We start from the raw sequence: 243,793 nt of genomic DNA on the forward strand, positions 1-243,793 counted from the left end.
CTGTGCAGAAAAAAAAAAATCTTCATAGAAAAGTCTAGACTTGACATAACTATCCAAAAGCAGGTAGCTGGCAGTGTATATTCATAGTCTTAAATACACTGTAGTTGTTTGCATAAAAAAAGAGTTAGAAAGATGAAGGCAAGGAAAGAAAAGGAGAAGTGTCAAGAGTAATGGAGCCACATCCCAGTATTTCAATCCTTCTGTCATTAAGGGCATTCAGTTTTATGTCTGCATCTTTCATTTTCAACAACTGAGAATCTGTAAGTACATTACTATTGACCTGCAGGACCAATATGCTTGTCTCTTCTAGAGTAAGCAATGCTTTATAATAAACAACCTCATCAGAAGACTCCAGGGAAGAAATGCTCCCTGCAGTCTGGCTTTCAACCACTTTATGAAGTCTGCAAAGAAAAGCTAGCTGATACTCTACAGCATCATCCCCCTCAATGAGGTCTACATCCTGACCACAGCCATGCCTTGGCCCTGTGTCACAGAGGGACTGCAAACCACCTCATCAACTGTCTACGGATTGACTCTTTCCATGGGTGAATTTAAGCACTGCAATGGCTCTTACGCCTTCCTTTCCTCCCTCCCTCCATCATACATTTTTGTTCCTAATCATTTAAGAACAAATTGAAGGAAGATAGGGCCATTCTGTCCCCTCTGCAAGTATGCTACAAAATATTCCGCCCTAGTCTTGATGCTTCTTTGAAAGGAAATCTGGCAGAAACGTTAACCATGAAAATACAGTCAGTCCTAGAAGATAAAAAAAATGTTTCTTCATGCCAGGAACTACAGCTGTATTATTGCTCAGCCCTTGTTCTGTCTCTCAGTAAGGGATTTTCTTTTTGCCAATGTGATGTATCTAATGGGAATTTGCTGTGTTGTGCCTGGATTGCGTTGTCTCAGGGGCTTTGAATCCTGGGTGTTCCATTCCCATTCCCAGCCTTTAGGCAGTGGACATTTGCAGGGTGTTGTTCTGTTTGAGAAGTTAGCTCAGTGTTGATCTGCAACATTATAAATACAAAGCCTGTGCCTGTGCAATTCCTGTGCTGTTTGTAATCCTCTAAATGTCTATTTCTTCAAGAGTGGAAGGAAATGGTCCTGTCCATAATCCACCTCAAGCCAAAGCTTAGCTTAACTCTTCAACCCAGGCTTTTCCGTTTGTGTAGCCTCAGCCTCTGTGGATCCCAGCCCACCACTGCTTTGTTTTCTTAAATTTTTGAGAAGGATCTAAATGATGCATTGCTGTAACTCACCTTCCTCAGGTCCTGGGATCCCTGGTCACAAACAGTGTTGGCAGCAGTTAGCCATTACCCAAGGAAATTTTCAGAAATGATAAAGAGGTTTTGTTGTCGTCGTCGTTGTCGTTGTTGTTTTCTAGATTCCTATAAAGATATTCACATGGCCAGTGCATTCTGAACCACCTGTACAGGCAGAAAACAAATGTCTGTATCGTTGTCTGTAGTGAGCCAACTGCAGGTACTGCCCCATAACTGCTGTTACAAAGAGTTCTAACGTCTCATGAAAGCAATAAAGAAATAAATCTCTTACTCTGTCTAACATAAAAACGGGGGAATTAAAGTTGTACTTGCATCTGGCTTCACAGAACAGCTGTTTCAGTTTATCCTTTTCTTTTGTTCTGCTGGGGCTTGGTCAGGGAAATCTCCCTCCTCCATCAGGCTTCCCTTTAGCACATTCCATGAGGAGCTTTTAGTGGTATTTTTGGTGATCCTTTTTCAAAGGAGAATTAATACATTATGTTCCAAAAAATCCAAGACAGATTACCAGTAGGATCGTCCTGGAAGTAATATATAGCCTGTCGAGAATACACATGCAGGCTTTCTGTTTTTACTTATTTCCCAAACTGCCGAAGTCTGTTCCATTTCCTATACCATCAGAATCTAAAGAATTTTCCTAGTGTTATATTCACTATATTTTATTTAGGATGACAGGCACTCATTTCCAAGTCAGAAGTTCAAAACAGCGTTAAAATATTTGTAAATATATTGTAACAAAATTGAAAATTAAGATAGGAATTCTCTGCTTTGAAAATAACAGCATAATTTTATTTTCTTTTCTTTTCCTAGAATGGTTGCATTTTGTTCATTCCAGCATCATTTTCTAAACCTGATGTACTCACTTAGTCTTCCCATTAGCTCATACTAGCCCCAAAGATCTGCTGCTGACCTCTTCTGAGATTTGCCAATGACTCAGGTCTGTTCAACACTTATCTCGCTTCTGCCATTTAAAGAAGTCTGGGTGTGAGGCAGAGCTTCATACTGGCCAAACTGTCAGTGAGTCTATCCTAACCTTGGCCAACTTGATGCCTTTGTCAGTGAAGAAGTGAACGCAGCTGTGCTACATCTCAAAGTTGGTATGATAACATACAGCCAAATGAGTTTCCCCAGAAGCTGCAGGAGGAATTTTCTGAAATACCTGGTAGAGACCATGCTCCCACATTGCACATCCAAGTATCACACAAATAACACCACTGCTTTCTAGATGAGGTGCACCAGATCTATGTGCTTACTTATCCAGCTGCATTGTAAGGCTATGCTTCATTGCCTTTTTTTATTTATTAAATAGCCTACGTATAATACCTTTCAGTCTCTTGTCCCCTAGGCAATATAGATTCTGGTCTTTCCCTTATGAGCCCAGCGTTTCTGAAAAATCAGGGCTGGGGCCAGGGGAAGCAGTGTTTAAACTTTCCATTCTTGGTTAACATAAATACAGCGTCCCAGCTCTTCTTTGCATCTGCTGGGTGCTGATAGACAAACTGTAAACCCCAAAGTTCTCACTTACGGATTGTGTGCATTCTGAAATGTTTGGTTTTGATCAGGTGCATGCACCCTTCCTATTCATCATAGCCTATGGAGGATGACTGGCATTCATACTAGCAATGCTTTATGCTTTCCTACCAGTATGAATTATTGCTTTCATCTCTGAATTTACATACATTGATTCTTGTGCAGATTCTAGACACATTTGAAAGGAAATGCATTTCAAGTTGACTGATAGAACAAAGATTTCTAGGTCTCATCAATCTGTTCTTTAAAATATATTGCATGCCTGACATTATTCAAATCACTGCATTTAGTCTAGGCTCAGCAAAACCAATTTTGTCTAGGTGGGTTTGCCTTTTCTTCCCAGGGACTTGTGCTAAAATTTAGTTTGTGAAGCCTCCTTCGAAAACCTCAGAATTTAAAGATTTTCTGTTCTCGTGCTATTGATGCCATTGTATTTATTTGGAAGACCAAAAAGTGCCGGATTCCTTACAATTCCCTTCTCACTCACACAGTTGGAGTTTGACTTTCCCACTTACAAAATGGTTTTGTTTCAGCGTTGGGTTGCACATTTTTCTGTCTGCACAGTTTGTTCAGCTCTGTTACACTAGAGGATGGCGCAGATGCAGACTGCTGCTGTGACATGCACCCTTGACAGAAACCCAACATGTCAGAATATACATGTTCCTGAGCGTGGGACTAACAGAAGGTGAAGGCTATATTTACTTCTTCATTCTGCCCTGTATGAGTCATATAGGTTTCCCCCCTACCTTTATTTTACAGTCTCATGCGTGAATACACGAAAACCAGAACTCTGAATGCATGTTGTATTTGAGAGGCTAATTGGCTCATTTTAATTAATTGCTTTTGGTTCACACATAAAAGATCACCTCTCCCATAAGTAGCTTTTAAAGAATTAATCTTCTTAAGCAGTGATGCTGATCTACCTTCCTCTAAGGCATTTGCTCATACAACCTCCACACACTATACTCATCCAGCAAGGAAATCCCATAAGACTGTTCTTAGAGCTCTGGGAGAATCCTGCCTTACAAAACTGTTTTTGGAAGAGGGGGGTCGTTATATTTAATTCAGATGCTCTTTTACCTCAGGAAAGGTAGCTAAATTAAACTGACCTTAACTTGCTTTTGAAGATTTTCCAACTTTTCTAGGAACACCTACATTTAATATACGAGGAGATTTGTGAAGCTCTTTATCACAATCTTTCTGATACTGCATTAAAATCCCATTTGAATACAAAACACCACATCTAAAACCCCTTGCTATCGTGAAGAGATAAAAATATTACTTATATTAATTTTCAATGAGTTTTGACAACGTAAAGTATAAAAGCACATCGAGTCTCATTTCTTGCCTGGCACAACTCAGAGATACAGAATTCATGAGGCAGGGTGCTTCTGTGTTTTTTTCCTGGCTGCATCACAAATGTTTTTTGAAACAATGTTTTTTGAGCCTCACTTTCTTTTTTCTTCTGCTCTGCAACATGATCTAACTGAGGAAGAGGCCAGTATGGAAATAATGTAATTGCTGGAAGCAGCAAAATTGTAAAATGCATCTGTAATGCTGAGAGTACTCTTGGGCTAAAATTATCTATCGTACTGCACTGAGAAGTCATCACCTGGACTGTAAGGAAGCAGTGTGCTTTGGGAAGGCTGTCTTGGCACTGTTCAACTCTGTCAGAGGAAAAATACAACAAAACAAAACATAACATGATTTAGTTCTCAGAGCTTCTTACTATGAGCATTTTGTAATGTTCACAAGGTTTTGTTGTACATACCTGGACTCACTATGTTTCTGTTAATATGGATAAGAAAAGAATAAGTTCTGCCAAACCGATCTAATTTCATTTCTGGGCAGCTTGTCTAGCTTAAGGGATAAGGGGAAAGCAATAGGTGTGACATACACTGGTTTCAGTAAGGCTACAGACACTGCGCAGGGTGGGAGACAAGTCTCAAAGTAATTATTAATGTTATGTTCTTAGACTGAAAGGTCATTTCAGTAATCCAGCCCAGCTTTTTGATTCTATTTAATATTTTAATAATTTAATTTATGATTTAACTGATGGAATAAAAGTGTATTTCTGCATCTTGCAAAAGAAAAAAAGGCTTCAAACACTCTGGAGAAAAAGCATTTGAAGTTGCTTTGGTAAACTAGAGAAGTCAGCCATAACCCATCTGGTGAGATTAAAAACCAATGACAAGTGGAAGGGGTTGCACTTAAGCAACTCTCTCCAAAATGAAACCAAAAACTCAGGTGGAAGTGGGTCTCAGTACAAGTCTAGAGCTAATGCTAGATGCATAGCAGCCTCTGTCAGCAGAATGAAATGCAACAAGAATCAACACTTTTGGAGCTGTTCTCATGGTCCTTACCATAGAGAAAAAGCCTTCTTGTGAACATGAAGCAGGCGCTGCTTTAAGCCCGAGTCAATGGCGTGTAAGGCAGCAGTTCTCTATCGCATTTCCATCTATTAACAAACTACCAATTACCTTTTCTTTGTGGAATTTGCATTTTTGCATATTCCTCTTCATCTTGTACTGAGCAACACTGCTTATTTTCCTTTCCATAGCACAATTCACATTGAGGCATAAATAGATACAGAGTATGAGCAGCCATTTTTAACCTCTGATGATCGATGGTACTTCATTTCCATCTTTAGCCTCATTCTTACAATAAATAAACAAAAAGTAATTTCAAACCCTCACTGCTGGGTACATTTCTTAGCGCTGAGACCAGTCTGTAGGTGGGAGGTGGGAAGGATCTGCCAGTGTGACCTGAGGAATAATAGATGAGAGTATTTTGACGCTGCATGTTTCTGTCATGTACTGTGCCTGCCTCCTCTCGCCCTGATTATAAAGTTTTAAAAAAATCCAGTTCTTCACCACCTACACGTGTACTGTTCAAATCACAACGTGTGTTAACAAAAAAACTTTCCTGGCTGGATGGGAAATTGCTGATAGTAGTGCTAGCCATTTACCAGGATGGCATAAAGCCAAAGCTCGCCAGATTTTAGTGCTGTATGAATTGTTCCTCATTCACTCCTCCATCTTTCCTTCCCCCTCTTTGTTTTGTTCTATTCCTCTCTCCCTGGATTAATGCAAATTGTCCGTGCTTTCTTTAAGCAGATTTTGCAAGAGAAAATATGGGATTAAAAAATAATAATAATAAAAAAAAAAAACACAGAAAAACAAAACGTCAAAGCTGATTTCTAGAAGGAGAGATTTTCTGGAATTCAGTCCAGCGACAACTGCTGCTATTTTGGGGTGGAATTCAGATGCTGAACATCGCATACCTGCTTGTGCTTGTGTTTAACAGCTGTAATCCTGAATGGCTCAGTAGTGCTGGAAGGATCACTGTGTTCTTAGCAGTCCTCATTTCCGCTGCTGTCTTTGAGATGCTGTTAAACAAGAATGATTGACACAAGGAGGGAATTACATGCTCAAGGTAAATTGTAGGTGATTAATTCCCGTACTAAAAAGAAACGCATTGAAAAACATCAAGGTATAAATAGAAAACACATACCTCAGTCAGAAAGGAACACACAGCTGCAAACAAAAGTAATGTTATTGCTGCTGTCTTTTGGGCCCAAAGGGGATGAAAGCAAATAATTAATGAGACATCTCCTTGTGTCTGGCTGTTGCAGGCCTTTTTCAGCAGCCACTCAATGTTTTCTCTGCTTTCATTTATCTTCTCCCAGCACTGTAGCACCAAATAACAATTTGCAATTAGTAATTAAGACCTGTCTTACGAGTGTAACAGACTCTCATCTCCTACACAGCTATGGGACCTGTAACACCCTTCCTTGCCTCACAAGCAGCTCAGCTGAAACTTGTGAGGTGAGTCACTATCTAGGCTAGCAGAGCTGGGGCTGAGGAAAGAAATACCCCTTCCAACTTTTGTGTTGCCTCTATGGCACATACCTGTGTAAAAACAGGTAGGTCTGCAGCACAGGTCTTCCATTTTAAGGCCAGTTGAACTGGGGAAAGAAGAAAAATGCCGGAATAACTTGTGTCCCAGTGTGCAGGATCTCCACAGCAAGTTCACAGGATGCCCAGTGTGAGTGTGAGGCAGAAAGAAGAACTGAAGGACTGTCCCCGGATGGGGACACTGCTGCACTTCGTGGCCTGCCTTGGGGTTAGGCACTCCTCACTTGTAATGGATGGCCTGCAGCAGCGTAGGTAACTGGGCAGTCTTTCTTCAGTAGGAGAATTAAGGAGTTCCCAAGAGCTTAGGTTAGCAAAGGCTGACTTATCATTTGCTTCCAGAGTCAGCCTTGCTTTGGGCTGCTACCATTAGATAGCAGACAAACCAGAGGTTTGTGTTTAGCTTGTGTTAAGAAAGTTCTCCTGCAACGAGTGGTATAACAAGCATATTTTAAAATTATTAAAGACTTCACAATCATGTTTACAATGCTTATAGTTACTTATAGTGTATCCTGCTTGTATTTTAACTTTAAACATATTGAACTTATTTCTCCCATATGTACTGCACCTTAGGATGTTTTCCTCCCTCTGCCATCCTATTCTGTTGCTTGAGGTGGTAGCACAGGCAGAGTATGGCAAATACTGCTGTATAAGAGAACACAGACAGTTGTTGGCACTCACTTGCAGGTATGGGTGTCAAAGACACTTAGACCTTTGGAATCATTTGAATTAGAAGGGACATTCAAAGGTCATGTAGTGCAATTCAGATAAGTCCGTGCCTTCTGGTTTGGCTCATCACTTTTGGTTTGATCTGCTCTCCTTTTGCTTTTGTCACCACCTGTCTAAAACACTGAACACTGAACTCACATCACTGTTGCTGGTTCAGTCAGGTATCTTTTATGGCACCTATACACCTCTGAAAATGGTCCGACTGTCATCAGACCAGCCTTGGAAGTTGCAGATGTCATCCCAGGAAAAGTGCAGGGTTAGAGGCTTTTAAACAGAGTTTTCTTCTTCCACTTCTAACTTATTTTGCATTTCTATTTCCAGCCTGGACAGTGATCACATTTCTGAGGTTCACCCTCCCCAGAGCCCATTGTGTACAGTCCCAGTGCCTTTTGATGGGCACATTCACAGCAACAGTGTGTTACTAGTTTTATTAGTTAGGAGTTCTGTTCTTTAAAAAAAAAAAAAGAAGAAGAAAAAAAGCAAGAGAACACTACACGTGAAGCTGTAATTCATGCAAATTAGGGTAATTAAAAATGGCTAATCCCATTTCCCCTCAAGGAGGGAACCAGTGTCCTGTTCCTCTATGCTGAATGTTAGGAGACAAACTCATATCAGCATTAAGAGTGCTTTAGTTTTGATTTGGGGGTTATTTTGCAAACAAAATGGGCTGAGATTTGCTGATTCTTGCATTCTCTCATTTCATTTCCATCCATTTGGCTTAGGTATTATTTGAATTATGCTGACCAAAACATGCTTCAATACTTTCCAGCTCCCTTACTCGCTAAAAGTCATGACACCTATTAATCCCAATATCCATTTAACGCAGCATTTTATGTGTTTGTGTCAGCCACATCTAGCAATTCTCCCGTGGTTGTGTTGTCATTAACCCTGGGTCTCTTTTCTGTGATCATTCAATTTCACTGTACTCATGTTTATTCATACCTGTGTTTTTATTGGGTTGAATTTCAGTTTATTGACTTCATCTCGTTCCTCTAGCTTGCAATTTGTGTATTCTGATCCTCCTGAGCCATGCATGCTCATCTGTCTTTGTGTCCTGCACAAAGTAATGGCACAGTAGGGGATCAGTACAATCTCCTGTCCAGCTAAGAGCTGAGTTGGGGATGGCAGGAGACCTCCATGCTTAAGTAATATCTGCATCTTTGGCTATTTTTGACCAGCCTTTGAACAGTGCAGGGGTATAATCAGTTTTGCACTCCATTGACACTCCTGTGATTGACATTCTATCATCATCTCCCACAGAAACAGCCTACTTCCTCATCACTCACCTTAAAGAGAGGAGTCATGCAATACAGAGTCAAAGAATGTAAGTGAGAACAGAAACCAGTAGGAGATGATTGAGGGTCCAAACACTTCCTCCATGCATTCTTAGGAGAAACAGATCAAAATTAATTCTCATTGGACCTCAAAACCAAGAAATAAGTAAAGATGTGTGAACAATTCCATTCCCAGCACAAGAGATCATGCAGGAAACTGGCGTCATGGGCAGCAAGGAGAAGAGATATCAACATCTGTGGCCAACAGGCTTCTTGATGAATGTAGATGATCATGTCTGTTCACAGCTTAAGTTTCCTGCCTCCAACAAACTGCTGGCTACCATCTGATGGCAAAATAAATCCAGATTATGTACATCAGTTCCACTGGCTGCTCTAATAGCAAAGCATCTGTGTAGCTGGGTGCTTGAGCCACTCTGAAGTATTGAAGTTTAAGATTCAAATCCTTCTTATGAAAGGGGATATGGTGTAAGCCACTTTTCATTCAGTGGCTTTTGAATTTCTAGATTGAGAAAATATCCTTAAGACTGTTGTATAGTTTAAAATTACTGTGTGTTGGCTGCAAAACTCTGCATGGCGTCCCACGTTTATTTCCTTGCATTTGGCACACACTGGAAAAGCTGGAGTTTGAGAAGTACCGTTCAGATTTCAGTAATCTACATATAAGAACATCGTAGGGAACTATACAAAGAGCTACCATAGGGTATTTTTTGTCTACCACCTAGAATATAATTAAGTTAGTTTGCCTAATGTATTATAAGCCCCAGTTGCCTGCTAGTTATCACCTTATTTTGCTGTAGCTGCTTACACAACAACTGCTTTATTAATTCCTCTAGCTATTTGTTAGCTATTGATATAGAGTTCTTCATGTTCTTGTTCTCCATCCTGCATTACCTGTATAGAGAGGAAGTATTCTCTTTTCTTGAAAGGAAAAGTTACTTCATGTTCTTTCCCAACAGATAACCTTTAAAGTCACATTTTCTTTTCAGGAATGCTTGCCAGTAGTCTCCAGCAGTTCTGATTATTCAACTGGTTACCTAGTCTACATTTTATTGTACTACCTTGAGCAGCAGTCTATATTCACATTTTTCTATGGCTTCATGTTAAAATTATTGTTTCATAGATTTGTTTTGTGATTTTTCTTGTTTTCTAGCTGCTAGTGGGTAAGGCTTCCTATACGTATTAGCCTTTTTGGTTGAAAGTAAAGTCTTTCAATCTTATAATAAAGTAGAACACTCTGCATGTATTTCCTGTAGTCACTGAAGGCTCTCCAACTGATTTACTGATGTGTATAGTATGTTCTCAACAGCCCCTCTGTAATAAGAGAATATATTTATTGCTTTCTCTTAGAAAAGACAAACTGAGGCACACAAAAGATGTAGCATTATTCCAAGATCATTGAGAGCTGCAAAACTGTGGTGGAGACCCAAAAAAACAGCTTTAAAGCAGTCATGCCAGAATACATAGGAGAGAAGCTCCCAGAACTGAGTTTCTCAGCTCTCCAATGTCTGCTGAGATCATGAAGACTGCTAAAATTTCCTCCAGCTCAAGCCACAGTTCAATGTCATGTTTTAGGTGGAACTGTGCAGCAGCAAAGGCTATGCAGCCGTTGTCTTACATCATCTAGTGTGGGAAGCTTTGGGGTGGTCTGATCTGACTCCATCGATCACTTCCATTTAGAAGTCAGGTAATATGTTGTTCAGTGTCACAACTCTTCTTTGAAGACTTCATGTCTGCTGTGAGCCTCTGTTAACCTGCTACTGTGCAGAGGATCCATCGCAGTTACCAGCTCATGCCTGGTTTTCCACTGTCACAACTGAGTGGTGGCACTTCTGTCCAGCTGTCTATGTCTAATGATCTGCTTTGCACAACAACATATAAACATGAGCGCCTACCCTCCAGCTTCAGGAACACAAAGGACATTTTCAAACACTTTCCCATTCTCCTCCCATAGGATCTTGCTCTATGCAGCTCTCACTTTCTGGAGATGTCTTCTTCTCTTCCAATAGCCAGATATACACTTTGAGTTAAATGGTATCTATATTTCTCCTGGTTCTTTTTTGCCACTCTAAGGACAAAAGTGGATCTGGAAAAATCAACATCCTCTAGAGAACAGTCTCTAGAGGACACCGAGATTGTTAGACCCTCAGAGTTAGTAAAATAATCACAGCTTTTCTGCCAGCTTTGTCAAAGTCATGGTCTTGGAAAGCCAAGTTACCTGGTGTTGCTGAAAGAAAAGCAAAGTCTTGGAGGTAGAGACAGCTACCCTTGCTTCTCAGCAGCCATAAGCTCACATCACAGAAGTGTCTCCTACTTCCCCAACCCATGCGTGTATTTTCTTTTCCCCACTCCCTTTCCCAAGATTCTCAACTCTGCAAAAGTAAAGTACAGTGTGCTTCCAGACCCAGAAGGCAGAGAGTGGATAAACCTTAAAAGTGTATATTCTTAAATCTCATGAATTTTAACAGCAATCTTGTGAGCGTGTTTGGGGGATGCAACAGGGATAAACAGCTCAGAGCTGTGCTCCATCACACTGTGATGCAGGTGGCTGGTTGTAAGGTGCTTTGGTGGTGCACTGGGAGAGGAGATCGGCTCTGCCTGCCCAGGTCTTGTGTAACAGTAGCCGAGATATTAACGCTGTGCAGCACTTAGGGCTCAAGAGGGTGAGAAAGGAGGGGGAGAGATGGATGAAAGGGTTGAAAGTAGGAAGGGAAGAAGGGAAAAAATCCCATAATTCTCAGACACTTGAGCAGTCGTCCTGGAACATGAACACAGCTGCAGCAAGCAAAAAAAAAGAATGCCAAACCAACAGCAAAATCCCTCTGGGTTTAGGAAACAGTGAGGAGCTAGACTGAAAACCAGACTCGTTTCAGAATAAATGCAGTGTTTCAAAAGCAATGATGTGAAAGGCACATGAGCCACAGTAATAAAATGTGATATAAGCTGTTACCGTAAACAAGGAGAAATAATTGACAGGGAACTAAAACAGGTCTGCAGAGCACGCTTAGCCCAGGGCTCTGGCGTATGCCAACTGGGAGGAGGAGGAGTGGCAAGAGGAGAAGTCAGAGAAATGCTAACAAACCACAGGCAAAAAATAAGCACTTCATACAGCAGTCCTTGATCCCTAAGACCAAAAGTTCAGCTGGCTTCAATAAATAGCACAGTGGTGGATGAGCAGAAGCAGCAGCCAGCCTGCTGAAATAACAGCTGCCATAAGGGGAGTGGGGCATCTGGAAAAACACTCTCCTCCCAGGAAAGAAAATCAAATGTCTTTTGTGCTGAAGGATCGAGTCAGTATTCGTGGGAAGTCAAAGACACCTTATCACAAACCTGTAGCTGAATCACAGTAGAAAGTGGCCAGTCTAGGTTCAGAAATGAAGAAAGCAGTGGGGCAGAGTGCAGAAAGCTGCCACTTAGCAAAGCTCTAGGGATGATCCAGCCATTATTACATCCTCCTGACACATAACATACACGTACAGAAGTACACATCTGGACACATATGTGTGTTGGTGTTAGTGGACTTCAAAAGCATTAGGTAGCATTTCAGTACCTGCAGAAAACTTGGCCAAGGAAAGCTGCCCTAATGAAAAGAGAGTTACCATCCTGGTGTCTCACAGCCCAGCACAGTGATGCTGCACAACCTGCTTCGTGGAAACTCTATCCTACAAATGCTCCAGTGAGTTAAATAGTACAGGCACTGCCTTAAATAATAAATTATTGCCTACAAAAATGGATGTTAAGAGAGCACAGGAAAAGATGTGATGTTTTCAGCTGGGATTACCAGGCGGAGGGGAAGATGGGCCTTGGTGGCAACTCACCAATAGAGAGAGTAAATGAGGCTGAGGATGAATGAGTAGAAAACCTGGTGAGAAGAGGGGCTGGAGTCCTATTTTGTGCCCTGCAGCACATGAGGAGCCAGCTATAGCCAGAGAACATAGTCGTGCACCTGATAGACACACACATGGAGAGCAGCAGCCCATGCTCACAGGCATCAGAAACAAACAGGAGGTTTTTACCGCTGCCATCTCCACACCACAGATGAACTCACAGTTGAGTGATGGTGTTGTCACTTACTCTTATCTCATTTGCATTTGTGGTGTTTTCTCCTTCTGCTGCCATTTCTCAAGCTGACTCTGCAAAGCAGGCTTGCATCCTTGCACTCTGCAAGCTGCACAGTTCACACCTCAGTTTGGAGTTAGATTTTTCAGTGCTGGTTGTAAATAGTTAAAACATATTTTCACACATAAAAAGAAATGTGTCATCTTTTGGTCATTGCTACTTTGCTAGTAACCATCCTTACCTGCCATATCAATAGTTATTGCAACGTCATCTCCTTGCATCCGGTGAGCATTAGAAGAGACAGGCAGATAAAGAACAAGAACCAAAATGAAATTCTGAAGATAACGACAAACTCCTACTGTTACAGTACCTTCATGCCACGTCCCAAGCCAAGTGAAAAGGTCTAGGCTTTCCCATTGCAAACAAACACTTTCTTTTCCAGCAGCATGCCTCTCAAAGAAACAGGAGAGAATAAAGAAAACCAAAGCCACTGATGACCAGAAAAAAATGACTAGAAAAACAGCTTCTTGTCTCACTTAAACTTTGATATTCAATGGGTGTTTGATTCTTCAGAGCGGGCAGTAAGAGGTAAGAGCTCTCCATTACCTTCAAAGGTGCTTAGAGCTTTGTAGATTCAACCTTGAACCTCCTGACAGATGTTTTGATTTATGTTGCTGAATTGCATAAGGTAGGCAGGCAGGTCACTCCTGAACGCTCTCTGTCTTGAACTCTGCATGTCTCAGTTCTGTGGGCATTTTGAAAAAGCTGCTATCATGTTACATCGAAGCCCGTGCACTTCAGGTGATGGGAAGCAGGTCTGTGAGTGTTCAGAGCTCATCAAAGATGAAGTTTCCACAGATGTCAACGGACTTTGAATAAGTTTCTGTGGAATACGCCCAACATCAATTCTGCATTAAAAGCAGACAGTTGTATGTAGTAAGAGTCAACATTTTTGCAGAGGGTCAGCCTCAGAAGAAAGAATGTACTGGTGGCATATGTATTTCCTTTCAATGCTACCTGAAGAAGCCATGTAGTACTTGCATAAATTTTGTTCACATTACCCATTTAAGTGAGAAAAGGAGAGACAGAGCAAGGTTATCCTCCCCAGGTCACCACCAGCCATGGTGTGATGAGGAGCAGAAGCTCCATGATATAACAGTGGACGCAGTCTGGCACCCTCACAGAGTTGGATGATCATCTCTGTGACGACTTGAAGGAAAAATTGCCTTCCCCGTTAAGCAACTTTCGTAAGGAAAGGATGTGCCAAAAGTACTTATAACTGTTTGGTAGGCCTAAATATTCATCCCCTTTAGCCTCCTGCACTCAGCAGTGGGTGCATCTATGGGGCTGTCAGCTTCAGCTCTTTTGTTTGGATTAGGAAAGAGCTTTGATGAAATTTCCTGGTTGTCTCCCCTATCCTACTTTGGCTTGCAATGTGGAGCAGCCTCGGAGCACAGAGCTCCTTGACCTCGAAATGGAAGGAGAATGTGTGCATCTGAAGCACTCCTGGAGCACTCAGCCTCTGATGGTGATTCAGTCCCCAGTTCTGAGGCAGCACTGCCCCAAGCCAGCCTCCAGCTGCTCGCTCCAAGCGCTGCCTGCTTCACAGCGTGCCTTTGCTCGTGTTCTCCTTTGCTACATGCTAATGCATTCCTCCTTTCCCAAAGTAGCCCAGCAAAAATTGCAGTGCTGGAAATAATGCGATAAAATGTTCAAATACCTGGCTGAGTGACTCCCATGCAACAGATCAGATAATGAAATTCAAGTGTGGATCTCTAATGTTTGCAGGCAGCTGTTGGAAAACAGTGTGCAGGCAACAGCCAGGCAATTGCTGTCACCAGCAGAATCACGGATGTTTGCTGCATCTGTCCTGGGGTCAGTGGCTGCCCTCCACGCAGCTGAGAAAATCTCACAAAGCTTAGTAGCTGCTCCTGGCGCTCCAAACAGTTCCCTGCTACAGTGGTGAATGCCTGACGAGTTGCTGTAATAGCCAGCTACTCCTGGTGCAGAATCTTTTCTTCTTCCCACCTTGTCCTCACCATTCTGCACATGGATCTTGTGTTGCTTTGGTCTTAGCTGCATTATTTTGCAAACTTCACTTAGCCAGAGGACAGGCCGTCTCCTGCCAGAAGGGAGTATTTATAGAGCACAACCAACTCAGTTCTTGTTCTTCTCTGGACTGAACTTGAGGATCCCATAAAAACATCTCACCACACTCCTTCTCTTTGACAATTACTTGGAGAGCTATTAAGCAGTTTTTAATCTCACCAGTGCAGTACAAGCTATACTCATCTTTTATTGCTTTCATTTTTAAATCGGAAGGACACATGAAACTGTCAAGTAGACATCTCTGATTTCCAGAGATCTATACAGATAGCTTTACCTTAATCAGATAAGCATGAAACCTAATTTTTATAAGAGGTTTCATTGATTGCTTTTAAGAAAATAGTTTTGGGCATTGACTGGCATTGACTGTGCTACTATTCATTAATGATTTACTCATCTCTCATATCTGCTTAGCCATGATTTTGTCTGGGGCCGGTTTCAAGGTAATTGGACGTGGGATATCCAGGTCATCGCAGTACCATTCTGAAGTATAGGTTCACGATTTGAAGCTGCTGGCATGCCCCTGCCTGGCTTGGGAGCAGCGTGACAACCACCTGTACATCCTGCAGCAATGTGAACCAGAACTGTCCTCAGAAATCACAACGTCCTCTGTTTAATCAACAGTGAGATGTCAGCACATTTCTGGTCCTATGTAGCTTCAAAGTCCTATGTGACTTTCAATATATTTTACAAATCACCATTGTCTGTGGTCCTGGAAGTTCCTCAGACACTTCTTTCAATTATTCTTGGCTGCAGATTTTCTGCTGTTGCAAACAGTAGTTTGCTGCAGTTCTTGCTATTTGACATCCCCCATTGCTGCTGATGAGACAGAAAGCATTTCTGCATTTCTACATTCCTGTGAAATAAGCACATCCCTCACATCCTTGGTTTTTCCAGATACAGGACATAAATATTCAACGAACATTTCTTCTTCTCGTGTACCATGATTGGCAAGTCAGCCTGCTTCACCACTGGACCTATAGGGACTAACAATGGGAAGAGAAGTAGCAAACCTGGTGAGCAGTGTTTTTGTTGAGAAAATGTGTATGAAATGCCAATGAACAAATGTAAGCGTGAAATCACAAGAAGGTTATAACCAATTGAATTGTCAGGTTCTAAGATGGTTTTGGTGCCCTATGACACTTCAATCTGGGTACAAAAAGAATTATTATAAGATTAACGCTAATAATTTCATGAAGAGGATTACATGACATTGCTACAGATAGCAGTAGGATTTGGTGATCCAAGAGGTCCCTTTGAATCCTCTTCTCCTGTGCTACAGTAAGGATTTCATTAGGTCTCAGTATACTTTAATAATACCTTCTTGCCCTTAATCCTTAAACCCAGGATTTTATCATTAATGTTTTATCTTCCTCCATCAGCTGTTTGTTTCCTAGTTGGTGGTGTTTGCACAGCTCTCAGACATTTTGTTATTCACATTTACTCTATGTAATAAGGTTTGTAATGATCATTATTGTTCACTACTTTCACTTCTTGTCTTTATTAAGTTGGACTTGCAATCAGAAAGCATCTTGCAGCATTACAGGTTGTGCTTTCTGGGGGAATATAATTGGATTTTCTCACAAGTAAGGCTCATATTTTTATGCTAACTTTTCTTCTTGTAACTATGATTTGGCTGTAGCTGACCTCTGGATATTGTCTTGCAAAGTTTCAGGCAGCCTTTGTAGGCTGAGGACAGCTCTGCTTGCATGTAGCAGGGTTTGTCAGCAGTTTGGTGGTGGGAGGCTCCAGTTTCCAGCTCCTCAAGTGACTCATGCTCATCCTCTGGGACCCAGCATGAGTTGCATCTGGCAGCTACAGCTTTCTAAAAGATGCTGTATCTATCACCCCCAAGTAAGTTCCAAATCATTTTACTAACAGCTCCCAACCTGCAGGCTCCAGCTCCTCTGCTGGGACTCAAGTCTAACAGCCTGGAGATATTTTCCATACATGACCTACAATGAATTGCTACTTGGTGTCCCAACTTCAGCTCTGCATCAGCAATGGAGTGATTGTCTGCATGTCCACACAGGCAGCACTAAGCAAAATGGCAGAGCTGTAACTCTGAGACATCACAAAGTGCATGAGAACTGAAGGACAAGAGATGAGATGGGAGCTGTTCCCAATAACTCAGCTGTCTGGGCACGGGGGCTTGGCTGTATGGGCTTTGTTGTTAAGGTGTATTTTCTCTGATGATATCTGCTTCTGAGTTGGACCTCTCACACACCTGGGATGGTCCATTCAGAATAAAATGGGATGCTTTTATATATGTGCACAATATATCAAAACCTTTCACTGCCAACCCCTTACTTCTTTGACAAATGGTACTATTATTAGGGTGAGTCATTTCTCATGGAAATCCATGGAAAGTCACAACCTGATAACAAAGGGAAAAAAAAGCCACCCATTGCAAATATAAATAGTGAAAGGAATGGAAGACCACTTTAATCCAAATCTCCCTGAGAATTCTAAGCCACGAAACAACATTTGACAATCTGTTCCAAGCCACGTGAAGATATTATCCTGCTGCCTGCCAGCAGCAGCATGGTGGGCGGGTGGGCGGGAGGAGTGGGGGCTCCTGGGCCCCTCGCGTTTTCTTCTGTGCAGCTTTCTGAGCCGGAGCACTCAGCAGATGCTTCATACATCAACCCCATATGAGCTCAGCGGTTCATTCCCTGCTCACCACCCACTCACTCGGTGCTTCAGAAGGAATCTGCTCAATTGCCACCATGGTAGAGCAAGACACCAGCGCAAGGAAAGTCACAGCTCCTGCTGCCATCAGGCCGGCGCACCTCCCTCACCTGTCCTGGCAAGATGAGCTCCATGCTCCCACAGTGCAACCCATGCCTTCAAGAGCCACAACCTGTCAGAGGTTGGACAGTGACAGGGAAAATGGCTGCAACCAGCCCTTAGTCAACACTCTCTGGCCTGGAGTACCGTTGCATCCCAGAAGCTACTTCTCCTCCCACCCCAAGGTCTCTGGTGACAGTTTGGACTTGTGCCTGCTCTGACACCTACACCTATTTTTATTTTTAATGGCCTGCCAAAGCTCATTCCCTTCTCTAAGCCTTCCTGCTGAAATACCCATTGCACTCTGCGTGGGATCTCCATCCTCATCACAGCAAGGGAGCTGAAAATCTCTTTGCTAACATGAAATAGGAAACACCAGCTGCAGAAACAGGTCACCCCTCCTAACATTGCATTTTGAATATTGAGTCCAGTGTAGGCTTCCTCAGTAATAAAAGATGATAACATGGAGTTCAGCCTCAAGATGGTTAGGGAACCACGGCATGTAATATGTAAGAATAGGCTATGAGAACTGGATTTTGTTGGCCTTAAGATGAGAAGGGATGAGAAGATGTTACTGCTCTCCACAATGGGAAGGTGTAGAGAAGATGGGGCCAGGCTTCTTGTGGAGATGCTGTGATAGGAGGAGCAAGAGGAACAAGCTGGAACATGAGAAATTCTGACTTCATGCTGGAAAAGCTTCTTCATCATAAGGATCACCAAAATCTGAAACACTGCCCAGAAAATTTGTGAAATCTACATCCTTGGAGCTGCACAAAGGCATAAATAACCTGCTCTAATTAGGCCTCTTTTAAGTGGAGGTTTGGAGTAGGTGCCCTCTAGAGTATCCTTCCAACTTCAATTAGCTCATGATCTGAACTTCATTTACCGAACTTTGCTTTTTCTTCTCCTATGTGGCTTCTGTTAGCAGGACCATTTCTGTAATTTGGGAAGATCTGACTATACCAGTGCAGCACAGATGCTGTGATTTTCTTCTCATTCTACTAAGCTGGCCTATGCATCTCACTAGATCTTTGCTCCAACATGGCATACCACACGCCTCTGCTGAATAGCCATGCACTTGAACTTCATTCTTACCTGGCTCGGAATCACTGAGATGTGTATTTACGTAAGGCATTCAGTAAGTCTTCCCAAAGCACCAAAGAGAGAAGTTTTATCTCAGATAGGAAACCCTGATGTGACTTACAAAACACAACTAATGCTCAGTGAGATAATGCTTTTAATGCTCTCTGGGCAGGGAATGTAGTCCAGTGGGCTCTGTCCCTTCCAGGAGTCTTTGACAACAGGACAAGCATTTGGGCTTCATCTCAGCAAATGCAACTCCAAAAAATTATTTTCCTAAACATCCAGAGAAATTAACAGCTCTCCATTCCCAAGAATTTATTTGCTCCAGTAAATAGATTTGCTGTTAATTATGACTTGTGCAAGCTTGACTTTTCCATGAGCATGGACTCTCTCTGAAATGAAAAAAACCAAACATCTCTTTGACATGGGTATAATAGAATTGTTATAAACCCTATCTATCTCCTAGCATTTCTTGTGACTGGACAATTAAAGTACTAAATATATGCGCTAATCACTTAGAGCTGATCCAATATTGCCAGCACTTCTGAGTTAATTACTTTTGCTTTCAAAGGAAGAAAAGTAATTTTAAAATTATTTTAATCTCAGGCTCACACCAAGAGTATTTCTTACTGCATTTCTTCCATGAACTGTGAGTGACATTAATGAAAAAAAATTGTTTTTATCTCCTTTGGCTCTTTTATGATAAAGACTGTATCTTTAAGAGAAATAAATAAGTAGCTGTCATATTACTAGTGGGTATTTCCAGAATTAGGGCTGGAATTTGGAGGTTGAAATCCACATCTTGGCTCTAGGGCCATAGTGGCGTTAGAGTTACAGAAGCTCTGTAACTTGCAGAGAAAAATTCTCCCCATTACCTTATGCACAGGGGAAAACCAAACCTTGCTGTAAACTGTGGCCTGCTGTCCAATGAGCAAGCCCAGTGCTCAAAGCTACATCTCCAGCTCCTTGGCTGACAAAACTGGAAAGGACAAATCCTCTTCTCTCCACATTTGAAGCTTTTAAACAGCCATATTGTGTGTGAGTGAGAGATCAACAGGATCAGCAGTCTGTCCAGTCAGTAATTAGTGGAAGAAGCTTACAAGGAAGTCAAAAAACAGGACAATAGGGAGGGTGATATTCCTGTATCATGGAATTATAGGGTGGTTTGGGTTGGAAGGGACCTTTAAATTCCATTGCATCATGTCTAACAGTGAACTTCACAGCTGATTTTTTTCAGTTCTCTTTGAATACATGAGTGATCAGCTCCACTGTGCTTTGTGGAAAAAGCCCATCCTGGTGATAGCAAAGATGCTGTCTGATAACCCAAAAACCAGAGGCACCCAGTGAAATTACACAAGCAAATGAATAATGCTTCCCCTGGGGGTTTCCTCATCTTTTTTTTTTTTCTTTTTCTGATCTATTTATTCCTTCTTCACAGAGCAGCTCCCACATCTGGTTCCTTCCTACTTCATCACTGCTGCTCAGCAAGGAATGGGATGACCTCAGCACTTAACACTCCCTTGGTTTTAGGGGCAGAGACACAGGTCCCTCTGTCAGAATGACGTAAACAAGATACTGAAGTAGCAGAACTCTTGTGAGTTTTGTCACCCAATAGTGCTGATATATACTTTTGAGGTTAGAGGAAGGGAAATTGGAAGACAGCAACCACTGATAGATGTGCACAGCTGCTTCAGGGTTCTGCTCTGCATCCTGCTCCTCTCCATGTAATTGCCAGACATCTGTGCTCCTTTATGATTGCTTCTGAATATTAATCAGACTTCATGGGGTGATCCATGAGGACTCGATATTTTCAAAGCAGCAGTAGCAGCAAGAAGTTTCATTTAGAGTTGGTTTGTTCTCCATCTGCACCTCCACCAGCTCATACTGCTTTATGTGCATAAACAATTAGTTTCCTGACCTTATCACATTACGAAACCCTTCAGCAGTTCCTCAACCACTGCACCAATTTTAGGTGCCTTGGACAGACCAGTTATTGCAGCTCTGAGCAGCACCAGGCTCAGCAGTGGTTTTTCTGCAGTGTTCCTCTGCCCAGTGGGAGAGCTACATTTTCCTTCTCACCTTTGCTTCCAATCTAATTCCTCATTTGTTCGTGAGCCTTTGATGTAGGAAATGGGTGGAAAAAATGCAGAATTCAAGAATGATTGTCCTTCCTTTCACAGACAGTGTCTCCTTCAAGGGCAGGTAGAGTGGAGAAGTGTAGATTCTGCCTGTAGGAACTTCTACTGACACTTTCTGCAACGGTCCAAGAGCTCATTAATTCTATCCATTCCAGTTTCCACTGTTTGATGAGCATGGAAATGACATCCTGTAAAGGAATTGGACACACGTTTCCTGCTGCTGCTGTAGTACCCAGGCTGTGAGTCTGCTCCATTGCCAAGAGCATGATTGCAGACTCAGTTCTCTCCCTACCTCCACCTTCAGGATTCGCAGGTAGATCTGCACCAAGCAGAAACATTCTAACCACCTTCTGAGGTTGCCTATTAATCAAGAAATGGAAACAAGACATTGCACATTCAAATGTGCAACCAGCAAGTACCAGCAATGCCATACATTTTAGCAGCAAATCTCACTAAGGCTATTTAGACTCAAGGCGGCCAGTAGATACTGGTAGATTTGTATCTGTAGATACAGACCACAGTCACAAAGCCATAGAATTGCTCCTGACAGCTTTGCACAAGGTTTAAAGACAGTTAAGCCTTGAATTAGCTTATCTATATGTACATATAGGAGCTAAGGCAGCCCCCATGTGAGGGCACGCTGTTCCACACCTTGCCTCTCCCTCAGAGAACACCTTGGAGGCAAGCCACTTCTTTCTTCATGGCTCTAGTCATTTAGTGCTCTAGATATATGCACCTGTATGTGTCCATATCTAGATACAGGTATCTCGTTTTGTGCATATACACTCAAACACAGACACACATACTTGAATTTGCCGTTCACTAATTATGTGTGAGTGCAGACATAATGAGGTAAGACATTTTCAGTGTGATCTACTCAAAGACATCCTCTGTGTGTAGGATATAAAGAAAGAGTCACTCCTTAAGATTTCAAGGTTGCAGTGACGGCCGTCAGTATCCTGCTGTAGCCGGTAAAGGCTTCTGAGTGATTGATAGATTCTCTGTGCAGGTTGCTTAGAGGAAAATCCCACCAGAGGGGGAGACAGATCAGGACACCCTGCAGGTGCAAGGCAAGGAAGTGTGTTCTTGTGTACACCAGAGAACAAATCAGATTGGATTTTTTTTTAGCTTACCTGATACTGCAGTTCCATATTACCTGGGAAGTGAAGGGATGGAATCTGTCACACTGGTATCATCTGTTCTAAGCTGCAGTTCAAATGACCAGGCTCAGAGGCATCTCGTGTGTCTTTTCAGCTGCTATTTCTACTGATCATTTAGTTGCAAAACTGTTTGCTCATCTTCAGATGACATTTGACATCTCACTGTAAATAGTCTTGGTTATAAACACCCCACGTGTCAAAGTCTGAGGATGCTTATCTGGTGCTCTGGTTTACATCTGCTTCTTATTCTGCCTCTTCAGCAGCTGTGTCCTTGGTGATGACTGTTTGAACTTGAAATCTGATTTCGGTACAGGTTGGGCATTAACGAGTTAGCAGAATTGACGAGGACATAAATAGTCAGCTCCAAATCAGGAAAACTGTCCCCAGAAGGGCCGGCACTGAGCAGGGAACTGGAAGGCCATGAGTGCATGGCTGATAACGGGGCTGGGAGCTGGGGCTCAGTCCCACAGCAAACATGGTCATTTGATGAGCCAGGGATCTCCTTGCTCCTGTATCCTTCTGGCAGGATTTCAGAAGGGGAACATCCTGCCTACTGCTGCCTACTGCTTTTGGTGAGATGCACGGCCAGTTCCAGGCAGGTGAGGGCCACTGTTCCCATGGGAGACCTCTACCAGTCCTTCTCAGCCTGATACTGCAGAGCCAGATGGCCATCAGGATGCTGAGCGCTTCCCAGTGCTAAGTGTCTCACCCAGCAATAATCTGGGGGCTCAAATCCTCAAAGGCACATCAGTTTACATCATTACTGTATATAATTTAAACAAAAACAATAACTAATTAGAAGTACATGAGAAAGTCACTACCTGTCTCATAGACATTCTTCCCATATTAAGAGACCCAGAAGCAATTACCTGAATAAGCGTTTTCCTATGCAAGTGGGTTAGCATCTTTCCTTCATTTCAGAAGATACTCAAATGTGACTTGGGGTTAATTAAATTACAAGACACCTGGAAGGAAATTCAGTAGCATCTATACTTTCCACTTCAGTCATTTATAGTGGGAAAAGAGAAGTATTTTACCTGCAAGACATTTTGAGCTTAATAGGGTAGAGGAACCATTTGGAGAATTTCAGGGCAGAAAGCACAAAGCAGCGCAAATGATGATAGTGCTGGTGCTTGTAATTTATCTACTACCACACGCAGCTGCTGGTCTCTTGTGTCCAGCAGTGCTTGAAGGGCTGATGAGGGCTTCTCACAATGCTGCACATTGTGCAAGTGTTTATTTAAATTCAGGTTATCTATAACTCAGCAGCACAGCCACTGTATTGATAAGTCTGGTCACAGCACTAATCAAGGTGACAGTCCCTTCTAACCTGACACATGAAACTTTCCACTTCCCTGTAGCCTACCACCAGAGTCAGACTGAGGTGAGGTTATGGGTTGCACTTAAGAAGGGGAAATAAGGAAGAGGGGAATGGAGGCTGGGAGCAGGTGAAAGACAGGTAGCAGAGCTCAGGGTTGCAGTGGGAGATCAGTGGATCAAAGCTCCAGTCATTGCTACTCACAGAGGTTTCTTGAGGGCTTTACAGCCAGGCCTCAGGCTCCTTCTGTCTCCAGCCCTCCAGTTTTTTAGAATGTTGTACAGTGTGAACTGGGATCCAGCAAAGCATCCTTCCTGCAGAGCCATCTCAGTATTTTCTCAGGGCTGGAGTGCATTTGAGCCTACTTTTGTGCCAGGTAAATTGCCACCACTCATTCTCTGGCATCATTCAGAGATGAGGACTGATCCATAGTCGTGTCTCTCCATGATAACCTCTCCACGTCTGTGTGGTGTCTCTGGAGCTACCAAAGGCCAGAGCACCTCCCTAACTCTCTCTTACTCACCTGGCTGCAGGAGGATGGCACAACTGCAGCACATAACATCCCAGGAAGAGGAAAGGCTGCAGAGGCACAGGAGAAGAAAGAGCAGTGAACACCTCTACCTGCAGGCTGAGATGAAATCCAGCAGGAAGAGCCAAGGCACAAGGCACTGGATAGCAGGGTGAAGACTGATGTCTCAGAGACAGGCTAACAGCATTGTGGTAGACCATTGCTTGTCCTCCCATCCTTCATGGAGCATAGACAGGTCATTTTGTTCCATCTCTTCATTCAAGTTTCTCATCAAGTTGACCAGGAGCCCTCTCTCCCATCTCCTGAGGAGAGGCTGCAGCTGATCTCCATTTTACACAAACTCATGTGTGCCAGAGTCTCTGAGAATTAATTCACCTGAAGTCCAAGTTGCTCTCTACAGCTCCCTTTGCTTTCTATAATGACCTGAACGGAGGCTGTAGCAAGTTGGGTGTCGGCCTCTTTTCCCAGGAAACAGCAATAGGACCGAAAGGAATGGCCTCAAGTTGTTGCTTCCCCCTCAAGAGGAGGTTCAGGTTGGATATTAGGCAACATTTCTTCTCAGAAGGAGTGGTGAAGCAGTGGCACAGCTGCCCAGGGAGGTGGTGCAGTCACCGTCCCTGGAGGTGTTCAGGAAATGTGTAGATGTGGCACTGATATAGGCTGGTGTATACTTAGGGACAGTACTGAAGGATGTGTTTTGGTGGCCATGGTGGTAGGTGGATAGTTGGACTAAATGCTCTTTTCCGACCTTAATGATTCTGTAGTTGTATGATTCTATTCCAAAGTTGAAATGAAGTCCAAAGTCACTGCACTCCAGATCAACACTTTTCTTGTGCTTTCCTGCTATATCAACTTGTGGCTCCCCAGTAAAACTTTAATATGATTTCCCAATTGTTAATGATAATTTCCTGAAAGATCAGAAACTGAGGGAAGTCTCAAGGGAGTACAAAGAAGTTAAGAGGAAGAAAAGAGCCAACATCATCTCTATTTGAACCTGGAGCTTGAGGACAAGCAGCCACATTACTATGCATCAGCTGGAGCACAAACCGTCTGTGAGCGTGGTAGCGCCCTGGGCAGACGAGCAGGTATCCCATCAAGCTCTAATGGAAAAATTATACAGTGAACCCTGTTCCCGTGGAGTTTTCTTGGGGCATGAGAACAGTTACAGAGAGGCGTTAGCACTTGGTACGTGTGAGGTACCTGTCTGTGCACCTCAGGTTCTGTCTTTTTGAAACTGAGCCCTGGAATCCTTCTGCAGCCAGCACCAGCTGCGTGACTGGCCGCTGCCCCCGAGTTTTAATGAACTCGTCTCCCTGCAGGAAATGCTCCTCGCTCAGGTTTCTAAGCCTCCTGTCCTCCTCTCCCCTTGCTGCAGACAGGGCTGGATGCAGCTGAGCTGTGGCAGCTGCAGGGGCTGTCTGACAGACACAGCAGTGAGCGCTTCATGTCTCACAGCTCTGTGCAGTGATTGCCTCATTAATTCCCATCCCCTGTCCCCACATCAGGTGCTGAGGGAGGACAGCTTGGTTTCCTTTATTTCCACAGCCAGGGAAACCTGCAGCACAGCAAACTTCTGCCAGCAAGGGAGTGGCCTTGGGGAGACAAAGCCAACACCAAGATACCCCAAGGAGAAACACAGGGCAATAAAAGGACAGAGTGAGCATCCTGAAGGCATGTGGATAGAGGATGCAGTGGGCTCTGGGTGGCCATTGAAATGTGGCTGTGAGGAATGGAGGCCGGGGATGCAATGTGTCCCCTCTGCAGCAGGGCAGGGCTGAGGACAAAGCTGCTTCCCGAGCAGAACTCACCCTAACCAGCACCACTCTGTGCCTTACTGCGCTTGGAGGACAATTTGATTACACCATGCTTCCCTTTCGTTGTGATCTAATTAAAGGAGGAATTAATGGGGGCAGAGGAAGAGAATGCCATTGTTTTTCCATGCCCTCATGTAGCCATAGCCTTCCTGAAAAATGAAATGCTCTCCAGTTTGTTTTCTGTCTTGTTTTGTTTTATTTTATTGTTTTGTTTTGGTTTGGTTTTTATTAGGGATGAAATGGGGAAAGAGCTGTTGAAAGAATGAAAGGCAGATGCTTACAGCAGGCATTTTGCAGAGGTAAAGCTACATCCATGGGTTCAAGATGCCCAACAGGTGTCAGCCACCAATGTAGGCTAGAAAAGCCACAGCTGAGCCTTCTTAGTGGCTGCCTGTAGAAGAAGGTACGAGACACGTATCGGAGTTCCGCTCTTCTGATCACACAGCTCCTGAGCACAAGCAGCACCACTGAGCAAGGATCTCCCACTTTTCCCCAGAGCTCACAGCATTGCCATCTCCATAAGGAATCTGATCCATCTCCCCTGACAACACTTGAGCTTGTTCTCGTGCCTGTCAGTGAAGAGGAGCTGCAGCCGGATGGCAGCAGGACACTTTCTCCCCCACTCCCAGCAGCTGCTCATCCCAGCTGTGGATGTGCTGTGTTGTGGATGGAGATGTGGGGGCTGGCCCTCATTGTGCCATTTCAAGTCCAGGATGCTGTCACTGTGCAGATGCCCTGCTCTATGAGCTCCAGCATCTGCTTGAGGTTCTTGAGGCAGTGCAGTGGGATGGCACTGGGATAGATCAGTGATAACAGGAAAACTGGGGAATGCAGAAACCAGTGGGAAAGACAAACAGGAAATAAATGTTCCCAGGTCTATGCTGTAATGCTGCAGAGACCTCTGCACTTTGCTCTCTGTTGTGGTCCATGTTTTCAAGGTTTTGGGGTTCGGCTGAGTAGTCCAGCCCTTGGATGTTCTCTGGGATTTGGGATAAAAGAGAGTTAATTTCACATATCCCATCTCTGGAGACCACATTTCCAGTGTTCTGACTGAAGAGAGGAGACTTGGTGTCCCAAGGAAGTCAACAGTTTAGGAGGTGCATAGCCCAGGTAGGTATGTTGGCTTGCTCGAGGACATTAAATCTACATCTCCAATGGGAATGGGATTGGAATGGCGTGGTAATACCTAATTTTGAATCTAATACTTTATGAAAGCTCACATGCATTCAAACAATTGGGATGTGTTCAAATCCTTGGACTCTCATTAACTGCTTTCTGTGTGTGGGATGGTCTGTCCAGATGGCAAATTGCACGATAGATGAGCAAGCAACTTCACTGTTATTTCTCTCTACAGTTGAGGAACAGCCAGGTCATTGGAGACCTTCTGAAGAAACTTCCCATTGCTTGCCCCTGACACTGTTCCTGGTAGTGGAAGTGGCCACTCAGCCAAAGGGGCTAAAGGTGAAGGCAGACAACCCCGGTGAATAAAAAACAGCGTAGTACAGTGCAAAAGGAGTGAGTCAAAACCATTTATGGGATCTAGGGACTCCTGAGCAGGAAGAAGGTTCCAGAAATTGAAACAGGTAGCTCACTTTGTGTGAAGCGGTGAGGTGGTTAGAAAAGACAACATGGTAGCCAAGGGGGGAAAAAGGTGTGGGTGAGGAAGAGAATGACAGCAAACATCTGCCTGGATTGCAAACCTTTGCCACTGATGACTATCTGTGGCAAAGGCATAACTGCTTCTTGGGAGCACAAAGGAAATGACGATTCTTAATTTTAGGAATGATGAAGAGTTAATAGCAAACAAGGGGATATCAGGCTGGCGGACAGCCTCCAGTGGGGTTCCACAGGGCTCCATCTTAGGGCCAGTTCTCTTCAGTGTTTTCATTAATGACTTGGATACAGGACTTGAACGCAAATCAAGTCTGCAGATGATACTAAGTTGGGAGGAGCTGTTGAATCCCCTGAGAGCAGAGAGGCCTTGCGGAGAGATCCTGACAAATTAGAGGGCTGGGCAATCACCAACTGCATGAAGTTCAAGAGCAAGCGTCATATTCTGCACCTGGAATGGGACAATGCTGAATATATGTACAGACTTGGGGACAAGAAGCTGGAGAACAGCCCCACAGAAAGGGATGTGGGGGTTCTGCCTGGTAGAAAGTCAAATCTGAGCCAGCAGTGTGCCCTGGCAGCCCAAAGGGCCAACTGTACCCTGGGGTGCATCAGGCCCAGCACTGCCTAGGCAGGGGGAGGGGTTGTCCTGCTCTGCTCTGTGCTGAGCAGCCTCATCTCCTGCACTGGGTGCAGCTGTGGATGCCACAATGTAAACAGCACATAAAACTGTTGAGAGAGCATCCAAAGGAGGGCTACAAATGTGGTTATGGGTATGGAGGACAAGGTGTCTGAAGTCCCGTGGTTCATTCAGCCCAGAGCAGAGGAGCTGAGGGGAGGCCTGATGGCAGCTGCAGCTCCTCACAGGGAGCAGAGGGGCAGCGCTGATGACTATGATAGAACCTCGCTGCTTTAATTACAGCCACTTCAAGCATTGCTTCAATTATGACATTAAGTCTCACATTTTCAGTGAGCCGAAATCATTCTGCAGTCCCAAATGAAACCTCAGGACCTGACACAGACCCACACTTGACTGCACCTCACTGACCCAGCCTTTCTGCACTGCCAGCACAGCAGCAGTGACAAGAGCAGTCTGGTTTTGTTTATAGTGTAAGAGCAGCCTGTACATCCGGTAACGCTCAAGCAATCTCTAATGGTAATTCAGCATTTAATGCTTGCTTAACATGACCAGAAGGTGTTAACGGAGCGTATTAAGGAAGTATAACTTTTGCTGAGGTTCTTGCTTAGGCAGTGATGGTCGTGGGAAGCAGACCTCCTAACCAGTGACCTTCCCAAAGCATCCTGAAGTGTGCTAGAAGAAAAGGAGCTGGAGAAAACTGATAGTGTCACAGGCTTCAGAGATGAAGGATTCTCTTTGTATTCTGAGAGTGACTGTACAAAATGCCTGGCATTATTACTTAGCTAAATAGAATTTTCTACTTGTGTTGGATTATTTTAAATGTCAATTTGATTACTCTAAGTGCTGTTGATTTGTCCCTAAGAAGTGTATTATTTTAATATAGCCTTACATTGAGAAAATACTTTGAATGGTGATACCATTTGTTAATGTTATTTTCCATCTCCCACCAGACATGTTAGCTTTGCTCACAGCTTTGTTTTTAGAGGTGAGTTTACAGCATTAGTCTCAGCTGTAGGCAGAGCTGCCCTCTTCATGAAAGTCATGAAGGGGCTCCAACTGTTCCATCTACTGCCACAAGAGAAGGCAGATATGGCCTTTGTGATTTCCATACCTTAAGATGGAGGCTGGTCAGCCTGGTACCTAGCTGTATCACAGTCACCTGAGGGGCAGGGAGCATTCACACATCCTGGAGATGCCTCCTAAAATGATGGAAACCACTGCTTTCCCTAATTAATGCTTTTAAGGATTCTATAGTCAGAGTTGCCATTTTCTCTTAGCGATAAAGTAAATCTTCAGCACTGATGGGCCTTAAAATTCACTAGACATTAGCTGCAAGGATTTATGGTGTTCTAGGCTTTTTGCTTTTTTTTTCCCCTATACTCTACATTGCAGCTTCCAGTTCCTGCTTTGTTTTGCTCAGCCTGTGGCAGTGCTGCTGGCCTCTACCTCAAAACAGCAGCATTTTGGAAACAGTGAAAACCATCCATCCATGGAGAGCTTGTACAGATGATACCATGAAGGCCTGGGGCCGGATTCTTAGGGGAGTACATCAGTGCAGCTTCATAGAGCCAGAGGCTTCCTGCTCCCTGCTGGCCAACATCCACTGCCTGGTAGTCACTGTAGTTTAAGTGCAAGTGAGCAGAGGGGAAAATCACAAGGAGAGTGGGGAAAGGAGCCCAAACACATCACTTTGTAACTAAGATGAGGGCTTATGCTGAGCACAGTTCTGCTTCCACCCACTGTAGTCTGGGAATTGGGATCACCTGGTGCCTATTGGAAGTCCTCTGTGAGCTGTACCACTGAGGCTGGAGCTCTGAGCAGAACGTGCCCTGGACCTCTCTGCTCACCCACGGACACAGCCTGGTCCTCTCCAGTGGGTGGGGAAGGGACTCCATTACTGCTAGAGCAAGGCTACTGTCACAGTTTTTGCTCTGGTTGTTGAAGATGCTTGGCAGTAACAGCTAATGGTTCCAGAAGCACTAGTATAATTTAGTTCCCACATGGAGAAGGAAGGAAATGAAACAGAAATCTCCCTTCCTCCCTAATGTTTCCCAATAGTGCCTTTCTGCCCTCAAGTGAGGCCTCTGCCATCAAAGGGGACACAGGAGATGAGAAAAAGAGTTTGCTCATTTCTCTGTCATCTCTTTGGAGAGTTGGTTTCCTGTGTTATTCCTGGCATTGTCCCAGACAAGGAGGAAGAAAGCTCAGAACATCCTTGCTGAAGGAAGCACCAAAGGCGAGATGCTTTGGCCTGGGAATGTAGTCCACATCAAAACCCACTGTGCTGTGAGGTATTGCTAACAACGTGCTGCTAGTGACCTGGCTGGTCAGCTGGGTTTCTGTCTCCAGGAGCTGGCAGTGTGAGCATTGCCTCTTCTTGGTACCAGGACAGAGAGTACCGCTCACATACAGCCCTGGACTTTTGGAGACTTCCTGTGACAAAAGGTCACCTGGAGGCCCAACACTGTTTTAAGGCCAGCCCTGTATGATTTTGTGCAGTTTGTATCAATAAAGAGGAAGGCATTGGAGAAATACCTCTTACGATGCTGCTATCATCTTCAGCTGCAAGAAAGATGCCGCGTTTTGCTAATGTGTCTCATCCTTGGGACTCAGCCCTGGAGCCAGCAAGCATTGTAGTACCCCTAGCACCCACAGCAAAATAAAATGCAGATTTATCTCTTCCTTGGGCTAAAAGCAACTTCTGTAGGAACACCACACTTTGTCCATATGGGACTGCTGAAGAGTACACTTGCAAAGTTTTGGAAATTTGAGGACTGGCCTTGGCACTGGTAGCACAAACCCTGTTGCCTGAACACCACAGGCAGCTACAAGTTGCCATGGCTCTCATTCCTTGGGCTGCTCAGCATAGCCTGGGAGCTGCCCGCTGCCATCAGCCTCTCAGTGCTTTCAGGTGAGGGAAACATTTCCAAGAATTCATTTAATACCTGTATTTAAGCCATTACATCTCCCTGCAGGCCTGCTGGAGGCTGGGCTGTGATGAGGCATATGAGTGCCCCGGTTATGGCTCTTCTGGTACCTCTTTGCTCTCTCCACATCCATGAGCTGCACACCCTGTACTGCTGGGAGCTGCTCTTTCAGTGCCATCTCCTGAGCAGTGCTTCTGAGCACCTCAAGAAACACGCTTCCAGGCACAGTGTTTATTTGCTTTGTTTTCAGTATTTCTAATGGCTTGACTCACACCTTTCCTGGGGCAGACGCCCTTAGCTGGTAAATTAGCAGTCCCACACAGAGCCCATTAGTGACTAAGCCAGAGGTGTTCAGTTCACGGCAGCACCCAGACATTCAGTGCCTTCATGAGGCTCTACTACGTGAGCAGCAAATAATAGAGTCAAAAAACAATAAAACAGGAAGGGATGGAGATGAGAGTGTTTTAACACCTGTCTTCATGGAAGAAGTCCACACAGTTTGCCAGGTCTGTCATTTATGAGGATAAGCTCTTTTACTCTGCATTTCAGATGGATTCCAGTGATGTAACAAACACCAATTCCAGCTTCCATTTGCTGCTCTGGCAGCAGCTCCTCCCTCAGCTGCACAAAACACCCCATCTGTCAGCATCCCAAATGCAGATGTGCTCCAGCAGAGCTGGCAAGCTCCCTGAAGAACTTCCTGCACCTGTTTCATACACACCTACATGACACCACACTCAGAGGAAACACCCTAACGAAGAAGTGTTTTTCATGTGGAGTTGACCCCTTTTTGCAGCTTGCTGCTGCCTGGTGTTCTTGCAATAAGGTTTCCAGCTTGGTGAAAAGCAGAGGCAGGTCTATTCAGATGAGCTCAGAGCACATTACCCCTCTTAATGGGCTGCTCAGAGACAGGGGAATATGCCAGACTAAGTGGATGGAGAGCCACAGCCCTCCTCAGCATATTGTGTTTTTCTTCGCTTCTGTATGGCACCCATGTGGCCTGGGAGAGTGTGTGGAAGGGAAATGTCTCTAAGATGCATCACTTTCTGAAGGCCGTGTTTCCCTCCAACCTCGGCTCTCTCCAGTTTCCCCTGTTGTAATGGGGATAGCTTTCATCTCCTGACATCACTAGGAGGTTTGGGAGATGTTCAAAGTACATCCCCTTGGAAGGAAGTGTTGCTCAGAAAGGAAGAATAATGATGGTGACAGAGCAGGGAGAGCAGACACATTTCCCCAGAAAGATTTTACAGCTTGATTTGCATTTAAAAAAAAAAATAAAAAATTGTTAGAAGCAGCAAGGAAACATTGTGAGAAATTCAGTAACTCAAAATATTTCAAAGGGAGGAAAAGAATAAGGGGAAAGAGAAAAAAAAAACAGATAAAATTCAGTCATACCAAATCACATCTAGATCAAGAAGCAGGAAAGCCTAAGTGCTGGGGGCTGACCAGCCTGGAGCTGATGCTGGTGATAAAACAATCAGAATGACCTATGCTGTCATTCTCCTGTACAGGAAAGGTTGGTTTGGATGCTGCAGCCCAACCAGACCCAAGTCAGCTGCTGGCCACCATTCCATGGTGCTGGCACATTCCTCCTCCCCCTCCCGGCAGTGTTGAAGGACATAGGAAAAGCACTGCCCCTGCAGCAGCGTCTGCCAACTCTGGAGAGGCAGGTTGCCATGGTCAGAAGCACAACAAAAGCATTTCAGAACAGGAGGATCGGCTTACCGGGTGCACCTGAGCCAGATCCTCACGCTGCTCACAGCTTTAGCCCACTGCAAAATCACCACTGCTCATCCTCCTCTCAGCAAGCAATGGCGTGGAAGGGACTAGCAATGGATTCTAGGTGAAAAACACAAAGAAGCAGCTTTAGCCACACCAGTATGCCTCACTCCCTTTTCCTCTCTGCCAAATGCACATCTCTGCACTCCCACATTCCTGCTCAGCACTGCCTGATTTCAGGGCTGGACCCCAATACCCAGCAGGGTCTGCACATCTCTGGCTATGTGCAGGCAGCGGGCACCAGCCCCAGTGCGCAGCAGTGGAGCTGAGCTGCAGCCTGTGCTGCAGCCAGCCCAGCCCTGCTGCCACTTCAGCATCAGCGTTCAAAGGGATGGAAATCAAATTATATTTAGGTCAGGAATGTGTTTGAAGCAAAACTACGTATTATATTTAAAGCACCTTGTTTAGAGACTCTCCGCTGCTGCCAGGATGGCTGCTGCAGGAACACTTGCTGTCTTTAATACGATCCTAATGATGCAGCAGGAGCTTCCAAAATCTGATTGTTGTTTAGCCATAAATTAAGTTCACTCTCTCTCTTAGCCTAATTAATGATGCTAAATAAGAAGCCACCTGCTGGCAGCTCATTAGGTATCCCAAACAGCAACCAAGCCAGGGACACAGGTCCTGCCCGGGACTCACTGAGGACATGGCCACATCAGTCCAACAGCAGCCCCAGGTGACTTCCTGCAGCGCTGCTTGACTCTTCCTTCTTCCAGGGGACAGAGCCTACAGCCCTGCTTGCTCACGCCAGTGCACAGCTGCAGGCAGGGACTGTTCTGTTCCTCCACAACTCACTGTTGCAGACACACAGAGGGCTTGCCCCGCCACTGTGAGACCTCGTGGCCTTTCACCTGCTCATAGAACTTCCAACCTTCACTTTATGTCTGACTACCATGGGAATATTCTCTCCTCCAAAGGGGCCCTGCAGGAGGCAGAGAGCCAAGCAGAGCTCTTGTACCCCCAGGCCCCTCAGCATCCCCCCAGTGCTCTGTATGGCAGGCACCCTCAGGCCAGGCACTTTCCACGGCTCCAGGAAGAGGAGATGCTGCTTTTCCACCCTTCCTCCCTGGGATCTTCAGCTCCTGGGAGCAGCAGCCTGGTTGGTCTGTTGGAAGGAGGCAGCAGCACAGCACAGCAGACGCTCTGGTGGAGGAAGCTGCTTTTTGGGAGCTTTGGGGCTTGGAGCATCAAGTTCACTTTTGGGATCCTCACTACAAGAAGAGCTTGAGTTGCTTGAGCATGTGCACAGATGAACAACATATTTGACAAAGGGACTGGAAAACAAGGCCTGTGAGAAGTGGCTGAAGGAATTGGGGCTGTTCATTCTGGAGGAGTCTGAGTAGTGGCCTCATTGCTTTCCACAGCTACCTGCCAGGAGGGTGCAGTGAGGGGGCTGACAAGTGATAGAACATGGGCAGAAGCCTCAAGTTGCACCAGGGGAGGTTTAGGTTGGCTCTCATCAAGAATTTCTTCATGGAAACAGTGATCAGTTCTTGGAATGGGCTGCCCAGGGAAGTGGTAGAGTCCCTATCTCTGGAGGTGTTTAAAGGGTTGTATGGCTGTGGCACAGAGGGACAGGTCTTGAGTGTGATCACAGGACAGATGTGGGACAACCAGGGGATTGGGCCCAGCCAACATGGGTTCATGAAAGGCAGCTCCTGCCTGACTGACCTCATCTCCTTCTATGATCAGGTGACATACCTGGTGGATGAGGGAAAGGCTGTGGATTAGTCTACCTAGACTTCAGCAAAGCTAAAGCCCTCCTCTCCCACGGCATTCTCCTGGAGAAGCAGCCTGTGGCTTGGACAGAACACTCTATGGTGGGTAAAAGCTGGCTGGAGGGCCAGGCCCACAGAGTGATGCTAATGGAGTTAGATACAGCTGGTACCCAGTCACAAGTAGTGCTCCCCACTGGTCAGTACTGAGGCCCAACCTGTTTGATATCTTTTTTGATTATCTGGATGAGAGAATTGAGTGTGTCCTGAGTAAGTTTGCAGATGACACCAAGTTAGGGGGAAGTACTGATCTGCCTGAGGGTAGAAAGGCCCTACAGAGGAATGTGGACAGGCTGAATCCCTGGGCTGAGGCCATGGGATGAGACCAAGTGTTGACTTGTGCACTTTGGTCACAACAACCCCATGCATTGCTATGGGCTTAGGGCAGAGTGGCTGGAAAGTTGTGCAGAGGAAATAGATCTGTGGTGCTGGTCAACACTCAACTGAACATGAGCCAGCAGTGTGCCCAGGTGGCCAAATATGATTCTATGATTTCTGCTTTCCTACAGTGACAGCAATCCTCACTTTTGCCAGCACCTTCACCAACCTGCTGTGAGACAGGGAAGATGCCAATCTCCCTGCCCCACGGTGGGAGCAGATGGAGGCTCTCACATAAGTGGGATAGGTGCAGGTGTTAGGGCTTTCGGGGTCAGGAGCACAAGCAGCTTGAGGAACCTGTTTTATTTTCCAGCTTGAACTGATGAGCACACTCATCAGATAAAATGTGCTTCAGGCTAAGAGCAGACACAGGAATGGTTTGAATGAGGTTAGCAGAACAGCCACGCAGGAAGGCTTCAGAGCTGGATCACTCTGTATTATTCAATTAGCATGAACATAGCTCATGTGGTCCAACAGCCAGAGGAGGCTGCAGTGCCTTCCTTCCTTCGGACCAATAGCTCTATCCCTGCACTTGCACCAGCCTGCTGCAGCTTCATTTTTCAGACTAAAAACCACTGGTGTGCTATGAGCATGAGTAGCTGCATAGCCCTCAGGATTAGTTCTGTTTCTAGCCTTGGCTCTTTGCAAAAGGACCTGCTTTTCTCCAGGATTAACCTTGAATTCAGATTAGATTTGAGACAGAACTGGCAAAGAACTTTTTTTTCTGTGAGTCTGACTTATCAGCTTGATTCTAGAAGCTTGATATTAGATCCACCTGTGCAAGAGCATAATTTTAGCTGGGAACAAATATCAGTGAGGCCTCTCCATAGCAAAACTCTAAAAGAGAAGAGAATTGAGGCACTGGTCAAAGGGGCCCACACAGCACTGCTCTGATGAAGTGTCCTTCCCTAAGTGTGGAAGATAGCAGGAGGCATCCATGGAGCTCTACTGAAGAACCAATGAGGAGCAGAGCTATAATGTGGGATTTAAAACAGTCCCAAAGGAGGGCCTCGAATGGGCTGTTTTCTTGAACCAAGTAACTCAAAATGGTAAGTGAAGATTTCCAACAGGACACATGGCAAATCAAACATGGCAAGACAACAAAGGGGAGAAGTTTCCATTTATTTATTCCACTTTAAAATGACTTAAAAGCAACTTTAAAACACTTTAAAAAAAGGAGTTCAAATATCAAGAAGCTGAAAATAAAACCATAAAGGTGGCATTACAGGGTTAGCAGAACCTAAAAAGCAGAATTAGTGTAAAAGAGATTTACAGTCTCAGTGAACAGCAAAGTCAGATTGCCCATGTAAACTGAGCAGCATGCAATGCTGCTCCTACCCTCTGAAACACAAAATTCTTTTATCACTTTGCTTGCTGGATAAGAAAACGACAATTTAAAAGAAAACCATCACTTTCGGCTGGTAGAGAAAACATTACAAATATGCACGATTCCTCTTAAATCGATGCAACCTGGGTGTAACTGAACATACAAACTAGTGATGCTGTTTCTCTGGTAGAGCAGCCCTGCCTGCAGCGAGCCATTGGAGCCCTGGAGGCTAGACAGAGCTGGGCAGAAGTGCCAGGCAGCACTGCTGGGAAATGAAGGTAGCTCCTGGTAAGCCAGAGCTCTCTGACAGCTCAGATCCATGAAAGGCTTTTGTTACATTGACAAAGAGTGGCTGCGTGCTTGCTAAGGCTTTCACTCTGTGTTCTGAGTTACTCTTGACCTTGAGGTGCTGAGGTGACTAAGGAGAGAGGAGGAGCAAAGAAAGGAACAGGTTGCTACTCAGAACAGGGGCTGCTCAGCAACGACTGCACCATGGCCAGCGGCTGCTGGCAGGAGATCAACCACAAGTACTGCCCAAGCAGAGCACTACTTTCCTCTCCTCTACACACACCCTTTGCAGAGCACTCTGACCACGCCATGGAGCTCTTGTGTTCTCTGAGGGCAGGGACATGGAGCTCACAAGGACCTGCAACAAAAATAGACCCAAGCAATTGGGGGGAGGCAGCTACTCGGCTGTAGAGAGGGTTAAACCAGTGCCTGTGCTGGGCACCCTGAAGTAGATTTTTACCTCGCAAGCATCCTCACTTATCCTCCCCTATCTGTTTGGCACATAGAGCCTTCCTGCTCCCCCTCCCTGGTGGGCAAGATGCCTGAGATCAGCAGCTCCAAAGCCCAGTGTCCCTGTGCACGGGTGAGGAAAGATTCAGTCTTCTGTTTTACTAGGAAGTCTCTGGATAAAAAACTGTTTAAAAAATGTCGTGGCAGGAAGCAGTTAGTCAAACATATCCTCAAACATGCGTCGCCCCATGGCTATATAAACCTCTTTTTCCTCCGGAGTCATCTGGGCCACCAGCTCAGGGCGCTGGCTCACTTGGCTGTAAGAGTGCGGACGCCCAGCCACTGTGACGGTGGGGTCCTCTGCCACCACCTCAAACTCTTCCTCCTCATCCTCCTCCTCCAGCCCGTACGCCATGGTGGCTGCAGCAGGAGGACGGGGAGGAGTTTCTTCCTCTGACTCGCTCGTCTCGCTCTCGGAGTCACTGGCGTTGGCACCGGAGAGAGGAGCGGCACCTCCAACGGTGACTGTGGAAGCAGAGGGTGTCTTCTTCTCATGGATCAGCAGGGCACGCATCACCTCTTCATTATCATCCAGAGCTGCCCGGCCCTCCTCACGCTCCTGGAAGGCATCCAGGTCCCTCCCTCCTGCAAAGAGACACAAAGGAATGAGAGTTTCCTCACATAGACTGAGGTGCTGGCACTGAAGGTGCTCCGAATCCTAGTTTCCCTTCTGCCGCTGTGCATCCTTGGCCATGTCACAACCCTTCTCTGTGCTGACTCCCTTAAGAGATGGAGAGAGTGAAGTTTTCTCTTAACAGCCTGGAGGACTAGATGATCTTCGAGGTCCCTTCTATCCCAAGCCATTGGGGATGACAAAAGCCAGGATAGGATGCAACTGACCAGGAGGAGCAAGAACGTTCTCGGCAGAACTTTAAACTCCAATTGATGGGGTAGGGGGTGAGTGAAAGAAAAGAGCCAGGGAACACTTGTCACTTTAGAACGAAGAGGGGAAAAAAAACATCTGTCACAAAGGGATTTGTGAGGGCTCCTCCAAGAAGGTAACACAGCCAGCAGCACAGCTAAAATGCCTCTACACTGCGTGGGAAATAAGAGGAGAAGATGGAAACCGTGGTGCAACTAGAAAACTATGAACTAACTGCTATCACAGAACCATGGTAGGATGAATCCCATAACTGGAATACTATGATTGAGGGATACATGATTGAGTCAGCTACAGAACGGATAGGCAGAGCAGAAGGAGTGAGGGAGTTCCTCTCTGTATTGAGAAGTAGGTTGTGAAGAGCTGCCTCTGAGTAACAGACATCATCAGGTCCAGAGCTGGTGGGTTAAAATTAGGGAACAGGCCAATAAAGGACATCTAGTGGTTGGAGTTTACTACAGGCTGCCTGATCAAAGGAAGCTTGTTGATATGAGGTCTTTCTTGCTTTTCTTGCTAGAGGTACTGCACTCACAGGCTCTCATCCTGGTGGTGGATGAGATATGTGCTGGGGAAACAATTCAGTGGGCTGCAAGCAAGTCCTGGAGACTCCTGGAATCTCTTGAGGACAACTTCCTGGTCCAGATATTGGAGCACCACTGGACCTGGTGCTCACCAGTGTAAAGGAGATCATAAAGAGCTTAAGGCTGGAAGCAGTCTGGAAGTATGCCCTGTTTGAGTTCATAATCTCGAGGAATACAGGCCTGGCAAAGAGCAGAGTCAGAACTCTGAATTTCAGGAAAGTCAACTTCTGTCTGTTTAAGGAACTCTTGGATGGAATCCCCTGGGAACTGTCAGGTACAAAAGAATGGAACGGAGGTGACAGCTCTTTAAGAAAACATTTCTGAGAGCACAAGAGCTCTGTATCTCTCTAATATGAATGCATCATATTCTTATTTCTAAATTGGAGAGATACAGATTTGAAGAGTGGACCATTCAGCCGATAAGGAACGGGTTGGATGGGGGCAGCCAGAGTGGTCAACAGCTGCATGTCCAGGTGGAGGCCAGTGACAAGTGTTCTTCAACATCTTTATCAATGATATAGTGGGATTGAGTGCATCCTCAGAAAGTTTGTTGATGACACCAAGCTGAGTGATGCAGTTAGTACAAGAAGGAAGGGACCTGGACAAGCTGGAAAAGTGGGCCCAAATGAATCTAATGATATTCAACAAGGTCATGTGCAAGGTGTTGTTCTTGTGTTGGGGCAATCCCAGATATGAGCGCAGACTGGGAGAACTTCCTGAGAGCAGCCCTGACCAAAAAGGACTTGTGTGTTTTAGTGGATGGAAAGTTTGAAACAAGTCAGCAAATCTATGCACTTGCTGCCATTAAGGTGTTACGTCTTGCCTGTGTTGGTCCAGTACAGAAGTCCTACTGTATCCTAAGCTGCATCAAAAGAGGAGTGGCCAGCAGTGCAAAGGAGGTGACTGCTCCCCTCTACTCTGCCCTTATGAGGTCCCATCTGGACTACTGCATTCAGGCCTGAGACCTGCAGCACAAGAAGGATGTGAAGCTGTTGGAGCAGGTCCAGAGGTCACGAAGATGATCAGAGGGCTGCAGCACCTCTCCTGTGAAGAAAGATTGAGAGAGTTGGGCTTGTTTAGCCTGGAGAAGAGAAGGCTCCAGGGATACCTCACAGTGGCCTTCCAGTACTTGAAGGGAGCTTACAAACAGGGGGAGACAGACTTTTTACAAAGTGTGGTACTGATAGAATAAGGAAGAATAGTTTCAAACTAAAAGAGGGGAAATTTGAGTTAGATATTGGGAAGAAATTTTTTACTCAGAAGGTGGTGAGGCATTGGCACAGGCTGCCCAGAGAAGCTGTGGATGCCCCATCCCTAGAAGTGTCCAAGGCCAGGTTGGATAAAGCCCTGGGCAGTCTGAGCTGGTGGGTGGCAACTTTTTCCATGACAGGGAAGCTAGAACTAGATGACCTTTAAGGTCCTTTCAAATCCAAGTCATTATATGATTCTGTGGTTCTATGACCACAGGGAGCTTCCAGCACAGGCTACAAACACAGAGCCCAAGCCTGGCTCTGCCCTGCTGAGCTCCTCATCTATAAGGATTAAGATGGATCCAAGCAAGGAGTGTAAGGAAATTGTGTGTTATAGAACAGCACTGTTTACAGACTGCATAAAACAGTCTGGTAAGCTCAGGGTTGCACTTATCAGGCAGGAAGGGGAAAAGTTCATTAGAGGATCATGGTGAGAGCGCATGGGATTTATCCTGCAAAGCTGATGAAGCTCACAGCCTGAAGCCACGCTGTGCAGCACAGTGTGCAAGGCTGTGTTAAAAGAGCTGCTGTTCCCCATGCCAACCTGCAGCCCAGCCAGAACAGCGAGGCCGGTCTGTCTGGCTCTCTACCTGCATCTTCCATCTGAAAGGGACTGCGGTTTCCAAGCTGGCAGATGCAAGGCCTGTGTCCCTGCTTCAGTAAGGTTAGCTGCAGAATAGTTGGGAGGGGTTTGACAACGTATGAGCAGGCAGGGTGCATGCAGTTCACAGATTCAAAAGCTGAGATTCTTGCTCAAGAAGTGGCTTTCTGCAAAAAGCTTCCTATGTTTGCTGAGTACCGTGAGTCTTCTTAATATCACTAAATCTACAAGCAGGAGGAAGGAAAAACTACAAAATAAAAAACCTTATGTACAAAAAAGGCCCAGAAAGTAGGACAGACTCCCCAGGGCAAACTCTCTCTCTTGCACCAAAAGCTGTGTGCAAACAATTGCTGGAGCCAATGCGATGGCTTCCTGCTTTCATACATTAACACCGCTTGCCTTCTTTTCCAAAGCCTGGGATGTGAGCACCACATCCACGCAGCTGACACCCAAGTCCTGCAGAGTTCAAAAATGCACTTGTTGCTTTTTGCAACTTGAGACACAAATATGCCAAGAAACAGGTAAACTGAGGAAGTAAGTCCTGCATTTTGCACTAAAAGCAAGGGGAGTAAGTGACTGCTCCTTTCCTATGGTAAAGGCCAAAAGACCTATCTCTAACTTCACGGGAACTGAGTTTTATTGTAAATGAAGCGTTATTAACAGGTGATGACCACAACTATTATTAATACACAGACAAAATTCTTGAGAGAAAGGAAGAGCAAAGGCATTAGGTTGGCAGCCTTGTGTTTAGCTGCCTGCCTGTTATTCTACAGCACAAAAGACTTCTGTGAGAACTGTTCCTGCCAGACCCAAGCAGCCAATGTTTTCGTTCAGTGGCTCCAAATTTTGCTCCTTCCCATTTATGTCATGCAAGAGTCATAGGAATGTGTTCCAACAGCAATTTCAGGCTATTTCCAAAAGCTCCCTCTTGGATCTCCAGCAGTGAGGTGAAGCAGTGATGCAATTGCACTGTAGGAGATATACTCTCCCTCCAAGTTCTTCAGTGTCATCTGAGAAACATTTATGCTGTGTACACCAAAAGTCATCTCAAGAAACCCATTTAAAAGCAGAGATGAACTGAATGTCTAGCAGAAAAATGTGATGAGAACTTTATGGCTCCCGAGTAACATCATCTGCTACAGACTGCAAGAGGAGGTTCATTTAATCACCACCTTGTTTAATCTGTTGGGATAATGTCATAGGATCCATTTGTATTGAAGGCATTGCATGCAAACAACATCAACAGGTATCTTCTGACCATTTTTTCACATCTGCTTCTACCTGTAGAACTCCATTCCACTTTAGGTGCTAGGAAAGGAACTATTTCAGGATCTCACACTTACACACTTACCCTTTTGCCATTTTCTGTTCCTAAGGCACTAACAGGGATTATTCTATAATTCCCAAGTGATTCAGAAGACTGTATCTATTGATTTACACTCATACAAATGATAAAAGGTCTCTCCTATTATTAGTGTATAAGCTTAAATAGCAAACTTCCAAATGCAGAAAGTTTCTACTAATGCCTACAAGATCTTAGCTATGGTCAGCTAACAACATGTCCTCAATACGAATGAAAATAAAAGCAAAGCCAATGAGAAACCAAGAGAAAGCAAGGACTCACCTGTACAGGCTTTCCTAATGTGCTTCCAGAAAATTTATTTCTGACATACTCTTCATATAAAATATTTTGTATGCTGGGAGCACAAAAACACTGCTGGTAGATTTGATAGGCTTCAAAGTCACCAAATGTTAATAATTGCTATTTTCCAGCAGTGTCCCACTGGGGGCCAGCTTTCTAGATGAAACTGAAAGACCTTCATCCAAAAGCAATAAACTCTCAAGGCAGGAGAACATCCATTAATAAAGGTATAGGAAGAGGTAGCAGATAATTAACATTTCAGCAGCACAAACAATTCTGTGGATCTAATCAACTGGGATTCTTTACATCTACCTACACCACAGGTGCTTTGCACAGGAGAAGGGAGCTGGCAAAATCTGGAGCGCTGGGAGCAGCAGCTGTACACAGGGGGTAATGTATTTCTGGCATCACATAAGCAGAGCAGCGCTTCTGCTCGGTGAATTTTCTTACCATCCTTGATCTCATCAGGATCATAAGCCCCCTGCACCGTGCTCTCTCGTAGCCAAATCGGCCTCTCTCGCGCTGGCTTTCCTTCACTTGCAGATCTGTTAACATCCTCCTGATCTTCCATGCTGATGACAACGTTCTGGGTATACAAGTCCTCGTAGGATGGTCCTTTTGTAGTCCAGGCTTCTCGATGGTGTCCACCCGTAACAGCAGCTGTCCCTGAACCAGTCCCAGCTGTACGTTCTTTGCTGCACAAAAGTCAAAGAGACAAAAACAGAGCACTCAGAACAAGCCCCATCTTGGCCAGCGTTGCAATATTTGAATAGACTATCACCAAGAATTTTTATTTCTAACATGTGGTCCAGGAATTTCTACACCAGTTTGCAGATTTGGACAACTTGTGGTCTTTAGTAGGGAGCCATACAAAAGCCCATGGCAACTTCTGAAACAGCTACTGAAGAGAACAAGTACTATTAAGGATGCTGATGCACTTAGTATAAAAACAAATGTAAAACTCCAGAATACCTTGAAATAAAAGTCACAGCAGCAAAACTTGGTCCCACAATAATCTAGTGCTTGGCATCTGGTCTCTTTTTCGCTTTTACAAAGCAAGCTTATATTGCACAAAATCCAGTACTAAATTCTAAGCAACTCAGATGATAGCAGCAAAGACCCAGCATGCTCAGTCTGTGAGACACTAACCTCAGGGCTCCTGAAGGGGTTAACTCGTTGTGAAAAATACTGATCTAACCCTTGCTTGAATGATGAGTGACAGTGCCCCCACAAATCACATCTGCCCCATTATGCAGCATATCTGCACTATCCACTGCCCTGGAAGGAGAGGGAAATCCATGCAGAGAAAGATGAGAGGACAGCTTCAGACCAAGGACATGGGCTGGGCAAAGGGCTTCGCACAGTGCTGAAGAGGAGGAAGAGATAAGACAGAACTGTCTTCACAGCAGAAAAGCTGGAGGGAGAAAGGTGATAACAGAATACGAGGGCAGGACAGGCACAGTCTAGCACTCCTTTGTGTTCTGAGAGGAGCTGCTGCCAGCACACTTTCCTTCAGGCTCCCTTCTAGCTCGGGAGACTGATGAAGAAAGGAAACAGTTCTGCTTGAATCTGATGGAAAGAGGACATCGGGCGGAGTATTTTCTGCATACTAATGGAAATGAGCAGAAAATATTCTCTGGCTACAGATGCAGAAGAATGGAAGCTCTCTGCTCTCCAGGTGAGGGAAGCCAACGACAACTATTCCTTTACTTCCAAATTGCATTTCATCTTCACTGAAAAACAATAGATTCACTGCACATTGAGGCCATGAACAACCCCTATTAGATGCCATAGAATTGCAGCCATCCGACTGCCAACGGCAAAGGCTGCTAAGCTAAAGCTAGGGCTTTTCAGGGGTACCAGACCTGCCTAGGTTTCTCCTTCTGTCCAGAGGAAATCAATGACGGATTCTAGCAGTGTTCCTGCTCTGCTGCCAGCTGCTATCAGCTGAGCTGACACAAGTTGTGAGTGAGCATGGTTCATTTGCTGCTATCTACCCAGCAACCTTTCCTCCAACAGAGAAGCTTAAAATAAGGCTGCAGTTGGAGACCTGAGCAATACGCATCTTTTTAAATCAGCGAGGATTTAACCACTGCTTGACAAGCTGATTCTGCACAATTTTTAGGTGTAAACAAGGGGGAAACACGGACAGGTGATAATCTTTCTTCCCCAAATATAAAATATCAGAGTGTTGAGCCTCGGTTAGGATTGAGGACTGTTCACAACCTCTTACTAGGTGCATTCGCTGCCATCTGATAGCAAAATACTTCACAATGTTTGTGTTAGCATGTGTCCACACACTAACTGCTTCTCTCCCACAGGCAGCCCTGCTAGGAAAGCTTCACAGCAACCTCGAATTTCTGGGCTGAAGGAAAAGACTCGTGCACATGCACTGCTTATATAACCTAAGGAATCACACAGAGAGCCCTTCTTCCCAGTGTGTTATTTCAAGTGTTGGCACCTTTCAGTTTTCCAAGACAGGCATGTGTTCTGTGAAAAGCACCGCTCTGCTTCCCACACAATAGAAATCCGTAACCAGCGTTTCCCTGACAATTTTATGTAATCCACTTTCCTCACAAGATGCACAATGCAACTCTCCCCCAGCCTCTCCCTCTCCACGCTGCAGTGTGACAGCTAAATACACTCTAGTGCCAAGAGCTGCCTAATAATACTTTCACACAGAGGTGCCCAGAAGTATATTCAAAATGGACTTTTTGCCCACGCAGTATCATTCAGTAGCAAAATACTTGTTCCGTAACGTCAGGAACATTTCAAAATGAAGGTAACAGCTGTAAGAAACACCTACAACATGAATTACTTTAAACCATCTATTGCAATGTGTCACATTCACCTGGAATAATGTAGACATTTTGTCGACTCTCAGACCTCAGTGAACTGTGTAAGCATATCCCAACTCACTGCATCATTTATGCAACTGCATCTTCAATCATACTGCTAGAAGGAGTGGGCAGCCTCAAGGCTATGTGACCAGCAGAATGTTCCCTACTGCAAGAAGAGATCGCAGCACACTCATCCAAGAGATGGCATTAAACACCCTACATCAGGCACCAGCAAAAGGCCAGATGTGCAGGCTGCCTTATGGGCAGCACAGGGCAGAAGAGGGTAGTGTGCTCTTAGAAGAATTCCTCCGTTAGATCCAAGATATACTTTTTCCGCTGGTTCCAGACACTGCACAGCCACCTTGGAGCCAGGAACTGCTCAGACAGCAGCTGCTCAGTGGCCCAGCTCTAGCTACATTTGTTCCGTTGCCCATAGATTGTTTTACCATGATGGAAGTTGCTCCGTGAGTGGTTAAGCTGCCTTCAAAGGCGACATAAATAATTCTTAACATAGCTGAAGTATGGCCCACAGAAACCACACTGTGAAATTTTCACCTCAAGCCTGCCCAGGCTACTAATTAAAGGTCTTGCTAAACAAGGATAACTCTTTTTGTGCCATATTTGAAACAAAGCACTCTTTTATTTAACTACTCTTAACGGATTCAGCTTCAAAGGAAACAACAAATGGTCCTAGATAGCATGACCACAAAAAACAAATTCTGTGAAGATTTATGTTACCTAACATCATGCTATTCTGACATAAGAAAATGAAGGGGATATTCCAGGCTGGATGTGGCTCTGGGCAGCCTGGTCTGGTAGTTGGCGACCCTGCGCACAGCAGGGGAGCTGAAACTACATGATCATTGTGGTCCTTTTCAACCCAGGCCATTCTGTGATTCCATGATTAAAATCCACCTGTTTTAGGAAACCAAGCAGAATGGCTCAGATAAAGCATGTATATTTTGTAAACTACATGGCTAATTCACACTCTGCCAAGATTAAAAAAATTAATGACTCCTGGGGAAAGTACAGACAGAGTACAGGTGCCATGTACAGATTACATGGCAGGTGAATGACAACTGCATGCTGTTGGTGCAGTTGGTTAGAGCTACCATCTTCACCACCTGTGCCTGTGCAGAGAGAAGATGTGGGCACTTTGTGACCTTTTCTGTCAGTTTCAAAATCATCAAAAGTCAGTTTTGTCAATGATTTCAAAAATTCAAGACTCCATAAAATAGCCGTAATAAATAACCCAACATTTGGCACTTTAAAAAAAAAATCTCACAGCAGTACTTTCATGCAATTATCTGCCTTGAATTAATGAGAGTTAATAAATAATTAAATCATCATATGTGCTGAAGTAAGTTGTGCTCAAGAAAGGGTTTTAAAATGCTTATTTATCTTATCATTCCTTGCTCAGAGTAATTAAACATTTACAGTGTATTTTAAGTATTTAAGAGTCAAGTAAGTGGGTGCTCCTATTTAATCACGGGACTGTACCAGGCTTCTGCTGTGCTGATCTCCTGTGCACCGAAACAGGGTGGCCATGGAGAAGACTGAGAAATGACTCTTTTTTTGGTGGTGTTATCCCAGTTTTAATACACAAACTATAGAACATAGTTTTTAAAGCAAAATTTAGTGATTCAGCTTGGGAACAAAGGCTTCAGAGACTCCCCATATCAACAAAGAAACGTTGGGTGACCTTGGAAAAATCTTCTCCCCTCCGTATATCGCTTCTGTTTTTCTATCAGAACGATGAGCAAAATTAGCTATATCCTTGGCTAGAAAAAGGCTATGAATAGACAAGTAATTTTTATTATACTAATTAGAAACTGTCTAGCATTAATATATGATGAACATTCTCTCGCAAGGTTAGCTTGAAAGTAAAGAAAAGAGTCTCTTCCTTGTTCTCCCATTAACTGAAGTCAAGCATCCCAAGGCACTGTGGGAATGCTTCCCCCTGTGCTACAGATTTTTTTTCTTGGGCGTTTAATTGATGATTTTTTTAAACAGAGAGAAGCACATCACATTTCACCATAGCTGACAAAACTGACAGCTCCCCACATCTTTCTGCATTATTATGTTATTATAAACATCATCAATTTTTGTACAACTACAAAAGTTCTGAAAGAAAGTATCATTTCCCAAGGGCAGGAATGTTTTAAAGATCATAGAATCAAAGAATGGCCTGGGTTGAAAAGGGCCACAATGCTCATCTAGTTTCAACCCCTCTGCTAAGTGTGCAGGGTCGCCAACCAGCAGACCAGGCTGCCCAGAGCCACATCCAGCCTGGCCTTGAATGCCTCCAGGGATGGGGCATCCACAGCCTCCTTGGGCAACCTGTTCAGTGTGTCACCACCTCTGTGTGAAAAACTTCCTCCTAATATCTAACCTAAACTCCCCTGTCTCAGTTTGAAACCATTCCCCCTTGTCCTATCACTATCCACCTTTGTAAACAGTTGCTCCCCATCCTGATTTTCTGACTATAATGTGGAATACATCCTAGCCATAGGTGATCCATGCACCCCACCCCACAGAAAACTGCATGCAGAAGACTGATTAGAAGAATAGTAATCTGCCTTGTTTAGTAAAAAAAAGTGGTTGTGGGTAAGTGGATGAGTCATCTCCTTATAAACTGTACATTCCTCATGGAATTTGTCAGTGGCTTGCACCATTGGTACTGAACATGTGGGTGCCTAATGCACAAGGCTTGGGAAAGCCTCACGGAGCAGATGAACACACTATGAGAAAGCAGTATGGTGAAAGAAGACAGGGTCTGTTCCCACCTCTGCTTCAAGGCAGGAATCTCAGTGGGCTCTGGTTCAAGGACTTCATAGGCTAAGTTGATATCTTCTGTCTCACGAAGTAGCTTATAGATGGGCTCGATCTGCTCATTAAATCTTGCCACGAGTGTCCTTGCATCCTTTTTTGGCATCACCGACTCATCCTCTTCCACTTCAGTCTCACAGAAAGTACAGCGGAAAGTTCCTAAAACAAAGAAAGTTGCTAAATATCAGAAGAAAAGCAACGAGGCCAGCAGCATTTTCAACAGCAATGCCTCAGTGTTTACTTGGCTTGATGCTAAATAGCTCTTCTCACTCTGACAATCCCTTTCCACAAAGGATGTACCTGGTTATTATTTAAGCAGAAAACAAAGCCAGCACCCTGATGTCACCCAGTGAAACCCAGCTTGGGGTACAGTTTCTTGCTCTGAAATGCCTAGATGTGTTACAGCACCACTACTGAGACACTCCCTAATCCCACACACTCTTTCTTGCTAGACATTTTAAATGATATCTACGACTAAACTGTGATAAAAAGCTCCATATTATACTGCTAGGAACTCAAATATCATCTGTTCCAGGTGTTGGAATTGCTACCTCCCAGGCCCCTGGAACGATTCGGTTTCACAATGAAGTGGTGTGCAGCTTGATGCTGCCCAAACTGCTCTGCAGTAACTGTTAGCACAACCATCGTCACAGTGAAATTCATGCAAAAGGATGGCACCTCCTCCTGCTGTAGGGCCACGGCAAGCAGACCAGTCATTACGGCAGAGTAGCAAAAGTTAATTTTGATCACATTCACTTCTTGAAATTAAGAATGGTAAACTAACAATTGTATGAAATCAACTAATAAGCTTGTTTCACAGAGCTCACCAGGAGTTAGAAAAACAGGTCAAACAGAAAGGCGACTGAAATGGTTGCCTGGCAATGCAGTTACAAAACCTGACTGAACTCCTGCACAGCAGGCCTTTTGGTTCCGTTGCTCCATCTGTGAGCAGGAACCTTAGGGAAGTACTTGCACAGTAGGACTGTGCCATATGGCTCGCTATGAGGGCAGCAGTGCAGCACAATGACTTAGCCTTGAAACTCTGTACAATAGCAAATCCTGTTGCCTCCCCAAAACTTACTTACATATGCCAGCATACTCTGAGACTTTGGGATTTCTTACCCTTTCCGTGGCACCTAAAAATATATAGGATCATCTCTCAGTATCCTAATAACGAAAGAAAAAAGTCTCTTTTTCACTAACAGGAAGCCTGAGGATAAGTTGTATCAGGGAAATCATAAAATCATAGAATGGCTTAGGTTGGAAGGGAGTCTTAAAGCCCATCCAATTCCAACCCTGCTACCACAATCAGGGTTGTCACCCATCAGACCAGACTGCCCAGAGTCCCATCCAACCTGGCCCTGAACAGCTCCAGGGATGGGGCATCCATGGCTTGTATAAATAGCCTGTGCCAGTGCCTCACCGCCCTCTGAGTAAAGAATTCCTTCCTAATGTCTAACTTAAATCTCCTTTCCCTTAGTTTAAAGCTATTCCTCCTTGTCCTGTCACTACCACATTCATATAAAAAATTGGCCCCGTCCTGCTTGTAAGCTCCCTTCAAGTACTGGAAGGCCACAATGAGGTCTCCCTGGAGCCTTCTCCTCCAAGCTAAACAAGCTGAACACTCTCAGCCTTTCTTCATAGGAGAGTTGCTGCAGCCTTCTGATCATCTTCATGGCTCTCCTCTGGCTGTGTTTATGTCCAGAAGTAAGTGTCAGGATCAGTATTGGAGCCTGCTATATCATTGACGGTAAGTACAAACACAGTTGGATGGAGGGGGCTGGCCCATGGTACTGGAGCATGATAAGATAAGTGTGCAAACCAGGACTTCTGGCACCTTGTGTTTCTGCATTCACAGATTTGTTGGTCTTATCACCTAATTTTTCAGCATATCTCCCTCCCCACCTGTAGCAAAGTGATTAAAACAGGCCCATTTGGCTGTGAGGGCTAGACCGTGCTTCTGCAGCTCTTGGAAAACACATAAAAACACTTCAGGACAGGAAGCAGAATCAGTACCCTTTCACCAGTCTGCAGAAATGCAGTTCTGTACCTTAGCACTGTCTAAAATATGTATTGCTCATTGTAAATTAACCCAATTGTGAATTGTGCTGTATATGGGGCCTGTAACATGTTTAAACTTCCTGCAAAAGCTTATAAAGTTTGTCCTACCTACATGTAAAAGCTTTAACACCTGACACCAGCAGTAAGCAATGTAAAGGGTAGGTGGATAAAATGTTCTCTTCTCCTATCAAAGCACAAAACACTGCTTACTTTTTCATCCTACAAAAATTGTCACTGCTTTCAAAATTTCAAAAGCAGAACAACTATACAAGATATCAGCCCGGCAACGATTGAAGCCAAAGTTTGGTCTCCTTATCCCACATCTGAGGCTATCAGTGTGAAAAACTGGCACAAGTTAAATGAGTTTAAAATAACGAGCACATCTCAGTTGCCATAACAGTCTAAGTGAACAAAGACGAGGAAAACTCTCTACTTTTTACAACCTACTCCCTAACTTCAGCCACAAGGTCCTGTTGCACGTTCCTGAGACAGCTCGTGCTGTGAAAACATGTCCATCTGTGAATCCCATGAGCGAGTATATGCAAGAGATAAAAATCATAGGGAAAATGGTTCCAATTCACAGCACCAAAGAATCAGACAATAAGTAGAGATCTAATGAAACGGAACTCCTGAAGCTATCATGGTTTTTCTGCAACTTCCACCCTTCAGGGTTTGTCATAAGCAGAAAATAAAATTAATAGATGAATTATGTAAAGAATCTGAGAATGAGTGAAATGACAGGCTTCCTCCATTAATATGCTGATTTTTTTTGTGGTGATGTAGCATTTCAGAAGAGGCGTATGTGATTAGAGAACTGAGAAGTTGGTTTCCCATGGCAGATGGCATTTATATCTTGCAAACCTCTTCTGTTAGACATTAAGAGGTCACAAAATGTCAGCAGAGCTTTTATGACATGGCACATCACATCAGCAGTGACACATGCTCCTTACGAACATGTATTGCATACGACAAACGTGAAGTGAAGGCCATCCAAAGCTTGAGAATGGCAACGTTCCCACTCTGATGACATATTTCTTCCTTCAGTATAGCCAGAACTGATGGCTTTCCATTCAAAGACATTGCACGAGGCAGGGCATGTAGATAACCTGGAGCTTTCTTGCATCTTGGAAATACCAACAGAGAGCACATATATCCTGTTCAGGTACACACATAAAAGCATGTTAAAAACCAGCCACGTGAAAGATCTCATCTGCTCCCACATTCTCAAGGACAGATACGCTGGTCATCTGGCTCCCTGAAGCACACTGCGATTAAAGCAGCTCAAGCCCTGAAGTATAGGGCCAGCATATTTACAGACCATTCCCAATGACTTCATTTCACTTGAGAGAAGGAAAAGGTCAACCTCCCACATGCATTACACGCACAATGCCCAAAGCATGTGTGCTATATCTGCTGTAATTCTACTGTGTGCAAAAACGCAGCGATGGTGCAAGAGGAGCTAGCACAGATAGGAGACATCAGAGTTAACACTGCTTCCATTATGTTAGCTTGGTTCATCACATATTTACACATTTAACTGAAATGAATCTGCCCAAGGCCTTCTATACAAACACTGAATTGTTTGGGTTGGAAGAGACCTTAAAGCCCATCCAGTTCCAGCCTCCTGCTACAGGCAGGGACTCAGGAACACCTCCACGGATAAGGCACCCACAGCCTCCCAAGGCAGCCTATTCCAGTACCTAGAAGGATCAAGCTCATATCCAGCCAAAGGGGTTTTTCTTCCACTCTGCTCTTTGGGATGCTGCCTCAAACTCACACTATTCTGATACTTACAACTTCAGTTTACTCCCATTCATTTCAAACCTATGTACTGTTGTGCCAAAAAATGCCCCTCACCTCAGTTAGCTTCCATCTGGTTGCTAATCCTTCAGATATATTTACAAACTGCTGTCCTACTAATTCCCTCCACCTTCATTTTGCAAGTTCTAAATAAGCCATGCATTCATCTCCCCCTAATAAAATTGGCCACCCATCCCTTTGGCATGCTATCTGTCTCATAACACACTCTCCAGTTTGCTCTCATCCTTCTGCTATACAGAAAAAGCTGAAGTATATGTAACTCTCCAGATGAGATATCCCAAAATCCCAATGGCATTAGTTCTTCTTCAATGGCCACTGAGACCTTTTAAGATCATGGAGGAGCTGTTTCAATTATCACAAGCTCTAGCAACGCTCCCAGACCTTTCTTCTGCCTTTGCAGTTTCCAGTTGATGAGATCCATGTTCACAGATGGTTACAAAAGATGTTAGGTGCATCATGCTGTACTCCAAGCTGTGGTCATTCAACACATTTTTATTACTCCAGCATTCATCTCACCCAACTGTTTATTCTTGACAACAAGCACAAAACATTAAGGTAATTTATTTCAAAGTCTGCTATGACCTTCTTTTAGCATTATTACCACTACATGGGGGGTGATCAAAGGCACAGGTAGCAGAATTTCAGCACTGTCTGCTGACTGGAGCAGTGCTTGGTTTGAGATACCTAAGAGATCATAGACTCATAGAAACAAAGAACACTTAGAGTTGGATGGAACCTCTGAGTGCCCTCTAGTCCAACTCCAGGGCCTCATCCAGCCTCACCTCTAAAGTCTCAAGGCAGGGCTGTCAATCACAACACTAGGTAACCTGTTTCAGCGCCTCACCACCCTCACTGTAAAAGATTTTTTCCTTATATCCAACCTAAATCTACCCTCTCTGAGCTTGAAGCCATTTCTCCTTGTTTTATCACCACAGACCCTGCTAAAGAGTCTGCCCCCTTCCTTCCTGTAGCTCCCCTTTAGATACTGAAACTTGCTTCTCTGAATCTTGTTTGGGCAATAAGCATGCAATTATTTAATCCATCATCATCTAGGCTCTAGAACTGGGCATCACAACTGACTAGGCAAAACAGTTCCAGACAGCCTTAGAGAAGTTTACATAAGAACGACCAGTCTGAAACAACACAGAAACATAGCTGGTCTGGAGGATCATCAGATCACATTCCTGTGACTGCTGCTGCCATTTTCTCGCACTATTTCCCTGACTTTCACAAGTTTTTAGTTCTTCTGCAGTAAAACAGACATAAAGTCCATTACATGCACACAGCTCATCTTTCACAGTATGGAAAATAAAAAAATCTGTGGAAGAGAAAATGTCACAGGATGCACAAGGAACATGAATTTCAGCACTTTCTAACTCCAAGTGCTTCATTTGATGTGAAAAAGAGACTATTAATGGACTAGGAAAAGACAGGAGTTCCTAGGTTCCTACCAACAGGGATCCAGAAAGATGCCAGACAAGCTAGAGACAAAAGATCTCTTCATAGCAGAACTTGCCATTTAGAACATTACAACACAGACAAAGGAAGCTACCTTTCCCCATCTCTTATTTCGCTTTCTCAGCCCATTCTTCAAAAAAGCCAAACTGATTTTGATGAGCTTTTCCTAAGCAGTTTAAACTTAGGTGGATGCATAGAATGGAAGAGCTCAGCATAAAGTAAGCATTTGACAAGTTTTGCACAGAACATATATTTTAAAAAAGGAAAGAAAAACAGCAATTCTTGTATCTTCCCTCCATAAACAATCCAAACTAATTTAATGGAAATACTCTGCAGTCTAAGTAATAGGCAGAGCTGTCAGTACAAATTATAATTAAGTTCCTTTTGTTTCTCACTGATTTTCAGGATTTAGAGGACTATTTAGGACAGCACCTAAAGGCACTTCTCCCCTGAATCATTACTGACAGGAATAGTAGGTCGAGTGGCTACACAGACCTGGATCATTATTTACCACAACACACTCCATGTTAGCTTATAAGGACAGTCACTTACTAGCAACAGGAACCTGAGGGGGTTAAACTGAGGCAAAGAGAGATTTAATGACTTTAATGATCAAAGCTAGTAACAGAGCTAATTGTTAAAACAGTTGGCGGTTGACTGGATTAATGATAATGCAGATTAGACTTCAGGATGTGCTGATCTTTAGTGACTCTTCCAGCTAAAGGGACTACTCAGCCTTCATGAATCCATCCCTAGCATCTCAGTGAGAAAGCAACTCAGTGTGCCTGAGAGGGAAACACGTCTGTCCCCAGGAAAGATGAATTTCCTGCCAACTGTACCACCTAGCCTTCTTTCTCCCCATCTCTTTTCTCCCCATAGTGGAGACACATAGGCCCATCTGCATTCATATTTGACTTCTGCTTAAGGCAAAGGACAGAAAAACCCACCAAATAAACCTGTCTCCTGAACACCACAGCAATATTATTCTCCCTGCAAGTAACTCAGTGTTTCTATAAATGCATTAAAAAAAGCCAATTACAGAGCACAGTGTGTTACATAAAACGCAGTGCCACATCTCATCTTTCTAAGAGAGGTTTCATGGCCCACTGGATCTCAGGCTCTTGAGGACATGCCAGAGCCCAAGGCTGACTGCAGTACTCTGTCTTGAAACGTAACAGAAAGTGTACGGTTTTACTTTAGTCCCGTCTGGGCACCCTGGTAAGATCAGAGCACACGCTGTTTTTAGAGCTCCTCAGGGTACAAACACTGGACCACATGTAGGAAAAGTCACTGTTTAGGGAGCCCAAATTCTGGAACAAAACATCCAGCTCTGCCACTGAAACATTTATGAGATCAATACTTCCCAGCATCAGACCATAAGATTTCAAGGCAGCTTTCTGTAAAGTAGGTGATGAGCAAGGATCGTTCAGCTGCAAATGCTTTTTCACTGGTCTGCTCAACATGATACAAGAACCCACAGCAGAGGCAGGAACATGAGATCTAGCTCCTCAGGGCTGCATTCGCTGTCTAACCCACAGGTACAACAGGTTTGGGAAGCAGTCTTATATACTTCTGCTGTAAAACACACTAAAGCAGCCTCCAAAAAGGTTGATTTTGTGAATTCATTGAGGGCAAAATCCAGTATTTAATCATACAATCAACAACATTTCGTAATATATGCATGCCACGGTACAGCTCTGACTTTTTGAGTTCCTGATTTTGAGCCTGAATAATATTTCTTAAACATTTTTCTTTTTTGATATAGATTCAGAGCACTGAATTGCCCACCAGGTATTAAACAGAGAGTAAACATTTCATTTGGGGTTAATGTCAATCAGTTTCTTTTCAAAGCTTCTATTATTATAATATAGATGTGGCAGACACAGCATTTAAGGGCACTTACGCAGCAGCACTATTTCTGAATTAGATGAGGTAATACTGCCAGAAACATGCTCAAGAGGGCTCAAAACTGCAATTCTCCAACATTCAAAGAACAATCAAAACGATTTGTTTAAAATATAAGAAAATGGCTACTTGAAAAAGAGATACAGGCATACTCTCTAACACAGCACTATTAGCAAACGGTGAAATAAATCTATTTTGTAATTGCCATTAACTAGTGTCTGACTGCAGTCAGAATAAAACTGCACTTAGTTGGTGCATATGTTCAGTGTGTAAATGCATAAAACTGAGAGCAGTGTGTAAACGTATAAAAACTGAGGAACTGCCAGTCCTGAAAACAGAAGGTCTCTGTTCAGCTGCAGAGTGAGTTTTACTCAGGCAGTCACATTATCACAGGAATAACTTAGAAAAATGGTGCTGCTACAGTGTTAGTACAGATGGCCAAAAATAGTGTCCAGCACTTGTTCTGGACTTCCTTGGCACAAAACGAACCCTGCTGTTAACAAAAATAGGAACTGCTGAGATAAGACACCCTTGGCAACACCTTAGAATACGTAAGGACAGCATTTCTCATCCTTGAAAATCCCAAGCACTTAGGGACAGGGAAATCAAAGAAGAGGAACGTACTGAGATCCATTTAAGACCCACCCACACTCCTACTCCTCTATTTCAAGTAAACATGAAATACTTCCCATGCCTGAGATCAGTTTGTTAAACCACAACAGCTTAACAAACAACTTCTGATTTTCTGAGAGATCTGTTCCTCTGTGTTTACTGTAACTCCCAAATCCCTTTAGAAACATACAGGAGATTCCCCAAGAACAGGGATTTACAGCTCTGACACACCTGCTATGCTACTTGTCATCAAAACAGACATCTTTCTCAATAGAAGATGGCTCAGAAATGCCAACACCTGAAAACCTTTACTTTCACATTCCCTTCAGAGTTTACCAAGGAACATTCCCTACTGTCTGAGTTTCCAATCCGCAAGGCTACTATGGCCACCAATGGAGAACAATGGAGGTTAATAAAAAAAATCTAAAATGTCATTTTCTTCTCATTAGAATAAACTCCAGTTAAAAAGAAGGTTACACAAGGGAATCTGAGGCTTTTTATTTCATGCAAATCTGCTCACATACCCATCAGGAATCTCTTCAATAACAAAGACCAAGAAGGGAGTGCTTAAAACCTCCTCCCAAGGCAGTGTTTGAAAGGCCAAGAAGCCATTGCCAGAAGCGTGGGTTTCCATGCTAGGGCCTCAAGCAGAAGCAGGCCTTGGGAGCCTGATGGCAGCAGCTGGCAACAGCGAGGAGGAGGAAGCAACGCCGTGTTCTTTCTAGCGCTATTCAATGGCATTGCAAGATGGGCCAGCAGAGAGGACAAGCTGCTCTTCAGACTGCTTTCCCTTTGTTTTTTGAGAGGCTCTGGAAGCCCTTGACATGGAACAAAGCGGGTTTTTCAGATGCTGGTTACTTCAGAACAAAGGCAGCATATCATCACAGCAGACACTGTCCTCCTACCTTCCTCTCTGAAGGTCTGGAACAGACAGCACTCACCAAATCTGCTGTTTACTGGTGCAACAGACCGTGCTCCCAGCCTGCAGTTTTTGAAGGGTGCCCCAGCACTGCCAAGCTATACAATAGCATGTAATAAGAACAGGTATTGCTCTCCAATTGACTTTTGGGGATTCACATTTTGTTGGCAATAAAAAGGATGCAGATTAGCATTTTCTCATCAACTGCCTTGTATCCTCAGTTGTACAAAAGTTGACCAATTCCCTTCTGACATGTACAGACACACTTTGCCTGAACGCCCTATTGGCTCTGCTGCATTCCAAAGTATTATTAATCTGTTACATTTTATCACGTGAAACCTCATTTGTGACTTGCAATCAAGAAAACTGTAGTATCAATGTAATCTTCTTTGTTCCTTTAACTACTCTTCCATGCAGCCATGCCTGTCAAGTTCTTTTTTCTTCTTAGTGAAATGTCTTTTAAAAAATCCCTTAATGGAGAAAGTGTGCTTTTTCCTTTATTCTTTTTACCATCTTTTCCCCATTCCTTGCAAAAACTGGCCATGACTAACACAACACCCAAATCTGCACCCAGTGGCCAGAAAAGGATTATAGCTGAGCAGGACCCTACCTGCTGCACAAAACCCTGTGCTCAGAGCCACTGCCCGAACCAGCAGAAAGGTGGAAAGGGAAGTCCAAAGCAATGAGATGGAAAGCTGCCTCCAAAGGTGGTGCACTCAGTGCCTGCCTGCCTTTCACTTGCTATGTCATCGCAGTAACAGGGAACAGCACTGAAAGCACCACAGGGAAACTCTCCTACCTGACCCATCCCTTTTTCTTCTAACTCATGCAGTGAGAACCACATGGCCCTATGTAAATGAAAAGAACTAAAGTGATAGTCCAGTGTGATAGCAGTAAGTGGCAAATGCACACGTTAAAAATTGGCATTTCTGCAATTCTTCCCTACTGCACTGCAATCTCTTATCACAGGTTTCATGGTAAAAGCATGTAATGCTCACGAAAAAAAACAGGAAATTTCTCATTGCATAAGATGTGTAACAGTCTTCTTATCAGCAGCAAAATATTTAGGAGTTATAGAGCATCCCTGACTATGTATCTTTCTCTAAGCCTGTCTCACTCCAGCAACCTGCACACCAAGAATAACTTAAAAAAGAAAGAAAAGAAAAAAACATTTGGAAGGGCAGAGACACAGAAATACACTAATTGCTGAGATTGCATCTGTTATTAAAAGACAACTAGGAGAAAAAAAGGTGCTAGAGATGCAAAATACCAAGAATCGTCCTGCAAAGATAGAGTTAGAATTTATCAGAAACAAAGCCTGCAAGACTGATTTACCAGTTCAGCCTGACCTATATCTAACCAGAAACAAGTCAGTAATTTATTTTCAACTCTCATCATCTGTAACATAAGCAAGGAAAAAGGACTTATTGGCATCAGGAGTGTTTTATAAATTTTTCTAACCTAAAGATTACTGCTGTCTCGAATAACCTGCTGGTCATCTGCCATATCACTCATGGAGCTGTTAAGGAGACATACTGATGAAGCTTAAAGTAATGCCAGACAAAGCAATAAAAAGCCTCCCTGACATCTGCAAATCCTGAGAGTCCAGAGGGACTACCTCTCTTGATATCATTCTATCTCATTTCTGTTTCAAGTAAATTTCCTCTTATGGCCAATGTCTCAAATTTGACCACCTGTAAAACAAGAGCCAAAAAAGCTTAAATTGCCTTTGCCTTGCTTTCTGTTTGCTGTCACAGAGCAGACAGAGACCTCAGATTATTTGACACAGGAAGTACCTTTTTAATGGCCTAAAACTATGCCATCATTTAGAAAGAAAGCGTAAAGGGAAAGAGAAGTGGTTAAGAAAATCAATTCCATCCCACCTTCTACATCTCACAATGCATGCCTGTTGAAAACACAATACTAAGGTAGATGGTACATGTCCAACAGCTCTAGGTAATAAAGTATTTAATGTACCACCTGAAACACCTCCAGAGACATAAGTTCTTCATAAATCACACTCCAGCAAAACATATCCTTGGAGGTCAGAGTTCTTGTACATTGAAAGGATTGTGCCATGACTGGACAACAGAAGCTGAGTAAAAAGTTTAACAAATTTTATGAGTTAGTAAGATAGACTGACAGCTTATCTAAGCAATCTCAATTTACTGTTGTCTTCCATTACAGAAACAATACCCAAAAATGGAATTCCTATTTTATTTCTTACTTTGATTAAACATAATCCACATCTGCTAACTGTTTCAGCACTTCGCTAACCAGTTCAGTCAAACAGTAAAAAGAAAAAACAAAAAAAAAGAAACACACCACTTTGAAGGGTAAACTACCCTTCAAATCAGCAAAGCGTGGAAACTTCTGAATTGTACCTCTGATACTGTCTTTCAGCTCAGAGGGTTGACTCAGCTTTTGCCTAGTTTTTATTGTGAGTATACAAGGAATTCATGTTTGTGAAGTGTTTCCAGCACAGTAAGTCTCAAGTCCTTTCTTCTGACACAGAGCGAAAACCCAAACCAGGCACATCCATGAGTAATGTTTCATGCTATACATGCAGCCAGTATTCATAAAGGTTTTATAAACCTCTATGCATTTTTATTTCAGGTGTTCTACAATTCCAGTGAGATAAAGGCAAGAAGAAAGCAATCAAATTTACCGTTGCTTTTTAGGAGCTCGGCGTAGAGCAGAAACATAAAAGAGCACGAGAACATACTAAAAACAAAACACTAAAAACGTTCCTGTTTTTCTTAAATAGCCTCCTCTCCACTTGAAGCTTCTCCTGTCTTTGGAAATATGTTCATCTCTGATAACTGGCTTTACAGAGCTGCTTCTCTCTTATTCCTTCCTTTTTCCTAGGAGGGAGCAGTGGCTTTGCTGATCAAGTGCCACAGAATCTCCTGATTAATTCTGATGGACAACCAGCAGCTAGCTGGCACATCATCATCATCATCATCGCCCTAGGATGAACAATAATCTGCCTCGCCATCTGCTCACAGATACATTTCCAAGCAGCCATCACCCCCTCCGGTGCCACTTCCCCTGGAAGTGATGTGCTATGAAGTGGCGACATGGGAGCGGGGGGGAGCATCCTGCCCTGTGCCACTGAGCGCCGTGATGAATGGAAACCACGTTGGTAAAGGCAGGATTAGAGGAAGGAAAAACTGCTGCTTCTCCCCAGGGGCAGGCAATGCCTGATCCCCTCCAGTCCACAGCCCAAAAAGCCCCACCGGTCTTCAGTTGCTTCTTAGGTTTGATGAACAGTCCACAGTGGCAGCAGTAGCAGGGAGGGATGATGTATATGTATGACGAGCATACAGATTCTTGCATTTATTGAGGCCTGTGCAGAATGCAAGATGAAACCTGTGAAGCTGTAAGGCAGTAAGTTGTTTTGAGACTGCAGGACAGCTCGCTGCCTTCACACCTACTTTCAAGTACAGCAGTGCAGCCCAGGAGGTGACAATCACAGTCTCACTGGAGCTGTGTCACTGCTGAGAAGTGCTGATGCCACCAGCAAACCACAGGGAGACAACACATTTGGAAACTGATGTCATGTTGTCACACAGACTTAAAAACAAATCAGGTGGAGTCTAGGGTTTTGTGCAGTTGGTAAAATGAGCTATATATTTTTGATGTAGTGTCAGCACTACCACACAGAAAATGAGGAACTGCTGAAAGCACTCCCTGTGATATGAGCAAGAACTGTCAAAATTCCAGTGACGATCACAAAGGGCAAAAAGAAAAGCTAAGAGGGATGTGAGAAAGACTGGGATCATAGAGTGGCTCAGGATGAAGGGATCTCAGCAGGTCTCTAGTCCACCCTCTGGCTCAAACTAGGGCCAGCTCTGAGATGAGCCAGGCAAAAATAATGAAAATGAATTGATAATAAGAAAGATGCACACTAAAAACTATTCTCAACAAGTAAGTATTAATAGTCAGTTTCAGTGGAGATAGCCCTACCGAAGGTCTGCCCAGGTCCTTGTGAAAGCTAATGTTTTCTAGTGACTGGCAAATAAATTCTGAGAACAAAACAAGGGCAGAGGGGGGTACACATGCTAGAGAGGCAGTGTTGCTAAACCAAATGAAGAAATGTCTGCAATCCACGTTATAAAATTCAGTAGAGACAGGTAGAAAGTACTGTCCTTAGGTTTTAAAAAGGAGAGTGAGCAGAAAGGGTAACTGTCAAGGCAACACGCTGCAAAAATCTCAGGCTTAAAATGAAGGACAAAATGAACAGGAATCAAGTGTGTGGTGCTGCAAACAGTAAAAGAAAATCTAGTTGCTGTGTATATTAATAACTATGTCATGCAAAGCATGAGACAGTGGTATGTTACATTGCTCCATTCTGCCCTATGACCACCTGTGGTGATAAAAAGACTGCAGCTTCAGATACTGTAATGATTCCAAAGGAACAAAATGACAATTTAACACATATGCTTCATTAGGAAAAAAAAGAATGGCAAAGACAGACTTGTTCAGTTTTATGAAGGTCGTGAAAAGCAAGTTTAGGATATTTCGTATGCTTTAGCAACAAAAATGTTGACAAACTGTTCTTCAATTCCTGTAAGAAAATGCAGGTTAGGATATTAAGACAGACTGAGGATAAGGAGCCCTGGAATATTGCTAGCCTTGGTGGTTACATGTTACATGGTTACATCCTGCTTTGGAACATCATGGGCTACTTCTGCTAGCCCTTCTTTCTAACTGAAAGCAGTTCCAAACACGTACTAAAATTGAGTTACATATTTTACTAACTGCTCCCTCCCTACTTTGTCCCTATTTTTCAAACTAGAAACAAACATAACATTTTAAAAGCCACAACAGACATAAAATTGACATCCTAGTAAGAAAAATTCAACAGAACTTCTCTCTCACTGCTGGCGGCTTTTAGATAAATAACTGTTAACAATAACTTCCCTTGGAAAAATGTTGATTCTGTATCATCGTTCTGGTTCACAAATCGATGTCTTCTCAGTATTTTTAAGCTATCTGCTCTATCTTTTAATCCTCAGGATTCCAGTTTTAGCCTGTTTTTCCACTGTGCTTGTGGTGAAAGCCAGACAGCCTAGTTTCTGCTATTTGAAGAGTATCAAATTGCCCACCACCTCTGGAGCCCTGCACTCCGTATGGAAACCAATACAACAGCAGCATCAAAACAGTGTCCAGAAAGGACACTGTTCAGTATGCAACAGCATGCACAGTGTCAGAATATCTGAACCTTTCAGATGGTGCACGAGTCAGTGCCGATATGCCAACTACCCTGAGCAAGCATAGCCTGTGTCCCTGTCTTAATACCTTACACAGAAACTGCATGCTCACATGCAAACGTTCTTTCAGTCTGAAAGAAAGCTGAAATGATTACTAAAGTTGTTTTCTTCCAAGAAAATCCAGTAAGAATTCTGTAGGCCATAATACTGGTGAGCTTCTCCACACATGCAGCACTGCACCCTGTCCAATGGGAAGTCCATCTGATGCTACACGGCTTGGAGTTCTCAGCATCCCAAGGGACAGAATATTACCTTTTCTCCCTTCCTTTCTTGTTGGCTCCAACAAATGACATTTCAGTCAATACCTCACCAAGGCTGAGTGCCTTCCTTTCTGGAATCATAGCAAGCACATGAACTAGCACATTACACATGACTGATACAGACCATCTGCTAACCTGTTTAACTTAAAGTCACAGCAATGCTTTTGACTTTAACACAGTATTTCGCACATGACTCAGCACCAAACATCTCATGATGCCTTTGTCCTGTTTCTCCAGTTTTCAACACATGCAGGATAAAAGGAGAAGAGCAGAGAATCGTAGGCTGATTCCTACGAGCAACTCTTGTCCACCCTATTCTCTTCTGCTGTTTCTAGCGTGTTTTACTTAGGAGCTATGCAATAAGTCGTGTATTTTCACTTCGGTAGATAGAGTGGACTTGCTGATTGGAAAGTGGATTGGAAAAGAGCTTAATTCAGGTGGAATTTGATGAACTGACCACTAATTTAAAAAAAAAAAAAAAAAAAAAAAAACATTTTAGGGGTGAAGGCAAAAATTTACAGATGTAGAAAGTGACCAAAAGGATCACCTAAAGGTAATCTAATATAAAGCTGAAAACACTGTCCAAAATCTGAGCCAAGACACTTGGGCTCTCAGTTTGCAACAGGCTTTTTTAAGAAGCCAAAATAAAGTGCAAAAGAGTTTTATGCCAGTCACTGATAAAGTAGTAGGTCATTATTTTAATTATTTTATATACTGTACGTTGTGTGTGGTTTTTTTTTTTAATGAATGTAGCTTTTTCTTAATAAAACTCAAATATCATTTCTGTGCAGTAGCTCCCCATCTCTTGAACTGTTCCATACAAAAGAGAAGTTTAACTACATCAGACCATATGTGAGCTTGAAATCTAACATGTGCCATTTTAATAGGTCCTCCAGAGTCTTAGAACAAAATTGGCAAGCTTTGTATTCATCTGGTACTTATAGCAGCTGGGAAGGATTCTTCTTACTGAACATAAGACATTTAAAAGGCAGGCATGATCATATAAGTTACTTCACTCAACAGCAGGGCTTCCTTTACTGGCAGCAATAAGAAAGAAGCTCTGCCACTGACCTCTTCAGACTAGATCAAATGTCTGCCTTGGTACAGCCATGCTGCACTTGAAAGTGCCTCTCTCACAAAGTTACTAAGAAAGCCTTGGTAACAAGCTGTGCCTGGCTGGTCTGCAAATGCCTGATTAGGAGAATCAAATATCTTGCCCAGCATCAGTGCCCGTGTTCAAGAGGAAATTCTCATTTATTCAGTTGTGTTATTGGAATATCTCAGGTCCTGCAATTGCATTTTAAAACCAAACCGGTACTTACTAACATTAGCTTCCTTCCAAAGTCTTTAAAGCAGTAGAAATGTTGGCTGCATTAGTTTCTTAAGCTGCCTTTTGTTCTTATTTTAGCAGCATTAACTAACAAACAGTGCCATCCTACAACTGATAGTCTGCAGTAGAGACAGATGAGAGGTTTTACAGCTTCAAACTATGACTTGAGGAAGAAAATGATGATATGTCTAGACATCCAGCTTTCTCTGAGGATGACACCGACAGTCTCAACTCAGTCTCTTCTGAGCTTCATCACCAAATTATATCCAGCATCCGGAATGCATCACACAAGTTGGATGGATATGTATAATTACATAGGAGCGTTACTTCATAAACTCTCATTGTAACAGTCAATTATTACCCTCAGAGAATAACATGGACACAATTGTTCTTTTTCTTTAATTTTGCTGTTAATAAATACCAGCACATTTCAATATTATTCATGTAAATAGGTGTATTAGGCTTATGTGGCAAGATTTTGGTACAGGGAGGCTTCTGCGAGCAGTCACACAGCTGCCCTGTGTCAGATAAAAGCCAGCTCCCACTGCCTACTGTAGGTGACTGTAGCCTGAAGGAAGCTGCAGCCTGAGGAGAGCCCATGATAGAGCAAGCTGTTCCCTGCAGCCCATGGGGCACCACATGAAGCAGATCTCCATGCACAGCCACAGAGGAGCCCATGATGTAGCAGTGGATGTGGTCTGAAGGAGGATGTGGCCATAGAGAGCTCCCCTGCTGGTCTGGGGGAGCTGCCACCTGTGGGGATTCATGTGGAACAGTTCCTGGAGGATGAAGCTCATAGTATGAAGCCATGCTGGAGCAGTGCTTGGAGAGCTGCAGCCTGTGGGAAGCCCACACAGAATCAGTTCAGGAAGGACAGCATTCCCTGGGAGGGTGTTCACATGGAAGTGAAGGGGCACAAGGTGACCATGGAGTGGCAGAGAAAAAGCATTATGCACTGACTGCAGTCTCATTCCCCTGTTAGCAATAGGCTATAAATTACATTAATTTCCCCTGAGCTGCATCTATTTGCCAGTGATAACAATTGGAGAGTGATCTCTCTATTCTTATTTCAAACTCTGTGCTTTCTTTTCATCTTTTTTTCCTCCCACCCCAATGTTGAAGAGAGGGCACAGCATAGCTGAGCTATAGTGTGAATACCACCACAGTAGTTCAGTGCAAGAATTCACTGTCTAATACAGTACACAAGAGTAAAGTCATTTTTAGAAAACCACAATATAGTGGGCATCTTGAGAAGAAATGGCATTTGCATACTGTGTTAGATGCGTGTTCACAGAAGAAATAAAACTGCAGTTGTACCCCTACCATTTCTGATTTCCTGCTGGTTGAGCATCCACTACTCACTCTTTTCAAAGCCAGAAAACTCCAGCACTGCTCTGTTTAGATCTTACATGCCCATAACTGAAGTAACTGAATGTCTTCGAGCTCCTTATCAGTAAGTTCTCTCTGCTCTGCCTTGCCTCCTACAATGTATACATTTTTTTAAAAATCTAATAATAGTAAGGATCCTGAATACTTCACTATTCTCCTATTAAATACACTCCCTTCTTACAGGACAAGGACCAAAAATGTATCTTCCCACTCAGATGAAGCGTCCCTCCCCACTTGCACAGCCCAAGATTCTCTCTACACTTTGCATCAGCTTTTTGTTTTTTAAAAAACAAAACTTTAACTTCTCTACATATTTTCAAATTAATTTTGCCTTGTTCACAACAATCTGGGGAATGCAGCAATTTGTTCTGGTTCCATGTGATCACACAGGGACCAAGGGATGTTTTGCCTTAGAGCTACAACTAAATGAGGCAAACAGAGAATTAAAACACAAACAAAACCCCAAACCACATAACCTCGCTCTGCTGGCACCTGCACCAGTCACTCACTGCGCTATGAAAAGTGGAGCTTTTAACTGGAAGCAGGCACAAAAGCAATCACTTGTTGTTGCTGCAATCCCAACCCAGAATACTTCCAATTCTCCTTGGGCACAAGATGAAGAATAGCACTACAAAGTTAGTGGCATCCACTTTTGTATGCTCCAAGGACTAATTCCAGCTAATTCATCACTTAAAAGTTGTAACAACCATTCCCATTTAATGCATTCATTGTCTGCCTGATGCACATCACAAAAACATGACAATACAGATCAGAGGTGCAAGAGAAGCATCCCTCTATTTCATAACAAAGTATTCAAGCACTTGTACAGGATTTACGTCAGGGACAGCGAAAGCCAGACAAAGTAACTGCAGTGGAAGAAGAAAGTTTCAGTTCTTAGACAAAAGTAGTCAGCAAAAGATCAGAGTACTTTATTAAAAACCATATGAGTCTTCCAAAGATGCCAAAACACTGCCTTTCAGAGTCTGATTTAAACCTTTAATAAGAAAATGATACTGCTTTGTATTCCCCCTGCTCGAGATCCTGACACCGGACAAGAGATGAGAAGTTGCCACAGGAAAGGAAGGAAGCAAATCTGAAGCTACAGGAATATGCTAGATTGGTCTCTGAGCTTTTATGATTGCTCACTCCATCAGTAATTATTTTTTTTCAATAGGCACCAATGTAATTTTGAAACTTTATACATGTACTACTGAACTAATATACAAAGGCTGCTCCAAAAGTAATGCCTCCTATGCCATCATATTGGTCCACAAGGTCAGAGGTGGATTTTGGTGGTGGTACGGCAGTAAAGGTTGAACCTTTCCACCAACATTCTACTACATGTTGTTGCTGTGTGACAGATGGCAGCAGAGGGGCAGTCTGACAGAATGGTGTCTTAACACGGAACATGTACGAAGCAAAGATGTGAAACTGAATTCCTCCATGTGGAAAAGACAGCACCCACTGACATTCACTGACAACTGCTGAACACTTACAGAGAGCAAACAGTGGATGTGAGCACAGTGAGGAAGTGGGTGGTGTGGTTCAACAGTGGCAACAGCAACAGTGGGACATGCAAGTTGGAGGCCAAAGCACAGAAGGGAATCTACTGGTATAGAGGGAACACAGCATGATTATGATTTATTAGAGAAAAAGAGTGAGCTCAATCTTAAGTTTTGGATGTGCCAGAGGATAAGAGGAAAAATGGAAAGCAAAGTATTTCAACTGGGATAAGCGAAGATGTTCAACTGTTTTGTATTCTCATTAAAGAACTGAGGAAATATGATCCAGATCAACTAATAATTAAATGATTGTGTAACTGGTGAAGAACAGCATTTTTAGACTAAATCACTATTTTCTATGAACCTGAGAGGACACTCCAGAAGTCTATCTTGGCTCACTTCTATTTCATACTTTCTATTAAAGATTTTGAAAGTAGAACAGGATATGCATATGCAGTGTTCTAATGAGACAGATTTGGAAGTCTGCAAGTCTTAGAATGTGAAAGTCTTTACGAACTACAGATATTGTCAGAAGTCCAAAAAATGACATTTACTGAAGTCCAAAGCATAACAGCCTTTATATTACTCACCCATAACAGCATTTTCTCCTTCTATACTGCCTAAGAAAACTCACCACAAACCTTACAAAAACACCTTTAGATTGGCAGAATAGGGATGAAAACGGTGTCATAACTTGATTCTTCAGACACTGCAATGTTGGAATGCTTACACGGATCTACATAGACAAGATCAAAGTGAGTGCCCATGCTCAAGACTGTGCCATAGTGACATTCTCTAACAAGAGAACTTCTGAGTAACAATTCTAAGCTTTAACTGCTATAACCTGAAAAGGAAAAGCATATAACAAAAATGAATTGAAGGATTTTGCCTCACAGCTGACAGTAGTTCTTAAATGAAGAGTCATTGCAATTTGAAAAAAAAAGTGTTTTGACAATGAGAAATTACATTTCATATCTGCATGCAAACAATGGCATTACATTAAAGAAAACTGTTTTATATAGTCTCCAAAACAAAAAAAATCAGCAAATGCATATTTGAAATTGTATCACATATTAAGTAAGATTCAAGCAGCAATCTGAAAAGATGAAACCTGCTAGTTAAAGGAATTCTCAGGCATTTCTAACACTGATATTCCTGTCTTTCCACATTGAGAAGTTTGCACAGTCTTAATGCTCCTTCCCAAATTGATTATAAACAAACACACTGACATTAATTGCAAATCTCTCAGCTCTCACAGGGAGTTTCAAATAGAAGGCCTCTCATGTTAATTCCTTTTGCTTTCCACCTCCTTAAGTACATACTCACACTTGGTACCACTAACACTTCATTCTCTATTAAATATAGAAGTACAAAGATGAAATTTTTACAACAGTGCTGAAGATTAGCTCATTGGTATTTCTAAGGCATGAGTTGTATTTGTGTGGGATCTAGAGTTTCCAAGTTGCACAAAATTGGAAACCAGCAAAAATAACTCAGTAGGAAAAATTCTGCTTGTAAAGCTGTTGATTTAATCAGAGAAATCAAGCAAGTGTAAAGAGAAGGTGATCATATTTCCCTTTCAGAGAGAAGGTGGAAACCCTAAGTCAAACAGACAAGAAAATATGTGGTAGAAGGGTGATCTCTGGAGCTCGTGGCTGCTGTATCAACCTGCAAGCTTCTACTGTGATATCTATAGCACAGTCACCCCCAGGAACATTTAGGAGGATCCCTAAATCCCCATTTGCATACTGATGTGAATATGGGTCTTCAGCCTCACCCACATCTTCTCTGGTTTCACAACCAAAGTTGCTCACGCTGATGACAGTCTACTCCAGGGACAGTCTTGTCAATAAGGCAGCAAATCCTTAACACTGCAACAACCAAATGTATTACAGATTGACATGATCAGGATTTCATTTTGGAGGTTAACATTAAACTGCTGTGGAGCAGACTAGCTTTTATCCTCCCTTGAAAGCAGCATCCCTTGAAAGTTCCTATCTGCTATCTTCTTTCAGCTGCAGGCAGATTCAGATGAACCACTAAGTCACTTACCTGCAGCAAGAGACATTTAACTAATGAGAAGGACAGGGTGCTGCTGAACACTCCTCAGCAGAAACGTTCCTGTGCTGAACATCATCTGATGTTCAGTTACAACACTGTGTAATAGATTTCCTCAAGTTAAATACTTTGAACTCCTGAAAGAATCAAGCCAAACACAGAACCAGCTCAAACTCTTCCAAAATTTTTAGCTTATATACAGCATCAAATACAGCACGTGAACATAGCTTCCTTTCTCTCCTCTTTTTTTTTTTTAAAGCTTCCCTGCAATATTTTTAAGATTTTAGGTTAGTATTTACGTACGTACCAGACAATTTAAACAGAACTTCTGCTGAGTTCTCATATCAGAATAGGGATCTTTTTAAAATTGATGTAATCCATTCCCAAGAAGAAATGTCATTGATTGGTAAGAGGGTGTTCACAAAGCAGGGAGAACCATTCAGACAGCCATCCCTCCATTTCAGCGGTGAAGCATCACAAATCACCTAAGCCATTGTCTTTTACGGTCAGGCTATAACCTTGTCCTCAACTCACTGCAGTAGCGGCTGTGCTGCTGCTTAGGCCTGAGGGCTGACAAGCAAACACCTTTTGAATCAGTTGCACCAGCTGAGTGCAATTATTATGGAAATGTAAAAGCAGGTCTCTCTTCTCAATATAATTCACTGCATTTGGAAGAAGTTGCTAATTATCCCTTTACAACACAAAACTATGATATTCAAATATATATTCCCATAAATACAGACACAAGAGATCATACTCAGTCTTGCAGCAAAGTAGTTACCTTCTTGTCAACAGAAGTGCATTCAGAGGATTTTTCTCAGTCTGAACTCAGCAAACTGGGTCACACAGATTCAGACCAACAGCAAAGGTAATGGAGGAAAGATGCTCTGCTTTAGCCCCACATGCAAGCACAACCAAGAAATATATTAGACACATTTAATTCCTTAGGAACAAGCAGGAGGCTAAGAATAAAACCATAAAACAGCTTTGGAGGACTGCAAAGAGGGAAAAATTCTTCCATTACGTGATCTCAGATCGGCTTTATTAGAGCTATTTTGTATTATTGAGCTTTCTCCTGTTCTGCCAAGGCAGCTGCCCATTTCCTTCCGCATCCGAGATTTCCTTTAATCACTGAAGAGAGGATGCTGCGCTCTGATGAAATGCCTTTCCTGGCCATCCCTGGTGGAGGGAATTAAAAGACTTGCCAACCCTTCTGAAATGCAAATCTTCACCAAATAGGTTTCATGCCTCTTGTTACTCACCCTGAAGAGCACATTCAGTGCACCACTGAACGGAGTATGGTTTGATTATCTTCTAAAATGAATACGGTCTCGCACTTATCACCCCCTAAGCTCTGTCATTTTTTTCTTTCCTCCTTCCCAAATCTCACATTTTTCAAGCAAAACAGCTTCTGATACCTTCAGGTGATGATAAAGCTTGAACCTCCAGCATTAATTCTCTTATCTGCATAGCCAATATGGCTACACTGAATTTTCCCCCTCAAATATTAACTATTTCTGTCAACTGCTGAGACCTTAACAGTAAACATCACTAACAGAAGAGTTCTTCCTCTACACCTTTTTAGAGAGCCTGGGAACATCATTTAATTAAAAAGCATTCTAATTACAATGGGGAAAACCGATAATCTAGAAAAGGACAAGAGAAAAGAAGACACTGAACCACCTTTGACAGCTCCAGAGAGCAAATAAGAGTCTGTATGAAAACTCTGAACACAGTTTCATGCTTTAGGGTCAATTTCAACCTTACAGCTGTGATGGATGACGTAGAGAGAAGGGCAGTTACTTTCAATAGCCAACTATAAGCACTGTGTGCATCAAGACAAAGTTCTCCAAAGTAAAAGCAGTATGCTGCAGGATATTCACCTGGAGTCACTACTGAGAGCCATATTGAATCACCACTATGTTTAAAGCCAGACTGAAAATTGCAGTGAGAAACTGGTATTTATGAGCAGCTGCATAACGACAAAAGACAAATCCCCCTCCCCCCCCAATTTTGGAACAAATTATAAAGTTTATACTATTTGACAACAAACTAAATTTCATCAACTAATGCTGAACTTCCAGCAAATTCAGAAGGAAACAGCAACTTCCCATGAAAATATAACTCAGTATTGTTTATAAGTTGAGATTGCTGGTGGTAACCTCAACACCACAGTTAAGAATCAAGGCTAATCGAGCTGGGAGATAAACAGTGCTCATTCTTGCAAATGAAAGGAAGCAGATTTTGTGAGCTGGCAGGACACACGTGGACTGCAAGTGCAAGAAGTACATGTTTGGCATGTATGGAGATAGCATTACTGCCAGATACCAGGCATTTTGTCAGGACACCTTCCACAGTGTCACCTGGCATGCCACTGCAAGAAACTTCAGCTTCACAATCCTCAGCTGCTTTGGAAATTGGCTCACGGAAGCTGTATTATCATTTGCAACCCTGCTGCACAATTGATCAGATCACTATAGAAACCCCATGTTTTTCACTCACTCATACAACTGATATTTCTTGGTAAGCTGGAAACGAGTCTGAACTGACATGATAATAGAAAGAACTGATTGAATGTTGCCAGAGGGGATGTCATTAATTTTTCAGAAAGTGTAACAGATTAGTGGAAAAGGGCAGCTCACAGATGAAGGTTCAAATGCTCATCCTCAAGCACAGAACTGAGTGACAACAGGGACCAACTCTGACCTTCTTTTCACCACATGACAAAAAAAAAAAAAAAAAAAAAATCACGCTTTGAAGTATAAGAAGCAAAAAATAGTTCCCCTTTCCCCCCCAAAAAAACCCCCCAAAACAAGCACATCTCCCTCCCAAAACCAAGACAACCTAAAAGCACTTCACCAGACTGACAGAAGGCCTCTCCTTCCTCCCCTCAAGGGCAAGGATTTCATTCTTCTTCAGCATAAATGCTTTTCCTTCAGTTACTCCCCATTTCAGACATTGAAACAAAAGATCAAAGAAGAGTCTATATACTATACATACTGAAAGTTATACTCTGAAGTCATTTTCCTTTAACGAGAATGAACTGAACTTGAAGCAAAATGCAAGATGCTACATATTTCTGTCAACAGAGGATCTACTTTTCATTAAAAAAAAAAAAATAAAAGAGAGATTATAAGGCTCTTCTTACTCTCCAGACCGAAAACAAGTTAGTCAGAATGATTCTAACTATGGAACTGGCTTCAGGAAATCACTGTAGGCAGATTTCATTTGTCTCCTAATATTTGCGTGCAACTTAGTAATGGTTTTGTCAGGTCAGAAACACTCAGGAATCACCCAGTCCATTCCCCCTTTTAATAAAAGCAATGGGAGTCATATCTCACCTTTCCTTTGCCCCAGATTAGACTCCTTAGCATTTACCATGTTTTCTCCATTTTTAGACATCTTTTTACCCAATTATACTTTTTTTCTGACAGCCCCTTCATAGGTTTATGCAACCGAGTGCCATCAATTGGAAGGGGATGGAGTCGCTGTCCCCAGAGACAGAATCATGCAGATGTGGCACTGAGGGGCACGGCTTACTGGGCATGTTGGGGCTGGGTTGATGGTTGGACAAAGTAATCCTAGCAGACTTTTCCAATCTTAATGATTCTGTTTGTTTCTATCATATCTTGTTCAAGGCTCCAAAAGACCCCTTCAGAATGCACTGTCAGATGGGCAAATAGTTTCTTTGTCTTCCAGAGAAGCCTGAGGCAGTGCTGGTGCATCCAAGAGGTGCATCCAGAAAACTCAAAACCAAACCAAAAAAATACAAACAAAAAAAAGCCCCCCAAAACCTCAAGAAAAATACTTCCTCTTGAAGGAATGCCAAATGAGCAAAGCTTTTTTGCTATTTCACTATTCTAGAATGTGCAAACAGTTCCTTTTTAAGATATTTTCCATCCCATGGGCAAAGCTGATGAAAATAATCTCAGCATTTTTAATTCGACCTCTTTCCCCTTCAATTCTACTGTTGTATCATCATCCCTATTTCTGACAGATTTGAAGAAACTTTTTAATATTAGCTTTTAAACTGTTAAAAATAGTTCTTTTAAAGTATTTTTTGGTCTCACATTTCACACACATTAAAGATTTCCCTAATATCATCTACCTACTCAACCTGTAATCGTAGGGGTTTTTTTCCCCGCAAGTTGAACTGGAAGGGCACACGTTGGATAACATGGAAGGCTTTTGTTTTAGCAGGATCCTTATCTATTCTGCATTCCTATCTCTGTGAGGATATCCTGAGGATAACCACGGGACATTCAGGTTGGATGTTAGTTAAAGTTTTCTACTCTGAAGGAGTGTGCAAGCATTGGAACAAGCTGCCCAGGCAAGTGGTGGAGACACCATCCCAGAAGGTGTCCAAGAAATGTGCAGATATGGCACGTGGGAACATGGTTTAATGGGCATGGTGGGGATGGGTAAACAGTTAAACTAGATGATCTTAGAGGTCTTTTCCAAACTTCATGATTCTACAGTTTTAAAGCTGGAGAAATCTACATAATGAAGCATTTCATGGTAAAGCCCCATTACCACCTACTTCCCAATATCATATGACTTATAGACTCATGAAGGATTCACACAGATGCCAATGACTTTTTACTGTTATTCCACTGTAATTATTTCTTGGACACAGTATAAATAGCAAATATCAAAAAATTCAAAAGATATCTACCAGATTTAAAGCGTATTACAGAAAAACAGCATTAATCTGTTTGCTTTTTTTTTTTTTTCAAAGCACTTTGGAACCACTTGGTATTATCTAGAGTTCTATCACTTATTCTTCTCAGTGCGCTAGTAAAAGCACTGTCCCACAAGTAAAAGGATTCCAGATGTGCTCCTAATCTGACTTACAAGCAGAAGTCCATGACTAAAAGGATGACACTTTGCAGATGGTATTGCTGAGCACCAAAAGCAGTACCAAAAGAACAGCAAGATATCAGAGTAAAAGAGAGAAATGGTGCAGTCCAGCTTTCAGCATATCACTGCAAATGCTTTTGCAATGTTCACAGGTCTAGAGATCTTATTGTTATCTATTTCAATTTGCAAAGCCAAAGTAAAAGTGAAAGCGATAACCCTTACTTGAAGGCCAAATATTGCCTGGGCTTCTAATAATAAGATGTCCTTTGCAGACAAAAATCCTACCAATCCTACTATAAGTAAAGGCTTGCATTTTTCAGATTAAAAAAAAGTAGAGGCACACCAGCCAGAGAACAATCTAGAGTACAGGGAAGGGACCAACCAGCACTCCACAGGCAACAGCACTGAGTTTTGGATTTTGCCTGGAAAGAAGCCTTTGCAATCCTGGAGTCTCTAACATTACTGCCACCTATTTCTCTCCCAAGTCGAATAACCTATGGTGAGATTAAAAGGTTCCTTTCAGAAAGAGCGTCCAGCTTCAACTCATTCCCTTCAGGTTATAGATAGAACCTACGTACTCCTTGAAAGGCTTTCTGAAGAGCCTTACATTCTTAAAAACATGCTTACTTTCATAAAAACATGCATTAATTTTGATGTTTTTCTTCAGTTTTTCCTTCCCTGTAGCTCTAGGCCTTATCACACCGGAGCACAGCAAAGCTGATGGGAGTATTCCTGCAGCCTTTGCCAGAAATTTGAATAGCAACAATGAAACTAAGCAGAATATGGATAGTTTCCTTCTGCTGGCGTGTGCCAAAAGCTTTGTGTGGCAGGGCAGACAAACAAAATGTGCCTGAAAAGTCAAGAAAAAAAATCACACTGCGATTCATTTGCAAGCAGTTGGAAAACTAACAACACAGACAATGAAAACAATCTCACAGAAATTCAAGGTTGTTCAAAACTGAATTGCTCTGAATCCTTTCTTTTTCAGGGAAAGTTTCTGGTCTGCCAATTCACACACAGACTTTTTAAGTCCTACTTTTGGCTGGTAAAGCTGTCAACTGCTGTGGTAGGAGTATCATATAACACACAGACAGCAGTATATGGTAGACAGAGCTATCTAGAATGCCTATTCTGAAAAATTGTTCAAAGTAAAGGACAAGAATCAATCAAGCAAAAACAAATCAGATTGAATATACAGCATGAATGCACAGAATGAACAGCTCAAAGTGATTTTTTTTCTAATGGCTGAAAGGGAGAAAAATCAAAGAGATGTACCAGAGATGGACAGGAGAGCTCCAGAAGAAAAGGCAAGGCAAAGAAAAAAAAGGTAGAAGAAGGAACGTAGGAAAAACAACAAAATAGATAAGACAGACTCAGAAGTCATTTGAATTGGATGAGGAAGATTTGAAGAACTTGCCTGAGTAAGCAGAAATCCAGAACAATAAGGTGGTTGTGTTTTAATAGCTTGCTGAGGATGAAGCGAGGAAGTGAATGCCCACAAGAAAAGGCACCAGATAAGGCAAAAATCAAAGACTGGTCAAGCTTCTAATCTTAATAACAGGGCCCAAATCATGTAACAGCTCACCTGAAGAAATGATGCCTGAGTGTGATATAAGATGCTTTGTGCCAGGTACAGAAAAGCAGCATCTGAACATAAGTGTACTTTATAACAGGAATGCATGTAGCAAGTGACAGTAAAAGGAGAGGAGGGGATGAAGTTCAAAGTGTTGTTTCCCCTTCTAGAAAACTGAGGCTGCCACCTTTAACTACTCTTCCTAACAGCACACCTAAAAAGTCTCATGAACAGCATGCTATCAGCACAGTGCATCTCCAGGAGCAGTCAGATTGTAATAGCTATTCATCAGAGCAGGACCAAACCATGGGAAGGCAAGGTGGACATAAGTAGTCAGCTGCTGCAATATCCAGTAACGAAAGACTCTAGTAATTACAACCACAATTAAGAACATCCCAACAGCATCATCTTCCTAATTCACATTACCCACTCATCCTCTTATTTCCATTATTACTCACATCTTACCTAACCAAATGTTATGGTGAGGACACAACATATGGATGTAGGTAAGAGACAACTGCAAGTACATTTGCTGTTAACATTATATTTTAGAATAAGAGAAGTGAAAGAAAACAAGCCTGCAAAAAAATTAGATTGCAAACATAGAAGTGAACAGAAAAGTTACTTTATTTAGCATTTATTTTCTTTCAAAAATCAAATTTACTTACTACCCTGGTAGATATGCTGACACAGTTTGGTATTTAGAATACACAAGGAAATCCTGGGCTTAATACTAGCCAGTGTAATGCACTGCAGGATCTAGTTTCTCTCACTCCTCCACTTCAGCCTCACTCTCCCAATTGCAGTTTCTAGTCACATCATTTCTTTCAAACTGACCTTGAGGTTTGACAGTCAAATCCAACGCTAGTCTAGATTTACAAATATGATAGAGTTTGAGAACAGGACACATCAGAGACCTTCCCCAACCAGACCCACTTAATCATGCTACAGAACACATAGCCACGAAAATAATTTCCATTTTGATGACATTCAACAAATCAACCAGCCTAAGCCAGTATGCATAGAGAAAAGAAGACAGCTCCCTCTACTGGGTGAGATAATGCAGCTCTTGGGTCCACCTCTCACCCTACAGAGACCATACTAGCACATATGTAAACTTCTGAGATTTACATACACATATTTGTAAGCCAATCCACAAATTACTACCTATTGCTTAGACTGCTCTATAGTTCCAGGAATTAAAAGCTTCTATAGTTTCTACTTTTAAAACCACAGGAAACAGCAATCTTCCCAAAGGTCTCTGAATGAGCCAGATGAGGTAACGTCCCATATGAAGGTGAAACACTTGGAAAACCAGAGTCCCTTATGTCAGTGTTCATTGAAAGCCCAGGTCTGGAAGCAGACAGTTCAGCAGCGTTATTCACAGTACGCAACTTAACACCTGACTTCTCCTACTGTTACTCAATTAAACCTTTTCTTGTACAGCTCTGCCTCAAGAGACAGTCCTTACCTTGTTTAAGGGAATGGCTGCAGCTTTCTGCCTGCATGAGGCTTCCTCACAACGGCTATGGCAGACAATTGCTAGCATGCATGCAGAACAAAGCGATGAAAGATCAGAGCGCAGGTCAGACAGCAGATCACAGCACAAAGGTAAAGCAATGATCAGTTTTCAAGTGTTTATAACAGGATCTCTTTGGAACACTACAGTGTTTTTCCTTTCTCAGTCAACTCGAGTGAAAAAAGGCTCAAAGACAGACTTTATTCATACAGCATTTGTGTTTTCCTTGCTGTAGTTCTCAAAACATTGAAAGTGGATAAGAACTGTCAGCACCATGCAGCAAGCCAGACTGCAGTAATTCCTATCAAAAGCAGTCAGGTCAATGGGCAGAATGCAAACCTGAAACCTCATGAATTCAAGTTCTTACTACATATTTTCTGTTGCAATTAGCTGAGTGAAACAAGTGTGATCTTGCATGCTCAAAAAGACTCTCTTCTGTAGGACTCTAGGATATCACCTCCATATTCAAAAGCCTGGAAAGACAACTGCAACTTTTAAACTATCACGGCAAGCCTCTACAGTAACACCAAATCTACCTGCAAAAAGAGAGCATCTTATCCAAATGAAAGCTCTTAATATGGTTTTCTGTTACTATCAATTCTCCAGGTACATTTGGAATGGTATTGCAAACTTATTTTGCATTGCCTATATCATTTGACCTAGAAGGTTAACAATGCTCAAAGCTTTTAACTTGGAGTTCCAAGAAAGCAAAGGGAAAGACAAGAAAAAGACAGCAAGAGCTTCAACATAAGCCCTCAACATCAAGGCACAGAGAACACAAAATTCCAGAGGTACAGCTCTGCAATTCCTCATAAAGGATGCAGGCAACATGACTAGGGAAGACTGCCTTCTGTACATCCTTTTCCCTGAAAGAAAAAAAAAGCCTTCAAAAAGAAACAAAAGCAGCCTGACCCACGTTCACAGAGTATAATAAACCAACTTTCTGTCCCTTGTTCAAGGCACGTGACAGGTAGTTTTTTTCCCCCCCACTGTTTTCACAACATTTAATTAAGTTTTCAGCCAGGCTTCTCAAACACAGAGAATCTTGTAGTTAAGATACATGAACACTACCATGAGAAAAGCAAACTTGGTGTCTGCTCAAAAGTATTTTTCAAATAAAACTGAACAGCAATCAAAGCATGACAGTACACCTCTGTGTTCCCTTGTCACCATCACTTAGTTTCTCTTGGCAAACACTTTCCCAGCCTCCAAACAACAATAATCACAATTTGTATTGAAAAAAATAAACACCTCAGTTTTTTTCCAACATTATCCACAAAGGGAGTAGAGCAGATGTGAAGAGGGCCTGCAGTCTACATGAAACAGACCATGGGTGAAGCTGGGAGGCTGACAGAGATGCTACAGTTACAACTTTGTGACTGCGATAGAGTGATCACAAGCACAGACAGACATTAGAAACCTTCTTACCATCACTGACAAGGAATGGAAAAAGAGTGAGCCTGTTCTTCTTATCCTACTTTCATTCTAGAACAACTGGGTCAGTTTGCATTTGATTTTTAACCAGAAAAGAAGAAAGAAGCAAATGGAAAGTCAAGAAATCTGAACTGTCTCCAGTTCTGCATGACAAGGACACTGAAAAAGCAGACAATAGAACAAGATGCCTTTTAACAGCAAATTGCCATTAAATATAGCTACTAGCATAGAAGATGCTTTCCATGCTCTGTCTGCTCCATAGACCTCTCTAGCCCTGCTTTTTGACTTACAATATTTTATCAATGCAGCTGCTGTCCAGGAGCAGCTCAGGTCAACCGTGACTGAAATACCCAGGGCTTTCAGCTGCCCTTCAGCTCTTCTGCTGCCAGGAGTTTCAGTAAGTGGGAGAGGTGAATGCACAGCACTGATAAGGCATCCTTGGAAAAGGGTGGCTATTCACTATACAATAAAACCTGGTCCCCCTGCATGCCTTGTTCAGAGTTCTCTCTGGGAGACCTAAGAGCCTCAGTTCTTTTCTGATATGAAATTCCAGAGGACAGAGAATGCATGTGGATAACACAAATCCCTGTTAGAAAGCAGTCGTTTTTACTTAAGTAAACGCACACAGGGCAAAGAATTCAAATGAAAAGATTAAAGAGTAAGGAAACTAGTTCAGAGGGTAGAGGCCTGATGCCCAACCTCTGCTCCCTGCCTTCACCTCAAAATAATCCCAGATTAGAGAAGTAAAATAGGATCTCATCAGGCGCAGGTGTTTCTTCCCTCACAGGCACAGATTCAGACTCAAAGCATTTGGACTGAGCCAGCAGTGACACCTTGCAATGACTGATTTTATATGCATGAGACAGATACACATCTCCACTGAGACACAGACTTGGGAAAAAAAAAAAAAAGGTTGTTTATTCCCAACCACAGACAAGTCTGTAATTAATTCCTTTTAACTTTAGTGAGAATGCTTTACACAAGGGAAACTAGGTCATGCAGTATAATGAAATGGCTAGAAGAAAATTAAACAGTAAGAGTTTACTCCCTGCATGCCCGTATCTACATTATAAATTTTCATATAAAGTCAGCAATTTGTATGTCCTCTCTGCAAAGGAGAAGTCAAGAAGTAAGCGACAGTTTAACCACGAGATCAGCTTCTATCAAAAAGCCACCAAAAAGGACAGACTGCCTTTTTCATTCTTGAATTTGACGGGGATGAGACCTCCATTTCTCAGCTTCTTATAACTCAAGTATATCTATTTACAAGCATTTTACCAGAATTACTATTTGCCTGTACAGATAACATAAGAACTACACTATCCATTACCAAAACTACCAGCAGGGCAGCAAAGCATGACTCTTTAGATCACAGCAATAGCATACAGTATTTTTGTAGTCACATGTTTATCTCTGCAGAAACAGAGTGCTCCCACCTCCCACCAGGCTTGAGAGAATCACTCTAAGACACCCTTTCTTTAACCCAGCACTCGCAAATGAGAAAGCCAGAGCACTGCTCCCCATGCTCTTACCTGCCCTGGGGTCAAACAGCTGTTTGGCCTCCAAGTCTGTGAAAGTACTGAAGCAAATGGGGCATTTAAAAGAGGCGCGATTGGTGGAGTCTCTCTCATCCGTCTCGATCCTCCTCCTCATGTGGTCCAGCTTGTACTTCACCACATTCACCAGCAGGCGGTAGTTGATGAAGTAGTAGTTATGGCGAGTGGTTTTTCCATCTGCAGCTGTCTCTACCCTCATCCTGCATTTGATGAACTTGTCACCCTTAAGGGTGTTGAGTACAGACCGCAACTGCTTCCGATCAAATTTAAGGAGCTCTAACATGTCCTCTTCCTTCACACAGGAGTTTCGGATGAGAATGTCCAGAGCCAAAGCGTGTTCGATGCCATAAAAGCCACGCACAACATACTTGGCGAGGCGCTTGAGAGCTGCAGGGACCTCAGTGAGGACGTCTGGGTCAGTCATAGCAGCTTCAGAGCTTGACCTTCATGTATCCTGTAACAAAACAAAACAAAAAAGGCACTTAACTTCTGAAGTCAGAAGACTAGTTTTATGCATCTTTTCTACAGCTAGGAAAAGGATGTGGCGCTTTCCATCCTTAGATCACAGAATCACAGAATCACAGAATTGTAGGGGTTGGAAGGGACCTCCAGAGATCATCGAGTCCAACCCCCCTGCCAAAGCAGGTTCCCTACAGCAGGTCGCACAGGTGGGCATCCAGGCAGGTCTTGAACATCTCCAGAGAAGGAGACTCCACCACCTCCCTGGGCAGCCTGTTCCAGTGCTCCGTCACCTCACTGTAAAGAAGTTCTTGTGCACATTTGTGCGGAACTTCCTATGCTGCAGTTTCCAGCCGTTTCCCCTTGTCCTGTCTCCAGTCACCACTGAAAACAGTCTGGCCTCGCCATTCTGCCCCCCACACCTTAGATATTTATAGACCTGGATCAGGTCCCCTCTCAGTCTCCTTTTCTCAAGGCTGAACAGACCCAGTTCACTCAGCCTTTCCTCATAGCAGAGATGCTCCAGGCCCTTCACCATCTTCGTGGCCCTCCGCTGGACTCTTTCCAAGAGATCCTTGTCTTTTTTGTACTGGGGTGCCCAGAACTGGACACAGTACTCCAGATGAGATGTTAATAATGTCAATGCAACAATTGTAGAATTAGGAACTGGTACCTCAAATTCATAACAAAATGGTGGAAAGCAATAGCACACAAACTGCTACCTTAACATTCAGACAGTTGCAGTTCTACTCAGAGCTGAAACAAGAAAGCTGTCCTGAATCTGAGCTCCAGCAGACAGCTTCCTCAGTGATGAAACTTTTACCTTGGTAGAAGCAGAAAAAGGCTACAAGAAGACAGGCCTTAAGACAGCCCACAAGAGTGGATGCAACAAGTGGATGTAACAAAGGGAAGCAACTCTTCATGTAGCACAAGGCAAAGGTTTACTGGCATTTCACAAGGTTTTGTGCATTTTCCCGCTGCTATTTCAAGCCTACGCTACCTCTATTTCAAGCCTATCTCTAGCCAAGAAAAGAATTTCCCTCCACTCAATCCACGTATATATGGGAGGTTCAAGGTAAGCATGAGTATTATAAGTGCTTTGGAAACACGCAGAGGTTTGTACCTCCAGTGAACATCAAATAAACTTTTGACTGGTCTATTTCAATAACAGCCTTTATTCTGCTTCAGGGTATGAATAACTATTTCTTATGGTTAAGCAAAAGGTTCCTCAAAAAGTTACAAAAAAAAAGAAAAGCCCAACATAACACATATGAAGTTGTTTGTTCTTCATTGCTAAGTAATTTTTATCTGTGAGCTAATGTCAAAAATAGTTAAATTCTGCCAATCTCACTTAGAGATTGTTAGATTTTTCCCACATTGAGCATGTCCCTCCCCAGCACTCGAGTCTTAAATAGAGAAAAGTGGGAAAAGACAGCAGAAGGAAGGATTTGGATGGGTGTCCTGTTTTTTATCCACCGTTATCATAAAACCCTTAATATCTTTTTTGACAAACAGTATTTTTACAGTACTTTTCCGTACTCCCCACGCCAATACACCCCCTGAAATTATCAAGCTCTATATGTTTACCCCCCAGCTGATGACTCACTTCCATCAGGTAAGACTGCTCAAAGCTTTGTTATCACTTAGCACAGTAACCCACTTGGATTTTATCTTTCATATGAAAAATGCTTCCCCCTCAGAAACCTTAAACACCATTAGTCATTGAAGCTTTACTTCTCTTTAACCCTCCCCTGCATTCCTCTCAAGGGTTACAGCCAGCACAACTACAAAGCAATTCAGCCTTGCACTGCGGTTTGTTGGTTTCATTTCTTGAATACAAAGGACATTCTTATTCTTTTAAAACATTTCCCCTCCTCAGCTCTCTCTCTTTCTCTGTCTTAAGGCCAAATATTATTCACAGTGCTCAAACTGAAAGGAACTGAACAAAATCTGTTGTCTGTTTGTTGGCAGGCAGAAGTGCTCATAGAAAACAGCGCCTGGATGTCCAGCTCCAACTTCCCTTCAAGGAAATGTAATTATGTTTATCCCAGCATGAATTAGCTACAAAGCAAGTATTTCTCAAGTCAGCCTTCTTCTGCACGCCTCACGCATAATGGCTACAGCCTCACAAAGGTCACTTTTAACAGAGCTTTGTGCTAAACTGGGTAAAGATAAAAGTGTTAGCAACAAAGGATGGTCCAGTATAAATTAGTCATACAGGACTGAAAACTCTTGCATAAAGAAACCAGAGTCCATGTGAATACAGTCCATGCAAATACATCCCTGAAAAATCTCTCTCATTCTGTTAGTATTTTCAACAATTTTACAATCCCTTACAGCTAAGCCTTGGTTTTGACTGAATCTGTTAGCAACATTTAGACACCATAAAACTGTGTCAACGTAGAATCTAGCCAGAAGCTTTATTCATTCAAGTTGAATAACTCTACTTACTCAGAGTGTTGCACTGTGCCTAAACTATTAAGATTGACTTGAAGTCACACCTGGCAACACAGAAATAAATTAAAAAGACAAACTTTGGAAGTTGAGACATTTCTAAGTGTTGATCCCAGAAACAAACAAACAAATCTCTATGAACTCTGTAATTCTAAGCAAGCACATCTCACTGTAGATATGTCACCTGAGAACTGATGGAAAGCATTTTATCTGCACCAATGTCACTGATTAGACAGCTGTAGAATTCTGCAGACATTCTCCAAACAAATCTAAGATACAATTTCCTGAATTATGCCTTATAAGTTTATATTCAGACCCACAAGACACTAATAAAAAAAAAAATCTTCTGTGAGAGTATGTAGAATCTTAAAATCATAGAACCATAGAATTACAAGGTTGGAAAGGACCTGCAAGATCATTTAGTCCTACCATCCTCCCATCATCATTGCTACCACAAGCACTGAATTGTATCTCGTAGCTCCTCATCCAAATGCCAGGGATGATGACTCCACCACCTCCCTGGGCAGCCATTCCAGTGCCTGACCACTCTCTGAGAGAAACAGTTCTTCCTTATGTCTAAGCTAAACCTCCTCTGGCACAACTTGTGGACATTTCCTCAGGTTCTGTTTGTTGCCTGGGAGAAGAGGCCAAACCCCTCCTCATCACAGCCTCCCTTCAGGAAGTTGTAGAGTGCAATAAGGTCTCCCCTGAGCCTCCTCTTCTCCAGACTGAACAATCCCAGCTCCCTCAGCCGCTTCTCATAGGATTTGTGCTCCAGTCCCTCACCAGTTTTGTTGCCCTTCTCTGAACACGTTCCAGAGCCTCAATGTCTTTCTTGTAGTGAGGGACATGGAAGAGATTTAATAAATTTTCTTAGTATCATGTGCTAGGATTCAAAACTCTTCATCAAGCAGCGCCAGGAGTTTGCATACAATTATTTATTCTCCCTTACTGGAGTTCCTAGTCACATTCAAATCCCCTTTATCCTCTCACCATACTGCGTATATCCTGCATGTAACACTGGTTTTCTGCCAGGCACAGATATATGGAAATACACGCATACTGGAAACACCACAAATCACTCTCCCATCAAACTTCCCTTCAAGTAGATGAGCCTTTGGGTGGAAAAAAATATGACTAGTGTCAGCTTTAAGGAAAAAAATAAAAGAAAGAGCCAAAGAACATCCTTGTCAAGGCCAAAATCTAGCACAGTTTCTCTAGGAGAAGCTGACATATTGGCACCCTACCACAAATAGTCCTAGGCTGCAGCACGAGCCCAACTCCTTGCTGTCTTTTATTAGCCAGGACAGGGTCCATCTTGCAAACAGTAATCCAATACCACAAGAATACAGTTATAAAATACAAAAGCAAAGGATTTTACCACTGTCTTCTTAAGCAGTGATTCTACATCCCATCGGAGCGCTGAAGTCAAACTTGAATTAATTACATGGGCAAAGAAATATGATAACATCTCCTAACAAGGTTTTAATGAACGTGCATCTGTTTCATAATAACATCTGTAATGCCTTTAATGTATGAACTTGAAGGGACACTATCTGGGAAGAAAAAAAAAACAAAAGAAAAGCAATGGCCAAGATAAAGCACTATGCAGTATGCACCTGCAGCATCCATAACAAAGCACACTAGGCAGGACAATGCTCTGGAACACCCAGTTTCTAAATCAAAACATGGCCTTGATTAAAAGACTACTGGGGAAAATGTTGTATTGGAATTGCATGAATACAATTCAGTATGATGGATATATGAAGAACACAGATGTATATGGTGCTACAGTCCTTCTGTAATAACATTTGTTTTTTGAAAAATCTGCTGGAAATAAAGGTGCACAGTTACACAAGATAATAAAATCTGTTGGATAAAGAAATGCAGGGAATAGGTTGCAAAACAGAAATCATACATAAGGTTGAATGAAATGCCCAAGACACAGGTCTTGAGCGTACCTACAGATATCAGAAAATTTCAGTTTCAGGTTTTAATATTTTTTATTTTGTTCAGAATACGAATTTTGGAGTATTAGGCAATGGTCTATTACTTGATTAGTTAACTCAAGTAATTCGCCATTAACTTTCCCTGTTCACTTTCTGTCTTCCTTGTATTCATGTTTGACGTTTTACAGAGTCCTTCACCTTTAAATATGGTTAAGTATGACGGGCTTTTAAGAGCCTCTATGCTCCACTGCCTCCTTCCAGTGGTCACTTGCAAACTTCAAACCTAGCTTTATAATATTTAACTCTAATGAAATGAATAATTGTCCTCAGGAAGATGATACGGTTGCGCCAACGGGAGTGACTCTGAACCTTCCTGAATACAAACAAGGGAGGAACAAAATGGGAATGGGAAAACTTGTCATCTAAACTTCAAATGGATGCACAAAGTAACGTTGGCCACTATCTCAAGTTTTGCCAGGAGAGGTTTAGGTTAGGCATCAGGAAGGTTTTCTTCACAGAGAGGGTGGGTGGGCAGGTATTGGAAGAGGCTGCCAGGGAAGTGGTTTAGTGCTGGGACTTGGTCAGTCAGGGTTATGGCTTATTCCTATATCTTTTACAACGAGAATGATTTTAGGATTTAAAAATGGCACCAGATCACAATCTGTGCAACATATCCTTATTATCTAGAACTGCCTTTATACCACATCATTTGCAAAACTCAAGTCTTTCAACATTTCATCAACAGCCTACTGAATTAATTCCTTTCCCTGTAAAATTCAGGAACACTGCCTGTATTTGATGTGAAATCATTCACTTTGTTTGCAAGAGTACCTGCCCTGAAGTATTACAGCAGAAAATGAAAAAAAAAAAAACAAAACAAGCTTGCTAGCACTAGAATCCTGTCTTCTTTTGGCATTCCTTAAACAGAAACCAAGTGGCTATAGGCCATCGGTACCTTTTTCTTCTTCTTAAAGTTCACTTCTTTTATTCACTCCTGCACAAAAAAAGGCTGAAAAGCTGTGAGAATCCTTCTTTATTTTTTTGGCTCAAACAAGCTTCCTGAGGTATTTCTTACGATAAGGCTCTAACTGATTTATTGAGGAGGCAAGCGATGGGTGCTACTGTGTGACAATCAACATCACTTTGAGGACAGTTGGAAAGCACCTTCCTCCAGAGCTGCTTGCCTCTGGAAAAAGAGTGCTCAGGAGTGTTTACTGGTAGAAGATCAGGGCCATGACTAAATAGCTTCAGCTCAGTATGGGAAAACTGGGGAACGATACCATCGTGTCCTGCAAAAAACAGGATGCAGGTGGGCATCCCTCTTATCTGCTGGCAAGGCCTGGAGGATGGGAACAAAGGAGTTTCTGCTGAGATCCCAGAGTCAGAAGCTGCACTCCAAGGAGAGCTGACTCGACCACTTTGGACTTATTTATAATTTGGTACTACCACTGAAAAGTTGTCATCACCATCAACAGAACACCGATTCCCAACGAATCACTACTACCGAAGATCAATGACTGAACTACGAACCATGCTGGATCCATGGTGGTGACTATCTCTTGCTTCCTACAAAGGCTCCTTGCTTCTATTTCCTATCTTTTCTACTGCTCTTCTCCCCTCCCCCATCTCCCTGATTAAGATTTGTAATAAACTGGTCAACCACCATTTGAACCACAGTTTCTTAGTCTCACACCAGGTATACAGATATCAAAGAACCTCCTCTCCCTCCTATAAATTGGAGAGAGACAAAAAGCCCAGCTGAAAATATGATGTTTTCACCTAATCTTCTCAGCAAAAATACAAGGAACTTCAACTAAGGCAACAGAGCCCAACCGTGCAAGCAGAAGCTTGAGAATTACATTCTGAGCCTGCAGTTGCCATCACATTCATGATTTAACCTCACATAACAATAGCAAGACATCAGTGAATTTAAGGACTACCTATATGTTTGTATGTATACATACACATATTCAAAAGTACATCAAAGGCATAGTAGCATTAACAAACTGTTCAGTTGTAGATGTATAAAAAAAAAGTGGAGTGTACCAGAGTGTACTATTTACTGAAGGTAAGACTTAGCATCTAAAATGGTGAAGATACAGATTCCTGTTACAGCTTAAGTTAAATTATTCCCTCATACAGAAAGAGATTTTCCTCTTCCTTTGCTGCCTGAAGCTACAATCCAACTCCCACCTTGTGCTGACTTCGGTGATTAGCCGTTTATGTAGCGACGTGAATCAAGCTGATAAAAAGTGAAAAACCAACACACATACACAAAAAAAAAAAAACCAACCCAAAAAATTATGGTATTTTCGATGCAGAGCAGTTCAAAGACCACATGACTTAAATTACTAGACTAAAGCATATGCAAAGCAGATAGAAGACAGCATGGTTAAGGATGTAGAAGAGTGAATCTTCCGCAGGTGGTAGCCAAAAGATACTCTAAGCAGGGACATCATTAGCTTATACAACATAAAGCATTCCTTGTGTGTATACTAGCAGAAGCACACTCATTATTTTTTAAGATTTCCCAGCTCTGGTCCACATTATCAAGTGACAATGTTTTTGTTTTTTTTCTCCTTCATTTTATGAAAAAAAAAAAAACCTTTTCTCAAAAATATCAAGCCTAAGAGATCGTGATTACACTTAGAGTACAATGGGCTTAACCCAGTGCTGCTGGTTAAACTTCAGGCTGGAAAGAAGCAGTAATTCCCTTTCATGATCTAGACTGAAAAGACCTGGTACATTATGCCTTTCACCAAGACAGATTACAAAAATGACAGACTCATAGAATGGCCTGGGTTGAAAAGGATCACAAAGATCATCTAGTTTCAACCCCCCTGCTATGTACAGGGTTGCCAACCACCAGACCAGGCTGCCCAGAGCCACATCCAGCCTGGCCCTGAATGCCTCCAGGGATGGGGCATCCACAACATAGGTCGGACTTTCAGGTATTCAGAAAAGTCTTAACAAAGTATATGAAAGTATTAGGCTCAGAAAAGTTTATCAGGGTGTATTAAGTAAATATATGCAAGCAACAGTAAGAAACAGATAAACTAAATAGCTGCAAGATAGGAGATTAGCTTTAATTCATCTGGCTTCTTGCTTTGAAGAACTTCCTGAGGCAGCCCCCATGAAAACGAACTGGAAGTAGCATCCTAAAGGGAGCGGTAGGTAAAACTTCCTTCGATCCTTATTACTGCCTTCTTCCAAGCACATGGTCCTGCCCTCTCCCGTGTCAGCTCTGGCACTCATGGTACTTTTCTGTGCATCAATTTAAATTACTAAAGACAGAAAAAAAGGCCTTTTTTTCAACAGTTTAGTCAATTGAGCCTGCTCATGGAAGACTATGATGAGCCCTAGAGCCAAAAGTGAGAGGGTGCCAGTGCAGGAAAGAGATGCTCAATTTTTTGTGGCTGAAAGATGCTAAATCACCTATACTTCATTAAATTGCACCCTAACAGTGCACTGCTGAACTCTCTCTTCATAACGCTGATCTTCCTTTATTCTGAGCCAACTGTGATGACAGAGGATTGACAGCCCACTGATTGATCAATTGAACAGCCTACCGAAAGATGAGACACTCATCAGCTCCCTTGGGAAGCATCAACCTCACGAAGTAAGAGGAAAACTACTGCACACAGAGAAAATAGTTTGCGAGCCTCTGAACTGGATGGCAGCAGAACCCAGGCTAAGGCATTGGTTAACACCTGCACAAGAGGGAGGTTAAGCACGTGCCTTTTGGTAGCAGCACCTTGCGGTCTCAAGGCACCAGGCTCGTCTGGCTGCAACCTGGATGTTTCAGCACGGCACATCCGAAGCCCCAACCCCACACGAGGAGCTGGGTTGGCCTCCTACACCGCCGTGGCAGCCCAGATCAGGACAGCACCCTTACGCCACGTGCACCGGCTCCTATGCTCTAACGGCTGTTACAAACGAGGTTTTCAACACCGGGTTCTGCGAGGCCCTCTGGGATGGGAGACTCGAGAGGCTGAACAGTATCATCAAAAAAAAAAAAAAAAAATTAGAAAAATGAAGCCACCACAGAGAACACAGGAAGCAAAGCTGGTGGCGGTTCAGAGCCCAGGCCGAAGCAGGGGAGAGGAGCAGCCCCTCAAGACGCGGTCAGCGCGGCTCCCGTGGGTGCTCCACACTAACCAGGCGGGGCCCCGACCACCCGGGCCCGGCTCCCGGCGCGCACCGCGGCAGGCCCCGCGCGAGGCCTGCCCGGGCCGGCACTGACCTGCCGCCGCTGCCAGCTCTCCCTCCCTCTCCGGGCGGTGCTTCCGGCCGCTCCGCCGCTTGCGTCAGCACTGCGCGCCGCTTGCGTCAGCGAGACGCCCGACCCTCTGCGCGAACCAATCGCGTCCTCCCAGAGCCCCAGATGGTCCCCGCCCAGGTGGGAGTTCGGCCAATAGAAAGCGAGCGCCGCGTCTCTCGCTCGAGCAGCCAGCGAATCGCTTGAGCGCACCGCGAGAAGGCTGGTACGCGCGGGAGCTGTTGCTAGGTAGACTAAGATGGCGGCTCTGGATAGGGTCAAGGTGCTGGTGTTGGGCGACTCCGGTGAGTGCGTGCCCCTCTCCCCTCCCCCAGCACGATGCAGGATGCGCGCGCGCACAGCGCGGGGCTGAGGCGCCCCCCTTCTCTCCCGTGCCCCCCACCCGCAGCCGGGGCGCATGCGCAGTGAGCCGCTGCCTGAGTGGAAGAATCCCCGCAAGACCCGGCCGCTGGGTTTTTAAGAGTTGGCCGTTAACCGCCGCTCTGGGGCTGATTGTCCCGGTCCCCGTTGGTCCCTTTGTCGTGCGGTAGCCAGGTTAACCGACATTGTCCTCTATGTGCCTTTGCAGGTGTCGGAAAGTCTTCTCTCGTGCACCTCCTGTGCCACAACCAGGTGCTGGGAAACCCGTCCTGGACGGTGGGCTGCTCGGTGGATGTGCGAGTAGGTGCTGGGCTGCCAAATGCTCTGGGGAAAAATTGGTACCTCGTTGTAGAAGCACAGAAATCACTAAGGCTGGAAAAAAAACAACACTAAGATCATCTAGTCTAACCCCCAACCCATCCCCACCACACCCACTAACCACATTCCTCAGTGCCATCCATACGGTTCTTGATCACCTCCAGGACAGTAACTGCATCACCTCCCTGGGCAGCTGTGCCACTGCCTCACCACTCCTTCTGAGATGAAATGTTTCCTATTATCCCTCTTGAACCTCCCCTCTGGTGCAATTTAAGGCCATTCCCTCTCACCTTGAGCTTGAGGGTACTCGGTGTGATGTCTCCCTTCCTGCTCATTGCAGAGGATGAGGTTATCCACTGACTCCCTGGGTGCAATCCTCACAGCACAGTGATGAACGCTTTCATCAGTTTTTCCTGCATTTTCTGATATCCTAACTGTCCACCCAGTCTTTTTCCACTTGAGAGATTTGAAATTGCTGCCACTGTTAAAATTTGCAATTTTCTGTCCAAGTGCTGTAGTCCTTTGAGCTGTATTGTACAGATTAACGCCCAGAAACTGATGCTGTGATTGTGTATGATATGAATTTTCCATTAGATCCATGACTACAAAGAAGGGACTCCAGAAGAGAAGACGTACTATATTGAGCTGTGGGATGTTGGAGGTTCAGTGGGTAGTGCCACTAGTGTGAAAAGCACAAGAGCAGTATTTTATAACTCACTGAATGGTAAGTTTGCTTGGTATCAATCTCTTTTTGTCACTTGTTTCTGTTGAGAGCTCTCTTGGTTCTGGAGCAGGACTCCTTTAAGGCTAGATGAGGACTGTTCCATTCTCTTTTCTGATTCCAGCATATTTATAAAGAAAAGAAAAAAATCAAAAAAACTAGCATTCTTAGAATTTTATGGATTCAATTTTGAACTGGGAAGGTATTTTAGGCAAACCTGTACAAATGAGCTTCATCAGCCTTCCCCTTCAGTCTCATGCAGCTAGCGCAATGAGGAATCTTTGCAGTGTTCCAGTGATGTCCTTTTCAGCTATGCATGCAGACATAAAAGGCTGCCATTACCTCTCCAGGCCTGATGTATGTGCAGATATACAATTTATATTTTCATGTCTGTCTAGTTCCAAAACCTACAGTGCAGAAATAGCTATTTGAATTTATAAATGTGAACCTGAAATTATGGTATGATCTTTGATAGTTATATCCCACTATGACAAACTTGAACTCTTCTCCCATAAAATTGCAATATTCTGATAACCATCTTGCCTTCTGCTCATTTAATTTGTCAAGTGATTTGTAGTAGTTGAATCTGCAACTTGCAAGATTGGTGGAAAGTTACATTTTATGCCATTTGAAAGGATGGCATCTGTTCCCTTGAGATACTGGCTTAAAGATCTGGTGGTTCATCCGTATCACTAAGGTAGCAAATAAGAGATTGCATTTCGGTTATTACTTTTTTGGCATCCAAGGATAGTTCACTGAAAATATATATATACCTGATTAACATCTGCTTATGAATCTCTCTCACTTTGACTCTTGTTTCTTGCTCCTCGTCATTTGAGAGCCTTCAGTAATGTTTTAAGCTATATAGTAAGCAGTTTTTTGCTCTGTGATTGTTTAATCAGTTATTTCTTTCCCCTTTCCAAAGGGATAACTGTATGCAGGTATCTCTTGCTTGTACTGTTAGCCAGACATCCCTAAATAAGATTTGATTTGAGCTGTGTCCTCAAAGCAAGGGCCTCAAAATAAGCTTCTAATGTACATGAAAAAAAATGAGTTCTTTTTGACGCTTAACTTGCAGGCATGCCAGCCTGTATAGGTCAGACTTGGAAATATCCTAAAACAGCACATTAGGTGATGAAATTTCAAAGTTAAGTATGTTATAATCGATGAAGTTATTAAAATAAAACTATTAATATTTACTGCCCAAATGATATAACTAGCCAGCTTGCATATGAAAACTGTTGGCTTTGGTAGTTAGCCTTGGCACTGTTGTGGTTTTTGGGTTGTTGGGGTTTTTTTCATTAAACAAATTCCATTGCTAGAGCTTGTCTCACAGATTGCTTCTCACCTGATGTAAGAAGAGAAGATTAATGCATTCCTTCTGCCTGACTGCTTCACCTTATTGAGCTTCAAAAGACAGTTGGTGTTTGGTTGCTGGCTTTCAGGGAGACCTGGGTACTTTGAAGCTTGATACAGTTTACTCTTTAGTCTACCTTAGCTCTTCAGCTTGGTTGTTCCTGCATCTGATGTGTGGATTGTGATAGTCTAGGACAGTGAACAGGCAGCAAGGCCGTGACTTGCAGACATTTTGTGGGAGGAACTTTTCCTTGAGTGGTCATTGGTCCTACTCGCTCTTTTTTGATGTTGTCTTCTCTGCTGGTGCAGCTTTCTGTGTAGGCTTTCAGTGAAGCAGAGAAGGGAACCAACCTATCAAAAACATGGCTAGGGAAGAGTGTCTGGAGGTTGAGTATGTTTCTCACAGATTATGCAGCAGTGCCTATGAATCTGTTGACACAGGCCAAGTTATATTGTGCCATGCTTTTTCTCCCTACGCTAGAGGTGGGCAGACGGTTGAGTTGTCTTTTCCTGCAATTACTAAGATAAGTGCTTTGAAATAAGGATATGGTTGTGACATGATGGGAAATCTCATAGCACTGAGTCTATGTGCACAGTAATGTGAGGTGGTGGAGAATGTGTTTGTTCTTAGTGTGTACAGTGGGTGGCATCTTTAGGAATTAAGGTAAAAGATAAAATGACTAGTATTCTACACCTATGTGCTGTTAAATGTGTTTAAAACAAATCCTGATAAGGATATTATGCCATTTGGTCCTTGAATTAATTACGATTTAAAGTCTGGAGGAAGTGGGAACATTCCACAGGTTTCAGAAGGTGTGAATAAATAGAAGAAATTTGCTAGCAGGAATTGGTAATGGAGTTAGGAACTGTGGTTATCAGAAGTGGGTGTCTGTTAATAGCACTGCTAGGAAGTTTGGCTGGCAATTTTCCTTTCTCTGATTTTACGTTGTGAAAGATGATAGTGATGAAAAATGCTGGAAGCTTAAATACATGAAATCGTATTCATTCATATTTCTACCAGCCATTTAGTGGACTGTAAAAGTCTGTGAGTTTCTCTTGTGGATACCTCCCCAAGCACTTGGCATCAGTTCTTGAAAATGCAGGAAAGCAATAGCGCTGTGTAAACCCTTCAAAACAGAGGAAGAACCTTTGGACTTCTCAGATGGTGTGACCAAAAAAATGGTTACATTTACTAATTAGGCAAAGCAGAAAAAGGATGACTTCTCTGCTGCAGCAATCGAGTTTCTGTATCCTTAAGACTAGGCAGAGCAGAATCAGAGAATGTATGCAAGCCACTTGCAGATTAAATCCTGAGGTGGCTGTTCTTTTCCCTTTTTTGTGAGATTTTCTTTTTGTTCTTATCCAATTCCTGATAAGCAACTTTAGGGAAAAAAAAAAAAAACAAAAACCCAGCAACTGTTGCATCGCAATATTTTCTGGTTTTCTTATTTACTGTAACCAAACTGGTTATATTTCCCTTTCCTCATTGTTAGACATCTGGGGACCTGCAGATGTCATTTTGTGAAGATAAGAAAAAGACACACATCATTAAATAACATCTTGCTGCCTACTCTTTCACTTTAGGGATAATTTTAGTGCATGACTTAACCAACAAGAAATCATCCCAGAATTTATATCGCTGGTCTTTGGAAGCACTCAACAGAGATGTCGCTCCAACAGGAGTTCTGGTGACAAACGGGTGAGTGGAAAACACACAGTATGTGCACAGTAATTCTAAGCTGCTGTGGGAGTCTTCGTTCATCCCAAAGTGTGAAAACCACACAAAATTAGATGTGGCTGGAATTTAAAGAAAGAAATAAAAAATGAGGACATACCAAAGAAAATCACTGGAGTTTTCTTTTTGCATTGCTGATGAGGCCATTCTCTCAGTAGATTCCCAAACTGCATAGAAGAGACCTTGCTTTAAGGGAAAAGGTGTTTACCGTGCCCTTTATTTGCCTGAGGCCTCTGTCTGTGTTCATTCCCTGATACCTGAAGAGACGCAAAGCCCTTGTACAGTAAGTGTCATGGAATGGCATGACTCTGTTTGGAAGGGCTTCCCCTGAATGCACCAAGACCAAGTGCGTTCACTTTTGGGTGGATGGGAGTCATTTCAGGAGTGTACCTGAAAAAAGAGCTTAAAGAACTCCATGTAAAGAATGTGTTAATAATAAGCTTTCTAGCAACTTGTCAAGTATGTCCTCTTGTTTCTCTGTGTGTTATATACATAATCAAGGAGGTTATCAAATCATTGATAAACCACATGCATGAGCAGAGAAGCAATAATAAAGGGCAGCTTTTTGTGGGTAGATTACATTGTTTATCTGCCTGTGCTGGTACACAGGTGCTTCTGTAGAAACGTGGGAGAAGGGAAGGAGGGCTTCCATTTAAGCAAACTTAAGATTTCTCTAAACCTTCACTTCAGGGACAGATGTTCAGCTCCTACCAATTACTTGATCAAGTTGTTGCTCTTACTCATAAAATTACTTCACTTTAGCTTGTCTTAAGTAAAACTGACAGGTATCCTAAGGGCAATGCTTGGTATATGGATTTGTAATGATGTTTAATTACTATATAATTTATTTTATAAAGATTATCTTTGATCATAATTCATACCTGAATCAAAGCTTGGAATGGAAACTGGAATTCAGGGTGTAGTAACTACCTTTACTTGAATGTAGAAATTAGTAACTTGACACTTCAGCAGTGTTATTGCAGCCCTTTTGATCTAATGTGGGAAAGGATAATGTTTCACAGTTGTGATTTATTTCATTTTCCTGCCTTAAAAATGTCAGAACTTTGGATGTTCAGAGATGCTGCTCCCTGCTGAGTCTCTGATGGCTGCATGTGCCTGGTATAATACTGAATGAAGCCCCTGTTTCTTTCTTGTTTGTCTAAACTACCTAGCATTTCTTCTGACCTGCAAGTCATCTATGAAGAGAAGAAATCCAATCCATGGTTTCTTTTTTCCTTCAATTTCTGTGTAGGGTCTTAGATGCTGAAGCCTTAATTTGCGCATACAGCATGTTCTCACTTAGATAAATAATGTTGATAAATTGCTCTTATTTGAAAGGAACGGGGAATCTTATGGTGCCCCTAAGCTCACTTAGATGACCCTCACTCCATTCAGGATTATGTTTGTTTCCTTCAGTGACTATGACCGTGAACAGTTTGCTGATAACCAGATTCCGCTGCTGGTAATAGGAACTAAGCTGGATCAGATCCCAGAAACTAAGCGTAATGAAGTTTTGACCAGAACAGCTTTCTTGGCTGAGGATTTCAATGCTGAAGAGATAAATTTGGTTAGTATCCTTGTCACCAGTGTTTTTCTTTTATGTGGCAGTGATTCTGATTTTCTGTTAAGTAAAACTTGTTACAAAAATTGCAGTTCCAGAGATTTTCTCAGTAGTGCTGGAGTCATGCATGTTTTGATTAGCTGACACCTCTATGTGATGAAATGATGGTCTTTGTTTCATTGTAGAAAGATAGAGGGGTTAGATAAAGCTGCTGATCTTGGAATTGATGACTGGAAGTTTTCCCTCTTCTTAGTTCCAACACAAAATATCTTTGAATGAAATATTTTTGAATGAAATAACCATATGATTTATTTCTGTATATGGATACATATGTGTAGTGGGTTAACCCCAGCAGGCAGTTAAGTACCACACAACTGCTTGCTCACTCTCACCCCATAGGATGGGGGAGAGAAATCAGAAGGATAAAAGTGAGAAAACTCATGGGTTGAAGTAATGACAGCTTAACATGAAAGTGGAAATTGTGCAAGCAAAGCAAAAAAGGAATTCATTTGCTTCTTCCTCTCAGCAGACAGATGTTTAACCACTTCCTGCAAAGCAGAGCTTTATCATGCTTATGTAGCAATTATTTGTGAAGATAAACACCATCAGTCCTCATGTCTCCACTTTCCTTCTCCTTTCCCAGAGTTTTTATGGCTGAGCATGATGCCGTGTGGTCTGGGATATTCCTTTGGTCAGATGGAGTCAGTTTTCTTGGCCTCCCAGATTCTTTCTAGCTTCAATTTGCTTGCTGGCGCAGCAGCAAGAAACAGAAAAGGCCTTGATGCTTTGTAGATAGTATTGAGCAATAGCTGAAACATCGGTGTGTTATCAATACTGTTTTCAAATCCAAACCATAGCATCATGCAAACAACTATGAAAAAAATAAACTCTATTCCAGCCAAAGCATTACAGTCTTTAACATTGTCAGTGTGCTGTGTAAATGTTTCTGCACATGAACATGTGACCAGTACAAATTATTAGCTGATTTTATAACTGGTGACAGAACATAGATGTGGAGAGCATAGGGGAAATCAGAATTCTCTAGTTACTTTGCAGTGTAGAATTGACTTTACCTCTAGTGTAAGGAGTCTACCCTCCAGGCAAAGATCTAGATGAAGGACAGTACTAAGGAAAGCTGCTGCTTCCATGCCTTTCATGAGTGGAGAGTTTTGGTCCACAGGTCAAACCAATACCTTGCATGATACCTGGCTAGGATTATTTCTGTATCATCTTCTGATACTGCACCTCTGAAATCACTTGAATGCTACTTCTCTTAAGCAATTGATTTTGCCTTCAAACCTCTCATTCCCAAAACTCTGAGGAAAAGGAAACTTTTTGGTTTATCTGAACTTAAAACACCAAAGGTTTTTGTTTTTATTTCTTCTCAATCCATTTTTCTCTCAAATGACTTTGGAGATGAAATAATAGCAGCTGGACTGTTTCCCTTCATTGGTGGTATGTGCATGGCTGAGGAAAAATGTTATGGTAATTTCTATTTGTATGTCTTCATTGCACTGATTTTCTTGTGCTTGGTTTGTTGACTTTCTTGTGTTCTAGGATTGCACCAATCCTCGTTACTTGGCTGCAGGCTCATCCAATGCTGTCAAACTAAGCAGATTTTTTGATAAGGTAAGTCAATTAAATTAGGCTTTACTGCTCTACGTATTGAACATTGTGATTTGAGCATGGAAGACACCTATTTCTTTCACATTGTGCTTTTTGAATTTGAATCAACTCAAGCCAGGTATGGGCAGGCCAAAGGCTAGTCTTCTCATGGAGATCTGTGATCAACTTGAACATTTGATTTTTTATCTGTACGTACTAATAAAGAACAGCTCACAACTGTGCAAAAACAGTGCGTATACTTTTGAAATCATTTGGTAGACCAGAGGGTTTGCAGTGAGCTAGGGTAACGTGAAGAGTTACAAGACAAGCAAATGGTATCCTGGGCTCCATCACAAGAGGGGTGGGCAGCAGGGACAGGGAGGAGATTGTCCCTCTCTACTCTGCTCTTGTGAGGCCCCATCTGGAGCACTGTGTCCAGGTCTGGAGCCCCCAGTACAAGAAAGACAGAGAGCTGTTGGAGAGGGTCCAGAGGAGAGCCACAAAGATGATCAGGGGACTGGAGCACCTCCCCTACGAAGACAGGCTGAGGGAGCTGGGCTTGTGCAGCCTGGAGAAAAGAGGCTGCGGGGTGACCCCACTGCAGCCTTTCAGTACCTAAAGGGAGCCTACAAACAGGAGGGGAATCAACTCTTTGAAAGGGTAGATAACAGCAGGATAAGGGGAAATGGTTTTAAGTTGAGGGAGGGAAGATTTAGGCAGAAGTTCTTTACAGAGAGAGTGGTGAGGTGCTGGAACAGGCTGCCCAGAGAGGTTGTGGATGCCCCATCCCAAGACGTTTTCAAGGCCAGGTTGGATGGGGCCCTGGGCAGCCTGGTCTGGTATTAAATGGAGAGGTTGGTGGCCCTGCCTGTGGCAGGAGGGTTGGATATTCATGATCCTTGAGGTCCCTTCCAACCCTGGCCATTCTGTGATTCTGTGATTCTATATAGACGATGGTTAGCTCCATCGCTCCTAGTTAAATCAAACTTCAGGAATGAAGAAATTTAGTACCTTACTTTTCTTTCCTCAACAAGAGAGCATCAAGACCTACTGTGAAAATGACAGGATTGCTCTGGCTTAAGGCACTTAGCATCCCCTGCACAAAGAGATCACAGTGAAACAGATGATGTCCCGTAACAGATCATTCTTCAGAAACGAAATTTGGCCTGAATTTTCTTGGGAGGAGGATGCAGGTTATACAAAATGATACAAATTGCTTTTTGATTCTTAGACTGGTGGTGGTAGCTGCATAGGTGCCCTTCAGCATGGACAGTTTGTGAATCATTCTCAGAGAGCAAGTACGGCTACCTTCTGTCAAACCTCACCTATTGCACAGTGGACATCTGCAGATTGAGCTTCTGTGGCAACTGCACCTGCAGAGACAGATGGGAGTAACTTTCATTCTGATGCAATAAGGAGACACCAATCACCCCCATTATTAAAGGAGGACTACTTTCATTTGCTGTATAGAAGTTGAGGATGACAGCTTTACCAGGAATCATTGAAGGTGGCAACTTCTTCATTGTGTAACAAAGCACTGTAATTAAAGCAGTACCCCTAGAGCATAGGGCTTGGGTCCAGGTCTCTCCCCTGTTAGCCATGAGTTTCACTGCTCATGTGTGAAGTATTGGTTGAAATCTGAGGTTGTGCATATATTGTGCCTGCTAAAATTATTCTCTCACTGTTTTTCCAGGTCATAGAGAAAAGATACTTCTTAAGAGATGGCAATCAGGTTTGCAATTTTTTCTTTTTTATTTTGTTTCTCCCACTGTCGTGAACTGCTGGTAGAGACCTTGTGTAAAACATGGACTTTGTGTGACTTTAATTTATGCTAATTTATGCTGGTAGTTGAGGTCGTTTTTTTTATCTGTGGTAGCACAACTGCTTTGGCTAGGCTGAAAATTGTCTGACTTCTGTCACCTGAAATGTTTGTAATGTGATCAGCAGTAATCTAAGTATGCTAACATAGTTTAAATAAATTGGGCTAACAGGATCTCTTTCAAATCTCTCAGCCTCTGACTGTCAGCTTGCAAGTTTAAGCCAGAGATGCTGTCATGAAGGTCAATGAAAAGGCTTTTTTTGCACAGATGAAACTAGCATTATTTATTTTGTACGGATAGTTTTCATAGAACCAGTGGAACAGCAGGAAAAAAATGGCAATATGATATCATACTTTAATTAATTCCTAAATGGTTAGATAAACTTTCCAGTACAGTTGGTAAAGAACAAGTCAAATGAGTACCTCGACAGGCCAGTCGTTTCAATTTCTTATTGCCCCTGTTTTCTCATTTGTTGTCTAACGTGCAGGAAACAGTGAAGTTCTACTCATCAGGTCTGTGAGGTGCTTGCAAATTATGGTGAATAGCACCACAGAAATAGTGTGAAATGTATTACTAAGTGTAACTGAGCTGAAAGCCCCTTTGGGAGAGCAGGAAAAAATGAACTTGGAATTATAAAATGCTTACCTTATGTGAGCATGTTCTTATGCCTTTTAGAAATAAATTTGCTTTTTTTCTGTTTCAGTTCTGCAAGATTCCCTTTTTTCTCCCCTCTCCACTCCTACTCAAGTTCTAGAAAAATTCCCTTTCATGGGAATAATAGCTCAATGCAGAAATCTGATTGTGTGCTGTTTGTTACATGGTGTAAGGTTTTTATTTTCCTATTTGATCATTTTTAGTAGCTAACCAAAGATTAACTTTACATTCTTTATGATCTCGTGCCAAAGATTGCAGCCTGCTGGTGACTACTTTCATTTGCCTCACTGACAACAGCTCAAAAGCTTGAAACAAACCTTAAGCTGTGGGCACCCATGTTTAAAGACAAAATCCAAATTAGAATGGGTGACTTCAGTATAAACTCATAATGTTGGTATTTGAAATGAGCTATGTCATGTGTATCTTATGAATGCCTTTCTGGGTTTTCTACAGTGGGTTTCTTCAATCCCTTTTGTGTTCTGTTGCTCTTTTTTTTATTGCAAATAGAATTCTTCAGGATGAAAAGAAAAATAAGTTTCAAATTGCTTGTAGCTGGGCTTCAATCAGATCTTATATAAACAAATAATTGTTACTCTTAATTGGCTTTGATATAGAAAATGCTGAAGTAGATAACTTTTTAGCTATGTTGTCTTTCTACTTTTGAGTTATAATGTCAGCATTTTTCTTTTCTGAATTCCCGAAGCAGTTTGGATTAGATGACCTTCTGTGTAAAACTACCTGGCTTTTCTCAGGGATTACTGCTTTTCAGGCTTGAATAAAATAATTCTTGAATGAATACCTCAGTCTTAGGCCTGACTAGATTTAACTTGTGTTTCTGTAGTGGACTTTTATTTTGGCTAAGCTCTTTGCTGTCTCAGCTTACCAATGAACTACATAACCCATCAGTCTACTTCATAGTGTGAATTGCATTCTCTCCCCATATCAACCACAAACGCCTTTATTGTCCTAGCGTGATCTGTAAAGCTTGGCTGACACCTTCCATTTTAATATTCATATATCCTATGAGAATATGGATGCTTACTGATTCTGCTGTTTCTGCTTATGTCAAGTTAGACATTCAAGTTATTCTGAATCATAATCACACAGTTTTAAGAGTCACCAATAGGACAGCCATCTAATACAGTGTTAGAGAGCAGCATGTCTCTTTCTTTTGGGTGATTTGTGGCTCTACTGGATTGCAAATGTTTGAAATATGGTTAAACCGCAGAAGCTTTTGATGGTTTTGAGTAGATTTTTTTTGGTAAGCACTCACTGTCACAACGTAACCAGTGTATACAGATAGTCTGCAAAAATAAGAGTGCTAATCCTTTGCATTATTGCAGCTTTTTCTATTCTGATGGTTTTCTCAAAGCTTTCACCAACTGGTAACATCGTACTTTCAACTGTACTATGAAATGTACTGTGACATACTGCTGTCTCAGGTTAGAGACATTAAGTCTCAACAGTTGTTTAATAGAATGTGGTGATAATATATTATAGTTTTAAGAATGAATGGAGGAGAAATTCTTTTATGTGTTTGAATCTGGGGACAATACTGACTTTGAAATCTCTTATTAAGGGGTTTAGGATTCATTGTACACCTTGCCAAAAAAGCCTAAAGGCTCCTAAAGGAGCTCTACAGGACAAAAGATCCATACTACAGTTTGACATCTTGTTTGATGCTTTTCTAGTACTAGTCTGAAGTGTTTTAGTCCTGATTCTGGGAACAGTGTGGAAGAGGATGGCACTGTTGCAGTGGGTGCAGTAAGAGGAACGTGAATATGAGTGAGAGGGAAACTCCTGCTAATTCTAACAAGTTATGTTTTTTGTCTGTAGATTCCTGGCTTCTCGGAAAGAAAGAGATTTGGAGGAGGAACACTGAAGAGCCTTCATTATGACTGAACGCTGGAAGAGATGTGGAAGATGACTTCTCTGAGTTTCTGACAACATTCTCATTCCCACTAGGTGCTTGAAGACAATAATTCTTATGTCAAGCAGAATAAAATGAAATCATGCTTTGGCCAGGTGTACTGCTGAGGCTACTTTTGCCAGAAAAGACATTAGGAAGAATGTCCAGAAACCTAACTTGAAACCTGAAGTCCTTCTTAAGATTGCCTGAAGATATGGGAACATTTGGGGAAAGTGTGCAATAAATTCTGTGCCTCCCACAATGCAGTGGTAAGCTGTCATGCATAGCACGTATATTTGTTATCTTTTTCTCCATTTGGGAGACTTATGGATAGTCTTTGCAATGAATTACCTTCATCTTACCTCTAACAGAAAGATGATACTGAATGGGCTTCTCATTTACAGTAGAATGAACAAAACAAGTGAGCAAAATGTAAGAACGAGTAAGGGGTGGTCTGGAAGATAATAGAATGCTGTCATTAAATGTGTGGTGTTGTTTCACCTGAAATATAATATTCAGCCGTATTGAAAAGGGATAAAAGTGATAGGTGAAAGATTAAAAGGGATTTGAAGCCTAAAAAAATCACAAGTGGAAAACAAATTCTGCTGCTTAAATTAAAATTGTTTACTTTAGAGATGACGAAGTAGATCAAATACTTGTGTTTATCTTTTCATAATTGAGTGTTCTTGTACTTTGTGTTAAGTTAAAGGTTGATGTCTTGAAAGTTGATGGAAAAAGTACGGTTTCTGTATAGTGCTTATATGCAACAAATGTCATGGTCTTACTGAGTCTGAGAGCTTAGTGGATTCAGAAAATGTGAAATATAAGAACATCCAGCCTTAAAATGGGTAGAAATGTAAAAGAGATACAAAGCCCTGAAAAAGTAGAAACGAGGTATGACTATAAAGCACATTCTGTGATGTTCCCTTTTCATATTTAGTGCTAAGAATGTGGAAAGTGTATTGGCCTTGTCTGCTCTTGGCTTTGTAAATAGCCCAAGCTTTGTAGAGTTTCTCACCTCCCCACAGTTACGTAGAGTGGTGAGAACCTGGTTCATGGCAGTTTATTGTTTTCTTTTGCTTTTCTCTCCTTCCTCATAGTCACTGCTAATGGTTAAGCCTCTGGTGAAGGCTAACTAAGAGCTGGAATTAGATATAAATACAGATTAATAATAAATGGATGTAGATGAAAGTAAAATGCTGGTGTGAAATTGACAGTGAGCTGAGTTCTGCAGTCTCCAGATTACATTTGCCTGCAGCCCTTCTCTAGCAGCTGCCTGGAAATAAATGGAAAGCTGCCTATTGCTACTAATCAGGCACAAAAATGACAGCTAGGTATACCAGTCTAGCTTATTAAAAATATGAATACTTTTCTTTTCCTGAGGCCATTTTCAGAAATTGGAAATGTGCTAACGTGAGTGCATTAAGTTTCCAGGTGCGTGTATAAAATATTTACGCTTAGTTTATGAGCAGAAAAAATAAGGTACTGAAATACTCATAGCTAATAATCCATGAGCTATGCAGATCAGGACAGTGCCAATGTCTGATTCTGCTCCTTTGATAATGAAAGCTAGAATTGTTTTCTCAAGGTCATCAGAACTGGAGTCCCTCCTGTTACCAAGGAGCTGCAGAGTAGGACAAGAATGCTGGGAAGGAGGATTTTTTCCTTCACCCTCTGGCTCCTTCAAGAGAATTGGCAGTGCTGCAGAGTAAGGAAGGACATTTAATTGAAAATGCTGCATGAAACAACAGTTGCACAGGTCTTTGATTTGTAAGAAACAGCTTTCCAAAGTAGCCCTCTTCAATTAATCAATAAAAGAACATTGTCTAGCATGTTGTAGGGAAGTCCTAGTTCCAATTCAGCTGTGTTTGAGCACTTTCTCCTGAGGCTCCCCAAAGAAGAAACAAAGTCATAGTGTGAGCAATCAGTTCACACTCCAGGAGTGGGAAAACATGCATAGGACCTGTCCCTCAAGTGAGACTGAAGCTATGACAGTTGGGATGTTGGAGCACATTAGAAATAGATAGTATTAGGGCAGAAGAAGAGAAGGCAAAGAAAACAATACTGAAAAGAGTAGAGTATGTATGCGAGCAGTAGGAGGTTAGCAGATTGAGAGAGAAGTTTGCTTGAGGGCAGGGCTCCTGCTATAGGCCCAGCTATGTTTCTTTGGGCTCATTCATCTACCTGTGAGCCATATAACTCAGGATGGCCTGAAAATGTCTAAACATTAGTTTTGAATTGTCATCAGAAAAAGCTGTGTTCATTTTTCTCCCAAATATTTATTGTCCATGCCAGGTTATTTCCATCTGCTAGTGAATTGACTTGCTGCGTGGTCTGACAAGTGACTTCATGGACAGTCTCACTATCTCATCTACTAAGTGGAGGCATGGCTTTGATGTATCTGTTTATCAAATTGTAGTGCTTTCAATACACTGGGAATTAAAGAGTTTACTTTTTTAAATACATACAGAATTATATATATATATTTGTGTGTGTATGTTTAATTTGAAATGAGAACAAAAGTTTTTCCAAACTCTTTGTTGTGAAAATATTCCATTAGCACCACCCTTAACTCTGTTCTGCCATAAACACTGTCATAATTTTGATATGGTTGGTTTTAATGCAAAGAAATCCTTTAGACAGCTGTCATTTGATTATAATTCTAAAAGGGAAAGGCTATATTTCTGTGGTGTTCTCTGTCAGTAGCCCTGAAAAATGATTGCAGACCCATCTGACCATGATTACAGCATTTTAGTATTCATGGTCCCAGATTAGAACAGGTTGATTGATAAAATACTGATGTATGTGGTTTTTTTTCCACAGTATTTTTACCCACTTGTAGCATTTCATCAGGACTGAACTAAAGGTGTTAGCATATTCTAGCTATGTTTAAATATAATCCTGAAGTTTCATAGTTTTCCCATGCTTGGGGTTAGGATAATTGCACTATCCCTATTTTGTGGTTTCTGCGTTTACACGGCTCGCATACACTTTAGATCTCTTTAAATAACTCCATCCTATTTTGATTTGTAGCAACACCTTCTCTCTCGCTAAATGTAATAGAGCGGCAGAATGGGTAGTGAGTAATAAATTAGACAAATTAGAATGGGTATAAACTCAAGCAGGCACCATTAGCCTGCTCAATATGTGTATCCAGATGTGGGACAACCATCCCAGCTCTTTTTTTTTCCATTGATTTTACCTTTACTCACTGTCCCATCCCTTCTACACTTCCGCTTTGTCCCACTCTTAAACTGGTTGAACATTAGTTTTAAAGTGTCACTAGAGAAAAGCTATGTTCATCTTTCTCCTACAGGTTCATTGTGCAGCCCAACCCTGTTTGGTTCTGTTTGGTTTTTATTTATTACAAGCTAGAGTAACTAGCTAGATCATCTTATGCCCGTGTTAGCACAGTGTTGTGAATCTAACATCTTAGTTATTTTAATGCAAATAGATCTCCAGTCCAGATTAAGATTCTGATTTATTTAAATGTCAGCAGGTTGCCACAATTATGTGTATTTTTTTCCTTTTAGGAAAAAGCAACTTCTTTGTTATGTAGTAAAGTCATGTATGTTGAGGAAGTTAACACTACATTTATTTTTAAGAGAAGTGGTAGGTCCACTTCAGAAATCAGAGTAAGAAACCAGAATCTGTTTCACTGCTGTTAGCTCCTCATTCTTTTCAGCTGCCAACATGACACTGCAGCTCCAAGCTTGAGCCTGTGGCACCAGGCACTTTCTCTGTGCCATGCTTGGCTCCTCCTGCGTTTCAACTTCCATTTCTCTGCCTTCCCCTCCTCATGCCCTGTGTGAGCCTACTGTCTGCCTTTTCTCTGTCCCTCCAGCTCCATCAGTCCCTGATTTCTTTCCCTGTCTGACCTCTCTGTGTCCCTATTCTTTTTGTGCTCCTCCTCCCCTCCACCTGTCTGTTTCTTTCCACCTTGCTGTCTTTCTTGCTTTCTCACTTTCTGTCCCTGACTTTTTGTCTCTTGTGTCCCCCATTACATCTCTCCCTGTCTCTGTTTTTCTCTTGTTCTCTCCCTCTCCTGTCTGTCTCCCTGATGTCTGTCACAGGCACACACTTTTACCCCTTTTGTCTAAACTGGAACTTCTCCATCTCTATTTTCAGCAATATGTTCCCAGATGCTCTGCACCTAATGCTTAGTGCAAAGTGTCAGGGAAGACAGTTCATAGATGTATTTCAAGGTGTGAAAGACTTCAACGTGTACACAGGTGAGAGGTGTAGCAAATGAGCACTGATCCTCCTTTCTTCCCAAAGGGCTTGGCAGAACGTTCTGGTTGGTTTATGTCCAGCTTCTTCTCTGAGGGCATAGAAGCATGAGTATGTCCTAAATATGGAAAATCCTCAGAAATGCCTTCTTGATTTCTGAACAGAAATACAGGAAACTTAATATATATTAAGTAACCTTAAATTCTTCAGCTGTTTTCAGCTTAGTAGCAAACAACGGGATTGCCTGCTCTACAGCAGTCTTTAGCAAAGGTGCCTCTGGCTTAAAGCGTGTTGAACCTATGCAGTAATGGGGTTTTGGGGCAACTTTAATGTCAGTTTTCATTATTGATAATATTTGCAGAGGCAGTTTCAGTATGCTCCATTTATGACAAATGAGATATGAACTGCTGTGCCGGAGCTTGCAGTCAATAGATTTTTTTCAGTGGGGTGTGGTGAAGTCTGCGCTAGAGTCATCATTTTTCTGTTGATAAGGAGGTGACAGGCTTTACCAGGAGAAAAGCTGCTTCTGCTATTCAGCAAAGAGAGCTTAATCCTTCTATTTCCCTTTCTTTTGTTAGCCAGCTCTTCCCATTAGAGCTCTTGTTCCACCTTACTTTCCATAAGAGGATACTGGATTCTTTGATTCCTTTATAGTGCTGAGCATGTCTACAGCTTAGTGCACTAGTTTTCTTTGACAAATGCCATTATCATTATTGATGAACCTGTCACTGGCTGGCAAGTTACCAGAAAGTACTCAGAGGTAAAGTTTTCCTTAGGGTGTTCTTTGCTGCAGCACTGTGTATTTGGTTCTCTGACAGGCACTGTTTTCGGAAAGAACATCAGGTAGGTGTTAAGTGGAAGAGGGAAAGGAGGACAAAAATAAGTCCCAATCCTCTTCAAATGTCCTATCAACTACAAAGATCTTCTACCCAGTGAGAAACCACTACATAGCCGAAACACTGGCTTTACAAACAAGTATTGTTCTTAGCATTATCCATTTGTACTACTGTAGTTTGTTGTAATATGTGATCAGCAAACAGGGAAAATGAAGAATGGGACCCCTTTGCTTTCTTCATAGTGCATCAGAATGGTCAGTGAAGGAGCTAAATCTTCATCGCTAACATCAACATCACTAACAGCAGCATACAGGCTTTGCAGTTGTGCAGGCAGAGCTGCAGTGATAACATTAAAGAATCATAGAGTGGCTTGGATTGGAAGGGACCTTAAAGATCATCTTGTTCCAACCTCACTGCCATGGGTAGGGTTGTTACACACCAGATCAGGTTGCCCAGGACCCCATCCAACATGACCTTGAATGCCTCCGGGGATGAGGCATCCATAGCTTCTTTGGGCAACCTGTTCCAGTGCCTCACACCCTCTGAGTACAACATTTTCTCCTAGTATCTAATACAAATCTCCCTTCTTCCAGTTTAAAATCATTCGCCCTCATCCTATCACTATCAGACCATGTCAGTCTCCATCCTGTTTATAAGCTCCCTTCAACTACTGGAAGGCCACACTGAGGTCTCCCTGGAGCTTTCTCTTCTCTACTCTGAACAAGCCCAAATTCCTCAACCTTTCTTCATAGGAGAGGTGCTCCAGCCCTCTGGTCATCTTAGTGGTCCTCCTCTGGACCCACTCCAACAGCTCCGTGTCTTTCTTGTACTGGTGGCCTCAGGCTCGGATGCAGTACTGCAAAGGAGGTGTCACAAAGGCAGAGCAGAAAAAGTCACTTCCCTCACCATGCTGGCCACCCCTCTTTTGATGCAGCCCCAGATACTGTTGGCCTTTGGACCTGCAAGTATACACTTGGTACATTTGGTTTGTATCAAGATTTTCATTCACCAGGATCCCCAAGTCCTTCTCAGCAGAGTTGCTCTCAAGGAGTTATTTTCAGTTTTTACACATATCTGGGACTGCCATGACCCAAGTGCAACACCTTGCACTTGCCCTTATTGCACCTCATTTCAGCTCAGTTGGATGCACTGTTCAAGCTTGTCCAGGTCTCTCTGGACAGCATTCCTCCTTTCTATTGTGTCAACTGTACTACTCATCTTGGTGTCATCTGAAAACTTGCTGAAGGTGTACTTAATCCCTCTGCCTATGTGATTGATAAAGATGTTGAAGAGCATTATCTCAAGACAGACCCCTGGAGGGCACCACTTATCACTGGCCTCCACCTAGACACAGAGCAGTTTACCATAATCCTCTGGCTGTGACCAACCAACCAATTCTTTCTCCACCAAATACTCCACCATTCAAATGCATATCTTTTCAATGTAGTGAGAGGAATGTGGTGTGGGAAATAAACTGCCATTCCCAGAACCAGAGTCTAAACAGATCTTGAAATTAGATGTAGTTTCCTAACAGTGAGAGTGATAACACCTGAAACAGTAGAGGAAAGCACATTTGTCATTGTTTGATTTATTTCAGAGTAGAATTAGCTTTCTGAAAGATGTTCTTTAATACAGCTCTGAGGAGAAGTCCCCCAGAATACTTAGAAGGGAGCTGGTTTAGATTATTGAAATTATGTGTGCTCTTCAGAGACCGCAAATTCTATCTTTGTCAGTTCAGTTTCTTAGCCAACCTTTACTGCAAATAACATGAAGTACAGGCATATTGTCTTCTTCCTGCTTTGAAATTATTTCATTGAGATAGATTTTGTGGTGCCCCTTGGGCTTGTCAATGTACAGAAACTCTGGCTCCACACCTAATGAAAGTGTGCAGGCAAATTCCTCCTCAGCACAGCCTTCTCTCGAGATATCAAATGCAGTACAAACACATAAATAAAAATCCAGCTTCTTTCTTGGCTAGATCGACTGAACAGAAGTCAGTGCTGTGTGAACCCAAAACAGTCATTTCTTTTGACTAGGAGATGGACCATGAAATAAAACAGTGCGTAATTAAATCATGCACTTCTGTGTTCCCTTTGACCTGAAAGTTAATGTTTACACAGTGGAAAAGAACCACTGGCTTTGGGTTAAAGATTTATTAAAAGCCAAGGAAGCCTAGTAGATCTGAAGTCTAAGACTAAGCTCCGAGTTTATATCTTGGCATTTCTTACTGAGGTTTGTTCTACTCTGGCTTATGTGGACTTGATGGGCTTTCCTATCCCTGATGAAAGAAAAGAGATTGTATCACAAAACTCAGCAACTGTCCAACAGGAGCCACCCTTCTTGGCTTCTCAGGGGGAAGGGCAGAACAGACCAAGGTGACTAAATTTTCTCCCATCTCCTGGAAGTGGCTTTTCTAGCCTGAAGGCAGAAGCATCACAGCAAAGTGAGCAGGTGGCTTCTCCAGCCTCTATCCATGCAGCATCTGTTTTTTTTTTTTGTGACAAGAAGTGTGTGTTCTCTGCTGCAGATGACCTTTCCTGCACAAATAAATGATAATAATTAACCTGTCTGGCATCTGCTGCTGAGTGGTCCTAGAAAAACGACAAGGACGTATTTCATTACAGCCACTCTACAAAAAAATTGCATGTTATTAAGAAGAGCCTTTTTGACACAAAGCTGCTGGCAGTGCTAAAAAAAAAAAAAAGAATTATTGCTTTTTTGTCTCAGATTATGATGAGAGATTCCAAGAAAGAATTTAATTTTAGGCAGTATGAAAGTTAATAAACAAACACAGCTGCACTAGAGAGTAGGATTTGGCAATATGTAAAGGGTTAAAAAATAGAGGAAAAAATGATGAAACGCAGGTTAGGGACAGCGAAATTGCAGTCAGCAGTGAATGAATATCTTAAAAAATACATACATTAATGAGTGCATTTTAGATGGACAAAGAAAAGAAGGTTGGTGCCTTTGGAAATACGATAACATGGCTGTGAAAAGCAATGGGGAATTGCAACAGTAGGTCCATGGCCACAGAAGAGAGAACACGTCTTTCTGTTGCTTCTTATGTACCTTGTGCATACGTGCCAAATCCAGTAGTTCAGCAGAGTAAAATTTCTAGGCGTTTCAAAACATTTGGGATGACATCTACCATGGCTCTGACTGTTATGTTCCATGCAGCTGATGGGTACAGTTGGCCCTTTGGGCTGCCAGGGCACACTGCTGGCTCAGATTCGACTTGCCATCAGCCGGTACCCCCGATCCCATTTCGTGGGGCTGCTCTCCGGCCTTTCGTCCCCAAGTCTGTACACACGTATCTAGGGTTGTCCCATCCCAGGTGTGGTTGCTCTTATTGAATTTCACATGGTTGGTGATTGCCCAGTTTGCCAAGATCTCTCTGCAAAGCCTCTCAATCCTCAAGGGAATCAACAGCTCCTTCCTATTTAGCGTCACCTGCTTAAGAAGCTGTAGGCTCTGATCTGGCTAAAGTATGCCTTAAGGGACAAGAATTACAGTGAAGGGACAGTGAAATAGCCTTGCCTTGTCACATGGCACTAAATGCTTATGGAGTGCGTGGGGAAGGAAAGGCCAGAAGTTCCTTGTCTTTCCTTCCCTTTTTCCCCAGCACCCATGTCATTTACCCCTCAATGCCCCACCACCTGAACTTGAGGGTGATATAGCAGGAAAAAATGTGTTTCGATGTATTTGCTGTAAAGTCAAGTTATTTGAGTCCCCTTTTCTATTGGGCCACTATAAACTGTCTCATCTTCCATTTGAAAGGCTTTTCCTGTTTTCCCTCTCGTCTTCCATTCACCACTGATATGCTGAACACCAGAAGCCATTTTCAAACTGTTACCAAGGGTACAGCTGTACCCTTGGTACTTTCATTCTGCCTCCCTACACAGATGAGCTCCTTGCACATCTTTGCAAATCTGTATTACAATGCTGGTGAGAATAGATATCAGCTACTCAGCTGCAGGTGCATATATATCATGGGACGCATGGCTGTAACAGCCAATGCCCTGATTTTTCACATTTCTCTTATGACTTTTTTCATACATTGCAGCTGGAATCTCTCTAGGGTAAAGGCCACATAGAGCCATGCATTGGACAAAGGTATTAAACATAGAAAGGTAGCTGAAAAAACACTGCATATTCTTACAGCTCATTCTTCTACCATCAATTCATTTTGTTTATGAATCATGTTTATGTGATAGCAATTCACTGTGACTATGAATCATATTTATGATTCATATAGCAACAAAGACAGTTGCTATAACATTAATAAAGTACCTCTGTACTTAATATTTCATAAGATCTATATTTTAGAACCCCTCCAAGTAACTAAAGGAGTTGGCAAAGCTGAACCACGGAATCACTAATGTTGGAAGAGACCTCTTGAGAGCATCTGATACCCCTGCTCAAGGAGAAACAACTGGAGCAAGTTGCCCAGAACTATGTCCAATTGAGTTTTGAATACCTTCATCACCAGAGAACACAAATAGCTCTCGGCAACATACTGCAGTGTGACACATGAAGGACAACAAGGCAATGGGGAATAGTCTATGGATTTACGATTTACCTCCTAAGTTGGACAGGCTGGGTCAGAAACACCACAGATATGTTAAAAAGCTTTATTTTCTGCATTTCGTATAATTTGGAGATCAATAAATCAAAAAGGCCAGAAACCTTAGTTCAGCAGCATCTCATTATGTTTTTCCCTGAGTAGAATGGAAAAGCGAGGGTAGACAGATTAATAAGCTTTGAAACATTGGTATAGCATGTCAAGTGAGTAAAATGATTACGCCATGTATTTCCTTATGTTAGAGAAGAAAACAAGTAGGAAGTAGGTCTGCCCAGAGTTAGGAGGGATGGTCCAAAAGTAACGTTTCCTATTTTATTGTGTTAGCTCACAAAATCAGAGGTGGATGTTGCTGGTATGACAGTAAAGGTTTAACCTTCAATTTTGTTGCTGTGTGACAATCGGCAGCAGAGGGGCAATCCAACAAAATGACATTGGCATGGAAGTGTGGGTGGATTAAAGGTGTGTCATTGAATTCTTCCATGCAGAAAAAATGGCATCCATTGGCATTCATCAATGCTTGCTGGACATTTACAGAGACCAGTGGATGTGAGCACATTGAGGCAGTGGTGGTGGGTGTCAGTGGTGTCAAAAGCGACATGAAAGATAAGCCATGTCCCAGGTGGCCGTGAAGATTTTGACAAGTGTGGCATGCAGGCTCTTGTTCATTGCTGACAAAAATGCATAGCTAGTGGTGGTGACTACGTTGAAAACTAGTGTTTTGTAGCTGAGAATTTGCTCTATCAAATAGTGTTATTGTGCTCTTTGTACCTGTTGTAGTTTTAACTGAAATAAATGGGAGGCATTACTTTTGGAGCATCCTACATAAAAACTAGGCCTTTATTTTCATCTGTCCACATCAGAAGAAGACAAGTGAGCAGGATCTATAAAAACTTATTAAGCAAAATGAAATGTAGGTTTTCGAAAAATAATGTAAAATGAGGTCTTACTGCATGGCTCAAGGAGAAGCGAATCCTGAAGGCCCTGAAACTTTGTAACTTTGTATTCCAAAACAGGTAATTCTTCAGTGTCAGAAAATGTGAGATAAACTCTACCTTTACATATTGTCTGGTAGGAAAGGAGTCTCCAGAGTAGCTGGCAGATGCCGAGTACTTTATTTCTTTGGCTATGATAAATCGCTGTTCAGGGGTAGCTAAATTATCTGCAGCTCTGCTTGAAGCAGAGAATTCCTTGGTGCTGACATGATTTCTTATGGTAATGCTAGAAGAAGCAAGTGTACAGAGAGAGCCTTCCTGGGCATATGTAAGATGGCAATCAGTAACTGAGAACTAAAGAAAGCTTATAACTTTATAACTTATAACTAGATTGTTATGTCTACGTTCTTCTGGAGTCTAGCACAAGGGGGTCCAGGTGTGTGGTTCAGACATTCAGGTGCTGCCAAAACAAAATCATAGAATCATAGAATTACTCAGGTTGGAACGGACCTCAAGGATCATCAAGTCCAACCACAGCCTAAATTTACTACCCTAACTCTGACAACCCTCTGCTAAATCCAAATCCACATCCAAATGGCTCTTAAACACATCCATGGATGGTGACTCAACCACTTCCCTGTGGAGCCTATTCCAGTGCTTAACAACCCTTGCTGTAAAGGAGTTTTTCCTGATATCCAACCTAAACTTCCTCTGCTGCAACTTGAGGCCATTTCCCCTCGTCCTGTCACTGCCACCAGTGAGAAGAGACCAACCCCGCTCTCACTGTAAGCACCTTTCAGGTACTGGAAGAGAGTAATAAGGTCTCCCCTCAGCCTCCTGTTTCCCAGACTAAACAGCCCCAGCTCCCTCAGCCTCTCCTCATAGGGCTGATTTTCCAAGCCCTTCACGAGCCTCATTGCTTGCCGTTCTATGGACCTCTCCAGCACCTCCACGTCCTTTCTGTACTAAGGTGCCCAAAACTGAACACAGTACTCCCAAAACTGAACACAGTACTCAAAACAGTCGATATTCTCAGTTGAACTTGTCCCCAGTGTGCTCACATTGTAATATGAATAAATTTCTATCTGTTTTAGAGCAAACATCAGCTAGGCACTGCGGCCTTACACTGCACAATCAGGGTAGCCAAGTCTGTTCCTGGTAACTGCGTGGCATAACCTCTAGCTTCATGAAGCCAGGAGAGCTAAACTTAGTCCCAGCAGTGTCTAAGCAAGGAAAGCTGGAGACCGTAGGCCAATCTTGATCTCAAACAGACAGAAATCCCCAGAGTTTGTGAAAGAATGGGACGCTTCCTTTCTTAGCCATCTCTTCAGAACATTCATTGTCTCTACTGGTTATGAGACACCAACTGCAGACAGTGCTGTCAATTAATGCCTTGGATCTTTCCAGACAAGTCTTTGACCACATCTCTCTATCTCCATTTCCAAGCAATTTCCTCACAGCACGTCTCCCACGAGGCATCTGTGCTTGCTGTGCTCCTGTTCACTTGGTGTTTGCCACGTGTGAAACAGCATGCAAAAAATGAAGACAGACTGCCTCAAAACTTGTCAGCCACATGGACAAACAAACAAAAAAAAGCGATCAAGGAGCTGGTGAAGTGCTGTGGACTGCTTTGGCTGTGGTGCTCCTGCTTTTGGAAGACAAGAATTGTAGGACAGAGGAGGTGCTGTATCCAATTTTAGGCCTCACCAACATAGGACTGACAAATGGCTGTTAGTTGAATGGTGGCCAGCCAAAGTGCTCAGAGGTTGGAGCCCTCCTCTGATGAGAGACTGGCTGGTTTGGCCTGTAAATGGTGCAGCTTTGGAAGAACCAAAACCCGTGGGGAGGATACCAAGAAGATAGATAGCACCTAGCTCTTCACAGTTGTCCATGATAAGACATCTACCACTAACTCAAACATGGGAGGAGCAAGCTGCATAGAAGTCAAACTTTTTTTTGACCACGAGGACAGCTGCCAGGTGAAACTGTGCATTCTCCATCCTTAGAAGTCTTCAAAACAGTACTGCATAAAGCCTTAGGCAGACTGGTATGATCTCAAAACTGACTGATTTAAGCTGAATATTGCTGTAGTGACTTTCTCAAGTCCTTCCTGACCAATATTATTGTGTCATCCTAAGAGGGATATCCGAGGCAAACTACCTCTCCCTTATCAATAATCACAGACTTACAAAATCATAGAGTCATTAAGGTTGGAAAATACTTCTAAGATGAAGTCCAACCATCGATTCATCCTCACCATGCCCAGTAGCCATGTCCCTCAGTGCCACATTTACAATTACTGAACAACTCCATGGATGGAACTGCACCACTTCCCTGGGCAGTGTGTTCCAGTGCCTCACCATTCTTTCTGAGAATAATTTTTCTCTAATATCCAACCTGAACCTTCTCCTATGCAACTGAAGGCCACTACCTTTCTCCATATCCCTAGTTAACTGGGAGAAGAGGCTGACCCTCGCCTCTCCACAACCTCCATTCAGGGTACTATAGTGACTATTAAAGTTTCCCCTGAGCCTCCTCTTTTCCAGACTGAACAATCCCCATTCCCTCAGCTGCTCCTCGTAAGACTTGTGCTCCAGACCCCTCACCAGCTCCATTGCCCTTCTCTGGACACACCCCAGGGCCTCGATGTCTTTCCTGTAGTAAGGGGTCCAAAACTGAACAGAGCACTTGAGGTGTGACCTCAGCAGAGCAGAGGGATGATCACCTCTTTAGTCCAGCTGACTACACTGTTTCACATACCTCATTCACTCTTTTATAGCAGTCAGCCTAGTTTGCCAGTGCTGTCACTGGAAGAACAGGTAGCAGAACTGGAGCCATTTTGTCACATCCATGGAGAAGAGCTGTTTTAGAGCAATGCATCTACCCAGCACTAGCACTGAGCAAAGGCATTCCCTTTCTCTGTAGACCTTAAAAAGTGGCAGGTCTCAGTGGCCTTGGTGTGTTACTGAGGGCGGTATAAGGAGGTTTTTGGAGAAGGCATGCTGTTAGGAGTTCTCCCTCTCACAGCATGTTAACCACAGGGTCATATCTAAATCTGGATGTGTGCCTCCCAGCAGAGCAGAAAGGAAAAAAACATTGCTACTTTTTTTTTTTTCTTTTTTTTTTCTTTTTTTTAAGATAGAGGAGAATTCAAAGTAAAAAAAAGAAAAAATCAAATAAAATCAATTGCTCTTTTGTTTTTCCTGCAACTTCTGGAAATGCAGAGTTGCTTTCATTAGCATTCTGTGCCACCTGCTTGCTTCTGCTCCTTCCTTGGCAACAGCTTTCCTGCAAAATATTAATATTTCAGAGTTTTGTAAGTTTTGTTCACCAGCTGTAATGGTAAAGTACAGAGCCATCCCCTGCCTCTGCCCCTGAAGTGCTGTGTAACGTTGCCACGCAGTGTTGCACCAATATCACTGACTTCGCCAGCATGGGGATATGATGCCTTCTGTCCCCTAAGACCAGATGCGATGTGGCTCGGAGGCATGATGAGCAAATGTGTATTTATGCATTTAGAGGGCCGTACACAAAAATTGCTAGGGGTGTGATTTATAGTAGAGGCTCATAAATAAGTTGCAAAAATGACTTTTCTTTGTTCTTAAATGCCTTGCCTTGTCTTCTCGCCCATGTGTAGGAACTACAAGCCCTTGTTTAAAAGCTGATGAGAAAAAGCAGCAGTGACAGTGTCCCCCTCACCTCCATTTCTTATTTCCAAACCCTTCCCAGGACTGGCCCAGGGGGAAGGCTGGTGTTTGATTAAACACAGACTGGGCTGAGCAAACAATTCCAGAGCTCTCTTGGACTTTCTCACTTCCAGTCCGTGACCAGCTCAGCTGAATTGATGCAGCCCTCCTGGCTGGACACTCACACCACACTTCTGAAAACACTTCAAGCTGTGTTGGCTATTTAAACTGCTTGGAGTTTCAACCTGCTGACAAAGGAGGAAGACCAAGAGGACCATGACAAGCCTGAAGGTGAGAGACTGTGCGTGCTGGGACTGAGAGGCTGCCTGCCCTTGTCATCCCTTCCCTTGGCACCAAGCCTACCCAACTGATCCCTCCAGAGGGGCTGGTGGAAGTGAGGTGCAGGATAGTGAGCTGTGCAGTTGCAGTCTGGTGATAGGTTTATGGTAACATCCCATTTAGTTGCAATTTGTCTCCCTTTTGTGTTTTAAGGTGTGTTTAAAAGACCTCTCAAGATATAGGATTTTGCCATATTTCATCTAAATGGGCTGTTATCACTTTCTTCTCCTTTGGAAATCATTCTTGATATGGCTAGGCCTGTTCTGGACCTCTGCATTACCTTATTTTTTTTCCCCTTTCCCTCTTGCCCTGCTGCCAGGAGGTGTTTCCCCCTCAGCCTATGAAATCTAGCCACTAACATCTGCCCTGCTGTTGCAACCTTGGTGCAATCTTCTCCAGTGGCCTAGGGAAGCTCCAGCCTTGGTCAATGCCTCAGTGTAAATGGAAAATTCAGTGCCTGTTTCTCCTGACAAGCCATGCCCTCCTCTCCCAGCACAGGGTGAATTGCAATGAAGGCAGGATGTTGTTCTATTGCTCATTTATAGGCCTGCAATCTCAAATTTTGCCAGAACTTTTGTGGCGTAGGGGACCAGCTCATCGTTACAGTGGGTGACATCTCATCCAGGACCACCGTGTTCCTCCCCAGACACAGGGGCTGGCACTGCTAGGAAGCCCATTTATTTTCACCCCACTACTGCCCCTATTTTCATTCATCTTCCTCTAAGTTTGCCTTAAGCGTGCCAGTGTTGGCCCCTCTGAGCTGGGACAAGGCAGTGAGCTGTTGGTGCAGAGATGAATGTTCCTTTCGTGCATCCTGCGGCAGCAGCAGATAGGGAAGTGTATTATGCAGCGTTTGAAGAAGGGCCTTAATTATCTTGCAGCCCATGTGTTCAGACTTCAAATGCATTTTTTTCCCATCCCTGCTGTCTAATCTGGTGAACAAAAGGTTATGGTTTATAGGTCAGAGCGTGACACCCATTGCGAGCTCTCTGCTTTGCATCCCAGTTAGTGCAATCAATGCGCTTTGCTGAATTTTTAATGCTGTGCTGCGCTTTCATCTCTCCTATTTTACTGAAAAGCAACAAAACAAAAACAAGGTGGAATCAGACACACTCCTGCTTACATAAAAATCTATGGGATCACGAACAAAATAATGACAATAATTGAATGCAGAAGAGAAAGCAAAGGACCACAGAGAACTTCTTGTTTCACGGAGAACTCACCTGCCCAATAACTAAAAAAGTCCCTGATCAGCTAGGAGCCATGGAGGAGGAGCAGGGACTGAGTAGCAGGTCACTGCCCTGTGATGTGTCATGGAGAAGGGTTGGTCATGAAGAAGGGTTGGTTGTGGAGAATAAAAAGTGGTCGTGGAGATGAAGGAGAGGTAATGGAGAAGAAGGTTTGGCCGTGGGGAAGAAGGCTTTGCCATGAAGGACAGCTGATCATGTGGAAGAAGGGTTGCAATGCCCCAAAACACCCCATTGCCCCTCTGGCCTGCAGGGGATGAGAACAGCCAGCCTAACAACCGTGGCTGCACTCTGGAGACAACAGAAAAGGAAAGCCATTCATTAGGAGGTTTTCAGCCTTTCTGAGCCAAGCTCAAAGCTGGACCTGAGCAGCTGTTTCCTCTTGCTGCAAAGCATCTGAGCTCCATGACGTTTTAATTATCCATCAGCACTGGTTTACTTAGAAAATAAACTAAAAGGCAAATAAAATCACAAAAGGAAGATAAATAAATAAACAAATTCTCTACTCCCCAGCCAGAATATGAGCATGCAAATAGCAAGCTTTAATTCCCCAGCCATGCATTTACACGTGGGAGCTTGTGCAGGATTTTTTTGGCAAACCACATCGTGTTCTATGCTGACCCCTGAAGGAAAGGCGAGGAGGCAACCCTCCCCAGCGGAATGACAAAAGAAAGTGAGTGAATGAGAAAAGTCGCACCAAACAGCCAGGTAAAACCCGGAGCAATGAAACCACAGGACAATAAATCACCATCAGGACATCGTCTGACTCCCACAGCTGCAGTCCTGCCCGCCAGAGGGAAGTATCTTTTTTTTAGCCCTCAATGCAGTTACCTGAGGATTTATTTTTTTTTCCCCTAGCAGAGAAAAACTGATTTGCCTGAACAATGATGCAGCAGCTTCTCTCTGCATTCGCCAAAAAAAGACTCTCCACCAGCTTTAAGCCTGAGTATTTTGCAGACAGGGGTGATGTTCTGCAAAGCAGTTTCATTAACCCTTCATATGCTGAGCATCCTTACCTGCCCCTTTCTTTCCCTGTTTGAAGAGGCTGGCCTGCCAGCCAGGGCTCCCTCCTGCCTCCATCCTTTGCAGCTGGTGAAGGAGAATGCAGTGGGGAGATGTGGGTTCACTCAGGAACTGCTGCAGTTCCAGCAGGTAGTGCTGCATTTCCTTTCAGAAGGAGGGGAAAAAAGAAAAGAAAGGCAGAAATGCTCCGGCACAATACCTTTGCCAAGGGTGGTTAGGTGACCTGCTGCTTTGCATATCAATGTGCTTCGTGCAGAAGCAGGTGGAGAGCAGAGTGGGTAAGGAGAGATCCATCCTCCCCAGTCCTACAGAAAGCAGGTTCGGGTGAGGCAGGGCTTCTGGCCAGCAAGAATCCCTCTGGGAAGGGACTCTCTTTTTCACAAATGGCTGACAGGCACCTGAGAAAAACTCATGTTTTTTCAGCAAAATCTGAGAATGGGGGGAAGAAATCCAGGCACCGCAGTAACAAACAATCCAGCTCTGCTCAAGGCAACGGCAGCACTGTTCTGTCCAAGTTGGACAGCTGGGCAAGCACCTTGCTCCAACTCGAGCTAAATGCCTTCCTGCCTACCCTAGAAAATGGGGCTGCAGCACGTTTTGTGCCAGGGGAGTGGTTTCCACACTGAAAGTAAAGAATTTTCAAAAGGTCGATGTGAAGCTGGGAGGTCTGAGTGAACAAGCTGCCTCCCAGCAGTATCACGAGCGCCTGAACGGAGAGGGACAGCAGGCAGCATGAATATTTAACTCTGTTGCTGGGCCACGAGGCTGAGCGATTGATCGCAGCCAAAATACCTCTGCATTCATGCGGGGTGCAGTGGGGCTGCTTCGTTCTGTAGGATCAGAGGGGCTGCCTCCCCTGAGGTCCTGCAGCCCTCCACTGTGCCCTCACACAGAACATGTTGGATGGGTCCCTCACCTTACACTGCCCTAGCGCCCTAGATGGTCACCTTAATTCTTGCTTGCTGCCATAGTAGGCAGCTCACACCCCTCTGGGTTACACTCATTTAGGGCAAATCAGTGAGATGCTGAAGTCCCAGCAGAGCCTTATTTCCTTCCTCATCCCAGCTAAGTCCTGACTTTTCTTGTGATGGCCATGGAGACGTGTCATGAGAACCGTGCAACCAAATGACCCCCAGTCTCAATCCCAGGCACAGGATGTCAACAAAATGTACATGCATGTCTAACAGAAGAGCAGGTTCTGATTGTGCTTCTCAGCCCACCACAGGGTTGGCTAGTGAAACTGACTTTGGAGATGGGAAGATGATGCATGGAAGCAAGCAAGCAGGCCGCTTGGGGAAAGTCTCAGTGCATGGAAAGATTGTGGAAAAAAAGCACGGGGAAGGGAGGGGTGAGTTGTCTGGGGAGGTTTCACTTGTGTTTTCAAAACACTGAAGAATTGTGTGATTTACTTTACAGTACATGTCAGGATTTGGAAACGAGCATGCTTCTGAGGACCCACGCTGTCCAGGAGCTCTACCAGAGGGACAGGTACAGAGTTTGAGTTTGTGGAAATGCTTAATTAAAAAGACATGGAGCAGAATGAGTATCTGTTCCCTGGGCTTCCTTCTAAATTAATGCGTTTTCTTTCTCTCTTCCACAATGAAAGTCTTCAGGAGCCTCCCTTATGCAAGATGAGAATAGTGAGATGCTGGCAAAAATCATAATTAAATACTTCCCGTTATGCTTTCTACGTTAAAGTTACTTGTGAGATTCCAAGTTTTGCCTGGGAGCTGCAACTCGCCTGGCTTTCCTCTGCTCAGGAGCAGCTTTTCCAAAAGGATTTGGGAATGGAAGTGGCTTGGGCATGCTGAGTAGGAGGGAACTGATGGGGGCTGAGTCAGAGCAGAAGTCTGAGGCTTGGCCTGGGGACAGTACACACTGCTGTGGATCTCAGCAGGAATGGATTTAATTCAATGGGTTTACTGGCCATTGGCAGGATGGCAGCTGCCCTCCATGAGCTGTTGTAAGTGGGCAGATTTGTGGTTAGAAATAAAAAACTTCAGAATACACTCGATTAAAATGCACCATGTTGGATTGTTTTAATGGATTCACTTTTCATTTGGTGCTATGCACTCAGTCCTTTCTCTCTTTTCTGTGGGTCTCCTAATGGCAGCAGGAATTTCCAGGCTGGCTTTGCTGAAGTACCCCACCAAAGAGCCCTCATCAGTACAGAGCTTGGGCTCAGTATGGAAAGAGTTAATAGAAAATCTGACTGTGAAGTAGATGGAAAATCTTCAGTCCCAAGGGTGGATCCTTTCTCCACTGCAGTATTTGTAAGACCAGCATCTGCAGTCGTGCTGGCTCAGATAAAAATGACAAAGGCTATTGATCCCCCTGCTCCACTGCATACCTTTGCCAACAAGACAGAGTTTGGAGGCTAGGAGATATGTGATGGGAGCTTTTCCTCTTACTGATTCTTCCCTGGCAGCTGATACTGCAGGGTGACCCAGCATGGCAGGGACAGGATTCTCACCGAGAACCTGCAGAAGGGAAGGAAGCAGTGAACAGTGTATGGCTTCCAAAAAAAAAAAAAAGAAAGAAAGAAAAAACAAAAGAAGAGAGACGGAGAGAAACTGTAATTGTAATAATGTACAGTCTGTAAGTGCTGGGAATAACACTCTTTACTGTGGTGCTCTCACTGCATTCTGGTGCTAGCAGCTCCTTATGGCTGTGAGAGCTTCCAGGTGATGCTGCAGAGGAATGGATTTTAGGTTGGGCTGGTACATATTAGGCAACCAGCATCCTGACAGTGGGGATATAGGGCTGCCTGGGCTGTACACAGACTGAACAGGGTTGCGAACGCCTCACATCCTTCACTGGTGGTTCCTCTTTCTCCCTGCTGCAGAACAACCCACAGGTCTGCCCCTACGGCCTCTACGCGGAGCAGCTCTCGGGCTCAGCCTTCACCTGTCCCCGGGCCACCAACAGGAGGAGGTATGATGGTGGCACGTGTGGGGACATATCAGGACACACGCAGGTGCCCTTGGATGTCCTGGGACATAGGGGCAGGACACTGACATCAGCCCTGGATTGAGAAACCTTTGCTTTGGACAAACCAAGTGTCAGACTCAGGTGTTTTTGAGGGTCTTCTGAGATGTCCATTCCTGGGCTGCCATTGCCCTCTATCAGAAGAGCTTGCCCTGCTCCAGTGGTGTAGGATGACATGGTGACCCCACCACTTTGCTGAACCTCCAAGGATGGTGGCATAAAATGTTCAGCATCCAACTGGGCAGTGGAATCACACTAGGTAGGGGGCTGGCAGCTCTCACAGTGATCAGGAAGAGACCTCAAATAATATTCTGACAGTGATGGAGGCATGGGGGACTTTCTGTGGTGCTAGGAGACCTCATCTCCCATAAAACTTTGACCCTATGGGTGTATGCAGCCATACGGGATGCTACTTTCAGCAATCCACCCAAATTCAGGTGTTGGCTGTGATCTTTTAGCTCCTGAAGCTCCTCTGGTCTTTTAGTTACGTACTATGCTCATCCTTGTGCTGCCTGAACTTCAGTCTTTATGTAGCCTTTGTTCCCACCTGAGAAGTAGCTGTATTTCAGCCACAGATACAATAAAATCCCTCTAGACTCCCCCTACCTCTCTGGAAGTCTCTGACTGTGAGACAACATTCAATATTTAATGTACCACTTGCTCCAGTGGCCACAAATATTCCTCCTGCCCACTGGGGTTCATTTGTGCAGAGTACCTCACCACTTCCCCAGCCTCATCCCATCCATGTCCCTGTCCACAGCTGGCTCTATCGGATCCTGCCCTCTGTCTGCCACAAGCCCTTCCAGCCTCTGCACGAGGGCCATCTGACACACAACTGGGATGAGACAGAGCCTGACCCCAACCAGGTAACCTTGTACTCCAGCCAGGGAGGGGGACAGCCTTTGGTATGATGTGGGATTGGAGGATGCAGGCTGCTCCTTCATCCTCCCGCATCAGAGGCTCAAGCTGAGGCCTACACCTCCCGTCAGGAGGCTGCTGGATGCCAGCCTGCTCCTCTGCAGCTCTCTTGGGAAATCAAACTCCATTCTGGAGAGGCACAGCATTTGTTTCCCTCTGTTACGGCCTTGCTATCATCTTTAATCATTATTTCTTTCCTGCCAGCCCCAGGACATTTAGTTCTGCTAATCTGCCTCTCTCCTCCTGCTGTGCTCCTCTTGACATAACCTCGTGCTCATTGATTTCTACTCCTCTCTCTTCTGATGCATCATCGTTAGCCATCCTGCAGCCTCCCGGTTGCCTCCTCATTTGTCTAAATACTTCTCTGGTTCTGTGGGAACGTGTTTTCCAGCCACTGACCAAGCAGAGGTAAAAGGCTGCTGTATAGGTTCCTGTAGTTTTCCTTCCCAAACACAGCTCAACTGCAGCCATGCAGGCTCCCAGCCCATCCCCAGCTCCCCATGGCATTCTGCACTTCACCTAGTTCACAACACAGCTTTCCCCACTGCCATCCATCTGAAGGGATTACCATGTGAAGCCATCTCATGCACAGCTCATTGAAGTCAATGGGAAGAAAAAAGAAAGTCCTTTGCCTTGAATGCTGCCCAAAGACAATGGCAGAGTTATAAAAAGCACACTGTACACAAAACATAGACGGGGACAGAGAGGGTGAAAAAATAAGGCATGGCATCCATTGCAAGGAATGCTGATGCAGAAGAAAGCTCTCCAGTGTCAAAAGGAGGTGCCAAAGAAAGCCACGATTTCTGGGCAGGGAGAAAATGAAACACCAGTGGTAGCTTCCCTGTTTTAAGCACCCATGTGGATGTCTGACTCGGCACCCCAGTTCTGCTGTACTTACAGTGGTAAAGTGCAAACTCAACAAGGGCCCTCTGGGTAGACAGCACATGGAACCAGTCAGTGGCCTAGCAGCTTGCAAAAATTTGGGAGGAGAAGCACCATCCTCAATGATGATCTGTGGGCTGGATTGCAAGCTGATCTCTGCTCTCCTTCTCCCACTGTTTACTTCCTTTTAGACCACTTTCGTAACCTGAATTTTTTCTCTTCTTTTCCCCACTCTATCCCTGATGCCTTCTGTGTCTCCTCTTGCTGTCTGTCTATCCATGTGTCCGTGCTATCAGTGGCTGCCCAATCCTACCATGCTCCCGGATCACAGAATCACAGAATGGCCAGGGTTGGAAGGGACCTCAAGGATCACAAATCTCCAACCCCTCTGCCACAGGCAGGGCCACCAACCTCCCCATTTAATACCAGACCAGGCTGCCCAGGGCCCCATCCAACCTGGCCTTGAACACCTCCAGGGATGGGGCATCCACAACCTCTCTGGGCAGCCTGTTCCAGCACCTCACCACTCTCATAGTAAAGAAATGCTCACCTCTGGATGCCCAGAGCTACTAGCATTTCATCTGAGGTACAGCATATCTGTGCAGGAGACATGGCCATCAGCCATTTCTATCCTGCAGATTTCAGGTGCTTGGGTGAATTTGTACCAAAATTCCTCCTGCAATGGGCTCATAGCTGTGGCACCTGATTCTGAAGAGATACAGTGAGACCCTAATGATGCTCTTCAGTAGTAACAAGCACACAGGGAACTCCTCTGGCACCTTCTGCCTAGGGGTCCGGCTAGGCCTTGGGAGGAAATTCCCTGCTCTCAGCACTATTGTTAGTAATAGGGGAACGGACAGCTTTTAAATAGGATTTAAAAAAAACAAAAAACAAAAAACAAAAAACACCAACCTTGGCTCTCAGACAGGCCAGCCAATTACTTTACAAAATTATGACTCAAAGGGAAAGAGCTCCATAAATCAAAAGAAACCTGCAGACCAAATTAAGCAAGGCAAAGAGGAAACAGAAGCTATCTCAGCAAGTACAGGGCAATAGGGAGGGGGAGCGGGCTGCTTCCTTTTGAATTGCCATTATTTACTTTATAACCACCTTGTTCCCTTTTTGCTTTCTGTTTGCTGCAACTTAGATGAGATGGAAGCCCTTTGAAATACCGAAAGCCTCCCAGAACAAGCTGGACTTCGTGAGCGTAAGTTGGGGTGCCAGGGCTTAGGATTTCAAAGAAAAGCCAACTGCATAATTGGCTAAAGCAAAAAGTGGCAAGGCAGTTGGCTGATACACAGCCAAGGGATGGGATGAAGCAGGATGGGGCTGCATATCCTGACTGCCTGACACTCACTCCCAAGGCCTGGGGTCTGCCTGCAGGGTCTGCACACTCTGTGTGGCGCTGGAGAGCCACGAGGACGCAACGGCATCGCCATCCACATCTTCGTCTGCAACACCTCCATGCTTGACAGGTCAGGGACTGGTTGTCGGAGGCTGGGCTGAATGAGGGAGATGTATGCGGGGATGCAGGCAAAGGAGATGTGATGGGCCCAGAGGCTCTTGTACCAGGGACCAAAGCTCCTCGGAGGTGAATACAGCCTCTGGAGGGCATCGCTACCCATTGCCAAAGGCTGATTCATCCGAGGCCACAGAGACAGCACGAAGTGGGAAAAGAACCTGCTAGCAGGCTGTACACATCAAACCTGCACCTGCCCGTGTGTCACCTTCCCCGACCCATTTGCTGCATTTCTGTTGGTCTCCCAACTCAAAACTCTGCTGCTACGGTCATGGTCTGGTCCTGGTCCTGGGCACTCTGCTCTGGGTGACCCTGCTTGAGCAGAGCTTGGGCCAGGTAACCTCCAGAGGTCCAGCTCCAGCTGTGCTGTGATTCCGTAGGAGCATATGTACAAGTGAAGCCTTGACCTTCCTGTTCTCCTTTTCCTTTAGATGCCTTTATAATTCAGATGGTGACTTCCTGATTGGTGAGTTGATGCATTGGCTTCTCCTTTCTCCTGCAGGACATATCTAGGTTGCCACCTGCTTGTTTATTTCCTCCTTCAGAGCCAGAGCCTGGCAGCCATCTGCAAAGACTTGAGGAGGGATGATTTCACTCACATGCCATCCAGATGTGGTGGTTTGGCAAAGGCTGGGCTGTCAGGCTTGTCCCATCACTACCCAGCAGCACAGAGGGAGCACACTCATGCCAAAACTCATTGTTGCTTTTGAGCAGCGACCCAGCTTCCCCAGCCTGGCTCTCAGAGATCCTTTCCCAGATCCCTAGCAGGCACACTGGAGGTTTTCTGGAAAACATAAGCTCTAGAATTTCTGAACAGCTTATAGTGAATTGCCTTCACTGCTTTAGTCCAAGATGATTTGGCATAGTAGCTTAGCTCCCACACTCTGCCAGCCTCAGGAAAGCAGACTGCCATGATGAGAGCTGACTTGGCAACATGAAGAATGTGCGTGCAGAAAAATACTCTGTACAGCATCGTAAGACCAAGAGCCTGATATTTACCTGCATCTTTTTCAGCCATGGGACAGAAATGCTTCACCAGTGGGAACACATCTCTCATAAAATAGTATTCACATCCACCTCCTTTAGTAATTGAGGTAAAAGGGCAGGCTTTGTAAATCTGTCAGATTTCCATGTCAAAATGTGAGCAATTTGGTGCCAAAAAGACAAAGAAAGTACTGCAGACATTAGTGAAGCACTTACACTCTCAGAAAGCAGGAAGAATAAGTTACTACCTAGCTAATGTAATTGTCCCCTTCTAAGGGGACTGAGAGGAAGACATCACACATAGTGACTGACAGCTTGCTCCTTCATCTCTTCTACCTCCATTTTATTTCCACAGTGCCCCAGCAAGGAAAACTGCTCATCACAACTGAGTTTGGGAAGATGCTAGTGGAGCCCAATGAAATCTGTGTTATCCAGGTAAGAGCTGTGGTTAGCTGGAGGGCCTGTTGTTGGAGCAAACAGCAAAAACCTGAGCTCTGTGTGGTTTATGCTGAGCTCTGTGGTGCTAGATGGACCATGGGAACCCAGCAGAAGCCAATTCCATCATGGAGCAGAGCCCCAGATGGCACCCATTGCAGATGGAGAATGCAGTAGCACCCAATTCAAAGAGCAGCACCTCACATATTGGGATGCGTGGCCACAGAAGGTCACACAGCCATGTGTAGGCCTGGGGCAATCTGAGGGCCTGCTAGAGGCAGCCAAAGCCACAGCGTGTCTGGCATGTCCTGCATTAAGTTGCTTTTGGTTTGTTAGCCAAGTACAGGGATGATCCTGATTTCTTCCTTTATTTTCCAGCAAGGAATGCGTTTTAGTGTGGAGGTGTTTGGAGAGACCAGAGGCTACGTCCTGGAGGTGTATGGGGCACACTTTGAGCTACCTGACCTGGGACCCATTGGTAACCATCTCCTATCAGACCTACACTGCATTCCAAAGGGAAAGAGTTAGGAACTGCTAAACTATCTCTTATCTCCTATGTAATCCATCCTCCCATGCACACATTCCTCCCTAAAGGCAGATTCCATCCTGGCACTGTTATTCCCCAGCAGAGCACTGGGGAGCAGAGACAGTTCAGCCATCATGACTTTCCCCTGGGGCTGGAGGGACTGTTTCTTTCCCACTCATTTTTCCATCTTCCTTTTCCTCCTCTGGTCTGCAAGTCTGAGGCTGCTGTCTCTTTGATGGCTCCTTCTTACAGATATGGAGTAGCTGGAGAGAGTTTAGCTGGTAAAAGGAAAAGTGAATTTCAGAGGCAACTTGAAACTTGAAGCATCATTTTAGAGTCAATAACCCTAACACTAACCCTAAACCTAATCCTAACCCTAACCTTCCTGCCTATGTTAACACTTTCATCTCTATAGCCAGACTCAGTTTTCTAATGCACAGCCAGAGACTCACCACAATGGCAATGCCAGATGAAAAGCAGAGAAAACAAGATGTCTCTGTGTGTGTACAAGCCAGTGTTTTGACTGTGCAAGCTGAGCACATTGCTGCTGTCCACACAGGCACCGTGCCTCATTAAAGCTCATTAACGTTTGGTCACGAACCACAAATTGGGTGAAACTTTCCTTTCTGGTTAAGAATCTTTGAGGATTTGCTGAATTGCCTGTAGTTTGAAAAATAATGCTCTGTGTTTATTTTCCATGCCATAAGTGTATAAGGGAAGGAGGGAGGAAATGTCAGAAGGTTTTCCCTTGGAGAAGCAGGGATCAGCAACACGAGCAGCACAAGGCTCAGATCAGCCACACAGCCTTGCCTCCGCACTGGGCTGCTGGAGCAGAGCTGCTTTCAGGCAGCACAGACCTCATCTTTCACATATCACAGACCTCATCTGCCTCCTTTTTCCCCTTGGCTGAGCTTGTTTTATGGCTCCCAGTGAGATCTAAAATACTGCTTGTGCTTGAAGTAAGCCGAATAGGTAAACTGGTAACAAGCCTGGCACAGCGTGTAAGCACTGAAGGCCTACAAAAGCACCTCACAGCCGTAGTGAAGCTGGAGCTGTGGAGCCCACAGGTGGGAGCTTACCCAGCCTGCAGCCCCTGGCTGGGCCCCACTGCAGCATGTGTCCCATGCGACATGCTCTGCGCAGCTTTTCCCACACTGAATCTATACTGGTTTTTCATCAGCTTTCCTTTTAGCAAGCTGGGATTGCCTGCCTTCACCTTGTTTCTTGTGCTATGTGCTGCTCCACTTGATTATTGCTATTGTTACACCTGCCTGCTCGTGGGAAGTTTTCCCATTAGCTAGTTTTTCAGACACTGTTGGAGAGGAGGGGTTTTTGGTCTCCAGAAGGCAGGAATCTATTATAACATTTACTTCCAGCAGAAAAGAAAACGAGTGCCCTTGCCTGTAGACCTTTTCAGGAGATGGTAATTATGAGAGCTCTCTTCTTACCACCTACCTGCCTTCCCCTCAGAGACCAAATTCTTTGTATTTCATTCTTATTTTATTCTAACTTCACTTTTCACTTGAAAAATGGCAGCTGGAGAAAAGCACTGTGTTAAACCTTAGCAGCAGGTAGTAATGTCTTGCATTTTTATCCAAGAAATTCAGAACACTTTGCAACAATAATGCTAATGAGAAGAAAAATATTGCAGCACCCATATGGTGCTCTGCATTGTGAAAATGCGCTCCTCACACTAACCACCCCTCAGTATGCTCAATGTCTACAAGTATCACTGGCCCTCATTTTATTACTTTTTTGTTCAGAAAAGCATTATGCTCCCTCATGACATGCTTCTGCATTCCTAAGTGTCCAAGCAGCAGGATGCCCAGGAACAGAGAGCAATTCACCCTCCATTTTTTTTTGCTTAATTTCCAATACCTACACACCTTTAATGGAGGTTGAATGCTGTTTAGGAAAGAAGGGAGGGAGACTTGTCTCAGTCACATAAGGGAGCATGGACCTAAATGCTAGGATATATTAAAATTATCTACTTATAGGAGCCAACGAGGAACACGAATATTGGAGATTTCATGATGGACTCAGAAGAAGTGTGGTCAGTCCAAGTGCAGAAGGGCACCCACAGAGCTCTGATAGCAGGTTGCCCAGCATGCTTTGACATTTCTTTCTTTTGCAGGAGCCAATGGCCTGGCGAACCCACGTGACTTCTTGGTGCCAGTAGCATGGTATGAGGACCGGAAAATTCCAGGGGGCTACACAGTTATCAGCAAGTACCAGGGGAAGCTGTTTGCAGCCCAGCAGGTAAGGAGGGCACAGGAAAACAACTAGAGCACCCACCAGTGCATAATGTGGTCTCTACAGCTTGTTAGCATGCATGTTGTCTCAGGACATTGAGCTGGTGAAATGGAATAGGACTGAACTGTCACCTTGGCTCCTTTATCTCCCAGCTGAGTCTCCTCAATTTGCAAAAACAGTCCATGGAAACTTGCTTAACCCAAAGACTCAATGGTGGTCTTGGCCTCCTTATTTCTACATACTCATGTTTCTAACAGATAGGGAAACCCAATGCAAATTTATAATGCTGGAGAGCCAGTGCTGGAGTCCACCTTGTTCAAGCACTGCTTTGGCACTCGAACTTCTTCAGAGATGGAGCTCTGAAGGGAGGGCTACAGCTCTCCAGGTGGGAACGCTGAGGAAAACCACGTCCTTGCAGCATCAGGCTGTGCCTGAAGGGCCTTGTGCTCTAGGCTGTCAGTACATTTATCACCAGCACTAAAACCATTTTAACTTGAGAAGGGGCAGCACCCTGTGTGTATGCCGAAAGGTGGAGAGTTGTGTGTGGTAACGTTCTCTCTGTCCCTATTGCTTTGATAGGATTTCTCCCCCTTCAACGTTGTTGCCTGGCATGGGAACTACACACCATTCAAATACCATCTGGAAAACTTTATGGTCATTAATTCTGTCGCTTTTGACCATGCGGTAAGTTCTGGAGCCAAGCAAGGCAGAGCAAAGCTTTGTGGATGCTGTACCATCAGAATTCACCCAAGAGCTCCAAGGTCCCAGTGACTGTTAAAAAATACATTATGCTATAAGAAACAGTCTGCCACTTTTGTTTTCCTTGGCCTCAAACAAACCCTTGCAAAAAAAAAAAAAATAAAGCCTCCATGGTGGTGCAATGACAGAACTGGAGGTTGATCAGCTTCCTAAACAACTTAGCATAGAAAGCCTGTGCTCTGGAAGAGGGCTGAATACTGAAGCAAGTATTGCACCATGCAACTCAGAGAAAAGACGTGTGCTTAAAATTCTTGTTTTGATTTTATTGCAATTGTACAGGCTCCTTCCCATGGCTCATCTGAGCCCCTGAAACACATTCCAAGAGCTGGCAGCTCTCATTGCAGTAATTTCTAGATCTTATGGAAAATAACTAAAGCCAAAATCAATGTGAGCAGCTCTTCTAAAAAAGGAAACCAGCCCAGTGGGAGAGGTGCCCACAGCCATACCATCTCCTGGCTGCTTCTGCAAGTGGGTGCGCAAGGAGACGGAAGCACCGCTAGTGAGACAACCAGCAGAAAGCATTGTTTAATTTCTGGAAAAACCTGCCAGGAGAAAGATAGGTTTGGGATCAAAGCCCAGAAAATCGCTCTACTGGAGTGGAAACTTCAAAAATCCTTGAAGCAAGTGACAATTTATCTGCACTCTGTTCTCCCTGTTAGTCAGCCACTGGTGCTATGAGGTGAATACCCCTGGTAGGATGTTGTGCTCAAAAACTGCCAAGAAAGAGGTGGTAGGAGCTCCTGGAGTCACAGTGCTGCATCCCAAATCCTAAGGATACCATGCTTGCACACACTCAGCTTTCTCCTCTACACAAAGAGGAATTGTGACCAATTAGGGTGAAAAGGGAAGGAAAGCAAATTATTTTGAGATCCTCAAATTGAAGAAATTAGGGAAAGGCCAAGGTCTGTTATGCATATTCATATCCAGATTTATCGATGGGGTGACCTGAGTCATGCTCTGTTTGATGCTTTTTGCTTTGTCGTTTTTTTTTTTCAGGATCCATCTATCTTCACTGTCTTGACAGCCAAGTCGACCCGTCCTGGAGTGGCAATTGCTGACTTTGTCATATTCCCCCCACGATGGGGGGTTGCCAACAACACCTTCCGGCCGCCTTACTACCACAGTATGTCTGGTTTTTGTGGGTTTTGTTTGAGTGCAGAGGCACAGAAAAAACAAGCCTCCATTTATCTGAAAGCACACACAGTGAAAAAGTCTCATTTGTTGCCCTTGGCACAGTTACACACAGCTTCTTGAAGTCAGTGAGTTCTCCTTGAAAAATGAACAAAACCAGAGATGTTATTATTTGCAGAATCTCGGGAAAACTCAGAGGTGAGGGCTGGTTGTGCTGGCATAGGTGGTTGTGCCTGTACCCAAGGGACTCCCGCTGAGATGGGGTGCACACAAATTGCACTGCATGAACAGGTCAGATACTATCCTGCCATCCAACCATGAATTACAGAACAACTCAGTAGGGTACGAAAGAATGGGAGAATGGAAAATATGACAACACACATGGAGTAAAGCACTGTGAGAGCTCCCATGAACTAGCAGGGTGAGCTCAGAGTTGCAGTGAAGGGTTGGGGTGGCTCTCCTGAGCCCCTCTTCACTCCTGGACAGTGGTGGAGGTACCACTGGCATTTACAAAAGCCAGAGGGAGGAACTGGGCTCCTTCTCAGACTGAGAACTGGCTGTATTTGGGGGATTTTGTCACCACCCCTAGGGGTAGTTTCTTTCTGGTAGTCCCTGCCACATGTTGCATTGAATGGATGCTAGAAACCTGGCTCCCCACACTGAGTTACCCTATCGGACTCCACTCAGACAGCTACCACAGGTATTTGTTTGACAACAATGCCTTGGCCATAGGTTTAGCACTGAATCCATGGTGACCACGATGCATCTACTCTAGCCCAGACATAGAGGACTAAAGCTTGAATGGGAACAGTTGGAATCACAACAGCTAGCTCTCAGGATGCTGTGCTTACTTTCTAGTCAGAAATTTGTGCTGTGATGAGAACTTTACGTCACTGCAGAGGCATAGCAGGACAAGAAACTGGGGGGTAAGAGAAACACTAATTCAGTAAATGTTCTCTTCCAAACATTTTTCAAGAGATCTTGTAGAGAGTTCAAGAGTTCTTTCCCCAGAAATGCCTTTTGGCCTCTTCTTCTCATGTGCATTAAAAAGTCTGTTCAAAGAAGCGTTCAGAGAATTTTGGTGCACTCAGAGTTACGGTTTTCTTGGTGCCTTAACTTTGCCCCAAGCAGGAATATAGCCATGGTATTCCAAAAATTTCCCACCTTAGCAGACATCCCTAGACACCACAACTATTTCAATACAAAGATGGCTCGTAAGAAAAATTTCTCTCCATCACTTTCTACATGCCTGGAGGTTGTGAATTACTCCTACAGTCTTTGGGCCAGAAGCAGAAATATATCTGATACCTCTTTTATACCAGGTGTATATATTGCATCCGTGTCTGAGAGAGTGTTTGTATGATTCTTATCTTGGTAGGACAGAATATCTAATAGCCACTGAGGTTTTTTGACTTCGCAACACTGTCTTTGGAGAGGATAGTGCTATTTTACAGACAGGGAGCAGAAGCACACCAAAGTTGTTGGAAGTGACATAGGAAACCTGCAATTGAACAAGAAATTGCTCAACACATAAGTCCCTGCCTGGCTTCCTACTCACCAGCCCATTCTCCCCAAGTGATATGACGAGTTATGTAGAGGGCACATTGGTAATGAAGCTCTCACAGCCTGTACTGCTCCCTGATTGCTCCAAGCACAGCACTTAAGTGAGTTCAATGAAAAGCCTGTACAATCGATTCTTACAGGAGATGCTGGCAACATGGGATGAAAATAAATGATTGTTTGCATACATTTTTAGGCCAACTGTGCTCTGAGCTAAATTAGTTTTGTTGTTAAATACTTCAGGCCTCAGGTTGTACTTAACAAAGACAGAACAAGTGGTTAAAAAAGGCTATATATAGCAGAGCTGCAGAAGCATGTCCTGGTTTTGCAGCAAACTGACCACTCAGCAGAAAGCTGCCATATTGCTTAGTCACATCAGATCTACTAAAGCTGGAAGACTGCAATGGCAGTTGTTAACATACTTTCTTCAGAGGGAGTATAACTAATAAGTACTGCATTATTGGATCTGGCCATCTGTTGCTAAGTTAAGGTACATCACTCCATTAGTTTCAGAGGGTCTGCCTAAGGTATTCTTCCTTAGGGAAGGACAGAATTTGTCTCCTTGTCTTTGTGCACACAGTGGCTCTTGAGAACTAAGTAGATCCTGTGTGCATCAAAAGCATAAGGTACTGAAGTCCCTGGCTGGACTAGAGTGGCAGAAGGACACAGAACACAATAATTTTGTGCTTCCAGCCTAGGCTGTCTCACCAGGTGGTTGTGCCTCAGAAACACAAGGATGATTACACTGAACTACCTTTCCAGTGCTTTCAGATCTCTAATATCTAATATCTCCAATATTGGTCTGTAGATACCAAGTTACCCAGATACAGTCTGTGTGCAGCTTCAGTGCTTATGCAGCTCAGTGTAGCAGGAAAAACACAGATCTACCCACATCAATGCACCTTCATATTAGGGAGTTTTCTGACTCCAGATAACTGAAAGTGTGATAGAACCTTTACCACTTTGCAAGCACTGCCTGTAGGATCCCTGATGTCTTCTCCTGTGCAGCCATGTTTATTAACCTCCACTCCCCATACTGACTGCTCTGTTGGTTTCAAGCTCTTGGCTGCTTTTGTGTTACAAACTCTTCTCTATGCTGTCCTTAGGGAATTGCATGAGTGAGTTCATGGGGCTCATCAAAGGCCATTATGAAGCAAAGGAGGAGGGCTTCCAGCCTGGAGGGGCCAGCTTGCACAGCATGATGACTCCACACGGGCCAGACGCTGACTGTTTTGAGAAGGCGAGCAAAGCCAAGTTGGAGCCTGAGAGAGTAGCAGAAGGGACTATGGTAAGGAGCCTGTAAGGTTTTGTATGCAGCACAACATATTGCTGCTGAGACACTCACAAAGCCTAGCTTCCTACAAGCAAGGTGGAAAAGTTCTTGGACCAAATTAGCATTCACACTTCTGGCTGATTGGATATGAGATGTGGCAGCTTTGATCTTCTGACCACATAAGTTGTTACCTGAGCTGGAAGCTGGGAATTTTCATGCTGATTAACTTAATTTTTGTCTTAGGCTATGGACAAAGAAGTCAAACCCGTAACTGTCTTCCTTTCTTACTCCCTAAAATAAAATTAAATCATCGCCAATAGGCTCAGAGCTAGAGCTTATTGAGCAACCTGGCTTTCAGGATATGCAGAGTCCAAAGTCACTGCTGGGACCTGGCTAACACCAGCACTGTAGCACCAGCTCTGAAGAGATGTGCCTATCTCTGCTGGGAGTTGTTTTCTCCCCCTGGGCTGATCAGGTCAGATGAAGAATTTGGCAGAGCTGGACGCGTGTACAGTTCCTGTTTGTGCTAGAATCGAGTCCCCTTGCCTGGATTCAGACTCTCCCTTCTCCTAACCTAACCTTTCCTATTCCCACCAGGCCTTCATGTTTGAATCTTCCCTCAGTATGGCTGTTACTGAGTGGGGCCTCAAGACCTCCAACCGCCTAGATAAAAACTACTACAAGTGCTGGGAACCTCTGAAAAGCCACTTCAACCCTAACTGCAAGTAAAGAGATGGATTTGTCTCTTGCAGTGTGTGAACAAAAACAGGGGAACCCAGCAGACCTATACGTGGCAGCACAGCCAGCTCAGACAACAAGAGTGCAGAATGGCACTTCCAGCAGCCACCAAGTTAATAAAATGACCATGCCTATATAATTTGGGAAATGAAATGAAAACCACTATTTTTAGCCTTCAAGTACCCAATTAAAGCTATCCTGGTGCCACTCTGGAGCTGAAATACTTGAGTGCCTCTCATCATATGCAGTTGGTATGAATGCTGTACTTGCTGTAAATGCAAGGTGACAGCCACCATTCCAAGGGCTCTTGACTATATGGTTTGATGTGCCTTTCACAGGGAAAAGCTGAAGATCAGTGAAGCATTTCATGCCACCTGCAAGGGAAGACTTTTCCAAACAGAGCTGAAAACTCTATCAGATGTAAGCCTCCTACCAGAACAGGGCATTTCAGCCTGCTGGGCTGTGGATGGTTGCCAAGAAGAGCCCTTATGGTCAGAAAAGCATTCTGCAGATTAGAAAAGGTCAGAGAATCCAAAGCGCCTCACTGTTAATTAAGGGAAAGCTTCCTTTTCAATCTTATTTTAGTTGTCCATCAACATTGACTTCTTTGCCAACAATTGATGATGTCTCTTTTACGAAGAACCTCAAAAAGCACAGGAATACTCAAGCCTCACCCCTTGGTGGTAACTTTGAGCCACTCTCCTGTTCCACAGGGTGCGGGCAGAAAAGGAAACCCCAAATATTCTGGGAATGAGATGCATTACCAACCTTCAGGCCTCTGCTTTAGCACATGCACTCTTTGTTGTAGTATCAAAACATTTCAAAATGTCAAATTTAGTCAGACAGGTAGTGCTAAATTTTGCTGCCGAGCACTTTGCCTCTCAGATCCTGAACTAATTTGCTGAAAATCATGCTCATTTCATTTTCTCAGGGAACTGATTTATCCTACTGCGCCCATGGAAACTGAAGATTGGGTACGTGTTTCAGTCTAGGATGTGAAACTGTTACTAAGTTTGGTACCAGGAGGATCTGTGCTTCCTACTTCCCCAAAGAATCAATCTTCCATTTCCCAAAAGAGAAGGAAACACAGAGCTGGAACACCTCACTTCAGTCAGTTATGTACAACATCAGACTTGGATCTACACCAGATCCTTCAGGGAAAAAAAACATCAGCTAGGAGCAAAGCACTACGTTATATAATCTTCAGGGAGATGTTTACTTTAAAATAGCCAACTCAGAAGATGACGATCAGGAGGCTCCATTTGTCAGAAAAATTGACTTAATCAGACTGATCCAGGAATAAATGAGGTCTAAATGTTTCACAGCCTGAGAGGAAAAGCTTGTTTTCTGTTTGGGACATAAATTATGATCCAATTATCTGCAGGCTTGGGTTTCTCTTGCTACAGAATTATCACTGATGCAGAAATGAGTGGTTACACATCAGTCAAGGGTAAAATTCCATCAGGCACACTTACCCTTCTGTCTTCTCCCTTCGTTTCTGAAGGGAACACCCCTCTTCTTCCCGTGTTCACCCAGCACCACAGCCTCAAACAACCAACCTCACCCCCAGCAACAAATGCTTGTTCCTCACAAAAAAAAAAAAAAAAAACCACCAGCCTGGGGAGATCTGGAAGTAGCACAAGAGAAAAGCAGGGCAGCCTTCCTCAAATCACCATACTCAAACCCATGGAGACATAGCAGACACTCCTGAAGGTGCAGCAAGCCAGCCAAAGGCTGGCCTAGAAGACCAGAGATGCTGCTCCCATCCACAACCCATCCTGAACAATTTGTTCAACTGGCCTAAAACAATACAGCTGCAAGGCAAAATTTACACATGTGGCAACTGAAGTTCCAATTAGCTGAGGAAATGAGTCCTGGGAAATCAAATTAGCTTATGGTAGCAGGAAGATAGTTAATTTAGCATGCTCAGACAAGTAATTATTTCTTTCCCTACATATCACATCCTCCATGCCTTGATGCCTCCTCTCTTTGCAATGACCCACAGCTCTATTTTGTAGCATCATTTGCAGTAACCTTTTAGAAGCAGTTCTGCAAAGAAAATAATTGAGGTGTGCTTTAGCTAAGGCAGTAGAAGAGCAAGTTGCAAACAGGTGCTTGCTGGGAGCACATATGGGATTGCAAAAGCAGGCCAAAGTCCAGAGTAGCTGCTACACGCTACTAGTGCCAAGCCTCCAGCCGGCCTGAACGTTTCAAGACCCAGGCAAGAAAGTGATGAGTTAGAACAGGAAACACTTCTTTAAAAACTTTTTTGTTTGCTTATTTTAAATATCAGCAACACACATCTACTGTGACAGCACTGGAACAGTTTGCCCACAGAGGACACCTGCTTCAGAGATGTTAGCCTTTTGGACAGTTCTGACCCTGCTCGAGCCAGGAGGACAAGATGACCTCCAGCAGTCCCTTCCAAAACCAGCTGTTCTGTGATTCTGTGAAGAGGCTCATCAGTTTGCTCAGATGAAGGGAGACTCCAAATGGCCTGCTCCAACATCCTAATCATGCAAGACAGAACGCCTACCAGAACTGACCTGCTTTGCAGTCAGTAACGTAGGCTGCAATCACAGCAGGAGGATTTGTAACTCATGTTTAAGGCTGCATTTTTGACACTGACCTCAACATTCAGGAAAAAAGCTCCTTTACACTGTTTGAAGAATGAGGGTTGTTTGGACTGTGATGGCACCTAGAGGCCATCTGAGAATTCAAGTCTGAGTTAAGATCTTTTCCTCACACTCACATTTCACTACTTTGTGGTGACTATTCTGTAGCCACCCTCCATCACTGACCCTGGCAGAGAATGAGCAGAGGAGATACTTCTGCAGACACAAGGTTCAGTTACGAGTTATGCTTTTTAAATGTTTATTATAAATATCATAGCTTGTTTCCAGGGGAGAAATTGAATTCTCTTATACTGCAAAGAAACCACTGCCAAAAAGAAGCACCTCATCTTTTTAGCTCTTGATCCTCTGCATACAGGAATCACAAAATTTGTGGAAATGCTTAGTCACATAAAAACTGACAATGTGCAGTTCACTATTTCCAAAACCAGTACAGTAATTGTATTTCAAATATAGGGTGTAGGATTATGTTTTTTTCAGGGAAGGAAAAATCAACTTATTGAGAACAGGCAGGCAGGCTCCTAAATAGTTAACTAGAATATATAAAAGGAGTTTATCTTTTACCTGATTTGGGCAAATTACATTGTCAAAACAACAGAAGAAGTACCTAGTAAATGAGCAATTGATTTTTAGGAAACTGTACAGGGATTGCTTCATATTTTAACCTGTTATTAATTTTAACCTTCAGCCTGAACTGCTCTGCCAGCAGCAGTTTCCACATTTTAAAAGAAATCTTTATAACGAAAGAGTTAACTGGTAAGCTCAGGACATGCTCTCTGTATCTATTTGCAATAGATATAAAGATTCTGCACAGTTGCACTTTCCATAATTATTAAAGATGGAAGACGACTGAGGAGTAATTAAGATTTATTCTTCTCAAGGAGAAACATCAGCATACAGTACATCTTATTTACTTCTGTCTCAAGAGCAGCACTGTGATTCCAGCAACTTAAAAAACACTGAATGGTCGCTCGTATTTACCTTCTCGGATAAGCTTCTCTTTATAATCCTGTGGAAAAGAGAACATTCATCATTACTCTAATGGAGAGGAAGTTTCAATCAGCCAGGGATTAGAGCAAAACAACTCTAATATTTCAGCAATGAGTATAGGAAGATATTACCATACCTAGTTTAAAGACCTAAGTATGGTGAAACTCCTTAGTAACTTGCCTAAATGTTCACTAAATGTGCTCACTTTCAGCCCATTTGTATCTCACACTGCAGTCATCCACCATTTCAGACACATTACCGCACACAGAAACTGCCCTGACTCTTTCTGCCTGGATAAATACAGAATTGCTTAAGACTGAGAAGTCCCTCTTCAGCTTCCCAGACACACAACAATCACTACTCAGAAAAAAACGTAACAACTACTGTGCTTTATAAACCACTGGAAATATCCCTAAACACCAGTAAAGGAATCAGAAAACACTGTTCTGGAGATAGTATCAAACACTTCAGATTCAGTATTCTCAGTCATGTATGTCAGGGATGTAACTCATTCAGGTTTATCTTCAAGTGCTCACATGCTGATCCACGCTTTGTGGCGAAGCCCAAGCATGGTTTAGCATATGAAGCAAATCCAGAGTGACAATGAACTGTGGAAATATTGAAGTTCCAACAATATTTGTGTCAACATGCTTGTAAGCTTGTTAGCACTCGTTACTTTAGATTCATACTAGAAAATATTATTCCAAATAATACTGACCTTTGTGTTTCCTGGTTTATTACTGGATCTAAATTTGCTATTTTTCTGAAAGAAGAGGGAAATAAAACCAGCCACTGACTGGCAGTCACCTAGCATACTCCAAAGTACAGTAAAAACTTCTTTACAAGGTAGTTAGGCACTGGAATAGGCTCCCCAGGGAGGTGCACACCATCCTTGAATGTGTTCAAAAACCATTTGGATGTGGTACTCAGGGACATGATTTAATGGTGGGTTGTCAGAGTTAGGGTAGTATGGTTAGGTTGTGGTTGACTTGGTGATCTTTAAGGTCTCTTCCAATCTGAGCAATTCTATAATTCTAATGAATATAGTTGATTACTTTCAGAAAAATCTGCTGCTGCTTAGATTCTGACATCCTCATTCCAGGATTTACAACAGAAGCAAGTTACAAAAGCTTCCAAAAGCTCAAAAACCCAGATGAGATCAGACACTGTCATCAGCTTATAATTAATTTAGAGTCAGTGGAACCATGGAAACCTTTATTACGGTTTCCATATACAAGCAAAATGTCGTATCAGAGAAACTGTGACTGGCTGTATCTGCGGATGCAACACAGGCCTCAGCACAGTGCAACTCAGCTGTTTGCAACTTTGCAACTCAGCTATGAGACTTTGAGATAGAAGGTTTGGCACTAACTAGCCTTCTGTCCCTTAATACTTCACTAGTATTAAGCTTAGATGCAGGTGGAATTAAGTCTTTAGGCAGATCTGTGTTTTACAGCCTGGTGTTCCCTGATGCTCAACGCAACCAGCAGAACTCACCCTCTCAGTTTTAAAGACAGCTATCCAGAAGAGGATAGGGCCTATCGCAAATACAGCTCCTAGGAAGGACGTCTTGGGCGTCGGGCGGAAAGTGGGGTAGATGTTGTGCGTCCTGGCATAGTCCCAGCGTAGCAAGGCAGGATCTTCCTGAGATAGCAAGAAAACTGTGAGCCCCAAAACACGGCCCAGAAGCACTGCAAGGGCGCCCCAGGCCGCAACACGCTATATGGACCCAGCAGCGCAGGCCAGGAGAGGCACACACCAAGGTCACAGGCAGAGGACGGCACGGCCCCGCCTGCAAGGGCCCGGGACGGGCTCAGGCTCTGCCGCGGGCCTCCCCCGTCCCTCCGACCAGCCCGGCGCCCCCAGACCGCGCCCGAGCCCGCGCCCCCGCCCCACTCACGATGACGGCGGGCGGCTTCGGGTTGTTCAGCTGCAGCAGGTACTGCCGCTTGAGCCGGGCGCGGATGGCCAAGCGCTCGGCCTCGGCACGGCGCTTCTCCGGCGACGTGTCATAAGTGGCAGGGTCGAGCTCAGCCGGCAACGAAACGAAGCGGTTAGGCCGGTACTCCTCAACCGCCGTACGAGTCGGCTTCGACGCCATCTTGCACAGCCCGCCCCGGGCGGGTAGCGCGCAGGCGCGACATGGCGGCGGGCGGGGCCGCGGGGCGCCGAGGGCAGCGCGCGCCCTGGAGCCCTTGGGTGCCTCACGGCTGCGCAGCGGTGAGGGCGCCGCAGGAAGCCGGAGCGTCCAATCCTTCCCTCCTGGGGAAGCTCCGGAGGGCTCAGAGTGCTGGTTGTGAAGATAGGGTCTCCCAGCAAAAGGAAGTCGATCCGTTGCTGGAAGCAAGCAGGGTGATGGCTGTCTGTGTATGGTAATGATCTCATTTATCCTGGGCTGTCTGCAGGCTCGTGTGCTGTTAGATAAGGGATTGCAGCTTGCCCCGAAGCGCACACAAAGTAGTATCACCGGCTTTATTTAAGATGCAGTGCTTTGGTACAATAATAGAGCAGAAGCTTTACTTGCGACTTACGATTTCTCTGTTTTTACCTAAGTGCTTGGAAAATAGGTGAGCTTTTGGTCTGGGCAGCCTATTGGCAGCTGGAACTCGATGCCTTACTTCCAGCAGGAGGAAATGTGAGCTGGATATTCCCTCAGTTTGTGTACCTTGCACATACCAGCGCCGCAGGAGGCACCTCTCCCTCTCTCCAGTACAATCCTACAGTCATCTCAGAAACACAATGTTGTTCTGGCTTGTCCACCCTGGTTTTCTTCACAAAGACACTGCTACAAATGCCAATCAGCTGCTTTACTTGCAGTCAGCTCCAAAGGACCTTCCTTGTTCCCCCAATGCATTTTTCCTGGGGCTTTCAGTGCAGCTAGTGGGGAATGGACAGCTTTGGACAGTGATTTCCACTGTATGAGGAAGCTTACTCCATGTACTTCCCCATGTTGCTACATAGCAGGCCATCAGATTTAATGAGCTGTGTGATTTTCTCCTGCTTCATTATTGTCTCTCTCCACAACTGGTACATATGGAAAGCTACTTCAGTTAGAAGCACAGCACGAATGCTAGCAGCACTGCCATGTGGCATTCCTGTGGTACTTTCATCTCCAAGGGCTCCCAAGCAATTAGAGGCTTGTGTTTTTCCTGTCCGTGCATGGCCTGCTTCTTTCACTGTAATTTAAAAGCTGTTCCTCACTGCTCTGTGTTATTTTTGAGTGACTGACACATGCAGCCTTGAAACAGAGGGAACTCTGGCAGCTGTGGAGTGCAGGTGACAGCTAGGAAAGACAATTGGCATACTGGAAGTGAAAACTGCTCTGTAGGCAAAACTGTGTGTTTTTTACCTCTTTTCTGGAACACAGGAGTGAAACAGAAGACTCCTGTTCCTGCAGATCTCCCAAAGGACTCCAGAACAACCACATGCTTTTCCCCCAGTCTCTTGGCTTCTGAGATCTATCTGTAATGGTGTGGGACAGTTCCTGCAGGCAGAAGCAAAGATGGTCTTGTGGTGAAGTCACTTGGCAAAGGCAGTGGGGCCGGTTCCCAGCCTTGTTGCAGACCCTGTGTGATCTTATCAGCACAGATCCAAGCTGTGCCTTCTCCCTCTCTCCAGAGCTCCCAGCTGCAAGCGTGCATGCTTGGCATGCAAACAGTGCTGAGATTAAGTCTACTGGGAGAAAAACAGAAGGTGCAAAGCTACATTTCCATTACCAGTGTAATCTATTGTATTCGAAAATCAAACAACCAGATACTATGCTAAAAAAACATTTGCATTTCATCTTCAGTACTAACTCATCCTCTTTCTCAAAGGATCTAATTCCCTAGAGTCTTTTCTGAGCAATGTCGTTTGTTTTATGGGATAATAAAATAACTAAGTTGCTTCCAGAGATGTATATTACAGAATCACAGAATTGTTGGGGTTAGAAGAAACCTCTAGAGATCGAGTCTGACCTCCTGCTAAAGCAGGTTTCCTACAGCAGGTTGCACAGGAAGGCATCCAGGCAGGTCTTGAATATTTCCAGAGAAGGAGATTCCACCAGCTTTCTGGGCGACCTTTCCAATGCTATGTCACTCTGTCAGTGAAGTTCTTCCTTGCTTTAGCATGGAACTTACAATTTATTCTTAAAAAGCACTAGGACGTTACTTACATTTCAAACGAAACCAATGACTTAAGACAGCTCTTTCTATCTGAAGTGCTCTTCACCTCTCCCAAAAACCAATGTGCCACCCCAGTGCTGGTGTAAGCAACTCCGCCAGCGCTGCTGGTATGGGATTACAGCATCCCATGGTCTTTGTGTCCTGCAACCATGTGGAATCCAACTACCAGCACTTGGCAACAAAATGGCACAATTTATTCAAACATGGCAAAATTGCCCCAAATTTGTCCCACAGACAGCCAGATATTAAGTGGAACCAGGGCAGTGTTAATTATAGAATTCCAAACTGATTTGGGCTGAAAGGGTCTTTAAAGCCTCCCCAGCCCCAGCCCCTCCATGGTCAGAGGCACATCCCATAAACCAGGTGCTCATAGCCTTGGTCTCTCTGGCTGTCTGGGCAGCAGTGCCAGGGCCTCACCATCCTCTGAGTAATGAATTTCCTCTGAACACCTAACCTAAATTTCCCCTCTTCTGGATGAAAACCATTCCCCCTTGTCCTATCACTGTGTACCCATATCAAAAGTCACTCTCCCTCCTGTTTATCAGCTCCCTTGAAGTACTGGAAGGCCAGAATGAGGTTTCTGCAGAGCTGTCTTTTCTCCAGGCTCAGCACCCCCAATCTGCTCAGCCTTTAAACTTAAGCCTGTGCACTGCACTTTGTTGCTCTCACTCCTCCAGAGATGATCTTTGCATTTTCTCTGTTTAATACGTCTCTAACTTCAGCAAAAGCTCCAGATACCAAGAAAAAGGGTTTAAAAATTGCATAAAACAATGCAAGGAAAAAAAACCCAAACCTACCACAATTAAAGTCCTTGACAGAAATCATTGATTGTGGTTTTTTTTTCCTGCTGATAGAACTGCTGCACATAGTGAGAAATGCTGTGGTGGCAGACTGGACTCCTGTGCAGGCTTCCTGCATCATCCACTCATTCTTGGACGCTTTATGGCAGAGTCAAAACACAGTGCAAAACAACTTTGAAACAAAATATTTTGCAAGAATGAACAAACTGTACTTATTTTTCCCAATCAGATCAGGAAGCTCATTTGACTCTCCTCTTCATTGTACAGAAGCTATTGTTGACCAAAGTCAATGTAAAAATAGACACCGGTGAGCATGGGGCTGCTCTCATGAGGGCAACACAGGCTGGAAGGATAATATGCTGATCACAAAACCACATCCTTGTGGGCTCAAACTTCAAGACTTAAAAAGTAAGACCCCAAGTGTTTGTTTTTTTGTTTTGTTTTGTTTTTTTTTTTTAATCAGGACTGCTGGTTATTGAATGTTTGAGGTTGACAATATGGAATCAAGTTGACAGTTCTTACATGCAAGTGCCTTTGAAATGTACATCATCTGTTTTCTTTGTGAGCAGCAATAGAAATGGAGAAAAGCGGTCAGAAAATTAATCTTTATCCAGAACTCTGTGGTGGGCTGAACCTGACTGGCTGTGAGATACTCATTCTACTGACCTCTCTCTCCTTCTCCTCCACAGAACAGGGGGAGAAAATAAGACAGAAATGCTCACAGGTTGAAATAGGCACGTTTTAATAAAAACAGCAAAAGCTTTGCACAGAAGCAAAACAAAAAGAGGAATCACTTACTACCTCATCATCAGGCAGATGTCCAGTCACATCCTGAGAAGCAAGGCCTCAGTGTACATAGTAGTTGCTTGAGAGAACTGCAATCACAGGTGTCACCTTTCCTCCCCATGTCCCTCAGCTTTTACTGATGAGCATGATACCATATCCCTTGCATGGGACCTTTGGTTACTTGGAGTCAGCTGTCTTGGCTGTCCTTTCCCAATTTCTTGCCCAGCTCCAGCTTACTGGCCTTTGGGGGGAGTGGAAAGATGTTAAAGAGAAAGCTTCAATCCGTGCAAGTACTACTTAGCAGTAGCCAAAACACAGGTGTGCTATCAGCATTGTTTTAGCCACAAATGCAAAACACAGTATATGGTAGGAACTTTCTTGCATCTTTAGTTCTGCACATAGCTTTCCCAATCAGAGATCTGAAATTTGGCACACTTCTGTGGCAGACTCTGGCTCAAGTTTAGTTTTAAAGTAACACAAGATAATCTTCATTTTAGACCTGTGAGTCTGGTGGTGACTTATCAGCTATGTTCCAAAATAGACTAGTTTTGTTCAACTGATAACACAAAAGTTGCCATTTTTCAGAGTGGCCAAGCTAAGCGGCTCTGTTTCAAATGAATGAAAGGAAAATTAAGCCAAGGTGCAGTTATGTCTACCTACATTTGAGATAATTGTGCATGATGCTTTTAGAAGAGACAAGTTAAATGTGTGGTAATCTCAAAAAATACTTGTGTTTGTCAAGTTTCTGTGGATTGCTTGTGGTTTGCCTGTTTGCATTGGTTACCAGATTGGATCAGCATGCTGCTGGGCTCTGTTTTGCATTGTCTTTGACCTTCTGCAGAGAATGCAAGCTGAAAAAGGGGGCAGAAACTGACAAGATTATTAATACCACAAGAACATTCACAAACAGTGGTTCCTTACTCTGAATTCCTACCTGTAATAGACAGGAAGAGTCATTTGGTACCAATTCCCATATATAATACTTACGTGTCTGCTGCCAGCCTTCTGAGTGGAATCAATATTAGTCATCCATCTACATGGACTTTAAAAGAGTGCTTGATTCAGAAGGGGAATGAAATAAAATGTATTGGGACAAAGCATGGTTTATTTAGGCTCAGAACAAGTGTGTCTAATTGCAATATATAGCTAGCTTAGAAGCATAAAATTATAGAATGTCTTGGGTTAGAAAGGACTTCAAGGATCATCAAGTCCCAAACTTCCTGCCACAGGCAGGGTTGCCAGCTGCTAGATCAACTGCTACATCAGATTGTCTAGGGGCCCATTCAACCTGGCCTTAATCACCTCTAGGCATGGAGTATCCACAACCTCTCTGGGCAGCCTGTTCCAGCACCTCACCACTCTCTCAGTAAAAAACTTGCCCCTGACATCTAATATAAATCTCCTTTCCTTGAGTTTAAAACCATTCCCCCTTGTCTTATCACTATCCACCCTTGTAAAAAGTTGATTTCCCTCTTGTTTATAAAGTCCCTTTGAATATTGGAAGGCCACGATGAGGTCTCCCTGCAGCCTTCTCTTTTCTAGGCTGGATAAGCCCAGTTCCTTCAGTTCCTCAGTTCCTTCAAAGGAGAGGTGCTCCAGACCTTTGATCATCTTCATGGTCCTCTTCTGGACCCTCTCCAAAAGCTCTACATATTTCTTATGCTGGAGGCCCCAGACTTGGATGCAGTACTCCAGATGGTGCCTCATGAGGGCAGAGCAGAATGGAACAATCACCTGCCTTGCCCTGCTGCCCCCCCTCTTTTAATGGAACTCAGGATATCATTGGCCTTCCAAGCTGCAAGCACATACTGCTGGCTCATGTTAAGTTTTTCATCAGCTAGGACCCTTAAGTCCTTCTCAGCAGAATGACTCTCAAGGAGTTCTTCTCCCAGTTTGTATACATATCTGGGATTACCTTGACCCAAGCACAAAAGCTTGCACTTTGCTTTGTTTAATTTCATTAAGTTCATAGGGGCCCACCTTTTGAGTTTACCAAGATCACTCTGAATGGCATCCTTTCCTTCTGTTTTATCAACCTCACCACTCAGTTTGGTGTCATCAGCAAACCTGCTGAGGGTGCACTTGATTCTATCACCAATGTCATTGATGTTAAAGAGCACCGGTCCCAAGAAAGACCCTTGGGGGACGCTGCTTGTTACTGGCCTCCACCTGGCCATAGAACCATTGACCACAACCCACTGACTGCAGCCTTCCAACCAATTTCTTATCCACAAGAATAGTCCATGTCTCTTCAATTTAGAGATAAGAATTTGGTGGGGGATCATGTCAAAGGCCTTACAGATGTCCACCTAAATTACATCAGTTGCTTTCCGTTTGTCCACTGATGCCATCACTCCATCATAAGTGCCACCAGGTTGGTCAGGAACAAGCTTTCCTTGGTGAAGCCATGCTGGCTGTCTCAGGTCACCCACTCATCCCTCATGTGCACTAACATATCTTCCAGGAAGATCTGTTCCATGATCTTCCCAAGCACAGAGATGAGGCTCGCTGGCCTGTTCTTGCCCAGGTCTTCCTTACTTCCTTTCTTGTAAAAAGCATTTTTAATTAATTGTCGAGATAAAGGTAATTCATTCTATGTGCAATTCATTCTATGTTTAGAACCAAGTTCCCTAGTATCTTTATCTGACTGTTGTTTAAAGGAAACCTGGCACACAAAGGAAGGAGTTAACTTGATTAGGGGAATTATGAATAGTTCAGTTGTTATTACAGCCAACAGGCCACCCATAAATGTATATCAAGTGTTGAGCTCAGCAGGAGTTAGGCACAAAACTAGGACACATAATGAGTCATAAAGTGCCAGGAATAATGAGAGACAGCATAAAACAAGCCATTTCTCTCTCCTGGGCTTGTCCAGAGATGGTGACAAGAAGCCCTCTGCTATTTCAGCTGTTCCTGCTGAAATAACATTTTTTACTTACACTGAATTATAGTCGTGGCTGAGCTGCCTGAGCTATGGAGCTGGTGCTGCCTGGTGAAGCTCTAGTGGAAGAATGAGAATCCAGCAGTGATCGTATCTTTTCCGCTTGCTTGCAGGACATTGAATGTATCATCTCATATTATAATTCATTTTCATAGTTCTCTCTCTGCTTCTCCTCTATGGGGAGATTGTTAGTTGACATAGCATTAAAGAAAAACAAGAGTGGGAAAGAAAGATATTAGAATAAAGTATCCTGGTAATTAAAAAGCTGAATGTTTAAAGATAGGTCCTGTTACTGGCTGAATCCAAGTCTGTGTAAGAAGTGCTTAACCAGCCAAGGGTTGACATTATTTCTTGACTACAGTGGCCTGAGCTCCTAGCTTGATCTCACACCTTCGTCACTACTCTGGACTTGCCTGGAAATCCCTGTACTGTGGTTTATGATGGTTACTGGCACTGGACCTGCCCTGATCACATTGTTTGGGTGCTGTGGGGCTATGCCATGGGTCAGGGAGGTCCCTGCATTGCTTGCCTTGCTGTTGCCCCTGCTCACTGTCCCTTGTGGAGCAGCCCATTCTTATAGCCCACCGACTGTACTGTTACTCAGGAAGTAGGGTTCAATCTAATAACTGTAGGGAGTGTGTGTAGTGTCAAAGGGTGGAGTAAGAGTGATGTCAGTAAAGCTGAAAAAGTGGTTCCCAGGAAGATTCAGAGGAGAGGAAAGTTAAGTGTTGCAGAAAATGTCTCACACAATGTAAGGTGAAGAATCTTTCCTGTCCTGCTGCTCCCAACACATATCCCTGACATTTTTTTCCCATTTCTCCAGATATTTTGCTCAGTCTACAAAAGAAGTGATACATCTCACTCAGTTTGAATATCTGAAACCCAGAGGTGCCCACTGTGAACTTCAACTGCTTCTATCTGACATGATAGAGGGAGCTCAAGATTGTGAATGCTCTTATCTTGAAATGAGTCTAAGAGGCTGTGAGCCACCTCCTAGTATGCCTACTGTGGGTTCTGGGATGGGTCTAATTCAGCCTAACCACCTCTACTTTGAAAGGACTAAAATTAGGTGAGGTTAATTCTTCCCCTTCTCCAATCCCCAGAGAATCCAACGTGTTTCAGAGTGCTGTAGCTCTTATGTCTCAGAACCAAATGGTAAAGCCTTTATTTAGCTGAGGGATCCTCTTGTATGTTCTGCTTAGGCTCACAGGTGAAAACTTTACCTGATTGACAGCAAAGGAGAGCTTTACAGTAAATGATTCTGGCCCAGAAAGTCATTGAATTCCCTACAGTCCTTTACTTGAAGTTACTTCATGTGCTTAGCTGGACTTCACAAGATTGGAGCATGATGGCTACTGGCATGTTTGTGAAGAACCTAGAGGACCAGTGAGACTTAATCCCCAATAGATCTGCCCGCTCCCAATCCTCAAGGAATGTATGGAAATTAAAAAGGGCCTTATAGGCAATAATACTTCAAGAAATCAAGATGTTTCTCCTTTTGTACGGGGAGACACTTAAGCCATTCATGGGATTTGGGGGGGTGAGGAGGAAGGAGAAAGAAAAAAAAAAAAAGCCTAAAATCTGTGATAGATCATCCTTGAAGGAGATACAGTTCCACTGCACAGCTGCATAGGAAAAGATACTCACTTTATTTTGCTTTATATTTTTTTGTTAAAGGTCTGGAGCTTAAATTTTAAAGCAAGGCTTCGGGAACACACTGTGATGCAGACCATCAGTATGAATAAAATGTGTTAACAGGGATATGCTGAATTTAGTGAGATGTTTGGCAATGTCTGTATCACAGTGGGGAACTACTTAGTTGTGGCAATGCAGAGTAGTGGTTTAGGTTTTTTTTGCTAAGGAAAAGACAGAATACAAATGAGGCTACTGCAGAATGCCAGCTAGTGGGATATATATACAATGTGCAGCCTGACTATTTTATTGTTTAAAAAAATGATGGCAATACTAAAACCTTAAACTTCTGACCTATAAAGACAGAATGGCAGAGCAGTTCTTTCGTAGTGTTCTTGTTATTATTATATAAATCAGAAACGTAAACTAAAACAGAAATGTCCCTAAAGCATTACAGAACCTTGTATCTATCAGGTTTCATATTCCTCACTGCTGAGAGTGGGTGAAGCAGCTGCCAAGGTTAATAATTGCCTCCTAAACTGGCATCTTCATACCTCTCTGAATAGCATTTTAGAAGAGAGGTTTGCTCTTTGGATAAACTAGTTCTGTTTATAGTGTCATGTCACAGAATCACAGAATCACAGAATTGTAGGGGTTGGAAGGGACCTCCAGAGATCATCGAGTCCAACCCCTAGCCTAGCTGACATGATTGTGATTTGCAACCCTGGAGGAAAGATTGCTATGTCTCCTGTGACCCTTGCAGGACTGCTTTAGATGTGGTGCTTTCCCTAGACTTCTGTTACCCCTCATTCCATCCCCATTTTACAGACCAGCATTATGCTGAGGGCTATAGAGAAGGATCCATCCACCTCTGTGAAAATGCTTCACACTGGTAATTCTTCCATTCACTGTGTGCTGTTGCACTGTCAGGAGTGACTTTGGCTTTGCTCAGGCACAAGCATTGTCTCCCTGGTCTCAGTTTCTGTGTGGTTGCTGAAAGCTGCTTCAAAGAAGCAGCTCATGACATGGTCACACACTGAATGGGTCCAAGAGAAAAGACAAAGCCACATGTTATGTCTGTATCAGTCTTTCACAACTGGCTGGGATGTTTCTTCTGTTGGATCAATGAATAGGGAGGTTGTGTTTCTCCATAATTTCCCTGGACAGTGAGTATATTGAAGGAATAAGAGCAGTGACACACCTCTCAACCTGCTTAATCCTTTCCAGGATGGATCTTTCTACCAAGGGCTGAGAATGTGATATACTCACAGGGGAAGCTGATACGCCAAAAATCTGTTAGTTTCAAACTCAAATAGTATTTGAAATTTAAAGAAGAAAAAAAAAAAATCACTCTGCACAACAATCAAAGTTCTTTGCAGTTTTATAACTACTCCTAAGCACAGAGCAAGACTCCATTTCCTTTCCCTTTGCTTTGCCCATTAGAACTACATCAACTCTGTGACCATTCTTGTTTTTACTTCCACAGCTTGGCCCAAGCAGGAAAACCGATCCGTTAATCTTAAAAATCTACTGCATATTTTGTAAGATCTGTGAAAATTACGAAGCTGAAGCCTTTGGATCCTTTATTCTTACAGTTTTCATTTCATGGATGGGTCCTATGGGCAAGATCTGTGTCGAGCAGCAACGCTTCCCCTTCATCAGGGCAATGATGGGAAAGGTCATTCTGACCTGAAGAACAGTCTGAAAGCAGAGATACCTCTGGCTGTGCACTCCCATCTCTGAGAGTAAAGCAAATATCTTCAGCTGTTAGCACTTGCTTGTCCTTGACTAATAACTTATTTTCAGAGGAAAGGAAAAATCAGCAACTAGGTGAGAAATGACTTGCTCAGAACTGTAGTTTATCAGAGTGTGGATATTTCACAGTGGCTTTTTCTGGCAAAGAATTGCTCCCCTCATAGATCAATGATAAGTATGAACCAGGTCATTCTCCGAAATCTGGAGAGTAAGAAGTAGATTCAGAGACGTGCCAACAAATGTATATGCACCAACTATTTCCCTGTGGATTCTGGGAAAGGGCACCTTCATAAGAAAACATATTATATTGTTATTCAAACCAGAATGTTTCATTTCTTCAAGGAATGAAGACAACTCATTCCAAATAGCAAACAAAAACAATGGCCACTCCTGTTTCTTGGAAGTCTGAAGGATTTGCATCAACAGAAAACAGCAGCTGCTAGGATAGGTTTATTTCCTTGTTATTTATCTCCTTAGCAGTTACCCATAACTGGTGTTTCACTTTCTGACCTAACCTGGAGTTACTCCTTTCTGCACTACTGATCGAAGTCTGCTGAGACTCCACATGTGCTGGTCTGGTCTGATTTGCAGAACTGTGCTTGAGTCCTGCTCAGAGAGGAATATTATTGCTCTTCTGCCACTTCTCCTGAGACAAAATCAGCCAAACTCTGCAGAAAACAAGGGGTTAATAGCAGTGATGCAACAAGACTGTTTCCTGGAAAAGGAGATATTGTCTACAAGTGTTCACAGTGCCTTTCAGAGAGTAAAAGAGAATTGAAACAGGCTCTATTCTCAAATAGCTGACATTGAGCATCTTCTAGCTAAAATATTCTTTACAAAGCACTAGAATTATTTTCCATTAGGTGGTCAACAATATGCTCAGGTGAATGCAGATAGGATTTAGAGCAATACAACCTCAAACTTCTAAAATAGTAGAAGGGCTCAGAAAGGAAGGGAGCCTAGGTCTAATTCAGAACTTAATATGTGTTTTCAACATGCATAGCTGCTACAACAGTAGAAGTTAAAGGACTAACAATAACTCTGGCCAGTTTTATTTATGTTGGGTTTCAGCCCAAATAAAAGTTCCCAGAAGAAAAAGAAAGGGAAGATTATGATAGGAAGCACTGAGGTGACTGGAGCTCTGATCAGTCAGGCTTCTAAAGCTTAATTCTTAACCCTAGGCTTCTTTCTGCTGGTAAAAATAGCTACTGCCAAAATAGTGATGGCCTTAAAGAAGCTGCGGTGCTTTTGCTTCCAGAGGAATTCCATTTTGTTTCTGTGTACAGCATTAAAACAAATATGTGGTAGAGAAAATAATATTAGAGTTGCAATAGAGATTTTCCAGCTGCTCTTTAATTTTTCCAAAAGAAATAATCGAGGGCAAAATGAAAATACAAGATCCTTCTTTGAATAGAGTCCTTTCTTCACTGTAGGCAAAAATGAATACACAGGATCTTGAGCTGAGCTGAAACAGATCTCTGAGGGTCCATTTAGAGGGATATTTGAAGGCTTTGAAGAATTCAGTGAAAAAAGGAGGCTGGATTCTCATCAGGAATGCAGTGAAGATAAGGATTCTTCAAAAGAAAGGAGAAGTCTGTGCACTGGCCCTGCAAAAAGGCAGGAAGGGGAAAGACAGAAGCAATCTCTGCAGGGTCAAGTAGACAAAGCAAGATACAATGTGTGGGAGGGCTAGAAGAAGAAGAAAATATACTTCCAGTCCCCAGTCTTGGTGGATTATTAAATGTCAGAACGCTTGGCCATCTGGTGATGTCGTCAAAACCCATTCTTGGGGTTGCTTTGAAAGGCCCTTGCACAACATGCTAAGCTACGAAAGAGTGAGTTGGAGCTGTGTACCATTTCTTCAAGGCAGAAGAGCTCACAGCAGGGCAGGATTGTTCATCCCTGCTGCCTGCAGGGGAATGCAAAGAGGTTTGTGCGTAATGATCTCCTACCAGGACCGTGGGATTTACCATCAACCTGCACAGTGGTCTTTGCTTGTGATGTGCAGTCTGGCCTATGGCCCCAGCTGCCATTATCAGTAGGCCATTCAGGTTCAGATGTGTTTTAAGTTCTTACCCATTAAACCAACGTGACTGAAGAGCACTGAATGTGACAGCTGTCTGTCTCCTTTTTGGAGGTGCTCATTCATCCTTCACCGCTACAAGCTGCGGCTTGGTGTGTTGTGACTAACAGCAGGCAGTGGGAGGCCTGCTTTTGTTCCTGCATCTCTTACTGACTTTGGGAAATCTCTCCTGCTGTCTACTAAAGTTTCTCTGAAAAGCATTTTAAACCATTTTTTTTGTTGACCACGTTGTCGATTAGAAGCAGACTGCATCCCATATTCTGGGACCTCTTAATGGAGATTGCTTGTTCGATTTTCCAAGGAACCCAGGAGTAAATCTGGAGTGTTGTGATTGCTGCATAATCATCTTGAGGTTTAACCCTACTGGGTTAAACACATTTCTGGAGTTCTTTGAGAAGAACTCCCTCAGGCACCTGGGAACACACAGTTCAGTCATGTGGTGCTCTTTGCTGGTGATGCTTGTCTGTTCCTTCCCTGAGTTTTCAGGGCTGGTAGCCTGGCAGCTGGTGCATTTGGAGAGCCAACTTGTCAGAGACAGAGAACAAAAACAGATGTTTAAGCTACCCATTGAAGACTTGCTGATGCCTTATGGTGAGCTTTCATGAAATGCTGATTTATATGCATTTCTGCTTATATAATGTGGATCCTTTCAATCTCCTGGCATTTATTTTTAGCAGCCTGATAGTTTGCATGGAAATGTAGTCTTGTTGCTTGGGTAAGTCACTGTCTGTAGTTTCCTAGTCTTTCGCAGGCTGATAGCTGGCACTTGGACATAGCAGTATCATGGAGTGCCTTTTATTTTTGCTTTTACAGTTCATCTGCCAAATTCTCATTAATATCCATTGTTTCTGGGGAAAAAAAAAACACAAAACTGAAATAATATTTACTATTGATGTTTGTTATTACTAATTGACTGCTGTGGTAAGATCACGTTTGCCTATTTTATATGGACTTTTGTTCATTTGGATGGAAGATTACAGTTATTTGTAACTCCTTATGTATTTGTATCTGAGCAACTCTATTCATCATGATCAAAATTATTAGTAACTAGGACACACAGAACATTAGTTCAACAAACTGAAACGGTTTCACTAATACAGCTTTTGTTTCTTTTCATTTGTAATGTTTAAAAGCAAAGTTTCATTACTCTAATCAACAAACCAAACTACTGTTGATGCCATTGTTGGAGATCAGTTGTACATGTCTTATCAGGAACAGAGCAATTTCCTGGCACTTCCCAACCTGAAATGCTTTTGCATATTTACTTGGATGAATGCTCATCAATGAAAAGCACATCTGGGAAATTAGTCCTTAGTCCTCACAGAAAGCCTATGGCAGTTCAGAAATGCACTGAGAGTAAAAGGGAATAAGACAAAAAAGGGCTCAAATCTGTGGTTGCTCTTTTCTGTCATCTCAAAACAGAGGATGTGCTGATGGTCACACTGTTCTGCCTGTGATTGCTGAAAGAGAAATTATATAAGAACTCACTGCTGATAAAATGTTGTTTGCAGAAAAGGTCACTCCCTGCTCTGCAGAAGGTGGCATCTCTTCTTTCTCAAAAATCAGTCCCTGACATTGAAAGCAAGGCAGTACTGTCTTGCACAGCTTGTCCCCTTGCATAGCCTTTCTAGTGATAACAAGAGCCATCACTGCCCCCAAGCAAGGCTCTTATTGCCACACAAACCCATGGCAGCATACAAACAGGGCAGAGCAAAACCAGGAGATGTGGCATTTTGGCAGAATTGTTTCTAAATGCAATCCATTGAGTATCGAGTTCTCTTTCAAACAGAGCAAAGTGAGAACTGGCTGCCCTACCTTGTGTATCAGCAGGCACCAGGTCTCTGGTAGCAAAAAGCTGTGCTGAGGAAAATGCCTATCAACAGGCAGTTGTGCCTATGTGTCATTCACTTGTGTCACAGATACTTTCTTCTTCTCAGCCGGGTCTTCAGGTCCAGCCAAAGGGCCAGAAAGCAAGCATGGAGGAAGATGGGAAGAATGCCAAACCTTTTCAGTAGGCAAAATCCCTGTGATTTCTGTTTCACCTTGCAGGAAAGTGAGCTGTGCCCTCCAGTGGCAGAAAAGAGAATAAATACATCTAAAACCGTAAGAAATCTCCAGTCTTCTCTGCAGTCCCACAGCAGGATTTGGACGTGCCTCCAGTCAGACTTGTGCAGCCAATGAAATTCAACTGATTTTCATGCTAAGGGACTACTCCTCTGCAGGCAGTGCTTTCTTGCTGCAGGCAGAAACAGCAAGAGGCATCTTTGCTCTTCCTAGGCACAGTGTCAGCCAGACTGGCAGATTTCAGATAATTCCTTGAGCAACTCATTCAGAACGTTCTCCATTCCCAAGCTGCTCAGATTTTGCAGCTCCCAAATACTTGGCCATGGTTAGCATCATTTGAGGGCTTCAGTACCGACTCTGTTCTGTATATCACAAGCTGTTTGCATGGCACAATTAGGAAGCTTTTAACAGTCCATGCTGAACAATAAAGATGATGGTCTCAAATGTGTGTAAAAAGCAAGCAGGAGAGTTTTGCTGCTTGAAAGGATAGCTCTGACCAAATATGTAAAACTGTAAAGCTCTTATTTCCTATGCACAAGGTCTCTGTGTTCCAAAATAATCTTCTGCACAGTGGCCACACTGCTCCTGGCCTTGGTGGCACCCATTGCACCTGTGACCATAGCTTCAAGCCTTCCTGGGTGCTTTCCTTTTGCCTCAATTGCTTCTTTCAATGTGAACTGCAAGTCACTGAGGTACGAGTTTTTTATGTTTGCTTTTCCTTCCTTTACAGGAATGTGGCAAAATGTTTAAGGTGATTACAGCCCATGTTTCTCACTGATGAATGTGGCAGAAAACTGTTGCAGGTAGGTGTCTTCCATCTGTTTATACTGTGCTGTTCCTACAGTGGGACTGGTTGAGAGCCATGCATGGGGTGCATGACTTGGGCACTGAGGAGAAGCAAACAGAAATGCAGCTTGTACTGTTCCAAGCTTCAGTGGTATCTCTTCTGCCATGTTTGTGCTTTGGGGCATAAAATCAGCAGAGCTGCACAAGACACAGTTCTTATTCCCAAATGTGTTCCCAAATGTTGTGTGTGAGATATGAGAGTGGCATCGGAACGTCACTTGAGAAACTGATTTTTCTCCTTCGTTCATAGAGCAGCACAGCTCAGACAGGAGCTGCTTGCTGTTACTTCCATTCCTGAATCCAGAACAAAATGCTATTGTTTTACCAAGCACCTCCAAAATGACCTACAGGGTCTCAGTAACCACACAGAGACACACTAGTCAGGTGTTAGAGAGTACAGAGATGATGGTATACAGAATTAGGGAGGGAGACAGAAAAGAATGCAGTTCCCAGGAATCATGTCCCCATTGCAGTGGTTATAAGAAGGCCTAAGAGGGTAACACCCATCCAGCATTGCTTGGTACACTTCATTTGTGGGCCTGTAGCAAATTTGAACACTGCTGCAGCTGCAAAGACCTCTTGTCAAGTGGACAAGTCCGTGGTAGGCTATTACATAATTCTGTGATTATTGGGAGATTCTGGTGTGGAATCACACTCAGGAGAGCTTAGGTATGCTTACAGCATTATTTGACATAATTAAAACAGTTTGTTTGAGAAGACTATCTGATCAGTCACACCTAAAATAATTGCCAGGAAAGTCTGGTGTGATAGTTTGTTAGCTTAGAAATTATTTTCCTGGCTCCTTGCACGGCAGGCTGCTCAATCTACAAACTTCAGAGGGCCTGAGAAGATTGATTTCAAATGCTAAAATAATAGATTGAGTCATATTTTTAAAGGTGTCTTGCAAACAGAAAAAGACCACACAATTCTGTGGAGTTTATTTTTTCACAAAATATATACAAAGAACATAAAACTGTTGGCTTGTTGTTTTAATATTTTTCCTGCTTGATTTTTTATTTCAGGTGAGAATGCTAAGCCTGAAATTTCATTAACTTTGTAGAGGTTTTGCTGAAGAGTCAGTTGTGAAATGGGAATTTTGTCAGATCTGAACCAAAAATCTTAAAAAGATATCAATTCCCTTAAAGAGAATCCTTGCTGTTTGATATAAAGTTTTTAACACAAAGAAGACAAAAGTCGTTTTAACAGATTAATAGGAAAATAAATTACTTGTAAGTTAAAATTTGAACTCACTGGTATATTATCTTTGTGGTAACACTGCTAATTTGTCTGATGACCATAGGAAGTTTGAGAAAACAAACAGTAAGAAATTCAGCACTCATAATTTAAGCAACCAGGAGGACAAAAATTATTGTTTGGAAGAGAACTTTCAACTTCTCTTTTTGCTATATATTTTTGCTGCAACAAAAGTTATTCTTCCCATTTGAAAGCAATTTTTAAGGATTCTAAGCTCATTTAAGAAGTAGAAAGGAGTACCTTCAGCTTACTCCATTCAGTTTTGGGCCCCTCGCTACAGGAAAGAGAAGGCTCCAGGGAGACCTGATAGCAGCCTTTCAGTGTCAAAAGGGAGGATGTAAGAGAGAAGGAGGCAGACTCTCATCAGGGTCTGCTATGACAGAGTAAGGGGAAATGGTTTCAAACTAAAAAAGGGGACATTTAGATTGAATATAAGGTAGAAGTTATTTACGGTGGTCAGGCATTGGCACAAGTTACCCAGAGATGTGGTGAATCTGGAGAACATTTCAGGTTGGGCTGGATAGGACTCTGAGCAACCTGATCTAGTTGTAGATGTCCGTGTTCATTGCAAGGAAGTAAGACTAAAAGATCTTTAATGGTCCCTTCCAATTCAACCAATTCTATGATTCTACGATTCAGATCCTGGAGCCCATCTACGGAAGGGCAGCGAATTGGTTGATGGAACTAGGATTGTTCAGTTTGGAGAAGAGGAGGCTCAGGGTAGAATTTATTGCTCTCTACAACTCCCTAAAATGTACTGAGGTGGGTGTTGGCTTCTTCTGCCAAGTAAGCCTCAAGTTGCTTCATGGGAGGTGAACTAGATATTGGGAAAAATTTCTTGTCAGAAAGAGTAGTGCATAGAATGGCCCCCCGGGGAATTGGTGGAGTCACCATCCCTAGAGGTGTTCAAGAACCATGTAGATGTGGCACTGAGAGACACGGTTAGTGGGTATGGTAGTGATGGATTGACAGCTGGGCTGGATGATCTTAGTGGTCTTTTTCAACTTTAATGATTCTGTGATTCTATAATACTGTAATTCCATTCTACTCTTCAATTTTGAATAGGTTTTTCTTACCTGAGAACTGCTGTTTTGTTTTTGGTTTGCTTGTTTTTTGTCACATGCACTCAGTATATTAATCCTTTGAATTATTATATATTTCCTGATAGATTTAAAGCCATCCTTTTGGAACCAAATATACATCTGGCATACAAAGTATCAGCTTTCATGGAGTTTTTTCTTTCTTTCTTTCTTTGGTTTTTTTTTTGGTAAGTAAATATTAAAAGACCGTCTCAGTCTCTGCAGAATCATAGCAATGTTACAACAACAGAATATATGGAAATTCTGTGTCTCCTTTTCTGTGATTCTCTTCTTCTGTGATTCTGTGATACTCTTCTTTTGTGCAGCGTAGGACTGCAGGAAGCAGCCTGCTGCTGCAATCCTTTGTCTGAGAGGTAAGGTGGTGGGTGATTCTGACGTCTACTAATTCATTTATTTGTAATGCCTTCTTGTGTCACACAAAGCATTCTTTATATTGCCAGGCTACTTGTTTATATGCAATCTGCTGTATATGGTGCACTAGCAGGTGTCTTAATGAACAGTCAGTTCTCCAGGGGAGATTCCTATATTTTCTGTAGTGCCCTAAAATCTGTAGGCTTCTAAAGACTCCTGGATACTGCAGTAGTCCATGTTCTATTGAGTCCAAATTACCTTCAACCAGATGCCAAAACAAAATTCAAAAATCCTATTCTCAGGCACTTTTATCCACGTTATCTAGCCTGTGTTGCAATGTTATGTCATTTTCTCGGTCTTGAATAACAACCTCAAGTTTTGAAAGGAGCTTCACACTTCTCTCAGTCCATTTTCACCTTATTTATCTTTAAGGAACATCTCATGCAAACACTAGACTGAAAACATCAGGTTCAGTCCCCTTGTCTCCTGTAAATTCCCGTCAAGGTCTTTGGCAAATCATTTGCTCTTGCCAAGACTTAGCTGATGTTCTGTATTAGAGAAATAGCATATTATTAACTGGTCTCCTCTCCTGGGCTGTGGGGCAGCAAAACTACATTATTCAGTTACGATAGCAATGAGATCATGAATTCAGGTACATGTTTTCATATACATAGTGCTAGACATCCAGTACTTGGTGGCTTGCAAAGCCTTGTGCAGCCTCTGCTGCTCTGTTCATATCTTCACTTTGTCTGTCAGCTAGCAGATGTTTGTGCAGCATGGCCAGCTGCATTCAAATCATATTGTGTCCTGCAAGGGCAGGGGATCTGGGGTCCAGCCAAGCTCTTCCTCTGTGGTATGTACAAAACAGATTGGGATGGGACAGGATGGAGGACATGGAAAGAAATGGCTTTTGTCTGGGAGACAAAAAGAAGAGCTGTCTTCATTTCTTCTGCTTGTCTTTTAGCAAGAAGAGAGTGTGAAAGTCAAGGGAGAATAAGATAACTAAGGAAAGTTTATTTTTAAAGCAATGCCAGACTGCCCCATACACCCAGGCATTTACTGCCATTCCACCCTGAGGCTTCTACAAAAGTGATTAGCAGCAGGAATTCCCATTAAGCTTGAGTGTGAGTTTACTATTAGCCACCAAGCAGACATAACAGAAGGGAAAGGAAGGAGAAAAGGGAAGGGAACTTATCTTGGCTCCTCTGCCACTTCGGTTCTTAGGGTACCTTAGTGGAGCACACAGCCATTTGGACTGGATTGTTATCTCCACAGAGGCTGGTGGGCTTGACTTTAAGAGCAATACAACTCTTGCTGAAAGCTTCCTTTTGAATTATAACAGCGGTAAGAAAAGGCACGCAATGCCTACAAAACCCTGCTTGTACACACCCTGTTTCCTACATTCCAGGGAATTTAAAAGATGTGACTGTTCTGATAACCTTTCTAACCTGAAGGAGGCAATCACATCTGGAGGGCATCACTGGGGTTGGATTGTGGTGTTAGTCTTATAAGCACCAGTATACAACCAATTAGACAAGCTCTGTCTCTGTTCTGGAGGAATTAAATTAGCAGAATGCAGTGCATCAGCAGAGACTGGAGAAGGAGCTTGCAAAATGTCTGCCTGTCCTATTCCTCCACATGAGCATTTCTTCCCCTCCCTGAGAGGGACACTTCTTTTGCTTGAACAGCCTGCACTAATTGGAGGGGAAAAGGTAAAATTTTAAGGAAAAAATTGTCTAAGGAGCTGTTTCTGAATTCTTAACTCAAATGTGTTGATTTGTTTTCAGTCTTAAACAATCCCTTTACTCATAAATGCAACATTTCTCTTGTCTAGGGAGTTGACACTTCAATTTGCAGCTAGCACTTGGCGTATGGTTTTGCTGTTGCATGCAGAAGAAAGAGTGAAACAAGCTTTAGGCTGCCAGGAGAGCTCATGGCATCACAGCCAGTGATTACTTCTTCCCTCTGCTAAGCATTCCTGGTTGGCATGTACAAAGCCCTACTTCTTAGACTCTAAGATGAGCTCTTTTCATTATGTTGCAAGTAAAAAAATCTCATTTGTTGTTACAGGCTGCTTTCAGACGCAGTTTGCCCTTGGGTGATGACACTGAGCTACCATTCAGACACAAAAGTAACACCAGATTTGGCCCACTGTATTATTAGAGGCTTTATCCATATTAGTAAATCTAAACACGAGCTCAAGCAGCAGACTGTCTGCCATCATCTGCATTGCTTAATGGTTAGCCTGCTCACTGGGCTGCATGTTGGCCTGTGCCTACTAGCTCCAGCCTGAAATAGCCCTGCCATCACCTGAGTGAGAGCTTGTGCAAGACTGGTCACATTTATTTCCTTATGAACAAATCAGCTCTGAGTCTGGTCTCAGATTCTGCTCATGGCAGAGCCCTCTGTATGGGTCAGGGACAAAGCCCAGGGATGCTTCTTTTGCTTTTCTGTTTGGTCTCACCCAAGCTTATGCAAGGCTCCATGAACCAGATTCTGCATGATCTCTACTGCAGTACATTTACACACATTATGCTGCAACACAGAGAAGGAAGGAGATTATAAGATTAACATTCACCCTGAAGGCAACAGTGGCTGCTGAGCTTTTTGATGAGACCAAACTTGTATGTTTTGTGCTTGTCATTGGGAATATAGGAGGTCAGATTAAGAAAACCAACTCTGCTATTGAAATGCCACTGCTGAATATGCTTCAGAATTTCTGTGGTCCTTAGCTATAACATAAATTTGAAGCAAACCACACTCCGAGATTGATCCTAGGTGCTTTTAATATCTAAATGATCTCTGAGGATGTGGGGTGAAGCCCAAGGTTCACTCCAGATTCAGCAAAATGCATCCTATAGATTGCAGCACTATTCCTGTCATTCAGTGGCATTTCCAAGCTAGCTGCTGCATAAGCAGGGGAAGCAGCTCTGGCATCAGGCTTCTCCAGACCTTGTTACACAGACCACGGTTGGTCTGCTACAACAGACTGATCCAGATACCAAAGTTTGCTTCTCTCAATTAGAAAAAACTAAGCTGGGCAAGGCTGTGATAATAAATGTTTGAGCATAATAGATGTTTTTGCTCTTCACTGTCCTCAGCTCACCTATATTCTTAATACTTTGTCCAGTCTGGAGAAGAGTCTGGGGATAAGGAGCAGAGATCAGTGCTGCAGTTCATGACCACCAGCTCCTGAGCAGGTGTCACATCCTTCCAGCAGTGGTGAGAAGGTAGGCAGGAGGAGAGATGGAGGAGATCTGCTGCTGTGGGCCATTAACTATGGCAGACATAATGCTGTTGCTGCAATTCAAGCGAGTTTCCTTGCCTGGTGTTTAAGGAACATCTTGAATCAGTTTTGCATTAACATCAGCTCCTGCGTTGCCACTGGCAGTTCCATCAGACCTAGAGATCAGCTAAAAACTGGTGCATCCTGAGTTGCTCCTGGAGCTTCCCTCAGGCTTTCATCCCACTTAGCTGCATTTATTTATCATCTGTCTCTATTTCTGTCAGTTTAATAGGAGAAGAGAGGGCAGTGATTTTGTCTTTCATGCCATGCTGGCTGTCTCCAGTTACTCCCTGTGCCTTTCACCATCCTGGATATTGATAGCTCTCCCATTCTCTTTCCACTGTCTTTTTTTGGACTCGCTGTTTGTTGAGTGGAGCTACATTTGCTCTGTTTCTTTTCAGTAGCAAATGGAGCTGATATCAGGCGGGCAGATACTGCTTCACAAAATTAGCCCTTGGAAGACTCTGGAACAGCTGCTGAAGGGGCAATTTCACATTCAGAGCGGCACAAATCTACCGTGAAATGAAGTGGGACTGCTACATCTCCATGACATATAGACTCATTGTCCATAGACTTCCTTAATACAGAGCGGATGCAGTCAGCTCTCTGTTCTCTGTAGAGACCCATTTCAGGGTCTGATCTCCACCCGCACAATAGAAACAGCCATCTCAGACACATTTGCCCCTGCCTCCAGCTGTTCCAGGCTGTCAATATCAGGTGTAGTGTCTTCCATAGGCGGTAGCACTCTGCCCATTCACACCTCCAGACACCTTCTCAGTCAAGCTAAGCATGCTGCTGAAACCTGGGTGCCCCAAGACAGTTATTATCTGCTCATTATTTCAGCAAGTTCTTGAAGAGCTGTTTCATTTTACAAGGGTACCTATACAGATGTGCTCCTAATATGAGCCTTTTGGGATTTCAGTGCATAACCTGAATTCTTCTCCTTGTAGATGCCTTTGGAGATATAAAATGTCTCATTTTTTAGTCATATTTTGCCTGGAACACTTGTCTTTATTTTGTAGCTGAGTGTTGGCTCACCTTTTTTTTTGATAAAACCTTTCTTACAGTGAAGATGCTTTACTCTGCTTAATACCCTCTCTTTTTCTAACACACCCCCTGAAGTCTTATGGTTTCTATGAGAGTGCATTCTTATGCAGATGATGTCTTTAGACGAAAATCAAACACTTCCTTGTTATTCACTCAATGCATAATAGATGCTGCAGATTCCACCACAGGTGCTTCTTTCTCCTTTGTGGAGGCAAGGGCAGGCACAGGAGAACATCTTACTGGGATAAACAGATGCCTCCCAGCAGATCCCAGTGGTGTCTGGCACCTACCTGTACTGCAGAGACCATCTTATGGAGCTCCTGCTCAGAAAGATGAGGATGGGATCCCTGCCTGACTCCTGGTGCAGAGCAGCTGTCAGCCCAGTCCATACTGTTGTGCTCAAATCCGTGTCAGATACCTTCTGTGGTCCCAACCAGTCTCTGCAGTGCAAGGTCTGTATGGCAGCCATTCCCTCATCCTCCTGTGGCTGCTACAGCTTCAGTGTCTTTTGGCAGTTCCCTTGGGATGGGCATGGTGTGCTGCTGGCCATTCTGCCTACACTGAAGGCAATTGTCATGTACTGCTGGGAGAGTTCTACCCTTCTGCTCTGCCTACACAGAGAATTAGGAAATTCATCTGTTAGCAAGCTAGCCTGTTCTCCAAGTTAGGAACTGCTGAGCCCAGAATGATTGCTGCACAAATGTTTTATTCTTTAATGTAAACCTAGACACATAGTTCAGCAGAGATTTACTATGTCTCTGCTTCAAGGTACCTCACCTCCACTTACTGGGTCCCCTCTGAGCATCTTTCATAAGGATCGCTCCAGTTTCCCCATGCTACAGCCAAGGGCTGAATTTAAGCATGAAGTCCACATCATCTCACTGTGCAACAACAACAACAAAAAAGCCTTTTGCTCTTAAACTGTTTTGGATGTGCAGAAAGCCAGACGACCTTCAAAGCCTTTTCAGCTTGCTATTTGGCTTCCTTCAGCTATCAAACAAATGTACCGAAGCAGATGAGATTGTTCCAGATTCACACAGGTAGGAATGAAAACATTTTCCTGGTATTTTCAGATGACTAAAGTGACTTTGTGTTTTCAGATCAATCTGCTGGAGAATGACAAGTGCAGTGAAGAGAAGGAAAATTTCATACTTGTGTGTCACTACACAAATCAGCTGAACTTGGATTATAAGAACAGAGCAAAAGAAAGGAGTTTTGGAGGGGGAGAAAAGGTAAATCAACCTTCAGTCTGTGTACAGACACTTATTAATGTGGACTTCAAGAGAAGTGCTGTTCTCCCTCTACTTTTGCAGTATCCTTTGCACAAAATCTTTAAGAAAAATTGCTTTGGCTCTGTCAACATAGATTGCTGCTACTTTTATTTGGCATCAGCTCTGGTGGCACTGGGCCCTTCAGGTTTCTTGCCCCATATCTGTCCCACCCTGTATTCTGCCTGTGTGAGGACTCAATTCTCTCTCGAGATCTGAAGGGAGAACTGCACAGCTCTTCCAAGTTGATACAGAGATGTGAATAGTGATGTATTAGCTTCCTGCTATCATAAGCCTGCTATAGACAAACAGCCAGCCACGAGCTGGTGGCAGAAGCCTGGTAGCTGATGTCTGCAGGCCTGGGCTTCCAAATGCTAGAAACATTTTTCACTGATTATATGTTATATTGGCCTTGCTCCCTTGTGGGGTACTATTCGGCAGGCAGGAGTGCTTTGGCCCATGTAGGTTATGCCATTTCCCCAAAGAGAACATAGCTCTGCTGCTGAAAGGATTTTCTGGCCAGCATAATCACATTAACATGAAGGCTTTTGCCAGTTTTGCTATATTGCTCAGAGGTAGAGAGCAAGCTGAGGGTAAATGACAGTCTTAAAGATAGCGTTTTGCCAGAAAAACTTTTAGTGTGGCTTAAAGTCTTAAAGACTGCCATTCAGGTGTCATATCTCTGGTTATTTTTAGTCTGCCTTTTCAATGTACAGACCTGTACTTTTCTTATGAAAAATGTGAAATCTGCCAAGTTCAGAATGCAGATTTTAATTAATTCAGTGTTTGCTCAAGAGAAAATGATACTGCTGCACTTTCATTTGATGGTTCAAGTAATACTTGCTGGGTGTTCACTCCTGACCTGCAAGCCCTCATATTTAAAATAATCAGAGGAGGGAAGAAAGACATTTTTGGCAAGGAAAACGCTGGCCTCAGGCTATTAATGCATCTTAATCCCCAGCAGAAAATGAAATCACTTTGGGCAGGTGCCAAGCAATACAATGACTTTCCTCTGATTTCAGGGAGGAGCTCCTCTTGAACAACCTTTCTTGCATGAAGTAAGATCTAGACACACAGGGCTTCATTTTGCTCTCACTTTACACCCATTTTACACCAGTGCCAAGACAGTGTCTGAGTACAGTTTCCCTAGATTAACAAAACAAAACCAGACCTAATTGGTGCTTTTATTTATTATTTGTATTATGCCTATTGGTCCATATTTGCTAACACTGGACTAACACTGGACTTCAGGTGTGCAGAAACAGAGGGTACATTTTTTTTATCTGACCAGGTTTCTGAGAGTAATTGCCGCTAAACTTCCTAATTTGCTTGTTGCCTGATAGTGTTACTAAAAAAGAAAGATATTTGAATCTAGCCTTGCAAGGCAGGTCTGCCATAATCATGAGGCTGCTACAGGGGCAAGCAAAACTGGTCTCTTTTCAGGAGGGGACCAGCAAAACTGCTACTTTGGACTTCCAGAGAGGAGACACTAAACTGTTTAGGACTCTGGTAGGGGGTGTCCTTTGGGATTCAGTCCTGAAGTGTAAAGAGGTCCAGGAAGGCAGGTTGCTGCTCAAGAAGGAAATCTTGAGGATACAGGAGCAGGCTGTCCCCCTGTGCTGCAAGATGAGCCGGTAGGGAAGAAGACCATCATGGGTGAACAAGGAGTTTTTCCTGAAGCTCCAGGAGAGAAAGAGAATCTACCTCTTGGGGAAGAAGGGACCAGCAACTTGGGAAGAGTGCAGATAAGTTGTTAGGATATGCAGGGAGAAAATTAGAAAGGCAAAAGCCCAGCTTGAACTTGACTTGGCCGTTGGGTAAAAGAGAGCAAAAAAATTTTCTTACAGATATATTAACAGTAAGGGGAAGGCTAAGGAGAATCTCCATCCTTTATTGGATGTAGCAGGGAATGTAACCACTGAAGATGAGGAAAAGGCTGAGGTTCTCTATTCCTTCTTTACATCTGTCTTTGAAAGTCAGACCAGTTATCCTCACGGTACTCTAACCCCTGGCCTGGAAATCTCAGGTGGGGAACAGAATAACCCCCGCCACGATTCAGGTGGAAGCAGTTAGAGACCTATTATTCCACCTGGACTGACACAGGTCCATGCAGCGAGATGGGATACACCTGAGGGTGCTGAGGGAGCTGGTAGAGGTGATAGCCAAGCCACTTTCCACCATCTATGAGTATTCCTGGCCAATTGAAGAGGTACTGAAGTACTGAAGGACTGGAGGCTTGCCAAGGTGACTCCCATTTACAAGAAAGGTTGTAAGGAGGATATGGGGAGCCACAGGCCTGCCAGCCTGACCTTGGTGCCAGGAAGGGTGGTGGAGCAGATCATCTTGAGGGAGATCACGGTATGTGCTGGACAACTGGGGGTTCAGGCCTAGCCAGCATGAGTTCATGAAAGGCAGGTCTTGCTTGACCAACTTCATCTCCTATGATTGAGTGACCTGCCTGGTTTGCTGGAAAATATTGATGATAGGTGGACAGTTGGACTGGATGATCTTGAAGATATTTTCCAACCTTGGTGATTCTATGATTCTATGAAAAGAAGCCCAACAGCAGCCCTTCACTGATTTGTGCCAGTGTGCATGGTCTTGTTTAGCTAATCTGCTGCTGGAGTGCTGCCAAAAGAGACCATAGTACTTCTCCACCTCTACCACTCCCTCTCAGACTTTGGACCATCTCTCACTGGCCCACATGAGCTTGCACGTGAGGGTGCTGAGTAATTCAAATAGGCTTGGTTATTTGGCTGGAAGTAAACCAAGGAACGTGTCCAGTGGATGAATTGGTGGTCTGACTCACTGCTAAGGTATGCAGTGGGGAGAGAGTTGTAGGGATGCAGGAGCAGGACAGTGGTGACCCATGGTTTGATGTCCCTTGAGATGGTAAGATGAGACACTTCCTGTAAATACCATATTTCAAAAACTACATTAAGAGGACACGTTGAGCCATCTTGTGTTGCTGTGATGTTGTAGCTTCCTTTGGAGCAAAGGGAGGAGTAATTCAGCATGAGTATTGCCTCGCTTGTTTTCTTGCATGCACACTCATCTTTCTGAGGCATGGAAGAAGTCTATGCAAGAGTCAGATCCTGATCTTCACAGCCTTCCTTGAGCATTCTTCTTTGGGATGGAAAGTCCAATTTTCAGTACAGATAGACAAATGAAGCACGGAAGGTCACTTTGGTGCTTGAGAAACATCAGAAGTCAGACTGAAAAAATTCAAATCCACATCTCCTGACCAAGCCAGCTGTTTGGCTTCCTCCTTGTGGACATCAAGGGAGAGGCCATGGCAAAGGCAGCAAGGATTCTTGACCTGAAAGGAGCAGAGTGCAGATGTGAGGGTATGGTGGGAAGGAAGCAAGGATGGAGGAGAAGTAGCAGAGGGGAGCAGAGCAAGGGATTGGGGAATTTCTGTAAAGACAGCAAAAGGGATGGGGTGGAGCAGAGCCTTTTTGGGAGCAGTGGGAACTGAAGAGGAACTAAGGGCTTACAGGGTGACAAAATGATCTAGAGAGGAACAGTGCATGTATGGAGGCTCTACAAAGGAAAATGTTTCTGCGCAAAAACAAGTTTTCTAGGAAAGAAAGTCCTAGGGAGGCTGGGACTAGTAGTGAGTGGATAGCTGAAGCTATAACAAAAGCTGCTTTCACAGTGTACGGATGGAAAAGATCTTAACAGGATCAAGCCAGAAGGGCATACAAAGAAAATCAGTAATGAAGAATCATTTAGCATTTGAACAGAGAGTGCTCAGAGAGCACAGGCATTGAGAAGCTCTTACTAGTGATGGACATGGAGCTGTACAGCTTAAAACATGGACAGCAGACAGTCATACACTGCTGAGAGAAGAGGGAGAGAGCAGAGAGCCTGAGTGATGTTCAGCATTTAAAGAGAAGTATGTAGCAAAGGTACATCAGCAGGACATTGGTGCATGTACTGCATCACACAAAGCAACAAGCAGGCTCAGTTCTCAGGAGCGCAGGTGTGAATGCTTCTTCAAGCAGCCAGGAAGATACCTGGCACTCCTTATGTGTGCGACTAAAGAACAGCAACGAGGACAGTAATTCAGCAGCAGTAGCACTGCACTCTTCCTGGCACAACACAGGAGAAAAGCAATGAGCCATATGTAATTCTCACAGCAGGGCCACAAGGCACAGATGTGATGCTGGATATTCTCATCAGGGCACAGGCCAACTGCCTCCTGAGACAGTCTAAAGGAAAAGCACAGCCTGGACACCTGATGAACACCACAATGAGACTGGAGTCACTTTGGGCTTTGCTACTCCCTGCCATGTGGCTGCCAGGCTGTGGAAGTGGCATTTGCCTAGCTTGGAGTCATGCTGCAGCTGGGGATAATGAATAATTAACTTCTTCCCTTCTGCAAAGAAACTGAATCAGGAGGAATTGTTGAGGATGACATCCTGGGTTCCCTTGGGATTTCCATACCTGCACTTCCTCTCCCTGCAATAGAGAAGCAGCTACCTAAAATTATGGACTCAGTGGCACATACACAGTGGCATCCAGCACTGGTGAGACTGAGAAAGGATGGGAAAGCAGAATGTGTGCTGTAAATGAGGACAACTGAGTGGTGGAAGCGTCAGAATGATTTTGCAGAGTAATCACAAGAAAGGAGAGAAACGTAATTATAATCTATAGCTGCGTAGACTACTGAGACACAAAGAAAGCAATAAGAGAAAACAGTGCTATCTACAGACCCAAGCTGAGATCTACACTCTTTGTACCAAACACTCAATCTGGGCACTGGTAGTTCAGGCTGGCCCAGGAAAGTGGCATGTTGATGAGTGTAAGAAGACAGCACTTCAAGCGGCTGCCTCTTAAAAACACTGCCTATCCTGGAGGTATGCCCTGAACGATTCACAAAGTAACACAAAGACGGTGAAGAGCTGGAGTTGCTCTTGATGACGTTGTCATGCGTGACAGACCCAGAGAGAAACATGACAAAAAAAACCTAATAGCATTGCCTAGAAGAGGCAGATAATGCAATCTAAAATTCAGCCATGGCAAAATGCAAATCCACACAGAGGAACTGAATTATTTTGGCCACGCTGCAGAAAGAGGAAGCATCAGATTTGATTCAAAATGAAAAAAAAAAAAAAACAGCTAATGAATAGCAACATCCCCCTCAAAGTCAGCATCTGCACAAGGAATATTGACATATCTATCAAGATTTATACTATGAGGAGTATAAATGCACAGTTTACAGTCCGAAGGGAGGTATAAATGAGGAAGGCTAAGAAGGGATTCTGACAATTAAACCTTTGACAAGACCTCCACAGCAGTTGCTTTGAAATCAGGCTCAGTTATAGTAAAAGTAAGGAAAATAACACTCCAGATAGCTAAAATAATAGGAGGATGGTAGCATACAGATGAGCATACAGAAGCCAATGCTGCAAAACTGTATTCTTATGTCTGAATTTTCTCTGTCATATGCTTGACTGCAGGCTAAGACTGAAAGCAAATCACAGTCCTCCAGAATGTTCTTCACAAGCCTCAAGATTCTGTACCACCAAGTTATTAGTACACAATTCTAAAATCAGAAGGATTTAACCTGCAAGTGAAAAAATAATCAGAGGAAGACAAATTATTTTAGTATATTTTCTTCTTGAAATTTCATACAGAATAAGGGAAAAAATGGAGGAAGAATATGAGGAAGGAATACATCTGATAGTCCAACACTGAATAGTGTCTACAAATAAATTATTAGAAATAGCAAGCGAAGCAGAGTGTGGGATGTGCTGGATTTTAAAAGGAAACAAAGAAAGCAGCCTGACCTGTGCAAGAATAACAAGCTCCCTTGGCTCTTGCAGACTCTTGGAATGAAAAAAACATTGTCTGCAGAGACAAGACTGAGGCTGAAGGATAAGGAGAAACAGTGATTCCTAGCCAAAAGGATACAACAAACCAGAAAAAAAAGAACGAAAGAAAAAAAGAAAAAAAAAAAAAAAGGATTGGTAAGGGCATTTTTACTATAGTGCTTTGCAGAAAGAAAGTAAAAAGTAAATATAATGTTTTGTCATGGCTTGAAGGCTCAGGTAGAAGGAAATATCAGATGCTGTTGCTCAATTGGAAACAGAACCTCAAGGAATGAATCATCTTTTGTGTTATTGGCAGCAGCTGACAATCGATGCGTTCAATACAAGAGATACCACAGCCTTCTAATTGTGATTTATCATTAGAAGTTAGGTCTTGTTTAGCTACCCTGTTAGCTTACAAATTTTCCTGCACCGTGGCAAATACCACAAAGACAGTATTCACTTAGTATAGAATCATGCCTGCAGTTCTTCAGAAAAAGGTAGTGGAGTAAGGTGGTTTAGGAGACGTCCCTGGAACATCATGTGCTGCCTGTGTAATTAATGTGTCATGGGGTTGTGAGGAACTGGGAAGCCTGCTATTGATCACAGACTCATAAAATCATAGAATGGCTTAGGTTGGAAGAGACCTTAAAGATCATTGACTTTCAACTCCTCTGTCATGGATGGAGTTGCCAACAAAATGCACTTGATGAAGACATGTACTCAATTGCTATACAAGATCATACATATTATGATTTACAGTTTCTGAGCTGGCCTTAGAAACACTGTCACCAGCAGGAAGGCCATTTAAACCCAAGGGGTTGTGCTCATCAAATGAAACAAATAGAGTTTAAATGCAGTAACGAGCTCTTTCTTTTCTGTCCACTGCCTCCTCCTGTTGCCCCTTTTTTGAATCAAATATCACTATATGTTATGATCTAAGCCCTTTTATTTATAGAGGGGATGTAAAGATGGGGAAGTAAGTTTTAAGAGAGACATAGAAAGTGATTCTGGGATCCAATTTCCTCGTGTATGTGTACATCTGTACATCTGTGTAGATGAACTGAGCAGTGGGAGGGCAGCTTGAAATGTTATCTTCATTAAATGCTGATTACTACTGTGGGCAACCACAGCTAAGACAACGTAAGACTTTGGGTGTTTAATGTGGTACCAAAACTATCAGTCTGATTCCTTTAATTTTGTAAGGACTTAGACATCCATTAATTCCAAGAAGAAACAGAGTTTTAAACAAAAAAAAATGACCCATCTAGAATCAAGGACAAAAGAATGACTTTGCCAACTTTTCTGTTTTTTTTTTTCAGACAACTCAGCATGAAGCAGGCCTCAGATTTCCCACACTTCCATGAGAGGGCAAAACAAGCACCGAAACAAGAATAGCTATTCACGTGCCTCAGGTGTTGGAAGAAAGAAGTAAGGATTTTACTTTGCCTTTGATTGCTGAACTGTGGTTTTTGTCTGTGACAGCTGCCATCTAATTATTGGTCCAACTCAACAGAATTGAAATGATTTTGCAAGGGCAGAAAGATGGGCAGCAGGACTGCGCGCTCTAGGTCTCATACTTGATACCTAGGTAATCAACATCATATTCAATCTCCATTTGAAAAAACAAGTGACTTCTGGAGGGCCAGGCTCACTAAATGCGTAGCAGTGCTTCCTGAGGCTTTTTTTTTGTTTCCTAAAGTCTGTAACTTAAGACACTGAGAAATGCAAGCCCTTTCATGAGATTTAAGGAATTCCTCTGTGAGGACTTCCATTACCGTCAGGCTTGCTGCACTCGTCTTTGAAGGGTTTGGCCAACAGGTGTCTACAGGTTGAGCTCCCAGAGAATGCACTACTTAAACAGGAGGGCTCAGATGTGTCCAATAATGATTTGAGGAAGCAGAGTTTGTGAGCAAGAGGGTCCATATACCCAGAATGGATGTCATGTAAGAGGGAAGAATGATGAATACTCTATATTTCCTTTCTGCAAGTCAAGATGCTTTAATCAATTACGAGGTGAATGCTCAGGACAGTGGGAGCTGAGAGGTTTTGTAGTTCTGAGTTATAGGTTACCCAATCTTAACCATGTGCCAGTCTCCAACCCTGAAGGTCAGTTCAAGCAAATGTCAGTCCTGTTGTTTGTGAATTGCTACTGCTGTATTCATAGAATCAGAGGACAGCTTGGGAGAGACCGCTTGAGTCTCAAATCCATTCCCTTATTCCCAGCAGGCCTAATTCTAAAGTTAGATAAGGTTGCTAATGTTCAAATGAATCCTAAAATCCCAATTCTGAGCCACTCGCCTTGGCTCTGCTGATGGGATTTTGTGTGTGTGTGTTAAGTCTAGTTGGAATTTCCTTTGCTGCAACCTGTATTCATTTCCTCTCACTCTTTCAATCTGGTCCTTTATGGAGTGTCTGACTTTCTCATAGCCTTTTCTACAGTCTGAGATAGAAATTGAGTCCCCCACAACCTTCTCTTCTCCAGGCCAAAAATTCAGGTCCCTCGCCTCTCTTTCTACATATTTCAGATACCCGATCTTCTTGGAGGACCCAGCTCAGTATATTGATATCTCTCATGACCAGGGAAAACCAGAAATGGAAACTGTCCCAGATGCAGCCTCATGAGCACTTGACAAAAGGGAACGATCACTTGCCTAGTTTGCTCTCTTGCCTCTGCAGCCTAGTATGCTTTTAGCCTATTTCTGCCAAGGCATACTTCTGGGTATTGTCAACTGTTGTCCATCAGGAGCCCGAGGCCTTTTTCTACAAAGTTGCCTTCTAGGCAGAGATCCAGCCTGCACTGGGAATTGGGGGTTTCTCAAGACACCCATTTTATCAATATTGAACCTCATGCAGTTTTTCCCAGCCTGCTTCTCCAGCTTATTAAGGCAGCCCTTCCCTTCAGTGCGTCCACCACCTCTCTGAGTTTCGATATCTGTGAACTCTTCAAGGTGTTCTGTACCCCCTTTTCCACAGTGTAGATGGGTATGTTATATGATAACCAGTCTCAGAATTAACCCTCTGAGAAATATTACTTGCAATTGGCTTCTTAGTAGACTTTGAAATGTTGACCACAATATTTTGAGCCCACTTGTCCAGCCTGCTTCTCCCACTTTGTAGTCCACCCACTAGTCCATAACTCCCCACATTGGCCAGTTTTCCAGTAATCCAACAAGTGTTTTGCTTGGGGAAAAATACATACGCATCTAGACGTCAGCCATCCTAGAGTTTTCCTGTATCACATTTGGCCACATCTTCTCTGCTGGCAACAGATCAGCTGGAGTAAAGCTCTCTAGAAAGTGGTAGAATGAGACACAGGGCCAGGACTTGCACATGGCAGTAAAACTGTCAGGGAGTTATGGCATGTGGCCAGAACTGCAAGCTGTGCTATGCCAATCACAGATGGGAAGTGAAAACTTGTGACATTTTGTACTTCAACCCAAAATCTGAACAGATTTTCATGAGACTACATTAAAAAAAAAAAAAAAAAGTTCTCACCCTGATTTAAGTATCCTGCCAAATTTCATAGTCTTGCTGCAAGTATGGAAAGAAAAAGAGGAAAGTCACAAAAGGAAGGGGGAGGAGTTTTTTATTTTATCTTAAGGAATGTGTGGGGCTGCCAAGATTTAGGAGTGTGAACTCCTCTGTAAAATCAGAGGAATCAGAATCCACAATTTTTAACCAGGTTCTCCTGTGTTTTTTTTCTACCACTTAGCAGTTAGCAATCAGTTAGCTCAAAAAGACTAGTATTTGTGCTGATAAATTCAAACACAAGTTCTTGACATGGTCACTCAAGGATCCAAGAAAAAAGAATGCAGGAGATGTCTCCTCTCTGTAATCTAAAGCTCTTGTTACAGCTCTCCGAATTTCTACCCCTTTCTGGAATGGTTGGAAAAACAAGTCTGTGCTGTTAAAACTATTCTTTTCCCAAGTCCTCTTTCAGAAAGCAATGATGCTATTTCTGTAAGAACTTAAAAGGAAGTACATGTCTGAGGCAGAGAGCAAGAACGGAAAATTTCAGTAAAAACGGTGAGTTTTTAGCAGTTGGGAGCTGATGGGGTTTTTTAATACACTGTAAGAGAGGGGTTGTCTTGTTGGCACCAACAGCCACATTTTTAAGGAATAAAAGTGTGCCTGTTGGAATGTTTTTTCTTTTGCAGGAAATATAGTGGAAAAGTATCAGTTAGTTTTCAGACAGAGTCCAGTATGTCTGTCCCCACCTTCTCAGCCTTTCTCTTGTCCTAGCCATAGCCAAGCTCTTCAGCCACAAGCTTTTCTTCCCCCTGCTGTATTCAGCCTTCTCAGCTACAGCCCACTTCTTTCTGCCTTTATTTTAACCAGGATCAGTCTTACAAGCAGTATGGAAAGGGAAACAAATGGCCTTAGCTTGAGTTTTCTTCACTCTAAAAGGCCTGGAGATGATGGGAAGTTTTAGTGCAACCTTATCAGTCTGCAAGGAAGGTAAGTTGATACTAATTTCTGTCATTAGGAATGTTAGACTGCAACCACCATGTTTCACAGCCTTTCCCATCTCCCATTGGGAAATGACCCAAAGATGTAAATACAGCTGGAGATAATCCATTGCTTTTCCCAAGGATACATAGATGATTTGTTACATTTCAATACACAAACACTGAAATTCAGCCTTTCTACAACAAGAACAGTATTTTTATTTGAAAGGTAATCAACAATGAGATGATAAAATGGAGCTGATGGCTTATATCTGTGTCATCCTATCAGCTGAAGGCCACTGAGATTGCCTGTGCACTTCCTGCACCCTGGGTGGGTATGTAGGTGCCACCTCACATCTTGGAGGGCAGAAGCCATCAGCATGAGTTTCTTCACAGGGTGGACAAGTTTACCTATTTGATTCACAGCTGGAGGTTGGGAGCCTGTCCTTCCTGTACTCCTAGGTTGCTTTTGTCAGTTGCCGAAGCATCTTAGAGAAGGGAGGGCATTTACCTTCAATGCAGAACAGAGAGTTAAGGACAAGATAGGAATTAAAGGTGTTATATTGGTACAAGCTTCCTTACACTGAAATAGAGAAAAGGCAGTGACTCTGCGTAGCATGGAGTGACCAGGAATACGTAGGATAGAAATGGTAGAATCTGGACTGTGGGAGGAGTGGAGGGATAAAGTTGGAAGCAGCTGAGGTTTAGGGACCTTGGACTGCCTGAGGAGCTTGAGAAGGGGCACTGGTAGCAGGAAATGTGTATCTGGGGAAATGCCAGAGAGGAGGGAGAGTGTGCCTCAGGGCTCAGGTAGGCAGATGCTTTGGGGACTGAGTGAACAAAGACCAGGGGCCAAGACTGAGAGAGAGGGAAAAGGGGACTGGAAAAATAAACCAGCCATGGGGAACAAGGAGGCAAGGCAGAAATAAAATCTGACTGGGAACACAAGGCTGGGTCATGCTGTCAGTAGGAGCTTCCAGGGCCTGTTCCTGCACAGAGTCACTCCTCCTCTGTCTATAGGTATCTGTGGGACACACTAGGCACACGGATAGCATCCTCTCCTCGTGTTGGCCTATTTTAAAGACTGATGCTTAATATCTTTTGCTAAAGGCTCCAGCCTCGCTGTTGTCCTTGGTACTTATCCACCTGATACCACAGCATGGAATTTGCTGTTGTTTTAATGTTTTTTACTGTGTTCTGAAAAACTCAGAAAGGACAGGTGAGAATGTTGCCAAGTTGAAATGCTTCAAACCATCAGGACATTGATCTTCTCATTGAACAGCACCTCAGAAGACATCTGTGCATGCTTTTTGTGTGATCTTTTCTCAGACTGTTCTGATATCCTGTACCTGCAGTGACTGACTGCAGTGTGCCCTCTGCTGTCTTGCTGTCTGCACAGTCCAGCATCTCTGAGATCCAGAGAAGTTGAGCCTCTGTCCAGAAGCAAAAGCAATTGTGGCTCCCTATAAGCTGCCTAAGAAATGTGTTACCAGAAGTGTCTTTCCAAGAGAGAGGCAATTCCTGGTCCAGAGCTACTGTAGAAGGTGCCCTGCAGATGGCTTTGTAAAGATCTTCTGGATATTCATTCCACAACTCGAAAGGATACTATGACCTCAACCCTAATTTTTTCCACCAGGAGCGGTGATTAAAAGACATTGAAATGCAAACAAACACTAATTTTTGAGAAGAAAACAATGCCATGCAGGCAGTCGTGTAACTTACACCAAGGAAACGCTCCTATATTACTTACTCTCTTACATGACTAGGTATCACCTTCCCACTGAAGGGCAGATAACGTTTTTAAAATTATTTTCTTTCCATGGCTTTTATCACCCATTCAGTCTTAGCACTCTCAGATGCATCCCTCCAGATCTGAATTTTCCCAGTTTATCTGCTTCAGTTCTGTCATGTTTCTTCAAACATCAATGTTTCTTTGCTTTTTCCATGTCCCCTTTTCTTTTTTCTTGGTTGCAAAAGCTGATATCTCTCCCTGGGCATCCGGTATCTCTACTTTAACATGTGTGAGCTGACAACTAATCCATTGCTTCCTTAGCAGAGTGTCTCATCTGTTCAGAACAGATTTCACTTGGGCAGCGTATCTTGGCAGCCACAGAAAAATCACCATGGCTTTAGGGAAATTGCCTGATCTTTGCTCTGACTGAACGATGTAACTAAGTTGTTTTTAATTTTGTTTACCATTGCAGTATAATGTTTACAAGAAAAGGAAGAACAGATAGGAGCCCCAAAGGGGAGAGTAAATCAACTGGGTGAAACAGTACACCATTAGTCTATGCTAAAATTGCCAGGTTTTCCTTCTTTTACTGTGTCTGCGCTCAAAAATAAAGAGAAGAGGCCTTTAGAGAACCTTGTGCTGATCAGAACAGGGCCAGGGCAACAGAAGCAGGGGGTGTCTCTGTGCAGTCAAATGCATATTTATTCACAATCATGAAAGAAATGAAAGTGGAAAAAATTGTAGGAAAGAAAGAATGTGTTATTTATGCATTTTCAGTCAGCATTAGAGTTGTAGAGAGTTTATGCTAATTACTGAACACGAAATATTATGATGACCATAACTCCTAATTTGGAGTCACAGCCTAAATTCAAGCTAATTCTCCGTGTTCTGTAGACCATAGTACCAGTGTCTTAGGGATTGATTCAGGCCATTTAAACTCAAGATCTATCCAGCTTCAGGAAGTTTCTCAGAACGGCTGACAGCTCTATTTCAGTTCACTAGTGTCTGGCTTAAAAGAACGGGATGTGCACCAGGATCTGTACTGAGGTTGGGAAATCAATTCGAGGCGTCTCACCTTTGATTAAATTACTGCATCTCTCTGTAAATTTTCAGAAAAGTATCTCTGAATACCCCGAAGGAGTGTGCAAACATGGCAACACTGAGGAGGCTGCTGGGGCCCATCCAGCCTAATGAACCCGGCTGTAGTTGAGCTCAGTGGGAGGGGGATCCGTGGCACAGAGCCTGATGCTGTGCCATTTGGTGGTTTCTGTTTGGAAGGGACTTGTTTGCGTTCGTGCAGTAAGTAGGTGGTCCAGCTCCTCTGACAAGAGGATGCTGCTTTGAGGGGGAGAAAAACAATGCAAAGAAAAAGCCCCACTTTTTCCTTACCTTCCTCCAACGCACTTCAGTAGCTTTCCACAGCAGCGTTAATTTGGCCTCCCAGATATTGGGGTCTCACTGGTTGTGAGGAGGTCTCAGGGATGCAACACAAGGAGATTTTCTGCTGCATGCTGCAGGGTTAATAATCAGTCGCAGTTGTCTATCAGCAGTCTTTAACTAGTTCTGCACAATGCAATTATACCTCATCAAAGCTAATTTACCAAGCTGTTTAAATGGCTGTACAGCATTTAGTGAGCCTCCTCACACCACTAGCATCTTTTTCAGCTGGTCCCCTGCTGAGGGTGCTTCAGTCTGGGTGGTCCCAGCTACACCCTGCAGCATTTTTCAGTGTTGTCAGCAGTCTGGAATAGGGTCCTTTCTTCAAAGCTCCTGGCTTTGTTTCCCAGCCTAAGTTACAGAAGTCTTGTGGAAAATGGTTTGGAGGACAAGAGGCAGCGCTGATAATGGGAAACGTCTGTGAAGGATTGGAACATTGGCTTGTAATCCCTGGACAAAACTGCCTCATTCAGAAAAGGGGAGGGGGGGGGAAGCGCGCAGAACAAAGCTCTTGTTTCACTTTGTGAAACGAACACATGATGTTTTCTCTGGAATGTCTCACTGACAAACAGGACCAGCTTTTCCAGGGACTATGGCTCAGATAAGGCCATAAATGGCTGAAAGGAATTTAGATTCACAGCTAATGTTAATTTGTCATTTCCAGGGGCAGCACAAACTCAGCCACGCCTTTGACAGATTTGAGTTTCATGAGGAGCAGGGCAGCGTGAAAGGCCTCTTAATACACTGGCCCCAGAGATTCTCACCAGATCTAGCATATCCCATGTACAGATATGCATGGGGACAGAGCTGATAAAGCATGCCTCCATCCTGCCTAGCATATGTCACCTACCTGTTGAGACAAATGACGTTTCCTCCTCAGCTGGGACATGCAACCAAGAGAGGTACCAACAGGAGCCAAAACTGTTAAGGCAGGTGTTCTGTCTTGAGCAAGCCCTTGTGAATCTGTGCCTTTCAGCTGGAACCTGCCTGTCCCCCTTTCCAAGCCCTCTTACAGACCTTTTGTCCTTTCCTTTTGTTCATCTATCACAGCCTGTTGTGCTGCCAGAAAGGAATCTGCCTTCCCCTCTGCCATGTCATCAAACAGTTCAGCAGTCTCTCTGCCGCACTGCAGTGGCCCTGAGAAGGTAGCACAACATCAGAGCTCTCCGTCCCAGTCTTCCAATTTCTACTCTCCTGGGATAAGTTGTCCAGCTTGCAATAACAACAAATTATCCATTTTGTCTTTTGTCACTAACATTTCCAGTCCAAAAGCTTTTTCTCACGCAGATTGAAATCAATGACCTTTTCTTTTGGATTAGCTTTCTTTACAGCTTTGTGTACAGCTATTTATCCTGTTCTTGCACGTAAAAGGTCTGGCATAAATCCTGACCCACAGGGACAACCTGGCTGCAGCAATTTAAGGCCAAAATGTTCGAATGCAGATGTCTGAAGTCAAGCATTTTGTCTATTCTTAAAACATAATGCAATAGCCTGACTTGCAAGAGCTCAGCAACTGCATTTGCCACCTCTGTGGTAAAGCGGAGGGTGCTTATCATCTCCTGGGGAATGATAACTTGGACTGGAATGATAGCATTGGGCCTCTGTGTGGGGGAAAGTCAAAACCCTTTGGTTTCCACTGCTTAGCCCAGTGCTGGGAGGGGAATGTATGATTTCATAACATTGCTAAGCAATGACAAGAGCTGGTCTCTAGGGTGAGCTGTATTTACTAACACATTGCACATTTTTCTGGCTTAACAGAACAGTTTGTCATTTTATAAGAGTCCTGAGGTAATGTTTGTGTTCTAGATCAGATGCCCAGACTCACCCTGCCAACTCTCAAGCTTTTTCGTGGACAACCAGAACAGCCACCCCAAATCTGTGTCCTGAATACTTCAACTGTCTGTACTTCAATAAGACTGTGTAGACCTCACCTCCCAATCTCACAGATGCATAGTGACTCACAGAACTGCTGTTCCACACCCAGCCCCAACTGACCCAGGCACAACTCACACGACCCGAATACATCCCATGCAGTGAAATTCCTAAAACATCTTCTAGCAATCATCTCAAGGTCTGCTGAGGTATGGGACAAATAGCTGAACGTGTTTGAGCATGTTCTGTGCTAGCAAGTTGCCCATGCTTGAAGATGAGAAATAGCACCGTTACTCAGAGTGTGGGTGGGAGAACCTTGGAACAGCTGTCCTATGGGCCATAGACCTGACCTGCAAGCGGTCTAGAAGATGTTTTTGTACAAGCATAGTGTAAGGGTAAGGAGCAGTTGGCTACAGGGAGTGAGTTTGAGATTCTCTGACAGTTCTGTAATGGTGTTGAAAGCCAGGACATGCTAAAGCTATTTTTTGAATGAGCTGGGGATACCTTGAAGTTAGGAGACATCTCCAGCCAGAGCTGCTGCGCAGAGGTTCACCCCACAAGTCTCTGAGCTCCCATTTGTCACAACTGGATTGCATGGTGCTGAGACATACAACTACCTCCACACAAGGTCATCCCAGATCTCACCGGGCTCATTAACTTTGCTTCCATACTCTCCCTGCCTGGGACCTGTCTACAGATACTCCAGTATGCTACGTAGAGATCATATTAACACAGACGCTCTGATACCTCAGCTATGGGACATCTGGCACACCTTAATTACCAGCATCCTTATCTGATATCCCTGAGCAAACTGTCCTCCCTAGCAGACTGCTTTCTGAAGAAGCATTGTCCAAAGGCTCTTCCACAGTACCTCCTCTGCTCAGCAATGAAACAACTCTTCAGCTTTAGTTGGAAGCAGAGCTGGAGGGGGTTTTAAATGCTGCAGGGAGGGGAGAAAGGCATGGCTGCAAAAACATGGGAAGGGGAGTAATCAACACATACCCTTGAAAGGCCTTCTGGCTCTTGGCTCTAGTATTTGGTAGGCCAGAGCTGCAAGTTCCACAGCCAAGCCACCAGTGATGATCTTTGGTTGGAGCCTGCTTCTGTACAGTGGGACGGCAGGTATTAGTACCTCTCTGGGGAATTCATCAGGATCTCTCTGTCAAACGTTAAGCTTGCCCCTGTGTGAGAACAGCATTTTGTAGGTGAGAGAAGTGAGCGTGGCACATGGAAGACCTGTGTTTCATTGCACATTGCATTCTAATCGATAGATCAGAATGCACATCTGAGCTCAAGACATCCCTGGGTTGATTTCCTGCTACACTTACGAGCACAAACACACTGCTGTTTGAGCTAATGGTGAAAGTGCCCTTAATGGTGTGAAGCAGGATTTGCCAGTGGTAAACAACTGCTTGCTGCATAGCAGTAGCTTGCTGGGAATGGTGTGCCTAGGCTTATCGCATGGAAAATGACAGTCTAGTACGTGACATAGTTCATTGATACAGGAAAGATAAAGCTGCTGAAATTTCATGCTGTTGTAGAAAAGTCCTGGGTTTGACCATATCCTCTTCCAGAAGTGACCTTACGAATTTCTCTATAAGCATGTCTGCAAAGTGAGGAAGATAACGGGGAAGAAGTAGAATGAAGTGATGATTGTTTCCTCACTTATGGAGAATAATGTGGTATTTAACAGCATGTGCTGTGAAATGCACGCAACATTTGTAGGTATGGAGATGAGTCAGGACTCCATCTTCAAGTGTTTCTCCATGGCAGTACGTATCTGTATGCTGGTTTGTGACGTAGCCTGCACGATGGATGACTTATCTTATCTTGATGCCATTCTCAAGACCTATTTTGCCAGCAACTGTCCACTGCAGTAGAAAAATCTCCTTTTGAGGAAAGATTCCTCACACGCAGGTAGGCATTCTCTACCTTGTGTTGTTTCTGTCTTCCCAGGTGCAAGACTTCGTATTTGTTCTTGTTATGTTTCTTAACTGACCATGGTGACCTACCTGATACTTCCTGGGGGGTACTGTGGTCCTATGAGGGTCACTGATACAGGCAAGATGTCTGTGTCAGAAGGTCAGAAAGTCCTTTCACCCTGTTCCAGTAGCTCCAGGCATTTCTGCAGCTTTCTTCAACAACTGCAGAGTCAAAAGCAGGAGCATTTCACTAAATGATGGCGCGTTATGGTGAGCATGGTGAGACATTGGAACAGGTTGCCCAGGGAGGTTGTGGATGCCCCCTCCCTTGGAGGCATTCAAGTCCAGGCTGGTTGGGGCTTTTGAGCAACCTGGTCTAGTGGGAGGTGTCCCTGCCTATAGCAAGGGAGTTGAAGCTACATGATCTTAATATGATTCTTTGATCCTTTCTTGCTCTACAACTTGGATGTGAGTGTAATTCAAGTCCAGAAGATGCTAAGAATGGCAAGTCATAGTTGACCAAGCTGTGGTCTGGAGCAGTGGCAAACACTAAGTGGCTGTGTTTACATGGGCTGGACACGGGTATGCTTCCATGCTTTGGATACTGGGTGTGTCTTACCTGGGTGCTAAGTCCTGGGTAAAAAATGTGAGAAAATTATGCCTCTTTTAGGTTAGAAAACCTAAGAATTTTTCCTTAAATAAGAGATATCAAGGATAAAGTCTAAGGGCCAGATTGTCAATGGCAGTTAGGCACTTTACTGCTCTAGACAATGAAATATCCAAAAGCCCATCAAATGCATTAGCCATTAGTGAATGCATTTTATACAAGTCACTTGGTCAGCTAGTGCCAGACTTGTGCGCCCTTCGGTTGGCAGTGTCCCCAGTAACACCTACAGAATGTGGACCATCTGCTGAGGGAGAGAGGAAAAAACTACAGCACTGAGCTGCATCAGGTCTGCAAAGAAACAGAGCTTTAAGCAATCATAGTAAGTAGAAACGCTGCAGCTGAGGCAGGAGCAAAGAATGGAGGAACCACAGTGAGAAAGACAATTACAAGAGCAAAGAAGAGAAGGGAAACAAAACAAAACAAAACAAATGTAAGAACTGTATTTAACAAAATGCAGCCTGGAAGGTCACCAAATTACAGGAAAGTGAAACAGACATACGAAATAACATCATTGTAAAAAAAAAAAAAAAAGGTGCTTAAATAATGTGTGTCATGTATCCTCACATCACAGTTAACCGCAGTTACCTCTTTGTTTTATTTTGGTTAGCAAAGTAGCTCCCTGAGCTAGTCTCTTTGAGTCAAAGAAGCATTAAATCTGATGTAGTTCACCCACGTGTGTACGTGTGCTGGAGGTTTATCCCATTTCATCTTATTGCAGTTTGAGAATCTTACTCACTGTCTCGGTGCTGTGGTGAACCTGTGATAATGGGCTTCCTCCACTGCCTCTTCCCAACATTAAGGGTAAGAAGCTGCTTTTTCACTTACGTACCACTCAGTGACTTGAATGGCCATCTAAACACACTGCAGGCATGGTGCTCATTGACTTGAGCTCAGCACTGCAAGGACATTTATCCCTTAGAGCCTCTGTGAATGGCTGTGTGTCTCGTACAGCAGTGGAGAAAGGAGACGTGAGTGATGTGGGTGGTGGGTAGCAATGAAGTAATGTGGAGAGGGTGATATCATGGTATGGGCGAGAGCTTCAGAAGTAATTTATTGGCACAAGTTTAGCTTGGGTTTCCTTAGGAAACAAGGCTTATACAGTCACACTGGGTGTATATGTGTGCACATGCTGTAATGAGGGAGAGGCTGCAGCTTTTGAGTAATCCTTATTAGGCACCGGAGAGCCCAAAGGAGTGATATTTACAATGCCCCAAGAATGCAGAAAGCTTTGGTTTATTAAATGACAAAGAATGTATCCACCCATGTATACTAGCATCAGTCCACAATTCATTTGCTCTACTTAAGCAACAGCTTGTTACCTTATTTTGGTCACACAGCCACTTGGCATACATGTTTGTATCCCAAAATTTGCAATCCTGTACGTAAAACAAAATGTTTGGTATAGAAGTGGTGGTAACTGGGAACTGAATGTCAGCAGGAATTAAATATTAATGTACGTAATAGAACAATATCTTTTCCATGGAGCAATGGTTCCCATTTTTTTTGGTCCACCAGAGCACTGCAACCTTCAAAGTCTCAGGCAAACATCATTCAACCTTATAGAAGAGCTTTTCACTGGAAGCGTTTTATATAGTTGTATAGCCAGCAATGATGAATCACCATCTTCAGTACGACCACAGTTCAAAACCAGAACTGTGAATGCATTTGCTAACCCCTTATTCTAGTGCTTCTGGTTCAGACCCCTTCTTGGGGTTCCATCATGAAAGAGCAGTGATTCCTGACAGAATTCTTATTGCTTAGCTAGTATACATTATTCCTTTGCAGTTTACATTTAAAAATGTTAAAAGCAAGTTTGTTGGAACAAAAGCAAACAGTTTATCAGATATGTGGGTAAGCCTGATCTAATGCTACTTGTGAGAATGACTGAATTCAGATGTATCTGCCTATCCAGGGAATCAACAAATCAATCCAAAACAAAGGTGAGTTTAAAAAAAAAAAAAAAAAAAGACACTGAGAACCACACTGCTCAGCATCAGCAGTGGAATAGTTAACATCTCTTAGGCTGGATTTACAGGCCAGTACCACCCTCAGACAAAATCAGAACATGCTGGGGGGGATGCTTTATGAAAGCGTACTCCTAAAATCAAAACAGAGCAAGACCACCAGGCTTGAGTGAGCACAGCGAGACAGCACAGAGCTAGCCCCATCCAGGATAACTCTTTTCTAGAGCTTGTCCCTTCCAGCAGGGCACTGGGATTATCTCTGGTCCTGGGAGCACATACCAGCACCTCCTACCAGCATCCTCCACAGCACATACTTGCACTCAGGGCACAGCTTTCAGTTACAACCAACCTTAAAACCCAGGGAACAGCCCTTGACAACTGATGTCACTTGCTGTAACAGCAGATATTTCTGTGTTTTAGAATCATAGGATCATTAAAGTTGGAAAAGACCTCTAAGATCACCAAGTCCAAGCCCAAATCATCCCCACCATGCCCGCTAACCACATCCCTCAGTGTCACATCTCCAGTCTGGAATACCTCCAGAGACAGTGACCACACCACATCCCTAGGCATTATTCTGCATAAACATTTTGCATAGCATATACTGTAGATGATCAAATGCCCTGCAGTAAGAACAGCAGAAGTGATTTGGCCTGTTTGCCCACTTTGAACAGATAAGATGTGAAAGTCACACATTCTGAAGTTTATTTTTTTCTAAAAGCCTTGTTTTTGCGCTGAATGTTAACAGACTCCAACAGCCCGTCTTCTTTATTTGCCGAGACTGGCCTTTTTAGGGGTTAAATGAGTGTTCATATATCAAATGCTCCTTGGACATTAAGGATTAGATTTTTGGTTTGAACTTATGAACTCACTGGACTCGATGTTTAAGACTTTTTCCAACCTGAGTGATTCTACGATTCGTTTCTGCACCAGGCTCTTCTCCATTGGACAGCCAGTCCGTGCTGCCAGGTCCTGCTGCTGGGCTGGGAACTTCAAGCTAAAGATACTAAGGATCACAGGTATTTACATGCAGAGGACCACTGCCAGCCTTTCCAGGTGGGACAGCCCAGCCCACGGCGCTGGCAGACCGCTGTTCCCTCCGCTAACGCTGTATGGACACGGGCTCTCATAACGACTTACGTACACCTCCCCGCTTCCCTGCATAACAGCCTACAGCTACACTCCGACCCGCCCGAGGTCGGACCAGGCACTCCGCTTCGGGACGAAGCCCACTTCCCCCTCCAGGGGGCCGCCATCCCACCCCGCCCCGCGGCGCGGTGGCAGCGGGCGGGCCGAGGAGGGGCCGGGGCCGGGCCCGGGGCGGGGGTAGGGGCGGGGGTCGGGCCGGGGGTGGAGCCGCGGGCTGGCGGGTCGGGGCGAGGGGGAGACTTCCCCTTCCCTTGCTGAGCGAGCCGGAGAAGGCGCCTCCGCGACTCCTCGTGCCCCGCCGGTGCCGCCAGCCCGCAGCATGGTGAGGGGCCGCCCGGCCAGCCGGCGGGAAGTTTGGCGGTGGCGGCGGTGTCCCCTCCCGACCCGCGCTCACCGCCAGCCCTCCCCGCTCCTCTCTTGCAGATCTGGAAAACTCTCCCGCTGCTCTGTGCCCTGCTGGCCGTCGCCCGGCTGCGAGCGGAGGTAGGCGGGGGCCGGGGCGGGGGGCTCCGCCGGGCCTCTCTCGGGCCGGATGGCGGCGGGGTCGAGGAGGGGACGGCCGGCGGGACGGGGGCTGCGGGCTGAGAGCGCCGGGCGCGGGCTGGGAGCCCCCTGCCGCTCCGTCTCCCTTTCCTTCTTTCTTTCTTTCTTTCTTCTTTTTTTTTTTTTTTTTTCCTTTTTTTTTTTTTCCCCTTCCCCTCGCTTACTGCAATGACCTTTTTCAGGCAGCGAAAGCCATTAGCCCCCAAACTCGTAAACCCAAAGGTCTGTTGACAGAAAATAAACGGTGCCTGAATTCCCGGCGCTGCAGGCTCCGTAAAAGTGAGGTCAGGAACAAAATATTTGATAATTGTGGCAGGGAAATGTGGAAGTGATTTGGAGCAAATGAACACAAGCTGGGCTGGGGGGGCGGCCGGGCGTGCTCTGCTCGGCGAAGCGGTCCCGGCGGGGGGGACGGGCTGGGGCGGCTTCCCGCGCGCATTTTTTCTCCCTACATATTTCTCCCAGATGGCCGGCCCCGCCCTCCAGCATCGCAGCTTGGCTCCGCGCAAAAATGTATAAACACTTCTGGTTTCCTACAGAGAGTTGCCTTTCTCTGCCTCCCAGCCCCGTGCCGCTCTGCCCGCCTTGTGGCAGGGATGGGGAGCGCCCATTGGAGTCCCCACGAGCGCTGGCCCCGTTCCACTCCCATTGCAGCCCTCGAGGAAACTGAGGGACCAAGCGGTAGGGTGGGCCGGTGGGCCGGTGTTTCTGCTGCACGTACCTTGTCACATTGTAAGGGACTTTCTGCTGTAGGCATGGCATACTAACATAGTCGGTGTTTGTGTGTGCTGTCCTGAAAAAGCCGGAATAAAGCCATAAACAAGCCTTAACTGGTTGTGGTCAGTGTAGTGAAACCTCTGAAGAAAGGAAGTGTCAGTAGTGCTTCCATAAGGTCACAGAATCATTTGAGTTGGAGGAGATCCTTAAAGGGAGTCTAGTCCAACTCTTCTGCAATGAACAGGGACATCTACAGCTGTGGAGCAGTGACAGGGCTCTGAGTGAAGTGTGTTGCAGTCAGTGATTTGCAGAAACGTGGCAAGGATGTGTCTGGCCTCTAGTTTCTGATTTCACCAGTTGTGTTGACTCAGTTGAAATTTTAGCTGTTTTTCATCTACTATACTCCAGTTCTGAGAATCTAGAAGGTGGCCCAAGTATAATCATGCTAACATTTCCAAACCGTCAGTGTCCTCATTTACAAACTGAGAGTAAGACAAATGTGAGCTGTTGTGCTCAAAACTTGGTTGTAAAGGCTGGTTGGTGCCTGAGCTGATACATTAATCATAGAATCACAAGGCTGGAAAAGACCTACAAGATCATCTAATCCAACTGTTCTCCCATTACCCTTGCTACCATAAGCCTCTAACCCGTATCTCATAGCTCCTCATCCAGACGCCTCTTGAACACTGCCAGAGACAGTGACTCCACCACCTCCCTGGGCAGCTATTCCAGTGCCTGACCATTCTCTGAGAGAAAAAGTGACTTGGCTGCTCTCAGAGATGATGATCCGTGTGTCAAAGCCGTGAATGTTTTGGTTCAAGTTCAGAATAACTTTAGAGGGGAGAACTGATGCCTCAGACAGCTTTTCTGTTAGGGTTCCCTTGCTGCTGGGTGGTGAGCACCAGCTAACTTGCAGGAACTACCACCTGGGATATTGGGACCTTCTTGTTGTATGAGGAAAGTGGGTTGTGCTTCAAGGTGGGCTGCTCGCATTCAGAGGCACATTTGGCTGTTAGCCCCCTCTAGATGTTCTTGATTTCACCCCTGTGTCCCTGGCATTTAGCAAGATTCACGTGGTGTTTCCCCTCTCCTAGATTTTGGAAGTGATGGCTCTATTTCTACTGTTCCTGCTGCAATCTGCACTTAACAACTTTCAGTACGTTCAGAATATTAACGCTGAGCCTTGAGCTTCTAATCCATTTGTAGGCAAAACCATATCTGAATATTACTGGCTTTTGTTCCAGGGCTCATTTCTACAATGTTAGGTGCATAATTCAAGTCTTGAAAGAAAGAAAGAAATTGCTTCAGTCGATGTTCTTGGCATGACTTTGTGCAGACTGGAAAATCTGAGACATGCCAAAATGTGGGAGCTTTTCTTGGCCCAGTTCAGTAATAGTCACAAGAGCAATAGATGGTGAACTGTGTGCCTCGGCCAGAGGCCAGCCACCAGCCCCAAGCGGTGTGTTGTGTGTCTCTTCCTGGGTCAGACTGTCAGAGGAGGCCATTTGCTGGTATCAGTGGGGTCCTGTGGATGTGAGGCAGTTGTGTTCTCAGCTGGGTCTTTAGTGAGCAGACAGTGATCTGGGGGAATCATCCATCACAACAGAGGAAAAGGGAGAGGCTCAGAATGTCTGATGAATGCATTGCAGGTGAATCGGTAGGGCTGTAACGCAATCGATCAGACGTTTCCTGCTGGAGCAGTTACCAAGTTAGTGCTGGAAAGGAGTCTGCTCACTGTTGAACTGGGCCCGGGAGGTCTGTAGGTTGGTGTGTGGGAACACCATGCTTACACCGGTGTCATCATATGTCCCATCAGGATACTTGCTTTTCAGCGTGAATTTTAAATGTTAATGATGAGATTTATGCCAGCACGGGTATATTGATGCAAGCTGTGGGTGGACGTTTGCCTGTTTGCTATTCATTCAGATTAATACCTAAAACCTGTAGCTACTCCCCTGACCTATCCTTAACCCATTTCTGGCCAAATGAGACTGCCTTTGGAAGGCATACTGTAAACAGTGTGAGTTGATTTAGCTCACTTTGGCCAGAAATGACTGGAGGAGGCGGTCTACAGGATCTCTTGTCATGAGAAGATCTACTGACAGATCTGAGGGGTTACAACCCCCAGGCAGCACAGTGATGACAAGCATTTGGGACCAGATTTATAACCTTTTCTAATAGTGCACGCTGCAAACACTGCACATCTGTTGTAACCCTGGGATTAATTTTTTCACCCCACCTCCTTTTCCCTCTGTATAATCTTTCCACACGAAAAGCTGAAAAGAGGTGTTGGGGGGCAGAAAAGACCAAGTTTCCAGCCAAGTTCTGTTTGTGTAACTCACCTGAGCTCTTCCTCTTCATCCAGCTTGACTCCTGTACATAACGACAACCACACTCCCCTCCCTCCAGGGTCCTGTGCCACTCTTCCAGCACAGAGCCTCTGTGCCCTGGAGATATGGGGCTGGTTGTTCAGCTGGTCTCCATAAAGCTGGGTGTGCTTCCTCCCATTGGGCTGCTTGCAGGGCCTGGCCAGCACCAACAGCTTGCTTTCATTATGCTTTTCCCACGTTCTTGCACTGATGGAAACGAAAAAACTGCTGTCTTAATAAATTACGCTTAATGAATTACAGCCGAGATCCTGGTGTACTTGCACAGCTCTAGGACAAAGCTGTAATTTGGACCTCAAGCTATTGTTTTAAGAAATGTCTGTTTCCCTCTGGAATTTATTGGTAAACCCTCTGTGATAGTTTTGTCCAGGGCAGTGGAAAGAAAGGGTGCTTCTAAGGTTTTTAATGGGTGTGCTGTGGATGATTTGAGAGCTTGGGTGCTGGCAGATAAAGCACATAGTTCATTTAGGACACCTCGTGTTGAACTCCCTGGCCAGATGCCTCATGTTTCTTTCTACAGGGACCATAACCTCTGAGCAGCAGCATCCGTGGTGCAAGCTGTGACACAGGAGTGATGTGCAGTGCTCAGGTGCATGTGACGCCCTGATGCTGCTCTGCAGATGGAGCTGTAGTTTGCCATTGGTCTTGAGCTGCTTTCTGCAAATTCACTGTGGTTGAGTGAATGACTTTATCTGCCAAGGTGCAAATTCCTTGCTGGTGATTAACGTAAGGTTGGCTGAAAGGCTTTTCTTGCCTGTTGCATTCTCCAGCTGCTGTTATTGGTACAGCTGCGTGCCCATCAGGAGGCATGGAGGCACCTTTGATCTTTCTTGCATGGTATTACATGAGCTGAGGAATGTTTCTCTTTGTGCAGAAGAGAGTTTATGACAAACCTCAGCCAGATGAGTTCTTCAGGCTCACGAGACTCGTGTTAACTAGGCTGCTTTAGCTCACACATCCTGTAAGCTAAATGAGATGGGTTCTCACAAGTGCCTCATATAGCTGGGTTGCAGCATCTGCCTTCGCAGAGGTGTCAGCTTCTGCTGCACTGGCATGTCTGAGCTACACCGTGAATAACCAGCACCTCTCTGGACAGATTAATCCCTCAAATCATTGTCTCCAAGCTTAGCAGAAGAAAAGACTGGAATGCTGTTATGCTGTGAAGCACCTTACAGAGCCAGCTCTGCGTGGCAGACACTGGGATATATACGTCAGCTTTCCCAGAGGTTGCAGATTCTGCCACAGTTGGTGTATTAGGTTAGGTATGAACTTGTTAGAGCAGGGGCTTGTTTGCTCATGCTCTGTGGGGCTCTGATTGCAACTTCTAGGCATCATAGGTCTAAAGAAACAAATGGCAAATGAACTGCCCTGGAGGCTTCAGTGCTGTGTTTAAGCATAGATAAATGCTGCATGAGCAGTGACTGCATAGCATGTTCTTTCTGCTTGCTTTGAAATGTGCTCCAGTTCGGTGAGCAGCTCCTTTCGTTCCAGTACACACTGGGCTGAAGACACCAGTCGGTAGTTACCTAAGATTACATCTGTTCTCTGCCATGTAAACTGGCCACCCAGAATTATCTATGAAATCTTATTGTCTGCTCTAACCTGAGATCTCATTGGTTACACCGTACCTCTCCATTTTAACAGTGTATCTGTAGTTGCTTGGGACAGTGCCCTTAGATCCAGGTTTGCCATGATGATGATGGAAAGCAAGCTTTGTGCTCCAGTGTGCATGTGTGGGATTTCTTGAGACAGCACCCCTTGTGAAGCGCATCAAGGGGAATATAATCTCAAAAAATTCTGGAGGCTCCTTTTGGGTAAGCAGGCTTGGAAGGAACAAGAGGTTTGGTGTGGATGACTGAATAGGTGGGGATTTGGTATCTTATTAGCTCAGCTGTAGGTGGATCATGTTTCCACTGTTTGACACATAAATACACGTTTTGGCAGAAGAAACTAACTGTTGCTTGAAGGCTGTTAGTCTTACTGGGTGCTCATTTCCCTGTACTTTTGAGGCATATGAACATATGAATATGAAGGAGACAGAAAGACTTGCTGGAGCTCTCCTCTGTATGGCTGTCACAGGGCAGATCCCTGTGTAGAGTTTCTCATGGCTGCGCTCTGCCAGATGCTGTCTCAGAGATGAAACTCCACCTGCTTTCTCTTGGTACTGTCATACTATGTGATGGACATAGACAAGATCAAGAGGCCTGAGGAGAATGCATGCTGGTGGAGCTTTCCCTCCTTATTTCTTAATTGATTTTTCCTCACAGTGAAAGATTGCAAGAAATAAAGATAGCTTCAGAAGTTACTTACAGCCAGAGACAACTTCTTTGGTTCTTTATCTGTGAGGGGACCTAGGGAGGTAGTAAAAGGACTTGCTGCAGCAGTACCAGTGGTGGAACCGAGAGATGAGCCTGGTACTGTCCTCAAGCCTTTCCAGTCTGGGATGGGGAGAATCATAGACTATCCTAAGTTGGAGGTGATCCGTAATGATTGAGTCCAACTCTTAGCTCTACATAGGACCACCCAAAAATCAGACAATGAGAAGAGAAAAGGGAGTTAAAGCCTAGGATGACAGGTGAGCAGGAGTGGAGTGACAGAATGGGCCAGCAAAGCTGTCAGCCTCTGCTGGAGGCACATCCTGACTAAGAAGCCCTCAGCCTTAGAGCCACAGGGCCAGGTTTGCTTCTGGAGCTTGTTGCTGTTTTCCAACAAGGAATTGATCTCTAGCACAGTGCCTGTGGGGCCCCTGTGTGCTGGAGCAGCCCCTACCATTTCAGCACTGGTAATCGTAGCCTGGAGCCAAGAGCTTTCTTTCCTTCTGCATGATGTAATGTTTCACATATGTACTCTTTGCTGCTCAGGGACTTTCTTTTCCTCTTGTGTTTTGGCCACTTTTTCATGTTTATGTTTGAGGAAGCTGACATACGAGGGATTGGAATTACTGTCTCGTTTCCTATATGCAGGAAGAAGAGAGTGCCTCAGGGGATTTTTATTATGTCTGGATCGTTTAGTTGTCTGGGTGAGTAAAATTCCTCAGGGATAACCGGAAAAGGTTGTGACCCAGCTCCACTCTGCAGCACTCTCATTCAAACCCAGAAGGCTGGAAGATTGAGGTGGCAGGAGACCAAACGCTCACATCTGAGGCTGAGGCTTGAACTTGGCAGAAAAGCCCTGGTGTTCCCGGCTGAGGATGGCATGCTCACTCTGTGTCAGGCAAAAATTCTGGGCTGTTCCAGCCCCCAGGTGACAAACACTGAGTGATGTCCACCTCATCTTCCTCAGTTGATACCTCTTCTCTGGCACCACTGTGGTGACTGAGGCACAATTTCTGGTGGAGATCCATTCTGCTGTCCCCAGGACTAGGGACAGAATGCACTGGTAGAGAATGATGTGACAGTGAGTAGGGTGAGGAAGGAGTACTATTTTTTTGTTGTTTGTTTTAAATTACCTGATTTATGCCCTGCCCACAATTAAAGCCTTGCACACATGCTTGCAGATGTTATTCCCTGCAGTCCAAGCTGGAGCAGTTAGTGCTTTCAGAGGTGCTCTTTTGGGATCCTTCATAGCACTCGTAGAACAGACTGATTCTTCCACATAGTATTGCTGTCTGACCTGGGATTAGTTGCTGCTTGTACAACCCAAAGCCATTAGTGTCTTGCAAATCCAGTCTTACACATCCCTGCTATGTGATGTCCCCTTCCTGTTCTGTGAAAAATGATACCGTGCTCTGGAGTATCTCAAAGTCACTAAGTTTATCTTGATGCTCCTTTTCCACGAACAAGCAGGCCATTAATCTTGTTGTTCTGTCCCAGCAGACCTAATTGTGCCCTGTGCTTGGTGATAATCAGTGCCTCCCCTGTGTGGTTGCACATAGATCGCAGGTTGATGGGGCCCCTGTGCTCTGTGCTGGGCCCATCTCTTTTCATCTCCTCCTAGCTCCCTTCCTCCTGTCAAAGCAGAACATTCTTCCCTGGCTGCCTGAAGAAACAGAGCTTTATGTGATTTTATTCTCTGTGTACTGGCGCCTTTGAACCTCCTCAAATAACTTCTAAACACAACTGCCAGTTTCAGCCATGTTTAGCAAAAGATATCAGGTTCCTACGAGGTACTGTGTTCCTTTCTGTTTTGTAAAAATAAAGACTGGTAGAGTAGAAAGACACTTTCACTGCCCTTTCCAAGGGAAAAGCTCCAATGTGAGCTCACCTTTCACTGTGGACATGAGGGGCATTTCATGAGCATTCCCCTTTGAGTGGAGTTTGTACCTTCTTAGTCATTGAATACAATTGGCCTCTAGAGATGAATTTGTAGGAAACATCTTGGAGAACAGCTTCTTGTAGCTGCTCTTTGCACTTTGTGGTTTAACCTTCACTCTTTGACTTTTCATTGCTGCAAAATTGTGTTGTGGAGGAAACTGAGTCTGCATGTGCTTCATTGGGGAGCACAGGATGTGGTTTGTTACCTGATGCATGCGTATGCATGTACATACATACAGAGAACCAACCTTTTTGTAGGGTAACTTGCCAATAACTCCAGCAACCAAGACCTGGGATGGGAGAGCAGAGCGAAATTTGCAGTTGATGCAGGTTCCTTCTGGATTTCTGATTTTCATGGGTGAATGCTGAGTCTGGCAGTAGTATGTATGTAGCCCTAAACCGTATGGTGTCACTGCAGTGCCTGGGGCTGCTTCTGACTTGGTGCATGGGAAAGCTGAGGGGATGGGAGAGCAGCTGGGCATGAATGCGTCCTGGCAAATCGTTGCCAAGCTGCTCTGCAGTGCAGCTGCCTATATCCAGGGCCTGGGGTAAGTTAGGATGTCCTGGCTGTAGCCACAAGGTCAGTGATAAATTAGCATTAAACATACAAAACTGTTTGCTTTTTTTCTCAGATCATTGCTTATTTGCTGTAGAGGGTTGGTGGGGGCAGATTAAAGACGTTTCTGAGCAGATGTGGTTCAGAGCCTATGGCATAAGTAGAATGCAAACAGCTCTCTCCAGGTCTGTTTGTTCTTGCTGCTACCATCACACCATGATTTATACACAGGCTTTGGGCAAAGCATCTAATTCCTCTGAGCTGCAGTGTTCACATCTGTAAAATAGGAGTAGCAGCTGTGCTGTGCCTCACAGAAAGGTTTATGAGGCTGAATGCATTCCTCTTAAGAAAAGTTTAAAGCTCTCAGTTGGAAGATGCGGCTGGCATTGCAAAGCATTATTACCCTTATCAACAACAGTAGCGATAGCCAGGAAGATGGAGACAGTGTTTGGAGCAGAACTGTCAACAAGTAGTTCATTGACAGGCAGTAATGATGAGCCTTTGGCAGGGTAAGCAAGGGCTCCCTGTAGCCACACGGTGTGGATGAGCCTGGGCTCTGGCACAAGGCATGCTTGCCTGCTGCTCCTGACTGGTCTGTAGGACACTGATGAGAGAGAAATGGGTTAGTGATTTCCATTGGTTGTCATGGCAACTAATGGAAATCACTTTTTTTTCCTTGTCTGTCATATATGAAGGTGTTTGTTAAAAGAACTAGGAAACGTATTTGTCTGTTTCTTTTTAATATTAACTGCTGACTTCTGATCTTAATCAGTATGTTATCTCTGTTTTTCTCGGGAAGCTATGAGAGTTTTTGCACTGGGAGCAGGCAGCAGCTGAGCCTCTTCTCGAGGCTGTTCTGCAAGGCTCCCCCATGAGCATCTGTTCACGAAACAGTGAGGTGCCCAAAGTTGCAGGTAGGGTGAGTGCTGTTTGCCATGGGAGCGGATGATCAGCTACTCTAACAAGTTTCGGGCTGGATGAACAGGGAATAATAATGACAATTTATCAGCCGGTGAGCTGTCAAGCTTACTGACACGGTGAGGATAAAGAGCTTCGAGAATTCCAGATTATAGGTCAGGATGAAACTCAACTTAGTATTGTCTCTGTTTTGTGTAAACAACAGCATATCTTGTTACTAAAAATATGGCTGTCTACCAACTCTACTGATGCTAAAAGGAGCAATTTTTCCCTGTTGATTAGTAGGTGATAAGGCCATAAGGAGCTGTTATGCTTTGCATCTTCTGTCCTCTTGCCTAATGCAGCCCATATATCCAGTCTTGTGATTAATTCCATTTGCTCTGGACTCCAACGCATGTCCTGTAATACATCTAGTCTTGATTAAGTAATTACCACAAATGGAAAATACCACTGCGTTTGGCATGTTGTTGCAGTGGTTAATTATCCTCATGCTGTTGCACCTCATTTCTAGCTTCTAGTTGTCTAGTTTTGATCTGTGGGTGGTGACAGAAGAGATCTTTTGTACCATGTGAGTATTCCCCATTAGTAAAAGTGTGGTCTGCAGCGAAGATTGGTCCCGGTCTTGCCTTTGGAAAGCCGAACTATCACCCTGTGCAGGACCACAGATAGAATCATAGGCTCATTAAGGTTGGAAAAGACCTCTGTGATCTTGTATTCCAACCACAAAACCATCCCCAATGTGCCCACTAAGCCATCTCCCTCAGTACCACATCTACGTGTTTTCTAAGCACCTCTAGGGATGGTGACTCCACCTCTTATCTGGGCAGCCCATTCCAATGCCTCACCACTCTTCCTGAGAAGACATTTTTCCCATACCCAGCCTGAACCTCCCCTGGCACAACCTGAGGTCATTCCCTCTTGCCTTATTACTGTTACCTGAAAGAAGAGGCTGACCCCCCCACCTTGCCACCACCTTGGTTCAGGGAGTTACAGACAGCAGTAACATTTTCCCTGGGCCTCCTCTTCTTCAGACTAAACAATCCCTGTTCCTTTAGCTGTTCCTCATAAAACCTGTGCTGTAGACTCCTAACCAGCTCTGTTGCCCTCCTCTTGAGATGCTCCGGGGCCTCAATATCTTTCTGGCAGTGAGGGGTCCAGATCTGAACATAATCCTTGAGATGTTGCCTCACCAGTGCTGAGCACAGATGGATGATTAGCTGTTTGCTCCTGCTAGCTACACTCTTCTAGAGCATCTGCTGAGGGTGCATTCAGTTCCCTCGTTCGGATCATTTAATAAAGATATTAAAGAGGACTGACTGCAGAAGATGGTTCCCGGGGTCTGCACGGACCCCTTTCCTAGCCCTTTCATGCTGCCTGTGGAGTGCTTGCTCCTGCCTTGTGGTAACAGGGCATCTCCACATCTGTACAGCCATGGGCAATGCAAATTGTACAAAGAAGAACAACAAATCCAGCAGCACACCTTTGTTTAGGTTGAGGGAGTTCATGCTTGTTAACCTCAGCAAGTTGGGATGGCCACAGTAGCTGCTGACAGGTGAGGCATAGGCCCAGCAGCAAGGGAAGGCTGCACTCACATACCTCAGCAGATCAGCTCTGGTTTGCTGTTCTGGGGCCTCAGAGCTGTAAAAGACTGCATTACTGGCATCAGTGTCTCCATGCAAGCAAACAGAGCACTATAAGGTCCCTCGCGGATGCCAGCGTGTTCTTTGTTTCTCTGCTTAGTGCACTGTTTCTTACAGCTAGATAAGCACTGATGGGCGGAACTACTCTCCCTGGTGCTGGAGGGTGTGTCTATTTGTGGATGTAACATGGTTTGGTTCACATGTGGTCATTGGTCCTGGGACTGAGGGGTGCAGCGAGCAAGCTGTTTGCCCTGCTTTAGAAATCTCAAGCTGTTACCAGCAGTTCTGACCCAAACTGGCTACATTCAGAGGTGGAGACAGCCAGCTTGCTTGCTGTTTGCTCCACCCTTCTAAGAAAATGATTTTCTAGCCAGCTAACAATACAGGAATTTCTTCCAAGAATGAATCTTGCTTGCTTGCTGTCCCAAGGGCATGGGTTCTGTTCCGAGATGTGCTTGTACGGGGCTTGGCACAAACTGGGCTGCATCTTGACTTGGGCCTTGAGACACTTTGGTACTTTAAGTGTGTAATTAAAGATTCAGATGTGTTTTTTTTGTTGCTCCAATGTTGTCTTTAAATATGGGTGTTTGCGGTCTTTTTCTTCTCTGAAAGAAAGTAGAAAGGTCTGTGCATTTCTTGTTCTTGAGTCCTTTCCAGTTCACATCTCAGTAAGGCTGAGTATACAAGGGTGAAGATTTGTGCTTCCAGGTTTGTGCAGGAACCTTTCTGTGAGGCATTCAAAGAGAGCTCATGCATTTTTTCTGTGGGCAGACTGATTGGAACTTTTTTGATTTTGGTAGCTGATGAGAGGTGAGAGGAGATAATTTGCTTGTCTTTTCATTCTACGTTCTGCCTTCAGTTCAAAGCCCATTTTGTAATCAAAGCTACAAACTCCTGTGTACCCCAGGGCTGTGGTTTTTAAACTCAGAGCCAAACATTCTTGTGACGTACACCTGAAAGAGGGGCTTCACTGTGGGTGCTGTGGAAAAAGGTGAGCAGCTCCCATGCTGTGGCTACGGCTCCCTCCTCCACCTCCTCTATTCTGGCTTCTGTGCCACCAGGCAACTGAAAACTGAACCATACTCCAAAAAACAAAAAAACAACAAAAAGCCACCAGCTGGTGCAGGGAGGGATAATCTCTCAGCTTTTCATTCATTGTCCCTGCACAGGCTGAGCTCAGGGAGGGGAAAGGGCCAGACCACCTCTGCAGCCATGGCTGGAGACTATCTCAGGACACAAAGCTGAGACTTAAGGCAGGATATGGGTGCTCTCCTCTTGGGTTCTGTCTGATCCCTGCATCCAGTGGATGCCCCATCTCTCCGCCCCATCACAGGGCTGGGCTCACCTGGGTCGTGGCAGATGGGTCGCAGTGTGAGGCTTGAAGGCTGTATGAGAGGAGGAATACAGGAGGTGCTTTCTGCCCTGCCCCATCCCCTGCTACCCTCAGGAGAGAGGCCCCTTCGCTGGCCAGTTCTTCCCTTTGAAACACGGAGTGTTGACTCTTTCTTAGCAAAGTGCTGTCCTGATTACGTCCCCTCACACCAGAACTATGTCTTTTTGTGAGAAGTGGTGGCTCTGGATCAAGGCTGTACTTAGGCTTCTGGACAGTGCAGGGCTATGGGGCTATGACCCTCCACCCACCCCACTGCTGTCCATCCTGCTTATCTTCTTTTACAGTCAGTGCTCTGCATTGGGTTCTAAAGAATGTGTGTACAGCTGTCTTGGCTTTTAACAACTAGGGCTTCTAATTTAGCCAAGTGGGTGTTCACACAGTAAGCACCAGAAGTCACAAGTTTGTTCCTTCCTGCATCAGACCCATTCTGCAGCATTATGTGTTCCTAAATGTTTGCTGAAAGCAGTAGAATGTCTTGGGGAGAAGTGCCTGTGTTTGCTTCATTATTTTTTATGAGATTTAGCTGTTAAAATTTAGGCACACTGTGTACTGCCAGCAGCTATCCCAGTGGTAATTTAGGCTGATCCCTCTGCAGCTGCATGGTTTCCAACAGAGAAGGAAGAAGGGGGGAAATGACAATGTCTTGGCTGAGACAAAGGTACAAAACTCAGGTGATATGAAGAAATGCAGTAAATTCCACGCATGGACCATGTAGAAGTATGTCTCGCGAGCTGTTGCTCAGTGTGTTATGAGGAGGGGAAGAAATTACAAGATTTAATGGGGCATTGATTCAACTGAAGGAGCAGGGTCGCTATGGTAGAGCTGTCCTGACATCCTGGTGCTTTGGAGGATATGAGGCTCCTGAAAGTCATTAGTGTGGGCTGTCACAAAGGGCTTAGATTTGCATGGAGGATTAAACTTGGGGCAGCTGAGGTGCTTAGTGATCATAGATGCCTGCTCCTTCATTTGGCTGGAATTGCCATCATGCAGCAGGAATAGCTGGGCAGGTTGCAAAGTGTGAATTGACAGAGTAAATTTGGTTTTACAGTGGGAGAGGAAGCAGTAAGCAATGACAGGCCAGGTGCTGCTTCACCACCTTTTGGCTGTTCTTGCTGTAGAGTGAGTGTTTGCTCTTGGAGGGGAGATGCAAGCAGCCAGAAACAGTGTCCCTTTTATGTACTTCATTTGAGTCTGTTGCTGCACCCTGAGCTTGATGCTGCTGACTGTGATGTGAAAGGCTTCTCATACTGCAGTCCCTTACAAGAGGCTGAAACTAATCTGTGTGCGTTTCATGGAGTTAAGTGCAAGAGCAACCAATGCTTGCTATTGGTAAGGATTTGGTGGTTCCTATGGTAAGTGAGAATTAGTGTCAAGTCTCCAAGAGGGAAAAGCTGTTGCAGATCAGCACAGATGCGATACCCGCATGTGTTCACTGTAAGATACAGCCCTTTTTGTTCAGGGCTGTTTTCTTCTGGGTTGTTGAAATGACTCACATCTTACAAGTGCTGGAGCACTTAGAGGAAAAGAAAGGATGTGCAGTCAGCAGTTGGATTGGCAGGGGTTGTCTAAAGATGGTAAGGTAATGTGAATTCTAGCAAATCGTTCACTGCAGGCTACAATTATTTACCTTACTTTGCTATTGCCATAGGCTAAAGATGCACATGCATGCCATCCTTCAGCTCAGTGGGATGACTTTTTAGAGCTGGTATGTTAAAAGCTGCCAGCATGTTGGGTACACTTCAAAATCTCTACACCTTCACACTGGGCACTTGGAAAGACTGGGAGGTATGGCAGCTTTTATCCTAGGAGAGCTGTAAGACCTGCAATGAGGAGCTGTTTACCCTCCTTTGGGTAGAGGTGGTTTGTTTTCCATTTTTATTTTACACTAAGCTAGCCCAAGTTGTTGAAGATCCAAAAAGTTTTCTTCGGAAAACCAATCAAGAGATTCTACTCAAAAACTGAAAGGCGGAGTTGTGTTACCAAATGTTTCATTGCACAACATTAGACTTCCCATAATTGCAGCACCCCAGGGTGTCCTGCAGTATATCCTCATGTTTATCATGACTTAGTACATTGTTATAACATCAGTAATGCTTATGAAATCACATGTAGGGGAAAACAGATCGTGCTGTATTTGTTTCCTACAGCCTGTACATTTGTACAAGTAGCATCTAGTGTAACTTTAAGCACAGCCAGTGCAGTATCAAGTGCATGAGAATAATGGCTACACATACGTGATGAGGTCTACTTAAGCAATTTGTTCTTAGTGTTCAAAAGGCTGCCATGGATTTCCTGGTGTGCTTGAGTCAAAGCCAGCTCTAGGAACACATTTTAATAAATGCTCTGGGTGTGTAGATTTCCTGGGTTTCCTAAAATCTGTGTTGAAAAAGAAAAGCTTTTGTCCCTTCTGAGTTTCCTATCTTAACTTCTTTCTATGCATACCATTTTACCACTGAAATCTCTCCTCTGCACAGGAGAAGAGGATCTGGTTACTTTAGGAAAAGGAAGGTGCTCCTTTCTCTTACAGGGAGTCAGGACTTGAATGTGATCATCGTGGCAACTCCTGCAGACCTGTTTTTACCAACAGCTCTCTTCCCCTGGTACAAGCAGTAGGTAGCCGAACCAATCAAGGCACAGCAGTGATTTCTTTAGAAGAAGCATTTTTCATTAGCCCTTTAGCCCTTTCATGTACCCGTTTTCTTCCAAGCTGTTTGCAGCTAGGGAGACATTTTGTTCAATTCCTGTCTGTTCTTTACCTCTCTGGATACGTGGCTGCAAGTCTGTGATCTTGCTGAAAACCTATGATCATCAGCAGCTCAGGCTAGTACACTGGGCTGTGAGCTGCAGCAGCTGAGGCACAAGTGTGTTTTTCTTCTGCTGACTTTATTAGAGGAGCAGTAAATTCTTCTAGGTCGGCAAGGTGGACAGCCAAGGCCGGCAGACAGCTGTGAAAGCTAACGTCTTCCACTTGGATTTGCCAGAGTCTGCCTTCTGAAGCCCTTAGTCTGCTTCGGTTGTACATCCCTGAGAGTTCATTTTTCCTTTTGGAAGTAATGGCAAAGATCCATTTGTCTTCCCTGGATGCTGCACAGCGTGCAGTCTTGCTGGGACATCTTTCATGTCCATGCTGCAGCCCTGGCTGTGCAAGGCTGCCTGACCCTGTGCACTTTGCTAACAGTGCAAACTGAGGCTCTCCTGCTCTTCGCTGAAATAGCAAAAATTGTGTGGCCTTTTTTCTCAGTTATGTTCATTAAAAGGGAAATTTTCTGTTGAATACCAAAATTGTTTACACTGCATTAAAGCAAGGGAAACTCACCAAATATTTTGTGCTTGTTTAACTTAAAATACATCCAGACTCGGTGTTCTCCCCCTGCCTTTGACATGATTTTGACATGAAGCATGCAGAACACCAGGTTTCAGCCTGCCACGAATGAAATGTCTGTACAGTTCCACAAACAAAGGGTTCTTAGAGGAACATCAGCTCTGCCATTTCCCTAACATTGGTGTGAAGGAAGAACCTGACTGCTGAGATCTTCTTGTGGATCTAAGTGCCCCAGGATATTACCAGGATGATAAGATATTTTCAGGCTGTGTCACACAGATACTGTGGGCTGGGTTTCCTGCAAGGCTGAAGACTTTTTTTCCCTTCCAGATTTCTGTGTGTTTTCAGCATCACTGAATGCTAGGCTGTTCGGGGGGAAAGTCAGCCCTGGCCAAAGAAGCAGAGCATTTCTAATGAGTTTCTCTTCAAGAAGGGAAGTTGGAAGGAAGAATGTGGTGGGGGATAGGAGAGGGAAATAGAAGAATGTCAGTAATCTATAACATGGTTCTTAGGAGGCCAACCTGAGGTGATCAGCCAAGCTGTTGATGAGTACGTGGGGAAACTCAGTGGCTGAAAGCATTGATAAAGTTGCAAGCCACATCTCAGATACTCCCTCTGATTAGAGGTGCCTAACAAAGCTTCCTGACACCTGGCTTCTTGTTATTGGAGGAAAACAGAGAGGAAAAAAAAAAAGAATAGAAAAGAAAAAAAAAAAATGGGGAAACAAGCCAAAAATCCCATGGAAATAACTTGTCCTTAAGCCAAATGAGTTGGCTTTGGCAATCAGAAATCGTAGAATCTTGGAATGACCTGGTTTGGAAGGGACCTCAGGGATCACCAAGCTCCAGCCCCCCTGCTGCATGCAGGGCCACCAACCTCCATGTCTCATACTAGACCAGGTTACCCAGAGCCCCATCCAGCCTGGCCTTGAACACTTCCAGGGACGGGGCATCCACAACCTGTCTGGGCAGCCTGTTCCAGCACCTCACCACTCTCTTGGTAAAGAACTTCCCCCTAATATCCTACCTAAATCTTCACTCCCTCAACTTAAAACCCTTTCCCCTTGTTCTGCCATCATCTACCCTTGTTAAGAGTTGACTCCCCTCCTGTTTGTAGGCTCCCTTCAGGTACTGAAAGGCTGCAATGGGGTCACCCCGCAGCCTTTTTTTCTCCAGGCTGAACAAGTCTGTCTTCCAAGGGGATCTGTTTTCTGTGCAGAGATCTTATCTTCCCCTGCCACCATAAGCTTTCAGATTTCTGGAGATCCCAAGGACTGGTGCAATAACCTTCATTGCTCAGGAAGCAATGGTTGCTGTGCAGGTACCACTCCTCCATGAGCTTCTACCCTGTCACTTGCCTTGTGCCGTTGCCTTTCTTTCACTTTGGATGCCCCCCATCACATGTTGCTGAGCTCCAGGGTGTGAATTTACTGAGCTGCAGCTCCAGCTGCCATGAAAATTTAATTTCTGCTGAAGGATGGGTGCTGCTTGGATGGCAGTTGCTTGGGTGATCAAAGCAAGTGACACTTGGAGGCAATGTTTTGTGCCCAGAGACTCTGACCCTCCAGGAGCGAGCACAGCAGTGGGTGTTGGGAAAGAGGAGACCTGGGACCAGTGGGGCCAAGCTTGGTTTGGCATTTCTCAGTACTGTCTGCCTTTGTGATGCAGGGAATCTGTAATTACATTTTGCCTTCTGCTTCATCATCTGTCTCTGCCTATTAGGGCACCTGCTGCTTAATTACTCGAGAAGCTATCAAACTTTACAGTAAGAGTTGTTACATCCTTACCACAGACACAAACAAGCAAACAAAGTCATCACCTCTTTATGCTTCTTCTAAAGATGTGGCTGCAATCACAGGGTCCATACCCCTAACGAGCAACAGTAATTCTGTAATTCTGTAAATGTAAAGCTGTAATTCTTTTCCAAGAGCAGCGGTAGTGGCAAGATACAACCACCATCACACGTAGAGGGTCTGTAGTATCATAGAATCACAGAATATCCCAAGTTGAATGGGAACCACAGGGATCATTGAGTCCAGCTCTTGGCTCCATGGGACCAAACAAAATTCAAGCAATGTCCAAATACTCCTTGCAGTCAGACAGCTTGAGGCTGTGCCCACTGCCAGGGCCCCACCACCCTCTGGTGCAGTACCTTTTCCTAACCCTCAGTGTTACCCTCCCCTGACGCAGCTCGGAGCTGCAGCTGCCATCACGTCTCCCCTCAGCTCCTCTGCTCTGGGCTGAGCACACCATGGCACCTCAGCCACTCCTCACACACCTTGCCCTGCAGACCCTTCACCACCTTCATAGCCCTCCTTTGGATGCTCTCTCACAGTTTTATGTCCTTCTTATGTTATGACACCCAAAGCCGCACACAGTTCTTGAGGTGAGGGTGAGCAGAGTGGGACAATTGCTTCCTTCTCCTGGCTGGCAGCGCTGAGTGATGCACATCTGATTGACACTGATGAGCATCCAGCCTCTGAGCTGTATCCCACCATGCAGCTTGCTAGGTGAGGGAACTAAATACACTGGGACTTGCTGTCACAGAATCCAAGTTCCCCATCGATCAGGCCCTAGCTCCAGAGGATGGTCAAGTCCTACCTACCCTGCCTTCTTCTCATTCACCTTAGTCGCATCCTATGCCTGCCTCTTCTATGTGACCATCTAATTCATTTTTTCACCCTTTAACTCTTTGTCTTCCATTACCATTTTCTTCTGGCATCAGCTGTGCTGCCTGTAACAGCTGATGACCTGCAAAGTGGCATGTAGAATACACTGTGGTCCTGTTTTTCATCTCATAGCTCCTCACTGTACCTCAGGCAGCAGCTGCCTGTCAAATCCTGCTTTAAACTGAGAAGTCTTACAGCAGTGCTAGCGTGGTCACTGCTTTCAGCCAGTGCTTGGGCAGAGTGCTCAGGATCTGTAGAGCTGTAAAGTACAGGATTATTCTTAGAAGTGACTGAAAATTCAGGAGTGTCAACAGACTCTAGAGAAGAGTCTGAGCACAGACACTACAGATGTGAGTAGCTTTTCTCAGGCAAGAGGCACCAAGGTGACTCCCCGGCCCGACTCAGGCTCTTGCAGTGACGCCAAGAATCATTCAGTGTTTGTAGCAAAACAGCATCAACAATTCCTCGAACACGCACAAAATAACTTAATCTTGTTCCCAGAAACCACTGACCTTTTTCTGTTGACACTTGAAAAAAGGAAAAGTCAGCCTAGGGCAAACACCTGGCATGGAAAATTTCAACCTCAGCAATTCAGTGCTGGCAAAGTTTTCAGCAGTGGAAAAGATGGTTTTGTAAGGGGAAGCATCCAGCTGCTTTTCAGTGTTGGGTGCTACTCATTCCACCCATAACAGGGCTGACATCTTTACTGCTGGCTCACCACTATGCTGTTACCCAGTCTTACCTCCTGGTGAGGATGGTTGCATGTGAAGTAAGTGGTCACTGCTAAGCTCTCAGCCACATCTGAGACCTTGCTGCTGGTGGGTCTGTGCTGAACCACTCTGGGCCATGCTCCTGCTCCAGATGGTTCTGGGGCCCAGAACTGCTGAGCTCCTCCCATTTTCCCTTCCTACATAGTGGTTCAGTACGGGTATGCTTTCAGTCAGCCATTTTGTGGCTTTTGCAGCCGCCCTAGGGTATGGCTGTCACCCACTGAACTTCAAATGGCTTTGCTAGGATTAGCCTAGACGTGGAAGATTATTGAAATACCTGGTGAATCTTAGCCCTCTGCTTCTCTGCTTTAAATTCACTCTAGTACTCTGAACTCAAGTCTTACTCCTTGCTTTTTGATGAGCAGTTCCAGGTATTGCTGACGGGTTTGTTATGAACACTAGCACAGAGATGGGCTGACACTGAGGTCCCTCATGCATGCCATTGAGGAATCTTTGAATGGGTACAATTTCTGGCTATTAGTGACACTAAGCCAAAACTACAGCGTGGAATCAAAAGCCCATATAACTCACTTTATCTGGTGTACAGGTTGCGTCTCCGGTTCAAAATATCTGTATTTCTGAGCAGTGGAAATCTGTGCAATAAAATACATCTCCTGTGGAAGTTCCTCTTGTCTTCCTATCTTCCCATGTAAAATTCCTACACCCACAACTTCAAGGACAATTCTGCATTGCTCAGGCATTTAATACTGTGGAATTTTAATGGCAGAAGCTTAACTTTCTGTTCCGTTAGCCAACTGTCAACAGAGATTGCTGGGAAAAAAAAGTGCTTACCTTCACCTAAATTTTTTACTAGCAGGAGAAATGGAATGAAAACAAAATGAATTTATTATGAAATGGATTTGTTTGTAGACCTTCTTCTTGTGCCGTTGTTTGCTTTCTTTGAGGGCATTTAAAGCAGATTAGCAACCCTAGAGACAGAAGTCCATTACTTACCCAAATTGCAGAAAGCAGCGGAGGCGACGATGCAATCCCTCCATCGCTTCCCAGTCCATCTTCTGCATCCTTCCTGCATTCCCAGAATGGAATTCACCTTTGTCCTGAAGAGACCCAGCTCAGCTGGGAGAGGACAGCTAAGTGTGTGCCGTCTGCTCCCTTCAGCTGGGGACATCTGTTGAAGCCTGCTGGCCGCTTAGGGCCAGGTCCCGTGCTGAGCAGGCGCATGGGACACCTTCCTGAGGCAGAGAACCGGTGCTCTGCGCTTCACCATCTTTCTGGGAAGCAAAATCGTGAGGAGTTTTGGAGGGAAGAAGAGGAGAGTGAATGTGTGATCCCAATGAAGAAAAAAGAGCTTTACAAATGCCTGCACAAAAGGAATTGTTCCTTTCAAAGCTCTCAAACACAGCTGAAGCTGCCTCCCGCAAGCAGCTGTCATTCTCTTCATTCCTAGATGGATGGATGTAACCAAAGGGCAAATCCATTCTACTTGTCTTCATCCCTAATCTTATGTGACGTCTTGTTGTATGAAGGATTCCTTCTGGAAGAAATCTGGAATTTGGCAGACATGACTTATCTTCCTGATTATCATCCTGGGTAAGCTTGCGTCATAACAAAAATAGTGAATGCAGTTATGAAATTTTTATTGGCCCTCTTCTGACCGTAAAATGAGGTTACACTGCACATTTTCATCCTTAGTTTGTCCAGTCTCCTGTGTTTCCATTACAATAGAAGATTTTTCTATCCCCTGCTTCTTTAAATATGTTACTGATAACAGTCAAAACATACTATTATAGAAGAGCATTATTTATTAAGATAGATATCTGTTACTATATGTTTTCCTACTTCATAGTGGGTATGATGGGGGAGTGAAATGTCAAGAGAGAGATGTGTTATTTAAGTCTAAGTTCAGAAGTAGTCTATGAGCAAATAGGTGTGAGTTGGTTATGAATACAGTCAGACAGCATCAGGGGAAAGTTCATTGCTGTGAGAGGGTTTTGAAGTGAGTCTTTCAATGTGTACGAGAAAGGCAAAAAATAATATAGTTTATGTAGTATCATGTAAGTGGAGCTGTATGCAGAAGGGCCACTGGCAGCTTGGGGATGGAAGATGATCCCAGAGGCACCTCTCTGCCCCTTTTGTGATCTCATGGTGAGCCTTGCAAGAACTGTGTCACCTAATGGCAAGTGTTCGTGGTGAAGAGTGTTGTGGGAGGGCAGCTAAGAGCAGTGCCTTAGGAGAGCAGCACCTCAATTTCTTAGAGTGAGCCACGGGCATGTTGTTCAAGTGAAAAACAATGGAGATTTGTTAAATTTCCTTTTGACCAAAAAAACCAAACCCCAAATTCTTATCCTAAACATAACAAGGGTTTAAAGGACTGCCCAAACACTTCCACAGCATGCTGACTGAGAGAGCCACAGCCCTCTTGCTGGGCAGGCAGGCAGCTCTGCCCTACAGCACACACCCACAGTGATTTTGAGGAAAGCCAGCAAGCCAGGAATGCATGAGGATGTTGGAGCTGTGCATGCTCATAGCTTTTCATCTCCAAAACACAGCCTGGCCAGGCCGCAGGGCAGAAAGCAAAACATCCTGGGCTGAGTTCAAGAAGTGCTAGAGAAGAGGTTGTGTTTTTGGAGGCAGTTCAGGCAGTGATCTCTCTTCCAGGAGCAGGGGCTCCAGGAAGTGCAGAGAGCCTCAGGGTCACTTGCAGTGCCGCCTCTCCCTCTAGCCCAGGGACTGGTAGCAAGTCCCCACAACCTCCTTACTGCCTCCTGAGCAGTGGAAAAAGGGGCAGGCGAGTGCTTGGGATGCTGCCAAGAGTGAGATGGGCACATGCTGCTCAGCTTTGAGGAACAGGACCGATGAGATGGTGCTGAGCATCAGAAAGGGGTTGAGCAGAGCAGGTGAAGAGGGGAGTTTTCCCCAGTGAAATCCTTTCTGAGAGCTGGCTCATTAAATCAGCGCTGTTCGCTTTGCTGTAGTGACTCAGAGGAGAGGATGCCTTCCCCACAGCAGCATCTATTTGGGTTAATGTAGCCACCAAAGGGAACTGCGGCTTTGTCTTTCTGTTTGTTTTTTCAAAGTCAAGCCATGGGAGTCAGCATCAACAGTCTTCCAGGCTAGACAGAAAAAAATTCCATGATTGCAGAGAGCGGGGCAAGGGATGTCTGCAACAGTTCTTCGTTATTTCCAGACACTGTCACAAAGGGCCAGATGGAAGGAGATGAAAGAACGGGAAGAATAAGTTGCTTTAGACAATAAGCGGTGATATTTTAGGAATGAAGCCATGGGAATAATTGACTTTTTCTAATTCTTTAGCTGAATCAAAGAAGCAAAACAAAAAATTTATTTCAGATCAGTTGAAATTCTTCTTTTATTCTCAACATAAACCAGAGCTGGTCAAACAAAAAGAAGTTAATCTCACCAAAATGTGTTTTTGTTTTGCTTTCTTTAACTTTTTTGCTTTCTTTAACACTTCATGAAGCACATTTTAAAAAAAAAGAATAGTTCAATTTAGAAACTGCTTTGGGATTGAGACTGTTGCCCCAGCTAGGTACAAATTTGCCTCAGATTGCATTTCCCAGTGAATGATCCCTCTGTCTGAAAAGCATTACCCAGCCTTAGGAACTGTAGGAAGTTGTCGATCGCTTCTCTTGCTTCTTAATCAGAGGATTGTACTCATTGCATGTGCACTGCCATTCACTGCAGATCATGTACTTGCTCAGCCCTCCCCTCCTTCCTCCTGTAGAAGAGATTTTGACTTCATTTTTACAGTGTTTTTTTCCACTCCTCTTTCCAGTACCGACAAGGAGTCGCACATGATCTTCTGCCAGCTGTCAGGTATTTGGTAGTAAAAACAGAGGTTACAAGAATCTGGAGAACTTTTTTGGCATCTGCCAACCTCCTGAGACCCTGGTTTGCACTTTGAAGGTTCTGAGACAGCAGAGTTTTGGCTGACTTGCTTTCAGCTCGCTCTGGCAATGGGGACACTGTTTAACTTCTCATGGAGCTGTGCCTTTTTGGCAAGGTAGATAGATAAGCAGGCTTCTTGCAGCTTTGTTTTACTCTGCTTCTGCTTTCAGATTTCCTTGTTAGTCTGATAACCACCCCAAATTGGCTCTGCATCAGCAAGGAGCTGAGCAAGTCTGCGACCAAGGCTAGAAAATGGGAAGTATGAAACTGGCTTGTGCCCAATGCTATTCTCGCCTCCTTCCCACACAGGTTGACTCAGTGCTTCCCTCCATTCCATAGCAGTTTCCATTGCTTTTTGTAATGAGCTGTGGCAGGAGTTGGGTAAAGCAGGATCAAGGCACGGAGCTGGGAATGAGGATCATAAGAGCATTGTGTCAGTGATGGGAACAAAACTACTGAGGTCTCTTTTACAAGAAGCCCAAGGCTGCTAGCAAACCTCATCACTTTCAGCACTCCGTGTTCCTCTTGTGCTTCCACTTTCTGGAAGAGGTGAGGAGATGCCTTAGGGTAGTAAATGTTGACTTGCTTGTCTCTCTCTTCCCTCTGTTTGGAGCCAGATGAGAAATGTGGCAGGTCTGGGTCCTGTTTGGAAATTAATCACTGCATACACACACCATCCCAGTAGCTTGTGAGAGTGTGGAAATGGAGATGCTGAAGGATAAAAGAAGGGCTGCCTGTCACAGAAAAAACTGCAGCCCACCAGAGGCTTAGGGGCTAAAGAGAGTATGTGAGATTGGTTGTATATGGTGTGAACAGCCTCACATTGAGTAGCAAAGAAGGACCACGAAGTGAGTGCTCCTCAAAATGGGGCAGAGAGTGTTAGGGCTCTGGTACTGAGCTTTGTGGGCAGGGACTGGAAAGCACCTTTTTCTTTGGGAAAATGCTGCCAACAGAGAAAACTTCCTTTTACTGCTGAGCCCAGGTGTGCTTGGAGAGGGGGTGTAGAGGATGCAATCTGTGGTTAACAGGAGGAGTTATGAGCTGCTTAGGTTGGGAAGCCAGGGACAAATGCTCCATCCCTGCCTGCCCCAAGGAGGCTGACCTCCTCCTCCTCTTCTTCCTTCCCCTGACAGCAGGGGCTTCCTCTGCCTGCTCCTGGGTGCTGTGGCTTGCTCTGTATGCTGTCCCCTCCTGCTGACATTCAGGAATTAATGCTTGCTTTTATGATTTAAGCAAAACAGGATGGAGAATTGTGGTTCCCAGAAGTCCAGCTGTAACAAAACATAGCTTGGCCTTGGGCATTTGGGGTCTGGGAAGGAGGGTTGTGCCCCAGCAGGGATTGTGGTTTGTCTGTCACGTCGCAGCATGGTCCTGGCCCCAGACCAGGAAGAGAGGGGTGCTGAGCCCAGCTCTTGAGCAAATCTTCTCCCACGGTCCTCTCTTTTCCAGTCTGTCCTGGGAGGGTGAGGATACCAATCTCACCTCACAGCCCCCATGAGATTAACTTCATTAATCTCAGTTATGGGGGCCACAGGCTGAGGACTGTGGCACTAAGGAATCCAGTCCCTGCTGCAGGAGGGCAGTGGGGATGGGCAGAGGGAGGAGCGCTGCGAGGCAGCGTGGTTTTGGTGTGTGTTATGTTCAAGGCTATGACTGTAAAGGGGTTTTTAGGGTGAGCGGCAGAGCTAGGTTCTACAGCTAGAGCAATGCCAGCACAGCCTTTCTGCCTTCCAGCAGCCATTTTCCAGACTTGTTTGTGACAGAGATTTCCTCTTTCCCAGACTCCCATGTCATTGTTCCCCTTATGGGGCCTCACCGGTCATTGCCTTGTGATGGAAAATAAGAGGTTGTAGGGGCCAGAGCGCAGACATTCCTTACAGCTTAAAAGGGAAAACAGCCCGAGCAAGGAGGAATCCCTGTGAGAGGTGTGCCTGGCTGCTGCTGCTAGCTAGCAGCATCTTGCTGGAAGAGAAATCAGCTGTTTGGCAGATGACTTTGTCCTCTTTGTTAGGTTACCAGGAGAAAAGCCTCCTTCCTGCAGTTCCTGCCTCCTTCTCCTTGTTGGCTCCTGCCTGCTCGTGTGGGACACGAGGGAGGCCTGGCTTCTGTGCTGGGCTGCGCTCCCTGTCACACAGCCTGCACTGTGTTTGGGGTATGCTTAGCTTCAATCTCTGCACCCTGGTGTGCTCTTCCAAGCTGCAGGAGCTGCAGGCCCCCTCCTCTCACACATAGGTTTTCCAGGAACACGCCGTGTATCCAGCACAGGTGGAAATATATGCTCCAGCTTGTTTTCCGTTAGTGAAACTGCAAAGGAAACTTTTCTCACAGATCCCCCAGGAGGCAGAGGTGCTGGGATGCTGTCAGTGCTCTCCTGCCCCTCACCTCCAGCGGCTCTCCAATCCATCAGCCAGTTTCCACTGCCACTGATGGAGTGGTTGAGGCCTCCGAGATGACAGGACCCAGCTGTTCCTGTGGCTCTGGGTGACCGGCTTAATGAGAGGGACCCATGGATCAGCCCCTGAGGAAGGAGCTCATGAGCTGCCCTGTGCTGGCTGACAGGCTGTGCAGAGAGCTGCTGGAGGCTGGGCTTCATTAGTTCTGCTACTCACAGAAGGGCTTTGGAACCACAGGGAGGTGGAGGAGCAGGGCGCCTGAAAGTTTAATGGCTCTGGGCCCCTTCACATCTTGTGCAGAGCTCATGCTGACACCTTTTCAGTAGGTTGTTGTCAGTGTTGGGAACCAGCGTGTCTGGTTGCAGTCCCCTGAGGAATGCATCACTGGCCTGGGATCAGTCTCACAAACCTGACCTTTTATCCTTTTTTCTTTGCCTGATTGCTTTGGGGACTGCCCATTTTCAGGCCTTCTGAGCTGCCCATGGATGCCTCTGCTGCTCTGAGCTGCCAGACGTGCACCCTGTGCCTCCCGGGAGCCAGAGAGAGAGGCTTTTCAGGATGGTGGTGGATGCAGTTGGTTTTGCCTTGGGGCCAGGTAGTAGAGAGCTGAGGGACGGTACAGCTGGGTCGTGATGTGATGGCTTCTGTGGCTTGATGGCAGGTTTCCTTCCAGAGCAGGGCATAGAGATTGCTTTGCAGCCCTCTATACTCCTAACAGTGATGTTGCCTGGGGAGCTACATTGTGCAGATTTCGATGCGGTGTAATATAGTATTCATGATTCAAAACCCATGGCACTGAGCTTATCTCTGATGATTGAAAACAAACCTAGGTGAGACTTAAAGGTAGTTTGTGCAGGGTTTCTTCCAGAGCTCTGTAGATGCCCTGAAGCAGTAGCCCTAAGAAAGAGAAATCGCGGTGCTTATTGGACTGCCTGTTCATGGTCATCCTAATGCTGGGGATGCTTGCTTGTTTCCTTCTTATCTGTTCCATTTATGCTGTTGCCAGATTTCCGCCCTGTCACACCAGAGCATTAGAGACCCAAGGGATGCCACAGGAATTAGGTCAGGTTTGCTCATTAGTCCCAAATGAGAGCAATGGGAGAAATGTGCTGCCAGAGCCAGAAGCACAAATGGCTTCAGGTGACAGACCACATGCTCTGTGCTCCCCCCAGTGTACATGGGACCTACTCTCCCAGCACCTCTGCAAAAACTGTTTTGCCCAGAGCACGCTTGGGTAATGGGATGGAATGCACAAACTAAGTTTTTTCTCAACACTCAGCTCTCTCTTTGATTGCTGCAACACATCATGTTTTTCCCTGCAGCCTCACAACAGCAAGGAGAGAGGTCTTGGCAGTCAGGAGCTGTGGCTTCTTGTTGTAGTTTTCTGTGCCTTGTGTCTCCAGATCTTTCAGTGTTAGGGAGGAGGCACTGCCAAGACAACAGCTGATGAAGCGTTAAGTTTTGTGGGTGAAGGGTGATACTGAGTTGGACTGGGAGCTGTGCAGGCAGCGCTGTTAGCCTGTGGCACATCTTACATCCATACCCCTTTGTCAGTCTATGGCACAAGAATTCATGTGAGTTCTGCAATCCCAGGCATAATGCTGTTGCTGTTTAGTTTTCCTTATCGAAGTAGTGCCCAGGCTTGTATAATGTATCAAACTGCTTCCCAGAGGAACTTTTGTGTTAGTGCTCACAGAGCTTTGATTTCCTTGCACATCAGGCAGGGCAAAAGTGCAAAGCCTTGAGCACACAGAGCATTATAGAATCATAGAATTGTTAGAGTTGGAAGGGACCCTTAAAGGTCATCTAGTCCAACTCCCTGCAAGAACAGGGCCACCTACAGCTCACGTTGCTCTTACCCCCAGGTCCAGCCCGACCTTGAGTGTGTCCAGAAATGGGACAACATAATATGAGGGTTCCAGTTGTTTTTCAGATTTCTACATGGTGATACCAAAAGAGGAAAAAAGAATTGCTGCTGATAGCAGAAAAGCTTTCTGCTCCTGATGAAGCATCCTCACTCTATGCCCATTGCTCCTGTGCCTTACCCTCGCCGTCTGGGCTCACATGGCTCCAACGAGGGGAGCTTTATAGAAAGCCAGCATGGCGTGGTTGGAGAGGCTGGTAGCGCTTGTGAGGCCACCAGAGAGTCTGGGTGGAGGTTGTAGAGCCTCACTCACAGTCCCCACTGTTGTCCTCCATTCTTTCAACACTGTCTTGATTACTGTCCCAGCTGTGTGCTCCCTGGCTGGATGAGTGCGCAGCAGGCTAGCAGGTGGATTATTCTGAAGGCCAGGGCAAGGTCACTCAGGTAATGCTCCAGCTATCACTGGAGGCTGTTCAGTGAAAGCAGCAACTTGCTATGAGATTGTGCTTTGAAAGCAAAAAGTTAAAAAGTTGTTGGGATAAAGAGGCAGCAGGAGAAAAAAGGTGTGCTCAGCGTTTGTCATTATACGTATCAGTAATGCTCTTCAGGCAGATTCTGCTCCTCTTTCATCATCTATATCATCTATTTGCAAAGATATATGTTGGAAGTATGAAGATAACAGAATGAGCAGAGGTTCTCTGAAGAATGATTCTCAGATGGGAAGGGGAAAAGTCTTTGTGTATTAGAGAGCAGATGGGATCAAGTTGTCTCATTGGTTATTTTACATTCCTCGTATTTCTGACTGATGCCAAACTGTTGTGGAAGGTAGATGGCAGCCCTGAACCAGACACTTACAGGTGGGAATTGTGGGATAAAATAAAAGTCACAAAAGAAATGAATAGCAAGCCATGAGTTAAAATCACAGTCTCCAAATCAGAGCCCCTGGAACCATTTTCTCCTTTCAAAGTCTAAGTAAAAAGAGACCATAAACTGGTGAAAGGAAATGGTGTTATTTGAAAACGTGGTTAACGTGTGGGAATCTTCCCTGGTAGCTGTCGGCAGGAATGCAGTGGTACTTGGGAAAAAAAAAAAAGAAAAAAAAAAGGATTTGACATTGGTACGAACAACAGGAGTTTTTGTGACAACTGGGAGAAAACGGTGAAGTGCAAAATTTGTGCTGCAGGGCAGGAGACAACTGCTAGCTGTCAGAGACCAGGAAGAACTCCTCCGTGGGAAGGTTACTTTATAATTATCTACAGCAATGTTTCTTCTCTGAAGCATTTAAGTCTTGGCCGGTGGGGGCAAGATAATGGGCCTTGCAGATTTGTGTTGCTCTTTTGTGACAGGGGCGTTATCTGGTGCCTGATGGCAATTTCTTCCTTCTGTTCGGTATCACCTTTCTCCAGGGTCATGTTCACCTTCTTAAATGTTTTGAGCAAAGACATTTCTGCTGCCTGCCCTCCATGGAGAATATTTGAAGGCAGCAGTCCTTGACTCGAGGGCATTACTCTTGCCGTTTTTGCTAGCCGTTCTTTTGCTCATGTTCGCTCCAGTTCTCCTAGGTGATTTTCCAGGAATGACCCCGAGGAAAGCCTTTATTGCTGGGGCTGTGGCCACAGCTCCTGTTTCTGCCCCTGGTTGTTGTCTGAGCCATCCATCTTCTGCCATCATGTCTGTCCTGTTCTGTCATCTGTGCCTTACCGGCTTGGTGCTCTGTGTTCCAGCACAGAAGTTACATATATTATATTTTACAGCTGCTGCTGATTTGGGTGACTTGATGTATTCTGTGCCTCTTTTTTTATGTCTTGCAGGAAGAGCCAAGGAGCAAATCCAAAATCTGTGCCAATGTTTTCTGCGGAGCTGGGCGGGAATGTGCAGTGACAGAGAAAGGAGAGCCAACCTGCCTCTGCATTGAGGTATGGGGACAGAACAGCTCCTGCACCGCCCAGCCCTTGGGCTGCACTTCAGTCACTGGGAGCATCACAAACACTGGTTTGGAGCAGCTGCAAATTCACAGCAGCTCTTCAAACAGCGGGGCCTTTTGCTGCATGGTGTGAGGGAGGAGCCCTGCAGCATGTACATTGTCTGGGACTTGCAGCTGTGATGCTCACACATCTTTAACAGGCATGGCAGACTTGGCTGGAGGTCTTTTGTTGGGAGAGCCTAGTGGGGTATTGATATCCAGCTGGCTGTGGAGGGCACTGAAGGAGAGTCAGAAAGCTCCAAGACAGCTTTCCCTGCCCAGAGGCTTGTTTGTGGAGGGTACAAGCACCCTACTAAAAAATCAGCTTTTGTAAAATGGAAATAATTGTGGTGGAGTGCTGTGAGCATGAATAGTTTCCTCCAGCAGGGAGCCAGTGATGATTAGAAAAGCCTTTCCCAGCTGTGGAGACCTTGTCTCCCTGCTCTGCTCTGCTCCATGTTTTCAAACTGCTCCTGCCTGGCTCCTGGGATTGGGCTCTCTGCTCCTACCTCCCTCTCAGCCCACAACTCAGACACAGCCAGCCCGGGCTCTGGGAAGAGAATTGGTCCCTTAGCAGGTAGGGAGACTGTTGACTGGCCAGGCTTGGCCAGGCTGAATGATGCAGGAGAAAGAAGCTTGCACCTTGCTTGGTGGCACTGGTGAGCTCTCACTTTTCTGTAAGTTGAGCTGTCTGCTGCTGGCTGGCAACGTGGTCTAAATTCAGATGCTGAAAGGTGGAGCAGATCCTACAGAGAGCTGTAGCAGAGCTGAGCAAGCAGAGGGGCAAACCTTGAGACAGACACATTCACTGCACATAGAGCTGCAGCTGTAGGACTGCATTCAGTGTTTATACCAAGTTTTGATTTTTCTGCTGTGCTCCACTTCTCAGATAGTCCTGCGGTGATATTGCTGACTGGGGATGGGATGCAGGGAAGCCTTTGAATCCACATCTACAGTCTAATCCATGTGGCTTTTCCTGGGGAGACAGTGAGAGGCTTTTTGGGCTGGGCTGAACCTGGGATGTGTCTCCTCCTCATTGCTGCCCCCAAGAGGCAGGTAAAAGCTCTCATCTCTGGCTTTCTCACAGCAATGCAAACCTCACAAGAGGCCTGTGTGTGGTAGCAATGGCAAGACGTACCTGAACCATTGTGAGCTGCACCGAGATGCCTGCCTCACTGGCTCCAAGATCCAAGTGGATTACGATGGCCATTGTAAAGGTAACCCTGTGCCCAGGAGCAGCAAGGAACAGCTATTCTAAAAGGCAGAGAGCTGAGAGTGTTGTGTGATAACAGGGCAAGGCAGAGGCCTTGCCAACCAGGACCCTGTTCCGAAACTGCCAGCCAAGGTAAACAGGGCAAGCCTGGAAAAGGTACCCAGGTTCAACTGATACCAAATCACCAGGTGCAATTGTTATGATGAACTAGGTCTGAGCTGAGCCATGACATCGGGTCAGTATCAGATGTGGTGGTGGTAACCAGGGTCCATAGATCAGAATTTCCAGGCAAGTCCATAGAGATAACAAGGTGAGAAGGTAGTCCCAAGATGAGGGCAAGGATCAACAAAATCTGTGGCCAAATAAAGGAATGCTGGCAGCAGAGCTGGGGGCAGACATATCTACAACATAATCTCAGACAAGGACAAGGAACTAAGGGATAGAATCATCATATTTTGAGTTGGAAGGGACAAGAATCACCAATTCCAACTCTTGACCCCACACAGCACCACAAGAAATCCAAACCCTATCTCTGTGTCCAAACACTCCTTGCTCTCTGGCACTTGGTGCCGTGCCCACAGCCCTGGGCAGGCTGTTCCATGCCCAGCGCCCTGTGGTGCAGCCCCTGTCCCTCACCCCCAGCTGCCCTCCCCTGACAGCTCCACGCCGTTCCTTCAGGCCCTGTCGCTGTCACACAGAGCAGAGCTCAGCGCTGCCCCTCCGCTCCCTGTAAGGAGCTGCAGCCGCCATCAGGCCTCCCCTCAGCTCCTCTGCTCCGCACTGAGCACACACGGGACCTCAGCTGCTTCTCACATACTTTATCCTTCAGAACCTTTACCATCTTTGTAACCCTTATTCATGATGAAAAGTCACGGTCTTCCTCCCCTCATATAACAGTTGCTCCAGTCCCTTCATAATCTCTGTGTTCCTCTTGTTTCCAAAAGCTCCCATGTTCATCTGCTCTTACCCAAATGGCACTCGGGATAGGAAGAAGTTCATAATTCTTCATGTTGAATCAGAAATGTTCTCTTCTGTCTTTCCTTTAACAGAGAAGAAGTCTGAGAAACCAGCTGCGAGTCCAGGTAAGAAGCCATCTCCTTGTCTGGCTGGAATCTGTGTGTATTTGGGAAGAGAACTGGCTCTGAGTACTTCTGCACTGGCTGTAGCAGAGCCTGAGAGGATAGATGAGCAGAAATAAGAGGGCTCGGGTCCTCACTCTTGGGTACCTTTTTGGTGCTTACTCTCAGGGACCTTTTTAGTCCTCACTTTTAGGTACTCCTGGACTCCTAAATGCGCTGAAGAGTCTTAGGGACTCTGGGAGCATACAAGGTGAAGTGTGAATTTGCCCCTAGGGGCACAAGCTGTGGTCATCATCCAGACTGAGGAACGAGATACATAGTTCCTTAGGGATCAAAGATTCAGGAATTGTGCTACTGTCCTCCTCAGCTCCAGGAGCACTATTATAAAAATAAGCTTTGTTTCAGGAGCAGGTAACTGATGGGCCCAGTGGCAGAGGGGCAGCACTGCATAATGAATGGGATATTGTTGGGGAATGTTGGGATATTGTTGGAGGTGTAACTGAATCACCACCCATCAGCTGTCTGGTTCCCTGTGCCTGATTTCTCTTCTTATCTCTTGCTTGTGTACCTGGACTATAGATTTTGGGGCTATGACCTGTGCTCCACCAAGGGATCCTTTTCCTATCCATGGCTTATCAATCCTGGAGCTGTAAAATCATCAACATCAGCTTCCTAGGAGAAATGAAAGCAAACCCACATACAAGCCTAAGGCAAAGGACGGTGTCAGAACCTAGCCATCTCCTCAGTTTTAAGGTGTTCAAAATTAAACACCACAAACACAAAGTTAAACAAATACCTTGTGGGTTTTTGTTTTTATTGGTCCATCCAGTTGTGATTGTAGTCACTAGATTCAGAAGGAAATCATGAGTGTGTGTAAGTGGCACAAGTGCACAGAGATTCCCCTTGTCTCTCCATTGGCCTCTGGACAGGTGTGACAGTGCAAATAAGCTGGATGATCTTTCAGTTTTGCTTCTGAATATCACGTTTGTAACTAGCATACAAAACAATACCTGTGACTGGAGAGCTCTGAGAAAAAAACACAACTTGACCCCCTGTAATTTACAGTGGACAAGCCAGGATTTTGAAGAAGCAAAATCTCCTGAGACGTAGGCCCTAAAATTCAAGATTTGGGAAGAGCATAGGTGAAGGCTCACTCAGTCTGGTCTTTGATGTTGGAGATGAATAGGGTTTTAGTATCTGAGGGCTCATGGCTGAGTGCTTGGCATCGAAAAACCCAGGGACATTGACCAGAACCAGTCATTTGCGTTCCTCCCTCAATCTGAGATGAGTCAGCTGGTCCTAGGTTCCATACCTCAGGTATCATGTACTGGAAGGCAGCTTGGCAGGAGTGTCGTTTTCGGGCTTTGCCACATGGTGTCACCCACAGCCCATCCACCGTTCAGCACATGGCAGCCCTGCTTTAATCTGGCCACGGATCATCTTCAAGGGGCCTGCAGACTGCCATCAGGACTGTCTGCTTGGCTTTTATTTCTCGTAATCTCTCTGTGATATCCCTGCCAACATTGTTCCTCTTATCCTCACTTTCTCTCCCGACAGTTGTCTGTTACCAGTCGGACAGGGATGAGCTTCGTCGCCGTGTCATCCAGTGGCTGGAAGCAGAAATTATCCCAGATGGCTGGTTTTCCAAGGGCAGCAACTATAGTGAAGTCCTGGACAAGTACTTCAAGGCAAGTAGAGCCTGCCATTTCTTGACCTGTCATTGTAAAGCAGCAGTGCTGCCATGAAAGAAGCTGGAGTATTGAGATGTGCCTGATGACACAGGAGCCAGAGAGGCCTGCTGTGTCCTACATTGTGCTGCCTGCAGCAGCTACTGACAGACCCACTTGCACATGACCTGGAGCACCTCTGTCTTCTGTCATCCAATGTGTCCCAGGAAAAGGAACATGGATAGGCCCAGTATGCCCATAGTAAGAGACGGAAGAACTGATCGTAGAGGCAAAGGACTGCCAGAGGAGGAAAGATGAGTGCTGGGAGTGCTGGCAATACAGATACAAGGAGCAGGGAGCTGTGGCAGTGCTGATGATCCTTTGTTCCTGAGAGCCTCAAGGCCACATTGAGGTGGAAATAAGGGGTGCTTGGGGGCTTCAAGGGGAATATGTGCCTGTGTGGATTGTGGCCCAGTTGTGGCAGGGAGCTGGTGGTTTCCTGGTGCCCTGCAGGGAGATGGAACTGCCTGTGAGCCCCCAGCAATAATGCTTCCCTGTCAACCTCACCCTATCCCCACCCCTTTTATAACCCATAGATCACACGCTTCTGCCATGCTCCTGCCGCATGCACTGCTGCCTCCCTCCCCCTCACACCCGGCTCCTGATAAAGACTTCAAAGCATTCAAGATGGAGCTGGAGGAGCAGGTGGGGAAAGGGGGAGAGTGTTTAAATCATAAGCTGTTGACAGTGAGAGATTAATGGTGCCTGACAGGAGTTAGCGCTGCAAGCAAATTTGCCATGGCAATGGCACCCCCTGGTGAGGCAGAGGAGCCAGTCCTCGCACTGCAGAGAGAATCTTCACCTTTGTAGCCATTAATTCTGCCCCTTCTGTGGAAACTCACTTGAAGCCACTGCTTCAGGCACCCTGCGGGCGTCTGCCAGCACCCTGGCATGCCCTCACACACGTGCTCTCCTCAACCTCTATTGCAGGGGACCTGCTCAGGCCACGGGGTTTGTCTAAACACATGAGCCAGCTCTGGGCTTGCTCCACTGCTGTGCACAACCCACTCATCCTCTTTCAGCCACCCTCTGCTGAAAACCCACAGCTCAGAGGCAGACAGCTTCACGTTCCCTTATTTTCCACCTTTTTGTGGAGCAGTGATCCCAGGCACAAGGGGGCAAAAGTTTCCATGACAGAGCCGTGCCGTTTCCTGGACCAAGTTTCCTTCTCTGTCAGAAGGTAATCCTCCATGTCAACAGCCAAGTAGCTTTGAAATACATTTAAAGCAGAATTCAAGGCTTGGAGCAAGTCGGAGATATCCAAGTAATGCAAGGTAAATGAACTCACGCGCACACAGATTTGTTTCGCCTGAGCTGCCTGCCTCGCCCAGCCCACAGCTCCCTGCGCTGCCCCGCAAATGGCCTGACTCCTGCCCTAAAGGCAATAAACACTGCAGGCAAGGAGGAGGTGAAGGTTTTCCCTTTTCTCCTTGACCAGAGGAGCTTGCAGATGTGGCATGTTGCTCTCTCCCTTCTGGAATCGTGCGTTGTGTGAGTCACTGGGATGTGGGTCAAACGCCAGGCAGGCCTTGGCCTTGAAGGACCCTGCATTAGAGATTAGACCAATAGTGAAAAACTGCCGTGGCTTAGAGTGTCTCTTGGGGATCAGGTAAATGCATACTGTCTTCTTGAAAGCCAAGCAAACTACCTTAACCCAGTTTGGGTCATTAAGAGAGCTGTGGCCACTTTCAAAACAAACAGGGAGAAAGACTTCAACATCTTGCAGAAGCTGAAATATATTAGAGGGGCAGTTATATACAACCTTCAGCACAGGCGGATATTTTCCTAGCTCTACATGCTTCTCCTGAACCAGAGATAGCAGCAGACAGTGTTTGAGCATTCCTGGAAGCCCTCCTCAGGGAGGTGCAGTGACCTGCCCTAAGTCATATGGCAGAGGCTGACCAGCATCTCGTGCAGGAGTCTGCCTGCAGGATTCATTTCCCCTTCACTGCAATGCAGCTGTCTCTGAGGGGGCCCAGCAGTTCCTCCTGCTGCGTGCCCCACGCTGTGATATGACATCTCCAAACAGGGATGCAGAATACAATTACTGTAGTGGGAGTACAGCCAGGACATTGGGGCTAAAAATCGGGCCCGTCAGTGCCAGGAGTCCTGTCAGGACCCTGTGAAGCTGGTGGCAAGGTGTTTAGCTGTTGCATTAAATTGTTCCTTCTTTGGGATCAGCAGAAAATTGCTTCCTGTGATTTTCCCTTTTGTCACTGTCACAGTCCGTATGCAGCTTTGGATTTACACATGTTGGAAAGCTGACACCTTCTTTAGCACAACTGGTCTGCTTTAAGGCAGGAGGTATATAAGAAAGCTGGGAGCTGGCTGGATCAAAGAGAAAGAATGGGGTTAGAGCCATAAATCAAGCAACAGGAGGTGAATGAGAGGCAGTGTAGCTTACCAGCGAGCAGGAAGCTAGAGCCAGGTCTCCCATTTCTGATGCTAGTGTGGATATGTTGTTTTTCTCTGAGCCTCTGTTCTTTGTGAAAAACAGGGATGATGCAACCCGCTTCATTAGTGCTTCAAAAATGCTAATTACCTATGGAAGAGCAATAAGGAAGGGGTACTTTGAGTTGGCAGATGAGACCCTCTCACATCTTTCCATCTTTCCCTACAGAACTTTGATGATGGTGATTCTCGCCTGGACTCTACCGAATTCCTGAAGTTTGTGGAGCAGAATGAGACTGCTGTCAATATCACAACCTACGTGGACCAGGAGACCAACAAGCTGCTCAGGTGGGCAATGGGCAGGATGCCAGAAGGACAGGACCAGATATGGTAAAAAGGGGGGATGAAAAACAAACGTGGAAAATAGCAGGTAGAAAAACAGAATCAGCAAATCTAACTGTATATGAAATGGCTTCTCACTTAATTAGATGTGAATGCCATCAAAAGGAGCAGTCCTACCCTTAGCCTTCAGGTTGGGCCATACATTCCAACTCTCTTTTGCACTGGACTTAATAGTTTTGAAGCCAGGAGGTGAGTTGGATGAGAGAAAATTTGTCTTTTTTATTTCCTAGTGATTTGGCTTCCCAGTGGCTTTTCCATGCTTGCCTCTTGACTGATAGCTATATCCAGAGCAAGGAACATGGTGGGAGAACAGAGTTCATGGAGAGCCCGTAATTACAACTGGTGCAACCATCACATGCAATCATAGTTCAGAACTTTCCCTTTTTCTGTGCCCCTGCGTGCAAGACAATGACTGCTTGTGATTGAACTGTGCTTTCATCTGTACTTGTGTGACAGCATGTAGATGTCAGCAGGGTGCTATTCCTGCTACCTGATTTGTTCTGAATACCAGCCCCTGCACACCTCGGGAGCCATGAGAAAGGTGTCTGTTTTTCTTCTGTTTACACCAGGGAGATTTTCTTGCAGAAGACATTTGTTCCTGGCATCTCAGAACCTTCCTAGTTGTTACTAGTTCAACTCATCCATACTCTGAGGCCAGTGACTGGTTTAACTTGTTTGTACTCCGAAGCCAGTAGAGGAAGGAATGACTTGGTACAGCCCTGTGCAGAACATGCCTCTGTGTTTCGTTTTAGGGGACTCTGCATAGATGCCCTCATCGAGCTGTCAGATGAAAACGCTGACTGGAAGCTCAGCTTCAATGAATTTCTCAAGTGCCTCAGCCCATCCTTTAATCCACCGGAGAAAAGTAGGCATTCCTCACTTGTATTGGGGAACTAGTGGGGGTCCCAGTAAGGGAACAGAGAAAAGGGACCAGTTTGAGCTAGCCATTGGATGCTGTAACTCCATTCCCAGAGTTAATGTTGATATGTGCCCTACCTGCTATCCCACAGCACCCCTTGTTCTCCCATCCCTAAATTGTCAAACATACTGCTGTTTCCCCCACAGCGCCCAGAGCTCATGTGATTTAAAAGGTTTGGATTTCAGAAGCGGGGACGTAGGTCAAATGGATAAGGTATGCTTTGATCGTCAAGGCATGTATTTAACAGCACGGATATGAATCATGTGAAGAGTTAATGTCTGGATAACTTAGAAAAGTTGGACCAGAACAAAGTCCTGCTGTGCTCTGCCTTTCACACAGAAACCCTCCATGACGAGCGTCTCAAAGTTCGCTATCCTTCCAAATCCTGCTCAGTGCTACGTGGAATCAGCTTAGTGTTCTGCTGACCAGGCGTGCCAAGCCATTCATCTAATCATCTCCTCAGGGGGTGCTTTCGCCTGCTGGTCCAAAGGTGCTGGACTTACATCCACTGCAGTGACACCAAGCTACCAAGCTGTGCTTCCTAGGGGATATTCAGTAGGAAACCAGAGATGCCGTCTCTATCCCTGAGGGCATGGTTTTCACTGAACCACCACAATTAAGTGCTTTGAGGATTATAGTTATATGGTTATATAATAGAGAAGAAATGTGAACTAAAATCAGAGAGCTTTTCTTATTTCCTTCCTTTCTTAGGGCTACAGCAAACACACATGCTTTCCCCAGCAACTACCCTGTTGGAACAGGGATTCGTTTCACAGTAACCAAAACTTTCACTCTGGATGCTCTTTTCTACATATAGCAGGTCAGGACATTTAAGCAAACCCAATATCAAGATCTCATTTGGGATGGAGAACTTGAAATGTGTGCTTTTGAGGAAACAAAGCAAAGTGTATGACTTTCCCAAATAATTGTTTTGGAGCTAATTTCACACACGTGAATTCAATGTGAATGTTGCTGTCATAGCGGTCCACCTGAAATCTTTGGTGGATTGGTGGCCTCTTCCAAAGGTATCTCCCAGCTTCTCTTTGAGAGTGAGATTGTACCTCCTCTCTCTAATTATCTCCTGGATCTGTAGGGTACAACTATTATCCCTGTTCTGTGCTTTTCTAGAGTGTGCCCTGGAAGACGAAACCTACGAGGATGGAGCAGAGACCCAGGTGGAGTGCAACCGCTGCGTCTGTGCCTGTGGGAACTGGGTGTGCACTGCAATGACATGTGAAGGTCTGTATGCTTTCCAGAGGATGATTGTATTTGGTTTTGTGCAAAGGGATTTTTATTTTCCAGCTTTGTAGGGGCTCGCTAATGTTCTTTGTTACCTTCTCTGTTGGTGGTTCTCCCATCATCCTTTGCTCCAAGATGGCCAGACCCAAGTTGGTTCTGTTCTAGAGATCAGAAAGTGTGTAACTGAGTTGGGAACAATGGTATTGGGCTTTGTAGGTTGAGCTTGATATCATGAAAATTCAGCAGCAGATATTCCAGACCAGAGCTGCTTTGCATCCTGCTGGCTTGGGGCGTGCACAAACCAAGTAGATTCCTGTCTGCAACCTTATGTGTGGGTGTGAGCAGGGCAGCTGTATCCTATATGTATCCTCACTGTATTTATATTTATAGTATCTGAAAAACAGGAGTCATGCCTCAGGAATGGATAAATGAGACTTAATCCAATGATGTCAGAAAAGCGCTTTAGCTTCTTGCATTAAGAACTGCAAAGCAGAAGAATTGTGACAGAGATGAAGGGAGGTAGTGTTTGTAGTAAAGGCAGGGTTGTTGGTTTATCTGTTCTTCACCTGGAGGGCTGTTTTTAAAGGTTCACAATGAAGTTCACCATCTCAGCACTGCACTGCATTTTTCTGGCCTTCTTCCCAAAAACCGAAGTTTTGTATGAGCTTTGTTTGCAGTGCTGTGCTGGAGTTGTCAGCAGCACGTTCAGATCTATAGCCAGCCAGAATCTCATAGCTTGGGCAGGAGAGGAGAGAGGAAAACAGCATCAGGTTTGTATGTGCAGTGTTTCTTTCATGTTTTTCTGTTAGTCTGCAGCGCAAGCTTTGGGATTCTCTCAGCTTGGACTAGGCTGCTGCAGCAGGAATTCACCTCAGAAAAGATAACTGTTTTACTTCATAGAGTTGCCTGCGGAGCTGTGAGATGTTAAGCAACCAAATGAGGGACTCTTTTCTGCCTGCCCAGAAACAATCTTCAAAGTTGCAGTGTTACACCCAGTGTTGATGCCTACCTAATTCCTTGCATCCATGACAGAAGCACACAGTTGGACAGCAATTTTTTCACTTTCTGCCTGTGTCAGAGCAGTAGAAGGGTCAGAGGTTATTGTTAAACAGATAATAAAACCAAGGAATCAGATCAGATACATCAGCAAGATGCATCTCCACTAAGCAAAATTACCTTTTCATTAAGCACCATTGTACTTTTGTAGCACTGAGCTTCTATGTATTCCCTACAAGAAGCCAAAATGTTTGAGTTTATTAGAGGTGCTACTTTTTAAATAACAGCAGAGGAGAGCAGAGTGCAGCCTCTTTCTTATCACGTTGTTATCACGGTGTAGGTCAATAGGGGGACAGTCTGGAAGCCCAGGTTCTGAAGTCCAAGGTAGCCACACACTGATTTTCTTTCAAGGAAGATCTGGCCAGACTATGTAAAGCCTCACTAAACTTGAGGTGTGCTATAGCCTGAGGCATACTCTTGCTGGTCTGCTTCTTTCTGTTTTCCATGGTTCTGTCCATGAAATTTGCATTTGTGATAAAACTGAATTCCATTTCTGTTTGCAGGGAAGAATGAGAAGATGACTGCTCACAGACAACAGCCTGGTCAAGACTTGACTGAGGAGGAGCTAGCTAGATATGTTCAAGAGCTGCAAAAGCATCAGGTTAGTATGAGGCTGGGAAGATTGATCTGCTTACAAATGTCTCTCCTTGTTTGAGGTATTCCCTCTGCTTCTGCCATGTGGAGGCTTCTGTTAGATGGAGGAACTCGGCAAGGAGACATCTTAGTTGTCTGAGGGAAGAGATACAAGCGTGGGGCGTAGAGGAATATAACAGTGTTGTCACTGCTCATGGATGGACCAAAGAATGTCAGGGCACTGCCAAACCATGTCCGTGCAAAGCTTCACTTTTGTGCTTTCTTTCTTCAGGAGACGGCTGAGAAGACCAAGAAGATGAGCACCAAGGAGATGTAAGGGGCCTCCATATCGGAGGAGCCCAGGAGGATGGGCCCAACCTGCTGCCCTGTCCTCCAGTTCTGATTTCAATATGCACAAGTGTCTGCTACAGTTGCCCAGTCACAGATATTTACATTGTATAGCGATGGGTTATTTGTTTTGTAATACACAGAGAATGGGGCCAGGAAAGGGGAGCAGAGCTCACCAGGTCAGGGAGCTTCATTGCTGGGGCCTTGGAAGGCTGGGGGGAAGCTACAGCAGTCCCTGGGACACTTCCACAGTGGTTTCTCACAGGAGCTAATGGGGATTTCTTGCTCCCCTAGATCTGGGGAAAGGATGGAGGTCAGTGCTGGATAGAAGAGGGGGGTCTTCAATTCACAGTTGTCAGCACCAGCACAGGCCTGGCAGTTTTTTGGCTGAGCATATGTGCTGCAGGGCATAATTAGCAAAGGGCATTGCCCCGCTTACCCTCCACTTTGATTTGAGCTCCTCAAAGCTGGTCAGCCTCATGTGACACCTGGAAGTCATGGTGCCATGCTGCTGGCAGGAGTCCAGCACATTCCTCCTTACTTTCCACCAGACTGTCCCCAGCAGCTCCTCCAGTACATTGTGGGCTACAACACAACACAGTTCCTTTTGACCTCATCTCACTCTTGACTCTCCTTGCCCCCTCCTTAAAGGTGCTATCATATTTTTTCTTATCACATTCACATGCTGACTCCCCTTTTTGTTTTGTTTTTTATTACTTTATTTCCTATGGTAGTGATTCAGCATTTGTATGTTTCGTAGTTCTAGATCTTTCACAAAAACCCAGCCTGTGGGTTTTTGTTAGTGACAGTGCTGTAATGCCCCGTGCACAATTTGTATCACACTGCACTCAAGTCACCACAAGCAAGCAACTTGTGAGCCCTACGCTACAGGGCATTTCTCACTTGGGCATTGCAGCGTCCCTCAATGAGCAAAGAGGCAGGGCTGGATGTAATTTCTGCTAGACACAGGTTGACACTGCAGCTTGCTTTGGCTTTTGCTCCCCTGGCTAGCACTGACCGCGTGCCCAGAGTCTTAAAGTGCCCAGAGGGACCTAGGGTAGTCTAGAGACAGAGGGACGAGGCATGCCATTAGTAGGTTAACTGCATAGAAAACTGTTCAATTGAAGTTTGAGCTGTTAGCCATCATCTTGGGTTTTCCATCTCCCTCTAGGATAAGGCAGAAGCATTCATCTTTAATTCCAGTGTGTGTTCAGGGTCAGGGCTAGAACCCTTCTTACTGACACAGTTTTCAGTGTCTCTGATCAGACCATTTTTTACTACCTTTTGCAGATCATTTTCAAATATCTTGTTTCTCAGAGCATTGGTCCCAGTTAAAAATGAACAGCTGTTTTGTTGACAGTCACCTCTCTAGCCTCACACCCAGCTGATTTTCTCCTGCAGTTGTCTAGTGTACTTCATATACTTACACACGTAAGCATCCTCTGTCCACATTCCCTTCATGTCCCTGCTGTGCATCCCAAGCAGTGGCACATCCCTGAATCAAGAGGACTGCCTGTGACTTCTGTCTTCCTGTTTCTGAACAACTTCAGCAATTGTTGCCAGGTGTCTTGCTGTCCATAGTGCTTACTGAAGCGAAACTCAGCCTGCATCAGCAGAAGCACGTTCTGCTTGAGAGGAGATAAGCAGGGCTTGCATCTCCACCTTTCCTTGCTGGCACAGTGTTTTCCTTGAAGAAGAAGACTGAGTTGGTGTCTTGCAAACGTAGGAAAAGAAGAGAGCTTGATCCTTCCTGTGGTCTCTCCTGAGAACCATGATTATTCAAAGTTGTCTGGTCTTTGAGCTGTGTCCTTGATGTTAATCCAGAGGATTTCCATTGACTGATGCAGTGCCACATCTGCTGTGGGAATCATAACTTACTGTGCCACGTTTGGATGTTTTGGCACAGTAAGTGCAGAATGGGGCTGGTTCTTGCAGGGGTTCTTCTCTCATGAAGATCCAGATTTGAGAAGCTAGGACCTGTGATTTGAGTGGATGAGTCCTTAGGAGCTGCAAATAATGCAGGACTACACTGCGAGTCACTGTGTTCTGGTGGCCCTGAAGGAGATGTTTGGTGGAACAGGAGTACTCATTAGACATCTCCTAGCTCCTCCCTTAGAGAGGGACAAAGCAGCATCATGTGCTGGTTCTGGAGTCACAGGAACATAGTTAATGAATGTTTTGCTTTATTCTGCCCCAACTCATGCCTCCCAGCTCACTACCTTGCAGCTTGGATCATTGAAGTGCCTTAGAAAAAAACACAACAGCTTGCCTTAAAGGCTTTCCTTGGATGGGAAGAACATCTCATTGTCCAGGCAGGAAGATCTCCAACTGGGAGAAGCAAAGCATGGTGCAGGAGAAATCTATGCAGAAAGGCTTCTGTAGGCTTAATTCTCCAGTCCCCTTCCTGCTTCCTGCAGATGCTGCAGTCTGTGAGGATGCGTGCTGGGGTAGGCTGGGGAGTTGTATGCTAGCAGTCAAGATTCACAGAGCTTGCACTTGGACTGAGGCCAGGGGTTGGCTGCTCCTTCAGGCAAGGCAAGCTAAGCTCTTTTAACAAGCCCTGTAACATAGCCTAGGACAGTGTGGTGTCGGGGTGCAGTGAATGTGCCCCTATGGAAAGAAGGGAACATTTCCCTCCTTGTACCCCCAGAGGGAATATGTGACTGTGGAGAATGATGGTGGTTGGAAAGGCTAACTGGTAACCATATGAGACACCTGCCTTGGATACCCTTGGAGATTCTCATCTGGCCTACTCACAACAGGTAGGGGGGTCAGCTGTCATCTGCAGGGTGACTTGGCTGTTGAGGAAGGGAGTGCTGAGTTCCAGGTGTTGCCCTCTGGGACAGTTGCTGTAGAGACTGCAAGTGGCAGGGAAGGCACTATTTTAAAAAAGCAAATTTAAGCAACAAACAAACAAGTCCTACTCTTCCCTCTATATTCCCTCCTGTATGTGTGTGACGTTTATCAGTATTCTGTAGGTTTCCTTAGTGCACTTATTTTACTTGATTTTGTAATATTTTGAAGCGGGGGCGGGGGGTTGGATATTACTGCCAAATAAAATTTAAAAAAGAACACTTGTTTGATTTTTTACCTCAATTCCTCATTTTCGTCTCCCAAAACCAACCAAACAAACAAAAAACAGCTGCATTTTGCACATCCTGTGGTGGCATTTGTGCACAGATCTCCATGCATTTGACAAATGTAAGACGCAAACCCTCTGTGGTTTCCAGCTGGTGAAACTGTAAAGAGAAGTGGGAAGCCACAACCACAAGCTAAGCCAGTGGCAGAAGCACTGCCTGCAGCCACAACTACCTCCCAGCCATGCACTTTGAGCAATGGGATTTATAATCCATTCAGAATTCTTTTTGCTCCCCTAGCAGCTGCCCACCCATTATGTGTTCAAGTTCTTTACAGAGAGAGTGGTGAGGTGCTGGAACAGGCTCCCGGAGAGGCTGTGGATGCCCCGTCCCTGGAGGTGTTCAAGGCCAGGTTGGATGGGGCCCTGGGCAGCCTGGTCTGGTATTAAATGGGGAGGTTGGTGGCCCTGCCTGTGGCAGAGGGGTTGGAGTTTGATCCTTGAGGTCCCTTCCAACCCGGGCCATTCTGTCATTCTGTGATTCTCTGTTTGTACCGCACAGTGCACAGTGCCAGATCAGGGTTCTGCCCTCTGTGGACTTGATTTCTCCTGCTTCATGCAGGCAGGTATATAAGGGAGTGTTCCAGAGGAAAACACTGGTGTTACAGCAGATCACAAGATGAAGGTGAATTAGGGTCATGCTGCTGAGAGAGCAAAACGTACCTGGAAGCATGCAGGGACACAGGCCATAAAGCTTGGTGCAATCACTCTGTCCATGAGGCATTGGAGAGGTCTCAGAACCTTCTGATTTGGGCAGTGCATTTCACAAAACAGACGGACCAAGTGGAAAACTCAGAAGTAATAATAATGAGTAAAAGTATTGTAAACTTGTCTTACTAGGACGGATCAGAAGCCTTAGGCTAGTTAAGAAGCATTGAACTAGTCAAGAAGAAAAGCTCACAATGTTTGTCTTCGGTTGGGTTCTGCTCTTTTCACACTGTACCAAATAATGCTCACAGGACATCCTTATTCTATGAGCTGCTCTGCACGCTGTCTTAGTGCTGACATTCACTGGGCATTCAGTGCTCAGCTGTTAGATAGGTCTATTTTCTGACTTTAATCTCTGCTTCTAGAACTCCCAGGGTTTTAAGGTGGACGAGAAGGAAGTGTCTGCTACAAATCTAGCTAGATTCTACTATAAATACTTTGCCACGTGCAACACGCATGCTTAGCAAGGCTAAGTGATTTTGGCTGTGGAAGGGATGAAGAACAAGAAGCCTGTTGCCCACCTCTAGCAGAAGCCTGGCAAGGCTTCTGAGCTGCTGTTTTAGGCAGTAAACCACATATGAGTATTGGTGAGTAACTGTACTGCGTGGCTACGTGCACTTCATCACATTGCAGTTGAGCTTCAAACAAACTGAAAATGGGAATCTCATGTTGCTCGTGCATGTAATACGTGGTACCAGCCGGCTCAGTTCGGTATCACTCTGTAACCTGGCATTTCTACAGACGGAAGCCTCGTGGGTTAAGCCCTGCTAACGTCCTAGGAGTAAAGCTGCGCTATAAGGCGCAGGCGAGGGCATCCCTGAAGATACAAGAACACCATGCGGACGCGGTTCCTAGACAAGGCGCTCCGTGCCTGGCCGGTCGGGGGGACGCTGCAACGATGCCTGGGCCGTAACGAAGGGCTCGTACCGCCGTCCCTCGGCGCTAACGGCATCCCACCCCGCACGCCTCTCCTCAGGCGCTCCTCCCTCGCATGCTCGCTCCGGGCCGGCGGCAGGGTCTCCGCCTCCCCTGCGGCGGCCGGCGGAAGCCCCGAAACATGAATACGAACGCTCTGGCCCCTTCGGCCTCGGTCGCCACTCCCCCCTCAGCGGGCGGCGGGCCCGGGATCGAGCACGGCCTTAGAGAGTGGCGGTGCTATTCAGGTTCCTGGGCGGACGGAGTGGAGGGGCGCTCGGGGACGGCGAGCGGGATGGCGGCGGCGGGCGGTGCGGCTGCGGAGCCGCAGCTGGAGCCGCCTCGGCAGGGCCCGGCGGAGGGCGAGGAGGCGGCGGCAGCCGAGCTGGCTGCCGAGCTGGCGGCGCGGCGCAGCGCGGAGGCGCGACGGCTGGTGCTGTCGCCGCGGCGGCTGTGGGGCCCACTGCCCGCCGGGCTGTCGCAGTGGTTCCCGGCGCTGGAGGTGCTGGACGTGAGCGGGACGGGGCTGGCGGAGCTGGGCGAGGAGCTGCTGGCCCTACCGCGCCTGCACACGTTGCTGGCCAAGAACAACCGGCTGGGCGGGCCCGGCTCGCTGCCCAAGGCGCTGGGGCAGGCCCCGCTGAGCCGCTCCCTGCGCGTCCTCAACCTCAGCGGCAACCGCTTCGCCGAGCTGCCGCCCGCCCTGCTGGGCCTCCGGGGGTTGCAGAGCCTCAGCCTCGGCGGCAACCGCCTGCACGGCATCCCGCCCGACATCCAGGAGCTCCGCAGGTGAGCGGCCGCGGCCCCGGAGCGGCGCGGGCGGTGGGCTCGGCTGTCCTCGGGCACCTCTGCCCCTCGTGTCGCCGTGCTGTGCCGAGCTGTGCCGTGCTCTGCCGTGCTTTCGCTGTTCCGCAGCCCTTCGAAGCCCCGGCCTTCGGTGCGGGCCACACTGATGGCAGTGTGGTTGGTATGAGCTCCGTGTTTTGGTTTTAATACCTCCGGGGGAGAGAGAAGCCGAGCCTCAGGTCTGGTGTAGCTCACGGCTGATGGGCAGCGCGGGAGGATGAAGATCTGATTGTGGCTTATGCAAATGCCAGGGCCTCTTTGCTGATGCAGCAGCAGTCTCATTAGGGTGCTTACTTGTGTTTTGGTATTATTTCTCTCCACCCATCTAATTTGTATGGATCTGATGGGTCTGAAGCGCAGAGCCCTGGGCTGCGCCTCGGGGTCATGGCACATCTGGTGCCGGGGCCTGATCAGACTGCTGCAGGCCAGTGACGCAGAGATTGAGGGCTGAATCATGGTAACCGAGAACATTTTTAGGGTGGGAAGAGATCTTATGTAGCGTCCATGTGGTATTTATTGGCTGCCTGTGTTGACCTGGGACGGGTGCCTCTGAGGCCTGCCACAAGCTGCGGGCAGTGTTCTGACTCGTCGGTGTCATGCGGGCACCTCAGTGAGTTCTGCTGGTCTTCAGGGCCTCAGACCAACCCTGTGCTTTTTGAGACTGACCTCTCCTCACCCTGGCCCTTTGCTGAGCCTTGCTGGAAGCAGCCTCTCTCTGACGCAAGTTCCAGCAACCTTGACCCTACAAGACTGGGTTCATCCTGGTGGCTCAGCAGAGCGGAAGCTTGAGTGCATGGGGTGCTACATCCCACAGTTGTAGCTGAGCATAGTAAAGCTACTGGAACGCTGGAGGGAAATGGTTTTGTCCACTGCAACATAATGCAGTTTGGTATGGCACAACGTGCTCTTGTTGAGGAGCAGTGCTAAGCTGGAATTGAGAGGTGCTTTGGTGCATTTTGAGTTGGACTACATCCTGGGTTGGGGTTGGCGCATCAAGGGGGAGTCTCAGCTTTTTAGCTCTTCAGGGGCAACAGAGAACATGAGCAGAGTGGCACTACCTGCATAGGAAAGGAGGCTGATGTCAGAGATGACCTGTGTTGCCTCCAATAGCATCCATGGTAGCTGACTGGGTTGTGCTTGGAATCCGGTTGTGGCTACCTCTGAGGCAGAGGCTTCTGCTGCCCCTTGCATGCTCTCAACTGTGGATATGGTTCTCTGTCTCATTTTATTTTTCTTCTAACAAAACAAGCCTCCAGCCCGGTTTTTGTCACGCAGCTGACCCCAGGAAAGCACCTGGCTGCGTCACACACACAGCATGTGGTGCCCCAGCGGACTGTGCTCTGTGCAACATTGCTGTTCAAGCTACCGCTATTTCTTCCTCTAGCCTGCCCTGAAGCAGGATTCCTGTTTGTCCTGTCCTGTGGATTTTCTTTCACTGGTCATGCATGAGCCCCAGACCGACAATTCTGAGAGGGCAAATGCGGACAAAGCTATTGAGCTGTGGGTTTATCGTTACAAAGTGATGCGTCAGGTAGAAAAACTAAACTAGACCCAGCTTGTGTCTGCCTCCTGTGTAATCGCCGTTAACTTGTTGAACTTCTGCTAATGTGTCACTGTAATAAAATTGAACTTTAGCTCAAGATAGTAAACCCCTGCTCCTCCAGGATTGTCAGCTTCTTTGCCATCAGCAACCCTTCTGCATTTGGGACTGCTTGAATAACAAAAAGGAGGAGCACACTTACTTGCCAGAGCTGGAAAAAGCAGTACTTTGTAATTTAATATTCCTCTGCAGGGGATCTTGAATGGGATCACTGGAACCAGGTAGCTGGTGACCTAACGCCCTTATCAAAAAGGGAATAGAGAGAGAAGCTGCTGTCAGACTCATCTGCCAATGAGAGAGGTGTCGGTGAAGAGAGCATGCCTGGCATTGAAGTAGGTAAAGCAAACCTGAGGAGGAGCAGAGCAGGACTGGCTGCTGTGGGATGGAGGAGTCTGCTAGTTTCTGAATTCCAGCAGGGGCCTGGCATAGGAACTAGTCACACAGCTCAAGCTACAAGATGTCCATCTCACTGCTGATGGCAAACTAAGGCATTGACTCTTCTTCCATGTCCCACTTCCCATAAAACATTTTTTTTCCTCATGTCTCATGATCTCCAAGACCACAGAGAAAAGCAGGTAGCACTTTAACTGACATGTTCCTTCTGTTGGTACTGCAGTTCCCAGGGTTAGCAGTTCTCATCTGCTCCAGCCTCTGATTATAGAGCTGAGCTGAATTGCAGAGATCTAAAAATAATTCTCGTTTCAAGAGAACGTCCGGGCTTTGAATTTTTTAAAAAAATTCTTGTTAGCTAAGCCTCATATCTTTCCTTTGCTCCACGTGTAGTTTTTGAAGGGACAATGCATCAGTTTTAATGAAGATCAGGGATGCAGCAGGTAAGGAGTTTGTGCAGTGAGGCTGACAGAATGGAAAGCTCGCAGCTCTGACCTGCTGCAGGAGGAGAAACGAACTGGCAAGTGCAAATGCAGAGGCTCTGGAGTGAGAGATGTGTCAGGTGATCTTACTCGCATGAAGGTAATAAACCCACAGCTTTGCAGCAAGCTGGTGTCAGGTCGTCTTAGCATGTTCCCTGGGACTTGGTGAGGTAATGAACTGTGATGGATGAGAACCACAGCCAGTCCTGCTGTCTTACTGCTTCCAGCCTCAGCCATCTGCCCTGTCCTTGTCCCCTGGGTGCTGCACAAGGTCCTGTGTTGAAAGTGGGCAGTTTTCAGCTGATCATGTTACCTCCTAGGCTGTTTCAGAAGGAGTGTCTGCCGATGTCCTTGTGTTTGAGGGTTCTAAAATGGGTGACCATGATTGCTGTGATGGCAGCAGGGTGGTGCTGGTCATAGCAAGCTGACACCAAGGATAAAGCATTTGCTTCTTGTTTTCTGTCAGAGATGTTTAGAAAATGCAGTGCTGCTCTTTCCTACAGATTCCATGATCTCTAGTCTGTGGTGATCTGGAACAGCCTTTTAAATTTCTGAGAAATAAATGTGAGCCCTACTGAGGGATTTTTCAATGGTATTATGGCTGAGCCAGCTCCTCCTGCTGCCCCTAGATTCTGTCAGCAAGCAATGTGGGTACAGTGCAAGACTGCATTGTACAAGGATTGCAGCATCGGTTGTTGCTGTGAATTTAGGGTAGAAAGTGCACTAGCTGGTGAGAGCAACTCTTTTTGCACTGTTTTTGTGTTTGTTGCCCCCAAAAAGGTGAGTTTAATGTCAGTGCTTCTAAGCATCATCTCTTCTGCAGCTCTCCCTCCAGCATGGGCCTTGCTGTGTTTGCCGTGTGAGATGGTCACATGTTCTGTCTCTGGCATGGCTTGTAGCCCCAGCAGCTCCTCCATGTGATGAGCATCGCAGACATCCCACTGCTGCTGGTCCAGCTAGGGACACACGATGAACTGTCGTGTAATATGGCTGGTGAGTTAGAAGTGCCATCATCAGCTTCTGCTGGGTTTGGACGAAATCTCTTTGGTGAGGCAGGCTGTCAAAGTGCAGCTCTGCTGCACTGTGGGTTGTGGTTTACTGGTGCACGTTGTCCTCGTGGCTGTGTGCTTTGGGGGGCGTGTTGCGCTTTGAAGGGAAGAATCCTTAGGAACTCAGTGAAATGCCTTTGCTCCCCTGAATCTCCTGATGTGAGTTTCAAATTCAGTGTTCCTCTTTCAGTTAATATCTGTGCGCATTGGAGCACCAGGAGCAAGCAGAAGAGCACAGAAAAGCAGCAGGCTCTTTCCAGGCATCTGCCATATGTGTTCCTTTCCTTCTTGCTTAGAAACATGTAGCAAAGCCCAGTTATACAAAGACTGGGATCAAAGGCCTCGAGCTCATCGCTGGATTCATCCAAGGTCTGTGTCAAGGCTTAGATGCAATGAAAACCAGAGTATTTGCTTTTATTCATGGCATGTATTAATCATGTCAGACAAGCATACACTTAAGAGTGGTTCTTACAGTGTGGGAAACACAGCAAATGAAGCTTTGATAAAGATACGGCGTTAGGAAATCTGCTTGCTGCCTCCCTTTTTCTTCCCCTCTTCAAACGTTTTGCAAATAGTTTTTAGACAACTGTTTGATCTTGAATTTGCATGTCAGCAAAGGCAGTGCTCTTCTCCCAGGAATTAACAAATCCGTAGAACAGGGTGAACAGGAGTGTACTGTGGGTTGCTTTTAAAATCCTCCCTTGCATGAGCCTCCAGCTGCTGTGGAAATTCCTTGCTAAAAAAATTTATCCTAAACAGACCTGGAGCTATTTCAGGGTCACCGTTTCTTTTTAGATTACCTATTTAGATGCATCTGTTTGATGTCGGCTGTTAAATGTTACCCAGAGAAGCATCTATGGGGAAACTGGATGGGTTGAAATTTTGTCCGTCTTCTGTACCAGAAAACGTTTTCCCCTTGAAGTGTGATGTGGAAGGGTTATGGGAATTGACAGGGCATTTAAAAATAGCTCTTGTGCTTTGAGTGGGCTCTTCGTAGTTACCAAGTGTTTGGGTTTGTTTTGTGGTACAGGACAACCTGGAAACATCAAGACATATTCTAGCAGGCACGTGCAGTCTCTTGGCATCTTGTACGTATGCTTCGTTGCCACCACCTGAGCCGCTTCATGGCTCTGAGCTTTGCCCCACTCCCTTCCTATATGTAAGAGCACTTACATACATCTGGCTTTTCTAAGTTCCTAGACTGGCTTTTGGAAATAGAGAAAAAATTGATCTCTCCCTCTGTGTGTGCATTGATGCAAGAGACGTTAGCTGGCCGGCCCTGTGATTGTGCAGGTTAATGCTCCTCAGAAAATCTGGGTCTGGTCTAGTTGTGAAAGGTTATGAACCAGGTTTGAGAGGTTACTTAGCGCAGCCACCAAGCTATGGTCCTCCTATGGAAAGCTGTGACAAACACGTGTTGCTTTATTGCAGGCTGTTCCACAAGCTGCTGGTTGTGGCACGGTTGGGGGTTTGCTACCCGGGTGCTCTGCAGCCAGACAAGCTCCCTGACCTCGTCTCCTTGCTCCAAAAGGGCCAGCTCTCATTGTGGCCAGCCACTGTGTCACTGCACTGCTTAGCCTGGTCAGGCATGCCTCCTCGAGCAGGGCTGCTGGAGAGCCAGCATTGCCGTAGCCTCCAGGTTGGGGCTTAGTGCAGTGTGGAGTGAGAACAGGAGTAGGTGAGCAGCAACCCGTGACCTGTGGTGTGGTCAGCCTAATTCTAATTACAAAACGCTTGTGTCTCTTTGAAATCCTGGTCTGGGTCGTGGTGAGCTTTGCTCAAACAGTTCTTTTGACTTGATTTGGCTTCAGAAATGGCTGTTAGGAATTCCTCGGTCTTACTCAGCCAAGATGAGAGACTGAATCCTTCCTAGTGAGGAAAAAGTAATCTCAGAACTGACCTACTTCATGCCTTAAATGTATGGGATAAATTCCAAATTGTAAGCACAGGACTAGTCCCAGTTACTAATCTGCAGACCTCTAAAAAGTGATCCAGAAGGTAGGTAAAAGGAGAACAATTTTTAAGAAGCCCTCTGCTGCCAGTGAAAGACTATTTGGTGAATTCTTAGCAACACTTTGTAGCCTGGTGCTGGGGCTTTGTATCTTAGCTAGTCACAGTGCCCTCATTACGCAGCCCTTAAAAAGAATGGACTTGAAAGCTCTAAGTCTGTTGGCAGTGTTTTGCACGCTAAGTACGTGCAGTAAGCTGATCTTGAAATGTGTTTTATGGCTTGAAAGGGATTTTGAAAACGTTTACTGCATATTTTGCTTCCCTTTTTCCCTTCCCCAGTAGAATGAGTTTGTAGTGGTTGTGTCTTCAAGCACAGAGGACAAAGAGTTAATTATTCACTTTTCCTAGGACATAGAGACCTGTACACATCTAAAGCTTATTTAAACATTGAAATCCACATTACTGAAATTCCCTTGCCCAACACTTTTCAACATGAGCTCCAGCAATGGCACAGAGTTAAAATATGCAAAGGAACTGTACTGTCAGCAGTTAATGCCTAATGAGGCCCAAGCAGCCTAAGTCCACCTTGGGAAACAATGTAGGCTGGAGGAATTTTGGTTGAAATTCCTTTGTTAGGGGATCAAAATTTAATTAAACATGTTCTCCCCTTGTACTATCTGCACAACAGCCTCCCTCCTGCCCCCCCTTCACCCCCACCTACAGGTTGTCCACGTTGAAGAGAGGCTATTCTTGAATGGTGTCTGGTTTTGCTCTGCGTGTTCCCTTGCATGTTGAGCATAGCCTCCACAAATGCTGTCCCACTTGATCTCTTAGGTGAAGCAAGATTCATTCCTTTGTTTCAGATGGTCAGGTTCAGTTTAAGGCTTAGAAGTGGCTTTGTTTTGTAGCTGCTTTGTCATAGCTGAGCGTGTACCACAATTTGTGGTGGGGTCCCTTCCCAGCCAAAGAAGCTGAGTCTTCCTCTATTTCTCTTGCACATGGCTGAGAACAGGTGAGGAAGACTCTCTGACTCCATTCCATGGGGCCTTGCAGAGATTGTATGGAAGAGAAGGCAATGATTAGTTGCTGTCTAACATCTTCTGTCCAGCAAGGGCGGAGGTGCATGGTGAATAATGGACACTCCACTTGGCTGGAGGATTCTGCTCAGTCCCGTCTCCCATCTGCTGAGTTTTGGCAAGGAGGTGTTTTTATTATTTAGACTCAAGCTGCAGCTATAACAGCTGGTGTCCCTGGTAGCTTTGGGCTCCGTGACATGGCTGTACTGAAATCAGTCTGCTTGACATGTGTGCGTGCTTGCGTGACTCTAGTGTACCCTGCGCTCTTGCAGCTGGAGTGCTGTGGGTAAGTGAGTTGTATCAGAGTGGGATGGGATGCGTCTGAGTTCTGAAAGGCTGCAGTTAGACACCGAGGAGTCAGATGGCATTGCAGTGTGACCAGCCCTCATGCAGGGCCAGTACCAGTGGACTTTTTCAGGGGGAGCCACTTTGCTTTACTCCTGTTGAAACTGAGAACTCGTGCTGGCAGCAGCAGGAGCTGTGTCAGTGGTGCAGACTGAGTGTGGGTTGCTCCTCCTTGGAAGGGCGAGCAGGAGCTTTGCGTATGGAGCTGATGTCTTGTGCCTGTCTGCAGATGTAACGGTTGCTGTGGGTGTCTGGACTTAAAGCTCAACCTTATCTGTTGCAAAACAGCAGCTCTATTGTAATTGTGATGTGTAACAGTTTCTTCTTTCCCCTCAGCAAATTATTTCACACTTAGTCAGCTGTAAGTTCTCTTTAAGAAATGCGTGAGATGGGAAGACCTGCTGTTAAATGAGGCTGGAAATGACCTTAATGAAATAATGCAGTGCTTTCTCTTTTTCAGTTTGGAGTTTCTGTACCTTGGAGGGAATTTCATTACTTCAATTCCACCTGAGTTAGCAAACCTGCCTTCTCTGAGCTCTCTAGTGCTATGTGACAACAAGATTCAGAGCATTCCACCTCAGCTGGCACAGTGAGTATTTACTGTCATCAGCCAACAGCTGCAATTAACCCTTTGAACTCCTCCTTCTGCTTTTGTGGGTAAAAGCAAGTGGGAGGACCTATTTGTCCTTCAGTGTCAACGTGGAGATCCTTAGTGCTGCAGGCAGACTGCAAAGATACAATGTGGAAATCTCAGTCAAAGTGTTGTGGAAAAGAAATCACCAACTGTACAATGCTCAGTGAACCTATAGATTTGTGCAGGGAACTCTGAGGAGTACCTGGGCAACTGAGAATAAATAGCTGCCATGCTGCTGTGTTCTTAGTGATGAATGCTTGATTTGTTTTGTTTTAGCCAAAGCCTTCCTTTGTTTGCCTTTATTCTGTACCATCCCTTGTGTTCCCTTGGTATTTCTTATTCTGGGATCTGAGAAAGTTTTAGCATTCATTAAATCCCACAACACAATCCTAGAGAATGACATAGTGCTTTATTAAGTCTTGCATAATGGGGAGAAGAGGACACTTCAAATGCTGTATGGATAGTCTAAGATGGGAGGCGAAAAATTCAGTGTGTAGTTGTAACCCCAGAAGCAGATGGATGGCAGCATGGAGTTTTCTCAATTGGAATTTGATGGCTTATTGGGATTATTCTTGATGTACAACGCTTAATGACTCCAGGTATCTTGTAACTTGTACTAACTTGAGAGTATCTCTGGACATTGTGCTGAAACATGCCTTCTGAAAGCCAGGGTACTCTTGTCACCCAAGCAGAACTAGCCTGGCCTGACCTTGCTAAGCTTTTAAGATCTGGTGTATCACAGCACAGGATGATGCAGCTGCAAGCAATGAAAACGTGGGGCTTCACAGAACTGGCTGCCTACCAGCATTCATCTTTAATGCATGAGGGAGAGCAGGTGACTTATTCAAAATATTGCACGGAACCATTTTTGGTGCATGCACTGGGTACAAGGAAAAATTATCTCCTGCTGAAAGCAGCCAGTCTCTATACTTCTACTTTTTTAGCGGATGGGGGGACTGTGGGCTGTGTACTGAGAGGCACACAGCATATGGAAGACTTTCTTCAGCAGGCATTCAAGAGCTGAGCCAAGCTTTCTAGAGCATTGTGAGTGCTGGAGTAGCAGCATCACCTTTAGCAAGAATTTATGCTTTAGAAAGAAGAAAATCCAAAGGGAAGAAATTGTCAAGAGGGAGGACAGTAGTCAGATCTGTATGTAATGCAGGTGTGGGATGACTTTTCTTGCACATCCTGACTGTGTTTCCATCTCCATCCTTAGGCTGCATTCCCTGCGTTCCCTCAGCCTGCACAATAACCTGCTGACTTACCTCCCTCGAGAGATTCTTAACCTGGTTCACCTGGAGGAGCTGAGTTTGCGAGGGAACCCGCTGGTGGTTCGCTTCGTCCGCGACCTGACCTACAACCCCCCAAGCCTTCAGGAACTGGCAGGACGCACAATTAAAACTCGCAATGTTCCCTACGCTCCCAGTGATCTCCCGGAGAATCTTGTCCGCTATCTGAGCTTGGCCAGCAATTGTCCCAACCCTAAATGTGGGGGTAAGTTTACCTTCGCTGCTCTGTTGCTTGCTTTTACCTGATGGGTTTTCTTTCCCCCTGACTTGCCACATCTCTCATAGCTCAGCCAGTCTAGATATGCTGTCGCATCAAATTCATTGGCTCTAGCTCTCCTGAAACATGTCTTGAGGGATCCTGATTCACTCACTCTTCTTAGGATTGGCGTTTAAAGTTCTAGCACTGGTTTACTACAATTACATGGAAATGTCGGACAGTGTTTCTGTTGGAGCATCGACAGCTCATCCCAGCACTCCACTGTGCTTTTATGTTCTGAATTTTCTGACCCTTCTGCTCTAAAATAACTCAGTCTGAGTAACTGACAGGAGAACTTTGGCAAACTTCTAAAATTGGGCTGCTGAACAGCAAGCTTCCTTTCCAGGCGGAAAAAGAGGGGAGCTGTAGTGCTTGGTGGTTAACAAGAGCATCTTTTTAGCTCTTGCTTGGATAGTAGTACCTGTATGAAGAGGACTTGTTGATAAGCCCGAAATCCTTGGGCTTAATTTGGCTTAATGCCTAAGCTTTATTCAGAGTAAATGATCTGTGCATTTAGCCTTGAGAAGATTAAGGAAAATCATTAATACACACCTTGCAGTCATTGTGCAGTTTGTTATCTTATCTCCATGTGGGACAATATCAAAACAGGTTCAGTAAGAAACGATGAAGGGCTGCAACTTGTGTGTTGGAAGAGAAATAAATATTTCCTTTTTTAGAGCTTTGAACGGGCCTAGAATAACAGTGGATTGGTTTTCCTCTTTTCTTGCTTTTCCTCATGAATTAGCATAGCACTGCAGTGTTGCTGTGACACTGCAGGAGAAAAGATTGCTCCATACCAGCCAGGACTTGAAAGACTGCTGGAAACTTCTGAAAATGTCAGTGTCTAAAATCACTCTCTGTGACAGGAAGGGAAGGTAATTGCGCATTACAGCAATGCTGTTGCCATGGCAAACAGCATCCAAACTCAGCGTGGTGACTTCACTCAGGCAGAATAGAAGTGGAGCCATGAAAGAGAGAGGGTCTATTTGTGGACACATTTTTGCTAGCTGGTAGAAGTGGCTTCACAGATTTGTAAACAGAGTGGGTGAATTAATTCAGCATTTAAGGAGAAGCTTGCAAATTCCCAGCCTGAGATTTTTACCAAGGAGAAATGCACCAAGGAGAGAAGTTCTGTGTTTCCATAGGTCCTCTGGTCCCTTCTTTCTCCAGTATCCCCTCCACTTCCACATCGAGTGCTGTGTTAAATCCTAACTTAAGCCATTTGGACTACATGCAGCAACCTCACGGAGCGCATGAATTACTCCTCACACAGTCTCACATGTTGTTACTGTGCCCTCTGCCTTTACAGGTGTCTACTTTGACAGCTGTGTCAGACAAATCAAGTTTGTTGACTTCTGTGGGAAGTACCGCATCCCGCTGATGCACTACCTGTGCTCCCCGGAATGCTCCTCGCCCTGCAGCTCTGCCTCCCAGAGCTCCACTTCCCAGAGTGAGTCTGACTCCGAGGACGAAGCCAGCGTTGCTGCACGCAGGATGCAGAAAGTCCTTCTGGGATAACAGAGAACAAAACAAGAAGACAGGAAGGAAAAGTGTTTGAAAAATAATAATGGAACAGCAAAGCACGAGCCCTTGGCCGGAGGGGCTCACAAGAAACTTTCCTCGAGTCCTTGTAGAGGGCAGAGCACCTTAGCAAGCCCTGGCTTGCTTGCTGCAGCGCTACTTAGGAGAACTAACTCAGTGGATACTGCCTGTAGGGTACCTGGGGTTGTTAGAGATGCCTGCTGTCTGGGTGACCCCCACGTGTGGGCTGGGGAGGGGCTTTGTCCTGACTGGCAGGTCAAGAAGCGTTTAATGTGTCACTTCACAGGACTTCAGTCTTCCTGCAGAGCAAAGGAGGCTGGCCAGATCCTTGAAAATTGGGAACAGGCTAATGATTCCACGTGGGTATGCGTGGATCCCAATGTTTTGTATAGCATTTTGATTCCTTTCTGTCTCCTTTGATTTCATTTACAGATCTTGAACCCATTCACCAAATGAGAGTTGGGTTTTTTTTGTTTTTTTGTTATTCTGGAGTAGATTTTCCAAACTCTGGTTACTGCTCCTTTGCCTGGAGGCACAGGGTCTCTGTGCTGCTGCAGACATTATAGCCATACAACTGAGCCACCTTTTTTTCCCTTTCATTACACCAGGCTGCCCTTAGTGCTTCCTCCTAACAATATTTTTTTCCTCCTTCTGCCTCTTCCTGTTACACTTGGAGCGCTGCTTTTTTCTGATGCCTTCAGAATATGGATCAGTTGTTCTGTTGAGACTTGATATTATCTCGGACCTGTGGCCGCGTGTGCCTGTGCACGGGACCAGATGTGATGCTCTCTAACATATGTTTGGGTCTCAGCTTGCTGAAGCTAATCTACTTTTATATCTGAATTGCAGGAAAGGTCTTAATTGACATTTCCTTTCCTTAAGCAACCATGTTCCTGTGCTGCAGCAGGCAGCTCTCCTGTGCTTGCTGCAGGGCTACCATCTATCTTTAAGCTCATCTATTTAAAGCAGAGAGCACCTTAGTGAATTGGAGGTGCTGAGAGACGTGCTGCAAAGAACAGTTTTTGGATTTTTTTTCTTAACACAAAGGAAAAGCCAGTAAAAAAAACATAGCACACCTTGTCTGAGCTGGGGGTGGTTTTGAAGCCCCTTCCTTATTTGCATTTGCTCTTGCTGTGGTGGAACTGGCAGTCTGTTGGATTATTCAAGTAACACATTTGCTTATCTTAAGCTATGTTGAAAGGAAATCCACAGAAAAAAAAAATCAGAATTTTGAAGTATGACACCTGTCGGTGTTTTGCTTAGTGAGAGCTGCTCCTCTCAGTATTTCCTGCAGACAGTGCTTTTGTTGCAGTCTCAGTATGGCAAATCCAGCCGTGCCTTTGAATGCATGAGCAGAGCAAATATTTCATGTTAAGAAGCAAAATGAACAAGCGTAACTTTACTTCACCCACTTTGGTCCTAAGGGGGTAATTAAAAACCTGTACTTCTTTCTTGCATTTGGAAAACACATGTGCCTGTTAGGATATCTTATGGCAGCTCTGTGCTAATGGTCCTGTTTAATTATGCTTGACACTTTATTAAAGCACTTTGATAATTCTACTCATTGTAATTAGCTTTAGTGATTATTTTTTTTAAGCTAGAATTTTCCTTTTAATGCTACCTGACAAACAAGGTCTGTGAAACTTTATGCATTCCAGTCTGTCTCAGTGTGCAGGTTTAACTTCTTGCCTTGCACTTCCTCAATGGTACTGATTGCTTCCCTGGTTCCTTTGCAGAGAACTTGAATTTGAAAGAAATTATCTGCTCATTAACTATTGCAACTTAATCTAAATCGTGCAACCAACAAGTACATAAGGAATTGAATGACACGTGCCCTGTGCCTTTCCCAATCATGTTCACAAGTGTGTTTTTAAGACAGGTGCATGTACAAAGCAACTGGGTATCACTTTAGGAAATTTCATGAGGTTTGCTTAGAAAGACAAACCCTCCATTTTGAAAAGAGAACAACTGCATGCTGTTGGTGAAATAGGGATTAGTGAGTGGCGGACGTTTTCTTCATCTCTTCTTTCAGATGCTTCTTCGTGTCCTGGTTGAATCTTGTCATACAAAAGCTAATGGAGGGTAAACTGATTGCAGAGCCACAATTTTAAGTTTACTGCTGATTTTAACAGTTGGGACTAACAGCACGATCAGGAATGTGGCTTTTTTGCCAGTTACAGTGAACCACGTAAACTGAGATTCCAAGATCTTTTGAGCTCAGGGCTGTGGAGTACTGCCTGCCTTTCTTCTCTTGAGTAGCAGCTCTCTTGAAATGATGTCTTTTTCATTTGACAAAGTCAGATTTCACAGCCGCTTTGCTGCCACGGTTCCTGTTTTCACAGTAACACCTATCTGTGTGACAGGCCAAGGTGAGTGGTGGCTGGTTCTCATTTAGCTCCTTCCTCAGGTGCATTTTCTTGCCTAACCAAACAAGCAGCCCATCTCTACCCCCATTCTGATAATGCTAATAGACTAATCTGTTTTTGTAGCTGCTTTGCTGTAGCCGAGTGAAAAGTTGACAGCTTATGCAATGGATATCTATACATTTTCCACTTGATAAAACGTCTCTTAAAAATATATATGTATTTGTGAATATAGCTAATGATTTTTCTTTGTGCTGCTGGGATTTAAAGTGCAATTCAAGAAGTCAGAATTTAAAACAATCAGGGACTTGTAAGAGATATGACTCGTTAGTTGTTTTCTTTTCCCCGTGGAGGTGGATGTGAGAGCACTAGGGATGCAGGTTGGTACTTGCCGTGCCTAACATACTGAGCCTCCCTGAAATCCACATTTTCAGCAATTTTAGCCCCCAAAGACTGAACAATAAAATAGGTAAGATGAAACTTGGATATTTGCTGACGGATGGCAGGTTCCTACCATCCCTTCCTTGGAGGCCCTGGGAAGCAGGCCCTGGTTTTGCCAGTGCTCTGTCTTGTAGCTCTTTTTCTTTTTTGCCAGATTTTAATAGCGCATTTCAGTTGCTTCCGATGCGCCTCTGGCTGCAGTCTTCAGTCAGTGTTTTGGTATCATTCCCCTTGTTGCTACAGCAGCCCAGCATGTCTGGCTTTTGAAAATGTTCTTAAGCTGAGACACAAGTGTGTGAAGGAAAGTTGCTCATTCCATCTTCCCCGCAGGGTCTTGGGCCCTGCCTGCATTGTTCCTCTTGTGTCACCATCTCCTTGCCAAGGGGAGCTGATGCTTCTGAATGCAGGTACTTAACAGGAGCAGTGAGATCACGGGGAAAAGAAGCAAAATATCAACTTGACTGGGAACAATTTCTACAGTTGCCAGTTCTTTTATGTTTGTTATTCTTTAATAAGAGGTGAGACTTGAGGAAGTCAGTAATGAATATTTAAACATACTCTGAAGTGGCCAGATGCAGTTTTTCTTGGGCTTCTGTCCTGGTCATTTTGAGTCTTTGAAATCTTGTGTTGAATTATAATGGGAGTAGGGGGGAGGGAGAGGAAAACCAGCTCCTTTTTGTTTCTTACCCTCGTTGGCAATAATGAATGGAAGGAATTTAATCCAATGAAAGTAATGAAACTTAATCCCTGCACTGTGTCTTTGTTAACCAGTTCAAAGAACTATTTTTAATGCATCTTATTCACGCCGGGCAGATGAATTTCTGCCATCGCCACCCCCAACTGAAGATATTTCAAGTGGACTACTTCAGAATGCACACTAATGCAGCAGTAACTCTATCTTGGAAGCTTCCATTGATTATTTCATTTGCCTGACTGACTAGAGAATTGGTCTTTTACTGACCTGAACATTAAGGCGAGAAAGGGTTCTCATCTAGCCCTCCTGTTGAATTTTTCTCGTGAACAGTTGTTTCAGGAAGCCTTAAAGTGCCTTATGTTTTTTAAAATGTAGTTTGCTAAAAATGTCTGAATGTAGAATATCTCTAACATTATTTCATTATGAGCTGTAAGACAAACTGTAAAGACTAAACCAAAAATGTTATTTCTACAGCTGTGTGTGTCCATTATTTGCCGACGTCTCGACTCTCGGTATTACTGTAGCAGAACGCTCGCAGAGCTGTGTACATCACAAATGGGGCTGTACACAGTCTGGGAATGGATTAGGTCTGTTCTGTGCTGTGTAAAACCAACAGTAGGTGAAACTTCCAGAAGGACTGCTGAAACTCTTGGCTATTGGAGCTCGTTTGTAACACATCAGAGAATGTCATAAGCAGGACCTTATTTTGCCTG

The 243,793-nt window shown here is 44.5% G+C and overlaps 6 protein-coding genes and 1 long non-coding RNA gene across 8 annotated transcripts; 5 read left to right on the forward strand and 2 right to left on the reverse strand.

Moving 5' to 3' along the window:
- Positions 1–35,962: 35,962 nt before the first annotated feature.
- On the reverse strand, positions 35,963–88,341 carry GTF2E1 (general transcription factor IIE subunit 1). 2 transcript variants are annotated; one of them, XM_052666170.1, is made up of 5 exons: positions 88,239–88,341; positions 79,110–79,587; positions 47,558–47,759; positions 42,382–42,626; positions 35,963–37,562 (listed from the first exon to the last, which is right to left on the reverse strand). In XM_052666170.1, the coding sequence occupies exons 2-5, from the start codon at positions 79,555–79,557 to the stop codon at positions 37,132–37,134; spliced, it is 1,326 nt and encodes a 441-aa protein (XP_052522130.1). In that variant the 5' UTR covers positions 79,558–79,587; positions 88,239–88,341; the 3' UTR covers positions 35,963–37,131. The 2 variants fall into 2 exon arrangements, with proteins under 2 accessions (XP_052522130.1, XP_052522119.1); XM_052666159.1 differs by lacking the exon at positions 88,239–88,341 and adding an exon at positions 87,734–88,107.
- Positions 88,342–88,425: 84 nt separating this feature from the next.
- Positions 88,426–102,790, forward strand: RABL3 (RAB, member of RAS oncogene family like 3). The gene is made up of 8 exons (XM_052666300.1): positions 88,426–88,558; positions 88,843–88,934; positions 89,547–89,676; positions 92,614–92,728; positions 94,181–94,331; positions 95,883–95,954; positions 97,624–97,662; positions 100,241–102,790. The coding sequence occupies exons 1-8, from the start codon at positions 88,513–88,515 to the stop codon at positions 100,304–100,306; spliced, it is 711 nt and encodes a 236-aa protein (XP_052522260.1). The 5' UTR covers positions 88,426–88,512; the 3' UTR covers positions 100,307–102,790.
- An 11,896-nt stretch (positions 102,791–114,686) lies between these two features.
- HGD (homogentisate 1,2-dioxygenase) lies at positions 114,687–133,361 on the forward strand. The gene is made up of 14 exons (XM_052666185.1): positions 114,687–114,870; positions 118,605–118,676; positions 120,034–120,122; positions 120,937–121,042; positions 123,124–123,183; positions 123,360–123,451; positions 123,927–123,961; positions 124,835–124,914; positions 125,293–125,392; positions 127,575–127,699; positions 128,273–128,377; positions 129,449–129,575; positions 132,250–132,431; positions 133,014–133,361. The coding sequence occupies exons 1-14, from the start codon at positions 114,856–114,858 to the stop codon at positions 133,143–133,145; spliced, it is 1,320 nt and encodes a 439-aa protein (XP_052522145.1). The 5' UTR covers positions 114,687–114,855; the 3' UTR covers positions 133,146–133,361.
- A 3,276-nt stretch (positions 133,362–136,637) lies between these two features.
- NDUFB4 (NADH:ubiquinone oxidoreductase subunit B4) lies at positions 136,638–138,908 on the reverse strand. Its single transcript, XM_052666318.1, has 3 exons — positions 138,678–138,908; positions 138,275–138,421; positions 136,638–136,796 (listed from the first exon to the last, which is right to left on the reverse strand). Exons 1-3 carry the CDS (start codon positions 138,876–138,878, stop codon positions 136,737–136,739), a joined length of 408 nt encoding a protein of 135 aa, XP_052522278.1. The 5' UTR covers positions 138,879–138,908; the 3' UTR covers positions 136,638–136,736.
- A 9,220-nt stretch (positions 138,909–148,128) lies between these two features.
- LOC128072506 (uncharacterized) lies at positions 148,129–183,025 on the forward strand. Its single transcript, XR_008202309.1, has 6 exons — positions 148,129–151,528; positions 153,732–153,804; positions 161,986–162,117; positions 169,292–169,400; positions 180,769–180,851; positions 182,948–183,025. It is a non-coding gene; the product is annotated as an uncharacterized LOC128072506 (long non-coding RNA).
- Positions 183,026–183,358: 333 nt separating this feature from the next.
- Positions 183,359–226,436, forward strand: FSTL1 (follistatin like 1). Its single transcript, XM_052666292.1, has 11 exons — positions 183,359–183,485; positions 183,587–183,646; positions 212,266–212,370; positions 213,505–213,634; positions 214,680–214,712; positions 216,267–216,397; positions 219,057–219,175; positions 219,982–220,094; positions 221,277–221,387; positions 222,947–223,044; positions 223,309–226,436. The coding sequence occupies exons 1-11, from the start codon at positions 183,483–183,485 to the stop codon at positions 223,351–223,353; spliced, it is 948 nt and encodes a 315-aa protein (XP_052522252.1). The 5' UTR covers positions 183,359–183,482; the 3' UTR covers positions 223,354–226,436.
- Positions 226,437–228,184: 1,748 nt separating this feature from the next.
- LRRC58 (leucine rich repeat containing 58) lies at positions 228,185–243,553 on the forward strand. The gene is made up of 4 exons (XM_052666149.1): positions 228,185–228,912; positions 236,322–236,450; positions 237,712–237,989; positions 239,350–243,553. Exons 1-4 carry the CDS (start codon positions 228,200–228,202, stop codon positions 239,556–239,558), a joined length of 1,329 nt encoding a protein of 442 aa, XP_052522109.1. The 5' UTR covers positions 228,185–228,199; the 3' UTR covers positions 239,559–243,553.
- The last annotated feature ends 240 nt before the right edge of the window (positions 243,554–243,793 follow it).

This window comes from Tympanuchus pallidicinctus, unplaced genomic scaffold, assembly GCF_026119805.1.
Source record: "Tympanuchus pallidicinctus isolate F22 unplaced genomic scaffold, pur_lepc_1.0 scaffold10, whole genome shotgun sequence".
Classification (NCBI taxonomy): Eukaryota; Metazoa; Chordata; class Aves; order Galliformes; family Phasianidae; genus Tympanuchus; species Tympanuchus pallidicinctus.

Excerpts from the sequence above, each read along its gene's own strand:
- GTF2E1 (XM_052666170.1), bottom strand. The coding sequence starts at position 79,557 with ATGACTGACCCAGACGTCCTCACTGAGGTCCCTGCAGCTCTCAAGCGC. Across the intron at positions 47,760-79,109 it reads GCTGTTTGACCCCAGGGCAG|GAACTTTCCGCTGTACTTTC; the intron begins GTAAGAGCATGG and ends TCTTTGTTTTAG. Across the intron at positions 37,563-42,381 it reads TCCTGATGAGATCAAGGATG|GAGGGAGGGACCTGGATGCC; the intron begins GTAAGAAAATTC and ends GTCTCTTTGCAG.
- RABL3 (XM_052666300.1), top strand. The coding sequence starts at position 88,513 with ATGGCGGCTCTGGATAGGGTCAAGGTGCTGGTGTTGGGCGACTCCG. Across the intron at positions 88,559-88,842 it reads GCTGGTGTTGGGCGACTCCG|GTGTCGGAAAGTCTTCTCTC; the intron begins GTGAGTGCGTGC and ends GTGCCTTTGCAG. Across the intron at positions 92,729-94,180 it reads GGAGTTCTGGTGACAAACGG|TGACTATGACCGTGAACAGT; the intron begins GTGAGTGGAAAA and ends TGTTTCCTTCAG.
- HGD (XM_052666185.1), top strand. Across the intron at positions 123,452-123,926 it reads AACACCTCCATGCTTGACAG|ATGCCTTTATAATTCAGATG; the intron begins GTCAGGGACTGG and ends CTTTTCCTTTAG. Across the intron at positions 132,432-133,013 it reads GAGTAGCAGAAGGGACTATG|GCCTTCATGTTTGAATCTTC; the intron begins GTAAGGAGCCTG and ends TATTCCCACCAG.
- NDUFB4 (XM_052666318.1), bottom strand. The coding sequence starts at position 138,878 with ATGGCGTCGAAGCCGACTCGTACGGCGGTTGAGGAGTACCGGCCTAAC. Across the intron at positions 138,422-138,677 it reads CGAAGCCGCCCGCCGTCATC|GAAGATCCTGCCTTGCTACG; the intron begins GTGAGTGGGGCG and ends TTGCTATCTCAG. Across the intron at positions 136,797-138,274 it reads CTGTCTTTAAAACTGAGAGG|GATTATAAAGAGAAGCTTAT; the intron begins GTGAGTTCTGCT and ends TCTTTTCCACAG.
- FSTL1 (XM_052666292.1), top strand. Across the intron at positions 212,371-213,504 it reads CAACCTGCCTCTGCATTGAG|CAATGCAAACCTCACAAGAG; the intron begins GTATGGGGACAG and ends GCTTTCTCACAG. Across the intron at positions 223,045-223,308 it reads AAGAGCTGCAAAAGCATCAG|GAGACGGCTGAGAAGACCAA; the intron begins GTTAGTATGAGG and ends TTCTTTCTTCAG.
- LRRC58 (XM_052666149.1), top strand. The coding sequence starts at position 228,200 with ATGCTCGCTCCGGGCCGGCGGCAGGGTCTCCGCCTCCCCTGCGGCGGC. Across the intron at positions 228,913-236,321 it reads GACATCCAGGAGCTCCGCAG|TTTGGAGTTTCTGTACCTTG; the intron begins GTGAGCGGCCGC and ends TCTCTTTTTCAG. Across the intron at positions 237,990-239,349 it reads TCCCAACCCTAAATGTGGGG|GTGTCTACTTTGACAGCTGT; the intron begins GTAAGTTTACCT and ends CTGCCTTTACAG.